The sequence below is a fragment of the Bos indicus x Bos taurus genome, chromosome 5, assembly GCF_003369695.1.
Source record: "Bos indicus x Bos taurus breed Angus x Brahman F1 hybrid chromosome 5, Bos_hybrid_MaternalHap_v2.0, whole genome shotgun sequence".
In the NCBI taxonomy this organism is placed as follows: domain Eukaryota; kingdom Metazoa; phylum Chordata; class Mammalia; order Artiodactyla; family Bovidae; genus Bos; species Bos indicus x Bos taurus.
The window spans coordinates 85,145,095-85,433,452 of record NC_040080.1 but is presented as its reverse complement, the minus strand read 5'-3'; the positions used below and the strand labels follow the sequence as shown (position 1 = coordinate 85,433,452).

Here is a 288,358-nt window from a genome sequence, read left to right as displayed (position 1 = left end):
TGTTAACCTAATGTGCTAGAGTATTTTAATTTTCTTTTTTGTTTGTTTCTGGTTGTCAGTAGCTTTGTCTATTTTACTAAGATTTTTTTATAAGTCTTACTTTTTTAAAAATTGTAATGAAATATGTAAGTACATAAAATTTACCACCTTAGCCATTTTAAGCATACAGTTCGGTTTTGTTAAGGATATTCACATCATTGTGCAACAAATCTAAAGGATTTGTTTCATCTTAAAAAACTAAAACTGTGTACGCATAAAAAATGAATTCCTTCCTCAATCTCTAGTAACCACTGTTCTACTTTCTGTCCCTATGATTTTGACTACTCTAGGTACCTCATTCACTGCTTCCACTTTTCCCCCTTCTATTTGCCATGAAGTGACTGGATGCCAAGATCTTAGTTTTTGGGTTTTGTTGTTGTTGTTTAATGTTGAAGCCCATGAAAGCTATGACAAACCTAGACAGAGTATTAGAAAAGGCAGAGACAAAAGGCAACAAAGGCCTGTATGGACAAAGCTATCTGTAGTTTTTCCAGAAGTCATGTGTGAATGTGAGAGTTGGACCATAAAGAAGGCTGATGGCCAAAGAATTGATGCTTTTAAATTTTGGTGCTGGAGGAGACTCTTGAGAGTCCCTTGGACAGCAAGGAGACCAACCAGTCAGTCCTAAAGGAAATCAGTCCTGAATAATTCATTAGAAGGACTGTTGCTGAAGCTGAAGCTTCAGTATTTTGGCCATCTGAGGCAAAGAGCTGACTCAATGGAAAAGACCCCAATGTTGGGAAAGATTGAAGGCAAAAAAGAGAAGGGGTAACAGAGGATGAGATGCTTAGACAGTATCACCGACTCTAGACAGCATCACCGACCCAATGGACATGAATTTGAGCAGTCTCCTGGAGATAGTGAAGTACAGAGGAGCCTGGCGTACTGCAGTTCATGGGGTCACAAACAGACACAACTTAGCGAATGAACAACAATCAGGTACCTCATATACATAAATTCACACAGTATTTGTACTTTTTTTCATGACTACCTTATTTCACTTATCATAATGTCTTCAAAGTCCATGCATATTTTACTGTGTGTCAGAGTTTCCTTGCTCATAGAGAAAGAATTGTGGATACAGCAGGGGAAGGAGAGGGTGAGATGAATTGAGGAAGTACCATTGACATATATACACTGCTATGTGTAAAATAGAATAGTGGGAAGATAATGTGTAAAATAGATAAAAATAGACATAATACAGGGAGCCCTGCCTGGTGCTCTGTGATGACCTAGATGGGTGGGATGGGGAGTGGGTAGGAGGGAGGCTAAAGAGGGAGGGTATATATATAGACAGTTATGACTGATTCTCGTTGTTATACAGAAAAAATCAACCCAACATTGTAAAGCAATTATCCTCCAATTAAAAAAGAATTTCTTTGCTCTTTAAGGTTGAATAATATTATATGCATGTACTACATCTTGTTTATCCATTCCTCTGTTGAAAACTTGAGTTGCTTCAACCTTTTGGCTATTTTGAATAAAGCTACTATGAACTCGAGTATACAACTCTCTCTCCAAGACCCTGCTCTCCATTCCTTGAGGTATACACCAAGAGTTTGGGCTGTTGGATCACATGGAAATTTTGTTTTCTAATTTCGAGGAGCTGCCATACTGTTTTCCATAATGCCAAACCATTTTAGATTCCTACCAACAGTGCGCAAGAGTTCCAGTTTATATTCTCACCAAAATTTTATGTTTCTTTACTAGTAACCATCCTATTGGGTATGAGGTTTTATCTCACTGTGAGTTTGATTTATATGTTTTCTAACAATTAGTGATATTGAGCATATTTTTATTTTCTTCTTGGTCAATTGTATATCATCTTTGGAGAAATGTCACATTTGTATATCTCCTTTGGAAAAATGTCAAATGTCTTTGCCATTTTAAAAAATTGAAGTGTAGTTGATATACAATGTTGTGCCAATCTCTGCTGTATAGCAAAGTGACTCAGTTACATACACATAGACATTCTTTTTTTAAAATTCTTTTTCAGTATGGTTTATCACAGGATATATAGTTCCCTGTGATATACAGTGGTACCTTGTTATTTATCCATCCTATATATAATAATTTACATCTGCTAATCTCAAACTCTAGTCTTTCCCTCTCCCTCCTCCTTCCCCCTTGGCAATCACAAGCCTGTTCTCTATGTCTATGAGTCTGTTTTGTAGATAATTTCACTTGTGCCATATTTTAGATTCCACATGTAAGTGTTATTATGTGATATTTGTCTCTTTTTGACTTCACTTACCATGATGATCTTTAGTTACATCCATGTTGCTTCAAATGGCATTATTTCATTCTTTTTTATGGTTGAGTAGTATTCCATTGTGTGTATCTCCATGTATACACACACACACACACCACATTTCTTCATCCATTCATCTCCTGATGGACATTTAGGTTGTTTCCGTGTTGCTCTTGTAAACAGTGCAGCTATGAACGTAGGGGTAATGTGTCCTTTTGAATTATAGTTTTGTCTGGGTATATGCCCAGGAGTAGGATTGCTTGATCTTATGCTTATTCTATTTTTAGTTTTCTGAGGGATCTCCACACTGTTTTCCATAGTGGCTGCATCAACTTACATTCCTACCAACAATGTAGGAGGATTGCCTTTTCTCCACACCCTCTGCAGCATTTGCTATCTTTAGACTTTTTAAAGATGGCTGTCCTGATGATGTGAGGTGGTATCTTATTGTTTTTGACTTGCATTTCTGTAATTAGTGATGTTGAGCATCTTTCAATGTGCCTATTTACCATCTGTATGTCTTCTTTGGAGATGTGTTTATTAAGGTCTTCTGCTCACTTTTTGATTGTTTTTGTTGTTGTTGTTTGTTGTTGAGTTATATGAGCTGTTTGTATATTTTGGAGATTAAGCTCTTGTCTTTTGCATCATTTACAAATATTTTCTCCCATTCCATAAGTTGTCTTTTTCAAATGGCTTCTTTTGATGTACAAAAGCTTGGAAGTTTGATTAGGTCCTGTTTATTTATTTTTGTTTTTATTTCTATTGCCTTGGGAGACTGACCTAAGAAAACATTAGTCAGAGAATGTTTTGCTTGTGCTCTCTTCTAGGAGTTTTATGTCTTATATTTAAGTCTTTAAGCCATTTTGAGTTTATTTTTGTGTATGATATGAGCGTGTGTTCTAACCTTCTTTTGCTACTTTTTAATCAAGTTTGGGTGTTTGTTGTTGTTGCTGTTTATGCCAGTATCACAATATTTTGATTACTATAGTTTTGTAGTAAGTTTTGAAATGCAGAAGTGTGAAACCTCTAACTTTATTATTTTCAGGTTTGTTTGGACTATTTGGGTCCCCTTGAGATTCTATTTGAATTTTAGGATGGAATTTTCCATTTAAGAAAAAATGTCATTGGGATTTTGATATTGATTTTATTGAATTTATTGATCCTTTTGGGTATATACATATGCAATACATACATCAATATATATATTACATAAGTAAATATGTAAATATGTTTTTGATGTCTTGCAATTCATGAGTATATATTTCCATTTATCAGTGTTTAATTTTTTTTACCAATATTTTGTAGTTTTTAGTGTAAAAATCTTTTGCCTGCTTGGTTAAATTTATTTCTAAGGATTTTATTCTTTTTAATACCATCATAAATAGAATTGTTTTCTTAATTTCCTTTCAAAAATTATTTATTGTTGGTGTTTATAAACACAACTGATTTTTGCAGATTGATTTTATATCCTGTGATTTTGTTAAATTCATTATTAGTTTTAATAAGCATGTGTGTGTACATGTGCACACATATGTTCATTATCTTTTTTACATATAAAATCATATTATTTGTGAACAGAAATAATTTCACTTCTGTCTTTCCAATTTGATGCCTTTTATTTCTCTTTCTTGCCTAATTGTTCTGGCTAGGACTGCCAGTACTATGTTGAATGAAAGTGATGAAAGTAAACACTCCTATCCTATTCCTGATCTTAGAGGTAAAACTCACAGCTTTTCACCATTAAGTATGATATCAACCCTGGGCTTTTCATATGTGTCATTTATCATGTTACTTTAATTCCTAGTTTGTTACATCTTTCTATCATGAAAAGGTGTCAAATTTTATCAAATGCTTTTTCTGCATTAATTGAAATGATCATGGGTTCCTCCCTTCTTTATTCTGTTAATGTGGTATATTCAACTGATGAATATTTGTATGATGAACACTTCTTGCATTCAAGGAGTAAATCCACTTGGTCATAGTGTGTAAGGCTTTAAAATGTACTGTTAAGTTATGTCTGCTGATATTTTCTTGAGGATTTTAGCAGCAGTATTCATCAAAGATATTGGTCTGCAAATTTTTCTCTTAGTGTCTTTGTCAGGATTTGGTGTCAGTGTAATGCTGACATCATAAAATGAGTGTGGTATTGATCCCTCCTCTTCAGTTTTTAGGAAGATTTTGTGTTTAGAGAATTAGTGTTAATTCTTCTTTAACTGTTTGGTAGACTTCACAAGTGAAGTTTTCTGGGCCTGGACATTTCTTTTTTGGAAGTTTTTGATTACTGATTCAATCTCCTAACTAGTTTTGGGTATTCAGACTTCATATTTCTTCATAATTCAGTCTTGGTAGGTTTTATGATTCTAAGAACTTGTCCATTGCACCTGGAATGTTCAATTTGTTGGTATGCAATTATTTATACTATTCTCTTACAATAATTTTTATTTCTGTAAAATTTATTTCAGTATCCCTTCATTCACTTACAATTTCCATTGAGTCTACGGTTCTGCAGTCTTCTTGCAGTTCTCAGTCTACAGTTCTGCAGTCTTCTTGCAGCTCTCAGGCCCCACCACTTCTTCCAGAGACGTCCAACATAATACCCAAACTAAGCTAGCATTCCCATCTGTGCTCCAAGTAATGTGAGAAAGAAACCAGAATTCCAGGCATCTCCCACACAATCCAGAACATTGCAAGTAAGCTCCACTCTTTCCTTGCTGTCCCAAGGGAGCAACCAGAAATTGGTCACCTTCCTCCCAACATACCACACTGCCATGAGCAGGAGGTGGGGCAAGAGTGAGCAGAAGTGCCATGAAATTTCCTGCCGTTTTAAGTGTGCCATTTTCTTGGTTAGGCATTTGCTTGTTGCAACTTTTTTTAACTTGTTTCTGGAATTCTTGCAAAGCTGTTTTGGTTTGTAGGTTGTTGTTTGTTTAATATTGTGGGAGAATGAGGGTGTAGAGCTTATAGTTCTTCCATCTTTTTGATGTCACTCTCCTGTATAAATCTTTTAAAAAAGTAAGTAGCCCTGTATCTTTTTTGGAAATATGTCATAAATAAACTGAATAAATAAAATTACATTCACATCATTTAAGAGGGAAACAATTACAGAATATTAATAATTTTGTGTTTCAGATTGTTGAATAGAAGAAATAAAGATTTTCTTGAGAGTTTAATGCCCAGAGAAAGGGCAAAGAGGTGCCAAAAAACCCAGTAAATTCCGATGGTTTAAATAGCTATAGACCCAGGGACCCAGAAGTTAAAAAAAGAAAAAAAAACTTCTAAATAATCTTCAGTTAAATGGAAAGTAATAAGATACTATTTAGTGACTGTGTTGTAACATTTGGAGATTACTGAATTGGTGCTTAAGAATTTTTATTTTGTAAAGTAGGCTTTGTACCAGTTAGGCATATGTTCATTTCCAAGAAAAAATATTATCCATCAATGGTTTAATAAATCTGGTTATATTTTCTAATATAAGAAGCCTGGAGATGATAGATTCAGGCTTCAGTTCATCAGTTCAATGACGCCAGAATGTGCATTGCAATTCTTCTAGTCTTACACTCATGGGGGCTAATAAGTTCCCACTACCCCACATTCAAAGTTGGAAGAGAGAAAGTTGGTGCCAGTTATCAGACTGTCAGACTGCTGCTGCTGCTAAGTTGCTTCAGTCGAGTCCGACTCTGCTCGACCCCATAGATGGCAGCCCACCAGGTTCCCTCGTCCCTGGGATTCTCCAGGCAAGGACACTGGAGTGGGTTGCCGTTTCCTTCTCCAACGCATGAAAGTGAAAAGTGAAAGTGAAGTTGCTCAGTCATGTCCGACTCTTCTTGACCCCATGGACTGCAGCCTACCAGGCTCTTCCATCCATAGGATTTTCCAGGCAAGAGTAATGGAGTGGGGTGCCATTGCCTTCTTCAGGAATATACATAAATTTCCCAGGAACCCCCGGGAGACTTCAGGTTACAGTTCATTGGCCATAACACGGTCATACGGGCTTCTTTGCTACAGAGGATACTGAGAAAGTTAATCTCCACATTTTTCAGTTTATGCTGTGAAAAATGGCAAGAGAGGAGAGAAGTGGGGTGGGACTTACCCTGTTGGGTAATCAGATCCAGCAGTGTTTCCCCAGGGGTACTTAATGAGTAAAATCCAACTTGGTCCTCAGGTAAATAAGCAAGTAATTCTGTGCCTTTATTTTATCACAGACTTCCTTTCTCTCCAGAGCATTCTTACAGAGAGATGCATTCACAAAGTATATTCCTCAGTGTCGATTTTAAGACGAGGCTTCCTAATTTGGAACAAAAGCATATATTCCTTTTCACACCTACTAACAATTTTAATAATATAAATACAATTTTTATGAATTCATTCAATCAACATTTATGAGGTATGGAAAAAGCAAGAGAGTTCCAGAAAAACATCTATTTCTGCTTTATTGACTATGCCAAAGCCTTTGACTGTGTGGATCACAATAAACTGTGGAAAATTCTGAAAGAGATAGGAATATCAGACCACCTGATCTGCCTCTTGAGAAACCTGTATGCAGGTCAGGAAGCAACAGATAGAACTGGACATGGAACAACAGACTGGTTCCAAATAGGAAAAGGAGTACGTCAAGGCTGTATATTGTCACCCTGCTTATTTAACTTATATGCAGAGTACATCATGAGAAACGCTGGGCTGGAAGAAATACAAGCTGGAATCAAGATTGCCGGGAGAAATATTGATAACCTCAGATATGCAGATGACACCACCCTTATGGCAGAAAGTGAAGAGGAACTAAAAAGCCTCTTGATGAAAGTGAAGGTGGAGAGTGAAAAAGTTGGCTTAAAGCTCAACATTCAGAAAACAAAGATCATGGCATCCAGTCCCATCACTTCATGGGAAATAGATGGGGAAACAGTGGAAACAGTGTCAGACTTTATTTTTCTGGGCTCCAAAATCACTGCAGATGGTGATTGCAGCCATGAAATTAAAAGACGCTTACTCCTTGGAAGGAAAGTTATGATGAACCTAGATAGCATATTCAAAATCAGAGACATTAGTTTGCCAACAAAGGTTCGTCCAGTCAAGGCTATGGTTTTTCCTGTGGTCATGTATGGATGTGAGAGTCGGACTGTGAAGAAAGCTGAGCGCCAAAGAACTGATGCTTTTGAACTGTGGTGTTAGAGAAGACTCTTGAGAGTCCCTTGGACTGCAAGGAGATCCAACCAGTCCATTCTGAAGGAGATCAGCCCTGGGATTTCTTTGGAGGGAATGATGCTGAAGCTGAAACTCCAGTACTTTGGCCATGTCATGCGAAGAGTTGACTCATTGGAAAAGACTCTGATGCTGGGAGGTATTGGGGGCAGGAGGAGAAGAGGACGACAGAGGATGAGATGGCTGGATGGCATCACTGACTTGATGGACGTGGGTCTGAGTGAACTCCGGGAGTTGGTGATGGACAGGGAGGCTTGGCGTGCTGCGATTCATGGGGTTGTGAAGAGTTGGACATGACTGAGCAACTGAACTGAACTGAACTATGTGATAGTAATTATGATAGACACTGATAATTCAGAGATGAATAAGATAAGATCCATAGCCTCAAGTAGCTCATAGTCCAGAAGTTAAACACTTTGAGTAGATAATTATATATATATAAATTATAATTTATTTATAAAAAGAGGATTAATGATCATATATGATAGTATGTTTATCCAGCTTGATGATAACATATTCTGAGTCTGTGGACGGGGCTTCCCAGGTAGCTCTAGTGGTAAAGAACCAGACTGCCAGTGCAGGAGCTATAAGAGATGCATGTTCGATCCCTGGCTTGGGAAGATCCCCTGGAGTAGGAAATGGCAACCCACTGCAGTATTCTTGCCTGGAAAATCCCATAGACAGTGGAACCTGACGGACCATAGTCCACAGGGTCACAGAGAGTCGGACACAACTGAAGCACACACGCATGCAGTCTGTGGAAAGCCTTTTGAGTTTGATGGTTTTGCTAGGAGATCTGGGGAGAAGGAAATGGCAGCCCACTCCAGTGTTCTTGCCTGGAAAATCCTAGGGACGGCGGAGCCTGGTGGGCTGCCATCTATGGGATCACACAGAGTCGGACATGACTGAAGTGACTTAGCAGCAGACAAAACTCAAAGTTCCTTAAGCAAATGTCCTTTTGTAATGACAGCACCTTTGTTTAATCTTTGTATTGTCCCTGATGTCACTGAAGTCTGTCAGTCTTTAATAAGGCTAGCTTACCCAACTTGATGATAATGCAGAGGTTTGAATTTAGGTACCACGGTGAGGGACAGGGAGGCCTGGTGTTCTGCAGTCCATGCGGTCGCAAAGAGTTGGACATGACTGGGTGACTGAATGACAACAACCGGTGATATACATGACAACTAAGAATGTGATCAGTATTTAGCTTTATATCTTAAAAGAACTGATGAGTTACTAGGTCTAGTTCACTTGATGTACCTGGGTTCTGAGTAGGAAAAAAAATATGAGTCAGAACCGCACCTGGCAGCCTAAGGCACTCCCTTGCAGAGTCATTGAGATCTGCTGCTCCCAAACAGACAAAAGAGAATGGTTCCACCTTTCCTTCACTTCTTTCAGCAGCTCACAACTGCCTGGAATCATGAGAAACTTTCATTTCTTTTTTTGGCTAGGAATATTTTCCCGTTTGCCCCATTGGGTTATAAGAGATTACCACATGGCATTAAACCTTGCTGTCCTTTACCTATACTTATAACTCTGTATCTCTATGGAAAAGTCCTTTATTTAGAGTAGAAATCCACGAACTTCAGTCCATGGGACAAATCCTGTAGTCATACGCCCTGTGAACCAAGAATGGTTTCTGATTTTTAATTAGTTGAAAAACACAAAAGGAGGATTTTTTGTGACATGTGAAAATTATATGAAATTCAAAACTCTCTGTCCACAAATTCATATTGAAGCACGGCCAAGTTCACTTTTTTACACATTGTCTGTGGCTGCTTTTGAGGTATAATGGCCTAATTAAAGAGTTGCAACAGAGATTGTATAATTTACAAAGTATAAAGTGTTTACTAAATGTTTACTAAAACTAAAATGTTTATACAATGTTTACCTTTATAGGAACATTTATAGGAAAATTTTGCCAGCCTCTGATTAAGAAGAAAAATCTCCACTTTTGCATATAGAGTAGGAATCTATAATCACACTGCTATACTTCACTGAGCAAATTGGGATTGCATATCACTATCAGTCTACCAGGTGTAGGGGCATTGGCATCATGGCACAGCACAGCAGTAATCAAACAGTTTTAGCAACAGAACTGTCTTTTGGAAGGGTCTCTAAGGTCCCTCGGGTGGCCTGTAGGTTCTGTAGCTGTATGTTTGCCTGAGTCTCAGCCTCATACCGTCTGTGTGTTAGTTAGGACTCTGTGTCATTGCTAGGAGGAGCTGTTCAACACCCAGAAGTTTCGTTGTTTCCATCTCAGTAAATGCCACTGATCATAAAACGAGTCAAAACCTATTGTCACCCATGACCACCTTTTCTCTCCTTTATCCACCCATTCAATCCACCACCAAGCTCTCTCAGGACCATCTCCTAAACGTCTTGCTCAAGTGTCCTTATCTTGCCCTTCATATGCTACCTCATTACCCTAAGGTTACTGGCATCTGGACTCCTGGAGAATCCTCCCGATGATATCATTATTCACTCCCACTCACCAGAGCAGAAGTCACAAGCAACCAGTTGTTGTTGTTTAGTTGATAAGTTATGTCTGATTCTTTGCGACCCCATGGACTGTAGCCCACCAGGCTCCTCTGCCATGGGATGTTCCGGACAAGAATACTTGAGTGGGTAGCCATTCCCTCTCCAGGGGATCTTCCTGACTCAGGGATCAAACCTGCACCTTCTGCTTGGCAGGCAGATTCTTTACATCTGAGCCACTTGGGAAGCCCAAGCAACCAGTATGGCCTTTTAAAAACATAGATTTGGTGCAAGATTCCCTGGTTTCATACCCCTTGAGTGTTTTCCCATTGACTGCCCCTTCAGGCCTCTCTTCTCTCTCTCTGCCTAGAACCCAACCCCAGTGGTCTCCATATAGCTCCTTTATTGAGGAGCGCTCTGTTCTCCCTCAGGGCCCATGCACACTGTTCCTTGCCTTCTCATTCCCTTTGCCTAACTATTCCATTTTATCTTTTAGTTCTTGGTTTTCATTTATAAAGTAAAATATTGAATACTTATTATGTTCCAGCCACTGTGTTAAGAACTCACACTACAGGTATAGAAAAGACACAAGTGTCCCACAGACCTTAGAATCTAATAGGGGATACATATGTGAAGCAAATTATCCTCAAATAATGCATTAATTACCAGTGTGATAATCTTGATGTTTAGTCGCTAAGTTGTGTCCAACTCTTTGCAACTCCATGGATTGTAGCCCACCAGGCTCTTCTGCTCATGGGATTTTCCAGGTGAGAATACTAGAGTGAGTTGCCATTTCCTCCTCCAGGAGATCTTTCTGACTCAGGAATCAAACCCGTATCTTTTGCGTCCCCTGCATTGGCAGGCAGATTCTTTGTACCACTGAGCCACGTGGGCTTAGAAAACTGATACACAGGAAGATTCCAGAGAGTAAAACAGGGACCTTAGTCTAATCTTGGGGGCACAGAAAAACCTTTATGGAAGTGATATTTAAGCTAAACCTCATAGAATAATTCCTGAGATGAGAGAGAAGAAAATTCCAAGCCAAGAGAAAAGCGTGTACAAAGGTCCTGAGGGTAACAAGAATTGAAAGAGGTTCAGTTCCAGAGCATGAAGAGTAAGAGAAACAATAGCTTGTCATAAGCTGAAAATAGGGGAGGGTCCGACCATACAGGGTCTCATGGGCCCTGTTAAGCATTTTGGCCAATTCAGGTAATTTACACATACATGTTTCCTTCCTCCAGAAAGCTTCCTTCACTCTCCAGTCTGGGTGAGGCAACCAGCCCCATCCACAGCGCTGACATTTAAATACATTGTCCCATAGTTTCTTTTCTTTGCTGGCCTCACTGCCATGCCTTGTTTTCCCTGCTAGTCCAAGAGTTTCATGAAGGTAAAAACCATGTCTGTCTCGTTCATTGCTATTTCCTCTGCGCCTGGCACAGTGCTTGGAATATAACAAGAGCTCAGTGCATACATGTTGAATGAATGACCCTCCTTCTTTTCTGTCTCTCTACAATCATGGGCTCTCCTAGCGCTTCCCAGAAGTATGACTGTCACCAGCTGTTCTGGCAGCGGCCCTACTGATGGATCATTCACCTTCATATTGGGGTGACCTTTTGCCTGCTCTCCTGATTTCCATCCTCTTGCCTCTCTAGTCCATCCTCCTCACTGCTACCTAAACTACTATCCTAGAGGAAAATTTGGACCATGTCTTAAAAAAATTTTTTTTAATCCCTAAACACCCTCTCTCAATCCTACTGCATGCGGAATAAAATTCAAACTCCTTTGCTGCTGTTCTTAGACCCTCCATGAATCGGCCCTGACCCATTTTTCCAGTCCTACATATTCCTTCTTTCACATGTCCTGAACTCCAGTCATAGCAGACTTTCCCTAGACCTTCAGGTATGCTCCACACTGATCACTGTGTCACCAGGAATTCTCTCTCTCTTCTCTGCCTTTCCACATTTGACTCATCCTTTGCCACCCACCTGAATCCTAGCATTCTGTTCTTTTGAATCTATTTCCATAGCCCAGTGGTTCTCAAAGTGTGATTCCTGAGACCAGCAGCAAACGTGTTAGATATGGGAATTCTCAAGTTCCACCACAGACTTACTGGAAAATGCAAAGGTTGGGGCAATCTGTGGCTAAACAAGTCTCCCAGGTGATTCTAATGCACACTAACATTTGAGAGTCACTGCCCTGAACATATTGCTGTATTTCTAGTTTAGGGTTTTATTTCTACTTTATTATTTTTATTTCATAGATAAGAAAAATGAGACTTAGAAAAGTTAAGTACTTTTGCTTAAAATTGCCCAGTTAGGAATAGAATTTTAACCCAGTCCAGGGGATCTGGACTCCATTTAGTTTAGGAGTTTAGATCACATTGAGTTCTGGTTAGTTGTTTATTTGTCAGCATCCCTTATTAGAATAAGTAGCCTAAAGGCAAGGACCACATCCTATCTATTTTATCTCCACCACAATGAAATAAAGTGGTAACAAAGTACCACTGTGTTGGATAGTTGAACAGTCCTTCTACTCCTTACACAATTTAGGGGTTCCTCCACTGCAAATCTCCCAGATTCCTGGGAGAAATATCAATAACCTCAGATAAGCAGATGACACCACCTTTATGGCAGAAAGCAAAGAATAACAAAGAGCCTCGTGATCAAAGTGGAAGAGGAGAGTGAAAAAGTTGGCTTAAAGCTCAACATTCAGAAAACAAACATCATGGCATCCGGTCCCATCACTTCATGGCAAATAGATGGGGAAACAGTGGAAACAGTGGCAAACTATTTTTGGGGCTCCCAAATCACTGCAGATGGTGACATGAAATAAAAAGACCCTTACTCCTTGGAAGGAAAGTTGTGAAGAACCTAGACAACATATTAAAAAACAGAGACATTACTTTGCCAACAAAGGTCTGTCTAGTCAAGGCTATGGTTTTTCTAGTAGTCATGTATGGATATGAGAGTTGGACTATAAAGAAAGCTGAGTGCCGAAGAATTGATGATTTTGAACTGTGGTGTTGGAGAAGACTCTTGAGAATCCCTTGGACAGCAAGAAGGTCCAACCAGTCCATCCTAAAGGAGATCAGTCCTGAATGTTCAGTGGAAGGACTGATGATGAAGCTGAAACTCCAATACTTTGGCCACCTGATGCGAAGAACTGACTCATTTGAAAAGACCCTGATGCTGGGAAAGATTAAGGGCAGGAGGAGAAGGGGATGACAGAGGATGAGATGGTTGGATGCCATCACTGACTCAATGGACATGAGTCTGAGTAAACTCTGGGAGTTGGTGATGAACAAGGAGGCCTGGTGTGCTGCAGTTCATGGGGTCACAAAGAATCAGACATGACTGAACGACTAAAATGAACTGAACTGAACCTCTGCAAATAAATTTATTTGGAAAGGAAGAATATATTATATTTACTACATTTTATTGTGTTATTATAGGGGAAGCCCCTATAATGTGGCTTAGTGGTAAAGAATCCACCTGCAATTCAGGAGACACAGGAGATGCTGGTTCGGTCCTTGGGTCAGGATGAGCTGCTGAAGGAGGAAAAGTAAACCCACTTCAATATTCTTGCCAAGAAAATCCCAAGGACAGAGAAGCCTGGCAGGCTACAGTCCATGGGGTCACAAAGAGTCGGACACAACTGAGCAATCGAACATATTATTTTATTAGTACATTACATTACAGTATACTATGTTACATACATATCTCACTATAGCAATTCATTCACCTGTAACATTCTTGATGATGAATCCTGGACTTGAATTTTAAGAACTTGATAAAAAGAAATTGTTCTAAGGGGAAACTGATTTGTCTTGCCTAATTAGACTTTAGGATTTTCAGCAGTGCTTTGTGGACTTTAATGTGAATATGAATAACCTGAAGATCTTCTAAACTATAATTTCCTGACTTAGTAGGTCTGTAGGAGGCCTGAGAGTCTGCATTTCTCACAAGCTCCCAGGCGATGCTACTGGTCTGAGTGGACCGCAGAGGAAATTTTACAGACTATCTTCTTGCAAACTGGCTCTGTAGTTTCTTCTGGCAGAGTTTAGTGTATGGTACAACTTCTTTGTGGTATTTTTAATCAAGCGTGGGTCAAAGGCTCCAGCCAATGGTTTTCAACCATAGCTGCACTTTTGAGTCACCTGGAGGTGCTTTTAAAAAACACCAGTGCCTAGGTTCTGCTGAGAACTAGATTTAATGAAGCACTGCCCTAGGCAATGAAGTAAAACAGATGCATAAACTTCTCTTATGTTTTACACAGCAGATCTATGACAAGTCTGCCCTTGAGAAGTTTTTCAAAATGATAAGATGGTACAATGCATATTATGAAGGACTTAACATTTAAATTATTAAAAGGAAAAATAAAAGGCAAACCTTGTTTTGCTATAAAATATGATAGATTACCTGCTTCTTAAGATGAAAACCAAACTGTAGCCCTGCTATTATGTGCATCTGTCTCTGCAGACACTTCTAAGGAAATTGTTATTAAGAAGAAGAGAATTCTTGATTACTTGCCTGGATAATGAGGTAGGTCATCATTATTTGTGTAGCATGGTGAGTTTTCAGATATTAAGCTGTAGATTGGATTATGTTCCTATCCTTTATTCCCTTCCTTGTTATAGAATTCAAGACTTCCAGGCAGTGCCTTCCACAAGAGTAAGGAGAGCATATTTTCTTGTCTCATTGATGTTGGGCAGGGCCAATGAAATGTCAGGACACGGAGACTTGAAATGTTCTTAAGTGGTTTTGGTTGGCTTCTTGTACTCCTGTCATTCCACAAGATCACACCCAGGATAGCTGAGGTTCTGATCGACCCCTAAAAGATCTGGAGTACAGCTCAGACATCTGCATTTGTTAGATATTACAAACAGGTAATTCACTGACCTCTGGTTTTGAAGGACTAGAAAGTAAAACAGATAATGTAAATGCATTTTCTCCAGTACACTTAAGATCTCAGTCCATTAAACTTCTGAAATACACTTCATCTGATGATTTTCTATGATGAAGTTGTCACTGTTTAATTGTCAAATAAGGTGGTTAGGGTTCCATGAAGTCTAAGTATTTAATATAAAGATTTATTTTGAGAATGTGATTCTTTTGTTTAAATTGTTCTTTCATTTATGAAATGATGGAGATGGTTGGTTAGCTATTTTTTTGTTACTTAGAAAAATTAGAAGTTGGAAATTGAAAGTTGAAAAGGTTACATACATTCCTAACTTTGGTGGGATACAGGGGTGAGTGCAGACATTTTATGGTATAAGAATCCAAAAGCTAGGGAGCATCTTTACAAACTATTAACTTGACTCAGTGTGGATAAATCAAATGGAAGCAGAGGATTAGGCCATTCCGTACTTAAGGGTCCCTCCCAGTGGGATGGACCTATCCTACTGGGGTTAGGATAGGGTCCCTATCCTAATGGGGTTAGGATAGGGTCCCTATCCTAATGGGATAGGCAAAATATGCCCTAAAAGAAACCCATACTAATTAGGTGCTATCCCTTAGGAGCATATTTGTCATTTGTGTGTGTGTGAACTTTGCGTTAAGGTCTTAAGTGGGTGAGGCATCTCTGCAGAAATCAAGGATGGATAGACTTTAGCTAAGCAAATGCAGTATTTACAATAAGCCATAGCTAATCATATGAAAGTATCAAAATCACTCTTCCTAATAGTGTTATGAAGTGTGATAAAAATTATAAGCTGTTAATTCCTCTTTCTGGGCTTTCTAGCTGACTGTCAAAATATAGTAATATCACCTGATGTATTTTGAGTATTAAAAAGATTGGCAACATCTTCACAAATGCTCAGGACTGTAGAACTGAGACAAATTGTACTGGTTGGCTATGAAAGCTTCCCCTGTTTACTTTTTGGAGTGGCATGGACTCCTTCCAAGCCAGGAGGCAGACGTGGTGTGGCAGAGCCCACTGCACAGGGCCAGGCAAGACCTGGCCGCCTCTGTGTCCTTGGACACGTCACTGAATCTCTCTGAGACTCAGTGTATCTGTAAAAGGAAGGGTTTAGACAGGTGGTTTTTAAGAAATTTACCAGATATGAAATTCTATGATACTGTTTTACATTTGTATAGTAACGTCTCCAAGTGAAGAAAAAAAAAATGAGGTTGTTATTGTTGTTCGGTTGCTCAGTCTCTGTGACCCCATGGACTGCAGCACACCAGGCCTCCCTGTCCCTTACCATCTTCCAGAGTTTACCCAAGTTCATATTCATTGCATCCGTGATGCCGTCCAGCCACCTCATCCTCTGAAGCCCTCTTCTTCTTCTGCCCTTAATCTTTCCCAGCATTAGGGACTTTTCCAATGAGTCATCTGTTTACATCAGATGACAAAATATTGGAGCTTCAGCATCAGTCCTTCCAGTGAATATTCAGGGTTGATCTCCCTTAAGATCAACTGGTTTGATCTCCTTGCCTAAGTTTGGCCAAATTATTCCTCCCCACTTTCTTGGTAAAGGCAATATTTTTGCAAATGAGGAAACAGAGCCACAGAAGGGTAATTAACATGCCCCAAATCACACAAAAACTTTATACTTGGTCTTTTGAATCTAGAACTTTGAAATATATATAGATCTATTTTTCCAGAAGAGCATCTCCCAAAAAGTGCCCATTATCTAGATTTTACTTTGGGCAGATATTAAAATTATTTTTACCCTTTTCACATAGATTATTAGATCTGGGGGAAATTTTCTGTTTTATAATGAAAATAAACTATTTCTAAGTACTAAGTATCCTGACTTTAAAAAGTCTTTACATCTTCTCTTTAAAAGATAAAAACCAATTCAATAAGCTAAGCAACAACTTCTTGTGTTTTTTCCCCAGTTGTTATTACAAGTACATGTATGTATATGTGACAGAGGGGAAGAGGTAACCTTGTTTAAGATAATCTTGTTTCTCCCATCACTTTTTACTTGAAGTCATTATAATATAGGAATTACCTGAGATCTATAAAACATTGCCCAGGTGAAACCCTGCTGCCCTCAGTGTTTGGATAAAGAGATTGAAGCTCAGAGGTATTAACTGTGCTTCTCAAGGTTAACTGACTTTCTCAAGGTCACACAGAAAATTATGGTCAAGGCTGGGATTAGGATCTAAGCTTCCTGACCCAGATGCTTTAATTCCATTAGGATGTTGTTCTTTCCCAGAGGCAGTTTAGATTTCCAATTCCTTTGCAGAACTTAGAGACTCTGAGGAAATGCACCCTTAATAATCACAGAGGCACAAGTGGCATTTCCAGGAACAGATGATAGGTTTTGAACAGGAAGTTAGGAAATTTAGAGCATAAATTCACAGGAAAATAAACAAACATGGAAGGACAGCCTGGATTTTCACTAAGAATCGAGCCAGAACTTTCACATGGATTCAATTTTTTCCCCCTGGGTTGACCATTCCACTTCCACCAAGCATTTGTTTTTAGCCTGGTGCTCATCCTGGGACTAATTCAATGGCATAAAGACCTTGTTTCTTCTGGGTTTTGGAGTTTTTTTTGTTTTTGTTTGGCTTAGTAAAAGCAGATTTCTGCATATTTCATAAAAACTCCTTTGACAGTACCACACAAATAGTATTCAAACAAGTTTCCCAACCCTAATTAGAATATTGTTTTATTACATTGCACATTTCCTAAATCTCACACTAATTAAATGTATATTGTACTTACTTATTACCAACGACTATCTGTGCTCAAGATTTATGGTCGTGTACCGTGGTGGTTGACGACTGTATCAGCATTTCGATTTCAAATGTGTTTCAGAGGTTCAGGGCTTATCTGGAAAATTAATTGCAGCTGAAAACCTGGCACAGCCTATTCTTCCAAAGACCAGCCTGGGGCCCTCCTCCAGCTCCTGACTTCTTTTTCTGGAACATCTGCAGGGGGAGTGGAGTGAGGAGTGGGAGAGAGGGGAGGGAAAGAGGGACGATGGGGGAGCGTGGAATGCCATCCCATTCTCAGAGCTTTCCTTCCGATCTCTGGAATCTGTCTGCAGGGGAAATGAACATTCTTGTCTGCCTAATGCACACAGTAAGTGAACAGAGGCCCTGCTTCCCAGCTCTCCATTAGCAGGAAGGCCATGTGTTGGCTGCTGAAAACACTGGTGGCTTTTCCCCTTTATTATTTTTTAAGCAAGGATTTCAGCTTTTTGTTTGTTTGTTTGTTTTTGTTGAGCTCAGCTGTGGGCATTCAAGATATGGATATATTTATCGGCTAAGAATCACACAGATGACCCTTGAAGGCAATTGGATTTTTCCTGCCAGTTTGTCTCTCGACTTTTCCACAGGGACGTCAGGGAACAATAACATAGTTACCCTGGCTAGTGGACTTGCAACACAAGTATTCGACATTTTTGCTTTATAAGTTGTTCTGTTGTTGTTGTTTATGGGTTTTTTTGGCTGCACCATGCGATTTGCAGGATCTTAGCTCCCCCTTGACCAGGGATCAAACCCAGGTCCTCAGCAGTGGAAAGGTGGAGTCCTAACCTCTGGACAGTTGGGGAAGTCCCTGCTTTGTAAATTTAATTATACTCTATGAGTATAAAAGAACAGTTTGAAAAAAGGGACAGTTCACATATTTTTGTTTTCTTACTAATTTACCAGGAAGGTCCTGGTAGTAGACTAGGAACTATCTTAGGTTATCATGAACATTGAAAAGCAAAGAATCCCTGTTAAATTCAGGGGACATTTGGTTACAAGCAGCAGAAACTAATGGACAACAGTTTAAGCAGATGGAATCTGAGACCTGAAAGGACAGCTGAGACTAATGAGAGTCTGGAATTGGAAGCTAGAAGGTGTTCATGAAACAAAATTCCAGTTCTTTTCATCTCTCTGTCTCACGCCCATGCTTAGCTTCTCTTTCTCTCCATGGTGTATTTTGTTTCCTCTCTCCTAGGACATCTGCTTTGCCCTCTGCTTCTTCCTGTGGTCTGGCTGTCTTGATTTACTCATCCATCTGCATCATCCCCAAACTCTTAGCCTCGAGGGTCTCCACTTCCACTCTCTGCTCCAAACTATCACTGATTACTACAGTTTTACTTTCTCAGTTTAAATTATTGAGAGGCTTTGATTAACTCAGTTTGGGTCAGATGTACAGCTGATGCTGAATCAGTTTTGATGGCAGTGGTGGCACCACGATCACTAAATCCATTGCTTACTTTTGTAGAATCTATGAGGGCATCATTGCCAAGGAAGGGAAAGCTGGCTGGGAATCTAGCCATCCATCCCAATTGTGACAGAGTAGGATCCAGTGTTTCTTTCTCTCTGTCTGTCTCCCTCTCACACACAGAAAATGGCTCAATGACAAGTAGGTGGCGTCTCAAAGAAATATGGCTAAAACAAAATACTTGAGTTCAATTGTTCTTAGTCATTTCTCTCTTAAAATTAAAGAGCATACATACCCTAGGAGGGCCTGTTAAAAATGCAGATACCAGGGCTTGCTTCAGAGATCCTGACTGAAACATGTATCAGAGCTTTCTAATAAGCTCTTCAGGAGAGCCCACTTAGAGTGGTCCACACACCTCATTTTGAGGAAGCCCTGGTTTCTCACTGATTCTTAACATGTGTTCAGGTGTAACAGTGATAGTGGTGAAGGAATTTTTGGACACTTAGCTATGGTAGGGCATAAGGACTTCTGACTCACTCGTAATGACTGTAACAGATTAAGTAGTGAAAATGAATTGCATCTTACATCTAAGCTTCAACTGGGATTTAGTGATGTAGGTGTATCAACAGTTCAGGGGTCTAGTCAAAGAAACCCCAAGTGCTCTCATTTCACTAGACATAGTTCCTGTCTGTAAAATAAAAGGTAAATTAATTATGAAATAACACGATTGTATTAATAATGCCATTCCAGTCAGCACTGTAGTGAAACATACCAGAACTGATTTCATTAGCTTGCCTGAGAGGATTGACACTAACCTGAGGATTGATACTAAACTGCCAGGATTCTTCCAATCCGTGAAGATGGTATATTTCTCCATCTATTAGTGTCCTCTTTGATTTCTTTCACCAGTGTTTTATAGTTTTCTATATATAGGTCTTTAGTTTCTTTAGGTAGATATATTGCTGGGCATACACACTGAGGAAACCAGAATTGAAAGAGACACGTGTACCCCAATGTTCATCGCAGCGCTATTTACAATAGCCAGGACATGGAAGCAACCTAGATGTCCATCAGCAGATGAATGGATAAGAAAGCTGTGGTACATATACACAATGGAGTATTACTCAGCCATTAAAAAGAATATATTTGAATCAGTTCTAATGAGGTGGATGAAACTGGAGCCGATTATACAGAGTGAAGTAAGCCAGAAAGAAAAACACCAATACAGTATACTAACGCATATATATGGAATTTAGAAAGATGGTAATAATAACCCTGTATACGAGACAGCAAAAGAGACACTGATGTATAGAACAGTCTTTTGGGCTCTGTGGGAAAGGGAGAGGGTGGGATGATTTGGGAGAATGGCATTGAAACATGTATAATATCATATATGAAACGAGTCGCCAGTCCAGGTTTGATGCATGATACTGGATGCTTGGGGCTGGTGCACTGGGACGACCCAGAGGGATGGTATGGGGAGGGAGGAGGGTGGAGGGTTCAGGATGGGGAACACATGTATACCTGTGGCGGATTCATTTTGATATATGGCAAAACCAATACAATATTGTAAAGTTAAAAATAAAATAAAATTTTAAAAAAAAGGAAAAAATAAAAATAAAAAAATAAACTCTCAGGAGTGACATGAGAGAGGTGCTGCCAAGTCGCTGCAGTCGTGTCCAACTCTGTGCGACCCCACGGACTGCAGCCTACCAGGCTTCTCTGTCCATGGGATTCTCCAGGCAAGAACACTGGAGTGGGTTGCCATTTCCTTCTCCAATTCAGAGGGGTAGCAGTGCCATTATTCCAACCTCACAGGAGCACCATCAGGAAGGATAATTTAATTTCTCTCACCCTTTTTTCTAGGGTTTCATACCTTCCTGAAAATGCTCATTTTGAAGAGCACAGATTTATAATTTTTTATTCCCAAAGTTAAAAATACTCTTCACATTCGCCAGCTTACTGCTTCATGTGTGGCTTTGGGGTTTGCCATTGGGCCAAATATCTACCTTACAACACCCAGGGTTCAGCATGCTTTATTGGATGGAAAAAGCAAAGCGGTAGAGGAAGAATGAAATTAAAAAGAAATTAAGATATGAGGTGTATACAGCCAAGTACATCATCTTTTTTCCACATGAAGCACAGAGGGTGGTTTTTCCAGGCACTCACAGGCACATGGCACCTGTGTTCATTTAAATGATTACACATTCAACAAAATTTGAATGTGTGATGTGCAATCATTTAAATCACTCATTATACATTAAAATAAACCAACACAAACACAACTCATTTTCTGCTACTTTTGAGAAACTAAGTAAATTAAATGAAAGAACAAAATGAAGATGATGCCAGGCTGAAGATCATTCTTTGACCATGATCAAACTTTTAGCGGTGGTGTGGGGTCAGAAAAGGAGTAAAAGAAAGGAGAGTGTCTCCTCTTGCCCAGAGTCACCACGCTCCCAGACCACTCCTCCTCACGAGGACCATATAGCACAAAGGGAAACAGTAGGAAAAAACAGTTAGGAAAAAAGGCAAGTGGAAAGAATATAGTCTTTTGGAGAAGTGCAGGTGTTTTCCCCAGCTCTCCCATTATAATCGTCTATGGTTGCTGTGTCTTCTTTTTTTATGGTTAATGATTTCTACAACCTACTTGAATGGGGCTTCTGTCCACATAAATACATAGACACTATTTCAAGGTTTATCGTCTTGCCAAATACAAATGTCCCTTTCTTATCTTTCTTGACCTGTCAGCATTTGAATGAATGAGCCCCTGGCTCCTATCTGAAACATCCTCTCTACCTTCCACAGTCAACATGATTCTAGTTTTCCTTGTGATAGTTCAAAATCTCTTCCTCCCCCTTCCATGATCACTGTTTAAATGATTGACAAGTGCCAGACTTTGGTTTGCAGTGGTCTTCTTTTCTCCTCCTGGGGGATCATGTTCAGTCTTACACAAGCATGCAGATGAATCCAGACTTACATGTCTAAGTTGAAAGTCATCCCTGAACACACAGTCATCCCTGAACCACCACAAACATATATCCAATGTTTCCTTGATATCCTGTCTCAGAAGTCTTATTAAGATCTGAAACTTAAAACCTGGTAAAAACAGAACTCTTTGTACTGACTTCTCTAAACAGTTGGGCTTCCCTGCTGGTTCAGTGATAAAGAATCTGCCTGCCAATGCGGGAGACGCAATTTCGATCCCTGGTCCAGGAAGATCCCCTGGAGAAGGAAATGGCAACCCACTTCAGTATTCTTGCCTGGAGAATCCCATGGACAGGGGAGCCTGGTCTGCTACAGTCCATGGGGTCACAGAGTTGGACACAACTTAGCTCCTGAACCACAGCTCTAAACAGTATCTTCTTCATCTACCCAGTTGCTCTGGCAAAAAAAAAAAAAAAAAAGTAAGAGTTTTTCTCAACTCCTGTTTCTCCCTGTATTCATTCTACATCTCATTAATTAGCAAGTCCATTCAAGACTACTTCCAAAATGTTTCCCAAAGCCATTAAGCTCCATTCACTCTGATGACTATGTTAGCAGTCTAACAGGTTTCTCTCCTTCCAGCAGTAGACAGAATATTCTTATTCCTCATTTTTCCCTATCTTTTCTGAAATCCCTCTTGTCAATCCACCATCATATTTTCCCTGACTAATATCCTAACTCTGCAAGAGGTCCTCTAAAAATACAAATTAGTTTTGATGTTTCCTATAGTAGCTTCCTATTACATTTAGGATAAGATTTGAGATTATCATAGCATACAAAGCCTTGAAAGATATATTTCCAAATTCTATGACCACATTTTCTACAATTCTAATTTCACAGAATGTTCTTTGAAAAATTTAAATCAGATTTTATCATTCCCCAGATTAAGAAACTTCAAAGTAGGGTAATCTTTGCCACATTGTACAATGCTATATCTGTTAAGAATCTTTTTGGCTCCAAGTAGTGGAAAAACTGATCAATGACTACTTAAACAAAAAGGGATTAATTTACCTCCCAGAACAAGTAATCCTGAGTAGGAAGTTGGTGCTATTGGTGCAGCTGTTTAATGATTCCACAAAGTACTTAGTTTCTCTCTTTTTTCTCTTATTATGTTAGTATTTGACCTTATTGCCTATTGTCTCATGTACCCAAGATGGCTCTTATAGTTCCAAACATCACATGTACCACATCCATGTTCAAGGTAAGAAAAATGTAGGAGAGATAGGATTGCTGCTGCTGCTAAGTCGCTTCAGTCGTGTCCGACTCTGTGCGACCCCATAGACGACAGCCCACCAGGCTCCCCCGTCCCTGGGATTCTCCAGGCAAGAACACTGGAGTGGGTTGCCATTTCCTTCTCCAATGCAGGAAAGTGAAAAGTGAAAGTGAAGTCGCTCAGTCGTGTCCGACCCCCAGCGACCCCATGGACTGCAGCCTACCAGGCTCCTCTGTCCATGGGAGTCTCCAGGCAAGAGGACTGGAGTGGGGTGCCATTGCCTTCTCCAGCAAACTCATTCCTGATATAGGGCCTTTGCACTTATTATTTCTTCCAGTTGGAATGAGTTTTGCTGATTTTCACACAGTTTGCACCTTATAATTATTAAAGTTACAACACAAACATCATCTCAGGGAGTTGAGTTATTAATTCAATGTAGTTGTTCTTGTTGTTTAGTTGCTAAGTCATGTCTGACTCTTTATGACCCCATGGAGTGTAGCCCACCAGGCTCGTCCATCCATGGGATTTTCCCGGGCAAGAAGACAGGAGTGGGTTGCTATTTCCCTCTCCAGATGATCTTCCTGGCCCAGGGATCAAATCTGTGTTTATTGCATTGGCATATGGATTCTTTTTCCTCTGAGCCACCAGGGAAGCCCCAATTCAAAATAGTACATCCTGATATTTCATGATAAGTATCTGTTTGTTTGTTTTCTTATTGAAATTTTATTAGTTTGGTAGAGCTGCTGTAACAAAGTATCACAGACTGGTGACTTAATGTCTTATTTCAGGCTGCTGTAACAATAAATACCACAGATGGTAGTTTACTAGACAGAAATTTGTTTCTCAGAGTTATGGAAGCTGTGGAGTCCAAGATCAATGTGCCTGCTGATTTGATTCCTGGTGAGAAGCCCTTTCATGGTTTGCAGATGGATACCTTTATGCTATATCCTCACAAACCAAGGAGATAGAGAGGAAGAATCCTGTGTTTCTTTTTATAAAGACACTAATCCCCTCATGGGGGCTATACTCCCATGATCTGATTACCTCCCAAAAGCCCCTCCTCCAAATGTCATCACACTGGGGACTAGGTTTCAATGTAGGAACTTAGGGGTCATTCAGTCCATAGCACTTAAACAATTAAAATTTATTAACTTGTAGTTCTGGAGGCCAGAAATCTGAGATTAAGGATTTGGCAGGGCTGGTACCTTCTGAGTGCTGTGAGGGAAGGAGCTGTTTGGGTCTTTCCCCCCTGGTTTGTAGACAGCCATCTTCTCCCTGGGCTTTCAAGTCATCTTCTTTTTGTCAGTGATCGTACCCAAATTTCCCATTCTTATAAGGACATCAGTCATGTTGAATTAAGTTTCATCCTAAATGACTGCATTTTAACTTGATTACCTCAGTAAAGACTCTATCTCCTAATAAGGTCATATTCTGAAGGACTGGGCTTAGTAATTCAACACACAAATTTGGAGAGAGGGCACAACTCAACTACAACAAACAATAAATATGTGCTGAATGGGTAGATTTTGACCATAGCCACCACTTGTTGAATGCTTGTAATGTGCCATGTCCTACATGAAGTACTTTATCCTATCTTCTTTAATTAGCACAATGATCCAATGAAGAGGGTACTACATGTGTTCTTTTAGAAATGCAAAAACCATAGTGAGAGAGATAGTGAGTAGCATAGCAGGAGTGTGGAGGCAAGGAAGAAAACAAAGGCTGGGATGTCGCCAGCAAAATGGTAAGGAAACATCCTTTGAGACCTCTTCATTACCTTTGATTGGTCACATTGGATCATAAGTAGACAGAGTCTAAAAGAGAGAGTTTATATAGGGGTCAACAAATTTGTTTCCTTAAAGTACATATTTTAGCTTTCCAAGTCACATGGTTTCTGTCACAGCCACTCTGCCATTGTAGTATGAAGCAGCCATAGATTATACATAAACAAATGACTGTGGTTGTGTTCCAATAAAACTTTATTTATAAAAGCCAGTGGCTACCCAGATTTTGCCTATGGATCATAGTTTACTAAAACTTCGGAAAAGGAAATTTTCACTTGATTTTCTTTCCTTTTGTTTTCCCCAATGTAATGTAAATCTTATGAATTTAGAAAAACTGTGCTGACTTGATGTCTTTGAGATGCCCAGCATTTGCTTCTATTTTTTAGAGAACATTATACTAAACGATACAAAATCTGTGAGGAACCTTCAAGCCATAAACGCCCTCCTTAATGTTCTCTTCTCTGGGAAATTCTTCATCACTTCCTGTTACAGTGTGAACTTATGTCCTCAGTGGTGGCGGAAGAGAGGTGTGCAGACAGGGGAGAGATCAGAAGACAGAGGTACAAAGCCTATCAGTCTGGAGTTTCATTCCTGGCTGAGCGATGAATGAACATGTGGTTTGGGTGCCACATTTCAATTCACCATGAGTTGTCTTCTTTCCTGATAAGATCAGAAAACAGGTTTTACATATCTGAGGATGTATTCCTTATTAAATCTTGAGATCATCTGGATAAATACACTTGATAAAAGGGCAGTGTAAGAATGCCCTGATTTAGGGGTGCTGAAGAATTCTCCCCACACCTGAATATTTATATGTTTTGAACTTGTGATTCCCTGTGCCCTTCATCAGCCTAATTTTTCCCTTCTTTTCATGATCTACCCTGCCTCACTCTAGTCTTTAGAGTTCTTCCTTTTTCAGATTTAGACTCATAACAAGATGAAGTTTCCATTTGCTTTACCCTCCATCCACCATAGCAGTGTCCTTAAGGACCCAGGCCTATCTCATTTTTGAGTAGTTTACCACGAAAACAACCTGGGAAACAGAGAAGAAATAATAGAAGTGAGCATGGGGGTTAGATGTCTGATAAAGATCTTACAATAGTGGACCCTGATCAGACTCTGCCATGTTTTCATTCTCTTACTCTAAGGGGGAAAAAAACTTCATTTTTTCCTTATTACAACAGTAACTTATGGGCCTATAATTCTGGCCATATGGTAGGCTAAATATCCTGAAAACCCACCCAGTACAAAATCCCTTAACATGCTAGATAAAATACAGCAAACATTCTTTAAACACAGAGCTGAAATCATAAGACTATGAGAGAAATCTCCAGGAGCCAAAAACAAAGAAGGAGCTAGAAACCTCTGTGGCAAGTTCATCCTGAAGCACTGGCTTTCCAGGGAACATTTGCCAATTCTAATAACCAAGAGGCTTTCATTTTAACAGTTGAACAGGGGATAAAAAATGAAGCTTTAGATCCATGCAGATGGGGCACTGGAGCTTATCAAGACCTCAAGAAATACATTAAGAATGGACTAGAAAAAAATCACCTGCCGGCAAAGAGAAATGACAAGGACATTTATTTGTCGTGGTCTAAAATGGTTGAAAAAATGGTCCAGGTTGAAAAAATTTTTTTCCTGATATAATCAAGGCCTTTCCACGTGAGGGCTTGGGAACTGAATTTATATTACCTGAATGACTAGGGAACTCTAGACTGAGGAATTAAAGTGGTTCTTGTTTGAGAGGACCCTGGGGCACCTAGCAAAAGCAAATGAACATCCCCCAAGGAGACTTGTCTCCTTACTCAGGCTCTGCAGGATTCTTACAGATTAAACCCAAATATGACTTCACATTTCAAAACACATAGTAAATACACCACTTTGTGTGATAATGTTAGCAGAAACAGCACAAAGCTAATTAGATACCCAAAACCTGATATTGAATGATTAGACACAGGATATCAGTTAAGTAGATACAATATGTCCTTTTGCCAGCACTGATTTCTACACATTTATAGTTATAGTTTCTTGTTTAAAATCAAGAAGTATGAAGCCTCTAACTTTGTTCTTCATTTTTGAGATGTTGTAAATATTTAGGGTTCTCTGAAATTCTATATGAATTTTAAGATGGATTTTTCTAATTCTGCAAAAAAAGTTTTTGGGATTTTGACAGGGATTATATTGAATCTAAAGATCACTCTGGGTAGTATTGACATATTAACAACTTTATATCTTTGAATCCATTAACATGGGATGTCTTTCAATTTATTGATGTCTTTAATTTCATTCAGCAATAATTTCTGGTTTTCAGTGTACAAGTCTTTCATCTCCTTAGTTAAGTTTGTTCCTGAGTATTTTATTTTGATGCTATTATAAATAGAATTATTTTCTTAATTTTTTCTGATTTTTCACTGTTAATGCTGCTGCTACTGCTGCCAAGTCACTTCAGTCGTGTCCAACTCTGTGCGACCCCATAGACGGCAGCCCACCAGGCTCCACCGTCACTGGTATTCTCCAGGCAAGAACAATGCATAGACAGGCAACTGATTTTTGTTTAATTTTGAATGTTGTAACTTTGCTGAATTCATCTATTAGTTTTAATAGTTTCTTTGTGGAGTCTTTAGGGTTTTCTCTGTATAAGATCGTGTCATCTGTAACCACAGATAATTTTACTTCTTTTCTAATTTGAATGCCTTTTGTTTCTTTCTCTTGTCTAATTGCTTGGGCTAGGACTTTTAGTATTATGATGAATGGAAATGAGGAAAGTTGTAACTCTTGTTTTACTGCTGATCTTATAGAGAAAGTTTTCAGTCTTTCATCATTGAGTATGATGTTAGTGCTGGGCATTTCATATGTGTCATTTATTATGTTGAGGTAGTTACCTTTTATTCCTGGTTGTTGAGTATTTACATCATGAAAAAGTGTTAAATTTTGTCAAATGCTTTTTTTTCCCATTGATTGAAATGATTATGGATCCCCTACTCTCCTTCATTTTGCTAATGTGGTGCATTATGTTGATTAATATTTGCCTGTTGAACTATCTTTGTACTCCAGAAATAAATCCCATTTGGCCACAGTGCATAATCCAGTTAATGTGTTGCTAATTCTGTCTGCTAATTACTTTCTTCAGGATTTTAACAGCAATATTTATCTAGTCTGATATTGGTCTGAAATTTTCTTGTAGTGTGTTTGTCAGGATTTGGTATCAATGTAAATGCTGATCTCACACAATGAGTTAGTATAAAAAATATTCCCTCCTCTTCGGTTTTTTGGTTTGTTTGTTGTTTTGGAAAAGTTTGAGGAGGATTGGTTTAATTTTGTGTGTGTGTGTTTCTAGTAATTTTTCTATTTCATCTGAGATATCTAATTTGATGTACAATTGTTCATGGTACTCTCTTATGATGCTTTTTATTTATGTAAAATCTATTATAATGTCCTCTCTTTCATTTCTGATATTGAGTTCTTTCCCTTTTTTCATCACTTTAGCTAAGATTTTGTCAGTTTTGTTGATCTTTTTGAACAACCAACTCTTGGTTTCATTGATTTTCTCTATTTTATTTATTTCCCATTTTGTTTATCTCTTTTCTAATCTTCACTCTTTATTTCCTTCTGCTAGCTTTGGGCTCAATTTTTCCTCTTTTTTAGTTCTTTAAGGTAAAAATTTGGCTTTGGCTTGATATTGTTCTTATTTTTTAACATAAGCATTTACTACTATGAATTTCCTGCTTAACACTATATTTGCTGAATCCCATAAATTTTGGTATGTTGTGTGTTTTCATTTTTATTTGAGTCAGGATATTTCTAATTTTCCTTGTGGTTTCTCCATTAACCCAAACATTAAACTGTGTTGTTTAATTTCTACATATTTTTAGATTTTCCATTTTCCTACTGCTACTGATTTCAAATTTCATTACTGTGTTATTAGAAAAGATTTTTAGTCTAATTTCAATCTTTTAAAATTCTTTAAGGCTGTTTCACCTGACTTATGGTTTATCCTAGAAATTGTTCTGTGTACATTTTTAAAAAATTATTGAAAAATAGCTGGTTTACAATGTCATATTTCAGGTGCACAGCAAAGTGATTCAGATATGAATATATATATATATATATATATATATATATATATACTTTGTACAGTTCCCTGTGCTATACAGTAGATACTTCTTGGTTATCTATTTTATATATGCTGCTGCTGCCTCTAAGTCACTTTAGTCGTGTCTGACTCTGTGCGACCCCATAGACGGCAGCCTACCAGGCTCCCGTCCCTGGGATTCTCCAGGCAAGAACACTGGAGTGGGTTGCCATTTCCTTCTCCAATGCATCAAAGTGAAAAGTGAAAGTGAAGTCGCTCAGTCTTGTCCGACTCTTAGCGACCCCATGGACTGCCCCCTACCAGGCTCCTCTGCCCATGGGGTATTCCAGGCAAGAGTACTGGAGTGGGGTGCCATTGCCTTCTCTGATGTTATATATAGTAGTGCATAAATGTTAATCCCAAGCTCCTAAAAGTTTCACATATATTTTAGGAAAACATATATTCTGCACCTGTTGAGTGAAGTTTTCTATATATATCTTTTAGGTTCAGTTCAGTCGCTCAGTCGTGTCCGACTCTTCGCGACCTCATGAATCGCAGCATGCCAGGCCTCCCTGTCCATCACCAACTCCCGGAGTTCACTCAAACTCACGTCCATCGAGTCGGTGATGCCACCCAGCCATCTCATCCTCTGTCATCCCCTTCTCCTCCTGCCCCCAATCCCTCCCGGCATCAGAGTCTTTTCCAATGAGTCAACTCTTCACATGAGGTGGCCAAAGTACTGGAGTTTCAGCTTTAGCATCATTCCCTCCAAAGAAATCCCAGGGCTGATCTCCTTCAGAATGGACTGTTTGGATCTCCTTGCAGTCCAAGGGACTCTCAAGAGTCTTCTCCAACACCACAGTTCAAAAGCATCAATTCTTCGGCACTCAGCCTTCTTCATAGTCCAACTCTCACATCCATACATGACCACAGGAGAAACCATAGCCTTGACTAGACAGACCTTTGTTGGCAAAGTAATGTCTCTGCTTTTGAATATGCTATCTAGGTTGGTCATAACTTTGCTTCCAAGGAGTAAGCATCTTTTAATTTCATGGCTGCAGTCACCATCTGCAGTGATTTTGGAGCCCCAAAAAATAAAGTCTGACACTGTTTCCACTGTTTCCCCATCTATTTCCTATGAAGTGATGGGACCAGATGCCATGATCTTTGTTTTCTGAATGTTGAGCTTGAAGCCAACTTTTTCACTCTCCACTTTCACTTTCATCAAGAGACTTTTTAGTTCCTCTTCACTTTCTGCCATAAGGGTGGTGTCATCTGCATATCTGAGGTTGTTGATATTTCTCCTGGCAATCTTGATTCCAGCTTGTGTTTCTTCCAGTCCAGTGTTTCTCATGATGTACTCTGCATGTAAGTTAAATAAGCAGGGTGATACTATACAGCCTTGACATACTCCTTTTCCAATTTGGAACCAGTCTGTTGTTCCATGTCCAGTTCTAACTGTTGCTTCCTGACCTGCATACAAATTTCTCAAGGCAGGTCAGGGGGTCTGGTATTTCCATCTCTTTCAGAATTTTCCACAGTTTATTGTGATCCACTCAGTCAAAGGCTTTGGTATAGTCAATAAAGCAGAAATAGATGTTTTTCTGGAACTCTCTTGCTTTTTCCATGATCCCGCAGATGTTGGCAATTTGATCTCTGGTTCCTCTGCCTTTTCTAAAACCAGCTTGAACATCAGGAACTTCACAGTTTACGTATAGCTGAAGCCTGGCTTGGAGAATTTTGAGCATTACTTTACTAGCGTGTGAGATGAGTGCAATTGTGCGGTAGTTTGAGCATTCTTCAGCATTGCCTTTCTTTTAGGTTCAGTTAGTCTATAATATTGTTCAGGTCCACTATTTCTTTATTCATCTTCTGTCTGGTTGTTCTGTTATTCAAAGTGGGATACTGAAATTTCCCACTATTATTGTAGATCTGTCTACTTCTCCTTTCTAACCTGTCACTGTTTGCTTCATAAATTTTGGAGCTCTGATATTTCCTGCAAATATGCTTATAATTATATCTTCTTGGTGAATTAACACTTTTGTTATTATACAATGTCTTTATTTATTTCTTATAGTAGTTTTGACTTCAAGTTTATTTTGTCTGATATTAGAATGGCATCCCCTGTTATCTTCTGGTTACTATTTGCATGGAATATCTTTTCCATCATCTCATTTTTAGCCTGCATGAGCTCATGGATGTAAAGTTGGTCTCTTATAAACATCACATAGTTGGATCCTCTTTTAAAGTCATTCTGCCTATCTATGTTTTATGATGGGGTAATTCAGTCAATTTTGGTTTTAAGTAGCTGCTGGTAGTGAAGGACTTATTATTGCCATTTTCTTATTTGTTTTCCAAATGTCTTACAACTTTTTTTTTTTTTTGGTTGCTTATTGCCTTCCTTTTATCGTATTTGATTTTTTAAAGTAGTTACACATTTTGATTCCCTTCTTATATTCTTTTGTTTTGGCTGTGCCATGCAGCACGTGGGATTCTAATTCCCTTACCAGGGGTCAAACCTGTGACCCCTGCAGTGGAAGTGTGGAATCGTAACCACTGAATCACGAGGGAAATCCTAGATATTCTCTTTATGGTTTCCATGGGGATTATATGTAACATCCTAAAGATATAGTGGACTTCTCAGGTGACATTAGTGGTAAAGAACCTGTCTACCAATGCAGGAGACTTAAAAGACGCCAGTTCAATCCCTGGATCTGGAAGATCCCCTGGAGGAAGGCATGGCAACCCATACCAGTATTCTTGCCTGGAGAACCCCGTGGACAGAGGAAACTGATGGGCTATAGTCCACAGGATCACAAAGAGTCAGACAGGACTGAAGCAACTTGTCATGCACAAAGATATAACTATATTATTTTCATTGAATTATAATTAACATACAATGTTATATTTGTTTCTTGTGTATAACACTGTGGTTTGATAGTTTTAAAAGTTATTAAATAATCATATAACTATTTGAAACTGTTACCAACTTAGACACATACAAAATCTACTCCTTTATCTCTCTGTTCCTGTTATTTTTCACAAACGAAATCTTTATATAATGTATGTTTATATATATGTATATAATATATAAATAATGTATAATATATGCATATTATATGTATACGTATCTATAATGTATACATATTATAAGTATAATTTATGTTAAAGCTTTATGTAATATGTATATTGAAATAGATTTGTGACTTTTTTGTGTATTTTCTTTTAAATCTGTAGAATAAAAAAAGTATAGTTATAAAATAAAATTATGGTAATACTACTTTTTATATTTGTCCATGTATTTACCTTTAACAGAAAGGTTTATATTTTTGTGTGGCTCCTTTGTTTGAACTCGAAGAGCTCTTTTAGCTTTTCTTATAGGGCAGGCTTGTTGTTTAGTCACTCAGTCGTGTCTGACTCTTTGTGACCCCATTGACTGTAGCACACCAGGCTTCCTTGTCCTTCACTGTCTTCTGGAGTTTACTCAAATTCATGTCCCTTGAATTGGTGATGCCATTCATTCATCATATCCTCTGTCGACCCCTTCTCCTGTTGCCCTCAATCTTTCTCAGCATCAGGGTCTTTTTCAGTGAGTCAGCTCTTCACAGCAAGTGGCCAAAGAATCAGAGCTTCAGCTTAAGTATGAGTCCTTCCAATAAATATTCAGGGTTGATTTCCTTTAAGACTGACTGGTTTGATCTCCTTGCTGTCCAAGGGACTCTCAAGAGTCTTCTCCAGCACCACAGTCTGAAAGCATCAGTTCTTCCATGCTCTGCCTTCTTTATGGTGCAGCTCTCACATCCACACATGACTACTGGAAAAGCCATAGCTTTGACTACACAAACCTTTGTCAGCAAAGTGATGTCTTTGCTTTTTAATACACTGTCTAGATTTGTCATAGATTTCCTTCCAAGAAGCAAGTGTCTTAATTTCATGCCTGCAGTCACCATCCTCAGTGATTTTGGAGCCCAAGAAAATAAAATCTGTCACTGTTGCCACTCTGTACCCTTCTATTTGCCATGAAGTGATGGGACCAGATGTCATGATCTGTTTTCTAAATGCTGAGTTTTAAGCCAGCTTTTTCACTCTTCTCTTTCACCTTCATCAAGAGGCTTTTTAGTTCCTCTTCATTTTTTTGCATTAGGGTGGTATCATCTGCACATCTGAGGTTGTTGGTATTTCTTCAAGAAGCCTTGATTCCAGATTGTGCTTCATCCTGTCTGGCATTCTGCGTGATGTACTCTGCATAGAAGTTGAATAAACAGGATGACAAGACACAGCCTTGTACTCCTTTCCCAATTTTGAACCAATCAATTGTTCCATGTAAGGTTCTAACTGTTGTTCTAACTTGACCCACATACAGGTTTCTCAGGAGACAGGTAAGGTGGTCTGGTATTCCCATCTCTTTTAAAAAATATTTATTTACTTATTTTAATTGGAGGCCACCTCTTTAAGAATTTTCCATAGTTCGTTGTGATTCACATAGTCAAATGCTGTAACATAGTCTTGAAACAGAAGTAGATGTTTTTCTGGAGTTCCTTTGCTTTCTCTATGATCCAGTGAATATTGTAAATTTGATCTCTGGTTCCTGTACCTCTCCTAAACCTAGCTTGTACATCTGGAAGTTATCAATTCTTGTGCTGTTGAAGTCTAGCTTGAAGGATTTTGAACATAACCTCAGTTGTATGCGAAATGAGTGCAATTGTGCGGTAGTTTGAAAGTTCTTTGGCATTGCCTTTCTTTGGAATTGGAATGAAAACTGACTTTTTCCAGTCCTATGGCCACTGCTGAGTTTTCCAAATTTGCTGGCATATTGAGTGCAGCACTTTATCAGTATCATTTTTTAGGATTTGAAATAGTTCAGCTGGAATTCCATCACCTCCACTAGCTTTGTTGCTGATAATACTTCTTGCTATTCTCTGGAACTTCACATTCAGGCAGGTATATCTTTCCCTTTCTCCCTTCCTTTTTGCTTCTCTTCTTTCCTCAGCTATTTGTAAAGCCTCCTAACACAGCCACTTTGCTTCTTGCATTTCTTTTTCATTGGAATGATTTTGATCACTTCCTCCTGTACAATGTTATGAACCTCTGTCCATAGTTCTTCAGGCATTCTGTCTACCAGATCTAATCCCTTGAATGTATTCATCACCTCCACTGTATAACCATAAGGGATTTGATTAAGGTCAGACCTGAAGGGCCTCGTGGTTTTCCCTATTTTCAATTTCAGTCTGAATTTTGCAATAAGGAGTGGATGATTTGATGCATAGTTAGCTCCAGGTCTTATTTTTGCTGACGTATAGAGCTTCTACACTTTCAGCTGCAAAGAATATGATCAATCTGATTTCCGTATTGACTATTTGGTGATATCCATGTGTAGAATCACCTCTTGTGTTGGTGGAAAAGGGTGATTGCTATCACCAGTATGTTCTTTTAACAAAACTCTGTTAGCCTTTGCCCAGTTTCATTTTGTACTCCAAGGCCAAACCTGCCTGTTATTCCAGGTATCTCTTAACTTTCTACTTTTGCATTCAAATCCCCTGTGAAAAAAAGGATATCTTTTTTTGGTGTTAGTTCTAGAAGGTCTTGTAGGTCTTCATAGAACTAGTCTACTTCAGTTTCTTCAGCATCAGTGGTTGGGCCTAGACTTGGATTACTGGGATGTTGAATGGTTTGCCTTGGAAATAAACCAAGATCATTCTTTTGTTTTTGACACTGTACCCAAGTACTACATTTAAAGCTTTTTTGTTTAAAAGGCTATTCTTTCAAATAGCCTAGAGGGCTATTTCACTATGAGGGCTATTCCCTTTCCTTCTAAGGGATTCTTGCCCAAAGAGGTAGATATAATGGTCATCTGAATTAAATTCGCTTATTCCAGTCCATTTTAGTTCACCAATTCCTAAAATGTCAATGTTCCCTCTTACCATCTCCTGCTTGACCACCTCCAATTTACCTTGATTCATGAACCTAATATTTGAGGTTCCTATGCAATATTGTTCTTTACAGCATCAGATTATACTTTCACCACCAGATACATTCACTGAGCATCTTTTCTGCTTTTGCCCAGCCACTTCATTCTTTTTGGAGATATTAGTAATTGCCCTCAACTCTTCCCCAGTAGCATATTGAACACCTTATGATCTGAGGGCACTCATCTTCCAGTGTCATATCTTTTTGCCTTTTCATGCTGTTCATGTTCATGGGGTTCTTGTGGCAAGAATACTGGAGTGGTTTGCCATTCCCTCTTCTAGCAGACCACATTTCATCAGAACTCTTGACTATGACCCATCCATCTTCAGTGTCCCTGCACGGCATGGCTCATATTTTCATTGAGTTATGCAAGCCCCTTCACCATGACATGGCTGTGATCCACAAAGGGGTTCCCTTATTACATCTTTTCTCTTTAATCACTTTGGTACATGATTTATAGCATGTTTAGCACATGCAGTTAGAGAAATATCATACAGAATAAATGGAACTCCAGAGCATCTTTTTTATTTTAATTTTTGTAGTTTATTGAGATATAATTGATAATAACATTGTGTAAGTTTAAGGTATATAACATGTTGATTTGATATGCTATATATTGCAAAATCATTATCACCATAGTGTTTGCTAGCATCTCCATTATGTTATGTAATTACCATTTTTTCTTGTGTATGTGTGTGTGTGATGAGAACATTTAAGATATATTTTTCTTAGCAACTTTCAAGTATACAATACATACTATTAACTATAACCACTGTACTGTACATTAGATCCCCAGAATCTATTCATCTTATAACAGAAAGTTTGTACTCTTTGACCAACATCTTTCTACTTCCCCCATCCCCAGTCCCCAGTCACCACTATTCTAACTTTCAGTTTCTATGTATTTGGCAATTTTCAGGTTCCACAGATAAGTGATATCATATAGTATTTATCTTTCTCTGTCTGACTTATTTCACTTAGCATAATGCCTTCAAATTTCATCCAAGTTGTCACAAGTGATGGGATCTCCCTCCTTCTCATGGCTGAATAATATTCCTTTGTACCATACCTTCTTTATTTATTAATCTGAGGAAAGACAGTTATGTTGTTTCCATATTTTAGGTACTGTGAATAATGCTACAGTAAACATGGGAGTTCAGATATCTCTTTGAGATCTCGTTTTAATTTCTTTGGGATGTATAACCAGAAATTGGGCTGCCGGATCATATGGTTTTTAATCTTTTGAGGATTATCTATACTGTTTCCTGTAGTAGATTCACCAACTTCCCACCAAAAGTACCTGAGGGTCACCTTTTTTCCATATTTATTATTGCCAACATTTATTATTTATTTCTTCCTTCCTTCCTTTTTTTTTTTTTGATGAAAGCCATTTAACAAGTGTGAAGTAATATCTCATTCAGTTTTGGTTTGCATTTCCATGATGATTAGTGATGTTGTACCTTTTCATGTCCTAGTTGGCCATTTGGATGTTCTCTTGGGAGAAATGCCTATTCAGATCCTTTGCCCATTTAAAAAAATTTAATTATACTTGATTTACAATGTTGTGTTAGTTTCTGGTGTACAGAAAATTGCCTTTGGTTTTCTTTATGGTTATTTTTGCTATGCAAAAACTTTTAAGTTTAATTAAGTTCCATTTATTTATTTTTGCTTTTATTTCCACTACTCTAGAAGATGGATCCAAAAAAATACTGTGACAGTTCATGTCAAAGAGTGTCCTGCCTAAGTTTTCCTTTAGGAGTTTTATAGTATCCAGGCTTATGTTTGTTTAAGTTTATGTTTGTTAAGTTTAAGTTTATGTTTGTTAAGTTTGTTTATGTTTGTTAAAGCTTATGTTAAGTCTTTAATTCATTTTGGTTTATTTTTGCGTATAGTGTTAGAGAATGTTCTAATTTCATTTTTTTATATATAGTTGTCCATTTTCCCCAGCACCACTTACTGAAGAGACCATCTTTCTTCTATTGTATATTTTTCCTCTTTTGTTTTAGATTAATTAATCATAATGGTATTGATTTGTTTCTGGGCTTTCTGTTCTGTTCCATTGATTTATATGTTTGTTTTTGTACAAGTACCATACTGCTTTGATTATTGTAGCTTTGTCGTATATTCTGAAGTCAGGGAAAACAATTCATCCAGCTCTGTTCTTCTTAATCAAGATTGCTTTGACTATTCAGGGTCTTTTGTGTTTCTATGCAAATTTAAAAAGAATTTGTTTTAGTTCTGTGAAAAATATCATTGGTATTTTGATAAAGATTGCATTGAATCTGTAGATTGCCTTGGTTAGTTTTTTTAACAAAATTGATTTTTTTTTCAATCCAAGAATGTGGTATATCTTTCTGTTTGTGTCATCTTATTTTTTTCATCAGTGCCTTACAGTTTTTGGAGTACTGATCTTTTGCTGCTTTAGGTAGGCTTGTTTATATTCTTTTTGATGTGATGGTAAATGAGATTTTTTTCATAATTTCTCTTTCTGATATTTCATTGTTAGTATATAGAAATGCAACAGGTATCTGTGTATTAATTTCATAACTTGCAACATTACCAAATTTTTTCTGGTGGTGTCATTAGGATTTACTATGTATAGTATGTCATCATCTGCAAACAATGACAGTTTTACTTATTCATTTCCAATTTGGATTCTTTTTATTTGCTTTGCTTTTCTGATTGCTGTGGCTAGGATTTCCAAAACTGTGTTGAATGAAAGTGGCAAGAGTGGGCATCCTTATCTTGTTCTTGATCTTAGAGGAAAGGCATTCAGCTTTTCACTATTGTGTATGATGGAGAATTTTAAAAATCATAAATGGAAGGCAAATTTTATCCAAAGTTTTTTCTGCGCGTATAGAGATTATCATGTGGTTTTCTTCAATTTGTTAATGTGATGTATTTCATTTATTGGTTTGTAGATATTGAAAAATCCTGGCACCTCTGAGATAAATTCCATTTGATCATAGTGTATGATCCTTTGCAGGTGTTGTTGGATTTGTTTATCTGGCTTCCTAGTATTTTGTTGAGGGTTTTTGCACCTATTTTGTTGTTGTTCAGTTGCTCAGTCATGTCTGACTCTTTGCAACTCCATGGACTGCAGCCTGCCAGGCTTCCCTGTCCTTCAGTGATACTGACCTGTAATTGTCTTTATTTCTTTTTTTGATTGTCTGGTTTTGGTTTCAGAGTGGTAGTAGCCTCATAGAATGAGTTCAGAAGTGTTCCTCTGTCTGCAATTTTTTGTAATACTTTCAGAAGAATAGATGTTAACCCTTTTCTAAATTTTTGGTAGAATTGACCTGTGAAGCCATCTGGTCCTGGACCTTTGTTTGTTGGGAGTGTTTAACTTACTGATTCAAATTCAATACTGATAATTGATTTGTTCATATTTTCTATTCCTTCCTGGGTTAGTCTTGGGAGGTTGTACTTTCTAAGAATTTGTCCATTTCTTCTAGGTTGTATGTTTTATTGGTATAGAGTTGCACATAGTAGTCTCTTACAACCCTTTGAATTTATGTGGTGTTGGTGATAACTTCTCCTTTTCCATTTCTGGTTTTATTGTTTTTGGCTATTTCCTTTTTTTCTTGATGAATCTGGCTAAAGTTTTTTCAATTTTGTCTGTGTTTTCAAAGAGCCAGTTTTTAATTTAATTGTTCTTTTCTGTCAACTTTTTCTATTTCATTTTACTCCTACTCTGATCTTTAAGATTTATTTTCTTTACTAACTTGGGGTCTTGTTTGTTCCTCTTTCTCTAGTCTCTTTACATGTAAAGTTAAGTTGTTTAGTTGATTTTTTATTGTTTCCTAGGTTAGACTTGTGTCACTATAAACTTCCCTCTTGGAACTGTTTTTCTGACTCCCATAGGTTTTGGATCATTGTGTTTTTGTTTTTATTTGTCTCTGGGTATTTTTTACTTCCTCTTTGGTTTCCTCAGTGATTCACTGGTTGTTTCCTAGTATACTGTTTAGCCCCCACATGTTTATGGGATTTTTTTTTGCAGTTTTTTTCTAATAGTTAATTTCTAGTCTTGTAGCACTGTGCTTGGAGAAGATACTTTGATACGGTTTCAATCTTTTTAAATTTACTGAGACTTGTTTTGTGTCCTAGCATGTGATCTATCCTGGAGAATGTTCCATGTGCACTTGCAAAGAATGTGTATTCTATTTCTTTCAGATGAAATGCTCTATACGTCAATTATGGCCATTTGATCTAATGTTGTTATTTAAGGCATAGGTTTACTTATGGATTTTCAGTCTGAATGATTTGTCCATTGATATAAGTGGTGTGTTAAAGTCTCCTACTATTATTTGTGTTACTGCCAATTTCTCTGGAGAAGGCAATGGCACCCCACTCCAGTACTCTTGTCTGGAAAATCCCATGGATGGAGGAGCCAAGTAGGCTGCAGTCCATGGGGTCGCTAAGAGTCGGACACGACTGAGCAACTTCACTTTCACTTTTCACTTTCATGCATTGGAGAAGGAAATGGCAACCCACTCCAGTGTTCTTGCCTGGAGAATCCCAGGGGTGGGGGAGCCTGGTGGGCTGCCGTCTATGGGGTCACACAGAGTCGGACACGACTGAAGTGACTTAGCAGCAGCAGCCAATTTCTCATTTAATATCTGTTAATATTTGCCTCATATACTGAGGTGCTCCTGTGTTGGATGCATCTATATTTACAATTTTCATATCTTCTCACATTGACCCCTCAATCATTATGTAGTGTACATGTCCTTCTTTCTCTCTTGAAAAAGTGTTTATTCTAAAGCCTATTTTGTCTGATATAAGTAGTAATACTCTGATTTTCTTTTGATTTCCATTTACATGGAGTACTTTTTTCCATCGCCTCACTTTCAGTCTTTATGTGTCTCTAGGTCTGAAGTTTATGGCATCCAGTCCCATCACTTCATGGGAACTAGATGGGGAAACAGTGGAAACAGTGTCAGACTTTATTTTTTGGGGCTCCAAAATCACTGCAGATGGTGATTGCAGCCATGAAATTAAAAGATGCTTACTCCTTGGAAGGAAAGTTATGACCAACCTAGATAGCATATTGAAAAGCAGAGACACTACTTTGTCAACAAAGGTCCGTCTAGTCAAGGCTATGGTTTTTCCAGTGGTCATGTATGGATGTGAGAGTTGGAGTGTGAAGAAAGCTGAGCGCTGAAGAATTGATGCTTTTGACCTTGAGAGTCCCTTGGACAGCAAGGAGATCCAACCAGTCCATTCTAAAGGAGATTGGTCCTGGGTGTTCTTTGGAAGGAATGATACTGAGGCTGAAACTCCAGTACTTTGGCCACCTCCTGTGAAAAGATGACTCATTGGAAAAGACCCTGATGCTGGGAAGGATTGGGGGCAGGAGGAGAAGGGGACGACAGAGGATGAGATGGCTGGATGGCATCACCGACTCTATGGACATGAGTTTGAGTAAATTCCGAGAGTTGGTGATGGACACGGAGGCCTGGTGTGCTGCAATTCATGGTGTCGCAAAGATTTGGACATGACTGAGTGACTGAACTGAACTGAACTGAACTGATGCTCTCATTGACATCTTGTTAATTGTTTTGGATTTATTTTTGTAGGTCTCCCCACGCTGCCGCCGCCCCCTCACCTTTTTCGTTTCTTTTCTTGTGATTTGATGACTATCTTCAGAGCTGTCTTAGAATTCCTTTTTCTTTTTTGAGGGTATATCTATTATAAATTTTTGTTTTGCAGTTACCCTGAGGGTTTTATAGGAGTATATGATTGTTTTATGTTGCTGATTTTTTATTTTTGAATGTCTTTTTAAAAATCTTGTATTTATATTTTCTTCTGCTCATGATTATTGTTTTTCATATCATATTTTACATCTATTTGTTTTGTGTATCCCTTAACTACTTATTGTGGATATAGTTGATTCTAGGACATCTGACTTTTAACCTCCCTTGCAGTTTTGAGTGTGAATGATTTCTTACCTTTACTGTATGTTTGCCTTTACTGGTAAACTTTTTCATTTTGCAATGTTCTTATTTCTAGTAGTAGACTTTTCTTTTTCACCAAGAGAACTTCCTTTAACATTTGTTGTAAATTTCATTGGATGGTGCTGAATTCTTTCACCTACTGCTTGTTTGTAAAGCTGTTGATTTTCCCACCAAATCTGTATGAGAGACTTGCTTGCTTGAGTACTCCTGGTTGTTAGGTTTTGCCCTTTCATCACTTTAAATACATCATGCCACTCCCTTCTGACCTGCAGGTTTATCACATTTATCAATTTGTGTGTACTGAACCGTATTCACATCCTAGGATATATTCCACTTGATCATGGTGTATGATTCTTTTAGTGTGTTGTTGAATTCAATTTGCTAAGATTTTGTTGAGAATTTTTGCATCTTTATTTATCAGGAATTTGGCCTGCAGTTTCTTTTTCTTGTAATGTCTTTAATTGGTTGTGGTATCAAGTAAAGCTGACTTTAGTTCAGATCCATAAGGAAGAAAACACATAGGTCCTCTTTCCTAACATGAGCAACTGGTTCCTACAAAACCCTGGGAAAATGCCCTTCTTCCAATAAACAGGAAGGGCAGGTCTAATTTGGTCCTGCAGGGTCTAAGCAAAGCTGGACAAAGCCTCAAAAGCCATTATGGCAGCAGCTTCAGTATGCATCTCCCCTGGAGCCAGCCCTATAGAGCTTCTGAAATCCTTAAACCCATCAGTGTGGCCACTGAGACCTTTGTAAAACTAATTAGGTAGTGTTCCCTCCTCTTCAATTTTTTGGAAGAGTTTGGGAGGTGGATACATGTTAATTCTTTTAAGTATTTAGTAGAATTTACCATTAAAACCATCTGGTGCTAGACTTTTCCTTTGTTGTGAAATTTTAAATTATTCCGTCTTCTTAGTTACTATTGGACTTTTCATATTTTATATTTCTTCATGATTCAGGTTTGGTAAATTATATGTTTATAGGGATGCATCCATTTCCTTTTGGCTATCCAATGTGTTCGCAAAAAATTATCCATTGTAGTCTCTTATTCTGCCTGGAGAATCCCAGGGATGGGAGAGCCTGGTGGGCTGCCGTCTACACAGAGTTGGACACAACTGATACAACTTAGCAGCAGCAGCAGCAGTCTCTTGTTCTTTATTTATGTGACATTAGTTGTAATGTCTCCTCTTTCACTTCTTACTTTACATTTTTGGTGTTCTTTTTTCATAGTTTACCTGGAGGTTGTCAACTTTATCTTTTCAATAAATAGCTCTTAGTTGTGTTCTTTTTGTTTTCTTGTCTCTGTTTCATTTATTTCTACTCTGAGCTTTGTTGTTTTCTTCCTCTGATAACTTTGGGCTTAGTTTTTATTTATTTATTTTTCTAGTTTCTTAAGGTGTAAAGTTAGTTTGTTTGAGATCTTCTTCCTCCTTACCTCCCTTCTCCTTCCCTCATTTTTTCTTCCTTCTTTCCATTCTCCCTCCGTCCTCCCCTTTCTCTCTCTCTCTCTTTCTCTGTTATAGATATTTATCACTATATACTTTCCTCTTTGAATTGCTTTGCAGTATCCAATAGGTTTTAATATGCTATATTTCTATTTTTGTTCATTTCAGGATACTTCTGGATTTCAAAACATTTCTTCTTTGACCCAGTGGCTGTTCAGTAGCATTGTTTAATTTTCATATATTTGTGAATTTTCCAGATTTCCTCTTATCACTGTTTGCTAGCTTCATACCATTGTGGTTGGAACAGATACCTACCATGACTTCAGTCTTAAATTTTGTAAGCCTTGTTTTGTGACCTCTCATATGATATATATGAGAATGTTCCATGTACACTTGAGAAGGATGTCTTTCCAGCTGATGTTGGATGAAATGTTCTGTGTATGTCTCAGATTCATTTGGTCTAAAGTATGGTTCAAGTCCAGTGTTTCCTTCATGATTTTCTGTTTGGATGATCTATTCATTATTGAATGAGGGGTATTGAACTCTTTTACTATTAGTTTATTTTTCTTATTTCTCCCTTTAGATCTATTAGCATTTGCTTAATATATTTAGGTGCTCTAATGTTGTGCACATGCACACACACATATATACAATTTTTGTATCTTCTTGATGAATTGATCCCTTTATCATTACGTAATTACTTTGTCTCATTACTGTTTTTGGCTTAATTTCTATTTTGTATGATATAAGTATAGCAACCTGTGCTCTCTTTTTGCTTCCACTTGTACTGAACATCTTTTACCATCCCTTCACTTTGAGCCTATGTTTGTTCTTAAGGCTAAAGTGAGTCTCTCGTAAGTGATACATACTTGGGTCTTGATTTTTAAAAAATGTATCCAGCCACTCTATGACTTTTGATAGGAGAATTCAATCCATTTCTATTTAATTATTGATAGATAAGGGCTTTCTAATCCCATCTTGTTTTCTGGCTGTCTTATAGGTTATGTGTCCAAGATTTCCAACACCACTTGCTGAAGTTACCTTTTGCCATTGTATATTCTTGCCTCTTTTGTCAAAGATTAATTGATGATAGGTGAGTGGGTTTACTTCTGGACTCTCTGTTCCATTGATCCATATGTCTGTTTTTGTGTCAGCACTGCACTGTTTTGATTACTGTGGCTTTGCGGTATTATCTGAAGTTAGAGAGGGTTATCCTCTTGCTTTGTTCTTTTTCCTCAGGACTTCTTTGGTGATTCTGGGTATTTTATGGTTCCATATAGATTTTAGGATTATTTGTTTTAGTTCTGTGAAAAATGTGTCATGGGTAATTTGATAGAGATTGCATGAAATCTTGAGAGAGTCAATTCCTAGGCGGGTTGATAAGAAGTCTGGGGGTCCCTGAGGAGAGAGGGATCTGGGGTTCTCGAGGAGATAGGGGTCTGGGATTCTCAGTTCAGTTCAGTCACGTCCAACTCTTTGCGACCCCATGAATTTAGCACGCCAGGCCTCCCTGTCCATCACCAACTCCTGGAGTTCACTCAAACTCATGTCCATTGAGTCAGTGATGCCATCCAGCCATGAATTCTCAAGGAGGAGGAAAGGACACATTTTTTTTTTCTCTGCATTCCCTAGTCATAGTCACACAAAACAGTCTTTTTCTTTTTTCTTCCTGGGACTGATGATTACACAAAAAACAACTCAGTTTAAACTCTTTACTAGGGATTATATGGGCTTCCCTGGTGGCTCAGATGGTAAAGCATCTGCCTGCAATGTGGGAGACCTGGGTTTGATCCCTGAGTTGGGAAGATCCCCTGGAGGAGGAAATGGTAACCTACTTCAGTACTCTTGCCTGGAAAATTCCATGGATGGAGGAGCCTGGTAGGCTACAGTTCATGGGGTCACAAAGAGATGAACACAACTGAGCAACTTCACTGGTTCACTGGTTTAGGGATTATATAATAACAATGTATCCTACTTGAGGACAGTTTCTCCTTCCTGAAAACCTTCTGACTAATACTGATATCTTAGAATGTATATTATGGGAGTAGGTCTGGTAGGATCTTTCTCTTGTAAGTTCTAACCCTGTAATCCTAAAATGTAAATTGTGGGAGTGGGTCTGGTAAACTTTTTACAACCTGAGACATTCTTTTGATTTATTGTAATAACTAATTAAAAAGTATATAATTCCCTTGCTAAAGATTAGCGAGGGGGCACTCTCCACCCACCTTCTGATGTCTGTGTCAGAAGCTTTCTCTGTCCCTTTTCTTACTTTAATAAAACTGCTACACAAAAGCTCTTGAGTGATCAAGCCTGGTCCCTGGTCCCGAAGCTAAATCTTCTTCTTCGGAGATCACGAATCTGACATCGTTCACCATAAGCTATCAATTTGTAGATTGCTTTGAGTAGTATGACAACTTTAACAATATTAATTCTTCCAATTCAAGCGCATGGGATATTTTTCTCTTTCTTTGAATCACCTTCAACTTTTCCTTTATTAATGTTTTATAGTTCTCAGCATATAAGTCTTTCACTTTCTTGGTCAGGTTTATTTCCAAGAATTTTATTTATTTTGATGCAATTTTAAAAGGTATTTTTTTATATCTCCCTTCTGATATTTCATTTTTAGTATAAAGTAATATAACCAATTTCTGTATGTTAATCTTGTATTCTGCTACCTTGCTGAATTCATTTATCAGTTTGGGTGGTTTTTGTGTGGAGACTTTAGGGTTTTCCATATGCAGTGTCAATTGTGATTTCCATTTTAACCTTATTCTACATTCTGGGGTATTTTTCCTAAATTTCTTGAATGGAAAAACTTGGTATCAGGGAAGGTAAGGCATTCATTCATTCATTTATTGATTGATTCATTCAGCCAGTATTTATTGAAATTCTACTGCCACATCTGCTTAGAAACAATGAGTAAGTACACTATCCTCCTTTTTAAAAATATTAAAAGATCATTTTTAATGGCAATTCTCCTTGCATATGGTTTATAGGATCAGTATTCAATCATGTTTTTCCAATGGGCCTCTTAATGGCACCAGGATATGTAGTTCTGGCTACTTTTGGCATCTAGCCCACTAATATTGTTGGTCACACTTCTTCCTCTGGGACCCCAGGATTTCCAAAACAGGCTGGAATCCAAAATATATACAGAAATATGTGCTGAGTGTGGCAGATACACAAAAGAAATTGCAGCAGTTCTCATCAAACTGTGCAGCCCAGGACAGACATCTGGGAAGCAAGATCAAGAGTTCTGCAGGTTTCAGGCAAGGATAAAAGGTTTGTCAGAGCAGAAGTACCAATGCAGTCTTGTGCTGGAGCTGGGCTTTAATAGAAGTCATTGATAGTGACCACAAGATGCATTTTACATGCATTGAGAGTTGAAAGAGCACACTGTTTTTTTTTTTCTGACACTGTCACACTTGGAGTTTTACTGTCCAAATCCAACACGAATGTGATGTTTGGCTCTGACTCATATTTTTTATTAGTATAAAGCAGTAGTTCTCATCCTTGTTCTCATCATCAAGTCTCTTCACAATCTTAAAGTATTATAAAGCAGTTTTTGGAGCTCCAAAAAGCTTTTATGTGAATAACATCTATTAATATTTAATATATTAGAAACAAAAACTGAGAAATTTTTAAAATTTACTTAATTTAAAAATAAAACCCTATGGCATGTTATACATAAAATGTTTAAATGAAAAATAACTATTTTTCTAAACAGGAGAATCTCTCTCTCTCTTTAGTCACTAAGTTGTGTCCGACTCTTGCGACCCCATGTACTGTAGCCTGCTAGGCTCCTCTGTCCATGGGATTCTCCAGGTAAGGAATACTGGAGTGGGTTGCCATTTCCTTCTCCAGGGGATCTTTTGATTCAGGGATTGAACCCAGGTCTCCTGCATTGCAGGCAGATTCTTTACTGACTGAGCTATGAGGGAAGCCCTAAAATGAGAGTATAGTATATTGTTTTATAGTTTTCATGTCTGGTTTACAGCTGGATGCTAATAACTGCTTCTGTGTTCAATCTGTGGCCAAATCTCATGTTCTGTAGCCTCTGGAAACTCCACTGTACACTTGTAAGAAAATGAGAGTGAAAAGGGCTAAAACTATTTTCACATAATTATGAAAATAGCTTTAATTTTGTAGACTTCATGAAAAAGTCTCAGACTCTCCTAAAGGAATCTAGACCACACTTTGAGAACCATTCTTCTCAAATCTTATGGCTGACAAGGTGCTTTCAAACTATGTCAATATTTCATAGACATTTCCAGCCAAGTTCCCATGAAGAAAGGAAAGTATAGGTATGACCTAGGGGCCTAGATGAAGCAGCTCACCATAAACATATAATTCCTTTGAAGATTGCTATTTCAAATTAAAAATGCACTCACATTTTGCATTCAATGCCATAGCATATCTGTGATTATTTTGATAGAATAATTTCTCCCTTAATCATTGAAACACTCACCTCCAAGAAGATGCCTTGTATTCATCCTGTGTTTTTTTTATACTTCCTGGCACACTGAATTCAGTGTGACACACTAGGGACTTCAAAATGACACTTACTGGTGGAACTATTTAGGCCCATTTCATGGTAGGAAGCTAGAGCTTAGGTTAAATAATTTAGTAGCAATAAAGACCACTCAAGAGGGAGAGGGCTTATGTATACCTCTGGCTGATTCATGTTGATGTATGGCAGAAACCAATATAACATTGTAAAGCAATTATCCTCCACTAAAAAATAAAGAAAAGAAAAAGACCAACTAAATGAGAAAAAGCAAAGCCTATTTATTCTGAGCTTGCTGTAGCAAAGGAATTAGTACTGTCACATGTGTTTTGGCAGAGACTCAAAGGCAGGCAGAGGAGTGGTATATAGTGGAAAAACAGGAAGACTTCAGGTGCGCTCTGATCGGAGGCAATTCGTATGGGGAAGCTGGAGGTGGGTAATAGAAGAGGGCATCCTGCTTGATTGGTGAGAGGTGCATATTTGGCTTTCTCTGGTTGGTCCTAAGACAGAAGTAGGGATAAAAATTAGGGAAGCTGTCAGTTATTAATCAAGTCCTGGATATTTGGGGCTGATTGTTTCAGAGGCTATTGTTTGGCATCCTGGCCTGTCACTAGAAAGAAAATAGTCTGACTTCCTACAAGTCTGGTTGGCTTCCTAGACTGATTATTACAGATAAAGAGTTGGTTTCCTAGGCTGGCTGCTGCAGGTGGTGGGTCAGTGTTGTATTTTTATGTATGGTCTGGCCATTGTCCACTTGCACCTTCAGCCTCCCAGTAGAGGGGTCACATGGGAGATCGTGGGTTTGTGAAAGGAATCCTCTAAAGAGATGAGCAGGAGAAAGAAGAGTTTGTAGTTCCTCCACGTATGATTTCCTGGTCATGGTTGCAAAACTGTAGTACTTAGAAAGGAAACAGACTGAACAAAACTTATAACTGTTATTTCAGATAGTTGAAAGCATTTCATTAAGTTTGCAAATGGAGCCAAACATTCAGAAGTCTTTTTAAAACTGGTAAAATTTGCTAAATTTATGAAAAGAATAGGATTTGGGCTCAACTTCAAAGTTTAAAGAAAAGAACTAGCTTTTATGATCTGAAACCTCAACACACTGACTATACTTTGAAAGACAACAACAACAAAAACCAAAGAACATCTCTGAAGTCTCTTTTGGGCAAACAGACTGCCCTTGGTGGTCTTAACTCATACTTCCTGGGACCTCTGGGGAGTGGCCTGGCCTGAGCTAGGGTAATAGCAGGACTTAGGTTTCCTGTTCAGCCACCTTGTATAACTTGAGATTTTCTTCTTTTAACATGTGTATTTCTTTTTTATTTGTTTTAAATTTATTTTTTATTGAAGGATAACTTCTTTATAGAATTTTGTTTTCTGCCAAACCTCAACCTAAATCAGCCATAGGTATACATATATCCCCTGCCTTTTGAACTTCTCTCCCATCCTCTGTCCATCCCACCCCTCTAGGTTGATACAGAGCCCCTGTTTGAGTTTCTTGGCCATACAGCAAACTCCCATTGGCTATCTATTTTACACATGATAATGTAAGTTTCCATGTTACTCTCTCCATACATCTCACACACTCTTTCCCTCTCCCCAAGTCCACAAGTCTATTCTCCATGTCTGTTTCTCCACTGCTGCCCTGTAAGTAAATTCTTCAGTACTGTTTTCCTAGATTCCATATATATGCATTAGAATATGATATTTATCTTTCTCTTTCTGACTTACTTCACTCTGTATAATAGGTTCTAGGTTCATCCACCTCATTAGAACTGACTCAAATGCATTCCTTTTAATGGCAGAGTAATATTCCATTGTGTATATGTACTACTTCTTTATCCATTCATCTGTTGATGGACATCTAGGTCGCTTCCATGGTCTGCTACTGCTGCTAAGTCACTTCAGTCGTGTCCGAACCTGTGCAACCCCATAGACGGCAGCCCACCAGGCTCCCCCTCTAGCTATTGTAAATAGTACTGCAATGATTAATGGGATACATGTGACTTTTTCAATTTTGTTTTCCTCAGAGTATATGCCTAGGAGTGGGATTGCTGGGTCATACAGGGTTTTATTCCTTTTTTTTTTTTTTTAAGGAATCTCCATACCTTCTTCCATAGTGGTTTTATCAATTTACATTCCCACCAACAGTACAAGAGCATTCCCTTTTCTCCACACCCTGTCCAGCATTTTTTGTTTGTAGACTTTTTGATGATGGATGGCCATTCTGACCGGAGGCAAGTGGGCCTTAGGAAGCATCACTACGAACAAAGCTAGTGGAGGTGATGGAATTCCAGTTGAGCTCTTCCAAATCCTAAAAGATCAGATCATGCTGTGAAAGTGCTGCACTCAATATGCCAGCAAATTTGGAAAACTCAAAAGTGGCCACAGGACTGGAAAAGGTCTGTTTTCATTTCAATTCCAAAGAAAGGCAATACCAGAGAATGCTCAAACTACCGCACAATTGCACTCATCTCACATGCTAGTAAAGTAATGCTCAAAATTCTCCAAGCCAGGCTTCAACATTATGTGAACCATGAACTTCCAGATGTTCAAGCTGGATTTAGAAAAGGCAGAGGAACCAGAGGTCAAATTGCCAACATCCATTGGATCATTGAAAAAGAGAGAGAGTTCCAGAAAAACATCTACTTCTGCTTTATTGACTATGCCAAGGCCTTTGACTGTGTGGATCACAACAAACTGTGGAAAATTCTTCAAGAGATGTGAATACCAGACCACCTGACCTGCCTTGAGAAATCTTTATGCAGGTCAGGAAGCAACAGTTAGAACTGGACATGGAACAACAGACTGGTTCCAAATAGGAAAAGGAGTACATCAAGGCTGTATATTGTCACCCTGCTTATTTAACTTTTATGCAGAGTTCACCATGTGAAATGCTGGTCTGGATGAAGCACAAGTTGGAATCAAGATTGCCAGGAGAAATATCAATAACCTCAGATATGCAGATGACACCACCCTTATGGCAGAAAGTGAAGAAGAACTAAAGAGCCTCTTGATGAAAGTGAAAGAGCTTGAAAAAGTTGGCTTAAAACTCAACATTCAGAAAACTAAGATCATGGCTTCTGGTCGTATCACTTCATGGCAAATATATGGGGAAATATATAAAGTGGAAACAGTGGCTACTTTTATTTTTGGGGGCTCCACAATCACTGCAGATGATGACTGCAGCCATTAAATTAAAAGACGCTTGCTCCTTGGAAGAAAAGTTATGACCAAGCTAGACAGCTTATTAAAAAGCAGAGTCATTACTTTTCCAACAAAGGTCCGTCTAGTCAAAGTTATGGTTTCTCCAGTAGTCATGTATGGATGTGAGAGCTGGAATATAAAGAAAGCTGAGCCCTGAAAAATTGATGATTTTGAACTGTAGTGTTGGAGAAGACTCTGAGCGTCCCTTGGACTGCAAGGAGATCCAACCAGTTCATCCTAAAGGAGATCAGTCCTGAATATTCATTGGAAGGACTGATGTTGAAGCTGAAACTCCAATACTTTGGCCACCGGATGTGAATGACTCATTGCAAGATACCCTGATGCTGGGAAATACTGAAGGCAGGAGGAGAAGGGGATGACAGAGGATGAGATGGTTGGATGGCATCACTGACTCAATGAGTTTGAGTCAACTCCGGGAGTTGATGATAGACAGGGATGCCTGGTGTGCTGCAGTTCATGGGGTCGCAGAGTCTACTGAACTGAACTGAATTCTGACTTGTGTGAGGTGATATGTCATTGTAGTTTTAATTTGCATTTCTCTAATAATGAGCGATGTTGAGCATCTTTTCATGTGTTGTTAGCCATCTGTATGTCTTCTTTGGAGAAATGTCTATTTAGGTCTTTTCCCACTTTTTGATTGGGGTCTTTTGTTTTTCTGGTATCAAGTTGTATGAGCTGCTTGTATATTTTGGAAATTAATCCTTTGTCAGTTGTTTCATTTGCTATTATTTTCTCCCATTCTGAGGGTTGACTTTCCACCTGGCCTTTAGTTTCCTTTGCTGTGCAAAAAGCTTTTAAGTTTAATGAGGTCTACTTTGAACATGTATATTTCTTTTAAAATCACGTACTGTCATAATTTTTTAAAGTTACTTAAAATTTCCTTGTAATAAAATCATGTTGGCAGTGAGATCATGTGTAAGTAAACAAACATCTGGCAGAGTACCTGATGGGGTCAGATAGATATCAGTTATTGAAGATTTCACCATTTTCCCCAAATAAGAAGGAGGTGCTTCTAAAGAATTTCTAGTTGCTCCTTTACTGGACTTAAAATATTTGAAGGGACAAGAACATCATCTGTACCTGTCCCAAGAGCATCATTTAAGAATCAGAGAAAACACTTTACCCTGTTTGTCCAGTTATGGACACTTTTTGACTTAGTTTTATTGGAAGCCTAATGAGATTTAAGCTGGTCCAAAAAAAAAAAAAAAAAAATCAAAGGATGGAATGAATTAAAATCTGGATTCTATGTTGTATTATAGGATTAAAAAAAAAAAGGTTGGTTTTCTAATGAAAAATTCCTTTATATTCTTTCCCATAATTTTCCCTTCTGTACTCAAAGGCCACAGCAGATCCAAACACAACATTTCTGAGCCTTATTAGAGATGTGTCCTGTCTGGGTGACACTGCCTCATGTCAGGTGACATGCCCCAGGTTTAGAATGCTGCTGCTGTTGCTAAGTCGCTTCAGTTGAGTCCAACTCTGCTCAACCCCATAGATGGCAGCCCACCAGGCTCCCCCGTCCCTGGGATTCTCCAGGCAAGAACACTGGAGTGGGTTGCCATTTCCTTCTCCAATGCATCAAAGTGAAAAGTGAAAGTGAAGTTGCTCAGTCGTGTCTGACTCTTCTCGACCCCATGGACTGCAGCCTACCAGGCCCGTCTGTCCATGGGATTTTCCAGGCAAGAGTACTGGAGTGGGGTGCTATTGCCTTCTCCGGGTTTAGCATGCAGAAGCACCTTTATACCTTTAACAGGAAGCACCTCTTCCTACTAGCTGATGCAGCACAACACTGGCACATCTGGTCTCCAGTTGGTGCCCTATGAGGGCCTCAGTCCCAGCAGTTTCTGCAGAAGCCCTGACTGAAATCCTACCCCTCCATTTTCCCCAGAAAAATCATATTTTAAGTAAGTATAGGTTATAAAAAACATAATTTTACATATATGCCACATAAAAGTGCACATGTTATCTGAGTGACATAAAACCGGTAAACAGATACACATTTGCTTTCTTAAAAACATTATGACAGTTGCATACAGAGTAGGCCACAGTATTGTTTTAAAAATGAATTTATTAAAATGCTCATAATTATAAAAAGAATATTAAAATGCACAGAAATTTGCAAAATATTACAAACTTTACATCTTATGCCACAGTGTATGAAAAGCATCATGAATATTTCAGTTTTACTTAAGCTGTTCATACATTTTAACTTTTCAAACATCTTAAAATATAATATGGACACAAGAAAACGGTACAAGAAGTGTTTCAACAAAGAGCATGTCCTGCTCCCCTATTGTGAATTAATGTTTTCTGAAATTCAAGATGCATGTGCAATTATAAGGGAAGACTTTCAGTGATAAACAGTTTGCAAGATGGTTTTGTTTAGTTTTCAAACAAAAACGAAAGCTTTCCCATCCTATTGACATAACTAAAATATCAGGGATATTTAGAGAAAAATCTCCTGAGTATTTTGGTCTAATGCTTTGATCTGTTAAAATTCACAGGCATCACAAAAGGATACAAAGTAAAATTTCTCTAGTGGTTAACATGGGGCAGGTCTAGGGCCAGATTTTCCCTTCATGGGTCCACTGCCACACCCCTCCATTTTGCCAGGGGGCTGCCTCTGCTCGCATTTACAGATCCAGCCCACCAGTGCCTGCAGGCACAGCCCCACATGTTCATCACCGGCAAGTCAGCACTAGACTTACATGAACAGCGTCGGTGTCACAGATGACCCTAGGTCTCCATTGCAACCTGGCCATCTGGGGAGTATTGGCAGTGTCATACTTCACGTTTGCTGCCTTTAAACACATAGAGGTTTTTTTCCCTCCTGTCCACAGAAGCACATTTTGAACTATGAAGACGATTTATGAAAACAGAAATGCACAATTCAAGTTCTATTTTATATACAAGGAGATAAGGCAAGAACATTTCCTTGTTTATAGTTCCACACACAGCGAGTAACTGCCAAATCCAACACTAGGAGATAGTCCTACACTTCAGAGAAGAGAAGAGGTAATACGAGAGGAAGAGGCACCACTTTCAGGAGCAGCGTCCCAGGTGAGCAGGGAAGGGACGAGAATGCTTCCCCGCTGGGAAGAAATGCATTTCTCGCTCCGTCTGTGACTAGACCTCATGTGGCCTGTCACGAGCACTCTTTGATCACACATACCCTTAACATTATCAAGAAAGTTAGTGAAATGATCCTGATCCACTGGGACAATTCAAAAGTCCAGAATACTGTTTCGCTGAATCCTACATTAATACTTTTTTACCCCCGTGGTTTGTTAACATTCATGGCAGGCATTTAGAACTATGACCTGGAGTGAAGCTGCCATAGCAGCTATTATAGCAAGCCCGTCAATTTGCTCACTGAAAAGTGTTTCCTTGTTCTTCGCTGCTGGGATTCTAAGTGCCTCGGCTCCTGTGGCACCTGGGCATTGAGCAGCATCGTAATGGGTGGCGAGTGGCCCATTTAGAGAGAGCGGGGTGCCAGACGCTCTCTCTGCACCCAGCCCTGCTCTGTCACCAGTAACTGGTGAGGGGTACAGGCCCTGTGTCTTCTCTAGAGCCTATAGAGGGCTAGGCATCCAAAAGGCAGTAAAGTGCAGTAAAGTGTGCTGAACTGAATAAACCGAGGGCAAGATGTGCACAGTGGGACAGGAGTTCAACAGGAAGTTACCTACAGCTGACAGCAGGGCTTGTGACCAAACCAATTGGTTTTTTTTGACCCTTAATTGCCTGATTGGCTCGATAGGAGGCTGAAAATTCAAATCAAATCCAGTCTCTTTTCTTGTTTGGGAATAATCTGGGTATCCCCCCGTTTCTCCGTCTCCCTCCCTAAAAACACTCCCTGGGTGCAAACATGCAATTACAAACAAGTTACTGGGCAGACAGTGAGAGAAGGGAGGATGTGCTGAGCTACCTTCTCTATGGCAGATGCTTTGGCAGGCTGATCACCAGGGTGTGCAGAACCCCTCTTAGGAACACGGTGAGGTCACACCGAGGAGACCTGCTGTTCTCTTGACGTGCGCAGCACTGTGCTGTTACGGTGGCTGTGAGCCAATCACAAGGGTCCTTGCAATACTGTACTTCCTAGATCTAACAGTAAAGGACAACTGGTGGCAACTCGATAGGCTCATCTTTTCCAAACCATTATGTTGATAAATATGTAATTTTAATCACTTGATTTCATTTTTTTCAAGATACGATGTATCTTTGGATGTAAATTAATCATCCTGATCAATAGCACAAATATGCTCAGAAATGCAATCTTCATTTCAATCCATTAAGAGTATTTCTCTGAGACGGAAAGATAGGCCAAGATGAAGACTGAAACTATTTCCTCTTATTACCTGAGGTTTCCTTTTCTATAGGAACATGATAATACACCTAAATATTGTAAAGTCTTGGGTCTATCTGCAACTTAATACAGCATTCAAACTGAATTCTGTGTTAGATATTTTTAATCACACAAGAGCTAGCATGTCTAGCCTTTAATGATGGTACTGTAATGGAAGGATAACTCTGGAACAGGTCTAGCAAGAGTGAAGAAACAAAACAGTGCCTAAAAATAAAAAAAGATCATGTGCTTCAGAACAGAAAGGAATGAAAATAATCAGATGAGGAAAAAACTCCACTCTGCTTTGCTAGATGTTGTTTCTTTAAGCACATGAAGAGAATTCCTGTGTATGATTAAAATTCCAATTTATCCCAAAAAGTAACATTTTTGGTCTTTCTGGTGATTAGTTTTATGCCCTTCTTCAACTCAATTTTACATTTTCCAGTTCCTGCATCACTAGCTGAAACTGAAAAATAATCTGCATGAAAATGGCGATAGTTAAGACTCCTATTTGCCAAAGTGATTTAACTTAAACATTCTCATTAGTGATTCATAGTAAATTTTGACAGAGCTAAATTCTTTAAAGTGCTTCTCAGAACATAAAGCTCTTAATCGGATTTTGGTCGTAAATTGTTATCTACGACTGCTCCTATCATCTTCTCAGCTATGACTCCTATATTTTTGGTCATGTCTTTGAGGTGATTCTCATGAAGAAGCTTCTGGGTTAGGTATTTTTCTCTCTTGATCTTGCTCTTCGTGCTTTTTGATACATCTGGAATTGTATATGAAATGAAGAACTTCACAGAATAGATGATATGCTGAGGGAGAGAAAAAAAAATGTCAGTCAGTCACAAAGAGATGGAGGGGAACACAGAGTTTCTTCCATTTATTTTTGCCGGTCGTTACAGCAGTGTATCAGGCAGGGTGGTAGGTGTTCAAGCTCTACCTCCATGGTGTGGTTCTGCCATGGATCTACATTTTGTTACTTCATAAATTTCAACCATACTATTTGCTATGTAGAGAAGAATATATCTCCCTAACATCTAGAACGTTCACCATGGCACAGATGATGTTATGACATTTTTATGTGTGTTTCTTTCCTGTCTTCTTCCCAGGCCTCATCCCCAAAGGTAAACACTAACCTATCTATCTGAGTATATGTAGATCATTTTCATTTATTTTTGAATAGTTTAACAAAGTATGTATATATCCCCCAAAAAACATCTTGTTTAGTTTTACTCACTTTAAGCCTTATGAAAACAGTAATGGTACTGTATGGTATAATCTTTTGAAAATTGCTTTTTTCTATTCAAAGTTAATTTTTAAGATTCATCAACGTTACTATGTATAACTATAGTCCATTTTCACTTCTTTATAACATGCCACTGTGCAAAAATACTTTATTTGTTCCGCTATCAAAAGGTATTGGTCTAGTTCCTAGGTTTTGGATTAGAAACAATGATGTTGGGAACACTCATACACTTGGATTCTGGAGAATACCTGTGAGAGTTTCTCAAGAGCGGCAGCTGGGGTGGAACTGCTGAGACCCTACGTTACATGAATGTTCGATTTTACAAGATGGTACCAAATATTTCCACAACAGCGGCACTACCGCCAGCAGTGTGTGGTGATTTCAGTCACTCTGCACTGTTGTCTGCACTTATTATCATCACTTCTTTTTTTTTTCAAATGAACATGATGACTATGCAATGAACTTTATTTCACTTTGAGCTTTCCTCACATTTCCCTGATGAATAATGAGCTTGAAAACCTTTTTATTTATGCACCATTCAAAAACCCTAACCTAGCAAGAGGACAGAGATAATACAGAATAGACATAATTAAGAACAAATAAATTACACATAGCCTTAAAATGTGTAAGAACTATGGGGAAAACAAGAGATATAAGCTAAGTAAAGCAGAGTAACAGTTATGAAGAGTGTTATGGTGGGAGATAAAGTTTATATAGATTTTATGTAGATCAGTTTAGACAAGCCTCACTGAGCAAAGACTTTAAGGAAGTTAGGAAGTTAAACATCAGGAGAAAAGACATTTTAGGCAGAGGGAATACCTAGCACAGAGTCCACATGGGGGAAGCCTACTGGGTGTATTCCAGGGAGGCTGAGTGAGTTACCATCAGGGAAGTAATAGAGCGTGGCTAGATTGTGCTGGGCTTTGAATGCTATTATAAGGACTTTGGCTTTTACTTGAAGTGAGCTGTGAAGACAACAGGGAGTCCAATTAGTAGACTGCTGCCCTAATTTGAGCAAGAAATGATGGTGGCTCCAACTTGGGGGCAGCTGCAAAGCTGGTAAGAAGTGGTCAGATTTGTGACATATTTCAAAGCAAAAGCTAACAGGATTGGATGTGAAATAAGTGACAGAGAGAAAACAAGCGGGGCTTCAAGAATTCTGGCCTGAGCAACTGTTCAGATGAACTGCCATAATTGAGGGGAGGGGCAGAAACTGTGGTCAGAACAGATTTAGGGCAGGGTAGGGGGAGAATATTGAGTGGATTTAAGAAAATATGGGAATCTAGGGCAGTAGATTTGAGGTATCTGTTATATATCCATGCAGAAAGGTCAAATATGCAGTTGGATTGATGGGTTGAACTCAGTAGAGAGGTTTTCCTGGGATATCCATTAATGAATCACAGGCATACAGATGGCACTTAAAGTCTGCAGACTGCATGAAATCACCAAGGCTGTGAGTAAAGAGAAAAGACAACCAAGGAATGAGCTCCAGGATCATTAAGAAGAAAAGGAAGGGCTGGCAAAGAAGCTAAAAATGGGACTGCCTAGTGAGGTAGGAGGGAAGGCAAAACATGTGTGTTCCTGGGAGCCAAGTGAGGAAGACTTTCAAGGAGGAGTGATCAGTTGTGTCAAATGGTTCTTTAAGTTAGGTGGTGTGAAAAATGAGTATTTTGAGATGAGAGAGAGATTAGTGAGTGGGAATGATAGAAATCATATAGTAGTAATAAGGCAAAAACTGAAGTCAGAAAGAGATTTAGTTAGGTTTATTTCCCCCCATTTATTTCTGAGGTAGGTAATATTTATGGATATGAGTATTTTCTATTAAACCACGCTTGTGTTTCTGGGACAAAGCCAATGTGGTATGATGTTATCTTTTGAAAATATGTTGCTAGATTCAGTCTGCACATTTTAAAAAGACCTTTGCATTTTATGTATTGAGTAAGACTAACTTATAATTTCCCTTTCTCATTCTATTGTCTGATTCTAGTATCTAAAAAGAGATGGAGAGTATTTCCTCTAACTTTCCACCTGATCTCTGGAGGAGTTTGTATAAGATTGAAATAAAGTATTGTAGAAAGTTTGGTATCATTCTCCTAGAAAGCCTGGCCTGGTGTTTTCACTGTGGTCAAATTTTCCAGTTACTCAAAGTTTTGCTATCACTGGAGTTTACGTTACCATCTTTAGCATTTTGAAGATATTAGACCCCTCTCTTCTGGCTTCTATGCTGTTGTTAAAAAGTCTACTCTCATTCTAACCTGAACTTTCTTTGTCATCTTTTTTTCTCTGGTTACATAAGATCTTCTCATAGGTGTGATGTATTTTCCTTACAATGCATGCAAAATAAATGTGGGCTTCTTCAGTTAGTACTTCTCCATTATCCTTTTTTTGACTTTTTTTGAAAGTTAGCTTTTCTCCTTCTGTCTTAACTTCTTTTTTTGTATTTCCGTATCTTTCTGTGATGTGCTAGTGACAATTTTTTTCAGATTGGTCTTTCATTTCACTAATTCTCTCAAGCTGAGCGCAGAAGAATTGATGCTTTTGAACTGTGGTGTTGGAGAAGACTCTTGAGAGTCCCTTGGACTGCAAGGAGATCCAACCAGTCCATTCTGAAGGAGATCAGCCCTGGGTGTTCTTTGGAGAGAATAATGCTAAAGCTGAAACTCCGGTTCTTTGGCCACCTCATGCGGAGTTGACTCATTGGAAAAAACTCTGATGCTGGGAGGGATTGGGGGCAGGAGGAGAAGGGGACGACAGAGGATGAGATGGCTGGATGGCATCAGTGACTCTATGGACACGAGTCTGAGTGAACTCTGGGAGTTGGTGATGGACAGGGAGGCCTGGTGTGCTGCGATTCATGGGGTCGCAAAGAGTCGCACATGACTGAGCGACTGAACTGAACTGAACTGAAACTTCTGTTTTATCTGTATGTGAATATTTTCATTTCAACAACTATCTATATTTCTAAAAGGTCTATTTAATTACTTTCCAAAATTGCCTTGTAATTTTTTATAGTTTCTTATTGTTCATTTTGGCTTGGTCATTTATTTAAACGTTTTCATATACAGTTAATATATATTCCTTATCTGATAATTCAAACTCTTAAGAGTTCCTGAGAGTCCCAATCAGTTTTCTCAGGTTTTATTGGCTAAATCTCATTCATTTTATTATTTAAAATTTTCCCTTTGTCATTGTTAATCGTTGATAATTAGTTCATATTTGCTTATCCCAATCTGGGGAAAAAAACTGAGGTCTAAATTAAGGATACTTTTCTTCAGAGAAGATGTACATTTCCAACTGCTCTGAGACAAATCTAGCCTTTTGTGTGGTCCCTGGCTGAATCTAAGGGTCTGAAGTTCAGCTCTTCTGGCTCACTCTGACCCAAGGCTTGGTCTCTTTGAACCATTAGTTGGAGGCCTAATAACAGAACTTGTTCTCAGAGCACTCCTGGACTTCAGAGGTGCTCACTACTCTATCTTAAGCCATTATCTTTTTTTCCTCTTTTTATATTCTCTTTCCTTCTAGTAAGCTTAAAACTGCAAAGGAAATTATGTTTCTAGCTGGTTCTAAATGTTTTATAGTGAGATGGCCCCTCACAGTATCCAGTCCATCATGATATCAAATGGAGCCGTCTAAACACTGGCAACTACATATTTGAATATAAACTAGTAACTCTTGTCAACATATCAGACACTGCACTCTACTTGTGATACAGTAAACTAATGAACTACTTTCCTCAGTTAATTTTTGATAACTGTTTAAAAAAATACTAGAAAAATTATCTAAGCCAAGTAGCCTGTCCCCAAACCAAATACCTCCTGTTTCAGCCTGTTTAGCTGCTAAGAGGAACCATGCGCTTAGTTCTAGTCACTGAGATGCAGGTGAAGGTCTGCTCCAGGGGCTTCTGGCAAAACTTTTTCTTTCCTAACATAGGAACAGGTATGGCTAGCATCACCCTTTTTCCTTCTTCCTGCCTAGAACATAAATGTGTTATTTGGAGTTGTGGTAGTCATATTACAACCACAGAGTGACATATAATGAAAGTAAGCCTACAGAAGACAGATACATTCCTTATACCAGGGATTCGGAGTTGATCCAGGAGTACCCACCTGCTTCCAGTGAAATCTGCTATGTGGGAAAAAAATCAACTCTTACTTGTTTAAGCCACTGTAGATGGGTTTTTTTTGTTTCTTGCAGTTAAACGAAATCCTAACTGACCACACCAATCAAGTAACTTTTGAACCTTTAGAATTTAGTAGTAGTTATTCACTCAGTGTAAGAAGTAAAGTTGGCTAGATCAATTTCAAATTGAATAGCTGCCTTAGTATTTTTCAGAGCTGGTAAATTTCAGGGATGTAAAAAACTATTCTAAGAAGGTTTAGTGTGAAAATGCAATACAAATAAACTATTATAGCCATAAAAGTTTCTCCAGGAAGATATCTTACTTATCTTGAATAAACTTCTTCATAGCCTAATACGGAGCCCAGTTCCCCAAATAAAAAGGCCTTCAATTAATACTGAACTGAAAGGAATTGAATCTCCCTAAGCCCACATGCCAGAGAAGGCAATGGCAGCCCACTCCAGTACTCTTGCCTGGAAAATCCCATGGATGGAGGAGCCTAGTAGGCTGCAGTCCATGGGGTCGCTAAGAGTCGGACACAACTGAGTGACTTCACTTTCACTTTTCACTTTTATGCACTGGAGAAGGAAATGGCAACCCACTCCAGTGTTCTTGCCTGGAGAATCCCAGGGACAGGGGAGCCTGGTGGGCTGTGGTCTATGGGGTCGCACAGAGTCGGACACGACTGGATTGACTTAGCAGCAGCAGCAAGCCCACATGTTTTTAACTTTACAGCAGATAACCAACTTGATTTAATTACTGAGAGCATTATGGGTATTCTCAGGTCAAATATAACAAATGTTATAGAAATAATCATTAGCAAGAGATAAGACATATTGTGTATTTTAAGTCAGAAGTGACAACACTTAAAAGTTAATAAACAGTCTGCAAAAACACTGCCTTATAAACTATTTCAAAGTGAACTTTTCTTACCTCCATGACAATGATAAAAGCCAGCTTGGCTGCAATCACATGCCAATAATAGATGTTGTGTTTATACTCTTGTGGGTGTCCAGGAGGGTACCGGAAATCACGATACCTGGAAAAAAGATGGGGGCATTTAAGGAGATCATTCTTTCTAATCAAAAGTAAACAAGGGCCCATTAAAAAGGTCATACTTAATGCAACACTCTTTTAAATTGGTCATCTCATAAATTTTCTCCAAGGGTTTCTGGGTTTGTTTTTTTTTTTTTTTTGGCCATGCCATGTGGAGTCTCAGTTCCCTGGCCAGAGACTGAGCCTGGGACCACGGCAATGAAAGCCCTGCATCATGACCATGAGGCTACCGGGGAATGCCCAGATTTTCTCTGGGAGTTTAATTTGATGACAAAACCCTGAAATAACTACTCTAGTAATATTTCATGTAACTTACAAGATGGTAATGATGGTTTCCATCTTTGTAAAAAAAGAACAGAAATATCAAAATTTATCCCTGCTTCCTCAAAAGAGTGTAACTAAAACAAATTACCATATTTTCAGAAACATACTACAGAGAATATTACCTATTTTTTATAGTTTTCTTACCTAATTTCCTTGTTGTCAGACATCATATGCTATTGCTTGAGTGTATCTCCCTTAGGCAGCAAATCTCTAGCTTTCCACCTGTAACCTATTAGACCTGGAAGTTTAATTACTCTTTAGAATTATGTAAAGTAAGAGTAAGCCAGATGCAATGTGTGATTCTGAAGAGGCTTTTCTATGTGTAATCTAGAAACATTTATTTGGGGCTTATTTATGGTTTTTTCATTGTGTTGTAGAGAATGTGAATAGGAGACAGCTTTGAGGAGTTTAAATTTTAAAGTCTCTTTAGGTTTTAGACTTTGATTGAAAAAAACAAAACTACGATACCATACAGTCAACAAACTTATCAATTAGTAACTTAGTTGATATACACTGTCCACAGTTGATCTTATCAGCCATTAAAATCAATGCAGAGAGCTTTGGAATACTTTTAGAGAACACTGCTAGGCTGGGCTGAGGTATCAACTGTTTTTGTCTCTGTATTGCTTTGTTAAGTGATGATACTATTTTGTCATCATTCAGTACCGTCAGGTTGTGGTTGAATAAAATATTAGTTGTAACAACTGAAATATCTTGCCTTTTGGAACTCTCGGAGTTTCTTAATTTCTAAGATGTAAGACTTTCCCCCGAATAAGTCTTTCGGTAATCATTTGAAACTCTCATTTTAACATCGTGCCTTATGGGGGTTTCCCTGGTGGTACAGTGGTTAAAAATCTGCCTGCCAATGCAGGAGACAGGGGTTCAATCCCTGGTCCAGAAAGATCCCACATGCCATGGAGCAGCTAAGTCCCTGCACCGCAACGTCTGAGACGGTGCTCTGCAATAAGACAAGCCACCACCACGAGAAGCCTGCACACCACAAGGAGTAGCCGCCACTCGCCGCAGCTACAGAAAGTCCAGCAGCAGCAATGACAGTCCAGCACAGCCAAAAATAAGCAAACAAATCTTTTAAAAAGTTATAGGTATACTTTACAATTTGTAAAAAATAAAATACAATCCTGCCTTTAATACAATCAAGACTTTAAAATTTAAACTCCTCAAAGCTGTCTCCTATTCACATTCTCAACAACACAATGAAAAAACTATAAATAAGCCCCAAATAAATGTTTCTAGATTACACATAGCAAAGCCTCTTCAGAATCACACATTGCATCTGCTTACTCTTACTTTACATAATTCTAAAGAGTAATTAAACTTCCAGGTCTAATAGGTTACAGGTGGAACGCTAGAGATTTGCTGCCTAAGGGAGACGCCTAAGGTTTGGCTTGAAAGTTCTAATCTTAATCTATAGTAACTTTTATATTTTACACTTTTTTAAGTCTGATTGAAAAGAAAGCGAGGAAAAAAGAAATCTAGCAACTTCACTTAAATACCAAATAGAATGATATTACAATGAAAGTCCTTTAAAAGAAGACATGTATTTTTAAACACTTGGAAGTAGAACTTGCCTGCACGTGTCATATTTAGACCCAGCGTATGGGTTTTCCTTGACTCTGCTTTTGAAGTCGGCAGTATTGAAGATGGAGAGGCTTATGTTGATGTATCCTTCCATTGAGTAGTCTGGGTGGTCCCCATATGGCGGGATGGAGAAGGACCAGTAATACACCAGGCGGGGGATCATGTCTGATGTGAATGCAATGATCATGGCCTGTGTTGGAAGAAAATGGTAGAGAGGGTATTAATTTAGAGCCTTTATAGCTAGGGTTAACAGACATGCCAAAATTACATTTTCATCAGTTGAGTTTTTTAAATTAAAAATTCAGGAATTGTCAAATGGATATAAGTAGTGAATGTCCTAAAACTTTCGAGCAGCTGCTTTAAAGTAGTTTGTTTGCTTTTGGTCTTTGAAGGGAATGTCCAGCAGTTCACCTGCAGTTCAAAAGCAAAGCCCTGATAGTTGCCTATTATGTATCTTAAGTACAGTAAGAATAATTGTAGACTAGGGTATTGTGGATAACTCGAGAGCCACTTGCATATGTTACATGTAATATATTTTTTAAAATAGAATATAATAAAATTCAATCAACCCTGGAGCACTACTTGATATAATTTTTATGATTTAGAAAGTCCTTTTGCATGTGAAATACTAAGATCAATATTATGGAAATAATCTGGCTTTATATGATTCCTTTGTAGATAAATAATTGATAAAAATTGCTTTTTTAATCATTGTCTCTTAAAAATAGAATACTAACTGATAACAAATATTTTCCTTCAAATTTATACTTTCTCCCCTATAGTATCTTGACTTGTTGAGATAACTCAACCCCACAGTCTGATTTAAACTTTCAGTATATACTTATGTCTGTTGCTTCATTAGAGAGCAAGAATTCTTTACTATTCAATAAAATATAGTAGCAAGAAACTGTGTTGGGATTGTTCTATTCACATAATCAAGCAATGATATCTATTTTGTTAGACTTAGTGTCTAAGCCTTTCAAATTCCAAAAGGTTAAATGGATAAAGACAGAAAGATTATAGTTATCAAAAAACTTTAAGAGAGTTTAGTGTGTTTCCAGATTAAAGGAATAAATATGGATCAGTCTTAAATCTGAATCTGTGTCAGGAAGACTTTCATTAGGATCTAAAGCTATTATTAATTACATGAATTCTCTCCAGAGTTCAAATTTGGGCTTCAAACTCTCCAACATGTAACACTGGTGTCACGGAAGGAGAAAGTAATGAATATGCTTCAATCCAAATTCTATGTGAGTAAACAAAGCTAGATGTTTCAGTCATTTCTGAAGCAGAAGAACAGACATGTTTTGCACAACACGATTTTAACAGTATTCATCTGAACATATGGTTTAGACACAGTGAGACCACAAGCCAACAAAGATCTCATGCAAAGCAAGAAAAACAACTGAGGGGCTTTTCTATTGCAAAATTTCCCCTACCAGAACCAGCTTTGTCATTTCCTCTGATGTAAAGTCTCTCTGGGTGTGTATTCTTGCCTGTCGGTGAAGGTGGTGGTGGTGTAAGGCAAGACTATTTTACTTCTCCCAGAGTTCAATAGATTAAAATTTCCTGTTATCATTTAACTCAACTAGAGCTTTTTACAGAATCACCTGCAGATGTGCTTCAAGAAGCTATGCAAATTCCAATACGGAAGATAATTCTATTGTCTTTTGACAAGATACTTTTTCCTCCTGAATTCAGCTGCTCTAAGACACATCGCAGGAGCACAAATAAATGCAGTGTGCTTCATTTCCCATGCTGTTCCAAACACAATTTTCCATTTATATCAAAATAAATTAAAATTGGTCATCAATAGCAGATGCTCTGGCATGACACAACAATGTCAATTCAGCTTATTTATTGAACCAGCAGCTTTAAAATGAATGATTTTATACCAAACTCTGGCTTGATGCCCTTTCAAATCCTGAGGAGCTGTTCTCTTCTTCCTCCTTCCTAAAAGTTCCCCTATTATGGAAAGCTAGCTGTTACTGAGCATGTGAGGTTGGGAAGGCACAAATTAGGTATGTGAGGGGATAAAATACATGTTTAATTCTTATAGAATTATATGCAAGCGGACCTGCACCTTGGAATCTCTAGCACCTTAATACGGAAAAAAGGACTGTCCATAGTTTAATTAGGCTTCCCTGGTAGCTCAGATGGTTAAGAACCTGCCTGCGATGCGGGAGACCTGAGTTCAACCCCTGAGTCGGGAAGATCCCCTGAAGAAGGGAATGGCAACCCATTCCAGTATTCTTGCCTGGAGAATTCCATGGGCAGAGAAGCCTAGTGGGCTACAGTCCATGGGGTCGCAAAGAGTTGGACATGACTGACCAACTAACGCTAGTCACTATAGTTTAATTGATAATTGAATAAACAATTTTTCTAGTGTATAATAAGCCAGCACCTGAATTATAAGAACAAACAACTACTGGATGAGAACCAGTAGAACCAATCCGTGGGTACATGTGTGCCCACCCACACATGCAGGTAGAGCAGCCTTGAAGATACGGCCAATATTCCATCTGCATTAATGGTGAGGAGCCATGCTTGGTTGACGAGGAAAAGGTGCCTCATACAATTAAGACAGGATGCTTGAGTAATGGGGAGTAGGAGTCAATTGAATTTTCTGGTTAGCTGAAGGTCAAACAAAAACCTTTTAGTTCCAAACCCTGTTGCTAAAAATTTCCTTAAAGCACGTAACTCCACGTTCCAGCCTGGCTTCATGTCATATAGTATATTGAACATGACAGACTCATACTTTTCTGACTGTGGAGCTTGAAAGGCCTCACTGTCGTATTTCTGAACATCAGCCTGTTTTGCAGCGCGGTGGATGCTGAAGGTGGGGGCTATTTGGGTGAATGGAGATGGATGTAACCTCACAGTTGTTTTTGTGTGTGTGATTTACCAACTTTCTCCAAAAAGGAGAGACAGCAAGTGATCCAAATAAACTGAGGGTTCTTGGGGGGTGAAAGCTGGGTTCCACATAATTTACTGTGTAAAACTGTGACCATGGTCTAGACAGTGACATATTGTAAAATTCTTGTGCCTCTAGTTTCGACACCCGGCAAAGCTTATGGAGTTGCTGTAAATGATGCTGTGTGATGAAGATGATAACAGAGTGTGTGCATGCATGCGTGCTAAATCACTTCAGTTGTGTCTGCCTCTTTGCGACCCTATGAACTGTAGCCCACTAGGCTCCTCTGTCCATGGAATTCTCCAGGCAAGAATACTGGAGTGGCTTGTCGTGCCCTCCTCCAGGGGTGATTAACAAGAGTAGCTGCTAATATCCCAAGGACCAGGCTCTGTGCATCCCATGCACTGACTCACTGAATTCCCCATACCCCCTTTGTGGTATATAATAGTCTGAAAATATGTGACAGGAAATTATTCAATCTACAAATTGTAAAATGAAGCTCCGAAGTGTTAAGGTCTGGGCAGACGCCCCTCAGCCGGGAGCCTGACTCACAGGCACTGCCAGACTCTTTTCTCTTTCTACAAGGGCTTGTGGGAAAAGGCAGGGGACTCAAGGCAAGTGGGACTTGATTAAGAAGTTAAAACTGGAATATTATTTTGTTAACCTGGGAGTGAAATTGGCAGTGGAATAAGGCAGGAAATAACCTTGAGTGTCTGGATATTTCTGGGGAAGGAGGTTCCCTGATGGGCTGGCACTGTGAACTGCTCTGCTTGACAGCTCCCTGCAGACCTGTGGGGGCAGCAGTAGGGAAGTAGACAGACTGTTCAGACTGGTCCATAATCAGTACAGATTGCAACAAGTGAGTTCTATTCCCTCATCACTCAGACACATGCAGGACACGAAGGTGCTTAGCTAATGACTAACACTGGACAGCGAAGACCAAGGGTGGGGCGAGGAGGAGAGTTGGAACCTGCCCTAAGTCCACTTCCTTGAAGAACCTCTGTCCCATGACACAAGGAAGGTAAGGAATGACGGGGAATGCACAAAGCACATACTTCTTCATCAAGTAGTTACTAGTTTAAATTGATAATTTGGAATATACAGTAAAATATGGTGGAATGACTGTTCTTATTTTAGGGTCTACAAACTCTAAATGGATAGATTTCTATTTCCATTATAAAAGTACTATTTGATAATTCCTTTTATAGTCATGCGAGGATTAAAAGAGTTAGTACCTACTGTTAATACTATTACCATGTTTCTATTGAATAAAACTAATAAATGAGCAACAAAAGCATAATAGTCACTATTCTTAGCAACGGCCTCTGTAAGAGGTCTTGTAAGTCACCAACAATAATTATAAACAAAATATATTAAAAAATAATAACAATTACATTTACAGCAACTATGTTGTTCATGTGATTGAAAGTATTAGCGTCTTCCTCCACATTATGAAATACCAAACACTGGATTCCTTAGGCAGCAACACTAATGCAGTTTTGGACTTTTCAAGGTTTTTACCCTGCGAAGCCTATTTACTCACATTGGTCACCACAGCCAGAATTGCTATTCCTTGCATGATGGGCTGCCATGCTCCGATGTCCTGGGCTTTTTCTGGCACCATGCGTCTATACTGGGTAGTCAGTTTCCACGCGTCCACTCTTATTTCCAATATATTGTTCACCAGAGCCAACAGAGGGGCCAGTGGAAAAGAGGCCACAAATAAGGTGACGAACCCAAACTGAATAACTGTCAATGGAACGGACACACATCATGGAGTGGTGGATGGATGGAAGGACAACACGTATTCCTTTACTCTTATAAAGAGAAAGGCAAACAGTGAACTCAATCCCAAAGAGAAAAGACTTTCATGGTAATAATAATGTTCAACAGTGAAAGAATCAAAACAAAAGACAAATATAAAGTCTCTGGAAAGAAGTCTAAATATAGCCTGTTTACTTCACAAATATACACAATAGGAATAACATATTTAAAAATCTTTAATCAACTACAATTACTTGTTGGCAATAAACCTGGGGCACTTTAAGTAAATTATTCATTCCCAGTGTAGAAATAGAATGTTGGGAGAGGATTTGTGATTTAGGATTAAAAAAAAAAGAAAAAGAAAGAAAAGGGATATTGTGGAAATATCTAAAGTTAAAAAGAAATAAGAAATGTACCTTTGGGAGAATGTTTAGAGAATGTTGGAGGAAATATACGGAAAATAGGCAAATGAGCAAGTTCCCCTGAGTCTGTGAATGCAAGGGCAGCACACTCTGAGAATTTGTGATACTACAAATCATGGAAATGTATGCAATAAGTGTCTTAATAAGTCAAAATATAATCCTTCAGGAGCTTTTATTTTGATATTGTGGCAGTGTGTGTGGTCCCAGTAAGTTAAAATTGTGCTGGTGGCTTAGAGATTCTTTTCTCTTTGTCTGAAACCTATGTGGCTTTGCTATAGGTGGGCAGCAGAGATCTGGGGGGGCAGAGGGGCTGGACCACAGGGAGGGAGCAGTGAGCTGTGATAAGGCCAGGGATCTAACTGGCAGACCTTCGAAGTAAACTACCATAGGTATTTGTAACCGAGACAGTGGATGAGAGGAAAATTTGCAGCCCCTTTAGGACTACTGCTCAGCCAAGGGGCATGGACCACTCTGGCCAAGAAGGGCAAGACTGTGGAGGTATAGCTGGGTAGGAGAAGCTGACATTTGCTTCTGATCTGAGAGGCCAGAATGTATTGCAGAAAAGCAGTCAGGGTTGGAAAGACTTGGCGGATCTACAGGCCAGGCAGGTGCCACTGTATTCAGGGAAATCAGACAGGCAAGGACCACAGCTGGGGACATCACAGAGCGTGGCACCCACAGTGATGCCAACACCCATGACTCACCCAACCCTAAAGGAACTCATCTGCCTCCAGGGGCCAGGCAAGTAACAGAAATGTGTGGCATGGGTACAGTAACTGGCAAAGTGGCAAGTGGATGTCCTAATGAAAGGTACCATATTGGAATGAGGGCCCCATGCTGCCAGGTCCCCTTCATACTCAAGAGAAGTCAGAAATTAGGACTTTATTAGCCACAAATCCAGTTAAAAATCCAAAAGAGAAAAGACATAGTTTATAATGAGAACAAAGGCACAGACTACTTAGAAATAAATTAGTGAGAAATGTTAAGATGGTATGATAACTGACTTAAAAATAGAGAAAAACAAGTAATGATGAATGAATGGTATGATACACCATACTCTTAATTGGAAAGATTCAAGTTTGGGGACATATTAAATTCCTTCCCCAAAAATAAAATTTAGAATTTGAATGCAAATTTAGTTAATACTTCCAAGTGGATTTAAGGAACAAAAGCTGAAAGTTGAGGCTAAAGTTCTTCAAAAAATGTATACAAGTACCCAAGTGAAATAATGTGGAGGGATGTTTAAAGTAACAGTGTTAGGGACATTTCTGCAAAAGGATAAAATAGGACCACCTCTAACAGATATTAATGTATATTATAAAGCTATGGCAATGGAAACAATTCAAAACTAGTGCATTAACAGACAGTACGAATTAAATAGAATAAATCTCAAGAACATATGGAGATATTCATGGGATTTCAATATATTATAAAAATGATGTTTCAAATCATTAGATTCAAGTATTGAAGTAATTAGCTAAATCATTAGAAGAGCTGGTATGGAGTCTTCACTCTTGATATCAAAAGGAATTCCAGATGGATTAAACTTTTTTTTTTAACTAAAAAAAAAAAAAAAAAAAGCAGAAAAAACCAAGATAGTTTAATCTCTTCTGATATTCAGGTGAGAGGAACTTTTCTAAACAACTTTTGAAACCAAGAACAACCAAGGCCTATCAAAGTAGCAAGGCAAAAAACATCCATCGAAAAAACAAAAATAACCCTCGCCTGAAACTTGCTCATGATCCTGAACTGCCCTCTGATATGCTTTCTTTTTTATTTATAAGTCACGTTTCTTGAAGAAGTCCCAACATTGATTACTTCTCTGCCATTCCAAGCTCTACGTCTTCTGCGGCCCTCACCATGGCACTGAGACTCGTCTTGCTCACTCTGTTGGTGGCTGCACACGCCAAAGCCAATGTACAATTCAGTCCTTGTTTATGATTACTAGGCAGTTCTCTCCCACCCCACGCAGCTGTTGACATGGCCAAATATTTTCTTCTCTGTGGAATGTTTTTCCCTGTTGATTTTTGTCTACTTAAATAATTTTTAAAAACCAAGGTAGAAGTGTGTGTGTACATATATACATACGTACACACACACACACACATTTTACTTTTAACTGCTGGATAATTACAATATTGTGATGGCTTTTTGCCATACATCAACACGCATCGGCCGTAGGTATACATTTGCCCCCTCCCTTTTGTACCCCTCCTCCCACAACACATATTTTTAAAGACTAACTATAGTGCTTCTTATATTTTTCCCCATAGTCCTAGCAATTATGGGGCCTTGAGCTCTTGTTTTTTTCCTCCCTGTCCATTTTCATTATGCTCCTTTTAGTCAATGTTCATATCCCTCTCAAGTAAGGTTATAGATGTCTCTTTGTTCACACAAGTCTCCGCCAGTTTTCTCCCAACTGTTCTGCTGTTCTTCTCTTCGTGGATTTCTTTCCCACACTTTACCCTTTAAATGCCCCCTTTCTCCAGGGCCTCCACTCTCCACTTGGCAGGCCTGAATCATCCCAATGGCCTCAGCAATAGCTTGTCTTAGCTCCTGACTGGTGAATCCAACTTAATAATGGACCTCACCTCTCTGATGTCTCATAGACACCTCACGGTCAAAATATCCAACTTAGAACCGTTTCCTCAAAACCAGCTCCTCTCCTTGTATTCCATCCAGGGGACTTGTATTCACTCTCCTGGAAGTTATCTCAACAGTTCTATTCCTCACCTGCCACACTAGTCATCTCTGTAACACCTATCAAATCTGTCTCCTTCACCTAAGCCCATAGACTCCACTTAGGTGCTTTTGTCAGGTTATGGTGTGGCCCCCTTATATATCCTCTTCCCACCAAATATGGGCACAACATAAAATATTATCTTTCATTCTGCTGCCAGAATAATTGGATCTTCTTCACATACACATTATGCAATTTTCTTGCTTACAAATATTCCAAAGTGTCCGTATTTCTTTAAGGATAAGTTCAGGTGTCCTGGCTAAGCACACAAGACCCATGAGGGTACAGCCCTTGCTCACCTGATACTTCCACCTGATATTTCTATGGCTCCTTTGTTCTAGCCATACCTTGTTTACTTGCCGTTCTCTGAACTGGCCAAGCTGTTTCGTGTCTTTGTACCTGTGACTGCCTCCATCTCTCTGCATGAAATGTCCATTCTCTCTATCACACTTTTGATAGCTACCTTCCAATCACCCTTCCAAAATCTAGTTTATCACCTGTTCTAGAAGTCTGATATGTGCTCACCTGCTTAGCAACCCACCAAGCACTTGCTATCCCTCGCTTGGCCCTGGGAGGCCAGACACCAAGTTTTACTTGGCTTGGTATCCCCAGCAACTGATCCAGGGTTTGGCACAGCAGTTGCTCAATGTTTGTGAGATGGATGGATGGATGAATGAATGAATAAGTGATTAAGAGATGAGAGGCCTACAAATAGGTTCCATTTTGGAACGTTTATCCTGCAAAGATGAGGAAGCATCAGGGCAGGTGGTAGGCAGAAACAGAGCAGAGACGGGGGAGTGGGGGAAGACAGGCCTGGCTCTGGAGAGTGTAGGGGATGCCTGGGTGGGTGTTGCACTGTAGAGGGAAAGAAAGGAGTAGGTACAAGGAGATGTTGAAGAACCAGTGATATTAATTACAGTAAATTAAATGGAGAAAATAATTCATGAAGGTAAGATCAAGTGAACATGCAAGGATGGAAGAGGCAGTACCAGAGACGAGCAGAGCCCACTTCATCACGTCCCTGCATTTCATTTATTGCACCTGCACACTGGGAAGGCACCACTAAGGAATCAAGAGACTGGTGTTTATGCTGTATAGTGTTCTAAGTACAAAACGGTACCCTATGGCTTTTAGATTTTAAATCTGACAGACAATTCTTTCACCTATGTCCTGTGTCTGAGTTCTCAGAAGTCAGGACCATATACTTAGGGAAGCAATTTTGGATAACAACCGAGAATTACTCTAATCATCTCAAAGGATGGCGGGGAATTCACTATCAAAATAAAAGAATTTCACTAAAAAAAAACATAGGCCATACAGAATCTGGTGGGGGCTGCTGGGGCAATGCTACTATTCACCCAGTTAACAGCTGTATTTGTGTGTGTTGAACTCCAAGCTCAAGTCACTTAAATAAATATTCATGAGGGTCCAGGCAGCAGTGCTCCAGGTGAGGACTGGAAGATGCAGAGGCCCGAGTGCTACTTCCAACAGGATCAGTCCAGCTTGGGAGAGAAGCATGCACACAACCACATACCGTCAGGACAAGAGTCAAGTGCTACTGATGCCCAGAGAAGAGAGCAGGAAATCTGTTTGAAAAGTTGATGGCTCCTGCTGAGGCTCGGGAGGAATCTTTTCAGGTAGAAAAGGGAAAAGTTTGTCCAGGCAGAGGGGAGTTCTAGTTCCCTTCATGGGGACCAGAGCTGGTAGCTGGTCGCGAGTCCTAACCAAGCATGAGGGGAGGCCTCCAGGGTTGTCTGTCAGAAGACGGTCCCCTTCAGCAGCTAAAAAGGTAGATGGTGCTATCATTAATGAGTAAACTGTGGGGATGAGCTCACCACCACAGGCACTCTGTGTTAACTTTAGAGCAACAAAAATAATTCAAAAGGCATGTGGAAATTCTATCTCCCATAAACCCAAAGAACAAAACATAGATTTCACTCTGGTTCCGAATACAGAATAACAGACTGCCTATGCTTGGAAACTGATTACTTTTCTAATTCATTAGAAATTATGTGAATAATAGGAAAACAATTTAATAAATCTAAAAAAAATTGGGGGAGGGATAAATTAGGAGTTTGAGATTAGCAGATAACTACTGTATATAAAATAGATAAATGACAAAGTCCTACTGTATAGCACAGGGAACTATATTCAATATCCTGTAATAAATCATAATGGGAAAGAAAAAAAATTTAAAAATCTCTCTATAACCACTGTTATTTCATCCTGTCTCATGCAGGCGGGTGAGGCTGAATTATTATCTTTATTATTTTTTAATATAGTTTCCTGCATGAAAACAGCAAAACCTTGTTGTTTATTTTATATAAAGTAGTATGTATCTGTTAATCCCAAACTCCTAATGTATCCCTTTCCCTTTCCTCCTTTGGTAACCATAAGTTTCTTTTCTATGTCTATGAGTCTGTTTCTGTTTTATAAATAAGTTCACTGTATCATCTCTTTAGATTTCACATATAAGTGATATATTTGTCTTTCTCTGACTTACTTCACTTGGTATGATAATGTCTAAGTCCATCCTTGAGAGGCCAAGTTATTTAGCTGGTAATTATTTTAATGAGACTATGAAATTCTAAAAGTCCTATCAATTTCTCCCCAAAGCATGACCATATAACTTTTGCTTTCTATACCATTTATTTGACTAACTACAGAAAAATAATTTTTTTCCAAGTTTTTTTGGTGTTAAAATAACAAATGGTATTCTGCCCCATAATATTGTTGTTATTAATGCTGATAATGACTCCAGTAAGAAATATTTACAATTATGACTCATTTTGGAATACAGATAATTGTCTTGTAGTCCTTTTGAAAATAAACAGAATAAAGAAAGATAGCGTCTACATTATGGACTGCGGCTACACCCTTAATTGAACCTGGTCATGAAACATAACAAAAGCAGAAATGAAATTCAAATCAGACTTCTTGCTGCAAAGCATTGTTGACTAAAGAAACTACAAGAGGAACCATTCAGAAGCAGATGCGTTTCCACATATAATGTATATTTTTAAAAGCAATTATTTTATATATAGAATGTGACTTAATAAAAACTTCCCTCTATATGCAGACTTATAAAGGAACCACAAAGGGGTGTCTCTGCAAATACACAAACCCGCATGCATAAATGCAAAACCTGTCAAAATCCTTTCCTGTTTCCCTAAGCTTAAAAAACTGTAATTCAATGCAATGGTGAGCTGAAAGGGCACAGATACAAAACATGTCCATTGTTAGCCTTCTATTAGATAAAAGTGTGTCATGCATAATAGAAAAGATGGTGTTTCCAATGGAAATCTATTTTGAGATGCATTCATTTAAAGGCAACCGACAGCTTAAAATCAAGTTCAAGTGAAGAGAAAGAGAGCCTAAGCAAATACTACAGAAACAGACAGAGACATCCAAGAAGGAGGGAGCCTGTATTAAATCTTAATTCCAGACCAGCAAAACAGTTTCAAATTCAAGCCAGTGATTTGCCATGAGGTCACTCAAGGAATTAGGCAGAAACCACCAACCAGAAGCAATAGATACAATGTCAAAGGCAAGTGTGAGATGTGGAGGGGGTTGGGGGGACCCTGTGACCCTTGTTCCCATGGGCTACTTGCACAGGCTTGCTCACACGAGTCTGTTCAGAAGGAATCAGCCAACAGCTGTGCTGCATGAACTCCAGCCAGGGCTGAGTCACAGCTAATAATAGCTCTGAGTTCATCTTTAGACAACAGCCTAAGTATCCTCAGAATTAATGGTGAAGATGTACCTCAATGAATATTCCATTTCATCACTGTGTAATACATTTTCAGCTTTGTGTAACACAAATATTGACAAAGATACACACAGTCACTGTATTTGAAAGCCTGATGGTATTTTACCTAGTGGAGAAAAATGGACTCCATTTCAATAGGCTAGATAATAATTTGGCTCTATAATCGATGCTTTGGGGATCCAAAGCATGCTCCAATATATTTCATGCAACCCCAAATTTCACTAGTGACTTACTCATTTCAAGATATTCATAAAATAACCCCAGTTTGCCCATGGGCTGCAGATGGTAGTCTTGTTCCCATCGTGGGGTTCTCTTTTCTGCTCCTGAAACGGTGCGACACCGTCCAAACACGTTCATGACCCAGCTGCCAAAAAGATCAAATTATCAGTCAGAATACTGTCAGACCAAGAGCATAAAAGTATTACTGACATTTTGAGCTGAACACATCATCTTTCCAAGAATTCAATTTCTTGTTTTCATGCTAAATTTATTTTTATTTCTGCCTCTCTATCCCAAAATATTTTGAAGAATAATATTGACTACATACCTGGTTTTATCTCAACTGTAACTATGATTTGTCCTCCTACCTTCTATTCATGTGGGCATTTTAGTTTTTTCAAAATACTTTTCCCCATTTGATTAACTTTAGCTCCGCCCCCTGCCCCCACCATTTTCCTGCTCTTATCCAAAGTGATCTTTGCAGACTGAAAATTACCAGAGAAAATAAACAAGGCATAGAGGCCAGAGTGCGTGTGTGCTCAGTCACTTCTGACTCTTTGCCTGGCAAAATACTGGAGTGGGTTGCCGTGCCCTCCTTCAGGGGATCTTCCTGATCCAGGGATCAAACCTGCGACTCTTGTGTAGCAGGCAGATTATTTACCTGCTGAGCCAGGTAAGTCTGGAGGCCCATGTGGTCCAGGGCAAAGAGAAAAGTCAGTCTGTTGATTGTGGGGGTTGGAGCCTAAGAGACCACAGTGAGGTTTTGGGCATTATTTTACACTGAAGGAAGTGGGGAATCATTGAGGGCACTGTGCAGAAAAGTGACATCCTTTGACTTTGGATAAGACAGATCCAAGGCCCTATTTTCAGCTGAACAAATTAAAGACCAAAGATGTGACATATTTCCTCAAAGTCAGTGCAGAGCTTGGAGGAATCCTGGCCCAGTGCTGGAAGCTGCCCCGCAGAGCAGTCCTGTGTTTCCTCTTGGGTATGTGTTTTTCTTTCTCAGAAGATTCTGGGCCAGCTGAATGCCCCACCCCCTCTACCCCTTTTAATGGCAATTTCTCTTGAAAAGAAATTGGAAACAGTTGGCATTGAAACAAGGTGTGCAGCTCTAGCTTATAGGGCTGTTGTCCCCTGAAATAACAGCTGGCTTGTGGTTTACTTGTCGAGTTCATCAGAAGATGCACCACAACAGCAAAAAACGTAGCATCTGGTTAAGCTCTGGCTGATTACACAGCACATTTATAAGGACTTCACTGTAAAGACCACTGTATGTGTTGCACGTGAACACCTGTATGTACACACATACCCACGCACCCACACAGAGTGTAAGATGTGAATTACAAATAGCTGACCATGCTGGGTTTCCCAGTGCTCCTGATCTCAGTGTTAACTGCTCACTGACACTTCCCCAGGCTTGCTAAGGGGAGATTTCTCTACAAGCAACGGTGCCGTTGGCTTCACAATCTTTCCCTACTTCTTTCTTCTTTGACATTAGGGGAAGAGCAGGAGGCTGTGGAAGTGGAGGGGATATGGATTCAGACATATCCCTGTATCTGAATCCACACTTCTTATTCGTTATAACGTTAGTCAAGTTTACATAAAATGGGGTGATAAAACCTACACTGCCCAGGGTTGTTGTCAGAATGAAATGACTCAGAACAGATGAGGATTTAGCAAACTTCCTAACACATCAAAACCCCCTGTGTGAGATTTTCTTTTGACGAACAGAGGCTAATTGGCTGAGGCCAACAGTAAATGAGAGCGAAGTTATTTAGAGTCTTGGCTTGCATCTCACTTCAGCACTTACAAGAATGACGTGGAGCACTTGTTGCTGGTGTTACTTCCGAGGCCGCAACCCGGAGCTCTGTAATCAAGTCTGAGGTTTGGCCGGGAATGCACCGTTCTTCAGACATTCCAAGGGCCCTTGTGGTACACGTGGCAACAAAGACCACACACATCCATCTCCCTTCGTGACACCCAAACTCAAGATCACTGGGTTCTACTGGTTTAGTTTTTGCTCTGCCCTCACACTTTCAGCCTCAGCCTCTCGCGAAATCCTCTCCAGGCTCCAGAGAAAACGGTCTTTCACGGTCAGGGACCCAAATCCATCATGACTTGGATTCAGGATGAAACTTCTGTCCTGGCAGCCACTTGCATGACTGACTCATCTGGCGCTTGTTCCTTGTACTGTATTGCCTCCCACCACCAATCCTATTAGGTCAAATCAGAAGTCCCGACTAGCCTGCTTTTCTGAGCTTCATACTCTGAGCCTCGTGCTCAGTCTGAGTTGAATGGCTCATCTGTAGCAGGAAATCTTGGTTTGAACTCCATCTGTTATTGTTCGTGGTCTTTTGAGTTTTTCTATTGGGTTATGATTCTAGTACAGGAATATCAATTTAATTGCCCATGAGAATCACCTATAAAACTTGAAAAAAGTATAGACACACTGGATGCTTCTTCCCCTGGTCAAGGCTGGGGAAAAAGATTCTTCCTCTAAGCGTGGGTTACAAAGTAATTTTCTTAGGAATGGACCATGCATATTAGTCAAACACTATCATAAAAAAAATTGCCCTTTATTGAGTATTTACTACATGTAAAGTGTGGTATGAAACACTTTACACCTCATTTTGTCTTTGTCTCTTTATTACCACATTTTATCCATATATTATAGATCATCACCATTTCTGTGTAGGATATTTCCACTTGCTAATTTTGAATACAAGCATCCTTCACTATCTGAATCTATTTGACTCCTGAGTTTACTGTTCCTGAATTTTAAGGCTGAGCGTGTAGAGTGAAGAATACCCGTACTTAGGATTCTCTTATTGTATGTCTCTCATTCATTCTCTAGTCAAATTATATGTTGACAAGAGATATTTCCTCTTGTAAAAAGTCTGCTTTTTCTTATTATCTAAATAGTGAGTGTTCACTGTGGAAAATACAGAAAACATATAAAGGAAGAGAATTACAGCCATCCATTATCTAAACACCAAAGGACAATGCTAAGGCGTTTTGGATGTTTAACTCTGTTTTTTTTTTAACATTTTATCATAAAATTTCTTCAGAGTTAGTAGCTTAATGCAGGAACTGTACTAGTTTTTTGTCAAGTGCAGAATAAAACTCCCAGGAATGCTACAATTATCAAAAAAGGAAGTGAGGCTGGGAAGGCCAAAGGGCTCTAGGCTTGTTCTCTGGGTCCAGTGAACAATTCCATTAATTTACTGACGTTTGTATTTGAAGCACATGAGTCACTCATTCACTCAGCTGGCTCTACTGAGGACCTACTAAATGCCACATGCTCATGCATGTGCTAGAGCGATCTCCCCAGCCCCCTAAAGGGAGCTAGATCTGCTTCTGAGAACCCTAGGCAAGGACCCCAAGTGGAGCTGAGGGTGGAAGCAGGTAGGTTTATGGTGAAATTCATTTCATGGGTCACTCAGACAGTAAAGAATCTGCCGGCAATGCAGGAGACACAGAAGAGATGTGGGTTCGATCCCTGGGTGAGGAAGATCCCCTGGAGGAGGGCATGGCAGCCCACTCCAGTATTCTTGCCTAGAGAATCCCCATGGACAGAGGAGCCTGGCAGGCTGCAGTACGTGGGGTTGTAAAGAGTTGGACATGACTAAGCAACTAAGTATGCATGTTCCTTTTGACATATTTAAATGGTGTGAAAATAGCCACTAACTTTTATAAATTTTCTTTCTCCTTTCTATGTGTTTTTGGAATAGGTGTAGTTCTGATAGCAAAAGAAACTGATATATCTATGTTAGAATGTTGTATGAAAAAGGAAGGAAGGAAACTGGCACCTTTATAAAGAGCAGAAGCTATTCTCTAAATGGCCTAATTTTTAAAAAAAGTCATCTATTTATTTGGCTATGCTTGGTACTAGTTGCAGCACACGGGATCTTTGATCTTCACTGTGTCATTCAGGACCTTTGTGGCAGCGTGTGGGATTTAGCTCCCTGACTGAGGATAAACCCTGGCCCCCTGTACTGGATGCATGGACTCTCAGCCACTGGACCACCAGGGAAGTCCCGAACTTGCCTAACGTTTAGCACTCCCAGTTTTCAGAGAAGGGAAACAGAATTCAAAACACATTACCTAAATATTCTAGGTGAGTAATAAAAATACTTGAAGGCAAAGTTCAGCTCACAAGAATTTACAAAAATCTGTTTCCTTAAAGTGAAGGTATAGACAAACCACTGATACTATAATGTATCCTTTATTTTTAACTATTTCACATGAACAAATTCCATTTTGTATGAATTTCTCAGTACTGGTTTAGGAAATATACCCTTCTCCTTGATTGTTTAAATCAGAAAGTAGCTCACTGATGAATTATTCACTAACACTCAGTGTTAGGTAACTAACCTATTTCCTTCAGAAAATGCTTTTTTTTTTTTTTTTGGTAATCTGAGTTAAGCTTTTCCTCTATTTGATACATTCATTTTCATATGGAAACATAGTATTATTTGCACACAACCTACTTTTACTCATCTGGAAAAAATCTAACTGTGAGCCCAAGGTAAGGATTGTCTACTGCACAGTAGGGCAAAAAAGTATTCATTTCACAGCTAAGATCAGAATCTGTTTTTGAGGGGGATGGATGGAACTGGAGAAAAGAGGATGTCCTTATTTACAGACAGACCCTGATAATTCACACTGAAGATAGAAGATAAAGCTCCAGTGAAGAAATGTGGAAGGACATGCTGAAACCCAAAAGGTTTTGCTCTTCAAAAACAGAAAAGAAAAAAAAAAAAGTCAAGAAATTAACTGCTCTACAAAGAGAATAAACAGAAACTTGGTAATGAGGGAGAGAGAAGAAAGGTTAGGAGAGGGAGAAGAAAAGATGAGAAGGAAGCTGGGTGTGGTGGCAGGAAGACAGGGCAGAATGTTCGTATTCTGGAGCCTACAGAGAACGGTAATAAGTAAACAGCAACAGCAAGATCCTAAGTAGTACAGTGGGATGAAAGACTAAAGAGATGGAGTTTGCATTTCGAGAGTCAAGTTGCCTAAGTTTCTCCTCCACGCCCCAAACATCAATAAGGCCTGCTCGTGTGAGTGGTTTTGGAGGACGTTGAGAAGGTTGCATTCAGCATTCAGGCTGGCAAGAGCACAGTACCGATGTGGGAGCAAGACAAGAGAGGGATCAACAGTTTTGTGACAACAGAAACTCAGAGCCAGAAATCATCTTGAAAAGGGTAGTGTGGCAGGCAGGAAAATAGTCTTCCCAAAGATGTCCAAATCCTAATCCCCAGAACATATGAAAATTATGGGTGCAGATGCAGGTAAGGGTGCTAATCAGCTGACTCTATGAGAGACAAGACTTGATTATCCAGGGGGGCCCAGTGTACTCAAAGGGTCATTAAAAGTGCAAGATGGAGGCAGAAGAGAAGGTAGAGAGGGGTGTGGGAGGGAGGTGTAACCACAGAAAAGAGTCAAAGACAGGCAACCTTGCTGGCTGTGAGATGGAGAAAAGAAGTCCTAGGTCAAGGGATGCAAGTAGCCTCTAGGAGCTGGAAAAGGCAAAGATACAGATTACCCTAGAGCCTGGAGGAAGCAGCCCTGCCAGCACCTTGATGTTAGCCCAGTGAGACCTCTGCAGACTTCTGAGTTTCAGGACCCACAGGATATTAATATTCAATTTATTATTTTGTGGGGCTCCCCCCTCATTTTCTTCCAATAATCATTAACTGTGGGGATATTTGTTAAAGCAGCAATAGAATGCTAAGACAGTAAGCTGAAATATGTAGAAATTGCAGATGGCATTGGAATTGTCCACTCTGATATGGGATTGGGTTTCATTGAAAAAAAACAGAGTGACCTTAGCTAACATCTGTTCTCATTTCCAGGAAAAGAACTGTAAGTCAAAACCTTTGTAGTTATTTTTGACAACTGTCTCCTAAACTGCTACATAGCATGGTGCTTTAGGACCATAAATGAACCTCTGTTCTTAAAAGCACATGGATTTGGAGCCATGGGGTTTTACACTTGAACCCACAGTAGCCTCTTATTGGCTGTGTGAACTCGGGCAAATCATTTAACCTAATTAAGACATAGATTCTTTACCTGCAGAAGGGAAATAAAAATAAGCATTGTTTGCATGATTAAATGAGAGAGTATATAAAGCACTTAATACACTGACTGGCACATACTTAGAACTCAACAAATTATTATTACTGATTTTTAAATGCATGTATAAAAGGTGGAGAAAGTTGTAACAAGCTGTGAAAAAACATAGTCTGAAGCTCCAACAAGGGCCATCTCTCAGAGGGCTATGATCCATCAGCCCCCAAGGATGGGCTATTAGGCAGAAACTATAGCAGATGGGGATTTATGTTTAATAGAAAGGTTTTAAAATATCATTATTAAACACTGAATACGTGCACACTGTTGGCTGGATAATAAGCAGAGAGTCTCCTCCACGTTAGAGGTGGGCATGCAGCAATGTGGACATGCAGGGAAGTGAGTGTGATGGGTGGGCCGTTCTATCCTCAAGATTACACAACTCGGTACTCACGGAAGTAACACTTCTTGTATGTTATTCCAGATTGCTTTTCCTCCCATGATGATTATCAGCTGCGTTGTCAGTTCAAGTAGACACCCACCTGGGTCACACTGAAATATTAAAGAGTCCCATTTAAATTTTAGATGGATCTAACATGAAATAGTCATTAATTTTATTTATTTTTCTAAAATTCTAGTTTAGGCTAAAAAAGATTGTAAGGAATATACAATGAAAATGTAAAGAATATACTTTTCATTGGGCAACTAAGAGAAAACACGCAACAGCTTAAATTGCCAAGAGAACATAACTCTATATTCACACCTCTTCATTTCTGTATTTTCCCAGCCAATAAACTGGATCTCCTGGATAACCCACAAATTTGCCCTTAAAGAATGCGATGTAGAAACACGAAGAGTAGTAGTTGACAAACTGGAATAAGAACATCTTCATGGTTAAGCTGTTCTCATAATCAGTCTGGGTCCTTGGGAGTTCTGTAGTTAAAAGAAATGTTAAGATTTTAAAATTGCTAACAGCTTTGAGACCCTAATCAAAATCATACTGATACATGAGTTAACATGATTAAAAAAATACAATTCAGTTTCCATTTCAGCTGTTCTGAATTTCTTAATGTAGCTACAATGTTAATTCCAAGTTTACACATTGTTGAGTTTCCCCCCTAGGAGAAACAATATCCCAAAGGGCAGAAAAGTAGTCAACTGTTCCTTAAAATTTATAACCACAATGATATCAAATAGGCAAGCACTATCCTTTTTCAGTGTAAGACAGAAAATTAATGTTGAACAGTATGCTGAATGACATTCTCTTGTCTTCCTGAACTGCAATAAGGTAGGTCTGTTGGAAAGGGAAAGTTTGCTGGAAGCATTTGGGGGAAGACAAAATGGGTTGTCCTCTGAGTTTAGAATTTAAATCAGTCTTATCATTTTCAGAAGATGACCACTGAACATAACATTTTGGAGAACGACCCAGCCACATGCAGTGTGTAGGAAGCACTTAACTCTGGCTACTAAGCAGCTGCCTGGGATACAAGCCAGAAAGAAGAAACATTTACAACAATCGCCAGAGCTGATGAGAGTGGAGCTATATTAATATGAACAGCGTGGGGGGAAGACACATAACAATCTAACGGTTTGTCCTCTCGGCAATGCGGGAACAGATTTACCACTGGCATTATGACCCTCTTCCACTTATTTGCAATAAAGAGACTATTTACTTTCAACAATAGGGTACATAATACAATGTAATTGAAAATATTATTCAGCACTGATCTGTTTACACAGAGCTTGGACATCATAATGACTGTCTTTGCTTTGTCCCTTTTACTAATGCAAACCTGGAGATAATTCATTTCTTGGACAGGCTGGATAAAATATGTTTACACTTGAAATTTTCTAAAAATTGTAACATACCGTAATTGGAATGCCTAAAATATACAGTCCCTGTTTTTACTTGGTTCTAAAATGGCTTAGAAAAGACCCATGTTATAGATATATAGCAGGACCTTACCAAAGTTAGTAATCATGATTGCCACTTTCTCATATATAGTGTTCAGAATCATGATGATGATAAAGCTGATGAGGGAAGCAGTGATGGATGTGGCCATCTGTGGAGTTACATACTTCTGGATTGGGTCTGTTCCATTAGAGATCTTGCGAAGGTTTACAGAAAATATAACGAACACTGAGAGCCTGTAGACAATGATCCCAATAACGGAAGCAATGATCAACAGGATCTGAAAACACAATATATTAACACATCAGTGTGAGACTCGTCAATAATTACACTTTTACACTTAAAAACCGGCCCCATGCTGAAATGGACAACATGTGTTGCAAAGTGATGTAAATCTCACATAAGTGCCACAAGAGGGGTGAAAATCAGAATGTTAAATTTCAAAGAAAGCAGAAGCAATGATAGTAAGTCAAAAGAATTGGCACACCCACTAACGGGTGATGCTAACAGCAGGAGCCGCTGTGAGCAGGGAAGGAGGGTCTGTGGGAACTCTGTACTTTCTGTGACTTTTCCTGTAAACCTGAAACAGTTCTAAAATAAGAAGCCCTAACAAAAAGAGAGAAATAGGGAGAGTCTTTACAGTATCTTCAAAATGGAGTGGTAGCATGTTCTGGTAGAAGAAAAAAAAATCTGTGATTGCAGAACCAGTGAAAATATCCCTTCTAGGTATGGAATTACTTAGGTTATAAATGAGCGGTTTTTGCTTAGTTGTAGTCCATGGCAACCCACTCCAGTATTCTTGCCTGGAGAATCCCCATGAACAGAGGAGCCTGGTGGGCTGCAGTCCATGGGGGTTGCAAAGAACCAGACACTATGGAGAAACTAAGCACAGGACAGCATAGCCCAAGAAAAGGATATGTTTCCTTCCAACAGAGAACCTCTCACTGACTCGAGGGGGTGGGTGAGCAGGTGCTGGTTGCTGTCTTCATCCCCACAGCTGAGGAAACCCTGAGGAGAAGCAGTGAAGCTGCAGAGGTGCCCCGAGGTCACTACCGGAAACGGCAGCAGGCAGCTCTCTGCTGACAAACGCTTCACACGCGTTTTATACTTGGATCTTGAGATCTTAAACCGGCAGTTATTTATACCTGCACCTGCACAAGATTCATTTCCCTAATCCATTGTAGTTTGACTGCACAGACCCAGGATCAGTGGGGGTGTCAAACACAGCAGACACTTCCTCACTAGGTGGGTTTTCTCTGGCCTCTGAACGGGGCACGCTGAAGGTTCCATTTTTAAACTGCATTCCTTTGAATCTACCTTCTTGGACACATTCCGGAAGCATGTATTCAGTGTCTCTGATGGCCTGTGATGACTGCCATGATAGAGAAAGCTACAGTGAATGTGAATTACGGGGCCAAGCAAATTATGTTGTTTACAGTCACAGAGGGGAGCTGGTTTCTACCATTTGGGGGCATTAGAGGGAGCGATCACCAGCCTGGCCGCACTCCAGAGTTCAAATCCCAGCTCCTCCGCCTAGTGCAAATTATTTAGCCTTTGGGGCATTCAATTTCCTCACCCATATAATGGGGGGATAATAACAGCAACTAATCGATAGGATTATTGTGAGGCTTCAGTGAGTTACTACAGGTAAAAACAGAGCATTAAGCCCAGGCACATGAAAAGCACTATCTAAAGTTTAGCTATGATTATGGTGGCCCAAAGAGTTAAAAAGATGTTTTCCTTACTTTTGAAGCCATCAGTTTGTGGGTAAAGCATTCTACTTCCTGCTCTAAACTCTCTCATTATCTCCTTTTCTTCACAGTTAAGGCTTCACACTTGTGAAAGGAAATAATACTGTGCGTGTATGTGTGAAAATTAGTTAAGGCTGAGAGAAATGTACAACACACACAGGCCACTCACTGAAATAGTTTTTTTTAAGTCTGCTAGTAATTTTTAAAATTCAGTAATCATTAATAGTTGAGATTCTTTAAATGCTTACTATTGCTTCAGCATCCACATATTTTTTAAAATCCTCACAACTGTCCTGTGAGGTAGGTAGTATTGTATTTCTTTTTACAGATGAGGAAATAGAGCCACAAAGAGATGAAGCAATAAGCTCCCAATTAAGCAACTAGTGAGAGAACTGAGATTCTCAAGTCCAAGAAACAGGAAATTCTATATGGCACTGCCTCCTACATGGTTGAATTCTAATTCATTTCAGAACTTTTACAACCTTGACATGTTTCCATTTTTCTTTAGAGCACTTAATGGGTTCAATACTTCTTAAAGAGACAGGGAAACTTTTCATCCTTCTTCCAGTTTCTTACATTTCATTTTTTCTGATCATGACTTTAATGTATGTTTTTAGAGCAAATTGGAAAGTACCCTGATTGTGGACACTGGACACTGGTTGCTTCTGCTGCCTGGGATCTGTTCCCTGTCTTAGAAAAGCACCTAGTTTTGTTTTAGGGTAAATAACCTCCTCTCTTTTTTTATTCTAGTGGTTTGGGCTCTACTGCCCACCCTCCCTGGGCTCCACACGTAGATCCCAATTGGTTTGAGATAAGTGTCTCATCCTATTGGCTCAGCACCTGATTCAAGGATTGGCAAATAACCTACTAAGAGCCACCGAGATGTGAGGACATAATGCTAGTACCCACATGATAGATGAGCTTCCTCTGTCAACATGGGAAACTGTTAAGTAGACCTTTATTGGCTTGGATGTGACGTGAGATCTGAAGACTGCAGCCATCGTGTGCCCTTGAGGGATGCCTAGAAGCACTATACTGGGACGCCACTGGACACAGACTGAAGTCAGAACACAACCAGCCTTGACATCATCTGGGCTACAATACCCTTGACTGAAGTCACACCTCAGACATGAGATTTTTCAGTTATAAGAACCAAGAAATCTCACCCATTCCCATTTTTTGATTATTGTTTAAACCAACCGGAGACTGATCTTCTGTCACCTACAATTGAAAGACTCCAAATATCAAAATGAATAAAAGATAAAAATAGGAAAGAATGCATCTATATGTAGGCCTAATTCCTTCAGAACTATGTACTCTTTGCATCTAAAAGTTATTTTACATATTAACTTTGTTCCTAAGCCCATCATAATCTTAACATTTTTAAAGGTCATAAAGTATTTTTGTGGACATACTTTTTCATGGCTGTCCAATATTCTACTGTATACAAGGTGGAAGGAGGACATTTTTGGCAGAGATTTTATATATGTATATATAATATTTATATATGTACATGAAATATATATAAAAATGTCTGAGTAAATCCATGCTGATTTTTATCATTTTGAAATACTTCCTGATTAAAAGTTTTTAAAAGCTGAATTAGTAGATTAAAGCATAAGAATATTTTTGACTTTTGATATGTACTGCCAAACTGCTTCCTAAGAAGGCTAGAGCAGTGTATAAATCCAGTAGTCTAGGTATGAGAGTAGATGCTCACTTGGCACTTCATCCTTAGAGTCTTATCATCTGAGAGGTGAAAAACTGTATTTCATTTTCATGTGCGTTGATTGAATTACCACTGAGGCTTGACATCTGCCATTGGATCTTTTTCCTTTCTGAATGCATATTCATCTCCTCTGCATTCTTAACTCCCGAGATTTTTGGTGTTATCTTAGAAGTGCTCTGAAGTCTTTACGTATTGAAGGAACTAGCCCTTTGTCCTATTTGTTGACAAATATTTCCTCTGGATGTTCTGTTTAAATTTAGGGTGCTTTTGATGCATAGAAACTGGGAAATACTTTCCTCTGAAACTTCTTCCACATCTAGAAATTGTATATAACGACTGAGCGACTGAACTGAACTGATATCAATATTTACTTCTAATTTTTTATGATGTTACCTTTTTAATGTTTCTTTTCTGGAATTTATCACAGAATGTGGTTTAGAGTATGATTTCAATCTTTCCTTTCTTTTTTTCCCAAATAGCTAACAATTGTTTCATTGCCACTTACTGAATAATCTTTACTGATCTCCCTGATTTGTAATGCCTTCCTTTTCATATGTTAAATTATTATTGAGCTCATATCTGGGCTTCATGTCCTATTCTCTAACCTGGTTATCCTTAAGCTAATGTTGTACCATGTGCTCAGTTGTGTCTGATTCTTTGTGACCCCATGGATGGTAGCTTGCCAGGCTCTTCTGTTCATGGAATTTTCCAGGCAAGAATACTGGAATGGGTTGCCATTTTCTTCTCCAGGGAGTCTTCCCCACCCAGGGATTGAACCTGTGTCTCCTGTGCCTTCTGAATTGCAGGCAGATTCTTTACTGCTGAGCCAGCAGGTAAGTCTCTTGAGCTAATAAAACTCATTATGTTACTAATATGATTTTATTAATAATAAGCCCCCAAAAGATGGACAGAAACAGCAAGGACCTAACAGAAGCAGAAGAGACTGCGAAGAGGTAGCAAGAATACACAGATGAACTGTGCAAAAAAGGTCTCAATGACCTGGATAACCATGACGGTGTGGTCACTCACCTAGAGCCAGACATCCTGGAATGTGAAGTCAAGTGGGCCTTAGGAAGCATCACTACAAACAAAGCTTTTGGAGGTGATGGAATTCCAGCTGAGCTATTTAAAATCCTAAAAGATGATGCTGTGAAAGTACTGCACTCCATATGCCAGAAAATTTGGAAAACTCAGCAGTGGCCACAGGACTGGAAAAGGTCAGCTTTCATTCCAATCCCAAAGAAAGGCAATGCCAAAGAATGTTCAAACTATTGCACAATTGCACCAATTTCACATGTTAGCAAGGAAATGCTCAAAATCCTTCAAGCTAGGCTTTAGCAATAAGTGAACCAAGAACTTCCAGATGTACAAGCTGAATTTAGAAAAGTAATAGGAACCAGAGAACAAATTGCCAGCATCCACTGGATCATAGAAAAAGTCAAGAGAATTCCAGAAAAACATCTACTTTTGCTTAACTGAGTAGGCTAAAGCCTTTGACTATGTGGATCACAATGAACTGTGGAAAATTCTTAAAGAGATGAGAATACCACACCACCTTACCTGTCTCCTGAGAAACCTACTTCCAGGTCAAGAAGCAATAGTTAGATCTGGACATGAAACAACAGAATGATTCAAAATTGGGAAAGGAGTACGTCAAGGCTATATATTGTCCTTCTACTTATTTAACTTATATGCAGAGTACATCACGTAAAACGCTGGGCTGGACGAATCACAAGCTGGAATCAAGACTGCCAGGAGAAACAGCAACAACCTCAGATATGCAGATGATACCCCTCTGATGGCAGAAAGCAAAGAACTAAAGAGCCTCTTGATGAAGGTGAAAGAGGAGAGTGAAAAAGCTAGCTTAAAACTCAACATTCATAAAACTGAGATCATGGCATCTGGTCCCAACACTCCGTGGCAAATAGATGGGGAAATGTGGAAACTGTGACAGATTTAATTTTGGGGGCTCCAAAATCACTGCAGACAGTGACTGCAGCCATGAAATTAAAAGATACTCACTCCTTGGAAGAAAAGCTATGATAAACCTAGACAGCATATTTAAAAAGCAGAGACATCACACTGCCAACAAAGGTCCATATAGTTACAGATATGGTTTCTCCAGTAGTCATGCATGAATGTGAGAGGTGGACCATAAAGAAGGCCATAAAACTGATGCTTTCGAACTGTGGTGCTGGAGAAGACTCTTCAGAGTCCCTTGGACTTCAAGGAGATCAAACCAGTCAATCCTGAAGGAAATCAACCCTGAATATTCGTTGGAAGGACTGATGTTGAAGCAGAATCTCCAATACTTTGGCCACCTGATGGGAAGAGTTGACTCATTGGCAAAGATCCTAATACTGAGAAAGACTGAGGGTAGGAGAAGAGGGCGACAGAGAATGAGATGGTTAGATGGCATCATTGACTCAATGGACAGGAGTTTGAGCAACTCTGGGAGATGGTGAAGGACAGGGAAGCCTGGTGTGGTGCAGTCTATGGGGTCACAAAGAGTCAGACACAACTTAGTGACTGAACAGCAACAATATGATTTTATTAATAATAAACACAAAATTACTTTAAGTTCTGATATTTTAGAAGCACTGTCTTTTTATCTAGAATCATTTAAGATTTCATGTCTTTTAGAAGTTTTATTTTTGATAGTTCCTATTATCTTTATATTAAGGCTACTCTTGGAAAATTTTAGAATACTTGATGCCTCCCATCTGGTCTTTCTATTAGAAACTGGAAAACCTGAACCATGGATCTGACTTAAAGAATAGAGGTAAAAAAAAGCTGGAAGAGCCATGCGTAGTGGGAGTTACTGTGAAACCTTGAGAGCCACTCCATGTGGTGGCTTAATTGTTCTCTGGAATCAATCTTTTTTATGAGACTGCACAGTTTCCAGCTCGACTTTTCAGTTTTCTCAACATTTAAAATTAGATACTGAAAAACACCCGTTGCAGACTCTTACCCAGAAAAAGACAGCACTGGCACAGAGGGTTACACGTATACACTTTCCCCATGTGGTAAAGGGAACACGCTCTTCTTCCTAATTAAAAAAGAAAAAAAGTCAATCAAGGATTTCAACAAAATCATTTTTCTCCTAATTGGTTTGCTGTATCCTAGGTTTAATTTTTTGTATGTAAATGTTCACAGAAATTTATTCATAATAACACAAACTAGAAGAATCCCAATTGCCCATCATCAATCTATTCAAAGGATAAACAAATTGTAGTATATGTATGTAATGATAAGTTACTTAGTAAAAGGAGAACTAAGAATACACCAAGCAGTTTGGGTGAATTTCACAAGGATTGTGATAATTAAAAGAAACTAGACACAGAAGACTATATCCTAGTCATTTTCATTTATATAAAAATTCCACAAAAAAACAAGACTATAGGAAAAATCACTTTTTCCTATGGCTATAGGAAAAAATGATCAGTGCTTGTCAAGGTGAGGATTTCAGGGAGGATCTAGAATCCAAAATTATTAATATACAAGGGGACACTTGGCATAAAAGAATTGCTCTATGTTTATGTTTGTGGTGGTGGTTACCTTCCTGTATATGTACACGTTTCAAAATTTATCATATTGTACATTTAAAGTTGATAAACACACATACATACACATATAAACATATACACACACACAGTGAGTGTGGAGAATCCTTAAAAAACTGGAAATAGAACTGCCTTATGATCCAGCAATCCCACTGCTGGGCATACACACCAAGGAAACCAGAATTGAAAGAGACACGTGTACTCCAATGTTCATCACAGCACTGTTTATAATAGCCAGGACATGGAAGCAACCTAGATGTCCATCAGCAGATGAATGGATAAGAAAGCTATGGTACATATACACAATGGAGTATTACTCAATGGAGTATTACTCAGCCATTCAAAAGAATACATTTGAATCAGTTCTAATGAGGTGGATGAAACTGGAGCCGATTATACAGAGTGAAGTAAGCCAGAAAGAAAAACACCAATACAGTATACTAATGCATATATATGGAATTTAGAAAGATGGTAACGATAACCCTGTATGCGAGACAGCAAAAGAGACACAGATGTATAGCACAGTCTTTTGGACTCTGTGGGAGAGGGAGAGGGTGGGATGATTTGGGAGAATGGCATTGAAACATGTATAATATCATATGAGAAACGAATCGCCAGTCCAGGTTCGATGCATGATACAGGATGCTTGGGGCTGGTGCACTGGGATGACCCAGAGGGATGGTATGGGGAGGGAGGTAGGAGGAGGGTTCAGGATGGGGAACACGTGTACACCTGTGGCGGATTCATTTTGATGTATGGCAAAACCAATACAATATTGTAAAGTAATTAGCTTCCAATTAAAATAAATAAAAAAAAATAAAAAATAAAGATAAAATCATTAACTTATCCTAGCCCCTATAAACAGCAATGATACAAAATTAACATTTGACTTCCAGGAAAAATGCATTCTTGGGTGCTCTTAAAAAACACACGGTCTCAAAAGCCTAGGCTTAATTTTTTAAAAAAATTAGTTTTCAAACTCAGCCTCCTTATTCAAAATTGCATGTTTTTTGTTTTTTGTTTTTTTTTTGGTTAACAATTTCAAACATACACACAACAAAACCAGTGCAGTGTTTATTTTACTAACAGTTTCTGAGAAGGCAAGTGTGAATAACATACTGTTTAACTGCTATGATTTGAGCTCAACAGTCTGGGTGTCTGACAACGCTATTCCTGAGCTTGTCTCAGATTTCAGAAGTGACTGCAGTGATAGCAAAGAGCCTGTGCAGGACAGAAAGTTTCGCAGATACCTGCAAGTACCAGGTATCCATTGTAAGTTTCCTGACTGAACTTTTGTATTAATACAGTGTAACTCGAGTTTTTAGCATTTCTATTTTATCGTTTATATGAATATACTGAGATTGTTTTTAGAGACCCAATCAACCATGTCATCATAGCTGTAAACATATACATGGCATTTCCTTTGTTCCAGGTGTTATTCCAAGTAGGTTCTATTCCTTAACTTCATCAGCTTACCACAATCATATGAGGAAACAACTCTTGTATTTCTGTTTTACAGCTGGCTAAACTATGGCACAGAGAAGTTAACAAATTTCCAATATCACTCAGCTAGTAAGTTGTTGTGTTAGGATATGAATTCCATACGTTTTATCCCCAGGGCCTCACCATAACACTGCTGGCCTCTCTATACAAAGGAGGGTGTGTTTGCAATAAAAGCAAAGTGAGGAATAAGAAGGGAAAAAATGAACCTTCATCTTTAATTTTTTACCAAGCAATGCTACAATGGAAATTTAACTTATTAGCTGGCAATTTTAAATTTAAAATGGGTAGGTTTAAATTTCTAAAATATCTTTTCCTCAGTATTTTTCATACGTTGCCAATAACATAGCCGTTTGTTTTTCAGTACTCAAAAACATTATGCACATCTGATTTTGTCTAAGTTTCAGCCTTCTTTTCTGAATGTACAATCTTCCACAAATACATGCTTTGACCCCCGTCTTTCATTGTAAACAAGAGAACTATTCATAATGGAAATTATTTGAAGCCTGTTACATTATAAAATACAACTGTCACCTTCTGTTGGGTAACTGAACCTCACTTTTTTCCCATTTATAAAATGAGGGGGTTGAACTGCTCTCTCCAGACCCTTTTAGTGCCAACATTCTGTAAATCTGTGATTCAATTTATAAGTCTATAGCTGGAGCCATTTTCAGATGCTCTTGGTAAAAAGCATTTTCTTCCCAAGAGTTATTCGTATTCAAAACCTACTGTCCTTATACGGATGACTGCAAATACAATTGGCTCTAAATTTTCTATGTTGATGGAAAGAAGCAATAATGCAGATGATTTTAAAAAATCATCTTTCACTGACTTTGAAATGTTTATACAAAGAGATAGTCTTATTTTTAAATTCTGCAGCAACCATAAAAGCAGCATGTTTACCTTTCTAGTTATACAAAATGCCTAACATGGGGCCTGAATATAGTGGGATCTCAACAAATGTTTCCCCTTTTCATCCACTCTCCGGTTTTAGGATAACAGTCACACTGTTCTGTGCACATTCCAACCGGAAGAGGGAGCAGTGGCTGAGGCTTAGTGCAAGACAGCTAGTCTGATGAAAAGTGAGCTGTAGGGACCTCCCTGGCAGTCCAGTGGTTAACTTTGCCTTCCAATACAGGCTGTGTGGGTTCAATCCCTGGTCAAGGAGCAAAGATCCTACATGTCTTGTGGCTAAAAAACGAAAACATGAAACAGAAGCAATATTGTATCAAATTCAATAAAGGCTCAAAAAAAAAAAGAGAGAGAGAGAGAGAGGGCTGTAATAATGAAGGTACATGTGAAAAATTGAGAATCAACTATGAAAAGCAATGTGTCTATTTTTTTTTTTTTTTACTGGTATGGAAAGATACAAATCAATACATCTTTTATACATTTCTTTCAGAGTTTATGTATTTTTCATTTTACTGTTATTAAGAAAGAAAGGACCACAGTTGTCTCCTGTGTCCACTATTCTGAACCGTGCTCCTTCACTTTGGCTGTACATTAAAAATCACCAAAGAAGCTTTAAAAAAAATTTTGTGCCAGAATGCATCATGAGTGTACATAGACAGAAGCTGGGCATCAACATTTTATAAGCTCCTCGGTGATTCCAGTGTGCAACCAAGTTTGAGAACCCCAGCAATATATAGATTGAACTGCACGCAGACGACATCCTACTTACCTGAGTGATCTCATTGATCACCACGTGAGTGCACCGTGCCTCGTATTCTGGTCGGGCTTGCTCTTCCTGCTGCAACTCAACGGTGTCCCATTCGTACTCCAGTTCTGCCTGGCGCCGCTTCCAAAACTCCAAAAACAAGGTTACTAACAAAGAGAAAGAAAAGCATCATGTGGCTCTTCAAGGATCAGTGATGCTTCAGAAATCTGTACTGAATAATAGTAATTACAACACTTTTGTACATGGTCAATAAAATCCGATTTTAATTATAGATGACACTAATACTTAAAAGAGAAAAGTGAGCTAATGTTTGTTTTTTAAGGAAAATGTTGATAATTTATCCAACTTGTGAAACCAGGCTATATCATGGGGAGGGTAGTAGTGTGATGGTCAGAAGGAATGTGATCGTGTCTACCACTAAAGCATCTGCTACTAGCACATTACTGCCAATAAAAAAACAAAGGCAACTATAATAATTCAAAGCAGTCCATGGTCCATCTTTTAGTCTGCTTCTCCTTGCATTCCTCTCCCTCATTCCCTCCAAAGGGCCTGGGGGATGAGAATACTTTAGTGGTCCCCAAATCTTTATTTTCTACCGCCCAAGTCACCCCAATTAAAATAATGTTCTTAAATATGGAAATATATTTTTCAATTTGTATAAAGTATGAGTAAAACAATTTTTAGAAATCTTTATTATTTTTCAAGACTAGCCACTTCAAATACTAGACAGAAACAATACTAAGTGTTCATTGAAAATATGGTTTCAGGGTAAATCCCCTAGGCACTTCTTCCAATCAGACCGTTACCATTAGCCTTTTCTGCACAGAAATTCTGCAATAACCAGTTACACCCACAAATATTTCTGAGTCTCTACTGAGAATAAAGAGGAAAAAAGATACGGTGTCTGCTTCAAGGAGCTTCTAAGTGTATAGGAATGACAGTGAAGTGCTACTTACAGTGGACTTTTAAGAGGGCTGTGATCTAGTTAAGTGCTGGGTGGTCTGGGCACAGAGTCACAATGTATCAATAGCAAGGCTGTTCCGGAGGAGAGGGCCTCTGGGGTGAGTTCTGAGATGCCACAGAGCTGATCAGGTGAAGGTAGAATGTCAAGGCCATTTCCCCCAGGGAGCTGTGTGTGCAAAGGCAAGATGCTAAAGAGACACAGGAGCACTACTTTCCAGGAAGTTCAAATAGTCCAGAACTGAGCCCAGAGTGTGGTGAGATGGGTGGGGCCGCCAGGTGGACAGATGGCAGGGGAATATCACAAAGGACTCTGTGTGCCTTAAAGATGGAGGAGACATCAAAGGCGGTCAAGAAGGAGCAGAGGCAGCTAGACCCAAGGGCCGGTCCAGGATTCTTCAGCTAGGAGGTGAGAGAAGATGGCATCTTAGCAGGTAGACAGATTGGATGCAGGTGTGATGAAAGGGGACGATCAAGGATGCTTGCCAGGTTTCTGGCTTTGGCAGTGTCCTGAATTCTAGTGTCACTCCCTGAAATAAGGGCAGGAAAAGGAGCAAGTCTGAGAGAAGACAACTGATTTGGTTCTGATCAGCTGCCTGCGGGCCCCAGGAGAGATGTCCGGTAGGCAGATAAAAGTCTAGAACTCGGGAGAAAGACCCAGACTGAGCAGAGAATTTGTCCTGTTTCCAGCGGTAACTGGGGTAAGAGTGGACGAGCTCTGCATGGACTATGGAGGGGCAGTTCTCACTCTGGCTGCGGGAGAAGTACTGAGAGCTCTTAAAATGTTTTGAACCTGGGCACCACCCTCAAGGTTCTGATTTTATCGGTCTGGCATTGTTTCTGGTCTTTGGAAAGCTCGACGGGGCAGTCAGGGTTAAGAATCAACCTGCAGACAACAGGGAGCCTTTGGGTAGAGGGCAAACAGAGGCTGTCTTGAAATCCTGCAGACCCTGCCACGGGCAGCTGGACATGCGGGGGAAACCTCGGGATGCGCCATGAGGAAGGTGAACGCAATGCTTCCCGATGGCAAGGACAGCGGAAATGCTCAAAACACCCACCTCCTGGCAGTGTTTGTTCTGACTTCACTGATGTTCCAACAACAGTGAGTGAGAGTAGAGATAATCTGGACTTTGGAATCAAGTCTGAATTCTGGTTGTGACAATCACTAGATGTTTGACTACCGGTTACAATGTTTCCACAGCCTGAGCTACTGCTTCCCTCTATGGAAAATGGGGGAAATAGGAAGGAGCTTACAGGCTGTCCTGAGCTAAATGACATAACATTTATAAAGACCCTCATGACCCTCTGAGGTAACTGCTATTACCACCCCCATTTTGGACATCAGGAAACAGAGGCACAGAAAACTTCAAATACTTGCCTGAGATAAGGAGTCAGGTATCGAACCAAGGTATGCTTGGCTTCAGAGCCCAAGCCCTTCTTACAAATGAGCCTAACTGCTCCATATCCCACCTCCCGCTGGCTCTGTTCCAGCACCCACTCTGCTGAGATGTCATCACTGCTTGCCTGCCCAGTGTCTGATTCTCCTCCTCCAGGACATAGAGCTAGTAACTGCCCTCTGTCCCAACACTGCCTCTGTGGGTACACTAACCCTCATGATGCCACTGCTGTGATCACCTCATGTTCACAAGCATATATGGGTGGCAGCCTGGCTTTTTCCCACAGATGCTGCTGTCAATGGAGGCAAAGAGCACAAAGTGGGGGAGGCCACTAATCATCTGTGCGGTTGGGAAGCTAGAAAGATTTCAACCAGTCCCCAGAGTGGCTCCTGCTTTCAGGACAGGCCCTTCTCCTTTTACATGCCCTTCCTAGAATGAAGGAGTTTGTTCCTCATTTATGGGTAAGACAGCACTTTGTGACTCCTTGACCAGAACCTTCAAAAACAAACCATTTTGCTGAAACAGAAGCATGGTACCACAGCTCAGTTACTCTACAACCTCATCTGGGTCAGGGCAAGGGATCCACAGTGGTGAGTGTTCCGTACAGAGAGCGATGCCTCCACCACTGAGAACCTGCCCAGCCATTCGCACTTTTCCCCCATCCGGGGGGAATGAAGTATCCATGGGATGAAAGCCTTGAGGGCACCAGCTAACTGTGGACTAAGCTGTGACTGACTGGCCCTGCTCCCCATCTGACCCATGCTCACCTCACACGCAGATACTCCAAAAAGAGACCCCAGCTTTGGAGAATGAGCCAACTCTCCTCGGGCTGCACATGAAGCAGAACCAGCACCCACTTACTAAAGACCCCTGGGCTCATATGACCACACACCTTATCTAACAGAAGACCCCTACTTTTTAATTTGAGAATCCTATTTCCAACATTGCATTACACCTTCCACCCATGAAGTTCTTTCCACTCTGTCTTCCCCTCTGCAGCTATGAAATCAGTCCAGAGTGAGTGTACACTCTGCAAAAAAGGCACACACTTTATTCCCTACGCTGATCTACACTTGTGCACGTCACAATGGATAGCACTCACACATCCTGACCTTTGTCTGCTCCTGCATTTATCATTTACGATGTCCATGAGGGCAGGGATTTGGTTTAGCCCATGGCTGAAACACTAGCAAACAGCAGGCACTGGGTAAGTATTAGCTAAATGAATGTACTGTGGGAAGTCATTCCAAAAACTGGAGGATGGCCACTGCCTGGGACAGCTGAAGGATGTAATCATCTACTTGGGGAGCCAAGCTCGCTCCAGCCGCTCCCTGCTATGCCTGACTGACCACTGTCTACCACTCTCTGCTCTGCCCATCTTGAGGGCCTGGAGCAGCTGAGAGGAGGATGCAACTGTTGATGGGTGAGGTTGTGGTGGCTCCGGCCCTTTGAGTGCTGGGAGTTATTCAGGAGAGAGATACAGAAAATATCACATGTACCATCCTGTCCCATGGTTCACTTGACCCAGGACCACTCACCAGGGGACATGCTGGCCCTTTCCAACCTCAAGAAAGGGACTGTGGGTGGGTGAGAAGATAGTATCTTTCCTTTAATAGCCACTTTACAAGGCTAGCCTGGAAAAAGCTCTCGAAAGCCACTTTGGATACTTTCCCTGTGTTTATGGAATCTCTCTAAATTTTGTCACTTTAATTGAAATATGAGAAATACAGCTATTTTTGAAATTTTTATTTTTTTTCAATGAAGAAAATTCTTATTTTCTTCTTCTAAGTAAAGAAAGTTACTTTTCACTTCATTTGAAAGAGCAGCTTACTTTCACGAATTTATATCTTCAAGCATAACTATTTTGAAAAAAATCTGTGATGCAGGACATGAAAGCCCTACTGTGTTTTGGGACCCACAAGCAGGTGGATAAAATGAACAGGACTGATCTCGTGAGGCTGGGCTTCCTTACTCCTGATCCAGAAAGAAGGGTCTATACCTGCATAGGTGAGGTAGGACCAAGGTTGTAGAACCATTATTTTCTAGCCCATTTCTCAGATCCCCAGATAAGATAGTGTAATTATATCAAATAAATACTTCCATATCCTTTTAAAAGTCTGTTACAACTTTATTACTATTCCCTGCATTTTGTCACTGATTTAAGGGCTGACGACAACCAAAGTACCTACAGAGCTCTGATTCTGTGATTGTCACTTTTTGTCTTTGGGGCCTCTAGTAATTTGCTGCATCTGCCTGAGTGTCATTTTCCTCATCTTTAGAATGGGAGCGTAACAGCCACTCATTTGCTCAGTAACAATCTAGTGACAGTATTAGCAGGAGATGAGTTATGAAAACTTCTCTTCTCACAAAAAGCAAGAGAAGCAATTTAATCAGTTGCTATAAGGAAAGGACAGTGAATACCCTTCCCCTTCCTCCCTGAACTTGAACATAAAATGGATGCTTTTTACCAAATCCTGAAGTTGATGCATTCTGAGTGGAAAGTGGTAGAACTTCTGTGCAAGCCTGAAATGGCCTGATGAAAAATAATGCTGCTGCTGCTGCTGCTGCTAAGTCGCTTCAGTCGTGTCTGACCCCATAGATGGCAGCTCACCAGGCTCCCCCATCCCTGGGATTCTCCAGGCAAGAATACTGGAGTGGGTTGCCATTTCCTTCTCCAAGGCATGAAAATGAAAAATGAAAGTGAAGTCGCTCAGTCATGTCCGACTCCTAGCGACCCCATGGACTGCAGCCTACCAGGCTCCTCCGTCCATGGGATTTTCCAGGCAAGAGTACTGGAGTCGGGTGCCAATGCCTTCTCTGGAAAAATAGTGAGTGGGCAGCAAATCCTCGGAACCTTGGAGGGCTGCAGGAATGGGTGGGAGTTTCTTAGTTCCTCATGTCATAGAGCTGAGAACTCAGCAGGGTCTATGACATGTAAGGATATTATACAGCTAAAGAAAATATCCATCTGATGGAAGATTCCAATACACAGTGTAGGTGGTTGTATCCAGCAATGTCTAAGGACAAGGCCCACTCTGTAGCTGGGATCGTTCTGGTTGCTTTAACAGTTTGCTGCTAAAGGCCTGGCAGGTTTTATTGGGTCTTGAAACTATTCAGACTTCTGTAATCACTCACAAAGGTAGATGAGTTTGCTTAGCCTAGATTCCTACTTCCTAACTGAAAGACTACAAGGCTGAAGATACATTTCTCGGGATAAATAACAAGGTCATACTGTATTGTACAGGGAACTATATTCAATATACTGTGATAAACCATAATGGAAAAAATATGAAGAATTCCTGTATATGTATATTTGAATAACTGTGCTGTACAGCAGAAATTAACACAATGTTGTAAGTCAACTATATTTGAATAAATTTTAAAAATTGTAATTCTAAAAAAAATACATCTCTCAGACTCTCCTGCAGCTAGGATTCCAGATGTGGTTTTTAAAATGCCCATCAGATGCACCTGTGTGTCATCAACATCAGAAATGCAGCTGGATGGAGACAGAGGTGGTCACAGGAGTTGCATCATTTTGCTAGTGTGGATGCTGCCACAGAAGCAGAGACCTGAAACGAACAGTTGTAATAGTCACTTTCTGATCTCCAAGTGAAGCTAGTCAGGGTGACGGCTTCCTGAAATCCCCCTTCTTATGAGCTAGGTGTCTGAGTTTTTCTAGGAATCACTAGGCCCACCCTAGAACTCAAAGGTGAAAATTAAAAATGGCAGTCATGCAGCCAGCCAAGAGGCTGGTGGGGAGCATCAAAGAGAAGTAGGTAAGAAACGACAAGGAATGGGGAGGGGAAAAGGCTTTCAGAAGCTCTACTTCCACCGGGAGTAGTTGGTGTTTAGCACTCTAGGAGTCAGTAGGAGCAGATGTACTGGCTTGGCCTAAAAGGGGGGATATTTTTCAAAGAAGTACATGATTTATGCAAAATTTATTATACAAGGTTTTCTCCTTTCAACTTTTATAGTTTCCAGGGAGAAGAAAAATACTCTGCAACATACATCTGGGCACAAGAGATGGTACAGGAGTATGATGATGGTGATATGAAAACTTCAGTTTTGCAATTGCAGGCTTTCTGTAATGAGGTTCCCAGCAGTAGTTCTCATCAGGCAGAGGTAACAAGAAAAGCAATAAGGCATTTAAAATAAAAACTTCATCATACACACACATATCCTTAAAGATACACATATGGTGCCGTGAGCAGGGCTGAAATGTTTTCTGCATTCTAAAATCTGATGAAATAAAATCAGCAGCTCAATATGCCTGTCACTTCTATAAACATGGTGTAGTTTAATGATCACAGAAAGCAGAGCTGGTTAGGAAATTTGAAGCTTTTCTTTTGTGTCAAAGTAATTTTTGCTTCATTTAAGAAGTCTCTTTTAATTAGGGCTATCAGCTCTATTAATATACAGAGTTCAATAGATGTGTTTGAATTTTATAGATTATGAATTAGTGTTGAGACTGAGGTTTGGGCAGTTTAGTTAAAACTGCCTCTGCCCACATGTTCAGCACTCACCCTCTTACAAGGATAAAAAAAATGAAAGGTGTATTTCACAGTGAAGGAGACAGAGAATCTTAATATATGAACTTGATCTTTATTCTTCCGTGTGGCAAATATTAGCTACTGTTTGGTCTCCAGCCAAAACATGCTAAATGTCTGAATGACAATGTGACTTATTAGGTACATTTGGCTATCTTACAGTTTACTTCATGCAGGAGTGGCAACTAATATCTCTTAAAAGTGTCCAAAGTAATTGGCCTGCCTGTTTTGTGATTCATTTGGGGACCCTTCATAGGCACAACCACTGCAAAAGGGAAATACCACCAGGGACACCTATAAACAATGGTGTCTGTATGTAAGGAGCATGTGTTGACAGGCTGTCTTCTCCAAAATAAGAAACTTGGTTCCGTTTCCTCCCCCACCTAGCTACACCCTGAACTGTTTTATCCCAGACTCACACAATGAAATTGGAAATGCATTATCTTTGAAAATGAACATTTTTTTCTCCTATGGTAGAACATTCACATCAATTAAACATGTCAAAGTCTGTATAAAATGATAATTGCCTCATTACATTAATGATGCTTTTCAAGATAAATAATATATAGTGTTAAAGCTTCTATATACAAATTATATTCTTAAGGATCACATCTGTCCTATTTATTAAACAGAATGTTGTTATGATAAGAGTAGCAGCATGTATTCATTATCTAGTTACTCATACAGAAGTATATAAACAAGAAAGCTTACCTGGAATCCCCACGTTGCTGCTTTTCCTGAACCCCTACCCCATGAAAATTAGGTTGGATCACAGCTAGGGATGCTATTACAACAACAGCTGCCAGTGAACCATGCCTCCCTGTATTATCTAAGCCCTTAAGCTGTCCTCCCATCTCTTCACATTGTTGTTGGGTTGACCATGACATGCTTTGGTTGATGGAACATTTGCAAACTAGATGCAAATGTAGGCTTAAAAAATGCCTGGTGTGTACTTTTCCTTTCCTGCTTCTCTTTGGAACCCTGAACTGTCATGTGAAGAATGCTGGTCCAGCTCCTGGAGGTTGAGAAACCATGCAGACCAAGACGAGGTGGCCCGGTTGAGCCCTGTACAACCCTGCTTGGCGAATTTCCCACCTGACACGAGAACCATGAGAAATAATACATGTGGGTTTTAAGCCACTACATTTTGAGGTAGTTTTTTTATGCAGTAATTGATACAATGGCCCTAAGAACTATAAATGTGGAGTTCCAGGGGAGCTGAAGCTTGGGCAATCCAAGAGACTGAAAGTGGGTTGTTTTGATAGTCTCTGTATATAAAACCGTATAAAGATGTTAAGTTCAGTACTTATGTGATTTTAGGGTTTTTGTTTGTTTGATTTCAGTTAAGAGGCAAAAGGAAACTGAAAAAAAAAAAAAATATATATATATATAACTTACCCCACACCCCCATAAATACTGCAAAGACTAGGGTTCCAAAACTGTCAAAGATGCACAATTTCTGTAAAATACAATAATGACATTTACATGAATTATCTTCTTCACCTACTAAATTCATCAAATATGCACTGCTTTGTATATCTTACAGTCTGGAAATTTCTTTTAAATCTGTTGCCTAGTTTGACAATCACCATATCTACTACATACTTACAGACGAGATTTCTCATTCTCCTGAAAGCACATAGCTTTTACCAGACTACATTTTCCAAAGGAATCTTTCTGTGTCTTGATAAAGAAATAAGCACAGCTGCTAAGATTCCATTTTGCTGAAAGCCTCTAACATACTTTTGAATAACAGCCTCTTTTTATGGACGATCAGAGTGAATTTGAGGAAACAGAATGGCCCAAAGAGTACAATGAACTCCAAACAACTTTGAGATTTATGATTTGCATCTTATCATCCCACCCTGGTCAGAGGGCAAGTTCCCGAATTCCTGGTTTTCTTGTTAAGAGAAGCACAAAACTGGCGTTTACTTTAAGATGGCTCTCCTCCAGAGCTTGTTTTCCTCAAATCCAATGATGACTTTTCTATCATGGCTGACAGAAGCTTTCATCAGGATAAAGATGCAAAAGTGCTTTTGCTGACATTACAAAGGGTACAATGATCACGAATGAATACACTACATACTCTATTTACTAGCTTACTAATTTTCAAATTTTTGCTAATTGTCTCCCTCTATTAATTCCTGAAAAATTTTCCAATTAGCTACCAATTTTTCATCAGTGAGCATTTTTATATCTCCTAAAAAGGTCTATAAAATTAGTAGAAAAAGTGGCAAACACAATATCAACTTTATGAAAGAGCTTATGAAAAGTAAAGAAGACATGCTAGAAAAGGAAGCTATAGGCTAAAAATAAATAAAAGCAAACTCTTCAGTGCCAAAGAAAATTCAAAGCTGCTTCTAAGTAAAGAACTTGACTTTTTAAAAGTTCTTTCTGGGTTGCCCTTATACTGATGCAAAATGAATAAACTTCCATCTAAATGAAATATAAGTTAAGGTTATTTTTGTAAAATAATATCCACCTACCCATCTTCCTTTTTTTTTTTTTTTCCAATAATAGGACTATTTAATTAAACATATGAACGTACTGATTTTGTACAACACGCATTTCTTCCTTTCCTCTGCCCCAGGAAGCCAGCGCTCTAGAACCCCATGTTTATAAAAACACACTTTGGCAGCTACTATGCAAGGTGAAAAGAGTGCAATTCCCAAAGTAACAACACGTAACCAAAGTGGGCAACAGAAAAAGGCAGAGGGGAGTGGGCCCAGTGCTGCCCATCTTCTTTTTTTTTTTCTTCTTTTCTTTTTTATTTCTTTCTTTTTTTTTTTTTTTCTCTTTATTAGGTTGGCACTAGTTTTTTTTTTTTTTTTTTTTTTAATTTAATATATTCCTTACAAATTTAAGAACCCATCCTGAACCCTCTCTCAAGAGGAAACGATTTAAGAACAGAAACTCTTGAGCATTATTTAAGCAGTACTGCCCAACTCTCTTGGTAGCATCTCTCTTTCAATTCCATTTATCTTGATGTTGTAACTAACTAATCTGTTACTTCTTTAAGAAATTCTGCCCTAGTTTATATCCTTTTCAGTGGCCCACATCCCTTTGAGCTTCAAAAACACAGAAGTCGCTCAGTCCTGTCTGACTCTTTGCAACCCCATGGATTGTAGCCCACCAGGCTCCTCAGTCCATGGGATTTTCCAGGCATGAATACTGGAGTGGGTTGCCGTTTCCTTCTCCACCCATCTTCTTATATATCCTTTTCCAAATCATGTAGATGCCCCTCAATCACACATATATTTCCTGAGCAGAAAGAATAGTCCCAAACTGTCATTCAGTTACTCCTCTCAAAAATCCAGCTTAAGGAAGACAGAATTAACAAATGAGTGATCAATCTGGGGAACAATGCTCCCCACCTACTCTAGTCCTAGGATTACACAGAACACAGATTTCAAATCTTTTAGCTTGGACTCTCTTGAACCATCTTTTCCAAGCTCTCTTTTAATGTCATGTCTCACCCTTCATTGAAAAATTATTAGAGGAAAAGCCCTATGAAATACAGTTCTGCGTGTTATAATGTTAGTACTGAAGATTCTGTTCAGTGTTACCTCTCTTCTAGGAATCAGTGCAAACTTCTCTCTATGTGATACCTCCCTATTTGCCCTGATGCCTCTACCCTCCCACTCAAGTAAGAGAAAATCTTATTATGCTGACAAAAAGCCACTAAAAGCACATCTGTCAATACCAGAGAAGTGGGAGGGAAAGGAGCAGCAAGAAAAGGCAAGTGTACTGCTAAGGCCAAGCTCACCGCAGCTGCTGAGCTCAAGACATCTTGCAAAGCAAGATGTGTCTGGCACTCCTATGAGAGAGAGTTAGGTGGCTCGGAGGAAGTTACCATTTTTGCCATATGGGTAAGAATCAAGGAACTGAAAGTGTAAGATGGTTGGCCTCTCTGCTCTACATGCCCCAGAAACAACATGGAAGCAGGAAGTAAGGCGGAAGATAAGCAAAGAGTTTTCTTGGTAAGAAGCTTAGCTTAGCTTGCTTGGCAGGATGGCAGAGAGGGAAAGCTGGCTGTGCTAACAGTGGCCCCGAGTCAGCACACTGCTTTAGTCATGTGGAGCAGGAAGGCAGAGAGAGCTGTACATGCGGGCATGATGATTTTAAGTGGATGATAGAAATCTAGAAAAGTGACAATTTGCTATGCTTTCTTCCTGCAAAGGAACAAAATCAAAATTATGTAACAATGCATTTCAAAGACCTAAACGTTATAACTTAACCATATTTCCTCTTTATCTTGCCAGCTAAAAAGCTAAGAACTTTAATGCTCAGTCACAAAACCAGTATCAATCCTGATTATTTCCATAACTGTTTCTTCATTTCCTTGATCCTGATTATCTATTTCTAATTTATTAATAATTCTGGCATATATATCTAGTGAATTTTCCATCACTTTCCAAAAGGAAAGAAATGACTATAAATAAATGAAGAAATGATTGAATTAACCAACAAACAGGAAAGGTGTTTCTCTTTTTTCCTTTTTTACCTTATTTTTTCATTTCATTCTTTTATTTATATTCTTTTATACACTTCCCTCCCTTTGTAAATCACTCTGAAAAGACTCAAAGGATTTTTTTTGAAACTGGAAGAGAATGATTCACTTTTTTTCCCCAAAACATGAGAGTATGAAAATTTCTTAAGGAAAATGGAATTTCCATTTGTACTCTGTGGAGTACAGTTTGCCTCTGGTCTTATCCCCCGCACTTGCCTTAAATCCTGTGACCTGGGGATACACACTAAGGCCCTTTATGAGTCAACAGTACTGGAAGGCAGCTTCTCTCTTACTACCTCCAAGTCTTTCACTTTGAGCGACCTCTGATGGTTATTTATAGTCTAGAACTTGTGTTGGTTGAAGGGGAGTGGGCGATGAAATCTAATTTAACTCATAAGGTATAAAAATACATGTGTTGACAAGATCCTGAGATCCTCTTAATTAAGTGGTGGAGCAATTTTTCTGAGTTTGATTCAAGAGTGAAGTGCATGGTCATACAGTCAGCCAGTGAGGAACATGGTAATAGCAAGGAAGGCAGATGTGTTGTCATTTTCTGGCTTGTCTCTCACTAGGCGGGTGGTTGAGCAAATTATTTAATCCTGCAGATTCAGTGTTCTAATCTGTAAAATAGAGGTAACACCTGTTCTGCCTGCCTTACAGCACTGTTTTGTATGTCAAGTGATAATACAGGTATGAGTATAACTTGGCGAAGTCTGAACTATAAAGTTGCATCACTATATTAGCTGTGTATTCAGTTAAAGTAAGACTTACATGGAGCAGATCAGAATATTCTGAGATGATAGAAATATTCCTAAACTTTCAGAGCAGAGTGAGGGGACAGAGAGATCAAGACAGGGAAGAATTCTATGAAGGTCAAAGTTATCAGGAAAACCTTCTGAAGCAAGCCAACCATCTTTCTTCCTGTCTAGCCTTTCTGGCATGCCTTTCAGGAAGCTTCCTCCAGTCTCAATGCCTTTGCTAAACCTCCTGGATTTTAAGAAGTCATATAGCTCAAGACCATCTATCTGCATGTGTAAGGGGAACCAGATGTGTTTGGTAGGAATGTTTAGAGACAAAGTGAATATCTGTTACCATTTGAAGACAAAACCTTTCTTATGCATTTTTATAAATACAGTCTAAATCTGATCTGCAAAGTCTTTAAAAATCCAAGGAGAGTTTCAGCATACTTTCAAAGTGGAAAAACAAGTACAGATTTCAGGTTTCCATTCACTTGAATTAAGGAAAATACTTATAACAGTAAACCTATTAAATAGTATTTATGAGATAAGACAGGTTTGAGAAATCTGCTTTGATTACTTGAAACACTCAAGCAGTTTCAATTCCACAGTTCTTCACTGACCTTTCAGGAGATTATTGATAAGGCTTTTAATTTCAATGTATTATTTATAAACAAGGAATAGCACATGTATTTTATATCTATCTTTGAAAATGAAGGCTTAGCTGAAAATTACCTTTCTAAATTCCTCAAGAGGAAAAAAATTTAAGCACTATGTTGTACTAAATATATTAGAAGGCAAAAAAAGCTTTCATTACTTGTAAATGTTTGAAAGAAATACCTTTGAGGACTCGCAAGTAACATTGAGTGACCAGAATGGACACTCATTATCACATTGAGGACACATTATGATCTGGCCGCCAATATTAGGATCACAAACTTCTTTGCTAAAGAAAAGAGAAAAATAAAGTTTAATTTTTAAAAATTTAATGAACAAGACTTTTTATCAGAATGATAAGATCCAACATCCATTCATGATAAAAAACTAACTAAATTCTTATAAAACTAGGAGTGGAAATGAACTTCATTAACCTGATAAAATCTTGCTGTATAAAACCTATAAAAGACATTATACTTAACAGTAAAAGGCTGAAAGTATTTCCTTTACATCAGAAACAAGATAATATGTCCCACTACCACCACTTCTTTTCACTGGTTGTGATACCACTGCCAACATAGTTAATAAAAAAAAATAAACAAAAAAAAACAAAGACAGGGGGAACGGCAAGGAAAAAAACCTGCTATCCCTAATAAATTACATAATTGTTTATACGGACAACTCAATAAAACTTGCAGATAAATTATGAGAATAAATGAGTTTAGTAAGTTTGCTGGACACAAAATCGGTATATAAATATATATATATATATATATATATATATATGTATATATATATATATGTAGGGTCCCAAAAAAGAAATTGTGTCTCTAAAGATCTGCCACAGTTAAGAATTTTAATTTTTTATAACTGTTTTTCAACAACTTAAAAATATGAAGAGCCCAGGAACAAAAATCTAATTCAAAATGTACAAAATTTATATGGGGAAAATGTTAAAATGGTTGTAAAAGAGTGAAGAACCTATATAAATAAGTAAATTATCATGTTCATCATTTGGAAGAATCAATACTTGAAGATGTCATTTCTCCCTTATTTGAGCTATAAATTTAATAGAAAAGCAAAGCCTCAGAACAGTCAGGACATCTCCTAAAGAACAAGGTGCTACTGGGGTTGTTTAGTTGCTAAGGTCTTGTGACTCTACAGACTATAGCCCACCAACTTCTGTTCATGAAATTTTTAAGACAAGAATACTGGAGTGGGTTGCCATTTCCTTCTCCAGGGGATCTTCTCAACCCAGGGATCAAACCCACATCTCCTGAATTGACAAGCAGATTCTTTACCAGTCAATCACCTGGGAAGCCCTTTAAGTTAAGAAAAACTGAGCAAAAGAGAAAAACAGAGTTCAGCAAGAGACCTCTGCATACACCAAAACTGATATATAATAGGCACCATCGACCCAGCAAACCAGTAAGGTAAAAACTGATGTTTGAATAAACAGGGCTGCTGCAGTGGAATATCCATACAGAACAAGGTGAAAGAGAACCCCTAAATCCTATTACATATAAATCAAATTCCAGGTGGAAAATAAAACTGCAAAAGTACCAACTTACAGAAGAGTATCTAGATAACCTTGGGGTAAAGGAAAATACTACTAAAGAAAAACAAAAAAGCATAAATCATAAAGAAAAATATTAATACATTCAAAATCTTTTAAAAGTAAGAACCTCATTAAAGCACTACAAAGAGAGGGGGAAAAAAACAGACTGGCAGAAGTTTTGCAATATACAGGAATGACAAAGGACTACTCACAAGTTTAAAAACTCCAACAAGTTAGTAAGAAAAACCCAGCAAACTATTAATAACAACAGGTTGCACACTGCTCACTCTAGGAGAAGCTATGCAGATTGACTTCAATGTGAATGGGATTGGAATTGCAGAATTAGTTAGCACTGCAAATAACTCAGTAAAAAATAACTGGGCATGAGAAACACTTCAAGAATATCTGAGTAAAGATCTTGGAAAACATGCCCCTCCACAAAGCAAAGAACTTGACAAAATCTGTCAAAATTAACCTCTGCAGAACTGCAGAAACTAAACAAAGGTTTCCAATAGTATGAGAAGTGTTTATTTGAGAAAAAACAACTAAATATTTTCCATAAAATAGTGAGTTTTGTGGCATTTTAACTTGGCTTATCCCCATCCCCATAACCTCAGCTTCATGTTGCCCATTAAAGCCAACAGTCTCACAACCAAGGTATCCTCAGTTCAGTCCAGTTCAGTTGCTCAGTCATGTCTGACTCTGTGACCCCATGGACTGCAGCACGCCAGGCTTCCTTGTCCATCACCAACTCCCAGAGTTCACTCAAACTCCATGTCCATCGAGTCAGTGATGCCATCCAACCATCTCTTCCTTGTCATCCCCTTCTCCTCCCGCCTTCAATCTTTCCCAGCGTCAGGGTCTTTTCCAATGAGTCAGTTCTTCACATCAGGTGGCTAAAGTACTGGAGTTTCAGCTTCAGCATCGGTCCTTCCAATGAATATTCAGGACTGATTTCCTTTAGGATCTCCTTGCTGTCCAAGGGACTCTCAAGAGTCTTCTCCAACACCACAGTTCAAAAGCATCAATTCTTCGGTGTTCATTCAGGTTTCTTTTGGTTCAACTCTCACATCCATACATGACTACTGGAAAAACCATAGCTTTGACTAGATGGACCTTTGTTGGCAAAGTAATGTCTATGCTTTTAAATATGCTGTCTAGGTTGGTCATAGCTTTTCTCCCAAGGAGCAAGCATCTTTTAATTTCACGGCTGCACTCACCATCTGCAGAAAGCTCAAGAAAATAAAGTCCGTCACTGTTTCCATTGTTTCCCCATCTATTCGCCATGAAGAGATGGGACTGGATGCCATGACCTTCTTTCTTTGAACGTTGAGTTTAAAGCCAGCTTTTTCACTCTCCTCTTTAACTTTCAAGAGGCTCTTTAGTTCTTCTTTTCTTTCTGCCATAAGGTTGGTGTCATCTGCATATGTGAAGTTATTGATATTTCTTCCGGCAATCTTGATTCCAGCTTGTGCTTCATCCAGTCCAGCATTACTCATGATGTACTCTTTGGCTTTACAGATCCAGATAAACTGATAGTGAACATAACAACTGCCTGATGGAATGCTGAAGACATTCCCCAACATGCAAACACAGAGCCACCTGGCAAAGACTCAATAAAATGATTGATTCCAGGCATTTAAAGAAATCACTGTCCAATCATTAGCAGATAACTAAGCTTTTGTATACAGACCTCGTGGCCGTGCATGATAAACAATATAACTTTACAGAATTTGTTCAGGAAACTAACTAAATAAATCCTATCATCAGCAGCAATGACAATAGAAGCAATAATAAGCTCTGAGGAGGGGTAAAATCTGGTTTTCAGATTGACCACATTATAATTAAAATGCCCAGTTTTCAACAAAAAATTACAAGGTACATAAAGAAACAGAAAAGTTTGGCCATGACACAGGGTGAAAAAGAAGCCAATAGAAACTCCCTGAGGATGTCCAGACATTGGACATACTAAATGAAGACACAAATAAGCAATTATACATATGTTCAAAGAACTAATAGAAATCACACCTAAAGAAATAAAGTATGTGAGCAGCTTACTGTACAGAGAATATGAACAGATAAAAATTACTTGAAGACCAACTAGAAATTCTAGAGATATAAATATAATGAGTAAAACAAAAAATTCACTAGAGAGGTTCCTTTGCAGAATGAACTGGATGAAGAAAAAGTCAGCTAACTTAACATTAGGTCTATTGAGATTATCTTGTCTGAGAATCACAAAGAATAAGGAATGACAAAAAATGAATGTAGCCTCAGAGATGAGTGGGACACCATCAAAAATACACATAATAGGAGAGCCAGAAGGAATGAGAGAAAGAAAGAGGCAGAAAGAATATGTGAAGAAATAATGGCTGAAGAACTTTCAAAATTTGATGAAAGCAAATTAATATAAATTAATTTGTATATCCAAGAAGCTCAACAGGCTCAAAGTAGAATAAACAGAGAAATCCAGACATAAGCACATCAGACTCAGTGTATCAAAAGTCAAGAACAAAGATAGAATTCTGATAGTCGAAAGAGAAAAGTCATTCCACATATACAAAGACTCTTCAGTAAGATAAGCAGTTGATTCCTAATCAGAAACCATGGAAACCAGAAGGCAGTTGGATCATACTGTCAAAATGCTAAAAAAGGAAAAGATTGTCAACCAAGTAGTCTATATGCTGCAAAACCATTTTTTCAAAAACAGAGGAGAAATGATGACACTCCTACAAAAATAAAATCTGAAAGACTCCTTTGCTAGCAGACCTGCCCTACTAGAAACACTAAGAAGAATCCTTCAGGCTTAAATGAAAGTACACTAGGCAGTAAGTCAAACTCACTTGAAAAACTAAGGATCGCTGGTGAGGTAACTACATAGGTTAAAAAACATATATAATATATATAAATACATTTTTACATAATATATATTTATATATATTAAGTGCAACAAGGTGCAGATACCCAAATAACACAATCAGCTATATATTACTATATTGTAATAGGTTTATAATACTTTCACACAAATAAGACATAAAAAACAAACACAAAAATAAAACAAAACATTTTTAATCTTACAGTAATACAGTACAACAGCTGGCATACAGGGGCTGGCATCGAGTAAGCAGATAAAGATACTGCACTACTGTACTTACTGTACTCTATACAGTACTGTAAGTACGGTAAAGTACTGTAAAGTACCCAAAAGCACCATCACTTCTAGACAACGCATGCCTGTGACAATGTATCCCAGACATGTTAACTAACTTACATGACTGGATATGCAAATGCACGTTTGCATCTTTGAAAGCTCACAATTTGAATGTTCATATGTAGGGGACTTACTGTAGTAAAATGGCAGATTTAACTCCAATGTAATGCCAACTTAATCAGAAAGTGAAGTGAAGTGAAGTCACTCAGCTGTGTCCGACTCTTTGCGGCCCCATGGACTATCCAGTCCATGGAATTCTCCAGGCCAGAACACTAGAATGCCTTTCCCTTCTCCAGGGGATCTTCCCAACCTAGGGATCAAACCCAGCGTCTCTCACATTGCGGGCAGATTCTTTACCAGCTGAGCCACAAGGGAAGCCCTAATCAGAAAGTACTTTGATGTAAATAAATTAAATATTCCAATCAAAAGACAAAAGGCAGAAATAAATGGAATACAGAATAGATAAGCAACAGAGAAAAATCAACAGTTGGTTCTTTGAAAAGATCAATAAAACTGACAACTTTTAAGCTAGACTATTCAAGAAAAAAAGAAAGAAGATTTAAATTCCTAAAATCAGAAATGAAAAGAGGAACATTACTATTGACATTACAAAAATAAAGAAGGGAATGTAAGGGATTACTGTTAATAATTATATGCCAACAAATGGAATAATCTAGGTGAAATGGATAAGTTCCTAGAAAAACATAAATGACTGAAGTTGACTCAAGAAGAAATAGAAAACCTGAATAGATCTATAATGAGTTAAGAGACTGAATTAATAATCAAAGAAATGTCAAGGCCAATATAGCTTCACTGGTGAATTTTATCAGCCACTGAAAGAAAACTGATACCAATGCTTCACCAACTCTTCTAAAAATAAAGGGGGTAGAAACCTATCTCAATTTATTCTATGAAACCAGTATTACACCAATACCAAAACCAGACAAAGGCATCACAAAAAAACTACAGACTACTATTTCTTATGAATATAAATGCAAAAATCTTCAACAAAATATTAGCATATCAAATCCAGTAAATCAAATCAAGTGGGCTGTATCCAGGAATGCAAGGATTGTTCACTGAACAAAAACAAATTTATATAATATGCCATACTGATAGAATAATGGATTAAAAACAATTAACAGAAGAGAATGTCCTCAGCTCGATAAGGGGAAAAAAACACACATAGCAAAGATTATACTTAATGGTGAAACTCTGAACAGATTCCTTCCAAGTTCAACATTGTACTAGAGGTTCTATTCAGGGCAACCAGGTAAGGAAAATAAATTAAAAATCTCCAGATTAGAAAGAAATAAGGAAAATCATTTCTATTCCAGATGACATGATATTGTACATTAAAATCCAAAGAAATTTACCAAAAATCTGCTAGACTTAATAAGTCAGTTCATCGAGGTTATAAGCTGCTGCTGTAAGTCAACTTCAGTCGTGTCCGACTCTGTGTGACCCCATAGACGGCAGCCCACCAGGCTCCCTCATCCCTGGGTTTCTCCAGGCAAGAACACTGGAGTGGGTTGCCATTTCCTTCTCCAGTGCATAAAAGTGAAAAGTGAAAGTGAAGTCGCTCAGTCATGTCCGACTCTTCGCGACCCCATGGACTGCAGCCCACCAGGCTCCTCCGTCCATGGGATTTTCCAGGCAAGAGTACTGGAGTGGGGTGCGATTGCCTTCTCCGGAGGTTATAAGACAAATCAATATATTAAAAGTAATTATATTTGACTTTTTTCTTGTTTCTTGAGGTATGCCTGTATTGCTATGAGCTTTCCCCTTAGCACTGCTTTTACAGTGTCCCATAGGTTTTGGGTTGTTGTGTTTTCATTTTCATTAGTTTCTATGCATATTTTTTATTTCTTTTTTGATTTCTTTTGTGATTTGTTGGTTATTCAGCAGCGTGTTGTTCAGCCTCCATATGTTGGAATTTTTAATAGTTTTTCTCCTGTAATTGAGATCTAATCTTACTGTATTGTGGTCAGAAAATATGCTTGGAATGATTTGCACCTAGATGTCCATCAGCAAATGAATGGATAAGAAAGTGGTGGTACATATACACAATGGAGTATTACTCAGCCATTAAAAAGAATACATTTGAATCAGTTCTAATGAGGTGGATGAAACTGGAGCCGATTATACAGAGTGAAGTAAGCCAGAAAGAAAAACACCAATACAGTATACTAATGCATATATATGGAATTTAGAAAGATGGTAATGATAACCTTGTATGCCAGATAGCAAAAGAGACACAGATGTATAGAACAGTCTTTTGGACTTGGTGGGGGTGGGGGATGATTTGGGAGAATGGCATTGAAACATGTATAATATCATATAAGAAACGAATCGCCAGTCCAGGTTTGATGCAGGATACAGGATGCTTGGGGCTGGTGCACTGGGATGAGCCAGAGGGATGGTATGGGGAGGGAGGTGGGGGGGGGGGTTCAGGATTGGGAACACTTGTATACCTGTGGCAGATTCATGTTGATGTATGGCAAAACCAATACAATGTTGTAAAGTAATTAGCCTCTAATTAAAATAAATACATTTAAATTAAAAAAAGTAATTATATTTCTATACATTAATGAATAATCTAAAAATAAAATGAACAAAATAATTTCATTTACAGTAGCATCAAAAATAATAAAAATACTTAAGATTAAATTAGAGAAAAGAAGTGTGAAATATATATCCTGAAAAATACAAAATATTGATAAAAATTAAAGATGACCTAAATAAATGGAAAGCTATTGTGTGTTCGTGAATTAGAAGCCTTAGTACTGTTAAGATGGAAATAGCTCTCAAAGTGACCTACAGATTCAATGCAATTCTGGCTTTTTTGCACAAATGAGAAAGCTGATTCTAAAATTATAGAAATGCAAGGTACCCAGAAAAATCAAAGCAATCGTGAACTTACTAAAAAGCTGTAACAATCAATATAGTGTGGGACTTGCATGAAAGACTGCCATATGTATTGACAGAAAAGAATTGACAGTCCCTAATAAACTCATGTTTATGGCCAATTATTTTTGCACTTTATTAATACTTTGTACTAGTAATTAGTAATTAATACTTTGGCCACCTGATGTGAATAGCTGACTCATTAGAAAAGATTCTGATGCTGGGAAAGATTGAAGGCAAAAGTAGAAGAGGGAAGCAGAGGATGAGATAGTTAGACAACATCACTGATTCAAAGGACATGAGTTTGGGCAAACTCTGGGGGATAGTGGAGGACAAGGAAGCCTGGTGTGCTGCAGTCCACGGGGTTGCAAAGAGTCGGACATGACTTAATGACTAAATGACAATAACGATTTTTGACAAGGGTGCTAATGGGGAAAGATTATGTTTACAAAAATGGTGCTGGAACACTAGAATATACACCTGGCAAGAAAGAAAGTTGAATCTTTATTTTATACAGTTTACAAAAATGAAATCATAGACCTAACACTAAAAAAAAAAGAAACTTTTGGAAGATAAACACTGAGAAAATCTTCATGACTTTGGCTTACCAATGCTTTTTAAGATATTACGGTAAAAGTACAAACAACAAAAGAAAAATCTCAGGTAAACTGGACTTCATTAAAATGAAAAGCTTTTGCGTTTCAAAGGACAACATCAAGAAAGTGAAAAAGAGTCCATGGAATACAAAAAAATATTTGATAAGGGGATTTTATCACAGTAGATCAGTTGGTAAAGAATCCACTTGCAATGTAGGAGGCCCTGGTTCAATTTCTGGGTGGGGAAGATCCTCTGGAGAAGGGAATAGGTTATCCATTCCAGTATTCTTGGGCTTCCCTTGTGGCTCAGCCGGTAAAAAACCCACCTGCAATGTGGGAGACCTGGGTTTGATCCCTGGGTTGGGAAGATCCCCTGGAGAAGGGAAAGGCTAACCACTCTAGTATTCTGGCCTGGAGAATTCCATGGACTGTATAGTCCATGGGGTTGCAGAGAGGTGGATGTGACTTTCACTTTCACTTTTTTACCACAAAATACATAAAGAATACTTAAAACTCAACAGCTGTACTGAACACTTGTAAGAGATACAAGTGGCAAAATAAGCACATGAAAAGATGCTCAACATCACTGGGAATTAGGGAAATACAAATCAAAGTCAACAATGACATACCACTTCATACCCATTAGAATGATACACACACACACATACACATTTACTTGTTTGCTTATTTATTCAAAATTCAGCAATAACAAGTGTTGATGAAGATGTGGAGAAATCAGAATACTTATTCATAGCTACTGGGAATGTAAAATGGTGCAGTCACTTAAAAAAAATGCTTTGGCAGGTCCTCAAAATGTTAAATCTAGAGTTATCATATATCCCAGCAATTCCATTTTTTTGTATATTCTCAAAAGAATTGAAAAAATATATTCACACAAAACTTGTACATACTTGTTCATAGCTATTCATCATAGCTAAGAAATGGAAACAACCCAAACATCAATTGATGGTTGGATAGATAATGTGGTATATCCATACAATGGCATATTAAAGTAAAGTGAAGTGAAGTCGCTCAGTTGTGTCCAACTCTTACTGACCCCATGGACTGTAGCCTGCCAGGCTCCACTGTCCATGGGGTTTTCCAGGCAAGAATACTGGAGTGGGTTACCATTTCCTTCTCCACAATGGCATATTATTTGACCACAAAAGGGAATAGAGTACTGATGCATGCTATACCATGAATGAATCTTGAGAACACTGTGTTCATGCATGCAAAGCTGCTTCAGTTCAGTTCAGTCACTCAGTTGTGTCTGACTCTTTGCGACCCCATGAATCGCAGCACGCCAGGCCTTCCTGTCCATCACCAACTCCCGGAGTTCACTCAGACTCACGTCCATCGAGTTGGTGATGCCACCCAGCCATCTCATCCTCTGTTGTCCCCTTCTCCTCCTGCCCCCAATCCCTCCCAGCATCAGAGTCTTTTCCAATGAGTCAACTCTGCTTCAGTAGCATCCAATTCTTTGCGACACTATGAACCATAGCCGGCCAGGCTCCTCTGTTCATGAGATTCTCCAGGCAAGAATACTGGAGAGAGGTGCCATGCCCTCCTTCTGAGGATCTTCCTGACCCAGGGATCGAACTCACATCTCTTACATCTCCAGCACTGGCAGGTGGGTTCCTTACCACTAGCACCACCTGGGAAGCCCCCTTGAAAATGTGCTAAGTGAAAGATGACAAAGATGGCACCACATACTGCACACGCAGTGTGGTTCACTTATAATGAAATGTCCAGAAGAGGCAAATATGTAGAGACAGAAAGTAGATTAGTAATTGCCAGTGGCCAAGGGAAATAGAAGTTAGGGAATGACTTCTAAAGGATACTGGTTCCTTACGGGGTGATGAAAATGTTCTAAAATTAGATGGTGGTGAGGGTTACAGAACTCTGTGGAAGTACATCAAACCACAAATTGTAAACTTTCAAAGGCTGTATTTTATGGTATATGAATTATATCTCAATAAAGTTGCTATTTTAAAGTATGTATAAGCTTTAAGCCTTTTATGGAAGAGGAAATACCTACAGTATCTTCCACTTATGCACAGATATTTTCAAAAGCACACAAAATTATATTTTATAGGGGTACAAGTACATATGAAAAAGAACATACAGTGTATGATAAAAATAAAAATTTAGTATAGTTATTATTTCCAAAGTGGAAAGTGAGGGGATACAATTGAGCAAAGAACTTCCTGGGTAACAGTTATGTTTTCTTCTTAAACTGGGTAATGGATTATTCTTCCTTACATCTTAAATCTATCTTCTATTCTTGTGAATCTACTCAGTTCATAATAAAATTAACTGTAAACACATATAGGAAGTATGTGGGGTGACTGTATGGTGACTTAATAAAATAAATTATAATGAGAAGCACCACCATGCAAGAACTATATAAAAATGCTACTTTTTCACTCTGAAAGCTGAGATACCTTTTTTTGGTTGGAACAATGGAGAAGCCAAAGACAAAATCAGGGAAAAAAATATCAACATTCAGCCTTTAGCTCTAAACTCTTTTTCAGTGAAGAGAGACAAGTACTTCAAGGACCACCTGCAGCTTTCAAGCTAACAGCCATAATGGGCACCAACACTCAGAATCCTTTGTTAAATAGAATGGATAATTACGCCTGTACATCAGAGCTGCCATGTACACTTCTGCCTCTGGAGTCAGGCTCATACGCTGCAGGCTAGAAAAATTTGGTCATCAGCTTGTCACTGTTGCCCAGAAATTCTGATCTGGCTGTCACACCTGGATAGAGGCCAGAGGAACAAGAGAAAAGGCCTGGTTCAGTGCCACACCCATTCTGGAGGTTGAGGTCACCAAAAGCAAAGGACCAGTAACATACTTCAGATCAGAGATGGTGAAATTCAGTGTTTTGGCATCCACGTTTCCCTTCACACAGTATAGCTGGTATTTTAGTTTCAACGTCAAGCACAAACTCATTCTTTATTACTTTTTTACCCCTCTAACACTGTGGGTTTTTTTTTTAAAGTAAACAAAAAGTATCATTTACTCGAGTTTTATGATATATACTTAATATATACAACAAAGTCATAGACTTCCCTGTGGTCCAGTGGTTAAGAATCTGGCTGCCAATGCAAGGGACATGTGTTGCATCCCTGGTCAGGGGAGATTCCACATGCCAAGGGGCAACAAAGCCTGTGTGCCACAACTAATGACGCCTGAATACCCTAGAGTCCGTGTTCCATGACAAGAGAAGCAAAAGTGATGAGGAGCCTGCAAACTGCAACTAGAGAATAGCCTCCACCTGCTGCAATCAGAGAAAGCCCACATGCAGCAACGAAGACCCAGTGCAGCCAAAAATAAGTAAATTAAATAAATCTATAAGAAAAAAGAAGTAATTTCTAAAAACCATAGAAACAATGGTTTTACCAGTTTTGCCATTGAAACCCTGATGCAATCAGAGCTGCTCTAGGTTCACATCTGTGGGGCTCAATGAAGCATTCCTCAGGGGGCCAAAAGTTCAAAGATGTTCCTCTCTTCAAACCTCCTTTCTTTTTCAAAGTATTGCCTTAAAATACTGGAGTGTTTCCTAAGGGTAACAGTCTTGTCAGAGGCTGGGCTGCATTATCTAAGAAAAACTTTTTTTTTTCCATTTCACTTAGTTATTATGCTCATGACAAAAGAGATGTATCATCCAAAGCATAAGTGTTTTGTAATGAGTCTTCTTTTACTAAAACAGTCTAAGACCCAGAAAATAATTTTATGTCTAAGCAGCTTTTCAGCACGGTAACAAGGAACAGAGAGAGGTTACCTCCATGTACAGTTATCCTCAGTAAAATATCCATAGAGAAAGCAAGCCACTCCCACGATGGCTGCCAGGAGAAGCATCTGAGTGTAATAGCCCAGCCAGGCAAAATAGATCCCAATCTTCTCTCCATAATATTTCCTGAAGGAAGACAGAAGTTATTTTCAGAGGAGACATATGATCCGTCTGCAGCTTTATCCTCATATTAATTTCTGATTATAAATAAAGGGGGCTTTAAACTTAAACCTCTGACTCGATGCACATTTAAAAACATATCCATTTTCGTAGCAGGCCCCCGGTTCTACTGTGAAATAAGACGTAGTTTACATATTATGGAAGTACTGACCACTGGTTAACCTCCTGCAGCAAAGTAAACTAGAATAACACAAAGAGGGGAAATTGCTGAATATGGAGCAGATAGAGGATATTATCATCACTCTTCATAAAGACTGGCAGATCTGGTAAGTTTCCCCAAAGATTATTCTTGCCATTTATGAAACGAATGAACATGAACCGTTTGTTCAAACCTGTTTTTGCTTTATTTTGAGAACTTTCTTGGAGCACATGTAATGTAAAATCACAAATAATAAGTAAATGCCAATAATAATAATACTAACTATGAGTGGAATGTCTCTCTAGCCAAACTATTTATAAAACTCCTTTCGAGAATGGGAAAGGGCAGGATGGATATGACTGAGTAATCTACTGTCCCGTATTCTTTGTATGCAGCATTTCTATTTTTCCTAAGTTTTAAAAACTCTTCAATGTTTTTAAATTAATCTGGAGTAAATGGAAGAGAACAGGTAGTCAAAATAAAAAAAGAGGCAGGGCATGAAACAGGGCCAGACTGTTCCTGAAAGGGAGACAAACACAGACAGGCAGAGAAAGGGTTTAGGGATGAGGACAAAGCAATAAGATGGCTGTTTAGGCAACTCTGGCATATACCCTTCCTTGACTCACTTTTCACTTCTGGCTCAGTACAGCCTGTAGATTGGTACAACCTGTAGATTGCCTTAGCTCTGAGGCCTCTATGAGACTTCTGGCTCAGTCTGACACTGAGCTGAGCTCGGTGGGGACTGAGCTCTGAGAACAGCCTGGAGTCTGGAAGACTTCACAGAGGAACATCCCTGAGCTGGACCAGCCCTCACAGGGTAGTTCTGAGACCAGCTCCCTAGTCAGAGGCCTGGGCGTGGGCCACATCCATGGGGAAAAGGAAGGGCTGAGACCGAGATGGGATCACGAGCTGGGAGGAATGCAGTGCGTCCATTCTCATGTGACTGGGCTTTGTGGTCTGGCTCATGGGTGGCAGGCAAATGACAGCTCAGGAGATGGTGTCTGGGAGAGAAAATCCTGGCAGCGGGTTTGAGACATTTTGGACTCTTGGCTATTAGGCTCTTTGTAATACATTTCTATCAAACATCTGCCCTGGAAATGCCACAGTTAAAATTGGAAAGAATGCTAGAAGTTGCCCACTCGAACTGCCCAGTAGTAAAAACACCCTGCAAGAGGGCTGGTCACTCTACTTGGATATCTACAGTGACAGGGGGTCCAGGACTTCCCATGGCACCTTTGTTACACTGCTTAGACAAGAAGCTGAGAAAGAATTTTTGAATTCTAAACAGAAAGCCTGTCTCCTGGTTCTTGTTGAAAGGCTGGGGAAAATGAGGATCCCTTCAAATGTAATATCCTCTGATCATTATCTTTCTCTGCCCCAAACATCCCAATTCTTAACACCAATTTTTAAAACATTCAGCTTTGGTTTTAAAAAAATCAAAGCTATAATAACTATACAGTCAATAAAGAGTCAGTTCTAGAACACTAGGTATAAAAAGCAGCAGCCCTCAAGAACCACTCCCATTTCCTGGCGAGAAATAACCACTTTCACTTCTTATAGCTGACTCTTAGAATATTTACCTCCACTTCTGTAAATAATATACTTGTAGTGTAGTTCATAGGAGAGGGCAATGGCACCCCACTCCAGTACTCTTGTCTGGAAAATCCCATGGATGGAGGAGCCTGGTAGGCTGCAGTCCATGGGGTCGCTCAGAGTCAGATACGACTGAGCGATTTCACTTTCACTTTTCACTTTCATGCATTGGAGAAGGAAATGGCAACCCACTCCAGTGTTCTTGCCTGGAGAATCCCAGGGATGGGAGAGCCTGGTGGGCTGCCGTCTGTGGGTCGCACAGAGTCGGACACGACTGAAGCAACTTAGCAGCAGCAGCAGCAGTGTAGTTCACTGACTTCTCGGTTTTACACATCACCTCCTGATGCTTTACTTTGGACGAGAATTGAGCTCTCTTTCAACCCCCGTCTCATCTACACACCCATAACTCCTTTCCTGCATCCTCTTGACATAGTTACAATATAATTTTGGTTAGAGTAATAGCCTTGCTTTGCATTATTAAGATGCCATAAAGACTGTTCACAGCTGCATCAAGTCATCTGCTGTGCTTACTTTCTCTTTTCTGCACAATATCTCGTTTTCTCTGGAGTTAATAATTGTCTTGGTGGTTCACTGTTTAGTTTTCTGTGTACTTAGCAACAATTCAGCCCCAGACTTTCCTTTCAGGTGTAACTTTCTCACTGCTTTCTAACACATAAGTCAGTCTATCAATTTCATCTCCTTGAATTAATCTCTTCAGTCTCCTGCCACCTGGATTAATGGCTTGCTAGTAGTCCTGCCACAGAGCTGTTACCTGGGCTCTCCATGCCCCTCTTTTAGACTGGGAACCCCCATTTATCGAACCCATGTATTTCTCTTTCTGAGTGGAGTACCTCTGTACTTCCTGCATTACTTTGCACATTTAAATTATGAAAATTTCCTCACACTGAATGAAGAATTTGGCCATATATGGGACAGTGAGTTAAAAAAAAAAATCATCTTCCTTGGCAATATGAAACTGTTGCTCTCTTTTCTTGTACCTTGAAGTGTTGATGCTGAGAAATTCAAAGCTATTCTGAGTCTTGCTCCTTCGTATGAAGCCTGATTTTCTTTCTGGAAGCTTGCAGGACCTTCTCTCTGCTCCAGTGTTTGAGAGGTCACATTTCAGTGACTTGATGGCTCCCTGTCCATTCTCCAAGCTGGGTGCTCTGCATGCTGTGTCCACATAGAGACTCAGGGTGCTCAGTTCTTCAGTTCAGATATTTGTCTTGAAATATTTCTCTCATTTCCTCCTCACATTTTCTCTGGTCTTATTTTTAGCATTCTTATTTTTTGTTCATTGTGCATCCTGGACTGATTTTTAAATTTTTATCTTTTCCCCTGTGTCTTCATATTTTGACTTCATGTTTGGTACAATTTCTTCAACATCATTTTTTAATACTGCTGCTGGTTTTTTTCCCCCCATTCTGCTCATTTTTGATTCCTAAGAGCTACATGTTACTCTCAGAATGATCCTTTCTTTACTTTTCTTTAAACTAGAACCCTGTTTTTGTATTGTGGATATCATGTATTCTCTTAGCACTCTGAGTGAGTGTTATAGGAAACTTGCTTTTTTTTTTTTTTTTTTTTTTTCTGTGCAAGGTCTGTTTCCTCCAGGTGTTTTTTCCAGTTTGCCTGACTTGCTTTTTGGGAAAGAGTTCATTTTCCCTCTGCTAATCCCTGGGAACCAGAGAGGAAGGTTTAACATCCTGAGTGCTCAAGGGGTTACTAATGGGAAGTGTCAACTGCAAATTGACACTTGCCATTGACTCTTGCCATCTACCTCTACAAGGATTAAATCATGCAGCTGCTGATGTTTGGCATCCCCTGAAAGGTGCTCAGGGTAAAGAGCAGAAATGAGGCACTCTGTGCTCTGAGGAAAACTGGCAGAACAGGTCTTCAGATAGTTAAATCTTTTCAGAAGCTGATTTTATGAGCTCAATTCTTATATCTCCTCATATCTAGAAAAGCACTAAAATTCTTCATGGTGAAGATGTTTCCTCATGACTAGCAGAAACATTCTGCAAAAAAAATATGTGCTTGACTGCATGTATTCCCCCTTCATCAAAATCACATATATATATATGGACCTCTCCCACTGCCTCTCTGGAGCAGTTTCTCAGAGCTGAGATGCTGTCTCTGGGCTCATTTTGCCCCAAATAAAACTCAACTCCCAACACTCATGTTGTACATTTCATTTTTAAGTTGACAGAAGCATCAAAGGGGACAGGTGGGCCAGGGGCAGGGAATAGTTAAATGTATTTTCCTTAGCAAAAGGTACTTAAAATCCTGGGGAAATTGTTTTCTTCATAGAACCCCTGCCCCCAAACAAAAACCCACAAAGAATGATTAAAAAGCCATCAAACCAATCACTCTGTCAACAGATGCTATAGGTTTAGTACAAAATGAAAATAATGGAATAGAACCCTCATGTAAATATCAGCTTCAAATACTGACATGTATATAAACATCCTTTTCCAAAATTTTATTCTACAGGGTATCTGAGTTAATGAGAGAAACTGTCTCTTTATGATTCTAATCCAACTAGTAAATAAAGGAAGAAATCATACTCTAGTACTTTGGCTACCTGATGTGAAGAGCTGACTCACTGGAAAAGACCCTGATGCTGGGAAAGATTGAGGGCAGGAAGAGAAGGGGGCGACAGGATGAGGTGGTTGGAACCACGGACTCAACGGACATGAATCTGAGCAAACTCTGAGTGATAGTGCATAGGGTAGCCTGGCATGCTGAGGTCCATGGGGTTGGAAAGAGTCGGACACAACTTAATGACTGAACAATAACAAATGGCCAAATAAAATCCCCGAGGAAATGACAAATCTAGACAACATTCATTAATGGCTGCTATCATCACAGAAAAGATAGACAACCGGACATTATATACCTACTGACAGAAATATGAAATTCACACAAGTTTTCTTGTGCAAAGTTCAATCTCAATCAGATCAAGCCTTGAGATGAGGATCAAATAACTTCGCTAAAGCAAATACACAGGACAGAGAAACAAGTAACACCTCAGGGGAGAATGAAATCAGCCAGATAGAAAACAGAGAAACAATTACGAGGAAAACAAGAAAGAAATTGGAAAATTATAGATTAGAAGCTATTTGAGAGATGTTACTTGCAACATCTGGACCTTGTTTGGATACTGATTACAACCAAAAACTGTTAAAAAATGTATTTTTGTGACAGGAAAACATGAATACTGATTATTTTACGACTTTAAACAAAAGGAGTATTCTGGTTATATTTAAAAGAGATCTTGTCCTTCTATCAATGAAATGTTATGTTATTTGGAGTTTTCTTCAAAATGACCCAGTAGGAGGTAGAAAAAATGAAGAAACAACGGTGACTATGAGTTTAGAATGTTTGGAGATGGGTGACAGACACAGGCAAACTTGCTGTATAATTTATTCTCTCTACTATTGTATATGTTTAAGATTTCCCTTGTGCTCAGTCATGTCCGACTCGTTGTGGCCCCATGGACTGCAGCTTGCCAGGCAAGAAATTTTCCAGGCAAGAACACTGGAGCGGGTTGCCACTTCCTACTCCTGGGGATCTTCCTGACCCAGGGTTCAAATCCATATCTCATCTCCTGCAGTGGTAGGCATATTCTTTACCACTAGCACCACCCGGGAGGCCCAAAATTTCCCTTAATAAAACGTAAAACAAAATGAAAATTCTTCAGTGTTTTAAAATTCTCACTTTTAAGGTTAAGAGGTTTTCCCCAAGTTCAGGTGGACAGGCAATGAGACATCATGGGAAGAACAGGCACATGGTTCCGGGCCCACCTTGACCCTCCTCTTCTCCTCATGCCACATATCCAATCCATAACCATGTCCTGTCCACCTGACTCCCCAAACACCTTCCATATTTGCCCCAGGACTTCTCATCTGGTTTGTGCTAATAGCCTCTTACCAGCTTTCCCTGCTCCCTGCCCCCCCCATCACTTAGTCTCCATAGTATCTTTGCAAAATGTGAGTGAGATACAATTACTGAAATGGTTAAAATATTGCAGCAGTTTTTCACTGCACTTGTCTACACTCCTTTCCACGTTCCTGATACCCTTCTAACCTTGTGAGTCATCTTTGTCTTTCCCCTTAGCACTGGTTTTCACTATTTCCTCAAGCTTAACAAGTGCTTTTGTGCCTTGAGGCCTCTCTTCCTGATATGACTTTTTCCCAGATCCTTAAAATACTGGGCTTTTTTTTTCCCCCCACTAGACAAATCTCAGCTCACATGCCAGTTACTCAAAGATAACTTTCTTGACTCACTTTCTTCCCCACTTCCCAGTTCCTCTCCATCTCATCACTGTGTCATTTTCTTCATTTCACTCAGAAATGTTGTTTACTTATTTATGTGCTTAGTTGTTCTTGATCTATTTTTCTCCAACAGCCTTGCCCAAGCAACGTAAGTTTCTGGAGAGCAGCCGACACTGGTGCTTTGAGAAGACACATGCTGGACATTATGTTCCTGTGCTGTTGGAAATGGTATGCAATAGAAGATACAGGAAAGCAGTGAAAACTGGCATCTCTTATCATGGCTCAGGTCGTAAAGAATCAACCTGCAACGTAGGAGACCCATGTTCCATCTCTGGATCAGGAAGATCCCCTGGAGAAGGAAATGGCTACCCACTCCAGAATTCTTGCCTGGGAAATCCCATGGACAGAGGAGCCTGGCAGCCTACAGTCCATGGGGTCACAAGTCAGACACAATTTAGCAACTAACCACCACCATCATACAATTTAAGCTAAATCTAACAATTACTCCTGTTTAATGAAGAATTTGGTGGGTCTTCGGTCCCAGTTCCTGGGAGGTAACCTCATATGCCTTGGAATTTCCCAAGATAAGACTGACTTCGTTATTCACGGTAGACCCTAAATAGTTTGTGCTAATGAGATGATTCAGGATGTGGACTGGCCAGGCCAGAAAGACCAATCACATGATTGGAACCATGTGATATTGCAGGACCACTGGGAGAAAAAGGGGCTGGAGATGAAGCCATGTGGGCAGTGACTCAATCAATCATGCCTAGCAATGAGGCCCCAATAAAAATTCTGGGCAACAAAGTCCAGAGCTGCAGTGAGCTTCCCTGGCTGGCAATACTCTTAGAGGACTGTCACACTTGAAACCACAAGGGCAATCCTGAGCCCTTCCCACTGGAGTGCTCATTACAACAACTCACCTGATAAGATCCAAGGGCTGCTTTTTGTATATGCTTCGAGGATGAGCCCATTCCCTGTACAGAAGGTACCGCTCATTGGGGCAGCTGAGGTCCTCCGATGGGGTGCTGAAGTTGCACTGGGAAGAAGCAGCAAAGAAACGAGCATCACAATCGGTATGTGTTTGCATTTGCGTGTTCTGTTGGCTAAATGTGGCCCTAACATGTCACAGTCATTTGTAAATGAGGGGTCTCATTTGCTGGAACAGACCGGGCCCCTCTGTCCATGGGATTTTCCAGGCAAGAGTACTGGAGTGGGGTGCCATTGCCTTCTCTGGGAAATACCATGTAGTCCTTAGGAATTCTCAACTGGGAGTAATACTAATGCCTGGAGGGCCATTTGTGAATGTGGGTAGAAAGGAATGCTTGGATGTTACAATCCCAGGGACCACCGCAGGTACCTTGTGAGAACCCCGAGGATACTTAATGTACTGTAAGTGGACCAGCTCTAAATAATGAAAACCTGGGCTAGCTCAAGGGCCCAAACTCTCATGGCAGAGGAACGCCTGACAGCCCAGTCCCCTCCTTGGACACCCAGAGCAACCAGCTGTTTAGTGACGGCGTCAGTTCTAAAACCCAGGCTTTTTTGTCCCTCAATTCAGCAGTAATTCTGTGAAAATACAGAATATAAACAACAAAAAAAGCCTGATGTGATGTTATACATTTAGCTTATTCAAGAAACCAAACTTCCTGCCTCTGCTTAAATGCAATCTCTCTTCTGTCCACCTGACTCACCTTCCTTCCCTCATACTAGAATCAGAATTACCTGGCTCCACCACTTGCTAGCTGGATGACCTTCTGGAAGTCAGTTAGCCTCTCCATTCATCAATTTCCTCATCAATAAAATGGGGATAATAATTCTACCCACCTCAAAGACTTGTTAAGATGATCGACTCAGCCACAGCAATGTTCAAAGTCCCTGGCATATAATAACTACTGACAGATGTTATTATCAACCAGAAAATTATTAATATTAAAGTTTTAACATGAGTCCTGACCTCTACTTGCCTGCCTTCTAAATACCTCATGAGATCATCCCTTAGCCTGGACGTGGGACCAGCGCAATTACAGGAAGATTTAGTGGAAAAGAACTGGGCATGGGCAGATGTCCACTGAGTACTACACAGCCTTGACATCCCATACTGATAATCATGACAGCTATTTGCAAGTGTACCCAAGTTTATATCATGCTCACTGCTAGTCTTGTTGGTGCACAAATATAAAATACACGGACTGTCAGGTTGGACTGCTCTGTTGGGTCTTTTAGCAGGAAACTCAGCATCTGCTTCCCCATCCAGCTCCCAGTTCTCTGTGCATGTGTATCAAGGAGCATGCCTGCTATTCCAGTTTTATTATCTTACACAGTACATTTCAATACTGTCTTCATCCACAAATACATGTATTTCACAGTAGCGATTATCAATGAGTCTTTGCTTTGTTTGGCCTTTTAGTTCAGTTCAGTCGCTCAGACTGACTCTGTCAGACTCATGTCTGACTCTGTGTGACCCCATGGACTGCAGCAGGCCAGGCCTCTCTGTCCATCACCAACACCCAAAGTTTACTCAAACTCACGACCATTGAGTCAGTGATGCCATCCAACCATCTCATCCTCTGTCGTCCCCTACTCCTCCTGCCTTCAATCTTTCCCAGTATCATGGTCTTTACAAATGAGTCAGTTCTTCGCATCAGATGGCCAAAGTATTGAAGTTTCAGCTTCAGCATCAGTCCTTCCAATGAACATTCAGGACTGATTTCCTTTAGGATGGACTGGCTGTATCTCCTTGCTGTCCAACGAGTTTTCTCAAGAGTTTTCTCCAATACCACAGTTCAAAAGCATCAATCCTTCAGTGCTCAGCTTTCTTTACAGTTCAACTCTCACATCCATACATGACCACTGGAAAAACCATAGCTTTGACTAGATGGACCTTTGTTGACAAAGTAATGTCTCTGCTTTTTAATGCTGTCTAAGTTGGTCATAACTTTTCTTCCAAGGAGAAAGCATCTTTTAATTTTACGGCTGCAGTCACCATCTGCAGTGATTTTGGAGCCCCCCAAAAATAAAGTCTGACACTGTTTCCACTGTTTTCCCATCTATTTGCCATGAAGTGATGGGACCAGATGCCATGATCTTCGTTTTCTTAATGTTGAGCTTTAAGGCAACTTTTTCACTCTGCTCTTTCACTTTCATCAAGAGGTTCTTTAGTTCTTCTTCACTTTCTGCCATAAGGGTGGTGTCATCTGCATATGTGAGGTTATTGATATTTCTCCTGGCAATCTTGATTCTAGCCTGTGCTTCATCCAGTCCAGCATTTCTCATGATGTACTCTTTGGCCTCAGAGATCCAGATAAACTGATAGTGAATATAACAAAGTAACAGAGCAATATAAAACAGGATTTTATTTATTTTAATGACAGACTTTTAAGAGCTTAGGTAAAACATCCTTGCATTTATAGAATCATTAAGCTTCTACAGCAGTCACATTTTAAAATTTTCATTTCATGAGTGATCTTATCAGCTAGAGGAGTGCTCTTGAATTTGAGGAGTTGCTGTCATCTCAGTACGCTGTCCTTAAAAAATGTCAACACTCTGCTGTATTGCCATCCTGACAAGAACCCTGACAGATGCCTTTTTAGAAGCCCTGTGATATTCCAGGACACAGTTTGAAGATGGTTATTTCAGAGGAGAAAATGCCTGCCTGAATTCCAGAAAATGGTAAATGAAATGATCTAACATATTTTTCTTACAAAGAACCAATACTTTTCTGGTTGATAATAATATCTGTCAGTAATTATGAAAACAGCTGACAGATATATAGTACTTATTATGTGCCACGAACTGTTCTAACATCCATGTGGATGAACTGATCCTCATAACAACTCTACGAGATAGGAATTATCATTATCCCCATTTTACTGACAAGGAAATTGATGAATAGAGAGGTTAAGTGACTTTCACAAGATCCTCCAGCTCGAAAGGTGTTTGAGTCTGAGTCTATGCTCTTAATTGGTCCACACATTAACTCTGGGAAATGCTGTCTATTCATTCGTTCACTCATTTTAACTAAGGGTTTTTCCCTGTGCCTGGGATTCAGCAGTAAACAATACAACACGATTCCTGCCCTAAATGAACTTACAATCTTGCAATATGTCCTCTTCATTTTACCAAGGAAGAAACAAGTTCAAGAAGGTTAGCCTTTCCCTAACATTAGAATACATTTTAGATATTTTATTTCATTTTTGCCATTTGACTTACATCATGGAGAGGGAAAGCGGCCTTGTAGATTCCAGAGTTTACGAGTTTGTTAATCCCAAACTTTTTAACATTGTCCCTTACTTGGTACATTATCCGAGAAAGAATGAAGTAAACCTAAAAAAGATTCCAAAATAGAGTGTGTAGTTTATACAGTGTAACTAGCCAATCATTGCTTCCTGTCCTAACAGGAATCTGTAGGTGTATTACTTTTCTTTCTTTCTTTTTTTGGGGGAGCTTATAAAACCCAAACCAAACCAACCAAATTAAACCACTAATTATTCAACAGTAGGTTTTAAATCACCCCAAGACAGCAGCTAAATTGGGTTTAGACTTACAATGCGGCTTCTGGTGGCTGGATTGAAGAATGTGTCTCTATCTTGAATGTAAAAGTCATTCATGCGGTTCTTCTCAAACGGGGCAGTGAAAAACTCTTGCTCTGGCTTGATGATACTTTCATCCACTTGGAGGAGTTTGGTAAACCAGTTGAAATTATCAAAGGCTGAGGACCGGGTTTTCAGATCATTGGGTTTCAGAGGCAATTTGATGTGCATTATCTCTGCGTAGGTACACAGCACCTCCCATGGGGCATGGACTTTTACAAATACGAGCTTGTCATCCACAAGCTATATTGAGAGGATAAGCATACAAACCAGGGAACCAAATCAACTACCGACATTTTCACAAATTGAAAACAGATTATTCTTATGTTGTAGTTCTTTCATAAAATCACCAATATTTTAGATGAAGAAAAGCAAATGTGTTACTAGTCCAAATTAGTAACTAAACATAAAAACATTATATTGTAGTGTTATCGTAATGACAAGTTTTAAAATTTCTTAGACCAAGGAGAAGGCTGTTTATTATATATCTGTTCAATGTCATTATGTGATCATTAAAAAGGATTTAAAAGAACTATATTTATTAATATATAAATGCATTTATTATATGATAAAGAGAGAAAAGCAAACTTTAAAACTGTGAAATGATAATTTCCTTTTAAGGGAAAAATGTATATATTTGAGTAAAAGAACATATTTAGAAGGACAAGATTATTTATGGATAAAGTACAGATGATTTTCAATTCCACTATTCTTACATTTTCTAATTTTGGGGGGGGTAAACTATCATTTGTATTATATAAAAATCTTTAAAAAGGTTCTATTCATACATAGATTTATTATTAGATTCTTTGGCTATTAAGAAAGATCCATGGTTTTTATCAGCAACAAACATATACTCTATAGTGCAGATTCTGACTGACTCCCGTCCCAGCCTGCACTTAAGGCGTGGCTGGGGTTACATGTTTCAAATGCCTTTCCAGCACTCTGAGTGACAGGCTAGTTCCCAGGAGCAACAGTCAGCTGGCGGTTGGAAAGGGTCTGACACTTACGGATCTGGTTGCTTCTAGCTGCAGACCATCACAGATGAGGTTAGATTCATATGCTTGTCTTTTTCTCTGCCAAAAGAAATTGGAAATATGTTAGGCCTTCAGTTTTACCGGGGCGGGGGGTGGGGGGGAACCTATGTGTTTTTTTAATTAAAAAAAAAATCAAACCAATTTGAACTTAATGAAGAGATACATTTGCTCAAAACAGCACAGAAGCAACGAGGTGCTCTGCCTGTTGGTGGCGTGTGGGTTGAGACTCCTCAGAGGCAATGCTGTGAGAATAACTGGATTCTCCTGCGACTCTGGAGGACCCTTGGTTGTCCTGTAGGTTTCTGGCCACTTGAGGTACATAAAAATCTCCAGCTTTGGCACAATTTCAAAGACTTTTTTTGGCTTATGACAGATTGTATATATAAGTGGAGGTTTTGGAGTCCTGCTCACCCATGGAATATACCAGAGTTACAGTCCAGATCTGACATTCTAGATTATTATAATTTTGTTTCTACATCAGACATTGAAATAGTTTGGTTTTGGATGTATATATTTCATCTTTACATGCCTTGACCAATTTTAATAAAACAACACACAATTTTGGTAAAAGGTAAGAAATTTTTCTCTTTGTAAGATTGAAATGTTAGTGAAGCTATAAAACACACACCTAAATCTACCAAATGAACTGATAATACATCTGACAATGTTACAGGGCCATTTATATGAACCACATAGTGAAACATATCTCAACTAAGATGTTAAAAACAGAGGGAGTAAAGGAAGAATATATTTCTAAAAAACAAAAACAAAACCACATAAAATATAAACTAGAATTTCCATCTTTAGTAATCACAGGAGGTGAACTGGACCAATTCTCCCACTGAAGACAACTAAAAATGCTGCATTAAAATCAGTTTTTAACTTCAGCAGTTAACAGGATAGAGAGGAATTACTGGGCCAATGTTCTGTATCTAGTGGGTTGGGCAGTCAGGCCACTGTGCCCATGCTCTGCCCACTGTGGACGGACAGAGAGGGAGCTCAGCTGCTGTGCCACATACAGCACCTAGAACATAGAAAGCACCTAATAAATTAAAGTGGATGCTGCATGTAAAAAGGTCCAAGGTGAAAAAATACACCTGGCATTTGACTTAATGTGAGTGCCAGTGGAATCCCTAATATATTTTGTGGAAGTATGAGAAACAGAATATTGCTTTATTTTCATATATTTAATAAAGTTATATAGTATTAATACTTACTGTGCCAGACACTGTTCTAAGAGCTTTACAAATATAATACGTTTGTTACACATGAGCACAAAATAGTCACTTAGAGAAAAACATCAAGTGCTATACACAAATAAGCCAAACTTATTATTAGGAAAGGCCAGTGAGATGAGAGCTAGGGGGTGAGATGGGGGTGTGGAGGTACAGCTTTCCCATTGTTCCCAGCAGGTGGCTGCCCCCTCTGCCCGCCTCCCACCCCCTATCTCTGCAGTGCACTCTGCTAGGATTTTCAGTCTTCTCTACCCCTCATTCACCATCTGTCCACGTCAATTGGGAAGGTGGTTCAGACCCACTCTGCTTGGTACCTAAGCAGTATTTCTTCACCTTAGACTCAAACCCTCATACTTCAATTCCTGCATGGCAGCCCAAGCATTGTTCCAGATGGAGTCTTTCTTTACTATTGTGTAAAAGCATTTCTGATCTTTCCAGCCACACCTGACAGAGTACTCAGCAGGAGTACATGCCCAATACATGTTTGTTGAAAGAATATACTCAACAAACATTAATTTGTTCTACAAACATTTCCTGAGAGCACTCTTCAAAGTGATGAAGATTCAAAGAGGAATCTGAAATGGTCTGCTGCAGAGGATCTACAAAGTCAGCATCCAGGGATCTAGGACTGTGTCCAATACAAAAGGACTGGAACACTCATTCATGGGTCTAAGGCACTGTAATGGACGCCCGTCATTCTATATAACCACTCAGCATTTCCACTCCCGCCAGAGCCCCACGTCCCCTACAGCGAATAAAAACAGACACACCTATTCCTTGTCTCCCATGAGTTCGCTACTGGCAAGTGAGTAGCTATTAAGCAGACCACTTAAGACTCTAATCAGAAGCTGGAGATGCAAAGAAGTCAGGCCAAGCAGAACTCCTCCTGGGGCGGCTGGGAGAATGGGAGCCAGTGACAGCAGTGGCAGAGGTCTCAGCAGGAGCTTTCGGGGAGGACTGCTGGTCAGAAGTGACCAGAAGCAGTTCTGGACCATGGGGAGCAACCTTGCTTTGTCCCAGACCAGCTGTGAAATGGAATTTGGAGCACTGACTCTGGCTGCCTCGTCTCCAGGTTTTGTTTGTCCGAGTCTTCCAATGAATCTGTGAGCTCCCTAATATTCTTTACTAATAGACTCTTTGTTTCTTTGTCTGCTTAAATTAGAGCTAATTTCTGTTACTTGCCAGCAAGAATCCTAATAGGGTAATAACGATGAACTAGGGAAAATCTGTTAGGCTAAAAGCAAAATCACTGTGCAGTATAGGGAGGGGTGTTCTGTGCAGACCGGACACTCTGACTTCCTCTCTTTCTGGGGAGATGCCTCAACCTGAGGTTGTACAAATGGCGACCCAGCTTGTCCCACTAGAGGTCATAAGTAGAATTCAACTGTCTTTTGGAGTCAGGCAGCAATAATTTCAGTTAGGATGTGAAAGCTCAGACTCAAGGCTTTTAGCTCACATGAACAAATGTCCTTCTAGTTAGATGACTAGGTGGTTGTTGTTCAGTCACTCAGCCGTGTCCGACTCTTTGCAACCCCATGGACGGCAGCACTCCAGGCTTCCCTGTTCCTCACAATTTCCCAGAGTTTGCTCTGACTCATGTCCATTGAGTCAATGATGCCATCCAACCACCTCATCCTCTGTCATCCCTTCTCCTCCTGCCCTCAATCTTTCCCAACTTTTCCAGTGAGTCAGCTCTTCCCATCAGGCAGCTAAAGTACTAGAGCTTCAGCATCAGTCCTTCCAATGAATATTCAGGACTGATTTCCTTTAGGATTGACTGGCTTGATCTCCTTGCAGTCCAAGGGGTTCTCAAGCATCTTCTCTAGCAACACAGTTTCTAGAAGGCTAGGAGAATCAGTTAAAAGGGCAGCTTCTTGGGTGGCTTAATGGGTGTGTGAACAATGAAGTGATGGTAGTAAGAAACCATATACCTGTGTTAACTCATAAAATTCCACAGTTCCCACCAAAAGCATACCGTGATGCACAACTGTCCCCTTCCTGGCCCCCCTCCTCCACTGGGGAGTGGCTCCAAAAGTTTGAAGGTGCTCCTTGCATTCGACACTTCACTTCAGGACGCTTCAAGCGCTGTGGTCTCCTTCCTCAGACAAATGCAGCCACTCACAAAAAGTCCTGTGCATGCCGCCTCTCTTAGGAGGACACCATCTTTCTCCTGGGTATCAGGAGATCACACCTTTTTCCTGTTTTTCCTGAGTTTGCTTCGGCAATACCTTCTCTTTTCAGTCCTTTATCTTCATTGCTTTTATTCAGCAAACAAACACCTTAAATGTTTCTTTTCTTAAAGAATATAAAATCCTCCCTCAGGCCTGGCTGCTCTTTAAAGGGCTATCATTCCTGTCCCTAGGGATGTCTGTCTTTTAATCTTGATATCCTTAGCACTTAGAATGGGCCTAAAGTGGAAGAAACAAGCAACAGATGTCTGATGAAAGAAGGAATGAGTGGATGGTGCATGGATGGCTACCGGTTTTGTGGGAATTGACTGAGGAATGTAGTGTAGCAACCAGGCGCCTCTTTCCTGAGCTCCCCTTCCCCCACAGCGCTCCAAGAACTTTTACTTAGGGGCATTACAGGACATAATGGAGAAAGAGAGATAGAGTTTAATTCTGGAACGTGCTAGCACCAAATAGCTCCAGGGTACCCAGAGCAGGAAGACATCTCTTGATCCCCTGGGAGTCTAAATTACCAGATGACAAAAGGGGGCCAGTTCAGAGAACCTGCAAAGAACTAGCCCCACGAGAGGGCAGTTGCATCATCACGCATACCAAACACAAACTACTCCTGCCTTGGCTGTATCCGCTGCATCAGCCATGACCGTGACAAGCGGCATGGTGCAAACTAGACATGGTTAGATTCCGAGTCAAAATTTAAATCCTGGTCCTGCCATTTGCTAGCTCTGTGACGTTGGGCAAATAAACTCTGCAAGTATCAGTGGCTTCATCTCAAAGGTGGTGTAAGAAATAGCTTCATAAGTATAAAGTCCTCAGCATAAGGCCTGACACATAATAAGCCCATAATAAGACATGTTAACCATTGTTATTTCCTTTCTCTGTCTTCAAATATGCTCAGCCTCCTTTATTCCTTAAAAAAAAAAAAAAAAAAAGTCCTCTCTACCTTGTAAGCCTCAGAGGCTCACCTCTTTTATCTAATGTCAAACACCATAACAAAAACAAGCAACCCTAATCATTTAGCTTCCACAGTGTACACCCAGTGACAGCTTAATCCCTCCCACAGGATACCAATGACATTATTTTACCAGAACTCCAGGAACTGGATCTTAAATCTGAGTCATTTAGCTCACTCTCCTCTTGACTCTATACACTATATTGTCCCAGTCCTCAGGTTACCTTCTTTGATATATAATGGATGTATATATCCTTCTGGACTTCCCTGGTGGCTCAGTTGGTAAAAGTGTCTGCCTACGATGCGGGAGACCCAGGTTCGATCCCTGGGTCAGGAAGATCCCCCTGGAGAAGGAAATGGCAACCCACTCCAGTACTTTTGCCTGGAAAATCTCATGAATGGACGGAGAAGCCTGGTAGGCTACAGTCCATGGGGTCACAAAAAGTCAAACACAACTTAGTGACTTCACTTTCATATATCCTTTTCATTCTCTGAAGAAAGAATTAATACTGTTAAAATGGTCATACTACTTAAAGTAGTATGACAGATTGAATGCACTCTCTATCAAAATACCCATGACATTTTTCACAGAACAAATAATTCTGAAATTTATATGGAAGCACAAATGACCCAGAGTCGCCAAAGCAATCCTGGGAGAAAAGAACAAGACTGGAGGTATAACCCTTCTAGACTTCAAACTATACTACAAAATTAAACTAATCAAAAAAAAAAAAAAGCAAGGTATTGGCTCAGAAACAGACACACAGATCAATGGAACAGAATAGACAGCCCAGAAATAAACCCACTCGTTTATGGTCAATTAATTTATGATAAAGGAGGCAGAAATATACAATGGAGAAGAGAGTGTCTTCAATAAGTGGTGCTGGAGAAGCTGGACAGCTACATGCAAAACAATGAAATCAGAACATTCCTTCATACCATATACAAAAATAAAAACTTAAAATGGTTTAAAGACTAATTTAAAGCCCTAAGTATAAGATATGACATCATAAAACTCCTAGAAGAAAATACAAGCAAAACATTCTCAGACATAAATTATAGCAATATTTTCTTAGCTAAGTCTCCCAAGGAAAAAGAAATAAAAGCAAAAATAAACAAATAGGACCTAATCCAACTTAAACATTTCTGAACAGCAAAGGACACCATCAATGAAAGGAAAAGACAATGAAAAGAAAATGAGAAGAGAGATTTGCAAATTATGAGGCCAAAAAGGGGCTAATAACCAAAATATGTAAACAGCTCACATAACTCAATATATTAAAAAGAAATGCTGATTTTAAAATGGGCAGACATTTTTGCAAAAAAGAAGACATACAGATGACTAACAGGCACATGAAAAGATGCTCAACACCATTAATTATTAAACAAATGCAAATCAAAACCATAAGGAGAAGGTCTCCCTGGTGGTTCAGTTCCACGTTCCCAATGGAGGGGGCTCCATGTTCAATCTAAGGCTCCACATTCCCAATGGAGGGAGCTCAGGTTCAATCCCTGGTCGGGGAACTCGATCCCACATGCCACAACTAAGAGGCTGCATGCCACGACTAAAGATCCTGCATGCCACAACAAAGACTGAAGATCCCACATGCCATAACTAAGAGCTGGCACAGCCAAATAAATAAATAAAAATATTTTTAAAAAACACAATGATATATTGCCTCACAGCTGTAAGAGTGACTAATATTAAAAAGTCAACAAATAACAAATGCTGTCAAGAATGTGGAGAAAAGGAAATTCCTGTACACTGATGATTGGAATGTAAACTGGTACAGCCACTGGTGAAGCCAGTATGGAGTTTCCTCAAAAAACTAAACTACAATTACCATGTTATCCAACAATTCCACTCCTGGGTATATACTGGAAAGAACAAAAACTCTAATTTGAAAAGATACATGCACCCCAATGTTCATAGCAGTACTATATACAAGAGCCAAGATGTGGACACAATCCAGTGATTGTCTTAAGAAGATGTGATACACACACACTTGTGAGCTCAGGTACACACACACACACACACACACACACACACACACACACACACACAGTGGAATGCTACTCAGCTGTAAAAAGAATGACATATTTCCATTTGCAACAACATGGATAGACCCAGAGATTATTAGGCGTAGTGAAATAAGTCAAAGACAACTGCTACATAATACCATTTATACGAGGAATCTAAACTATAAGTGAATACATATACAAAACAAACTATTTATTCACAAATTGTTGAATGTTTTAGTTGTTTCTAATTTTTCATAATTACGAAAATTCTTGTAGAATAAGTTTTGTGTATCCTCCTCAGAATAAAGTCCTAGATGCAGAATTGTTGAAAAGTGCATACAACTTAAACTTCTTTAATAGATATTGCTGTACTGCCACTGAGAAAAAGTTATACTATAGCGTATGCAATTTTAGTTCTTATTTGGTTCTTTACAAAGACCTTGTAAGATATTTACCTGATATCTCTTGATAACTGGCAGATCTTGGAGTTGGTTTATAATGCCCTCTGTTTTATTACTAACTATAAATACTTAAATAGTTGAACCAAGGAAAGGGCATTTTTATTTGCTTAAACATGTTAATATATCACCTTGGTGTTACTTTAATAAGACAGTTCTTGTTATTTCCCTTTGGCATGGCAGTTCACAAAGAACTAGTGGAATATTTAAAAAATTGATCAAACCAGTTTTCTTGGTTTGTCAGGTTGCTAAAGTAAATTAGCATATGTGCTATATTTGTCAAACAGGAATACATCAGGAAAAGACTGCTTACTTAAGAAAAGATTGCTTAAATCTATTTAATATGAGATCATCAGCTTTACTGCAGTGTAGAATTTATACTTGGATAAGTAACCGTGTTCCTGACATTTAAAAAAAATTAGGGTAGAGCTGTCTTCCATGTTAAAAATGAAAGAAAATTAATATTGCATATTGAATGACATACTCATTTCTTAATAAATATTTGCTGAATAAATGAGTATCTGAGGCCACACGGTTTTTAACTAAAAATTATCTATGTACCTTATTGGAAACCTTACAGGTAAGAATCTAAACCTATGTTTATAGTCTATGGTGTGTATTCGGCAGCACAAAATGATTAAACCAGACTGACTGGCTCTGAAAAAAGCCCAGTCATATGCGAGATTATGTTGTAAGTTCCTCTGTCTCTAGGAGAGTAAATTCTCTGGCACTGTAACCTGGATCTCTCTCTTTCTTTTCAACCTACTTCTAGCAAAGCCAAAGAGACTATAATCACTGAGGATCTACGGACATCACAAAAAGAGGCACATGATTCTGCTACTGTCAGTGGAGAATGGTACTTGGGGTTCAAAGTAGAGAAGGACAAGAGCACTTATCCCACCCCAGAAACTGAAATTTTATTCATACCTCTTATGGGAGGTTAATAAAGCTGTCAGAGAAATAAAGAATAAAGCAATCAAAATCACAAAGGACAGACTGGCATAATTAAGGCAGCTTTCTGTCCCCTAAGCACCTGAGATTGCACATCTCATTTGGCTTAATAAAGTCATTGTTGGGAAGGACTTGCTTGTGAATTATACAGTAATAATACTGATTTTAAACACCAATTTCTACCATTTCCTTTATGTTGCTCTGCTTTATTGCATAAAAAGCAGGGGTTGCAATGTCTAAGAAGATTGCTAAATACACTCTGATGATAATATATCAGCATAAATCAGTTGAGATTAATGAAATAGATTTATTTCAAATATTCTTCCAGCTTTGTCAGACAAAATACTGACGCTGCTGTCACTGTACTTCTCAACTTGCCAATCTTTGTTACGCCTATGGAGTTGGGTAAGAAGTAAACCAAAGGGACTTAATTTGTGCAAAAATATTTCTTTCTAATTACTCAAAGTGCTTCTTACTTGGTAAGGTCTGGTAAGCAGGAATACATTATTTAATTGGGACTTAAATTCACGTGTTGTTGATAAAACATTGAATGTTAGTGGACTGATGTAGGTGACATATGTTCATAAGGAGACAGAAAACAGACAAGCGTCCTAAATGACAAGCATAGAAAGGAAGTGAATATGTAGCTGAAGCTTATTTCCAACTTTTCTTTTTAAATTAGCATTTTTGGTGTAATTATGAAAATAAATAAATGGTAACTTAGAAATTTTCCAAGAAGGAAAAAAAAAAAATCACCTGTTATCAATCCACTGCTAGGATAACTCGGAGAAGGCGATGGCACCCCACTCCAGTACTCTTGCCTGGAAAATCCCATGGACAGAGGAGCCTGGAAGGCTGCAGTCCATGGGATCGCTGAGGGTTGGATACGACTAAGTGACTTCACTTTCACTTTTCACTTTCATGCATTGGAGAAGGCAATGGCAACCCACTCCAGTGTTCTTGCCTGGAGAATCCCGGGGACGGGGGAGCCTGGTGGGCTGCCGTCTATGGGGTCGCACAGAGTCGGACACGACTGAAGCGACTTAGCAGCAGCAGCAGCTAGGATAACTACTGTAAACACTTCAGGGCAGTGTTTTCTACCTGCTTCTATGAACAGCCTGAAGCGCCCTAGTTACAATGCAGATTCTAGGGCCTCTCTTCTCTACATGTTGGCTCAGTACATACAGGACAGGCCTGGATAATCTAGTTTTAACATGCAAAGCAGACTATTCTTATCATCAGGCAAATTTAAGAAATACTATTTTCTTTTTTCCCCCAAACTTTAAACTTTTTATTGTGCATTGAGGTTTAGCCCATTAACAATGTTGTGGTAGTTTTGGGTGAACAGTGAAGGAACTCAGCCATACATATACATGTATCCATTCTCTCCCAAACCCCATCCCATCCAGGCTGGCATGTAACGATGAACAGAGTTCCATGTGCTATACAATAGGTCCTCGCTGGTCATCCATTTTAACACAGCAGTGTGTATGTGGCCTTCCCAAAGTCCCTAACTATCCCTTCCCTCCCAGCAACCCTAAGTTGTTTAGGAAATACTATTTTCTTAGAGCATATCTTTTCTGTGCACATAAGCAAGCACTTCTTTTATGATTATTTATTTTCTTCATGCCTGTTCTGTTTGAGAATTTGGTATAGTTGATGTTGCCCAGCTCTTTACCCTTTTACAGAAAATGAGGCACAAGTACCTGTTTGTCTAGGGCAAATGACAGCTGTTTCATTCAGAACTAACTCAGAAGGACTAATCTGGAAAAGGATTTTTCTCTTCTCCACCTCTTTCTGAGATGAAGTAGAATAAACAGATTTTACTTTTCAGAATTTCACTGTCCTCTGCATTTGTCTGTTTTTAAGGATTAGACCCAAGGACACATCCCATTTTGGAAATACGAAGCAAGATTTGGATTCACTTCTCCTGTGCTGAGTACACAAAAATAAAACCAAATATGCTTATACCAGCAACACATCTTGTAGTTGTAATTTGAAACTGCTGATTCTAATTTAATTTATTCCTTTTAACCTACAATCTTAGTTCAAGCAAGTGGAGTGTAAAGGAAGGAGATACAAATATAAAGAACTTCCTGCTTTAGTTTAAAATATTAAGGAGTTAAAGCCAAACCTGATTTCATATCCAAAAACAAAAGACAGAACATCTACCAAAAGTTATCTGAGGAGGTGAAACCACCCAACAGGAGTTGTCACCAGCATTTAACCCAGCATAATATTTTTCATGGACTATTTGTGGCAAAAATGTCATTTTTAGGAAATTTTTTATACTATTCTGATTCTTCATAATCCCCTTCTGCCATCCCTTTATTTCTTCAATTTGGAGAATACAAGTCGATGTTAAGTTGACTCAATCACACCTTCTCCTTTAGGAGACTCCATGGGATAAATTTCTTTCTGGGGGATATTAGACCAGAAAGATTATATTTCTTTTGAACAACCAGTTTGGTTTTTATTGTGCTGAAACTTTAAACCATGGTGTTGATAACATCCTCTATTTTCTTTGGCTACTAGGAAACTCAAGAGGCAAATTTGCAGCTGAACTCTAATTTCTGAATAGGACTTTATGGTTAATAATAAGTCATTTTGCTTATTACTTTGATACATAGCTTCATTTTATTTTTCTGGCTTTTACATTTTTGTTACCATGATTAGTTCAGTTCAGTCACCCAGTTGTGTCCGACTTTTTGTAACCCCATGGACTGCAGCACGCCAGGCTTCCCTGTCCATCACCAACTCCCGGAGTTTACTCAAACTCACGTCCATCGAGTCAGTGATGTTATCCAGCCATCTCATCCTCTCTTGTTCCCTTCTCCTCCTGCCTTTAATCTTACCCAACATCAGGGTCTTTTCAAATGAGTCTGTTCTTTGCATCAGGTGGCCAAAGTATTGGGAGTTTAAGCTTCAGCATCAGTCCTTCCAATGAATATTTAGGACTGATTTCCTTTAGGATTGACTGGTTGGATCTCCTTGCAGTCCAAGGGACTCTAAAGAGTCTTCTCCAATATCACAGTTCAAAAGCATCAATTCTTTGGTACTCAACTTTCTTTATGGTCCACTGGAAAAACCATAGCTTTGATATCCTCATCTAATTACTTTTATTTATGTTATATTCTGTATGTGACCTCAAGTATTTTTTAATGAATTATAAATAAACTATGTTATAACATAGTATTAACATAAGTAGAAAGCTAGTGACTATAAAAATGATACATTGCATATTAAAGCCAATAATGAATGATGTTTGAATATTCTATACTGTTAGCTATCATCTTATGAGCTACAAAGAATCATATACTTTATGCACTAAGACTTACTGATAAAGCAATGATGCAAAGAAAGCACATTTGATAAATTTAAAAACCCAATTATAAAAGCTCATAGCAATATCAACTAGAAGAGAACTCCTAACTTTGTAAAAGAAAACTACCAAAAATTTATAGCAAATGTATATTTAATGATGAAATTTTAGAACACTTGCACCAAACTCAGGAACAATATGAGTGACTAGTATGTGCTGCAGGTTTTATTCAAGAGGTCTTAGCCATATCACTTGGACAAGATAACAAATGGAGTATAAAGAAAGGTACAGTGAAGCTGTCAGTTGGAGACAACATGGTCTTCCTTTGAATAAACTTAAAACAAGCATCAGAAACTACTGGAACTAAAAAGTTTCTCAATGTAACTAGATCTTATAAAAAAAATCAATAGACTTCTTTCTTAACACAAAATACTAAATCACAAGCAAAAAAATAAAAAAATTAAATGTGTCTGATAACAGCAACAAAAATGTAATATAATAGTTAATAAAAATGTATAAGATCCTCAGACATTATTATAAAACTTTACTAAAGTATGTAAAATCTTAATACATGGAATAGTGCACTGTGTTCACTTTATTAGAATTTTCAGTTGAACTTTTAACCATTTCCAAAGGGATTTCATCTAGCTTCTATGTAAACCGTTCCAGCCTCATGATAACTCGTATAAAACAACGGATAACAGTTTTAAAAGCTCAAGGGATCTATAAACAATTAGTCAGTTCTTCCACATTATTTGAAGGTTTGGGTGTAACTTAAACACTTATTTTTTGGAAAATTTCTTACTCTGTACTCTCTACTGGCCAGATCCACTAACAAATTCTTAAGGCCTGATATACAAGATAAACTTATACTTCCATAACTTTTCATCAACTTCAAGGAAATATTTTTTCTATCAACTTTTAGGGATGGATTCTGCTGATAAAAAAGCATTACATTCAGGATGACTTATACTGTTCTTGTGCTATCTAGACTTTTCTATTCTCTTTATCATCATCTGCATTATATCATTACTTGGTCATAAACACATCTGTTTAGAAGGGAGGCCAAGTGTCAGACAAAATGAAATTCAGAACAGATCAGTTATGTCATCCATTAACAATTCTAGATAAGGGAAATGGGAGAAAGAAGAATGACGAACAAAACTGAGCAGGAAGAGTTGGAGAAACATATGGAAACATATTTCATTTAAAACACTTTTGCTCTTCACAGTATGGAGCAAACTTATTTAGATATATTTTAATCATGAGATGTGCCAGGCATTGCTGGCTGCCTATTCAACAGTCATCTTCCCCTTCTTCATTACCAAGAAAAGCTGACAGTTTTTCAGATACTAAGTGATCAGATGATTTAGGAAATGAAAGACTAGTCTTGATTAGTCTGTGCTAATGATGGTAGTTTCATTCATCTTGCCAGTGGTTGGTTTAGGAATAGGCCTGTGAGAGACAATCAACAGTGAAAGGAAGTCTGCCATTCTAGGGGAGATTTCTTCCCCTTTCTAAAAGCGGGCCGAAAGAAAGGGCGTTCCTTCTTACTGCCACTGGTGTCTGGAAACACAACAAACATCATGAAACGAAGTGAAGACAGTTTAAGAACAGCCAACATTTGAGGATGGCAGGGTGGAAGGATATAATGAAGCTCGAGTCCTGATGACCCCATTAAGCCAATAAATTATCTAACTCAGAAATGCTCCTATCTCCACACTATTTCTTAAATGAGAGAATTATTTCCTTTTAGCACTTAAAACATTTTGAGTTTGGTTTCCCTGTTACTTCCAGTAAAAGACATTCGAACTGACTCCACGCCATGGACAGCAGTACGGCCTAAACAAACACTTATTCTTGGAACAACTTATGATCGACCCCATCTGTAATATAGACGGTTTATGCTTTTCCAAAGGGAGGTGTGAGATTCTGAGGTATTTTCACTAATACAAGTGGACAAAGTTATATGATATTTGGAGGTCTGGCTAGAAAAATAATTTCTCTTTGCTCATATGCAGATGGAGACTTTTACTCCTGTATGTTTCTGATGCTCACAGCACCATCAGTTTTATCTTTCTCTACCTCTAACAAGAATTTAACAATACTTTTTAGATCAGCCCCTGCAAAGTCAACCTTGGGGCTGTTTTAGGAAATCAATATGATTTAGACATAATTTTTTTTTCCTCTCAAAGAAAAGAGAATTTTGAAATTGCCTTTCCTTGGCATTGTCCTAAATTCTGAATACGGCCTGATAGAGAGTATGATGGAACTTGCAAATGATTTTCCAATTAATAAAAATGTGATTCCAAAGCTGAGCTTCAAATTCTAGTAGAATCTAAATTAAGTAACATGTATAAATAGTCTCAAAACACTTAAAAGCATAGCTTATAAATAAATACCAACATCATGGTACATCAATCCATGAGTTTAGATACCAAAATTAATGATGGTTTTTTTTTCTCTTGATTTATGAAAGTTACTTCAGCACCTTTGTTTCTGTATAACTCAAATGCAGACCTTGTTAATAATGTAACCAGCTCTAGGCTCCTTTACCATGGGACAGAGCCCTTATATAAAACTAAAACTGTTTCCTCTATACTGTAATGGATTAGGTTTGTTTAACTTACTTTATATAGTGCTCAATTCAGTTCCATCAGCATATGGATGCCTAATAAATATTTGATGACAGTGACCCTGACTGCACAGAAGATATCTTAGTGTTCACAGGAAAATGATAAAATACTCTAAGCTAGTTTAGTAACAAAATTATATAATAATCAGAGAGTGATGCCTTTTCATACCAGTGTATACCCCAAATAAAAGAGAAGGTACAAAAATTAACATCTAATTCTAACATGTGCTGAAAATTTATGTAGCTGTATACTACCTAAATTTCTGTATACTATTCTGTATACTACAAATTCTGTATACTACAAAAATTTCTGTATACTATTTTATTCAATCCTAAACATAATTATCTGGACTAGGTATTGAGATTCCTATTTTCCAGAATTTAAGATGCCTCTAGTTGTATGGTGAGCCAATACTTTATGTGCCAATAAAAATTCATCCAATGAAATTATGATACACTTTTTTAAAGATGTACCCTGATTTCAGAGATGTTAAAATGTAAAAATAAAAGGCATCTCCAAATAATAATAAAATATGAGGCTGATGAGAAAATTCATCCAACTCAACACAGTTAGCTGGAATCTGTGGCAAAGACAAGCCGCTGATGACCAAAAGTTAATGTTCCCCGTCCATAGCATGGAATTCCTACTGAGAAATGTCTGTCCAGCCAGAAACTATACTTTCCACCTTCCAGAGTTCTGACCAAAAGAATGTGAACCCAACTGATGAGGTCAGTTCCAACCCAGACAGGTAAAGAAGCATGAGTGCGTTCTTCATCCTCTCCCTTACTCTACCTACCATTTATTGATGCCCAGAGTGATCTCAGAAACGACCTGCTGAATATGGCAAAGCCTTTGTGTTAGGCTGGGTTCCTGAATGACTGCAAGCAACAAAGCCCTGCCCATACCTCCAAGACACTGTGCCAAACAGGGATGCCATGACTGACTTGAGCCATAAGTAAACTTTTATTTTATTAAGCCACTGTAATTCTAGGCTGGTGTTGCCTCAACTAGAATTACTCCAAACATTACAGTAGCAGAATCAGAATCTGAATATCAGGTTCCAAAAGCTGGGCTCATTCTGTGACACTATGCAAATACAAGCCTCCAAAATTACCCTTTCCAAAACAAACAAAACAAAAAAATAAAAAGGACTGTTTCCTTCATTTTAAGTAGGTTTCATTCTTGGTTTGAAAAATTAGACAGAAATCAATAGATTTGAGGATGACATATTTTAGAGAGAAAGCCCAGAGAGGGACAGATGAATAGTTGCGTATTTGTAACAGCACAAATGTGAGAAAAAACAAAACCAGAATGAAGAAGTGATTTTCAAAGTGGGTAAAAGTCACACTTGTATATTTTCTTTTTTGTCTTGTTTTAGTCTGATACAGTTTGGTAAAGAAGTTCCAGGAAGTTGTTATATATTTAGCAGGTTAAATGGCTTAATATCTTGAGATAAAGATGGCCGCCTTACCTGAAAGAGCCTGATGCAAAGGAAAAGTAAAGCCTGACTGGCAATGAATGAAAGGGAAAGGAAGGGAAGAAAGTGGGAGACGTCAAGAGCACGGGTTCGCGATTCAAGACAAGAGTATGAATTGTAGCTCCACCAGTTCTTACATTAGAGTCCATGAACTTGGGCAATCGTTTAATCTCTCTAAGGGCCGATTTTGTTATCCAGAATGGTATGAAAATAAAAGGCACCTTATAGGTTGTTCTGGAAAAGACCCTGATGTTGGGAAAGACTGAAGGCAAAAGGAGAAGAGGGCTGCAGAAGATGAGATGGTTGGGATGGCATCACCAACTCAATGGACATGAGTTTGAGCAAACTCTGGAAGACAGTGGAGGACAGGGAAGCCTGGCGTGCTGCAGTCCACGGGGTCTCAAAGAGTCAGACACGACTGAGAGACTGAACCACCACCACCACAACAAGGTTATTCTGAGAATTAAATGAGCACATGCATGCAAAATACACAGACCATCCATGAGTTAGCATACCCTGACACTGGATGGTTGGTATTATCCCTGTTGTCGTTATTTATTATTAGCTTCCTTTCATATCTAGTTGCAAATAGCCAAGTGTGCTTTTAGTGTAAATCTCTTTTACAGATAGAAAGGGCAATTCCTTGGAAGAAAATCTGCCTTCAGCTTAAGAGCCTGAGGAAGTTTCTGTTTAAAACTCAAAAAAAAAAAATTTTTTTTTAATGTTTTTTGTTACCATGCCTTGAGGGAATGATGAATAGAGAAAATATAAAGGTATGCCTGACTTGATATCTCAAACACCAGTTTCACTTCATTGCTTCCACAAAAACAACAGTTTATTTTTTTCATTTTACAATATTATAAAGAATAAAAATAAAAAAATAGGAAAATAAACTTACTCTTTGTTTTTCATTTGAACCCTTTTTATTGGTCTCTTTTCTACTTTCATCTTCATACACTAGAACAAAGTCAATTCTTCGCTGACCATCATTGAAATAGAGGGAGTCAGGTTTTCCATTAAATTCTTCCTGTGTGGAAAAGAAAAATAAATTTTAATATAGTTTCTTGAAAAGTGTCAGTTCATAAGTGCTTATTTTGTAGCTTTAGTAGGTACATCAGAATGTTTACAGAAAATGAAATACATCCTTTACTAGTCACTTGACCAAGAGGGCATGACCAACATGATCTTTGCAAGCATGGTCTGTTTTTGCTGAAAGAAAGTCCTTGAATTGAGCAGGTTAGCATTATTCTTGGAGAAGGAAATGGCAACCCACTCCAGTGTTCTTGTCTGGAGAATCCCAGGGACGGAGGAGCCTGGTGGGCTGCTGTCTCTGGGGTCACACAGAGTCGGACACGACTGAAGCGACTTAGCAGCAGCAGCAGCATTATTCTAAAATATATGGGGAAATATCAGCATTCTGGATTATCCCAGAATTATTCCCACAAGAACAAGAAAAGGAGTTTCAAGTTTGGAAATAAACACAGTAACCAGAGACACCTATCTGAAGGATTAAAGTTCTTTTAACAAGAGAAAAAATATCTAAGGCATAGCACTGTTTATGAAAATCTCAGGGCTTCCCTGGTGATGGTAAAGAATGGTAAGAATGGTAAAGAATCTGCCTGCAATGTGGGAGACTCAGGTTTGATCCCTAAGTTGGGAAGATCCCCTGGAGAAAGGAATGACTCCCCACTCCAGCATCCTTGCCTGGAGAATTTCACAGACAGAAGCCTTGCGGGCTACAGTCCAGGGGGTACCAAAGAATTGGACACAACCGAGTGAATGACTGCATCCTACCTATGTCATATTATCTAACCTTTTCATCAATTTTCATGACTTCTCTCTGAACCACATCACTTTATAAAAAGTATCATTTTATAACCTTAAACAAAAGCGAAAAACTGCTTTGATACACACAAAATACACAGCAGTTGTTGGTATTTGTCTCCAAATCCACACAAAATACCCACTCACTCCTAGCAAAAAACAAAAATCCCAGAAACAAGAACAAATAAATGAGCCTTTAATTTAGAGCTTAAAAGCCTTATGGCATAAAAACAAAGTCATAATGCCAGAACAGACCTAATACAGCTTAAAACAATCTCTTACCATATGGATTTGGATAGTATTGTTTTATTTGCTCTAAGGAAAAACTTGAGTTTGTGTTTCTCACATAGCTGGTCAAGATGCTTATGTGAATTTTGCTTTAGTATTGAAATACGTTTTAACTAAGTAATACTTTTTAATTTTTCAAGTTTATTCCATTAAAAATTCATGGGAATGTAGGACTTTGCAGTCATTTGCTGAAACCACTTAATTACTAAGTGTGATTAATTCTCTGCACTCAGCATCATTTAGTACATAAATCACCTTATTTTACCACAACCACTTTCTCCTTTTTGTCACGCTTTTGATACGATGTGGTTTTTTGCCAAATGTATACAATTTGATGGGGAAGCCCCAAGTGGCTCAGTGGTATGGAATCCACCTGCCAAGCAAGAGACATGGGTTTGAGTCCTGGGTCGAGAAGATCCCCTGGGGAAAGAAATGGAAACCCACTCCACTATTCTTGCCTGGAAAATCCTATGGACAGAGAAGCCTGGCGGGCTCCACAGGGTTGCAAAGAGTCGGACACAACTTAGCAACTAAACAACAACAACAAATACCACCTGATACTTGTCTTTCCTTTCTTCTTTCCTGCCACAGAGCATCTGAAGATTGTTAACAGTTATTTGAAGTTCCTTTCATTCAGCAAGATATTTCACCTGCAGAATGCACTCTGGCAATGTAAGCTAACTTGCAGCCCTTCACCGAGGTTGCATTTGACCAGGGACCTTCACTGTGAACAGTGTGACCTGTCCTGAGGCCTTGCCCAGCCGGGGCACTGAGGGACCACGGAAACAGACACATCAGTGTCCAAGGCTGAGGCCACTACTCAAGTCTTTTATTTGCAATTTCAGCTCTTTAACATTGGTAAACTTTGAGAGTACTTAAAGTTATACAAGACACAAAAAACAAGATTATGGTCACCAGAGGGGAAAGGGTGGGGGAATAAATTAGGAGTTTGGGATTGACATATATACACTACTATATTTAACACAGATAACCAACAAGGAGCTACTATAGAGTACAGGGAACTATACTCAATGTTTTGTAATAACCTATAGGGGAAAGAATCTGAAAAGAATATATATATATATATATATATATATATTTATCAGATCAGATCACATCACTCAGTCATGTCCGACTCTTTGCGACTCCATGAATTGCAGCACGCCAGGCCTCCCTGTCCATCACCAACTCCCGGAGTTCACTCAGACTCATGTCCATCGAGTCAGTGATGCCATCCAGCCATCTCATCCTCTGTCATCCCCTTCTCCTTCTGCCCCCAATCCCTCCCAGCATCAGAGATTTTTCCAATGAGTCAACTCTTCGCATGAGGTGGCCAAAGTACTGGAGTTTCAGCTTTAGCATCATTCCTTCCAAAGAAATCCCAGGGTTGATCTCCTTCAGAATGGACTGGTTGGATCTCCTTGCAGTCCAAGGGACTCTCAAGAGTCTTCTCCAACACCACAGTTCAAAAGCATCAATTCTTCAGCGTTCAGCCTTCTTCACAGTCCAACTCTCACATCCATACATGACCACAGGAAAAACCATAGCCTTGACTAGACGAACCTTTGTTGGCAAAGTAATGTCTCTGCTTTTGAATATGCTATTTAGGTTGGTCATAACTTTCCTTCCAAGGAGTAAGCGTCTTTTAATTTCATGGCTGCAGTCACCATTTGTAGTGATTTTGGAGCCCAGAAAAATAAAGTCTGACACTGTTTCCACTGTTTCCCCATCTATTTCCCATGAAGTGATGGGACTGGATGCCATGATCTTTGTTTTCTGAATGTTGAGCTTTAAGCCAACTTTTTCACTCTCCACTTTCACTTTCATCAAGAGGCTTTTGAGTTCCTCTTCACTTTCTGCCATAAGGGTGGTGTCATCTGCATATCTGAGGTTATTGATATTTCTCCCGGCAATCTTGATTCCAGCTTGTGTTTCTTCTAGTCCAGCGTTTCTCATGATGTACTCTGCATACAAGTTAAATAAACAGGGTGACAATATACAGCCTTGACGAACTCCTTTTCCTATTTGGAACCAGTCTGTTGTTCCATGTCCAGTTCTAACTGTTGCTTCCTGACCTGCATACAGATTTCTCAAGAGGCAGGTCAGGTGGTCTGGCATTCCCATCTCTTGAAGAATTTTCCACAGTTTCTTGTGATCCACACAGTCAAAGGCTTTGGCATAGTCAATAAAGCAGAAATAGATGTTTTTCTGGAACTCTCTTGCTTTTTCTATGATCCAGCAGAGGTTGGCAATTTGATCTCTGGTTCCTCTGCCTTTTCTAAAATCAGCTTGAACATCAGGAAGTTCACGGTTCACATATTGCTGAAGCCTGGCTTGGAGAATTTTGAGCATTACTTTACTAGCGTGTGAGATGATTGCAACTGTGTGGTAGTTTGAGCATTCTTTGGCATTGCCTTTCTTTGGGATTGGAATGAAAACTGACCTTTTCCAGTCCTGTGGCCTGCCGGGAGCCGGCATATTGTATATTGAGTGCATATTGCATATTGAGTGCATATTGCATATTGAGTGCAGCACTTTCCACAGCATCATCTTTCAGAATCTGGAATAGCTCAACTGGAATTCTATCACCGCTGGGAGCCAGCATGAGGAACTCCGCCCATGACAAAAGGTCATGAGGAAGGAGGCTTGGCATACGCAAAGGCGGGATCGAGCCTCAGGAGTCCCCCTGGAAATTCTCGAACATCTACCCCCAAAACCAGAGTCTGCCTACTTTCTGCTTTGTGCTTTCACCTACACCTCTGACTTTACGGGGGGCTGTCCCCCACTACCTCTCTCTGAAAAAAGAGTTAGCTTACAGCTCCAGTTAATAATTCCCGGGCGTGACAGTGTTTAACCTACAAACTCCTTTGGAAATCCTCTAACCTGCCTGAATAGGTTTTTTCGGCCACATGTGATTGTTCAGAGCCTCCCAACTGTGAGAGGCAGGAGATGTTCTAAACTGTCTAAACACAGATTCCTTTGAGTAGTTAAAAGATTGATTAGAAATTGTATTGGTGAAGGGTTTTTTCACTTATTGGGCCAATGTTTGCTGCTAAGTCTCCATACTCCTTACCTACTGTGTCCTTGGCAGTGTATTGATTGATATGTGGGTGTATAGAAATGTAAGTAGTAGCCTTAATGTTTGTAACCTTGGACCCTTAATTCTTTTCTTGATTGAGCCCATCTCACCTTTGCCCTATAGGAATGCAGCTTTGTCCAGTGCTGTTTTGGAGGCTGGTGCCTGACTTTGGAATAATCACCTTAAGAGAAAGATAAGTTTCTTAAAATGTTAACAGGCCTCCTGGCCAGAAGATGATGTAATTCACCTGAACTTTTGCATATGACAAGTCTGAAAGCCTGGCTTCGATTAGGACCAGGAACTGCTGTCCTTGCATGACTCCACCCCTTCCCCCATTATCCTCTATGCACAACTTAAGGTATAAAAACTACTTTGGAAAATAAAGTGCGGGCCTTGTTCACTGAAACTTGGTCTCCCCATGTTGCGCTCTCTCTCAAATTCTGGCTGAGTCTCCATCTGGAGCATGGAACCCGCCATGCTTGCTAATTATGCCTGGGCTTCTAAGATCCAACCGGGGAGGCCTCAGTGTCTCCTCTCCTTCGGGAGAACGGAAGGATGCCTGCGGCCTACGTAAGTGGTGCAAACTTCTTGTCTTGAAATTTTATTGGCCTCCCGCGTAAACCAAGCTACTCAGCCTCTTTTCTCCACTGAATTTTCCTACTGAGCTATCCTCATCCTATTACTCTTTATATCTTTGATAAATATTTAAATAAATAGGTCGCCGAGGCCGTCCCCGCTTCGAATACCCTGGATCAGCCAGGGCTGGTCCCCGGCAGTGGCCACTGCTGTTTTCCAAATTTGCTGGCATATTGAGTGCAGCACTTTCACAGCATCATCTTTCAGGATTTGGAATAGCTCAACTGGAATTCCATCACCTCCACTAGCTTTGTTCATAGTGATGCTTTCTAAGGCCCACTTGACTTCACATTCCAGGATGTCTGGCTCTAGGTCAGTGATCACACCATCGTGATTATCTGGGTGGTGAAGATCTTTTTTGTACAGTTCTTCTGTGTATTCTTGCCATCTCTTCTTAATATCTTCTGCTTCTGTTAGGTCCATACCATTTCTGTCCTTTATCGAGCCCATCTTTGCATGAAATGTTCCTTTGGTATCACGCCCCCATGCCCGAGGCCAGGGGCAGCGACGAGAGGAGTTACCCCGCTTCCCAGGTCAGGGGTGGGGGCCGGGAGGAGATACCCCATGGCCCAAGCCCGAGGCCAGGGGCGACGGGCGGGAGGAGCTACCCCACGCCCCTAAGCCCGAGGCCAAGGGCGGCGGCCAGGAGCACAACCCCATGTCCAAGGAGCCGTGGCTACGCGGGCACAGGAGGGCCTAGAGGAGCTATCCCACATTGAAGGTCAGGAAGGGCGGTGGTGAGGAGATACGCCTTGTCCAAGGTAAGGAGCAATGGCTGCGCTTTGCTGGAGCAGCCGTGAAGAGATACCCGACGCCCAAGGTAAGAGAAACCCAAGTAAGACAGTAGGTGTTGCAAGAGGGCAGCAGAAGGCAAACACACTGAAACCATACTCACAGAAAACTAGTCAATCTAATCACACTAGGACCACAGCCTTGTCTAACTCAATGAAACTAAGCCATGCCCGTGGGGCAACCCAAGATGGGCGGGTCATGGTGGAGAGATTTGACAGAATGTGGTCCACTGGAGAAGGGAATGGCAAACCACTTCAGTATTCTTGCCTTGAGAACCCCATGAACAGTATGAAAAGGCAAAATGATAGGATACTGAAAGAGAAACTCTCCAAGTCAGTAGGTGCCCCATATGCTACTGGAGATCAGTGGAGAAATAACTCCAGAAAGAATGGAGCCAAAGCAAAAAGAATACCCAGCTGTGGATGTGACTGGTGATAGAAGCAAGGTCCGATGCTATAAAGAGCAATATTGCATAGGAACCTGGAACGTCAGGTCCATGAATCAAGGCAAATTGGAAGTGGTCAAACAAGAGATGGCAAGAGTGAATGTCGACATTCTAGGAATCAGCAAACTGAAATGGACTGGAATGGGTGAATTTAACTCAGATGACCATTATATCTACTACTGCAGGCAGGAATCCCTCAGAAGAAATGGAGTGGCAATCATGGCAAACAAAAGAGTCCGAAATGCAGTACTTGGATGCAATCTCAAAAATGACAGAAGGATCTCTGTTTGTTTCCAAGGCAAACCATTCAATATCACAGTAATCCAAGTCTATGCCCCAACCAGTAACGCTGAAGAAGCTGAAGTTGAATGGTTCTATGAAGACCTACAAGACCTTTTAGAACTAACACCCAAAAAAGATATCCTTTTTATTATAGGGGACTGGAATGCAAAAGTAGGAAGTCAAGAAACACCTGGAGTAACAGGCAAATTTGGCCTTGGAATACGGAATGAAGCAGGGCAAAGACTAATAGAGTTTTGCCAAGAAAATGCACTGGTCATAACAAATACCCTCTTCCAACAACACAAGAGAAGACTCTATACATGGACATTACCAGATGGTCAACACCGAAATCAGATTGATTATATTCTTTGCAGCCAAAGATGGAGAAGCTCTATATAATCAGCAAAAACAAGACCAGGAGCTGACTGTGGCTCAGACCATGAACTCCTTATTGCCAAATTCAGACTGCAGTTGAAGAAAGTAGGGAAAACCACTAGACCATTCAGGTATGACCTAAATCAAATCCCTTATGATCATACAGTGGAAGTGAGAAATAGATTTAAGGGCCTAGATCTGATGGATAGAGTGCCTGATGAACTATGGAATGAGGTTCGTGACATTATACAGGAGACAGAGATCAAGACCATTCCCAGAGAAAAGAAATGCAAAAAAGCAAAATCGCTGTCCAGGGAGGCCTTACAAATAGCTGTGAAAAGAAGAGAAGCAAAAAGCAAAGGAGAAAAGGAAACATATAAACATCTGAATGCAGAGTTCCAAAGAATAGCAAGAAGAGATAAGAAAGCCTTCTTCAGCGATCAATGCAAAGAAATAGAGGAAAACAACAGAATGGGAAAGACTAGGGATCTCTTTAAGAAAATCAGAGATACCAAAGGAACATTTCATGCAAAGATGGGCTTGATAAAGGACAGATGTATAACATGGAATCACTGTGCTGTACACCTGAAACTAACACAACACTGTAAATCAAGTATACTTGAATTAAAAGCATAAATTAAAACTATATTTTTAAAAAGTTGTACCCACATGCCAAGGCCTGTCTTTTTGCATTTCAGCAATGGAGTCCTTAAGTCCCCTCTCTTCAATTTCTCTTTCTTTCACTGAAGATGTTACTATTGGTGACAACCTGGGCAGTTACTAGAGGAAAACTGTGCGTAGAGGAAAAACTCTGAGGCCAAGGGGAAGTGAGGTAGGGTGGAACACAGTCCCCAAAACCTGGTCATCATCACAGATGTCTGTGTACAAGAGCAGCTCGTGCTCTGGAGCCCACGTTCTGCTGCCTTTCCTTGGTGGCATCCGCAGGTGCTCACTGAAGTCAGGTTGTGAAGAATGACACACGGAAAGAGAATGATGTCTGCATGGGGCCCCCGGCATTCCTCCCTGCATGGCCCTCGCTCAGCACATATGTTGGCAGCCTGCTACCAGACAATCTGGTCTGCCGGCATGTCTCTCCTGTGTGATAGAAGACCATGGCCCTTTGTTGGAGGAAAACCCCACTGGCTTGGCAAAAGCTGCCTGTGTGAAATAACTAGGTCAGACTCTATGGCATTATTAGAATGCAATGCTGGGGGAAAGGAGCCAACTCTGTACTGCTGTGAAATCCAGGTTTCCCATCTCTTGGCAGAAAACAACTGGGAAGAAGGGAGGAACAAAACGCTGGGCTGGAAAGCATTCCTAACAAAGAAGGAAACTGTCCCCCATCAAAGAGGCTGACCTATGAACACATCTGTGCTGTTTAAAAAAAAAAGGCTGGATTGTTTTAAGTTATAAGTTCCACTACAGGACTGACTCATCCAACAGGTATTAAAATGACAGAAAACTAAAAACCAAAACAACCCTCTTCTAAAGTTTTGAAGTAAAGTTTCAATAGTTTCCCAGATAAATACTGATCATCTTAAACAACTGATTAATCAGAAATGGATTATTCTAGTCCTGACTCTCGAGGTCAACTCAAAATTTGATCTTTAGTTTTTCTCTACCAACTCAAATGCCATCAAGGTGAAAGACAAAAAAAAAAAAAAAAAACCAACCCCTGAAACAATCTTTCCAGTTCAGCAGCTTCAGTTTAAAAACACTTTAACAGATGGTTTAAAATTTATCAGGTCAAATCATCTTAGAGATCAGAGCTTATATATGGGAACTGACTTCTCTGCCAGTTCAGTTCAGTTGCTCAGTCGTGTCCAACTCTTTGCAACCCTGTGGTCTGCAGTACGCCAAGCTTCTTTGTCCATCACCAACTCCTGGAGCTTGCCCAAACTCATGTGATCAAGTCAGTGATGCCATCCGACCATCTCATCCTCTGTCAGCCCCTTCTCCTCCCACCTTCAATCTTTCCCAGCATCAGGGTCTTTTCTAATGAGTCAGCTCTTCGCATCAGATGGCCAAAGTACTGGAGTTTCAGCTTTAGCATCAGACCTTTCAGTGAATATTCAGAGTTGATTCCTTTAGGATTGGTTGGTTTGATCTCCTTGCAGTCCAAGGGACTTGCATTTTCTCCAACACCACAGTTCAAAAGCATCAATTCTTTGGCACTGAGACATCTTTATGGTCCAATTCTCACATTCAAACATTACTACTGGAAAAACCATAGCCTTGACTAGACAGACTTTGTTGGCAAAGTAATGTCTCTGCTTTTGAATATGCTGTCTTGGTTGGTGATAGCTTTTCTTCCAAGGAGCAAGTGTCTTTTAATTTCATGGCTGCAGTCACCACCTGCAGTGATTTTGGAGTCCAAGAAAATAAAGTATGTCACTGTTTCCACTGTTTCCCCATCTATTTCCCATGAAATGATGGGACTGGATGCCATGATCTTCAAGTTTTGAGTGTTGTGCTTTAAGCCAACTTTTTCACTCTCCTCTTTCACTTTCATCGAGAGGCTCTTTAGTTCTTCTTCACTTTCTGCCATAAGGGTGGTGTCATCTGCATATCTGAGGTTATTGATATTTCTGCCTGTGATCGTGATTCCAGCTTGTGCTTCATCCAGCCCCACATTTTGCATGATGTACCCTGCATATAAGTTAAATAAGCAAGGTAACAATTTTTATAAAGCAAGGTAACAATATACAGCCTTGACGTACTCCTTTCTCTATTTTGAACCAGTCCGTTGTATCATATCTGGTTCTAACTGTTGCTTCTCCACCAGGAAGCTTATTAATTCTTATGTTCATCAGAGTAACTTACTGTTACCCTAAGGGTCTTAGGCAAATGTCTTGAATGTCAAAAAAGTCAAAAGTCTCTAGTTGTTGCTACTTCTTTTGTCCTGGAAAAATAATGAATAAACTTCTGATTACAGTTTGGGGTCTATAATATGCTTTATCTGTTCATAGCCATTGCCTTCTCTGGTCCCAAGGATACTAGATGCCACCAATATAGCATTCATTTACTCATGTGCAGCAATCTGACCCAAAGCTGTAAAGACTGCAATGGTTAAAAAGACTAGCCATGTTTATTTGTCATTATATCAAAATAAACAAAAACCAACCAGCCAACCACTGCAGAAGAATGACCTGATCACCTCTGTCTTAGGCTGTTAGCAATCATATTTTACGCTTGAGAAGAAGAAAAGACATGCTTGTTCTGAGCAAGGGGTGAGCTAAGAAATAAGGTCCTGGCAAAGCAATGTAGGAAAGAAGGGATAAGAAAGGTCAGGTATGATGTACCCACGTGATTCTTTCCAGGTCTCCCTGCTCTCAGCTGGCTTCTTTCCTCCTTTTATTTGCAGGGCATCTCCTAGTGGTTCAGACAGTAAAGAATCTGCCTGCAGTGCAGGAGACCCAGGTTTAATTCCCAGGACGGGAAGATCCCCTGGAGAAGGGAATGGCAACCAACTACAGTATTCTTGCCTGGGAAATCCCTGGACAGAGGAGCCTGCCAGGCTACAGTCCATGGGGGTCACAAAGAGTCTGACCCAACGGAGTGACTAACACTTTCACTACTCTCACTTTCCTTCAATGGAAGAGCCTTTGGGCCCTTTAACCAAATGCTTAACCAAAACAGGATAAAAATGTAACCAGCAAAATTACTCTACCAAAATCTGTGGATTCAACCAAACTCAGGTTAAAAAATATTAAAAGAAAATTCCAGAAAGTTCCAAAAAGCAAAGCTTGAATTTGCCATGTGCTAGCAACTGTTCACATGTTATGCAGATTGTATCCACAGCTACTGACAAGGCCTTTGCATTGTACTAGGTATTATAAGTAATCTAGAGATGATAAAAGGACATGGGAGGATGTGTATATGCTATATGCAAATACTATGCCATTATATCTAAGGGACTTGAGCATCCAAAGATTTTGGTATCCACAGGGGTCAAAGCCGTCCCCTGTGAATACCAAGGAACAACTGAAATTCCTTGGTAGGAAAACTTCTCTTAAGTAATCTCAGAATCCAATAAGGCATTGGACTTCTTGAACAGGATGCTTCGGGTACACGAAGGGTCACTTGATGCCTGCTGCTGCTACTGCTAAGTCGCTTCAGTCGTGTCCGACTCTGTGCGACCCCATAGACGGCAGCCCACCAGGCTCCCCCGTCCCTGGGATTCTCCAGGCAAGAACACTGGAGTGGGTTGCCATTTCCTTCTCCAATGCATGAAAGTGAAAAGTGAAAGGGAAGTCGCTCAGTCATGTCCGACTCCTAGCGACCCCATGGACTGCAGCCTACCAGGCTCCTCCATCCATGGGATTTTCCAGGCAAGAGTACTGGAGTGGGGTGCCATTGCCTTCTCCCACATGATGCTTACATGGTGGAAAAAGAAGGGATGGGGACGGAGAGAACTTTGGGAGACAGCTACCTGGGTGACACTGCTCCATGGCATTTATGCCAGTTAGAGATAAGCAGCTGATCTCACAAAGCACCCTCCTGGAACCCTTGGCATCAGCACTTGGTGAGTCCAGGACTTGCTCCTCAACATGTGTCCAACCTCACAGTTCTCAAGTGTCTTTAAATAAAAAAAGTGAAAGTGTTAGTTGTTTCTCACTCTTTGCGACTCCATGAACTGTAGCCCACCAGACTCCTCCGTCCATGGAATTCTCCAGGCAAGAATACTGGAGTGGGTTACCATTCCCTTCTCCAGGGAATCTCCCTGACCCAGGGATTGAACCCAGGTCTCCTGTACTACAGGCAGATTCTTCACCATGTGAGCCACTAAATAAGTAAACAAAACGTTTCTGCAAATAAACTCTGCAAAACCCAAATTGGAAATCCTATTTTACAACAGAGGCCATCTACTCCTAGAGTTTAAAATGCAAATGTTAAATGATTTGCCCAACATCTGGATACAAAGCAATCAGATTGTTATCTTTGCTCAAACTCTTGTTTATGTATAATGATGCTAGAAACTTGCCTTACAACAAGTGATATTATCTGACTGTATCAGATTAAAAATTCTAGAGAATTTCCATACCCTCTATTCCTGCCCTGACAGGGTTGTTGTTTACTATGAGATGAGAGAGTATTCCAGCTTTATTGAGATTAATGGTCTCAACCTTTACAGAAAGTAGGACACAAAAAGCCTTATTGTCTAACAATGATAGTTGAGGAATTACATTATGAAAAGTAAACAATATCAAAACATGTAATTAAAGAGCAAGTGATACGTGAATATGGAAAACACATGTGGCTCTCTATAGTCCTTAAGACTAGCAAAACAAAGTAGTTAGTTAATTCCAAGAAGAACACAAAAGACAAAAACAAACTTTAATCATAGCAGAAAACTAAAATGAAAATACAGGATTTTCTGTTTTTCAGTAAACCTTGGATCTCTGCCCATAGCAAGTTATAGGGAAACAAAAATTTAGAAGCAAAAGCCTTTATGTAAATATTTAGATCCCATGAAATCTAGAACATAGTGAAAATTTATTTATATGCCATGTAGTTATAAATGAGGTATCAATATATTCTGGTGTTTTCCCTAACTGTAGCAGAGTCCAGGCAGATTCAAGGCATAAGAATTAGTGGAACATTTTTTTTTTCTTTAAACAATTGTGCAAAATTAGTGCAAAGGATAGCAGAGACTGGATTAATTCTTATTCCTTTTATTCAGGCCACCTCCTTGGCCCGAAAGAATACTTGACAGTGAGAAAATGCAAAGTACAAAGAAAAACGCCAAGAACTGCAGGTGTGGAGGGCTGAATGTGGAAGGTGGAAGATTAGTATTGTGAGAAGCAGGGACGGGAGTAACACGTTAGTCCCAGGGCTTACTTCCACTTTCACTACCAGGAGTAAGGATAAGTAAACACACGGATGTACAAGGGAGCCAAAGGGAAGTCAGTCAAGTCAATGGCATGTTATGGGGATTAGTCAACATGTTTCTGATGAGACATTCAAGAATGTGTGGGCTTCCCTAGTGACTCAGACGGTAGAAAAATGTGCCTGCAAGGCAGGAGACCCGGGTTTAATTCCTGGGTTGGGAAGAGCCCCTATGGAAGGGAATGCCTACCTCTTCCAATATTCTTGCCTGGAGAATTTCATGAACAGAGGAGCCTGGCAGGCAAACAGTCTGTGAGTTGCAAATCAAGTCGGACTTCACTGAGCGACTAACACTTTGACTTCCCTTTTCATGAACGTGTGAGGGGAAAGAAATGCAGTGGAAAAGTTACTCATTCAAGGAGGAGGTCTCTGTGACAACTACAACTCTGTTAGAGTCCAAGAACATCCCTTGTTAGTAACTCCATGACAATCAGGGGAAACTCGACTCAGGAGTGACCCAGAATGACATTTGTACAAACTACACTGTCTCCTTCTCCACTCAAACACACCATCAACTTCTGAAGGCCGGTGGCCAGTTCTTGTTCACCCTGAGTTCTCTGCTGCGTCTTCGCATTTAGCAGGAGCTCGGTTTGCTTTTCTCCTAGGAAAAAATACCTTTCTTTTTTTCCTGATGATAAAAGTAATATATACTCAGTAACAAAAAAATTCTGAAGATATAGAGAAGTATAAAGGAATAAAAGTCATATGTAATCCCATCTCCCAAAGAGGAGCCACGCTTGTCAATATTTTGGATCTCTCTCTCACACACATGCACATTCACTAAGAGAATACCATGCTATGCACACTGTTCTAAAAACACCCATCACAACCATTTTTTTAGCTTGATATAAAGCTCTACACCATCATGTTTAATAGCTGCAATACCATCTAAACAGTTCCTCCACTGATGAACATGTATAAGCTGCTTCCAATCTGTTGCTTTCATAAACTGCTGCAAGGAGCATCTTTGTACATATATATCTGTGTACATGTTCAATCACTATTTCCTTAGGCTAAATTCTACAAGATTTTAAGTTTTGGAAGTTTTTTGATATATATGTTGCCAAACCATCATCCAAAATATTTATAAAAATGAACACTTCCACCAGTAGAGTATGAAGTGCCTTTCCCTCACTGGATTTCATTCTTTCTCACTTTTCCCATGATAGTAAAAAAAAAAAAAAAAAAAATTCATTTTCACCTTTTAATTAGAGAGCACTAACATTTTTGTGGGTACTGCCCAACTGAATTACTGCTTTTCTGAAATGTCAATTACTACTTTCAACTTGGGCTTCCTAGGTGGTGCAGCGGTAAAGAATCTGCCTGCCAATGCAGAAGACACAAGAAATGTGGGTTTGATCCCTGGGTTAGGAAGATCCCCTGGAGTAGGAAATGGCAACCCACTCCAGTATTCTTGCCTGGAAAATTCCATGGACAGAGGAGTGTGGTGGCCTAGAGTCCATGGGATTACAAAGAGTCACATGACTGAGTGCGTTGACATACACACACACACACACACACACATTCTTGACCTAACTGAACTATCTTATTATTTATAACACATTCTTGACCTAACTATCTTATTATTTAATCCCTTTCCAGTAGGTTATCTTGGTTTTTACTCATGAGATTCTAAAGACCACACTGTAAGTAAATGCTAATACAGAAGCAGACCATATAGTTACTTCCCAAAAGAAAAAGAGAGAAAGACTCTAGGGCGCTGTCCACCAACTCTGTCCTCAACAATGCTGATGTGTTTTCTGAAATGTAGACATTTAACTGGAATGTGTGAGAGTAGTTTGAGAAGGTCACTGCCCCCTGGACACACTTTCCATTACAGTTTATACGCCTCCTATGCAACTACCAAATATGAGGATATATTTTGACTCATATTTCTTTAGAATATAGAACTTACTGCTTATTTAGTTTACAAATGATTTCTGTTGCTGGTTAAAAACTGATGCACAAATTCTTAAAAACAAAAAAAAAAGACTTGCTATTTTATATTTGTAAATGGCTATAGTTTCCAAATAGTACAATTGACTACTTTCAGTCATTTCCCATCAGAAATATATGTAGTTCATTTATAAATAATATTAGATTTTGCCATGAAAATGCTGCTACTGCTGCCGTTTCTTTTTTTGTTGTTATATTGATAAAGGAACGTTCAATGCCGATAGCTCCCTAGTTTGGTCTATGTATTTTGCCTTTGTTTGCCTGTGTTAAAATAAACTCTGGAGTTCTATTATTAGAACATCACGTTTCAAACACAGGATGAGGGTGGAGGCATAATGCCTCAGGCATAACTGTGGTTCAATATTTCCCTCTAGCCTCTGCCAAGGAAGCAGTAGTTTTAGCAAACAGAGTTCCCTATGTTTTTAAATATTACATTCTTAAAATTTATGAACCAGGCTAGAGGAAATATGAAAATAGAACTATGACATGACATTTACAATAAAGCTTCCTTAAAAGGAGTTAAGCAACCAAAGCAGATAATAAGCTTTCCACAGTGGGAAGATGCTTATTAGTTTAGGAGCCTTCCCAGAGCGGAGGGACTCTGAGTTAACTTTTCCTTATACCCACAGTTGCAGTTGGGGTTGGGATTTGCGTTAGCACGATTTCAAACTTGTTTTGCTTTCCTGTTTCCCCACAGGCAGTCCACCATTTTTATAACTTTTGCTTAGCCATCCTTAAAGGTGATCTGCAGAAAACAAGAGGAAAAAAGAAAGGAAAAGGAAGAAAAGGAAAAGAAGAGGGAAAATGTGAAAAAGTCTGGAGTGGCTGTTTTCATACTTCCCCTTTTCCAGAAGAAGCCATCATCTGCTTGCACTGTTCTCATCCAGTAGTGGTAACATTAGAGAAAGGAATGTGGGTGAGATTAAGCTATAAGATATTCCCAATAAAGTCAGGAATGATAAAATGATGGATATGATGAAACAAGACAAGTGTGTGCAATAGGACATTTTTAAGAGAATGATTATCTTCCTGGAGGCTGACCTCTAATTTGATATCCCCTAAGTTTTACTATTCTATTATAGATTTAACAGCATTCCAATTATCTTAAACTTTTTTGAACCTACTAACATTTTCAGTTCATGTCACCTCTCAAGGAAGATTATGCAATAGATTTTCGATGCAGGCATGATGGCTGTCCTAAATGACATTTTTTGATCTTTAAGAAATAGCTCCCAATCTCATACTCTGGAATCAGAACAAAAATAATATTGCTATAACCAAATCCTTCATGACTTAATGGACTAGCACACTATCCCATCTACAATTTTAAGATCCTTCGACTTAACAATAATTTTAGCTTGACTTTATTACCATAGGTTTTCCACCGCTTACTCTCTAGTTACTCTTAATTAATCTGATTTCAATAGCATACTTAATTTCAGTTTTTGGAAAATTAAGTGGTTATGACTCAGAAATATTAACTGTTAGGCTAATTAATACACCAAATCCACAGTTGTGAACTGCCCCCTCTTTTCTCAGTAACGTGAATTGCATGGGACCTGGGTTACCACTGATATTTCATGCTTTTGAATGAAAGCCTATCTCATAAAATGTGAATATGATCTGAGAATAAACAGAAAAGGGAGTTTCAAGATACTGTTCTTCAGATTTTTGAGCTGAAGAAGATACATAAGGTGTAACTGAGGGCGTAAGTAAGGCAACAGGTGTTCATCTCACTAGGTTCACATGTAATTCTTCTGCAGACTCCCTCAAAATGACAACCCATCATTCCCAGAGAGCTCTTTATCTTCCACAGGAGATTCCCCTGCGCCGTCTAAGAACTGCCCTGAGTTATTTTTGGCTGCTTAGGGTTTGCAGCACAAGCGTCCTGTCTTCCACTATGACTCCCCTATTGGACTGTTATATCCCCATGTCATAACATGTGCCTTGGGCATAATCTTCTCAGACCATCTCTCTGGGAACCGATGTTTGCAACCTCATTCATAGCGAGAGGAAGAAAAACAAATCAGAGCATCTGGTGCCCAGCAAAGCAAGGACGGTGCCAACTCCTGTCAGCTGGTTAATGCTTTATAAAGATAGTATTTTTTCGGTTGTAACTCAAGACGCAGTTTACAAGAATGGCTGCTCTTCGTGGCATCAAAATGAGGATGCAGAGATGTTTCCAAAACAAAGTTAAAAAACCCAAGTGACTCATTTAAAACAATGGCACAAAAATCTATTAATTGACTACAAATAATAAATAACACCTTAAAAAATCCTCCTCCCAATCAGTTATTGGGAAGTCTTAAGAAATAAAGTGTTCTGAGGAAATGAGTATTCAGATGAACTTTACACCAATTAAAAGGTTACTTTAACCTTTTGTGCTCAAAATTTCCCCAAATGTAGTACATAACATTTCTGATCTTTAGAGAGGACACTGCACACAACTACTATTACTACTACTACATTATAAGTAAGGAGGTAAAAATGGAGAGAGAGCTTCAATTAAAAATAAAAAACATGGGTTGTGGTATCTGGCAGAGCTCGGTTCAAATCGCAACTCAACTATATACAGCTAGCTAGCTGTGTGCCTCTGTGTATATACTTTATCTCTTTAAACTGAATTTATTTACCTGTAAAAAGGGGGGAAATCATAGAAAGAAATTCAGGGTTCTTAGGAAGATTAAGTGAGATGTGCATGTAAAGCAACTACACAGAGCCCAGAACACAGTAAAAGCTCAATAAATGTGAGATCTTGGTGTTCTTTACTTAACATGAAATAGTTCTTTATTGACTACTTAATTGATTATGTTAAGTGCATTCACATACTTTACAGTCATTATGAACTTTCACCTGCATCTTGCTGTTTCTCTCTGCTACCACTCAGATTACAAAGTCTCTTCTTTTGTTATGAATTTACCAGTTTTTAATAGGTATTCCACTACTCCTTTATGATAGTGATATACTGCTATCATAGATATACTGCTTCTATCTGCTTTGGGCAACCAGATTAACCAAATTTGTTGACTTTCTTTGAAATGGCCGTGGTGCTTTGGTTTTGGATGTCAGAGGCTTTTTAGCTTTCTTCAGATTCTGAGTAAACTGTGACTGAAACAAAGGGATCCATCCCAGAAATGAATAAAATATGGTAGAGTTAACATATATTACTCCTCTTATCCCAATCTCTTTCAAAAGAGGTCCTATGATATCTGGCATCAAACAGAATGAAAATAGTAAGATTAATGAATTGTAAATAGAGACAGAGATGAAAAATAAAAAAAAAAGAAATTCCTCCATCTACAACAACATGGATGGACTGAAGAGAGCATCATGCTAAGTGAAATAAGTCAGACAGAAAAAGACTAACGCTGTATGCTATCACTTATATGTGGACTCTAAAAATAAAACAGGACCAAATTGCCAACATCCACTGGATCATAGAAAAAGCAAGAGAATTCCAGTAAAACATCTACGTCTGCTTTATTGACTATGCTAAAGCCTTTGACTGTGTGACTCACAACAAACTGTGGAAAATTCTTAAAGAGATGAGACTACTAGACCACCTTACCTGTCTACTGAGAAACCTGTAAGCAGGTCAAAAAACAACAGTTAGAACCAGATATGCAAAAACTGACTGATTCAAAATTGGGAAAGGAGTATGTTACGCTGTATATTGTCACCCATTTATTTAATTTATGAAGAGTACATCATGCAAAATGCTGGGCTGGATGTATCACAAGTTGGAATCAAGACTGCTGGGAGAGATATCAGCAACTTCAGATAGACAGATGATATCACCATACTGGCAGAAAGCAAAGAGGAACTAAAGAGCCTCTTGATGAGGGTGAAAAGAGGAAAGTGAAAAAGTTGGCTTAAAATTCAACATTCAAAAAACTAAGATCATCTCTATCTGGTCCCGTCACTTCACGGCAAATAAATGGGGAAACAATGGAAACAGTGGCAGATTGTATTTTCTTGGGGTCCAAAATCACTGCAGATGGTGACTGCAGCCATGAAGTTAAAAGACACTTGCTCCTTGGAAGAAAAGCTATGACAAACCTAGAGAGCATATTAAAAAGCAAAGACATCACTTTGCTAACAAAGGTTCATATAGTCAAAGAAACAATTTGATGCTTTCAAACTGTGGGGCTGGAGAAGACTATTGAGAGTCCCTCGGACAGCAAAGAGATCAAACCAGTTAATCCTAAAGGAAATCAACCCCGAATATTCATTGGAAGGACTGATAATGAAGCTGTAGCTCCAATCCTTTGGACACCTGACACATAGAGCTGACTCACTGGAAAAAAAATCCTGATGCTGGAAAAGATTGAGGGTAGAAAGAGAAAGGGGCAACAGAAGATGAGATAGTTGAGCAAACTCTGGGAAATAGTAAAGGACAGGGATGCCTGGCATGCTGCAGTCCATGGGGTCGCAAAGAGTCAGACACGACTTAACAATTGAACACAGCAGTGAATACGACAAAAAAAGAGAGTCACTCACAGAGAACAAACTAAATGGTTACCACAGGGGAGAAGGAAGGCAGGGAGGCAAGAAAGAGGTAGGGGATTAAGAGGTACAAACTACTATGTATAAAATAAACAAGCTACAAGGGAATACTGTAAACACAGGGAATATAGCCAGTATCTGTAAACGGAGTATAACCTTTAAAAATTATGAACACTGTGTTGCATACCTCTAATATATAATATTATATACATCAACTATACCTTAATATCGGAGAAGGCAATGGCACCCCACTCCAGTACTCTTGCCTGGAAAATCCCATGGACGGAGGAGCCTTGTAGGCTGTAGTCCATGGTCACTAAGAGTCGGGAACGACTGAGCGACTTCACTTTCACTTTTCACTTTCATACACTGGAGAAGGAAATGGCAACCCACTCCAGTATTCTTGCCTGGAGAATCCCAGGGACAGAGGAGCCTCGTGGGCTGCTGTCTATGGGGTCACACAGAGTCAGACACGACTGAGGCGACTTAGCAGCAGCAGCATACCTTAATAAAAAACAAATAAATAAATATAGATGGAGAATCAGGGCTATCGAACATAGGAGGAAGAAATGCTAACCACAGGAACAATTTTAATTGTTGTGATTTTAACAGGAGACTGGCACAAGGCCTCCTGGCAGCAGAGCAAGAAGGAAGTGTGTTCAGTGATACAGTCCTTGTTATCAGAAAAAAGGAAGCATTCTGATTTTTCAGGGAGGAGAAAGCTTCATGTATGATCTTACACAGAAACACCCACTTTTTATCCATTTTCCTAACAATGTCCTTGGCAAGGAACTGGGGTTATAAAATACAATATACTGGTAACCTTTTGACTTTTTTGTCCTTAGTTCTCATATTGCTTCTACTTTTGAAGCCATTAGTCTGCATTTCACTTAGTTTCATCTATTACCATCACCCTCGCCCATGCTCTTGACCTTCGCTAACTAGATGACAATGAATATCCCAATTCATCTCCTAGTATCCAGTTGTCTTGTCTGCCAATTCAATTTATACACTGTCACTATATGGATGTTCCTGAATCAACACATTCAAATCACAGATTCAAAAACCTTGTTACCTACAACGTCCTCTGGAGAAAGTGCAAACTTTTCAGATAGGTATTCAGATCTCTCCTAATCTGATTCATCTCACATTGTATTTATTGTCCCTCTCCATTCCTAACCCTCCAACCCAACCGTGCTTTCTCGTCAGACCTTGACTGTATCATGCTGCTTTCTGTCTCTCCTCCTCTGCTCACATGATTTCCCCTCTGGAAACCCCTTCCATGCTTCTTTCCACTGATCCAAATCCTAATTTTCCTCAAAGGTGTAGCTCAGTTCTTCTCTCACGAAGCCTATTTCTAACAACTGGCTTCATGTTTCTTTCTCCGGCACCAGACTACTGTCCATGCCAATGGATGTGGGTTCTGTGGACCTCTGGGGATTCCTGAAATCCTTTGAGGGGGCCCATGAGGTCACAAGCATTTTTATACAATACTAAAATGTTATTTCTTATTCTCATTGTGTTAACATCTACAATGACGGTACAAAAACCAGCACCGTAGCACATCTCAGTAGTGGCACCAAAGCGTGCAAGTCATCATCGTGCTCTTCACCACCAACTCACAGTCTGCAGGACAGACTCCCCTCTCACCCCTGTATTAGCCATCCTCCCTTCTCTCTCCCCACTGGTAACCACTTGTTTGTTCTCTATTTGTGAATCACTTCACTTAGGAATGTTCTTCATGAAGCTGAAACAATTACTAACTTTATGAAACCTTGACCCTTGAGTACCTGGGTTTTTAATATTCTGTAAAGAAATGGAGGTACTCAGAAAGCACTCCTGCTGTGCATCAAAGTATGATGGTGGTCTTCAGGAAAATTGCCGAGCAATTTTTGAGTTGTCGGTTTTTTCCACAGACCCTACTTTCACTTGACAGACAACTGACACAAAACGCAGTTATCAAGCTTAAGTGTTTGGCAGATATTTTCCCTAAAATGAACAAAGCGCAACTGTCATTTCAAGGAAAACAGCTGACAATATTTGTTGCTAATGATAAAATTCACGCTTTTGAGCAATTAACGTATTAGAATTTAAGACAACTTGTATTTGCCACTGGGAACTTGACAGGTTCCCAATATTTAATGGATTTTCTTATGAGATTGATGAAATGGAGATTGGAGATATTTTTTAAAATATTTTATATCATAAAATGGATATCATGAAATGGATCAAAATTTGTAAAAGTTAGTTAATTCAATGAACCAATATTTTCCAACTGCCCAATGCACAATAATAAAATCATGCTTGGATAAAGATTCAATCAAAATGCAAGACAGACTTCACCTCCCACCCCTATATTAGCCATCCTCCCTTCTCTCTCACCACTGGTAACAACTAGTTTGTACTCTCTATGAATCTGCTTCTTTTTCTTTTATTCACTAATTTGCTGTATTTTTTAGATTCCACACATAAGTAATATCATACAGTATTTGTCTTTGTCTGTCTGACTTACTTCACTTTAGCCAAATACCATCCAAGTCCATCCAGGTTGCTACTATGCCTTAGCAATTGTAATTAATGTTGCTGTAAACATCGGGGTGGATGCATCTTTTCAAATTAGTGTTTTTGTTGCTTTCAGGTCTATACCCAGGAATGGAATTGTTGGGTTATATAGTAACTTTTAGTTTTTTGACAAACCTCCATACTCTTTTCCACAGTGGCTGCTCCCACCAATAAGACAGGAGAGTTCCCTTTCTCATATCCTTCCCCACATTTGTATTCCTTTATTTTATTTTATTTTATTTTTTTTGATGACAGCCATTCTGACAGGTGTGAGGTGATTTCACTGAAGGTTTGATTTGATCCCTGATGAATAGTGATGTTGAGCATCTTTTTCTGTGCCTAGGCAGCTACTCGTAAACTAATGAAATTAGAACATTCTTTAACCCCCCACACAAAAATAACTCAATATGGACTAAAGACCTAAATGTAAGCCTGGATACTATCAAACTCCTAGAGGAAAATACAGTCAGAATACTCTATGAAGTAAGTTGCAGCAATATCTTTTTGGACCCATATTCTAAAGCAAAGGAAACAAAAGCAAAAATAAACAAATGAGGCTGAGTTACACTTAAAAGCTTTGCCAAGGACAACCTGCTGAACAGGAGAAGATGTTTGCAATTGATATGACTGATAAGGCATTAATAATCAATATATACAAACGCTCATACAACTCAACATCAAAAAACAAACAATCCAATTTAAAAAATGGGCAGAAGAAAAGAACAGGCATTTTTCCAAAGAGGTAATGCAGAAGGACAACAGGCATATAAGAGAGATGCAAGACAGGCTTTTAACACACAAAAGCTCACTGAAATGGTTTTGCATTCCATATTATATGCAATGTTTAAGAACTACTATTTATTGAATTTTAATGTGGCATCAAAGAAGAATATTGACATTGACCTAAAAAGGCTTTAAAATACTCTTTTCTACCTACCTATCTCTGTAAGGCTGCATCTATGTCATATACTTCAACCAAAACAACATATTGCAACTTTTAACTAAAGTTAAAAGCCTCAAATAGAAGAAACAGCTGTCTTCTCTTAAAGAGATCTGTAAAATATGCAAAATAATGCCACTCTTCTTGCTAATTTTTGTTTTAGAAAAGTCAATTTCATAAAATATTTTCATATGTAAAAAATTTTCATATTTTGAGTTTCTTATGGATTGTTTAATTATTTTTTTCAGTTCTAATACTATCAGTTATTTAATACAGATAGATATATCCATGTTAAAGATGCTCTTGGGGGTCAATATTTTATTAACAGCGTAAAGTATAAGAATATAAAAAGTTTAGAACTACTGTTCTATAGCATTCATTCTGGCTTTTAATTTTAGATTATATAAATTGTAACAGTATGATACCATATAGAGTATGTGAAGTCGCTCAGTCATGTCCGACTTGGCGACCCCATGGACTATACAGTCCATGGAATTCTCCAGGCCAGAGTACTGGAGTAGATAGCCTTTCCTTTCTCCAGGGGATCTTCCCAACCAAGGGACCAAACCCAGGTCTCCCGCATTGCAGGCAGATTCTTTACCAGCTGAGCCACAAGGGAAACCCATATACAGTATAATGCCACCTATTTTTATGTATACATACTATAATTTTAATTGGATTATAATGTGAAGGAAAAGAACTGTTTTTAACCTATAACAACTAGGAAAGTAAGCCAACAGATACTTGCTGAATTGCCTTGAGATAACATATTCAAGTCAAAGTGTTTAATAGACAAGGTTCTGCCTTGTCAGTTTCCAAAGGCTGTTCCAGGTGGTCTGGAAAATTTAAGATTATGCTCTATCCCAATGCAGTTGTCAGCTACTATATTCCATTAACATGTTTTCGTTTGTTTGCTTGTTTTTGGCCTTACCATGTCGCTTGTGTGATCTTAGTTCCCCAACCAGGGACTGAAACTGTGTCCCTGTGGCAATGAAAGTGCAGAGTCCTAACAGCTGGATCTCCAGGAAATTCTCACTAATGTTAACCCTTATTGACATTTTTTTTTTTTTTGAAGTTTGCAAATTCTTTATATTTCCAGCTGTTGAGACAATTTCTGAGAGCTGAGGTTACCTCTAGCGGCGAAACCAGAGCCAGCTATTAAGCCGCCAGAATGCTACAGTAATTGAATACATGACCATTTCTCTTTCAGCCCATTCTTTGTTCTCCTCTTTCAGAAGTTGTAGACGTCTATTTAGTTTCTCTGTCGTCTTAATCAAGCTGCATCTACAACCGTCATGTCTTCTGAAGTTCCTTCAATCATTGCATCTATATTTGAAATGCCATACCTGACGTTGTCATGATGAGGATGAGAAGTGGTGGCAGCAGACCCACCACGTGACACAGGAATGGAGTCAGTTTTGACCAGCTGTCCATTTTGGCGAAGAGCATTTTCACTCATAGAGCGTTCTCCTTTTAGCCTGCCAACTGCACGGATTTCATCATTTTGAGGGGTTGGAGCAGGTCTTTCTAAATCCAGAAAATCTAGCGGTCTTTCACTCAGCGTAAGCACACGAGGTGGTGTTTTTAGAGCCAGAGGCTTAAAGGGAGTTATTTGACTGTATAAGGTCAAGATCTGCTGGTCTTGAAAATGGAATGTCTTCATTATTTCCTGCTACCACAATTCTCTCTGGAATTTGCATAATCACATTAGCATTTGAAACTCCTTCTTGAAATCCTTGTTCCAGGTCAGCATTTGGTGGTGCTACCTTTAATTTTTCTGGGACCCTCATTCGCTGACTAATACCTTCGGTGTATTCCATTTCATACTGAATTCGACTAATTTCCACCATCTCAGCAGCAGTGGGAGAAGAAAAGGCTGCCCCACTCACTAAATGTGTACCAATTACTTCTTGCTCTTTGGCATTATTTGCTTCTGTGCTTCATATTAAATCCATTAACTTGCCTCAGTATGCACGTGCTGGATTTAGAGCCACTTTTGTCCCCCTGGGCCCGCTGGAGGGTCCGCCGGCTCCTGGGGTGCTCGGGTGGGCGGTCTCAGAGGCCATCGGCCGAGCGCACGGAGGCGCCCGGGCAAATCACCGGCCGGAGACGCACGCAGCCAGGGGGGAAAGAAAACCCTCAATGACATTTTGAATGACTATGTTGTTCCATACAAGTATTTTCCCCTATCTCTGCACCTGTAGTTTCCATCTCCTAAATTTCCTTCTCTCCCTCTCCACGATTTCTGACTCTTCATGGAGCCCTTTCCTGACCTTCCTTGTAGCTTGGGTCTCTCTCTGACTTTCTCTCAGAGCACCTTATATTCATCTTTAAATGTCACCTCACAATTTTAATTGTGTAATTATTTGATTAATGTCTGTCTCTCTCACTGGAATATATGCCCCAAGGGATATTTCAGTGAAATTTTTCAATTGTATCTATTTTACAGGGTTATAGAAATATTAAATGCATAAATATTATTAAATAAATCAACTGAAATTAATTAACCCTTTATCCTATGACATTTAGTAATATGATAGCTAAAGCATCAGGAGGAAAATTTTATTACACATTACAGAAGAAACAAATTGATGTGTTTTCTCTTTTTAGACAAACTGCTCAGAAAGTAGATCATGGATGGCAGAAGTGTGCACAGAGGGACTGTGTGAGTCCCGGGAAGAGAGGTGGCAATGCTTCTGAGGGGGGCAATAAGACAGGGACAGGCTGAATCAGCAGGTCAGACATAAGGGGCTGGGAAGATTCTGAGGTTTCCAGCCCAAGTGGCTGAAAGGATGGAGATTACTTTTACCAAAATTCAAAAAGCTGGAAGAGAAATACAATTAGAGAGGGAAGATTATGAATCAGTAATATTTTCAAGTGGAGATGCCACGGGTCTGGGGTTGAGAGAGAGCTGAGGCTGCAAGTATAAACTTGGGAGGTGTTAACACAGAGCTTATAATCGAATCTGAGGAAGTGAGTGAGAAGAGCAGGTGAGTTTGGGTGAGCTCTGAGGACATGGGACAGACAGGAGGGGCTTGGGTGAGAGAGGAGCAGATAGTGGGAAGGCAGAGAAGTGGTGGGAAAGATGGAGAGAGGGGCAACCACATGGTAAACTGACTCCCTTCTCCCCCACGCCCTTCTTTCCCTTCCCACTTTCTCTGTCCCCCCCACCCACCCCCACACAGGGACTACCAGAGGAGGCTACTAACTGGACAGCTTATGTTCTGTTTCTCCTTCTTATGCCCCCTACATACTCATGCCACACTGGCTACACTGTTCAATACAGTAGCTACTAGCTGCATGGGGTTATTTAATTTACCTGAATTAAAATGAGACAGAATTACATATGCAGTTCCTCTGTCTCACTAGCCACTTTCAAGTGTCTCCACAACCACGTGTAACTAAGTGGACAGCACAGACACAGAACAGATGGAAACACGGTCAGAGCTGCCCCTAGACATAGCTTTGTCTCCTCAGTTCAAAAGTCCAGACCCTTAGCTGGAGACTGCTACAGTCTACCCGAAAGTAACTTTTATATTTTTTTTAACTTTTGATTTTATATTGGGGTATAGCCGATTAACAATGTTGTGACAGTTTCAGGTGGACAGCAAAGGAACTCGGCCATACGTATACATGTAACCATTCTCCCCCAGACTCTCCTCCCATCCAGGCTGCTGCATAACATTAAGCAGAATTCCCTGTGCTATACAGTTGGTCCTCATTGGTTATCCATTCTAAATATAGCAGTGTGTACATATCAATTCCAAACTCCCTAACTATCCTTTCTCCCCACTCTCCCTCCCTGGCAACTATAAGTTCATAGAACTAACTTTTTAACTTCATTTTCTTCCACTTCCCTAGATCAACCTTGTGCTGGATACAAACTGAGCATACCTCACCCTCTTCCACTTTCATTTCTTGACTTAGGCTGTGCTATTTGGATACCCTCCAGTAAAATATCTACTGAGACGGTTGGGTTTATGCACCACCTTGCCTGGGTTCTGTGCTATGCTGTGCTTAGTTGCTCAGTCATGTTGGACTCTTTTTGACCCCATGGACTGTTGCCCACCAGTCCTCTGTCCATGGGGATTCTCCAGGCAAGAATACTGGAGAGGGTTGCCATGCCCTCCTCCAAGGGATCTTCCCAACCCAGGGATCGAACTCAGGTCTACCACATTGCAGGCAGATTCTTTACCATCTTGAGACACCAGGGAACTTAAGCAATCAGACACGAATCTAAGAGTTGCTATGAACTTATTTTGTAGATGTGGTTAACTGATGTGGTAATCAGATTACTTTAGGGAACAGAAATTATTCTCAATGATCTAAGTGGGACTCAGGTAGGCAGCTGGCTGGCCTTAAAAAAACTGAGGCCTCTCTGAGAAAAAGAAATTCCGTCTCGAGACTGCAGTGTCTGCCCCTACCCAGGGGTTTCCAGCCTGCCCTTCCTGCCTCTCTGCCCCACAGATTAGAACCCACAGTTGTGGAAGCAGGTTCCTTGAGATAAGTCTCTTTAATAAATATTTCTCTCTGTGTGTGTATTAATACAGATACATACATGTACATTTGTGTATATACATGTATGTGTATGTGTGTGTGCTAAGTTGCCTCAGTTGTGTCCAACTCTTTTCCACCAGGCTCCTCTATCTATGGGAGTCTCTGGGCAGGAATACTGGAGTGTGATGCCATTCCTTTCTCCAGGGGATCTTCCCAATCCAGGAATAAACCTGTGTCTCTCAGGCCTCCTGCACTGGCAGTCAGGTTCTTTACCACAAGCACTACCTGGGAAGCCCATACACACGTACAGACATAGCCAAACACACACATACACATATGCTTACACGCGTGTGTTTGTGTCTAGATATTCTATAAGTTCTGCGTTCTGGTAAAACCTTGACTGGTACAGATTTTAGCACCTGATAAAATGTACTCTTCAAGGTTGCAATACATACCACCTTCTTCAAAAATACAAACCTGATTTTTCAAAGACAATGATGCTAGACCTGGCTGCACATTTGAGTCACCCTTGTAAACTTTATATAAACATACTCAGGTTCTGTATATAAACATAGGCAAGAGCAAGATTAGTACATGAAGGCGGAGCGTGGGCGTTCATGTTTTAAAAGAGGTTCTCCGGTAATTTTGACACACAGCCAAGGCTGAGAACTACAGTCCAAGCCGAACTCCTCTGGCACTTTTGCTGTAAGTGCCACTGAAAATCATCAAACACAGCACACCATTTTACATTCTTTCAACCAGCCAACCAACCAGCATCAGTTACATGATTTAACATCTGTCAGATAATAATACAGTGTGCAGGGGATACAGGCAACAGTATACCCACTCTTGATCTTGAGGGCAAACCCTGAGATATACAGCTTAATATTATTCTTTGAAGCACACTGATTAATGAATTATTATGTGATGGGATACATAAAAATTTTACTGCAATATTTAGAGAAGCTGATAGTGGTTATTCAAAACAGTGCATAATTTAAGTAGCTCTTATTTCAACTGAAAACTCTATCAGCAAGTGTCAATAAATGCTCTATATATGTATTTATTAACAGACTGTACTGTTGGTATTTGTGATACTGCCAGGCATGATTAATTCTCAACCCAGAGATCGTTTGGTAGGCACCAAAGTGTCTGTAACTACTTTCTTAGCAGCAAAAGCTACAAATGCTCCTGTGAGCTCGATCTAAGGACAGCAAAACCAATTCCTGAGATCAACATAGTCTGATTTAATCTGCAAGAGCAGGAGGAGGGTTTGGCTACACTGAAGAATATGGGTTGGGGCACTGCAAGGCTGGCTAGCCCCGTGCCTGCAAGATGCTTTGCCGACTTGCAATCCATAAATGTTAGATAAGACTTCTCACTGTATTATTATTTTATGAACACACTTTTCAGATAGCTAAAATGCTTTTCAACCCCTGTGCAGTCACTGAATGACACTCTTGTGAGGAAATCTACTGCTGATTTTTCTGCTTTTATACATTCAGAAAACTAAGATCATCACATCTGGTCCCATCACTTCATGGCAAATGGATGGGGAAACAGTGGAAACCGTGGCTGACTTTATTTTTCTGGGCTCCAAAATCACTGCAGATGGTGACTGCAACCATGAAATTAAAAGACACTTACTCCTTGGAGTCCCTGGTGGCTCAGATGGTAAAGTGTCTGCCTACAGTGCAGGAGACCTGGGTTTGATCCCTAGGTCAGGAAGATCCTCTGGAGAAGGAAATGGCAACCCACTCCAGTATTCTTGCCTGGAAAACCCCATGGATGCAGGAGCATAGTAGGCTACAGTCCATGGCGTCGCAAAGAGTCAGACACGACTGAACGACTTCACTTCACTTCACTTCACTCCTTGGAAGGAAAGTTATGACCAACCTAGACAGCATATTATTATTATTATTTTTTTTAGACAGCATATTAAAAAGCACAGATATTACTTTGCCAACAAAGGTCTGTCTAGTCAAGGCTATGGTTTTTCCAGTAGTCATGTATGGATGTGAGAGTTGGACTGTGAAGAAAGCTGAGCACCAAAGAATTGATGCTTTTGAACTGTGGTGTTGGAGAAGACTCTTGAGAGTCCCTTGGACTGCAAGGAGATCCAACCAGTCCATTGTAAAGGAAATCAGTCCTGGGTGTTCATTGGAAGGACTGATGTTGAAGCTGAAACTCCAATACTTTGGCCACCTGATGCGAACAGCTGACTCATTTGAAAAGACCCTGATGCTGGGAAAGATTGAAAGCAGGAGGAGAAGGGGACAACAGACGATGAGATGGTTGGATGGCATCACCGACTCAATGGACATGAGTTTGGGTGGACTCTGGGAGTTGGTGATGGACAGGGAGGCTTGGCATGCTGCAGTTTATGGGGTCACAAACAATCAGACATGACTGAGTAACTGAACTGAACTGAACTTATACATGAGGAGACTGAGCTCCTAAAAGGAAAATCAACTTTTTCCCCAAGGGACTGAGAGCAGAGCCGCGAAGGGATGGAGGGCTTCCGATCCCCTGGAATTCCATCATGCTTAATTTCCTAGGGGTGCTTTTAGGACTTTCTTTTATGAAAAAGAAAAAAAATATTCAAAAATATAAAAACACTTTTCAAAGTTACAGAAGTGCGTCCTCTCTCAACTTTCTTACTTCCTCTTTCACAAGATAGTTTATTTAGTTTACTTGTTAAAAACACTTGAGGCTCATGAAAGTTCATGAAAGGGTGGTGATACCATTAGCATCAGTAAATGATCTGTCAAAACTTTCATCATGTGTTTTTATTCTAATGGATTTGGACTTCACAGTCAAATTTTAATCCAGCTTCAAGTATGGCCTTGACTTGATATGTTTTAATTCATATTAACATTGTAAAGATCCATATTATTGGTTTGTCCATTATAATTAATGAAAATTCTCTTCAGTAGCCATTACAATCTGTCAGATCACATTAATCTACATTTCAAAAAGTGGCTTGGGAGAAGGAACTGTAAATACATTTTCCTTTTTTGAAGGAGCCATTAGGGTTTTCAGGGTAAAAGCATATTTATAGTTGTTGGTTTTTTTTTTTTCCCTCAAACCAGAGACAGACTTAAGGAATATATTTGAGACTTGAGTAAAAATGCACTTTTTATTATTATTGTTGAAATAAGAAAAACTACAGTTAAGTATTAAGACTTCAGGAATGAAAGAATTTTAAATCCTCTTTCCAGAGCCCTTAAGCCTTCCAAATTAATGAAGAGTTCAAAATGCGGGAGGGTCAGCTACAGCTGAAATCTCACTGAGCTCCCCTTTTCAATTTTCTAGGAATCCTGTGAATTCATATTGTGTTTACATTTCCACCAAGTTCTGTGTTTCTCTTTAAATTTTTATTACAACTTTTTTACATTAGCGCTGTTTTTTAGGTCACGGCACGGTCAGGTCATTTACTGGCAGACTTTCAGCTTTAACTCAATTCTTTTGCTTTTGTGGGCTTTTCTGGCCATTACTGCGATATGCTTCTAGATGACTTATAATCAAATGAGTTCCATGGTAAATACTGCTATCACATCTTTGTTCAGAATGCCCAGGGCTCCCTGCTTTCCTCATGCATGTTTTTGTCAAATTAATTTTGACATTCCCCAGATAACAGATAGCTTGCTGAATTTCAAATGGGATGCACTGTGGGAGAGCCATTCACAAAGCATTTTACAGTCAAGGGCTTCTGAAACCAGGGAATAAAACCAGGTAGAATGAACACTGCTCTGTGGAGGAAAGGGTTTTAATTAATTACGTCATTTGGCTGCTGATGACAATAGGCTGAATTAGGGAACTAAAAAATAGAACAAAAGCAACTCAGATGCATCCATGAGCCAAATGTAACTGACTAAATGGTACATTCCCAGAAACAACCTCTTTCCCTCCTTCCCCACTTTCCATCAACTACCAAGTCCTGCAGCACATAAAATATGCACGCCCTTCCTTTCCTTCCCTACTGGCTTGGCCAAGTATTCATCATCTGCCGAGACTACTACCTAGTCTGTCCGTTTGTGAACGACTCCAAGGTAGCTCAATTATGAGACCATCTTTCTACTGAAATGCAATCTGTCTGCCTATGTATACCTTCTATCCCTAGGTTTTAATACCATATTTTGCACCATCATCTACCTATTACCACTGTCAAAGTATGTACCTGCCGTCATTTTCTTGCCTGGGTCAGGATCCACCACCATGCTCACCTTTCTCCTCTCCATACATTTTCCCTTCAAATGGAGCACCCAGATGGGGAGGTGGCTTCACCAATATTGAACAGAAAAAGTCTAGTAATTTCTTGGTTTTGGATAGATAGGTGTGAATACAACCCAGATTCACATAAAATTTCTGACATCGTTATTACATGCTCAATTCATACTGAGTTTAATTATAGCCTCCATGCGATCAGTTATTGGCCTCAGCTCTTGTGATCTTTCCTTAGGCAACTGATACTTATGAATTAGGAGCTGGAGCTGACTTTAATTCATATTGATTTTTGTCTCCTCTAGAAATTGATTTCCATCCTTATTCCGCAGTCTTGGCAAGATCAATTGCCCAGATAAGCACACTCTCACTAGGCCCACATTTCTTCAATCTGTATTTAAAAATGATTATTTTCCCACACACCTCGCTAAACTCAAGACACAAAATGTCTGCAGCTTTCTCCTATTCTAAAAGCCTAATAATGCCCATGAAAAAAAAAAAGGAAAGAAAAGGAACATGCTGTCAGTTTGACATGACTTATTTTTACTGTTTTACTGAACTCAAGTTGGTTCCTGATGACCTTTTAACAGTCACAACCCATCTGCTTAAAAAAAAAACACCTCAGCCGTAATATCCCTGGAGATAAATGCCCCAGCTTCAATGTCTCCATTTATCAGAATATAGTCCATCATGCCCAACTTCCACCCAACCCCATGCCTTTTTGAAGACCATCATATTTGTCCCTCTTTCTATTCTTCTGGCACCTGTCCTGGTCCCCATATGACCTCAAGATTATCAGCTGTGGTTCCATGAACAAATTTATAAGCTCTTTTAATGCCCTGATAGATACATAATTTTTCTAGTCAGGAAGCTTAAACTGCTTTGGAAAAATTGTATTCCTTTCTAAAACTGTCTAGTGTAGCGTGGGCTTCTATAGCCCCATATTAGAACTTGAGCCATTGCAATCAAAAGATTAGCAGAAAACCTTCATTAGCAAAAAAGACAAAAGTAGTAATATAGAAGCTGATGAGCTCTTTTTTTCTCTGTCATCTTGTACCATTAAATTTTCCTCCTCAGGTGTGGGACTCCTCACTGCTTCAGGGTTTAATATAACTCAAAGTCTTTCCTTCTCTTTCATGATGCTAAGCATTTGTTCACAGGCCTCAGCTCACTCACTCACTCTGCACCTTAGTTTTATTTGCCCTTCTTTAGTAATAATGGAAAAAAATAAGGTTGGAGTATTCCAGAGGATCAGTGCTAATGCACAGAATGAACACTTCTTAGCACTCTGTGTTCAGCTGCGTTTAGCAAGTCTGGCCTGGCTGGGTATAGAAGCTTACTCACCATTGATGACTGTTTCTCTGGGAAAATACACTCTGCATTCCAGAGAAGTGACTCAGAAAGAAATTTCTCAGATTTTTGTGTCTTGGACTGCCTTTTGCTCCTAGGCCCCAACCCTAGCAAATCCACAGATGTAGCTTCTGAATCAATCACATAAAACATATGAGTAGATCCTCTTCCTCCAGATTCAGGAAAAACACCATCACTTTTTTTCTCTTGAATGCACAAAAAGCTTTCAACACCGAAATGCCCTGTGAATTTCTACCACAGCAAATGGACCAATTTAGGAAATCTTACTGGTCTATTTACCTTTGATCTCATTTCCCTTTTTGACCATCCTTATGCCAAATTAACATTCCTTTGTTTGGGTGACACCCCTGCTTTTTAAAAGGTTTTTTATTTGAATAGAGTTGGCATACAATGTTGTGTTAGTTTCAGATATGGCAAAGTGAATTAGTTGTGTGTGTGTGTGTGTGTGTGTGTGTGTGTGCATAGGTTTCCCAGGTGGTGCCAGTGGTAAAGAACCTGCCTGCCAATGCAGGAGACACAGGAGACCCGGGTTCAATCCCTGAGTCAGGAAGATCCCTGGGAAGAGGCCATGGCAACCCACTCTAGTATTCTTCCCTGGAGAATGCCAAGATCAGAAGAGCCTGAGGGCTACAGTCCATGGGGTCACAAAGAGTCAAACACGATTGAAGCGACTTAGCGTGCACGTACACACACATACATATACACACACCTTCTTTTTCAGTTTCTTTTCAGTTTCATACGGATAAGGCAATGGCATATAAGTTATCACAAAATTGTGAGCAGAGTTCGCTCTGCTATACAGTAGGCTCTTGTACTGTGTGCTAAGTCACTTCACTTGTGTCTGACTCTTTGTGACCCTATGCACTGTAGCCCACCAGGCTCCTCTGCCCAGGGGATTCTCCAGGGTAGAATACTGGAGTGGATTGCCATGCCCTCCTCCAGGGGATCTTCCTGACCCAGGGATTGAACCCATGTCTCTCGCATTTCCTGCACTGGAAAGTAGATTCTTTAACACTAACACCAGTAGGGAAGCCCACAGTAAGTCCTTATTAGTTATCTATTTTATATATATTAGTGAATATATGTTAATCCCAATCTCCTAATTTGTCACTCTCTGCCCCATCCCACCCCAATATCCCCTTTAGTAACCATAAATTTGCTTTCAATATATGTGAGTCTATTTCTGTTTTGTAAATAAGTCCATTTGTATTATTTTTTATTAGATTCCACATATAAGTGATATCATATTTATCTTTCTCTGACTTACTTCACTTAGAATGATAATCTCTAGGTTCATCCATATTGTTGCAAATGGCATTATTTCATTCCTTTTTTATGGCTGATATTCCATTGTATATATGTACCACATCTTCTTTATTCATTCCTCTGTCAATGGACACTCAAGTTGCTCCCGTGTCCTGGCTATTGTAAACAGTGTTACAACAAACACTGGGGTACATGTATCTTTTCAACTTACAGTTTTTTCCTGGATATATGCCCAGCAGTGGGATTGCAGGGTCATATGGTAGCTCTATTTTAGTTTTTTTTGGAACCCTCCATACCATTCTCCATAATGGGGGGGAGGGGGTATCAAGTTACATTCCCAACAACAGTGTAGGAAGGTTCCTTTTTCTCCACACCCTCTTCAGCATTTATTGTCTGTAGACTTTTCAATGATGCCCATTCTGACCTGCGTGGGGTGATACTTCACTGTAGTTTTGATTTGCATTTCTCTAAGAATTAGTGCTGTTGAACATCTTTTCATGTGATTTTTGGCCATCTGCATGTCTTCTTTGGAGAAACGCTTTTTTAGTTGCGCTTTTTTTGTCTCCTTTAGTTTAGTGAACTTAGTGCCATAAAGCTACAAGGCAAAGCCGGTCTGTTTCTTTATTTGCAGAAGGCACAAGAGAATAGAAATACTTGAATGGAAGCTTTATTCCCAGTCTTCTCAATCCTGAAGATCCTGGAGTCCGAGGCAGTCTTTGGGACTTAAGTTGGGTTTCTCAGGATTTCCAAGGAAGACCCTGGATTGACCATAAAATAAACCTTATTCTCAATAGACCCAGCACCAATTCAGTTGCCTCAGGGTCATTTAGACCAGAAAAAAAAAAAAAAAAAAATTGAAGTCTGGATTTGGGGGGAGAGTGCAGGAAATAAAGATGAAAATTGATCCTTGAGCCCACTTTGAAACAAAACTTGACCAACCATTTTGAATCAAAACATGGAAACAAAGCTGCAGACTCGGCTGGCTCTGATTTTTCCCCCAGAGCATTCACACCTCAGGGGCAGAAAGACTGACAGTTCCCTGGTTCTCTGTGCCACTTCCAGATCATCACTCTCCAGTGTTCTTGGGGGAAGAAATAGTTCCTTTTAGGTCCATGCAAGTAGAATACACCCCCAGGCTTGCCTAGAGCCTGGCATCCCCTACCTCTTAGCTGCTGCTTCTAGTTCAGTGCAAATCTGGCCCCAACTCACATCGTCCCTCTCTGTTCCAGGTCCCCCATCAGACCAGAAGCACATCTGCATCCACAGATAAGACCAGTGCACACTGGCCTCTCAGTAACTGGACTCTTCATCTCCAATGTGCTTCTCCCTTTCATGTATTAACCTCCAAGGTCCCACCCTGGACCTTGTCATCACTTGAAACATTTTCTGTTCCAAAGTCACCTACTCAAGAACCCCTCTTTCTGAAGACAACAACATCTTCTCATTTCACAGTGACCACAGAGGTCCCATGACTTTTCTTAATTAATCTGCTGATCCTTTTTCTTCCTTTTTTCTTAAAGTTCCATAACCAGGTCATCCTTTCAGTAACACTCTTACCAGAACCCTTTCCATCAAGGTCACTGAGCAAAGCTCCGACTCTGGCTAAAGCTAGCTATGTGCTTTCTCGGTGTCTGAGTGATGCTGGCGAGAAGCCGCAGCAGGGCAGCTTGGCCTCATCATAAATTGAGGGTCCTCAGCCCCACATGGGCCTTCAGAAAGCCTAGCACTTTTTCCTCAGTTTCTCCAGGTCAGCTTGGTCCCCAGTTCTCCACAAGTACTTCAAAATGCTGACTCCTCACACTTAGCGTTCTCTTCACTCTCAGCAGCTGAAACTTGAAGCAGTCAGATGGGAACTCCCTCAGCTTCTCTCCATCAAAGCCATAAACCAACAGCATCAGCCCACTGCACCTGTGTCTCAGGAGACAATGCTCTTCCTACAGAATGCTGATTCCTTTATATCTACAAACCATCCACGGCCATTTTCTAAGTTGTACTTTCCTCTAGAGTCAACAGTTCCTCTCATGTGGATCCTTCCTATCACCATTAAAACCTGCTCAAGTTTCTCTATTTGACAGAAAAAACCCATCCCTGGCCTTCATATTCTCCTCTAGTTCTCTGAGCCCTTCAGAGTCAAACCCCTTCCTTGAAAGAGAGCTCAGTATTTTCTACCTCCTTTTCTCCTTCTCGTTCCATGATCCGCCCTAACATGGATTATAGGAGCATCTCCACGCTCCCGAGAAGCAGCTCTATCCGAGGACACCAGTGACCTCAATGCCTTTTCAGTATTCATTTCACTCAGTTCAGTTGCTCAGTTGTGTCTGACTCTTTGTGACCCCATGAACCGCAGCACACCAGGCCTCCCTGTCTATCACCAACTCCCAGAGTCCACCCAAACCCATGTCCATCGAGTCAGTGATGCCATCCAACCATCTCATCCTCTGTCATCCCCTTCTCCTCCTGTCCTCAATCTTTCCCAGCATCAGGATCTTTTCAAATGAGTCAGCTCTTTGCATTAGGTGGCCAAAGTATTTGAGTTTCAGCTTCAGCATCAGTCCTACCAATGAACACCCAGGACTGATCTCCTTCAGAATGGACTGGTTGGATCTCCTTGCAGTCCAAGGGACTCTCAAGAGTCTTCTCCAACACCACAGTTCAAAAGCATCAATTCTTCGGTGCTCAGCTTTCTTTATAGTCCAACTCTCACATCCATACATGACCACTGGAAAAACCATAGCCTTGACTAGACGGACCTTTGTTGACAAAGTAATGTCTCTGCTTTTTAATATGCTGTCTAGGTTGGTCATTTCACTCAGTGGCTCTCAAATGGGGACAGTTTTGTCTCCAGGGGATATTGAGCAATGTCTGGAGCTATCTGGCTGGGGAGAGGGTCCTTTGCATCTTGTGGGCAGAGGCCAAGGATGCTGCTAAACATTCTATAATGCACAGGAAAGCCCCCATAACAAAGAGAAATCCAGACCAAAATGTCAGCGGTGCTGAGGTTGACAAACCCTGAGATGACGACCCCTACAAAACTCGTAAAACTAATCACCACTTCATCTGTTTCTTAGCTTCCCTCTGGCCATGCTCCAGATTTTCTTTAGCCTCTCCAGCGCTCTCCTTTTGCAGCCATCTATTGATTCTCGAGTCACTGCCCCTTATTCCTTGGAGACTTAAGCCCTGGCTCACTGTTAACTTCTCCAACACACTACTCCAGACATAATTCTTAGGGATTTCTCTCTCCACAAATGTAATCCTTCCCACACCCTTTCCCTGTGGCTCCACCCTTTCTCAGCCTTGCATTCCCGAGCTCACAGCCCAAGCCTGTTCTGTACCACTTACTGCAACTTCACCTTCAATTATACACATCTGACTCTCCAACTCCAGCCTCCTATCTTTCCAGTTCACTCTCTTCAATACCACAAATTCCAAAAATTACCAAACCCCACTACAGACTAAATCTATTGATCCTACTGTCTCTTCTTCCTCATGTCTGTGGTCTCTACTGTTACAAAGACCCTGCAACTCTCTCATCCTTATCTTCTTTTGCTGAACTGACCCCCAAATAAGTTAAATCAAATTCTACCTACTCCACACCTGCTCCCCGCAAGCTGGACTTGAATAGGAAAAACAGCTGACCTCAAGTGGGCTCTTAGGGCCGCCAGGCCATCACGTTCCATTACGCAGTGCATTCACTCTCAGATGACTGTCTCATAACTTCTCTCTCTTCAGACCTCTTCATCTCTTTTCTTCCTCAACCTTAGCTAGGCTTTGTTTCCCATTTCATTGGTAAATGGGAAGCAATTAAGTAAAAACTTCAACAAGCTCCTACTAGTAAATCTACTGAACTGCTCCACCTGGGCCCCAACAAGCTGGCCTCCCTCCTGTCCCTAAGAATGAACCGTCTCTACAGCTATGGGGGGACACCCACCCTACCACCCCTTCTTGCCCTGTCAAGGTCATCATTCCAGAAATTCTTCCTCCTCACTCCTGTCTGATTCACCAGGGAAGCCCTCCCAAGGGTTACCCCTGAGAACTCAAATGTTGTCTGCCGTATCAGTAAACAAAGGATGTTCCATCACATGGCAGCCTCCTGGACAGTGAGCCCTGAGGGAACTCGGGATGGAGACAAACTGCCCACTGCCAAGCCCATCGGACAGCCAGCCGCTGCAGAGACCCCCGATGGTGCACCTGAGGAGACGCAGGATGAGAAAACAGAGGATACTGGCCCCAGAGAGCTAAGGTGCATATCAAAGGGGTAGTTCCAGTGAGCCCAGACTCTTACCTTCTCTTACATAGCAAAGCACTAAATTCGTTAATTTGAGATGTCTGGTATTTTCTCATTAAGACTGACCACTAGGTCTTTTGTTGCAAAAACTTCTGTATATCTTTGCTTGCCCGCTTGACTCTTCGGAGCAGTATCTGAGAGTTATTTGAGTTGCTGTCTCCTGGGCTTGAAGTCTTAAGAAAGTCCACTGAATAAAACATAACTCTCAACTGTTAGGTTGTGCACTTTTTTTTCCCAGACAACATCCTCAAATAAGTTCCCAACTCAGAGTAAAACCAAAGTGTTTGCAATCACCTGTAAAGTCCCCACTAGCTACTATTCTCACCACCCTTCACTCTACTCCAGTCACACTGGCCTCCTTCCATTTCCTCAAACATTTCACCAACTCCCACATCAAGACCTTTGTGCATGTTCTTCTGTGTGCCTGGGATGCTCTTCATCTAGATTTCCAAAGAGTCTGCTCCAGCACCCCTGCTTCAGGCCTTTCCACTCCTCACCTTCTCAGGGAGATATGCTTGTACACCTTGCTGAAAACCATAACCAACTCCCTGCACAACACACACAAATAATCCTTCCTTCTCTGAAGGATTTAATATCATCCTGTGTATTTTATTTTGTGTTTTATATCTGCACTACCAAAACGCAAGCTCCACACATGCAGAATGCTTTCTGTTTGTCCACCATAGGCCTTAAAATAGTAGATACCAAGTAAATATTTGTTTAATGAGTTAATATCTTAACTCTTCAGGGTCACATCTATCTTCACCTAGTTAAAGACAATCAAATTTGAATTTCAGGAAATCAATTGTATTTTCTATTAAGTAGTACAGGCATGCTCAGCCATGGCTGAATCTTTGCAACTGCATGGACTGTAGCCCATCAGGCTCCTCTGTCCATGGAATTCTCCAGGCAAGAATGCTGGAGTAGGTTGCCACTTCCTTCCCCAGGGAATCTTCCCCACCCAGGGATCGAACCTGTGTCTCCTGCATTGCAGGTGTATTCTTTAACCACTGAGCCTCCAGGGAAGCCCTAGTGGTAGTATCCTCTCTCAAAAAGAGAATGCAGTTAAACAAAATTCCAAATAGCGTAAGTACTCTTCCCACATCCTTCTCTCTGCATAATCATGAGTGCTGAACTAAGGAAACATACCTGCTCCACTTTAATTCTCATCTTCCTGAGTCTGTCTTTTCTAAATTCTGTGGTTTCTCATCATCTTCCCTGATTTATCCTGTTATAATCCTATACTCTTTTGCCAGTCTAGACTTTTTCGTATTACTTATGCCAAATCTGATAGAAGCTAAACAAAGGAAACATCATCAACTGACATGAGATAAGGGATAATAAGAAGCCTGAAAGTGAAAGTCCTTCAGTTGTGTCTGACTTTTTGTGACCCCATGGAATTCTATACAGCCCTTGGAATTCTCCAGGCCAAAATACTGTAGTGGGTGACATTTCCCTTTTCCAGGGAATCTTCCCAACCCAGGGGTTGAACCCAGGTCTCCCACATTGTGGGTAGATTCTTTACCAGCTGAGCTGTCAGGGAAGTCCTGCCTCTAAAACATCCAGAGAGTCAGACAGAAATCTCAAGTTCTGGAAAAACTTGAACTATTTGAAACTTGAAAAACTCAAAAAAGAGGCTCTTATTCTCAAGACTTAAATCTTAAAATGTAATTTTTTAGCCCTGTTATTTCATTCCATGTGCTTCCATATTGACTGCAGCCTGGTTTCTATCCAGCTTGCTGCTGGATAGATCCGTGATTGCTAGATGAGAATTCCTCTCCATACCCTATCCTTCACCCCATGTATACTCAAGCAATCAGGCCCATGTGAGTTCCTGGGTTAGTGCCAACAGAGGCAGGGTTTCTACAGAGAGCCTTGACCACTACCCAAACTTTCTGCCTATTAGCCCCCAACCCCCAGGTTTTTTCCTACTCCTTGGGGTTTGGAATCAACCTGGGGTCTGCTGGGCAGTCATGCCTGCTGCATCCCTGCACTGAAACATCATATCGCCTTTGCTCTCAACTATATCTGGGAATGGGGACACTAGTGGGAGCCTGGGATGCCCCATGTCTGTGCTGCCATTCTGCAGGGCCACCCTTATCTGCTCCGTCACCATGTGAATGGTTCCCCATCCCTGGTTCTAACCAGACTGCCTAGTGCTGTAGTCTCCACTTCTCAGTGTGAACTCTACACGTTTATCTGGGTCTCTGGTACTCAGTCCCCAGCCTCACTTTGGTTGATCCCCTTCTTCAGACTCTGATACCTGTTATCTTGCACCCCATCTACATTCAGGGTCCGGGTCCCAAAATGATAGTCACCAATCACATGGTCACAGAGCATCCAACCATGCCACCATTTACTCGATGAGATTCCTCTGGAACTAACTGCTTTGAAAATTCCTAATGTGATGAATTATAGTTTACTGACACAGTGAACAGAAAATGTCAGCAAAGATAGCAATGTCAGAGACAAAAAACCAGCATGGAGCTGTACAGCTCAAATGTACACTATGCTACACGTCGATTATACCGCCATGAAAACTGGGGAAAGAACAGAATGGGAAAATATTTGGGATAAAATATTAAGTTAACAAAGCAGTCATAATGCAGATTTTTATTGTGCTTGAACAAAAAACCAAACCACAACTGAGGTGGTTTTCCACCACAATGAGGTCACCAAGGGACTCTCTGAAAGGTCAGTCTTTAGCCAAGACTCTTTCACTTTGACCATCACCCACACATGCATCTCACCTCAGAGCGGCTCGATGTCCAGTTTCAACATGTTCCCAGCTCCTCACAAGTTTGGGGTGAAAACAACTCATGCACCAGTGTCCACATCTCCACTTACCCCTTAACATGTCAGCATGGTTCAGCTAACCTCACCCACTTCAACCTGCAGAGTGGAGTGGGAGGTAGGGACGAGCAGCACGACATCACGAGACAACACGTGATCATGAGATCACAGCCCTACAAGGTGGCCGCTGTCTGCAGGCACAGGAGGGGTTCATGAGAGCATTTCCTACCCACGATTTACACAGACAATACAATGGTACTTTGTTCGACTAGTCACATTACAGACACCTGGGCTGGGAAGGAAACCTTTAATGTCCTTATCATGCGGCAAGGAGCACTGTTTTCAGGACTTGTTTCAAGTGAAAGAAAGACAACAGCTGAAGGAAACAAAGTAATAGCGATAATAATTCTGTGCTCCCCCTTGGTCAAACGATATAAATACACTCCACTGTATAAAAACACAGCTCTGGAGCCTTCTAAAATCTGAACTATTTGAGGATAAGGCCTGAGTAAACATGGTCTAAGACTTACTTTATTTCAGTTCAACTCAGCAAACTGCGGCTGGACCTTCCAAAATGCCACCCTGAGAAGAACAGAATACGGATTCCTCAGTTCCTTTTATTCTACTCTGCCTTTTCTGCTTTCAGTTTTGCTTTGTCTTTGGGCTCATTTTGCTCCAAAATTTGCACCGCTGTCACTGTCCTAATTTAAGATTTTGGTTTGGGTCAACTTACCCGACTCTGTCCTGGCATGTTCCCAATCGGCCTCCCTACCCAACAAGAGCCACCCATTCTTACTGATGCTGTAACTTTCTGTCTACAAAAGAGGCTTCCCTTAAATATCACACCGGGTTCCCCTGAGAGCCCTATTCTCAAGGTGGCTTCTATATCTCCTGTTTTTTTTACCATGGAGACTGCAGTTTGGGGAATAGATGTTTACCGTGGAACTGGGAGAACATGGGCTAGACTGATGCTGAGGAAAAAACACAAACAGCTATACACGTGCTACGAAAGATGCAGCAGGTAATGAGCATCAGACATGTGAAAGTCTATCAGTTCAGTCACTCAGTCGTGTTGGACTCTGTGACTCCATGGACTGCAGCGCGCCAGGCCTCCCTGTCCATCACCGACTCCTGGAGCTCACTCAAACTCATGTCTATCGAGTCGGTAATGCCATCCAACCATCTCATCCTCTGTCGCTCCCTCCTTCTCCCACCTTCAATCTTTCCCAGCATCAGGGTCTTTTCAAATAAGTCAGTTCTTTGCATCAGGTGGCCAAAGTATTGGAGTTTCAGCTTCAGCATCAGTCCTTTCAATGAATATTCAGGATTGATTTCCTTTAGGATAGACTGGTTGGATCTCCTTGGAGTCCAACGGACTCTCAAGAGTTTTCTCCAACACTACAGTTCAAAAGCATCAATTCTTTGGCACTTAGACATCTTTATGGTCCAATTCTCACATCCATACACGAATACTGGAAAAACCATAGCTTTGACTAGACAGACCTTTGTTGGCAAAGTGATGTCTCTGCTTTTTAATATGCTATCTAGGTTGGTCATAACTTTTCTTCCAAGGAGCAAGCATCTTTTAATCTCATGGCTGCAGTCACCATCTGTAGTGATTTTGAAGCTCAAGAAAATAAAGTCTGTCACTGTTTCCACTCTTTCCCCATCTATTTCCCATGAAGTGATGGGACTGGATGCCATGATCTTAGTTTTCTGAATGTTGAGTTTTAAGCCAACTTTTTCACTCTCCTCTTTCACTTTCATCAAGAGGCTCTATAGTTCTTCAATTTCTGCCATAAGTGTGGTCATCTGCATATCTGAGGTTATTTATATTTCTTCCAGCAATCTTGATTCCAGCTTGTGCTTCATCCAGTTCACGATTTATCATGATGTACTCTCCATATAAGTTAGATAAGCAGAGTGATAATATACAGCCTTGACAAACTCCTTTCCCGATTTGGAACCAGTCTGTTGTTCCATGTCCAATTCTAACTTGCTTCCTGACCTGCATACAGATTTCTCAAGAGGCAGGTCAAGTGGTCTGGTATTCCCATCTCTTGAAGAATTATCTACTGCTTGCTGTGATCCACACAGTCAAAGGCTTTGGCATAGTCAATAAAACAAAAGTACATGTGAAAGTCTATAAAACACAAGAAAATCACAGATTCCTCCCTGAACACAATGTGAACACACAATCAGAGAAAGATACTAGCCAGGACATGGAGATCTTATATCAGCCACTCAAATAAGGAAACTCTGATTAACAATTTCAGCACCATCATGTGGTCTACAGAAATGACTCTAGATATTCTTTAAGGCATGACAGTGGAAAACAAAAATATGGAGACTTAACCTAAAAATCTCCTTTCAGTGTGGGTATTGTAAGACTCATTGTTAAGACAAGGGTCCCCAAAAGGAAGCATAGCCTATGATCTTCGAGTTCCACCCCTGGTCATTCTAGCCTAGTCTCACCAGTCTTCACACTTTGATAAGGGAAAAGTGGTGGGTTAGCAATGAAGGTGGAAGAAGATTAGCAGTGTAATTCCCAGTAGACTGTAGCAAAGACACTGCTGAGGCATGCCAATTTCAAACATCATTGTTACATACTGAAGTCTGTTTTATTTTCACACGGGGAACTGGTGTGGACAATGTATGTGTTTACCAGGCATACTGACATCTTACTGCACACAGCTCTTTTTAGAGCTGCACACACATTGCTTAAAGATTATCAGTGAAAAGCAGTTAAGAAAATAACAGAAAAGGGCCAGCTCCATAAGTCTGTGTGAGTATCATACTCAAACATGAAAAAAAAAAATCTGTGTCAATTCTCCTTTGGGGCCGTAATAGCAGAAATCGGAAAAACCAAAAACTGCTCTGCTACTTTAAGATGTGGGAATATTGGTGAGCAGTCACAATTTTGCTTCGCTGAAAATCTCGCTGAATGTAATAGGGAAGTCATTGAATACTATGTCTTTCTATTATATCCAAGTGATTTTCACAGTAGGCAATCTGCTAGTACACCACAGGAGCCCCACACTTTGAAATAAAACGGCACTGTGGATAGAGTCTCATATGTGGCCCCTTTTCAGTCCAGAGCCCTGCCTAGTTTCCTTACTCTTGGCTGAATGGCGGGGGCGATCCTTAAAGAATCAATGAGAAGAAAGAAACCACATCATGAGGTGGGGTGGGCTTTTTTTTTTTTTGTCACTATCAATAATAACTGTGCTCTGCCAATTACTGGAGAGGTGATTATATATCGTATTTCAAAAATAAATTTGAAAAACAGATTTTTTTCCATTGCTAATGTGGTGGACAAGCCATGTGCAGCAGGGGGCAAAAAGTAAATCTAGGTGTCTCCTGGCATGCTCTGCTCACACATCTGGTGCAGTAACGTGGTACATGAGTCAGAGAAACGCTTCTTCCCATCCCCCTCTTCAAAGAGCGCAATATAAAATCCAGTCAAGGACATTCTGTACCAAGCATCCTATGTGCTCCATTTTCTTTAACAAGGCATGAATACAATCCCAGTAGCACCTAATAAGATTTTTAATTCCTTGAGGGTAGGAACCATGGCTGATTTTTAATGAGTCTAATTTAGTGAGAGCGTTTAGTCCCCCTCTTAGCAGAAACAACCAATAGAATAGCCCTACAAGACGTACCCATACAGGTTGTGTGACTGAAAACTCCAGAATGAAACATGAATCGGACTGGTCAACGTCCTGGATGTGCTCACTAGACTGGTTTCCAGGGTTATTGATAGCAGAAACTGTAGTAAGGGTGTCAGTGAATAAAGGGGGAGTTTTAGAAACATGATACCATTTTACTGCAGAGTTCTCATTCGTCATTACAAGCAGCGTGAAGAGCGGGCTTACGGTGCATGATGCTAAGACACTACTTCAGGAACCTGCTCCCCAGAGGACCAGAGCTTTGCACACACATTCCTACCAGCCAGACCTGTGCCAGACCTAGAGCCCCTGAAACCAAGAACTCAGTTTAAGACAAACAAACCCTCTTTCTCTAGGTAACTGATACAAATTTAAGATAGAGTAAGTAGTACTCACAAACTCTGGGGTTCGGAAGTCCTGCTGACTTTTCAATGATCCAAAACCAGAGACATTTGTCTGTTCAAGGTTTTCCAAGGCTGAAAAGAAACAAACGGAAAAATAAATGAGCATGAACTTTCATTGACTTACATACATTTTTTTTTTCACTTTAAGTCAGCAGCATCAGATTAACAACCGTGCCTCTGGCACACTTACAAATTGACATTATTTAATGCTTTCAGGTACCAGGACACTCAAAATCTTCAGCAGCTGTTTCATCTATTGGACAATGCCATGTTTATATTAGGTCTTAAAATGCTCTGGGCTAGATCTACCATGGAAAATCATTTAGCTTCTACATGTAAAGACACAGCAACTAAATGTTATACAATTCTAGTTCAGGAAAACTTTAGCCTACTGATGTCCTTTTTTCCTCTACTATGTCTCAGGAATCTGATGTGAAATCATTTTAGGGTAGCAATTTCAAAATCTGCTGAAAAGCACTATCTAATAGAAATATACTGGGAGCCAAACAAAATGTTCTAGTAGCTACATTAAGAAAAATAAATAGGTAAAATTATTTTTAGCAATAAGATTTATTTAACCTGATATACCTAGATTATCATTTCAATGTGTATATTCAATATAAAAATTATTAGTTAAATACTTTACATTTGTGGTTATTAGTCTTATACTCACAACATCTCAGTGTGAACTAGCCACATTTCAAAACCTCAATAACTTCATGGGACCAGTGGTTACTACAGTGGACAGCACAGTAGAGAGATAAAGAAGCCAAATTCAGAGAGTGGGTCATTCTGCAAGACACTAGTCTCCTCTTGTAAACAAGTTCTCGATGTGAATAAAAGGGACTGTTCCAGATTAAACCACATTAAGAGAACAAAACAATCATCTGAAGTGTTTGGTTCTGGGCTGGATCCTGCTTTAAACGATCCAGATATGAAAGACTTCCAAACAAAATCAGGAAAATTTGAATACTCATTAAGCATTGGATTATATTAATATCAATAAGTGTGATTTGCAATTTTGGCCATGTAGGAAAATGTTCTTAAATAAACTAACATAAATAATCTTAAATACTATTAAGCATTTAAATAATCTCATGTATCAACAGATCCAGCCTCCTCAATAAATCAATGACATGAAATATGTAGAGTATTAGAGATTTGAAGAACCCTAAGGAGCTTCAAACAGTGTTCTGTGACAACCTAGAGGGGTAGGATGAGCTGGGATGTGAGACAGGAACGTATGTATACCTATGGCTGATTCACACTGATGTATGGCAAAAACCAATACAGTATTGTGAAGCAATTATCTTGCAATTAAAAATAAATAAATTAAAAAAAATAGAGAGCCCTAAGGAACAGAACTCCAGTGTGTGTTTTTTCCCATGCCAACAAACAATTAATTCAATTCTGACATGATCTATCTGAACTGCACAGCGTATGTACAGCCTCAAGACTGCCCCCACTGCAGATGCCAATTGGAAGTCCAGGTTGCTACCTGTGTTTCTGACTAAACAGCTATATAAATCAGAGGTTCCCACCACCCTCTCCTCAGGTTCAATTAATTTGTTAAGAGTGGCTCACAAAATTCAGACACATTTACTCACACTTACCAGTGTGTTACCAAGGATGTTATAAAGGCTAGAGATGCACAGCCAGATGAAGAGGTACAGGGGAAAGGGGTGTGGGAACAGGGGCAGAGCTTCCACACCTTTCTAGGTGCACCGCTCTCCCCACATCTCCACGTGTTCCCCAACCTGAAGCTCTCCAAATCTGGTCCTTTGGGGTTTTTATATGTGTATACATGAAAGTCACTCAGTTGTTTTTGACTCCGTGAACCCACGGACTATACAGTCCATGGAATTCTCCAGGCCACAATACTGGAGTGGGTAGCCTTTCCCTTTTCCAGGCGATCTTCCCAAAACAGGGATCGAACCTTCCCCCACATTGCAGGCAGATTCCGAGCCACAAGGTAAGCCCAATGGAGGCTTCATTACAGAGGCATGATTGATTGATGATCAGTGGCCACTGGCAACTGATTCAATTTGTCTTCTCCCCTACCCAGGGGCCAGGGAGGTGGAACTGAAAATTTATATCCTCAAATCACTTCGTGGGTTCCCCAGGTAGCCAGCCCCTTGGTTACCTAGGGGCTATCAGAAGACCTTACTAACATAATAAAAGGCATCTTTATCCCTCTCATCACTTAGGAAATTCTGAGTGTTTTTTTAAAAAGGAGCTCCATGGGAGTTCCCCAGAGTCTAGTGGTTTGGGTTCCAGGCTCTCACTGCTTTCATCCCTGGTCAGGGAACTAAAATCCCACAAGCCACAAGGTACAGTCAAAAATAAATAAATTTAAATAAATAAATAAGTTGCCCTTGGGACTTCCCTGGTGGTCCAGTGGTTAAGACACTGTGCTTCTAATGCAGGGGATGAGGGTTCAATCCCTGATTAGGGAAATAAGATCCCACATGCTGCACAGCATGACCAAAAAATTAAAAAAAAAAAAAAAAAAGCTCTGTGCCAAGAACCAAGGAAGAGTAAATATACACTTATTACAAATCACAATATCTCAACAACCACTAGCTACATGTGGTATTCAACTGGATCCTAACTTCAAGAAACTAGCTGTAAAGGTTTTTGTTTATCAAAACTAGGGAGACTGAGCATGGAATAAGCATTAAGTTATGTTAAATTACTTTTAATGTTATGAAATGTAGTGACTTTTAATTGCATAGTAATTTTAAAAAATCCATTAGAGGATTTTGCGAACAAAAAGGCTAGGTTCCTACAGAACCAGAAAAATTCCCTTCAATGGCCCAAAGGACAGCTGGGTATGTATAGGTGAGGGTCACTAAGAGATCTCTAAGTGACTGTTTAACAAAACCAAACTATCAGTCAACAATTCAGCTACTTAGCTTTGGCACTTCACTACCCCAATATCGGGATTAGATCTCAGGTTCACTCAGAATCTTGCCAGCTATAATCCTATGAATTGTAATCCTATGGATTGCAAGAAAATGCCAGTAGAAGAGGACACAAACGATTCTAATGCTTCTGGAAAACTGAGTTCATCACAGTGAACCAAAGCAAAAACAAGAAACAGATGAGGGGAGCCAAGCAAGGCTTATAGAGCTGAGATCTGAGCCAAAAGTAAGGTGCCTGCTCCTGAGAACTCTGGTGGACGACAGCAAGTACCGCAGTCTGTTACACTCAGGGAACTGGAATAAACTGGTTATTTCAACATCAGACCAAGAGTTGTCCAACATAATTACATGCTTGCAGATCACCTTTAAAAGCTGTCAAAATATATGTTTAGACTAGTTGGCTATGAGGATGGGTTATCAACTGGTGTTTTGTAGTTTGGTTTAGAGCAAAAAGAAAAGATCTAACCTTTTCACTGAAGTGAAATAGATATTGAATAAATTATATCTGTGGTATTTATGATTCATCTTTTTTTTCTGGCAGAACTAGCAAGTCAATGAAACATAATACTACAGGTATTTTTTTTAAATGATTACCATCAATCTGATGGAATGACTTGATTTTGCATCTTATCTGTATTCTTTTATAAATAGATGCTCAGTTTATCCATTATGTACCTGGGGTCAGCAGATGGGACAGAGCTGCTATCGGTGATTTTTTCTTTTAAACGAAAGGATAAGCTTAAGAGAGTACAAATTTTGCCTAAACACAGAGAAGAAAGCAGATGTATTACCCAGATGTTCTATCAAATTTAAGGCATCTATGCAGCTTGACAGTATTTGAGGGAGAATATATAGAACTATTTATAGTTTCAGTTATTCTGCTGGTAATGGAAACTAATAGATTCACTAGTTAATGTCAATGCAAAGGAGAAACTGTAAATTTAAGTGAATAAAACAGAAACAGTTACTGAAACATCATCTAGGTAGAACAAAGCTGCAGCTGTTGCTCTCATGACCTAATGCAGTACTGAGAAGCAAATGATTTATTATGCTAATATGATAATTATACTTCCCTACTAAGGGGCTCCGGTTACTGTTTGACATTCTCATTTCTGGTAATCTAACATAGTTGAAAAAGTTCATTTCTCAGCAAAAATAAAATAGTCAAAATCAAGGTGACACTTTGAGGGCTTTTTATCAAAATAGGTGCAAAATCAGAGGGAAAAATTCTAAAAAGGCAAAAATGTTCATTTTGTTTCCTTCTTGATATAAGTCATTTTAAAATGTAATATTTGGGAATGCATTTTTAGCATTGCCATAATGCCTCACTTTGTACTACAGAAGTACCTCCTTGAATGGTATCATGATTAGCTCATTTAGTTCTGGCACTTGGAATATAAAAAGCATGTGGGACTTCTCTGTTATCTGTTCATCAGAGCTGCTGAGAAAACTGGTTATTCTATGAAAAGTCTTTGCTTTGACATGTCAATAACATTTTGTATGGATGTGAAATTAAAGTTCAATTGGAAATCAGGTTCAACAAATATTCATTGCCCGGTTTACACATATTTTGCACAATCATTGTCTTCTTAGGCCCTGGGGATATCAAGAAGAACCAAAGTTGCCTCTTCTTGAGTAAAGGAATTTGAAGCATGATAAATGCTATTTTTAGGATAATTAGTTAAGTGCTAGGCTAGACAGACTAATGGAGTATTGTAGGACTACCAAAGAAAACACAATATGCACAGATATCAACTGATTTATTACTGGTAAAACTCAAATAATTGAGGATTTGGTCAAAAGAAATCCACTATTTAGTTTTCCTAACTTTATGAATCACATAACAATTAGTTTAAAATTAAAAAAAAATAGTTTTAAAATTTTTATCAATGCAGTTACTATAGTAAGATTAAAGGAATAAAGTCATTGGTGGTACTAGCTGTGACATCCATGAAGGGCCCAATAGAAATGTGTAGAAGTCCACTCACAATAATGGGTTAATAAGAAAACAGTAGAAACCTCAGCAGAAAGTTGCAGGTCACCTGATTACTTGTCCATCGATCAGAAATGGAAATCAGTCCAACTGCAAAATGAAGAGAAAACTTCTACAGCAAAGATGAGTAAGATTTACTTAAAATGTGTGATAAAAAGATCCATAATCTACATTTTATAACTTAGATAATCTATCATCCATCAGAAAACACAAAATGACCTCACGAGAACCTCATGGGTAAGACCCAGAGTGCCTGCTAAGCACTGCCCCTGCAATAAAAGTAATCAGAATTAGGCATACACACAGCATCAGTACAGCCGGTCATTGGGTTCAAATGACATATTCTTTATGGTGACTGGTCATGACTGAAATCATCAGAGAGACAGCAGAGAAAAACAGACCACAGCCAGGTGCAAAGGGCATGAATTAAGGAGACTGACTGGGTTGATCTGCAACTTAGCTGCATGATCCTGGGCAATGACCTATTCTCAGTTTATCTGAAACTAGTGATAAAATTACTTCCCCTGGTTATCCCACAGGTTGCGCAAGGAACACGAATGACAATTCAAAAACATGTTGTAAAAAAATAAAACATGATCTAAACATAAATTAAGTTCCTGTACACAGAACCTAATCATACCATGTCATGATATGATTATATCATGTATAACCATTATATCATATATAATTATATCTTTATATCATGATATAAAGAAATGTAAACAGAATCTTCCTGGGTGTATTATAAAATGTCTGGCACTTCTAAAGGTTTGATCTTACTTCATCTTCTTTTTATCCTTGTTTTCGCAGATGATGAAAAATTGCAGGTTATTAGTTGCCTGAAATCAACCACTAAAACTGATATAATGGGAATCTAATTCCAAAATTGTACATCTTTTTTAATATACTAATGTCTCCTAAACTGCTCTAAATAATTCCAAGAAGCTCTCTAATGCTAAATATTAGTTGATAAGAAATTAAATTAGCACTGTGAGTATAAGTCAGAAGTTTCTTGAAAAGCAAATAATTTAAAAAATGCAGTGAAATTTATTGATATAGCATTCACAATTAGAAGAATTAATAGAAAAGCTCCACAAAATAAACAAATACAATATTCTGACAAGTAATTAAAGATATTCATGTGTCAAGGATGGAGCTAAGCAATATGAGTACAAATATCGGGATGAAGATGGCATAGAAATTGTCCTCAGGAATCCCATGATTTAGTGAATGTACAGTTGAAGAAATGTTAAAAGAATGGCCCATATCACCTTAGGATATGAAGACACATTCACATATTCAGATTGGGCAGGATGTCTAGTGATCTGCCAGGTAGTCCTATACCTGAAACTCTCTTTGCCCACTGGACTACAAGTCTATGAAAACTGGATATTGGCACATATCTAATATTTGACCTGAATATCAACACCCACCAGCCACTATTTTTAAAGCAACCACACACTTGGACCACCATTTCCTGTCACTCCATAATATCCAGATATAATGCAGGCTTGCCCAGTCTCCATCCCCACACCACCTAAGGCTAAGCCTACACCCTACGTCTATCATCCTATGGTATCATACTTGGTCTCCAGGTTCCAGTGTCTCTTCCTCTGGCCTCAGTTTTACAGGATCTACTGAATTTTGATAACAGGTAAGTGAAAATCTCTTTTCCCTATTTCCAGAGGCTGTAAATTTACAGATTATAGGCCTCAAAATATTAACTGCAATTCTAAAATGGGGCCAAAGAGTCATTATCAATGAAAAGAAAGTTAATAATGAAATATAAAATACAAAGACAGGAGAATTTCTTTCCAGGCTAAGATGGCTGTGCTCTACTACCCAGGGCAATGGGCTTGATTCATAAAACCTCTACGCAGTATAACCCTGTGGCTTCAGGCACATCCATCAACCCATCAACCTTAAGTCTCAGTTTCCTTACCATTAAAATGTAGATTATAATACCTACAGGCTCTGGTGGCTCAGATAGTTAAGAATCTGCGTGCAATGTAGGAGACCCAGATTCTATCCCTGAGTTGTGAAAATCCCTGGAGAACGGAATGGCTACCTACTCTAGTATTCTTGCCTGGAGAATTCCATGGACAGAGGAGCCTAGCAGTCTACAGTCCATGGGGTCGCAAATAGTTGGACATGACTAAGTGACTAACATTTTCACTTTCTATAATACCTACATCAGAAAGTGAAAAATAAACTAACTGATACATATATAAAAGTGACTTGAAGACTGTTAAATATTAATACTATGTAACTACTTTTTAAAAATTTCATTCTTTAATAAATTTTGTCATCCTTTACCTTGTTAGGCACCCATTTTTCCTTCTGACTTTTTAGGCTGATTATCCCTACCAATCATTCTCTTTTTTAATATAATAAAAGAAATTTAAACATAGAAAAAGATAACACTAATTCAGCAAATATTTTTGAATGACCTCAATGTGAATCAGGAAATGTTTCCTCACTTTCCTGAATCTGGATGGATCAGTCTCTTACCACAGCTTTTACGAGCATATAAACTCAACGACCATACTATTTAAATGAAAAAAACTGTGGAATTCTCCTCTAATCATTCCTGGAATGCAAATTCCAAATTGAATTTCATGGATTCATTTAGAGTTCTGTTTTTCTCATCCTCAGAAAGATAAAAGTGTGCACCCCGACCTCTCAGATAATTCTGGAAGTGAAAAAAAATAGCTAGTGAGAAGAAGGAAACAAAAAAAAAACACTCACAGATATGTAAAATTTGTTAGGGCAAGAACTTTCCTTTTTTCTTGGAGTCATGACTGGGACCTAGTACTATTAACACCTACCCATCAAGTAATTTAGAAAATTAATAAATACACTCACTACATTATGGTAAAAACTGCCTTGTTTCAGAGTTCTCCCTGTTGTATCTGCCTTCTTGATTAATGTATTAGCATCAATTCAACCACCCAAACTAGAGTTGGGCCGTTTTTTACTTTTCTTTTCCCCATTTTTGATATTTGGTCAGTCATCAAGTTTTATCCTTTTTATATTCAACCTTAAAGTACATTTGGTCTAGAATGCACTTCCTCTCAACTCCATTTTACCTTTTGTTTAAATTTTTATTTTAATGTCACTGTTTATGTTAAGGTTAAATTAGTTGTCTGAACCTCATGGTCTTACAACATTTTGCAGGTCTCAGTTCAGTTCAGTCACTCAGTCATGTCTTTATGACCCGTGGACTCCAGCACGCCAGGCTTCACTGTCCACCATCATATTCCGGAGCTTGCTCAAACTCACGTCCATCGAGTCGGTGATGCCATCCAACCGTCTCATCCTCTGTCATTCCCTCTTCCTCCCACCTTCAATCTTTCCCAGCATCAGGGTTTTTGCAAATGAGTCAGTTCTTCACATTAGGTGGCCAAAGTATTGGAGTTTCAGCTTCAGCATCAGTCCTTCCAAAGAATATTCAGGACTGATTTCCTTTAGGATGGACTGGCTGGATATCCTTGCAGTCCAAGGGACTCTCAAGAGTCTTCTCCAACACCACAGTTCAAAAGCATCAATTCTTTGACACTCAGCTATCTTTATAGTCCAACTCTCACATAATTACATGACTACTGGAAAAACCATAGCTTTGAGTAGAAGGACCTTTGTTGGAAAAGTACTGTCTCTGCTTCTTAATATACTGTCTAGGTTGGTCATAGCTTTTCTACCAAGGAGCAAGTGTCTTTTAATCTCATGGCTGCAGTCACCATCTGCACTGATTTTGAAGCCCAAGAAAATAAAGTCTGTCACTGTTTCCCCATCTATTTGCCATGAAGTGATGGGATTGGATGCCATGATCTTTGTTTTTTCAATGTTGAGTTTTAAGCCAACTTTTTCACTCTCCTCTTTCACTTTTATCAAGAGGCTCTTTAGTCCCTCTTCACTTTCTGCCATAAAGGTGGTGTCATCTGCATATCTGAGGTTATTGATATTTCTCCCGGAAATCTTGATTCCAGCTTGTGCTTCATCCATCCCAGCATTTCGCGTAATGTCCTCTGCATATAACTTAAATAAGCAGAGTGACAATATACAGTCTTGACATACTCCTTCCCCGATTTGGAAACAGTCTGTTGTTCCACATTCAGTTCTAACTGTTGTTTCTTGACCTGCATACAGATTTCTCAAGAGGCAGGTCAGGTGGTCTGGTATTCCCATCTCTTTCAGAATTTTCTACAGTTTGTTGTGATCCACAGAGTCAAAGGCTTTGGCATAATCAATAAAGCAGAAGTAGATATTTTTTCTGGAACCCTCTTGCTATTTTGATGATCCAAGGGATGCTGGCAATTTGATCTCTGGTTCCTCTGACCTTTCTAGATCCAGCTTAAAGATCTTGAATTTCATGATTCATGAATTGTTGAAGTCTGGCTTGGAGAATTTTGAGCACTACTTTACTAGTGTGTGAGATGAGTGCAATTGTGTGGTAGTTTGAGCATTTTTTGGCATTGCCTTTCTTGGGATTGGAATGAAAACTGACCTTTTCCAGTCCTGTGGCTATAGCTGAGTTTTGCAAATTTGCTGGCATACTGAGTGCAATACTTTCACAGCATCTTCTTTTAGGATTTGAAATAGCTCAACTGGAATTCCATCGCCTCCACTGGCTTTGTTCATAGTGATGCTTCCTAAGGCCCACTTGACTTCACATTCCAGGATATCTGGCTCTAGGTGAGTGATCACACCATTGTGGTTATCTGGGTCATGAATATTTTTTTTGTATAGTTCTGTGTATTCTTGCCACCTCTTCTTAATACCTTCTGCTTCTGTTAGGTCCATACCATTTCTGTCCTTTATTGTGCCTATCTTTGCATGAAATGTTCCCTTGGTAACAAAATCACTAAACTTTGCAGGTCTAGTATTAATAAAACCCGTTGTATCACTATGGAATAAAAACTGAATTACTGTATTACTAGCTATTAATATTAAAATACAGTATTTTTCAGTTGGTCTTCTCATTAAAGTATAGAAAGATGTAAAATTGAGTGATTATTTTAAATAAATTAATTTGCAGCTTATACTGAACAGAATCTCAATCACACAGTAATGTGTGTGCATGCTAACTCACTTCAGTTGTGTCCAACTCTTTGTTACCCCATGGACTGTAGCCCTCCAGGCTCCTCTGTCCATGGGATTCCCCAAACAAGAACACTGCAGTAGGTTGCCATGCCTACTTTCTCACAAATTGGCTACCTCTAAGAAGAGAAAATCTGGGTGAAAAAAAGAGAGAGAAAAGCTATCCATCTCATTATCACACTGTATGACCATGACTTGATTTTGTTCTCCACTTGGTCTATGAGCTCTTAGAGAGCAAGCCACTGTCTTAAGCTACTTTATTTCCTCAGAACCTGGAACAACACTTAGTATATTAAGAATGCTCCATCGGGCAGTGAACAAATGATGGAATGAATTATAAGCATTTGTCAGTCTAGAAAAGTTACTAGCACTCAGTTCCTCAAAATGAACTTAATTATCTATGTACTAATAGAGATATTTTATATTTCCAGAAATATATTGCAGTGAGCCACACTGAGATATATCCACATACAAAACAGGCCAACAGGAGAATGTCCCTTCAAGACAGCAGTCTTCTAGTGTTTGGACAACATTCATAAAAAGAAGGGACTCTGCCTCTCCTCCACCCTGCCCACTGATCCAGCAAAATATCAGCCAGAAACATTTCCTACCTGCAGCACAGAAGACACCATGGAAGAAGGAAACGGACAATTCGGTGAGTCCCTTGGGCATCTCATCCTCCCAGCCTTACCCCAAGTGGCAACTCTAAGGATTTCCTTCATCCACAAATAACAATACTACTCCTGAGAAGAGCTCCAGGAAATACGATTTCTCCGTCTTGTTAAGTTCCCAGTGATGCTTGGTGTTGTTTTAGTTCCTCTCAATAGCCTTTCCCTATTCCCACAACCCTCTCCCAATAAGTCAGCTCCAAAGATATTCCTGGAAGGTAAACATGCCTCTTTCTGAACTCACATTATTCATTCTCACATCCCAACCAGATGAGCTAATGCTTTTCTAGGAAAGCCCAATATATATAACAAACCTATCAGATTCTAATTGAGTTTATTAGTTTCTTCATCATCTAAAAAAGTTTTATTGTAGTAACATAATATACATCACAAAAATTGCCATATAAATCATTCTTAAGTGTACAATTTGGTGGCGTGAATTCTGTTCACAATGTTGTGCAATCATAACCACTGTTTCCAAAACTTTTTCTTTTTTTAAAATCACCCCAGAGACTCCGGGAACCATTAAGCAACAACTCCGTATTTCCTCCTTCCTCTAGTTCACAGTAACCTCTAATCTACTTTGTCTCTCTGAATTTGCCTATTCTAGATGTTTCATATACATGGAATCATGATATTTGTCCTTTTGTTCACTTAGCATAATCATGTCAAGGTTCATCTATGTTGCATTGTGTATCAAAACTTCTTTCCTTTTTTTGGTTGAATAATATTCCATTGTAGGTATATACTGCATATTGTTTATCCATTCATCTGTTGATGAACACCTGAGTTGTTTGCACCTTTCAGCTATCGTGAATAATACTGCAATGAAACAATAGTGTATACTTATTTGTTTAGGCCTCCTGTTTTCAATTCTTCTGTGTATATACCTAGTAGTGGAATTGCTGAGTCATGCAGTAATTTTATTTTTAGCTTTCCAAGGAACTACCAAATTGTTTTCTGCAGTGGCTGCACCATTTTACATTCCCATCAGCAATGCAGGAGGGTGTCAACTTCCCCATATTCTTGTCAATACTTATAATTTTCTGTTTTTTAAAAATCAGCCATTGTAGCATATGTGAAATGATGTCGTGATTTTGACTTGCATTTCCCTAATGACAAATGATGCTAAGCATCTTTTCATGCACAACTGACCATTTGAAGATCTTTTTTGGAGAAAGATCTACTCAAGTCCTGTGCTCATTTTTTACTTGGATTGTTTGTCTTTTTGTAAAGCTGTAAGAGTTTTTTATGTATTCTGGATATTAAAGGCTCATCAGATAGATTATTTCCAAATGTTTTTCCCACCATTATTTTGTTCATTTCCTTGGTAATACCCTCTGTTGCACTGAAGTTTTCATTTTGAAAAGTCCAATTTATCTATTTTGCTGTTGTTGTCCATACTCTTGGTTTTTATCTAGGAATCCACTACCAAATCCAAGGTCATAAAGGTTTACCTCTATTTTCTCCTAACAGTTTTATTGTTTTGGCTCTTATATTTAAGGTTTTGATCCATATTGAGTTAACTTATATATGTGATGTGAAGTTGGGGGCCAACTGCATTCTTTTGGCATATGGAATCCAGTTATCACAAAAACATTTGTTTAAAAAAAGACTCTTTTTTCCACACTGAGCGAACTTGGCACCACTTTCAAAAATCAATTGGTCGTTTCCGGGCAATTTCGTAACTCTCAATTCTGTGCTATTGGTCTATGTGCATGTATCTCACTGTTTTGATTACTGCAGTAGCTCTCTAGTAAGTTTTGAAATCAATAAGTGTGAGTCCTCCAATTTCATTCTTCTTTTTCAAAATCGTTTTGGCTCTTCGGGGCCCCTTGCAATTCCACATGACTATGAGTCAGCTTTTTCATTTCTGCATCCTTTATCATGTTAACAGATGTATTTTTACATCTGAAAAATTTTAGATTTAATAACATGAACAACAGTCAGTCTTAAAATTGAACTAATTTTTATTTAACTTTACCAATTTGGTATTATTTTTTAAAACTCTGGCTAAGATGGTTGATGCTCTGTAAAGGACAAGTGGTATCAATTATAAAAGTATGTTCCAACAACAGCTTGGAAAGCTATCACTATACTCCACAGTCCAACTGCTTCAAGTCTCTTAAGACCCCCAGGGTTCCCAATGGAACACCACCCTGAGTTTGCTGTTGGCTATGGTTCAGCTAAAACTTGGTTCTAGTCATTGATCTGTCAGTTCCCAGATTACGGTGATTATACATGTCCTGGGGATGAAAGAAGATACCACACATACATTTCTATTGTCTTTAAACGCAAAGCACATGTAAGTCATAACTCTATGCTTAACCTACCACAGTAGGCCTGATTTCAAAATCAGTTTTTTAAAGCCTAGGAGAGATGAGAACATAGAAATACAAGGGAAAAAAAACCCACTATAGGTCCACATTCCCTTATCTAAAACTTTTGATGCCAAAGTTCAGAATTTTTCAGAATTCAGAAAGAAAATAACTCTTCTCTGTATATATTGTATATTACTATGCAACCTCAGTGGGGCCTGGGACAGCATCTCTTACTCAACCATGATCATGTTTTGCAGCCAAAAATGTGAACACTCTAATGGGATGAGTAAAAAACATAAGGAGTCTCATGTTGGCCGTGGTCAGGTTTTTTCCATCAGATCTGACAGGTTTTGTAATATGAATTACCAGAAAAATTTTTTTCTAGCACTTTTTGGATTTTTGAATTGTGAGTAAAGATTTATGCAAGTTTAACTACTAAGAGTATATTTAGAACAAAATAACAGAAAAGCTCTATTACAGCAGCTTGTCAGATACACATAGAGCAAAGAACTTGCAACTACCTTAGAATGAAAGACTATGAAGGAAAGATTCCTAGACTTTCATCACTTCTCAACATCTCACAAACTGGCTGTGGTAGTGGTTTAGTTGCCAGAAGTTGTGTTAACTCTCTGCGACCCCATGGACTGTAGCCTGCCAGGCTCCTCTGTCCATAGGATTTCCCAGGCAAGAATACAGGAATGGGTTGCCATTTCCTTCTTCAATCTCACAAGCTCAGTGTTTAGCAAATCAAAATTTCCCCCAGTAATCAGCTACAAATAAACTCTAACCCAGAAAGTGAACCCTAAATTTGCATAAAAGGAAAATCAGAATTGATATGTTGTTTCTAATTATCAAATTTACAGAAAATAGTTATTAATACCTAACATTAGCAAAGATGCAAGGACAGATATTGCCACCGCTGGATTGTGTAAGTTGCTTGGTAGCAATTTGACAAATGCAGCGACAGTTTCAATACTAGTCATACCCTTATAAATTCTAGAAATAGAATTTATAATTCTATTTCTATGAAACAATACTTGCTTTCTTAAATCAACTAGGACACAGCTCTATGATACATAATGCAATTATTTAATTTTGGAGGAAAATACTCATGACATGGAAAATTTTAACAATGTATTTAACGTGAAAAAGATTATAAAATGAGATTTTAGTACATACCCAAAATAATTGAAAGCAGGAACCCAAACACTTGTACACTAATGTTCATGGCAGTGTTATTCACAGCAGCCAACAGGTAGAAGCAATATAAGTGTTCACCCACGGATAAACGGATAAACAAAACAAACAATGCAACTTTGTTTAGCCTTAAAAGCAAGTTCTGACACATGTAACAACATGGATGAATCCTAAGGATATTATAAGTGAAATTAGCCAATCATAAAAGGTCAAATACTCTATGATTCCACCTACATGAGGTCCCTGAATAGTCAAATACAGAGGGAAAGAATGTAAATGGTGGATACCAGAGGCTGGTGGGAGGGAGGAACGGGAAGCCATTGTTTAATGGGTGCAGAGTTTCACTTCTGCAAGATGAACAAGCTCTGAAGATGGATGGTGGGGATGGTTACACAACGTGAACCTGTTTTATGCCACTGAACCATACATTTCAAAATGGTTACAATGGTAAACTTTACGTTATATATATTTTACTACAATGAGAGAAAAAAAAAAAAGGGTAGTTTAAAGTCTGCCAACAATTGTGGATAAGGTTGTAAGGCAGTAGGGACTGGGAGTTCTTAGATGAGCAGAAATAAGATCTGTGTCATGCTCTACCCTCCTTAGCAGAAACCTCTCTAAAGGGACCTCCCTGGTGGTCTACTGCTTAAGAATTTGCCTTCCAATGCAGGGATGTGGGTTCAATCCTTGGTTGGGGAATCAAGATACCACATGCCATAGGGTAACTAAGCCTACAGACCTCGAGCTCTAGAGCCTGCAAGCTCCAACTACTGAGCCCATGCACTGCAACTAAAGAAGGCCATGAGCTACAACCAAGACCCAGTGTAGACAAAAAAAATTGAAGAAAAAAAACAAAAAAAAACCAAAAACTCTCTCAAGTTCAAAATCTGTGTCAGTGGTGGTGGGTATAGAGGGCTCTCATGGTGCTCTTATCACCTGGCTTGTATTTTAACTCTCCCTTTTGCCATGAAACATTTCCAATTAACTGTAGAGGGTATTAAAAAACCCCAAAAACCTCCTATATACACTATGATATTTAAAATTTGTGTGGAGGTAAAAATAAACTTAAGCAAAAGATAATGGGTGGCAGAAGATCAGGAGTTTTTTCAGTTCAGTTCAGTTCAGTCGCTCAGTCGCGTCCAACTCTTTGCGACCCCATGAATCGCAGCACGCCAGGCCTCCCTGTCCATCACCAACTCCCGGAGTTCACTCACACTCACGTCCATTGAGTTGGTGATACCATCCAGCCATCTCATCCTCTGTCGTCCCCTTCTCCTCCTGCCCCCAATCCCTCCCAGCATCAGAGTCTTTTCCAATGAGTCAGCTCTTCACAAGAGGTGGCCAAAGTACTGGAGTTTCAGCTTTAGCATCATTCCTTCCAAAGAACATCCAGGACTGATCTCCTTCAGAATGGGCTGGTTGGATCTCCTTGCAGTCCAAGGGACTCTCAAGAGTCTTCTCCAACACCACAGTTCAAAAGCATCAATTCTTCGGCACTCAGCTTTCTTCACAGTCCAACTCTCACATCCATATATGACCTCGGGAAAAACCCTAGCCTTGACTAGACGGACCTTTGTTAGCAAAGTAATATCTCTGCTTTTTAATATGCTATCTAGGTCAGGGGCGGTGGCCGAGATGAGCAACCCCATGCCCGAGGTCAGGGGTGGCGGCCAAGAGGAGCTACCCCATGCCCGAGGTCACGGGCGGTGGCCGAGAGGAGCTACCCCATGCCCGAGGTCAGGGGCAACGGCCGAGAGGAGCTACCCCATGCCCGAGGTCAGGGGCAGTGGCCGAGAGGAGCAACCCCACATCCAAGGAGTGGCGGCTGAGTGGGCACAAGAGGGCAGAGAGGAGCTACTCCACGTTCAAGGTCAGGAGGGGCGGCCGTGAGAAGATACCCCTCGTCCAAGATAATGAGCAGTGGCTGCACTTTGCTGGAGCAGCCGTGAAGAGATACCCCATGTCCAAGGTAAGAGAAACCCAAGTAAGATGGTAGGTGTTGCGAGAGGGCATCAGAGGGCAGACACACTGAAACCATAATCACAGAAAACTAGTCAATCTAATCACACTAGGACCACAGCCTTGTCTAACTCAATGAAACTAAGCCACATTGTGTGGGGCCACCCAAGATGGGCGGGTCATGGTGGAGAGAACTGACAGAATGTGGTCCACTGGAGAAGGGAATGGCAAACCACTTCAGTATTCTTGCCTTGAGAACCCCATGAACAGTATGAAAAGGCAAAATGATAGGATACTGAAAGGGGAACTCCCCAGGTCGATAGGTGCCCAATATGCTATAGGAGATCAGTGGAGAAATAACTCCAGAAAGAATGAAGGGACGCAGCCAAAGCAAAAACAATACCCAGTTGTGGATGTGACTGGTGGTAGAAGCAAGGTCCGATGCTATAGAGAGCAATATTACACAGGTGTTTTTTACTTGTATATATTTTTCAAAATTTCCACAGTGAACATAATATAAATGTGAACATGTCAAGAAGCAGCTCAGCCTTAACATGCTCAAACCAAAGTTGTTGATTTCTGCCCTGCACTCTGCCTTCGCTCTATAAAAGACTTGTGAATAGTGAATTATCAATAACCACAGAGAACACTAAACAGGGTTAGTTGCTCAGTCATGTCCAACTCTTTGGGGGCCCATGGACTCAGCCTGCCAGGCTCCTCTGTCCATGGAATTTCCCAGGCAAGAATATTGGAGTAGGTTGCCATTCACTTCTCCAGGGGATCTTCTCAACCCAGGGCTTGATCCTTGGTCTCCAACATAACAGGCAGATTCTTAACCATCCGAGCCACCAGAAAAGCCCTCTACAAAAGACTTGCTATACCCCAAGTCTCCCCCATCTCAGTAATTTTGTCAAATTAATCAGACCAAAACTGTTAGAATCATCCCTGACCCCCAACTCTCCTACTGAAAGGTTGTTGTTGAATCACGCGAATACACCGGGATTCTTGGCCCCCGGAGGAGAAGAATTCAATCCGGGGCCAGAGACGAGGCTTGATCGCTCAGAGCTTTTGTGTAGTAAAGTTTTATTAAAGTATAAAGGAGATAGAGAAAGCTTCTGACATAGGCATCAGAAGGGGGCAGAAAGAGTACCCGCTTGCTAGTGTTAACAATGAGGTTATATAATCCAAAGAATGTCTGGAGGTTGTAAAGACCTCCTCCGACCTACTCCCATAATTTACATTTTAAGATAACACTGTCCTCAGGCAAGATACATCCTTGTAAAGACCAGGTATACTCCCATAATTAACATTTTAAAATAACAGAAGGTTGAATCCAAAGACTGTCCTTAGGCAGGATACATTATTGGTATATAATCCTAAGGAATGTGGAGAAAGAAAAAAAGTTTGTCTTTTTTTCCTCCTTGAGAATTCCAGACCCCTCTCTCCTTGGGGACCCCTAGACTCCCTATCAACCTGCCTAGGAAATGACTCTCTCACTACCCCCACATTTGGCTCCTCAATAAATCACATTAGTTGAATTTTCACAATCTACCCAGAAATCAGCTACATGTCACCATTCCCACTGGGCCTAGACAATAGAGACTAACACTTGGAAAGTGCTTACTATGCTCCAGCGCCTGTTTTGTGCTAAGTCCCTTTTATATATGAACCCATCTCCTCCTCACAACTGCCCTAAAAAGGTAAAGATAAGTACTATATAATAGTTTCTTTTATACTGATGAGGAGGCATGGAGAAGCCAAGGATTTTTCCCAAGATTACACAGCTCATAAGCAGGACAATCCTAATTTGAACCCAGGAGCTCACAGGCTGTGCTTGTACCTGTATTATACTAGCCTTGGATACGGAGAAGGCAATGGCACCCCACTCCAGTACTCTTGCCTGGAAAATCCCATGGACGGAGAAGCCTGGTGGACTACAGTCCATGGGGTGCTAAGAGTTGGACACGATTGAGTGACTTCCCTTTCACTTTTCACTTTCATGCACTGGAGAAGGAAATGGCAACCCACTCCAGTGTTCTTGCCTGGAGAATCCCAGGGATGGGGGAGCCTGGTGGGCTGTGGTCTATGGGGTCGCACAGAGTCGGACACGACTGAAGCGACTTAGCAGCAGCATCAGCAGCCTTGGATACAGAGAAGGCAATGGCACCCCACTCCAGTACTCTTGCCTGGAAAATCCCATGGATTGAGGAGCCTTGTAGGCTGCAGTCCATGGGGTCGCTAAGAGTAGGACGAGACTGAGCGACTTCACTTTCACTTTTCACTTTCATGCATTGGAGAAGGAAATGGCAACCCACTCCAGTGTTCTTGCTTGGAGAATCCCAGGGACAGTGGAGCCCGGTGGGCTGCCGTCTATGGGATCGCACAGAGCCGGACACGACTAAAGCGACTTAGCAGCAGCAGCAGCCTTGGATAGCTTGCTTTCCTGCATTATTCAAGTCTCTGTAAAATACCCCTGCCTCCGAGACACTGTCCATCAAATCCTAAATTACACAGCCCCAGAGTAGAGCCCTTGCTCACCTTTCCTTTAGTACTTAATAATCACTTATTACAGATTGTAAGTGAGGGCTTCCCTCATAGCTCAGTTGGTAAAGAATCTGCCTGCAATTCAGGAGACCCCAGTTCGATTCCTGGGTCAGGAAGATCCACTGGAGAAGGGATAAGTTACTCACTCCAGTATTCTTGGGCTTCCCTTGTGGCTCAGCTGGTAAAGAATTTGCCTGCAATGTGGGAGTCCTGGGTTCAATCCCTGAGTCTGGAAAATCCCCTGGAGAAGGGAAAGGTTACCCACTTCAGTATTCTGGCCTAGAGAATTCCATGGACTGTATAGTCCATGGGGTCGCAAAGAGTCGGACACAACTGAGTGACTTTCACTTCAGTTCTTCAGATTATGTGAGTTCCACGAGGGCAGAGATTGTGCCCTGTTTGTAGCTGAATCCCAAGCACCTAGGATAGTGTCTGGGCCACAGCAGACGCTCCGCAATTCTCTGCTGAATGACTGGCCAAACGGATGTCTGACCTCTCCAAGACTGGCTGCCTGCTGGAGTCAGACAGACCCAAATTCAAATCCAGACCCATCACTTCCTAACTCGGTGACTTTTGGCAGCTTAACCAACCTTTCTATGCTTCAGAGTCTACACTGAAAAATGGGGCTAATAGTATTGATACTTCCTCTTAAGGCTGTTTGGCAAAAGAAATGAGCTGTAAAATGTTTAGCATGGCACCTGCACAGAGTAAACATTAGATAAATATTAGCTACAAGTATTATATAATGAGAGAGGGGAAAATGTTACCTTTGAACCTTCCTGAAGCTCTTTTCAATTAAAAAAAAAGGAATACAGCCTTTGGAATATGTCACAGAATAAGAATGCTGACAGCAGTTTATTAAATCTTTGTATCAAAAAATTAGGAAGGTGTTTGTAAATTCAGTCTAATACTGAAAATGAAGAAATGTAAATCCAATTTTTATGCATTCCCTACTATATTAGTATTTATATATTTCTGTGCATTATTTAAAGTTTGAATATATAGACACATTTTTCAAGCCACCAGTTGAATAGCAGGCTGAGACAACAAAAATTTCTTCCAAATGCATCAGTTTTTAATAGTTCAGGACGTTATCTTAGGCTAAATAGAACTGAAGGTCCACGCCATGAAGGTGACTGAATTCCCATCTAAAGAGCCTCTAGTGCTGCCACAGCTCCAGGAAAATGGGATAAGAAAATAAAGGACAGCCCAGCAACACAAGCCTCATCCTCTTCCTCGTTCACCCTCTAATAGCCAGGGCTGCCCAAAGGTGGGACACCTAGACCTGGGCCCTTCTGTTGAAGGAGTGGCAAGGGCCATGACCGTCCTAACTGAGGACCTGGAAACTGTACTATTAACAGGTGGCTGTTTGAAGGAAGCTCCGATTTTGGATGTGAAGGGAGGAATCATAGCAAGAAGTATCTGCCCGAGTCCCAGGGTGCTGAGCTCTTTCTGCAGGACTGCAGCCCTAGCGACGAGGACTGCTCTAGATGGGCCTAGGGACGTGGATGATTCCCAATCCTCACTCTCACAGTCTTCTGAGCACAGTGCTTCTTAGCTAGGAATGTAATGCTTTAGAAGGTTTGAACCCATGCTCTTTGCTCCACAGAAGAATAACCAACTCCTCATGTCTCTTCGTTCATTAAGCTCTGATTGTGTAACTTGAAATACTAGTTCAGTTGCCAGCTGGTACAGACCTCCTCCTCCTCTCCCTGGCAGCTGGGGGTGGGGCATGGTGACAGGGGAGGCAGGCAGATCCAGACAGGAACATTCCACCCCAATTTAGGAGCTCTTTTAATGAGCTGGAAAGCTGTTTCTTTTAGAATCCCATTAGGGACTTCAGCCTTGTGATTATCCTCCAGCTGGCCAGAAGCAGCTAAGATGGCTCAGGCATTTCTACTCTAGAAAATATCACCAGATAGTTCTTTAATGAGACGTCCAAAACAAAAAGATCACCTGAACCCAGGGAAATCACCTTAGAGAAGAAAATATTTAAAATTTCTCAATATATGTATTTAATGTGCTAATAACAGAAATCATAATACAAATGACTGCCTCTCCCCAAGCAGTGATTAAGAATCCTAAGACTTGTTCCAGGATCAAATGTCTTATGTTACTGGTGCTCTGTGAGCTTATCTCATGCCTATTTTTTTTCCTGGTCCTTCCTGTCCCTGTAGCAAGTTTATATAAGCATAGTTAGTTCACACAAAATAATACCTATCATTTATTTAGCATGCAATGTGAACTAAGCACTACAGCTTAGTAAAAACAGCCATTAAGACACTGGCATGTGGCCTTTAGGTAAATAAACACACAAGTGACATCCAGAGAGAACAGATGCCTGCACAGGGTTGGGGAACAGAAGAGATTCCTGAGCCGCTTGGCTGGGCTGGAGGAGGCTGCCTCTAACATGAGCCCTGAGGAAACAGGAGACCATCTAAGAGTCAGCTATGACAACAAAATCCACACTGGAACTAAACTGGAGGTGAAAAAGCTCCGTAAGTGGGCGCCTCGTGAGCTGACCACAAATCAAAAAGGTCAAGGTTTTTAAGTGTTGTCTTCTCTTATTCTACGTATCAATGAACCATTTCTCAATTGAATTGTGACATGCGATGGAAAGTGAATTTTATATGATGACTGGTGACAACCAGCTCAGTGGCTGGACCGAGAAGAAGCTCCAAAGCACTTCCCAAAGTCAAGCTTACACCAAAAAAAAAGTCATGGTCACTGTTTAGTGCTCTGCTGCCCATCTGATCCACTATAGCTTTCTGAATCCCAGCAGTGAAACCATTACATCTGAGAAATATCCTCAGTAAATCAATGAGATACACCGAAAACTGCAATGCCTGCAGCCGGCATAGTTCAACAGACAGGACCCAATTCTTCTCTATGACAACGCCTGACTGCACATCGATACTTCAGAAGTTGAGCAAATTGGGCTACAAAGTTTTGCCTTGTCCGCCATATTCACTTGACCTCTTGCCAACCAACTACCACTTCTTCAAGCATCTTGACAAATTTTTTTCAAGGAAAATGCTTCCACAACCAGCAGGAGGCAGAAAATGCTTTCCAAGAGTTCACTGAATCCCGAGGTGCAGATTTTTATGTTACAAGAATAAACAAACATTTCTTGTTGGCAAAAATGTGTTGGTTGTAATGGTTCCTATTTTGATTAATAAAGGTGTGTTTCAGCCTAGTTATAATGATTTCAAATTCATGGTCCAAAACTGCAATTACTTTTTCATCAATCTAAATAACATAATGACAGTAGTAGTGGGAATAAACAGAATTAGATGAAGTTCAGTGATATTAAGGCCTTAGAATCAACAGGCTGATTGGAAAGAAAGATAAGAGATACCTAGACCAGGAGTCCTGACTGACCTGGGCATCTGGGGTCACTAAGCTAGAAGGCCCTTTAAGCTCTGTAGCTCCTCTTTCACCAATTTCAGTAGGAAATCTTAACCTTCTATTTGGGAGAGACAGTGGAAAACTAGATGCTTTCAAATGAAAACATCACTGAGTTCTATTGCCCCATTAACCAAACTACATTCATTTGTTCATTCAAACAGCAAGTATCTGCTGCATGTCTGCCACATACCAGCACAGGGCAAAGCTCTGGGGATGAGAGTGGCTGCAGACCCTGCCCTCCGGCCCTCTTCACTGTGCCCACCCTCCTCAGCCTAGAGCCTCTCTCATGGCTTGGTTTCCATTCCCACTCAGCTTCTCATGAGTGAACATTCAGCCATTCAGCACTTTTTTCCGTGATTTCAATCTACTGGTATTTGCCCCTTATGGACATTTTTCATGCTCAAAATTCTTCCATCTTAAACAAACAAACAAACAAACAAAAAAAAAACCCTTTTTCCTTGGCAACATAGCAGGATCAAAATGTCAAATGTGCATGCCCTCTGCCCCCACTTTAGGAATTTGTTAAATGGAAATTTGTGTACACATATGAAAAAATACACAAGTAATATGTACAAGTATGTTCTAAGGAACATTATGTGAGGGAGCAAAAATGTCTAAATAAAACTCAAATATCCAGAGAATACTACAGCACAACAGAATACTATATATCTGCTGCATGTAGCCACATGCCTAAAATACACAGATTGTACACCTGAAACTATCACAACATTGCTAATAGCTATACTCCAATATAAAATAAAAAGTTTAAAAAAATAAATAAAAATAGAAAAAGAATATATGGATAAGATTCTAAGAATACAAGCTTCAGCAGACTATATAGCAATAAACCCAATTTTTAAAAAGTGTATGTATGTGGTAGCACATGCACCGAAAATTCTGAAGGATGTGCCTCAAATTATAAACAGTGGTATAAATGTGACTATGTGAGAGAAATGAGAGAATGTGATTATGGACGTGAGTCTCAGTCCTATTTTTTTAATTTAAAGATTTTATCGTGAGTACATACTGTTTTAGTAAGCAGAATAAAACAATAAAGACAAGACACTACCATAAAAAGGAAACACAAGTTTATCGACCTTTCCCACTGCATCTACTGCATTATACTACTATTACTACTAAGTCGCTTCAGTCGTGTCCGACTCTGTGCGACCCCATAGACGGCAGCCCACCAGGCTCCCCCTCCCTGGGATTCTCCGGGCAAAGAACACTGGAGTGGGTTGCCACTTCCTTCTCCAATGCATGAAAGTGAAAAGTGAAAGTGAAGTCGCTCAGTCGTGTCTGACTCTTAGCGACCCCATGGACTGCAACCTACGAGGCTCCTCGGTCCATGGGATTTTCCAGGCAAGAGTACTGGAGTGGGGTGCCACTGCCTTCTCCGCTACTGCATTATAACAGTCCAAAATCCTTACTTACTCCCACCAGGGCACTGGGTGAGTTGGTGGGCCTCCGGTGGGGATCAGCCTCTACTACCTGGCACCTGGCTCTAGCTAAAGTCATGCATGAGGCGCACACAGATAAACTTAATGTGCTTTTTTTCCCCCTTACCTTAGTGACATCTGAACAGCCATTAACATAACTGACCATGTGACCGTGATCTCTTATGAAGATTCTCATCCCTTGCTTTCCTTCCCTTGGAGATTCTTACATCTCTTCTGGTCTCTTCTGTTGGTGCCTCTGCCCTAACTGAACGTTCACTTCTAAAAATATCCAGGGCTCTATCTGAGGCCCATTCCTCTGTAATGTGCCAGTAGCATCTGTTAACACCTCTAGGCCAAAGTTTCCAAGTGCATCACTCTATTTCTGATGTTTTTTTTGAACACCAGGTTTATACATCCAACTGCCTATGGGATGACTTGACTGAGAAATCTCCCAGGCATCTCAGATGCAGTGTTCATACAGAACTTATGTTTACACATGCGTGTGAACACACACAGAGCTATTCTTTCTCCATTACTTCTGGTTTCAGTAAATGGCACCACCATCTATTCAGCTCATCCAGTCAGACGCCTGCGTGTCCTCCCGGACTCCCTTCTCCGCCTCATCCCCACAGCCAACATCACCAGCGTATGGTGCTCTGTGTTTCTTGATGCTGTCTTCCTCTCTCATCTTACACTGCTAAGCCTCCAGGAGCCCTTATCTGGACTATAGCACTAATCTCCTGACCTGCCAGCAACTTTTGCCCCTCCCAATCCTTTCTCCCTAGAGCAGCCAGAGACCTTTGAAAATACAGTTCTGACCAAGTACTCTTCTACTTTAAACCCTTTAGTGGCTTCCCATTAAGAAGAGATTTTCAAATTTATGACAACAGGCATGTGTTATTTCTGTAATGGGGGAAAATAAGAACAATAATTTTTAAAAGAAGTGTGGTTAAAAAGAGACTGTAAGTACAATGAGAGCAGGGGTCATGTCTATTTAATCTGATGCAGACCCTCAGTGCCTAGTCAAGGTCTCTGCATTCAACTGACCCTAATAAATACTGGACTACTGAACATAGAATAAATGAATAAGATACAGCAGAACTTAGAATGGCCGTAGAGTTGAGGAAGGTATATTTTTATTTGTTGTGCTTTGTTTTGTAAGATGAAATATATATTCCCATGGTATATATTATGTATTCATATACACACACATGTTGATAGGCAAGAGTGAAAGAAAAACAGGTAGGAGGGAGCACTGATGGAGAGAGGGGGTGAACCTCAATCAGAGAAGCAAAGATGAGTGTAAACAAAAATTTACATGTACATTACACACACACACACACACACACACACACACACACATTTATATATGGAAAAGAACAAAAAGCAGTTGAGAGCATCTCCTGAAGGCTTCCACTTCCTCTCTGGTTTACGGAGATGCTCTACTAAGCACGAGGGGAAAGGGTGTGACTAAGGACATGAAGAAAGCAGTGAGGAGTAGAAACCTTATCTGTGATTGATGAGAGCCATTAGGTGTGTGTGCTTCAGTTTCTTTTCTGCTGGCTTTGCCCTGAACTCCTTCAATGCTCAAGATCGTTTTTCTTTTTGACCTCTTGCTCCTGAGAAACAGTTCCCCGGAGTCAGTACGAGAAACAAGTGTTTCATAATAACTGGAGGACTTTGATGAAATAATTCCTACACCCCAACCAATGAAGATCCTCTCTTAGTAAGCGGAGGAGGGGTGGCTCTCTTTGCTCTAAGGAAGTTTGGTCTCTTGAGACACAAGTCACTGGCTTCATGGACCACATTTTCTCCCTAGTCACTGTACTGACCACTGCTGAGCACACTGGGTTAGCGATCACACCCGTCAGTCAAAACCATACTGACGTGAAATGTCCACTCTGTCTTTCCATCTGACTGAGAAACAGCAACATGGAGCAGAGAGGAAATATAGATGGGCTATTATCTACTCACACATGGCTGGGATGGGAAGGGCACATTTCCTTGTGGGTTACAATCAAGACAGTCATCCTTGCCACAAGATAAAAGGGGAAAAATAGACTTCTTTCTTTATTATCTTTCTTGTCCTCCTGGCTCAAAACTAATACTTTATCTACTTATGAGAACTTGAATCCAAGTATGCTTTGGAGTTGAACTGCTATCGCCTGAAAATAGCACAGAGGGAAAAAAAAAATCAGAATTTTTAACCTTTTAACAGTTTCTTGTTCATGAAATATGGGCTGCAATTTTACTTGAGACTTCAAAGATGTCAGAGTTACAGAAACTGACAAATACAAGGAGAAGCTTACATTCTGGATTTTTTCAGCTGGCTGCTGCAATTTTGTTACTAAATCTAGTGCTCAGTTACACGTAAGTATCCATTTAGAGATAAAACAAACTTATGGGTACAAAGAGACCTGACAATTATCTATTTCAATTCCCTGGTCTTCTAGATGAGGAAATAATGATGACAGAGAATGCTCATGATTAAATGCATGCATGCATGCATGCTCAGTCGTGTCTGTCTCTGCCAATCCATGGACCCACTAAGCTTCTCTGTCCATGGGATTTCCCAGGTAAGAATACTGGAGTGGGTTGCCATTTCCTCCTCCAGGGGATCTTCCCTACCCAAGGATCAAACTCACCTCTCCTGAGTCTCCTGCATTGCAGGAGGATTATTTTATCACTTGAGCAATTGCGGCAGACCCAAGATTAAATGGTTTGCAGCAAATCTGGGGATAGACCCCAAGTCTCCTAAATCCCAGCCCAGAGAACATTCCACCACACACCAGCCCCCAACTCTGACTGCAAGTAAGGAAAGAAGTGAATTTGGTGAAACTGGAGATTCAGAGCATATGTAGAAATCTGTTTCACAAGCATGATCAAATGCCTCATTAACAATTATTTAAAGAAGTACTAAACATATGCATTTAGTTCTGTTCCCTCTTCAAATACAAGAACATAAAAGAGATAAAGACAGAAAACAGAACTAGAGAGAGTAACACAATTTTGAAAGATGGAGAGCAAACAGACAAACGGCAACTGGCTGAATAGACTAGAGAAAGCTCAGTCCCAAACTGGGACCACTTAGAAACAGCCCCATTTAAATGATAAATCCCTAAGACTCCGAGGCTGGTGGCACCAGGTTCCTCTGGAACTGGTGGTAGAGGTGGGGCAGGGCAACGGCTGAAAGTCTGCTTAAGAAGTTTAAGACCCTCAGTACTCTCCCTTAATCCCTGAAGACAAGTAATTGTTCAACCCCCCAGGTGCCACCTGGGAGAAGACTAGAAATGTATCTCCTGAAAACAGCCAATAAAGGATCTTTGGACTAGAGGAGTCTAGGCATAGTTGGGAAAGGGATTCCATACTGAAGAGATTACATGAAAAATTACTGCTCAACAGAGAGGCCACCAGCCTTCAACTTGGCTTTCTGACTAGTCATATTTTCACTGGGAATCTGATTGCTGCTGCTGCTGCTGCTAAGTCGCTTCAGTCGTGTCCAATTCTGTGTGACCCCATAGATGGCAGCCCACCAGGCTTCCCCATCCCTGGGATTCTCCAGGCAAGAACACTGGAGTGGGTTGCCATTTCCTTCTCCAGGGAATCTGATTAGGCTCATTTAAAAAAAAAGGACATAACTATACTAACAGCAAGATTTCCAAAATAAAACAAACAGTGTAGCTTGGTCGCCATAGAATGAAGCCCCAAACTGCCAAACCCCATTCACTTTCAAAGCTAATCTAAAACAGGAGGAAACAGAAAGACTTCCCAGATATTAAGGTAAGCACATAGTAGAGAAACACCAAAGCAATTTAGAGGAAAGAGAAAGTCACAAAAAGATGAAATCTAAAAATAAAATTAAAGACTCAAGCATCTTCAGAGATCTGAGAAAAGTATATTCATGAAATAAGGACAAGATGTTATTAAAGAAAGAGAAACAGAGAATGAAAAAGAGCTCACAGACATTTAAAATGAAGGCAGATTAAAAATTCAATAGATGGCCTGAAAGAGAATTCAGGAATGTCCAAGAAAGTTGAACAGGATGACAGAGATGAAAAACAGGAAAGATAGAGAGTTTAGGGGCCAAATCAGGACAGCTAATATCCAAATAACAGTGTTCATAGTCAAAGAAAAGAAGTACTTGTGATTTTCAAAATCAAAGGACATTTTCTCCCAGAATTAAAGGACATTGTTTTTCCTTTACAGAAAGGACAGAAGTAGGATGTGGGAGAATGGGGTTTCCATAGTAAAAAGGCCAACTGGGTTTCCAGCATATAAAATGCAGACAGACCTACACCAAAGTACGTGCCTGAGTGGGTGCTTCGTCGTGTCCAACTCTCTGCAACCCCATGGACTGTAGCCTGCTAGGCTCATCTGTCTATGGAATTTCCCAGGCAAGAATACTGGAGTGGCTTGCTATTTCCCTCTCCAGGGGATCTTTCTGACCCAGGGACTGAACTGGCGTCTTCTGCATTGGCAGGTGGATTCTTTAACACTGAGCCATCTGTAAGCGCACCCAAGGTACATCATAGTAATTCCCAGAGAAAGAGCTTTCATATGAAGGATTTTAAGTCAGAATGACAGGAATTTCTCAAATGTAACTATGGATGGCAGAAACTTCAAAATTCTGAGAACAGGTGATTTCTGCCTTAGAAATATAAACTTAGTCAAGCCATCAATTAAATGCCAGTGGAGAACAAAGGCAATGTCGGATCTACAAGTCCCAAAAAGTTACCTCTCACATCCACTTTTTCATAAGAAACTGGAGAATGTGCTCCACCAAAATGAAGTCATAGACAAAGAATAAGTTATAAGTTCCAGAGACTGACAGCTCCAAAACAGTAGAGGCAAAAGGAGACCTCAGAAGGGCAGCAAAAGGGAAGCCTCAGCTGTTTTATGACTGAGAAAGCAACTGAGACAGATCAGAGGCTCTGGGAGGAGTTTCCCCCAAAGATGAACCTGGTAGATCCTCTATGTCGGCTAATTTAGGGAGAAGATTTACAACTGGGGTAGAGTCTGAGGCTGAATATGCATAAGTCCATAAAAAATTAAGAGATTAAAAAAGTCAGTATCCGCTGGGCCGTCTTGAGAGGAAAAGTAATCAAACGACATTACAGGGCTCTTCTGTAGAAAGTATCACGAGCTATAACAAACACTGCCTACTGATCTCACCAAAATTACAATACAATACAAATTACAATATAACACAGCTAAGAGGGTGGGGGCTGGAAAGTGTGTGAGGAGGGGAGGGGGCAAGGGCAGATGAAGGAAGCTAAATACTCACTTTTTCAGCAATTGATAACTCCTCAAAATAAAACAAATAGATAAGTAACAACACAAATATGTTAATTAAAGATATAGAAGTAATTACTAAAATAATGAGATAAAGTTGAAAACATGTGCCTCTGGGGAATAGAAAATGAAAGAGGAGATGCTGCTATTTTTCATAACAAATCTTGAATATTAATTTTCTAATTATGTAAAATGCTATAAACTATACAAAACTTTGACAAAAATAAAAGCTTAATTCTTTTCCATTAGAAAAATGTGGTGGGGGTGAGCGGCGAGAGCTCATGTTAAACATCTCATGACAGACACATATCACACAAGAATCCATGTTCCAGCACCTACTGTGCATCAGTGTTGTGAGAGAGGCAGAAGATGCAACAGCTAATAAAGCAGAAGTCTCTTTTCAGGGAAGTTATATTCCATAATAACAACTAAACATAAATCCTTTATAAGTAACTGATTCTGCTTAGGGATAAGGAAATACAGTGGTCATGGTAGAGAATAATAGAGAAAATAAGAATTTTTGAGTAGTGCGGTCAGATCAGAGGAGGTTCCCTGAGGAGTGATATTTGAGACCTAAGGGATGAGACAGAGTTGGTTATGCAGGACTAAAGGAAGAACACTCAGAAAGAAAGAGCATTCAGGATTGGGGTGGCAGGGGGAGGGGAAGGCAGGCGGGGAAGCAAGCCAAGGGTTCTGAATCGGAAACCTTGCTGTGTTGAAGGATATGACTAAAAGCAGTCAGTGTAGCTGAAGACTGAAGGAGTCAGAGGCTGAGGAATGAAGTGAGGCTGAAGAGGAGGTGGGGGGAAGGGACACACGCACTGCCGGGTGAGCAGAGAATGGCATCTCAGTGTTTCTGAGTGCTCTGCCGATCTCTGAGTTGGGAACGGTCTCCTGGAGAAGGGAATAGCAACCCACTCCGGGACTCCTGCCTGGAGAATCCCATGGACAGAGGCTCTTGGTAGGCTACAGTCCATGAAGTCGCAGAGTTTAACATGACTGAAGCCACGAAGCATGCATGCACACGCCGTGGCAAGACGAGACACAACAGACCAGTTGCTAGACACTGTCAACGGTGAGTCAGGCTGCCGCTGGCACCAACCGCCACCTGTTTCCTAAAGGTGTCACTTGCTCCACAGATCAGCAGTAAGCACTGGTCCTGAGAAGGGCTTGTCCCCCAAACAGCTCCCATAGGGCAGCCGGAGACCTCACCTCACTACCTGTGTGGCTCCCTTTCAAATAGCAGCTTGTGGAGGGCAAGAAGCTTTTCATTAGGCAAATCCAGTGTTGGTGCAAAGACTCATGAGGTAATGCCAGTGAGGGGTCACACTGTGGCAGAGCAGACACAAAGCTGTGTGACCTTGGGCACACATGTAACTTCTCTGAGCCTCCGTTTCCTCACCATATTGTGACAATGAAACGGAGGACAAGTCTTTGCTCAAACTATCATACAACTGAACTCATTTCACATGCTAGCAAGATAATGCTCAAAATCCGTCAAGCTAGGCGTCACCAGTATATGAACCGAGAATTTTCAGAAGTACAAGCTGGATTTAGAAAAGGCAGAGGAACTATAGATCAAATGCCAACATCCATTTATGATCAAATGCCAGATCATAGAAAAGACAAGGGAATTCCAGAAAAACACCTACTTCTGCTTCATTGACTATGTTAAACCCTTTGGCTGTATAGATTAAAACATACTGGAAAATTCTTAAAGATGGGAATACCAGACCACCTGACCTGCCTCCTGAGAAACTTGTATGCAGGTCAAGAAGCAACCATTAGAATCGGACATGGAACAATAGACCGATTCCAAATTGGGAAAGGAGTACATCAAGGTTGTGTACTGTCAGCCTGCTTATTTAACTTCTATGCAGAGTACATAATACAAAATGCTGGGCTGGATGATTCACAAGGTGGACTCAAGACTGCCAGGAGAAATAACAACTGCAGATATACAGATGATAACATGCTAATGGCAGAAAGGGAAGAGAAACCAAGAAGCCTCTGATGTAGGTTAAAAAAAAAGAGAGAGTGAAAAAGCTGGCTCGAACCTCAACAGTCAAAAAATTAAGATCATGGCATCCAGTCCCATCATTCGTGTTGCTTGCTAAGTCACTTCAGTTGTGTCTGACTCTTTGGGACTCCACGGACTGTAGCCCACCAGTCCATGGGATTGGATTGTGGATGGGATTCTGTCCTCTGTCCATGGGATTCTCCAAGCAAGAATACTGGATTGGGTTACCATCCAGGGTATCTTCCTGACCCAGGGATCGAACTCACATCTCTTATGTCTCCTGTATTGGCAGACAGGTTCTTTACCACTGAGCCACCAAGGGAAGACCTTTGGTCCCATCACTTCATGGCAAATAGATGGGAAAAAGTGAAAGCAGTGACAGATTTATTTTCTTGGGCTCCAAAATCACTGCAGACAGTGACTACAGTCACAAAATTAAAAGACGCCTGTTCCTTGGAAGAAAAGCTATGACAAACCCAGAGAGCATATTAAAAAGCACAGACATCACTTGGCTGACAAAGGTTCATATAGTTAAAGCGATGGTTTTTCCAGTAGTCATGTACAGATGTGTGAGTTGGACCATAAAGAAGGCTGAGCACTGAAAAATTGATGCTTTCATACTGTGGTGCTGAAGAAGACTCAAAGAGTTCCTTGGACAGCAAGGAGAGTAAACCAATCATTCCTAAAGGAAATCAACCCTGAAAATTTACTGGAAGGACTGATGCTGAAGCTGAAGCTCCAGTACTTTGGCCACCTGATGCCAAGAGCCATCTCACTGGAAAAGACCCTGATGCTGGCAAAGACTGTGAGCAAGAGGAGAAGGGATGGCAGAGGATGAGATGGTTAGATAGCATCACTGACTCAAACTCCAGGAGATAGTGAAGGACAGGGAAGCCTGGCATACTACAGTCAATGCAGTTGCAAACAGTCGGACACAGCAACTGAACAACAACAAAGGTACTGGAGCCAAGGAGGACAATTAAGTAGAAACCCAGGATAATACCCCATTTCTGACACTTTGCAAATGGGGAGGATGATGGTATTAAGATGGGATGTGGAAAGGCAGGTTCAGGGAGATAGGATCTGGAAGTGAATCAAGAGTTCTCCTTGAGCACAAGGCATCCGAAGTGTCCAGGAAGCAGTCAGATGTGGGGCCTGGAGGTCAGAAGAGGTCAGTATTGGACACATACGTACAATGGGGAGTCATCAGCTAATTGAAGGTGTGTAAAGCCCTGGGACGGAGCAACCCACTCCAGTACTCTTGCCTGGAAAATCCCATGGATGGAGGAGCCTGGTAGGCTGCAGTCCATGGGGTCGCTGAGTCGGACATGACTGAGTGGCTTCACTTTCACTTTTCACTTTCATGCATTGGAGAAGGAAATGGAAACCCACTCCAGTGTTCTTGCCTGGAGAATCCCAGGGACGGCGGACCCTGGTAGGCTGCCGTCTACGGGGTCGCACAGAGTCGGACACGACTGATGTGATTTACCAGCAGCAGCAGAGCCCTGGGAACCAATAAGCGTGCAGAGTGAGAAGCAGGTCTAAGCCACAACTTGAAGAATTCTCCACATTCAGAGGTCCCCAAAAGGAGATGCCAGCAAAGGATCAAATGGCTAGTAGGTAGAAGGGAATTTCAAGAACAGAATGGAAAACTGTGCTAAAAGCTAATCAGGGATCTAGAAAGACAGGATGGGAATGTACTTATTGGAGGCAGAGACACATAGAACTTGAATGACCCTGAGAAACCACACAAGAGTGATGAGAAAAGGTATTAGACCATCAAGGGTAAGGTAACATGAGTAATAAAGAGCTATAGTACATCTAGACGTTTTAGAAATTCTAAAAGGGTACAGAGAAAATGGGGGGAGAGACAGACAGGGATATTAGGGTCTAACAAGATATCTGGCTCTTTAATTTTTAATACAGGGCTACCAAAGAACTAGGGGGCTTCCCAGGGGGCTCAGCAGAAAAGAATCCACCTGACAATGCTGGAGATGCCAGATACCCAAGTTTGATCCCTGGGTCAGGAAGATTTTCTGCAGTAGGAAATGGCAACCCACTCCAGTATTCTTGCCTGGAGAATCCCATGGACAGAGGAACCGGGAGGCTACAGTCCATAGGGTCACAAGGAGTCAGACACGACTGTCATGACTGAGCACACACACCAGAGCATTAATTCCCTATTCCTTCAGTTGTTCAGAAAATGTGTATTAAGCACCAGAACATCATCCTTAGGGATCTTTCCAATATGCCAGAGGACAGAGGCAATAAACAAATACCCATTTGCATATTTCAGATGGGGAGAAATGTTTTGAAAACAAGTAAAGCATGTGAAGAGGACACAGAGTAACTGATATTTCAAATGAGTCAGAGGGCCAGCTCGGAGTGGGTGGCTTTGAGAGAGAACTGAATGAAGTGCAGGAGAAGGAATTCTAGACAGGAGGGGTTTGGGAGGTGAGAGGGGATGACGACAGTGTTCTGGGGTAGGGCTAGGGGGTGCAGCTTGTCAGGGAACAGAGAGAGTCTGGTGTGTCCAGGGCACTTCAAGAGACAGGCAGTGCTGGAAGAGATAAAGTAGGAGACAAAGCTGAGAGTTTGAACTGTACACTATTTGGAGGGAATCCACTGAAGATCTTATAAAAGTCTAACACAGAAGGATCGCTGTGACTGTGTCTGAACTTGGAGCGAAAGGTACACAGCTGAGGCTCACTTAGGCAGTGGTTGCAGAATTCCCACAAGATTTGGTGGTAGTCTGCACTTGGATTTAGGAGTGTGGGTGGGAGGTTAGGAGCACTTGCATTTGGAATGGATGCTAATGGCTCACATATGAGATTGGAGAGAAAGGCAGGGATCAAAGACTTCAGTTTCTCAGCGGGGCAACTGAGATGAGAAACAACAGGCATGCAGGGTTAGAAAAGAAATCAAGAACTGGGTTTTGCACGTGTCAAAATTGAGATGGCTGTTTGACAAACAAGTAAAGAGATTAAACAGGCAGCTGCAAAGCAAGGGAGAGATAGGAACTGAAGATAAGTCTGTGAAGTCAACATGTCAGTTTAAGGTTTTTGAGGCCCTGGAAGTGAAGATCACGGAGGAATAAGTTAAGATGGGGAATAGGACAGAGAACAAAGCCCTTGGGGCTGCAAAGTTTGAGGACCAGGAATGGGGAAAGACAGATCCAGCAGAAGAGACAGAAGAAATGAGGGAGTTGTAAGCAGTATCAAGATGGAGAAGCATCACGGAAACCAAGGAAAGAAAGAATTTCAAGAAGGAGGGAGTGGTCGGCCAAGCCCAGGCCTGCTGAGATAAGCACAAGCTCCAGAAGAAAGCACAGGGGCCTCTGTGACTCATGATGAATGAACGATGCTCTGAGATAACATTCCTGGAATAGGGACACTTTTATCAAAGTTGTAAGCAGATACACAGCAATCAAGCTGTTACTGTTCTTGTCTTACTGACAAGGAAACTAAGGCATAGAGGTCAGGTCTCTTGCCCACCATCACACAGCATATAGTACGGCCAGGGTTCTCCAGCTCAGGAACTGCAGGGCAAAGCATAAACTATCAATCATTTTGCTTTGCTGCCTCCCTCAAATCAAAGGCATGATGTCTGAGTGAGATCACAAAATTATATCTGACACTGTATGTCTTGTGGCTAAAAATAGCCACTGCTGACCATTCCTTTCCTCCCTTTAAAATCATGACAATGAATACAGTGGAACTCTTGAGGGTCACTACAATAACGACATGTCATTTTAAAACCAGAACTTTTTAAGATATTGTGAGGACGTGCTTTTAACTGTGTCACGTAAGTCTGTAAATGTTAACTTACTGGTGTTTAATAACAACTCTAGGGGAAACTAAGGCCAGCCTTCTTCCACCAGCACAGAAAATGCTCAGAGTTAATAAACAGGCTCTTTTGGAGATATCGTCATTCTCATGAAAGGCCATGTTAAGGGAAAATACAAGGACTCTGGAATCAGACAGACAGGATTCAGATTCTGGCTCTGCTCCCTAGTGGAGAGGTGAGTACAGACCTCTTCACATGCAAAAATCAATGTGAATAATTCCTAATTTGCTGGGCAGTCATATTTGATGGCACAATATGGATGAAAACATGGTGTCTTACATATTTAGTAGACTCTTCCTTTCCCTCCTTCCCCTTGGATGTACTCCTGAGCCTTCAAAATTGGTGAGACAGAAGTTGGTTACTTAGCAAAAACCTATATTGGTTTAATTTTTCATCCAAATAGCAGCAAAGAAGAGCCTGGAAAAGTGGTGCTTTAAAATTTCTTTAAAATTTTAAAGAAATTTAAAATGGTTCTTTTAAAGAACCACTTTAAAAGTGGTTCTTTAAAATTTCTTACCTTAAAAAGTTATACAAATGTTGACTTTTATTCCACAATATAATGAAATTATAATATAAAATGTTGTGTATTTACCTCCAGCTAAGTAACTTAGCTTTCTCCAGAAATTTTTAAGGACATTAGTTTGAGGAAGATTTCCCAATGAACAGTGGCTTCACTTATACTCTGCCACATGCCACTTACATGGAATATGAAAACTCTGAACCTATGAAATCTTAGTAAGACTTCAGAATGGTTTCATACACATGGGTCATTACTGGCTACTGACTGCAACCTCTCTACATCCATCTTAACATCTACCCAACAATGTAGCCCAGTTGGTAGCTAAGTGGCTAAGTCACATCAGTCATGTCCGACTCTGTGTGACCCCATAGACGGCAGCCCACCAGGGTTCCCCGTCCCTGGGATTCTCCAGGAAAGAGTACTGGAGTGGGGTGCCATGTTGGTAGACTTGACTCCAAAAACTTTAAACTCTAAATTCTCCAAATGAGAAAAACAGCAACTTTCTGCTACCCTATGTGGAGCCTCCAGGCCACCTATAAGGTAAAAAGATACGGACTATATTCTAAGACAAATTTCTGTAATGGCTATAATAGTAAACATAAATAATGAAAATCTGGAACCAATTTTCAAATAACAAGGTAATAGGATAAACATGACCTTAAGCAAACTGAGATGACAGAAGAGTGATGGTTTTTCATTGTTATTTTCATTTTTTATTTTTCAGGTACATATATATATTTTTTCAGATTATTTTCATTATGGTTTATTATATTGAATATAGTTCCATTGATTTTTATGTCCATTTCTGTGCCAACACCATTCTGTTTTGATTATTATACCTTTGTAGCACTGTCTAACGTCTGGAAGGGTTATACCTCCAGTTTTGTTTTTCTTCAGTACTGCTTTGGCAGCTCTGGTTTTTTTGTGGATCAATATAAGTTTTAGAATTATTTGTTCTAGTTCTGTGAAAAATGTCCTGGGAATTTTGACAGAGGTCATATTAAATCTGTAGAGTGCTATAGGTATTAGGAGCATTTTAACAACGCTACATCCTCTTCCAATCCAAGAGCATGGTATTCCCCTCATTTCTTTGAATCACCTTCAGTGTCCTTTATCAATCTTTTGTAGTTTTCAGCAAAGAGGTCTTTCGACTTCTTTGTTAAGTTTACACCTAGATTTTTCTCTGTGTGTATATGTATGTGTTTGGTGTGATTATAAATGAGATCTTCACTTTTGCTTTCTGATATTTCATTGTCGGGCAAAGAAATGCTACAGGTTTCTATATATTAATTTTGGATCCTGCTACCTTGCTTAATTTATCAGCTCTAATAGTTCCCATGTGGCATATTTAGGCTTCTCTATAAAATACCATGTTATCTGTAAATAATGACAATTTTACCTCTCCGTTTCAATTTGGATACTTTCATTTCTTTTGTTTGTCTGACTGCTGTAGCTAGGACTTCCAATACTATGTTGAATAGAAATGGTGAGAGTGGGTGTCTTTGTCTTATTCATGAATTTGGTAAAAAAGCTTTCAGCTTTCACCTTAAGTATGTGGGTTGTGGGTTTGTAATAAATTGCTTTTATCATGTTGAGAAATGTCCCCTCTATACCCACTTTGGTGAGAGATTTTTATCATGACCGGATGTTGAATTTTATAAAAAAATGTTTGGCCTCTATTGAGATGATCATATGATTTTTGTCTTTTCTTTTGTTAATGTGGTATATCACATTGATTTGTGCATGCTGAACCATCCTTGCTACCCTGGAATGAATCCAACTTGATTATGGTGTATGATCGTTTTTTTTTTGGATTTGGTTTGGTAATATTTTGTTGAGAATTTTCTCATCTATATTCAAAGGTATTTACCTGTCATCATTTTCTTTTTTCATGGAATCTTTGTATGGTTTTGGTATAAGGGTGATGGTGGCTTCACAGATGAATTTGGGAGTATTCCCTTCTCTTTAATCTTCTGGAATAGTTTAAGAAGGACTAGTTTAAGTTCTTCTTTATATGTTTGGTAGAATTCCCCAGTGAAGCGTTCTGGTCTTGACTTTTGTTTGTAGGGAGCTTTATTATTATTATAGATTCTATTTCATTTTTAGTGATTTGTGTGTTCAAAGTATCTTTTTTCTTGATTCAGTTTTGACAGGGTATATATTTCTAGAAACTCATCCACTTCTTCTAGGTTGACAAACTGTTAACAGCATTTTCTTCAGATTTTTTGTATTTTGGTGGTATTACCTGTCTTTTCCAGTGAGTCAGTTCTTCACATCAGGTGGCCAAAGCATTGGAGCTTCAGTTTTAGCATCAGTCCTTTCGATGAATACTCAAGATTGATTTCCTTTCAGATTGACTGGTTTCACCTCTGTGTAGTCCAAGGGACTCTCAAGAGCCTTCTCCAACACCATAGCCCCAAAGCATCAATTCTTTGGCACTCAGACTTCTTTATGGTCCAACTCTCACATCCATACATGACTACTGGAAAAACCATAACTTTGACTATACAGACCTTGTCAGTAAAGTAATGTCTCTGATTTTTAATATACTGTCTAGGTTGGTCATAGCTTTTCTTCCAAGGAGCAAGCATCTTTTAATTCATGGCTGCAGTCACCCTCTGCAGTGATTTTGGAGTCCAAGAAAATAAAGTGTCATTGTTTCCATTGTTTCCTCATCTATTTCTCATGAAGTGAGGGGACTGGATGCCATAATCTTCATTTTTTGAAAGCTGAGTATCAAGCCAGCTTTTTCACTCTCCTCTTTCACTTTCATCAAGAGACTCTTTAATTCCTCTCTGCTTTCTGCCATAAGGGTGGTGTCATCTGCATATCTGAGGTTATTGATATTCCTTCTGGCAATCTTGATTCTAGCTTGTGCTTCATCCAGCCTGGCATTTTGCATGATGTACTCTGCGTATAAGTTAAATAAGCAAGGTGACAATATACAGTCTTGACATATTCCTTTCCCAATTTGGAACCAATCTGTTGTTCCATGTCCAGTTCTAACTCTTAAACTGCTTCTGCTACATCCTATAGACTTTTGTAAGGTTGTGTTTTCATTGTCACTGAACTTGAAGAATTTTCTTATTTTTTCTTTAATTTCACCATTGATCCACTGGTTTTGCTGAAAAATGTTGTTTAGTCTCGATGCATTTTGTTTTCCTGTTTTTCTTTCTGTGGTTGATTTCTAGTTCCATTCCGTTGTGCTCAGAAATGATGTTTGAAATAATTTCTATCCCCTTAAATTTGTTGAGGCTTGTTTTGTGTCCTAATTTGTGGTCAATCCTAGAGACTGTTTCAGGCGCACTTGAAAAGAATGTGTATTCGGTATTTTTTGGATGTACTGTCCTGTATATTAAGTAAGTTAAATTGTGTCATTTGATATCTCTGTTGACTTATTAATTTTGTCTGGTTGATCTGTCCATTGATGTCAGAGCAGTATTAAAGTCTCCAACTCTAACTGTATTTCTGTCAATTTCTCCCTCTATGTCTGTTAGTATTTGTTTTACAAATTTAGGTGCTTTTATGTGCTCTGCTTAAGTCACTCAGTTGTATCCAAATCTTTGTGACCCCATGGACTATAGTCCATGAGGCTCCTCTGTCCATGGGGATTCTCCAGGCAAGAATACTGGAGTGGATTGCCATCACTCCTCCAGGAGATCTTCCCAACTCAGGGATCGAATCTACGTCTCCTGCACTACAGGCAGATTCTTTACCATCTGAGCCACCAGGGAAGCCCAAGAGTACTGGAGTGGGTAATCTATCCCTTCTCCAGGGGAACATCCCAACTCAGGAATTGAACCGGGGTCTCCTGCAATGCAGGCAGATTCTGTACCACCTGAGCTACCAGGGAAGCCCAGGTGTTTCTAAACTGGGTGTACATATGTTAATGAGTGTAAAATTCTCTTCTTGTATTAATCTTTATTGTTATGTAGGGTCTTTTTTTGGTATTTTTAAATTATTTATTTTAATTAGAGGCTAATTACTTTACAATATTGTGCTGGGTTTTGCCATACATTGAAATGACTCAGTCACAGGTATACATGTGTCCCCCCATCCCATTTTTGTCTTTCTTTATGGACTTTGTTTTGAAGCCTACTTTGTCTGATATGAGTATTGCTAACCCTATTTTCCTGCAGATTCTATTTGCATGAAATATCTTTTTCCATCCCCCAACTTTCAATCTATGCGTGTCTTTCAGCCTAAAATGAGTCCTTCATAGGTAGTATATTGTAGGTTCTTGTTTTTTTTTTTTTTAAATCCAATATGTAACTCTATGTCTTTTGTTCAGAGCATTTCATCCAAAGACATTTGAAGTAATTCTTGATAAATATATAATTGCCATTTTAAACCTTATTTTCTAGTTGACTTTGTAATTCTTCTTGTTCATTTCTTCTGTTTGTCCTTTTGTGATTTGATGGTTTCCTCCTGAATTATTCTTGAGTTCCTTTGTTATTTATTTTTGTGAATCTACTATATAATTTTGATTTGTGGTTACCTTGGTTTTTAAGTATGGTGATCTGTAACTATAATGACTGGCTTTAGACTATTAGTCATATAAGTTCAAACACATTCTAAAAGATTTTTTTTACTCCCTTCCCTCCACATTTTGTGATTTTGAGGTCCTATTTGATTTCTTCTTGTTTATCTTTTCTATTAATTGTAGTTATAACTACTTTCACAAAAAAAAAATTCTGATTTTTCTTTTTAATCTATGTACTGGCTCAACTAAATGATCTTCAGTCATTTTATATATTTGCCTTTCCTATTATGATTTTTCCCTTTCCTATAGATTCTTGCCTCTATTTCTATGCAGGAGATGCTGGAGACATGAGTTTGATCCCTGGGTCAGGAAGATCCCCTGGAGGAGAAAATGGCAACCAGCTCCAGTATTCTTGCCAGGAAAATACCATGGACAGAGGAGCCTGGCAGGCTACAGTCCATGGGGTTGCAAAGAATCAGACATGACTGAGGGACTGAGTACATCCATTCCTGCATAGGGTGTCCAATATTTTTGGTGCTGGGGCTATTTCTGGTATAAATGCCTGCCACATCTTTCCTCAGAGCATGCTGGGCATTATCCCCTTGATAGGGGGTGTGACTGACATTCTAGTGTCCAGTTCCTGCACTGGATATTGGGCAGTGCCTCCTCTTTGCTCCATGGCTGTCACAGCCCTCTCAGTTGTGAGGTCTGCTCCACAGCTGTTGGAGCAGAAATCCTGAGGGTCAGGTTCAATAAAGCTCCACTGCCCTTAAATATATAATTTGCCCCTAAGGAGGTGAGCGCTGAAGCAAGTGAGACGAATGTCGTCACAGTGGACCTACGTGCTTCCCACGCAGGTATCCACAATTTTGCCCAAATTAGCCCAAGGTCACATTCCGTTCTCTGGTATATTCATCCCAGACCTAGTGCTAAGCTGGTGGAGGGGCCAGAGCACTGTGGCTCCAAAAACTAAGGTGACTGAACCGTGGCCTGGGACCTACGTTGCCTCTGTGTCAGGTCTCTTCCTAGATCTGTCCACCCCAGATCTAGCTCCAAGCTTTGGTGTGAAGTGGGTGAAACACTCCTACTGAGGAGGAAACTGCGACACACTCCTGCCCGGGACTGTCCACCGAGGACATGGGATTCTGTGATGCCATCAGCCATGTCACACGCGCATGAACAAAGTCCACTGCTGTTCAAACCTGCCCCCACTCTTGGATGGCTAATAAGCTCAGATGTCAGCCCTACCCCCACCCTGTACATGCTTACAAAAGCATAAACCACCAGAGCCGAGCCCCGCTATGAGGTAGCTATCAATAACAATGGAGCTCCACTGGTGGACCCATACCCTGCCCTGCTCGCACTAACAATGGACCACACTTCAAGTCCTCCAGGCTGTCACCATGAAGCTAGACCAAGTCTTCTCCCAGGGTCCCTTCGCTGGAGTTTTAGGACTTTAGCACATACTAGCTGCCCCACCTAGCATGCATTTCAGGCTTGGAAATGCAGCGAGGTGGCAGTCCTCAGTGTCAGTGCTGGACTCACTCTGTCCTGACTGCTAGCAGGCCAGCATGTGCATGTTCCTCAAGAGCAGAGTCCCCGCCCCCCCAGCTGCCTATCAGTCCTGGCAGGTGTCCCAGCAGACAGAGGAGTTTCACAAAGCAACCTGCCTGTGCACACACTCTCTCCTTTATAGATCCCTGCCAGGGGAGCTGGTCTCATTATTTTCAGTCCTACTCAGTTCCATGGGGATCTTTCTTGAGCAGCTCTGGTCATTTAAAGAGATCTTCCCCGAGTGTCTGGCTGGTTTTTTGTGAGAATTATTCTATTTGTAGATGTAATTTTTGATATGCTTATGTGAAAAGTGAGTTTTGTATCCTATTCTGCCATCTTGATCTCCCCAGTAGTCTTTTAATCAGTTGAACAGACTTTAAAATACTAACCCAGAGAAGCCAAAGGATTTAATTCAGCTATGCTAGTAGATGTGGTTAATCAGTTACATACACAACATGATAAAGAAAATTAAAAAAAAAATTTTTTTTATAAAAGAGTATTATTTTCAATTTGTCTTAAGGTAACGCTAGGTGCTCCCTTTCACTGATGCTACACACACTTGTGTGTAGGGCTTCCCTTGTAGCTCAGTCAGTAAAGAATCTGCCTGTAATACAGGAGACCCAGGTTCGATTCCTGGGTTGGGAAGATCCCCTGGAGAAGGAAATGGCAACCCACTCCAATATTCTTGCCTGGAGAATCCCACGGACAGAGGAACCTGGTAGGTTCCCAGTCCATGGGGTTGCAAGAGTCGAACACGACTTAGCAACTACACCACCACCACCAACCACCACGTACACTTGTAAGTATGTTATTTGGAAGTCCCTAGATGTTATAAACACGCTTTACCCTGAGCAACAGGTAAAGTCACAGAAATCTTGCTTTCATTACTTTTTCATCAAAATCTCCTTGATAAACTCTCCCCCTCCCAAGTCTCTCTCTTGCAAGGCAAGGGTGGGCAGTCTTTGTGTTTGAGATCCTGACCCACAGCAGAGTGGGCAGTTGGAGAGGAAACAATAACATTTGCTCTCAGAAGCTACTTTCAAAAGGAGTAGATTATTTTTAACAACTCATGAGGGCTAACTGGCAAATAAAGAGTTAGGGAACTTCAATTCACCAAATATTATCCTCAGACTGTCAGCTCTAGAAGGACAAGGCTGCTGTCTTTGTCCTTTTGTCAACTTGCTAGCGTGTGAAGACACTACGGAGCATGCACTTCTTCATCCTATGCCAGCAAATTACCAAAAGGACAAGAAAGACATGGATCTTGTCCTTCTAGAGCTGACAGTCCAAGGGGAATGGTAAGGAGGGTGCTGTTAAATATAAAGGACGGACATCTTACCCAGGCTGGATGGGAGAGTGGGAGGAGCCATTAAAGGCCTCTTGGAGGCAGGAACATTACCTAAAGGATGAGGAGGCATCAATAAATAAAACAAACAAATATACCTGGGCCAGGCTAGGCAGCAGACAAACCAGTCAAAGGCATCAGACCTGAATTCCAGACGTGCCTGCACAACAACCAGGATCCGACCTTGAGCAAGCCATCTGACCTTTCCAGTTTCCTTTCCCTCATCTATGATATGGAATGGTTAGATTGTGTCAGTTGACCTTAACCCTTGCAGTGCGTCAGAAATCGTCTGGGAGCTTTCTAAAAATCCTGGATCCTGGATCCCCCACAAAATGTGGTTTTGATTTTGCAACAGCTTTCCAGGTGATCCTTACCTGCAGTCCAGGCTGAGAACCACTGGGTGAGATGAGCCCTCAAGCCTGCGGTTCTCAACCCTTAGTGCACCGTCACATCCTCCCAGTGTAGCCTGCGTTCCCAGAAATTAAGCAAGACTCTCTGGGGTGGGAGCCTGGCATCAGTATTTTTGAAGGTTCCCAGGCTGATTCCCCGGTGTAGCTCAGGTTGAGAACCACTGTTCTAGGCCTTCTCGCAACTTCAGTTTCCGATATGGCCAGTGAAAGATGGAAAAGGGAAGGAAAGAAAAGCCCATTTCTCCCATAAGAATAAGACTTTTTGTGTTAAATTAAAAAAAAGAACTGAGTGTCAAAAGCTACCAATAGATTTTATACAGGGTTGTACCCCACAGTAAGGTTGATTTTGGATATGTGTATAATTCACGTTGATGCATGACAGGTAGACAACGTCCATCCCAAAATGCTCTCAGTTCTAAATTCAAAATTCCATGAACTGCGTCTTTAAAATGAGTCCATGGTGTGTTCTCTGCAATACTCTGAATCTGATTTGCATGGTTGACTGTAATATGAACATTACATTCCCTACCCCCAAGGTTACTTAAATCCACTTATTAGGCAATGCTGAACTAAACAAACAGTAATTAGAAACGCTCCAGACTACCTTTTAAATCTGTTGCTAAATTATATTTTGCCTGCACCAAGCTCATACACACAGCATGTCTACAAGCGTCATGAAACCAAAGTCTCAGAAATATTTACATTAATAAGAGCATAAGCTACCTCTGGGCCCTCACGTGGGATTCTTCAGGGATGTAAGGGCTACTTCAGATGAAGGCTGTTCATTACTGTTATTTCCCACATCTGGGTAAATAAAGCACTGCCCACATGTGGTTAGAAATCCCAGGAGAAAATGAACTCTCTGGAGGTCTGGAAATGAAGAGCACTTCTGATAGACTGCCTCATTTCCTGAAATGAGTCAGAAATGAAAGTAATTCTTCAGAAAAGAACATCTGCATGGTGGCACAGCTTATAAAATAACACCAGATGATACCTGTGGCCAGGAGGCTGGGTCTGGGGACAGAGAGAGGGCCTAGAGAACAGGGCTGGGGCCCCTGCTCTGCACTTAATCTTGGAGCTGCTGCTGTTAGCTTGGAGGGTCTGCAAATCCAATGAGCGGCTGGTCATCCTGGTCTCAGCTGTAAATCTTGATCAGCAGCAAGACTGTTCGCATTCCATTAGAAAGCTGGCCCCTGTCCAAAGGGTCGGAGCAGCCAGAAAGGATTCATGTGTCATTGCGGACACAGAAACAGCAATTCTTGCAAGAAAAATGGTTTTGCTTAACTAGAAATAGCCTATGACTGTTGAGCTGGGAGAGCCTTTCCCCCTGAGGAGGAAGGACCACTGTACAGAGATGATCCAAGGCCACCCAGAGAAGGTCCTCCCTTCACATTATGCAGGAAGAAGAGGTATTAGCATAAGGTCAGGGACTGGAGGGTGAGAAAGACAAGCACCTTTCACAACAACAATCCCAGTAAAAACCAAGAAACAGGAAGGTGATAAACATTGGCTGTTGTCACCAAAATCGGGTGCCAGTTATTTTTATTAAGTGAACTGTTACTATTCTTTCCACAATGCGTATTTAAAAGAACCCCATTGTTTATAAAGCGGGGGGGTGGGGCGTGGTGGCTGGGGAGGTTGGAAACAACCTGAGTGCCTATTAATAAATGACTAGTTAAATTAAAATCTGGTATGCACACAACAGAATATTGGATAGCCACTTAAAAGAAGGCGAATTCAGAGCATGTGACATAATATGTACTCTGGATGATACATTAGGGCCGAGAAAAAAATGCTCCTGGACTCCATATAGTAAACATGTATTGGTGTAAATGTTTTTAAAGAAGCTGCCTTAGAGTAGGAGGAGGGGGCTAGGAGGGTGTCATTCTTCCTTTTACAACCTCAATACAGTCTGAGTTATCTTTTCCTGTACCTACCACCCCAATGCTTTTAAATAACAGGCATTAACTAGGAAGGCTATTTTTGGTTTTCTCTTTGTACTAGTCTATAAGTAATTTTAAATGAATGCTATTTTAAATAGATATCATGGGCTGAACTGTGTCTCCTCAAAATTCATCTGTAGAAGCCCTAATTCCTGATACCTCAGAATGTGACTCTATTTGGAAACAGGCCTCTAAAGAGATGATGAAGTTAAAACGACATTGCTAGGGTGGGCCCTACTCCAATCTGATCGGTGTCCTTAAAAAAAGAGGAAATATGGGTGCGGAAAGACCTTGGGAATGTTCACACACACAGGAAGGACCGTGTGAGGACACAGTGAGAAGATGAGGTCTGCAGGTCAAGGAGAGAGGCCCCAGAAGAAACCAAATCTGCTGACACCCTGACCTTGGGCTTCACAGGCTACAGAACTGTGAGAAAATAAATGCTAGCATTCAACCCTCCCAGTCTGGTATTTTGTAGGGAAGTCCTAGTACACTAACACAGTACAAGTAGACCTTATTTTATCGCATTTCATTTACTGCACTTTGCAGATACTGCTTTTTTTTTTTTTTTTTTAATTGAGGGTCTGGGGGAATCCTGTATTGAGCAAGTCTGTTGGTACCATTTTTCCAAAACAGCATTTGGTACTTCATGTTTCTGTGTCACATTTTGCTAATTCTCACAACATTTCAAACTTTTTCACTGTTGTCATATTTGTTACAGCAATCTGGGATCAGTGATCTCTGACATTATTATTGTAATTGTTTTGGGGCGCCATGAACTGCACCCACATAAGACCACAAATGATACATACTGTGTATGTTCTGACTGCTCCATTGACCAGCTGTTCCCCATCCTGCTACTTTGCCCTGGGTCTCCTTATTCCCTGAGATACTTACCACAATATTGAAACTAGGCTAATTAATAACCCTACAAGGGCCTCTTAAGTATTCAAGTGAAAGGAAGAGTCAAGGGATGCGGCAAACTCCATTGCTGGGTTATTTTAAGAAACTGCCACAAGAAACCACCACCCTGATCAAAAGGCAATCATCAACATCAAGGCAAGACCTTCCATCAGCAAAAAGATGCTAACTTTCTGATAGTGAAAATCAGATGACTTTCTGACTTTTAGGTAATGGTTAGTATTTTTTAGCAACAAAATAGTTTTAAATGAAGTTATACACATTGTTTATAGGAAACAATGCTATTATATACTTAATAGACTACAGAATAGTGTAAAATTTTATATGCAGTGGGAAATCAAGAAATGTGTGACTTGCTTTATCACAGTATTCACTTTATTGTGATGTTTGCTTTGTTGCATTCTTTGCTTCACATGGTCTGGAACTGAGCCCACAATATCTCCCAGGAATACTTGTATATACACAAATAGATGGATGCAATTTAGACTAACGTAAAATGGAGAGAGGTACCCACAAGTCTTCAGTGGTCAAAACCCCACCATGTCTGCAATGATGTAGATGGCCTCATCTGACATGTGAAGAAACTGAGGCTCACTGTGCTTCTGACCAAATCAGGGTGACCCCGTTTAGTGACTTCAGCCAGGACTAACAGGTTTCCCACCTCAGTCAGGACTCAGACCATCTATGTCATTTATCTTTTACGATATTTTTAACAACTCCCATAACTCAAAGGACTACCTCAAAGTTCAAGATATTTTACTAGTGTCTTTTAAAGGCTTAGCTTATATTCAACAGGCTTTCTTCTTGCGCCGATAACTAATGAAGAAGAAGGTGTAACCATAATACTATTAATCAATTAAAAAAATAAAAGATGTGGTATCTGGGTTTCTAAAAAAAAAAGTCCAGAGAAACAGCCATATGACATATTTAGGCGCCCATCTAATTTTTTATACTTTAATACATGTGGTCTCAGGTCACAATGCAATATATTTTATTAAAAGTATGATATTCCAAGACTAAAATTTATGAAATTTAATATATTTTTATAGATTAATCAATCCTTCCTTTAAAAACTAGAGTTTAGTAATCAAAGATAAGCTGAAACAGACTTTACTTATAGATTCCATAACCCAGAAGTAGGCTGAGATTCAGGCACATGAAAAGAAGATCAAAACTTGAAGGCAGATATCTGGTACAATCAGTGGAGGTCTCATTCAGAGGAAGGCAGACTCACTGTTGCTTTGACTGGTTAGGGAAAGTTTCACCAAGGGCAAGAGTTGGAAACCAATTTGGGATTAGACATGTAGAGGCTAAGGAGAGGTAACGTGTCCAGGTCTGCCTGGGCACTGAGTATAAAATTTTGAACCAAGAACTGTGTACCTAAGATCCTAACAGAGTGCTTGGCACACAGGGGTTTGCCTGCGTGGGGGCAGTGGGGAAAAGACACAGTATCTCACCCCGGGGTCTGTGAGGCAGGTCCTGTAAGGAGGTTGTGGGACATAAAGGAAAAGAAGTTGGGGCCAACCTGTAGACTGATTAAAGTCTGGGGAGGCTTTAAAGGTGTTTCTAAAAGAGAATATTAAAGAACACAGATGGGTCCAGCACTGACGTACAGACTGGACCAGAGGTGGTAGGGAAATGACAGGAATCAACCAATGGGTTACTCAAAGGAGATAATCAGGTGACCTCCTGGGAACCGTCTCAGCTTCCTAATCTATAAAATGGGCATCACACTACCCTATCTCCATACCTATGCCTGTGAACACTAAAGTGGGCACAACACATGGCCTGACAGTAAGCACTTAAGAAAATGCAATTGCTGTTATCATCATGAGTATTCCATGCTAGAAGCTAGACAAAGAAATGAGTGAGAGAAAAGCGCCATGTGCAGAAGCAGGGTATGTCTCCTTGGATTCTCAAGTCCCTTAAACAGAGGATGGATATGGCTATTTTGGAAGTGCAGTGTACAGTATTCATTCCTCATTTCTCAAGAACTTAATATATCAAATACAGGAGACCTAACACAGGAAAATCAGATGTCTGAAATGATCTTTAAAAGTCAAGATACTCCAAAATCAATTTTTAAGTTGATTTTGTATAAAAGTAATTATACAGGTTAAGGCTAATCAGTTTTCAAACACTAAATTAACAGTTCAGTTCAGTTCAGTCGCTAAGTTGTGTCCAATTCTTCACGACCACATGGACTGCAGCACATCAGGCCTCTCTGTCCATCACCAACTCCCGGAGTCCGCCCAAACTCATATCCATTGAGTTGGTAATGCCATCCAGCCATCTCATCCTCTGTCATCCCCTTCTCCTCCTGCCCTCGATCTTTCCCAACATCAGGATCTTTTCAAATGAGTCAGCTCTTCGCATCAGGTGGCCGAAGTATTGGAGTTTCAGCTTCAACATCAGTCCTACCAATGAACACCCAGGACTGATTTCCTTTATGATGGACTGGTTGGATCTCCTTGCAGTCCAAAGGACTCTCAAGAGTCTTCTCTAACACCACAGTTCAAAAGCTTCAATTCTTCTGCACTCAGCTTTCTTTATAGTACAACTCTCACATCCATACATGACCACTGGAAAAACCATAGCTTTGACTAGACGGACCTTTGTCAGCAAAGTAATGTCTCTGCTTTTGAATATGCTGTCTAGTTTTGTCATAGCTTTTCTTCCAAGGAGCAAGCATCTTTTAATCTCATGGCTGCAATCACCATCTGCAGTGATTTTGGAGGCCCCCAAAATAAAGTCAGCCACTGTTTCCACTGTTTCCCCACCTATTTGCCATGAAGTGATGGGACCAGATGCCATGATCTTAGTTTTCTGAATGTTGAGCTTTAAGCCAACTTTTTCACTCCCCTCTTTCACTTTCATCAAGAGACTCTTTAGTTCTTCTTCACTTTCTGCAATAAGGGTGGTGTTATCTGCATATCTGAGATTATAGCTATTTCTCCCGGCAATCTTGATTCCAGCTTGTGCTTCATCCATTCCAGCATTTCTCATGATGTACTCTGCATGTAAGTTAAATAAGCAGGGTGACAATATAAAGCCTTGACGTACTCCTTTTCCTATTTGGAACCAGTCTGTTGTTCCATGTCCACTTCTAACTGTTGCTTCCTGACCTGCATATAGGTTTCTCAAGAGGCAGGTCAGGTGGTCTGGTATTCCCATCTCTTGAAGAATTTTCCACAGTTTTTTGTGATCCACACAGTCAAAGGCTTTGGCATAGTCAATAAAGCAGAAATAGATGTTTTTCTGGAACTCTCTTGCTTTTTCCATGATCCAGCAGATATTGGCAATTTGATCTCTGGTTCCTCTGCCTTTTCTAAAACCAGCTTGAACATCTGGAAGTTCACAGTTCACATATTGTTGAAGCCTGGCTTGGAGAATTTTGAGCATTACTTTACTAGCATGTGAGATGACTGCAATTGTACGGCAGTTAGAGCATTCTTTGGCATTGCCTTTCTTTGGGATTGGAATGAAAAATTAACAGACTTAGCTATAAATCCAAAATAAATATTTTCATAATGAAAATGCCAATGCCTTTTTAATTAAGGATGGAAGAGACAACATAAAAGACTTCAGATAAATGAAGAATTGTTCTTTTCTCTCATAAATTAAAGGACCTGATAACTAAATTATTTTGAGATACTGATTACCAGAAATTGTTTAGAATCTAAACTACAGAATTTTCCAACTGCATAATAATTTTCACCTCATAGTGGGGCTGACAGCCTCAGACCAAATTTGGTGCTCTGGCTCTTTAAGATCATTTTCTGGACCACAGCTCTATAGTCCATGGGGTAGCAAAGAGTCGGACATGACTGAGCGACCTTCACTTTCACAGCTCTATATTATGAGTCAATAGGTAGACGAAATTCTACTGAAGATAGTAGCATTGAGTCCAACACAACACAGTGTGAACTTTTTTTTTTTGGTCAAGTTGACCTTAGAGGGAAGAGTTATTACACATAAAAAAATATGCCCACATTTACATAAATATGGTTCGCTGGTGCCTTAGACAATGGTAAAGAATCGGCCTGCAATGCAGGAGACCCAGGTTCTATCCCTGGGTTGGGAAGATCCCCTGAAGAAGGGCATGGTAATCCAAAGAAGTATTCTTGTCTGCAGAATTTCAGGGACAGAGGAGTCTGGGTTGGAAAAGAGTTGGACACAATTTAGCAACTAAATAACAACATACATATTCAATACTAAAAATGAGTAAAATCTTGGAAGAAAACAGCAGAGAACAAAATCAGGAATTTAGGAATGGGAAGAAAAAAGCGTTCTTGTAAAGAGAAAAACAAAGGCTTAGACAACATGGTCAGGTAATGGGGCGACCACCAGATAAATCAAGAGAACGAGTTGAATTTCTCTTCTTTGTCCACCCAACTGATCTCCTTTAGAATGTGTAACTTCTCTAAGCCCTTGACTCTTCATGTGTGTCTGAACAGGGCAATACTGCACCATATCCAAAAGTCTCTTGTAGCTTGGATAACAGACCGGAAGTTTTCTGTCCAGATGATAAACAGATGCTTTTTTTTAATAGGCTATTTTTATTGCACAGTGGGTTTCAAGTGTACTCGTCTAGAGTTTCACAGAAGAGAGCCAAGCTTGTCAGCATATACACAGAGCACAGCCGTGAAGCCTAATCCAAACCAAAGCCTCTGAAATGAGTACAAACAGCCAGACAGTCCAAATGTTCCCTGTGCAATGTCCACTTCGGCCATGATCCCTCTGCCTCTGCACTCCCATGCTCCTCCCAGTGAGATAACGCTCTTCACTCAACCCCAATGCTTCACACAATCCTGCTGAGTGCAATAAGACATATGTTCATTAAAAAGCTGGTAGAGTTCACCAGGTGCAATAGGCAATGAAAATGTTAGGTCACCATTCTCTACCTTGAGAATGGCACAGTGATTGACAACAACCAGAGATCTAACAGAACACGCTTATGACCCTGTCACAAGCAGTAGTCCAGTAGTTCTCTTCTTCAAAATCTTCATAAGATAATCTGAAATGTGAACAAATATTTATACCTACACTTATGTCACAGTATTTACTCATAACAGTAAAATAATCTGCCACACCTTAGAGATACAATAATCAAGGGATGATTGTGTAAATGGTACCTCAACTTACCACTGAAAGAGGAGAGTGAAAAAGTTGGCTTAAAGCTCAACATTCATAAAACAAAGATCGTGGCATCTGGTCCCAACACTTCATGGCAAATAGATGGAGAAACAGTGGAAACAGTGGCTGACTTTATTTTTGGGGGCTCCAAAATCACTGCAGATGGTGACTGCAGCCATGAAATTAAAAGACACTTGCTCCTTGGAAGGAAAGCTATGACCAACCTAGACAACATATTAAAAAGCAGAGACATTACTTTGTCAACAAAGGTTCATCTAGTCAAGGCTATGGTTTTTACAGTAGTTATGTATGGATGTGAGAGTTGAACTATAAAGAAAGCTGAGCACTGAAGAATTGATGCTTTTGAACTGTGGTGTTGGAGAAGACTCTTAAGAGTCCCTTGGACAGCAAGGAGATCAAACCAGTCCATCCTAAAAGAAATCAGTCCTAAGTATTCATTGGAGGGACTGATATTGAAGCTGAAACTCCAATACTTCGGCCACCTGATGCAAAGAGCTAACTCATTTGAAAAGATCCTGATGCTGCGGAAGACTGAAGGCAGGACAAGAAGGGAATGACAAAGGATGAGAAGGTTGGTAGCATCACCAACTCAATAGGCATGAGTTTTAGTAAACTCCAGGAGTTGGTGATGGACAGGGAGGCCTTGCGTGCTGTAGTCCACGGGGTCACAAAGAATCAGACATGACTGAGCGACTGATCTGAACTGAACCTCAACTTGTAAACTCTCCTCCACAGCCCCATGCTTACCCTCTACAATAATCAAACTGCTAGCTGGTAGACAACCTCTTCAGTAGACTTAAGATCCAGGAGGCAAAAATTGTTTTGTTCACAGCTTCACCCATAAAGTCTACCTCACAGTGAGCACGGTAACTATTTGTGACATGTTTGCTAGCAAAGGTTTCTACATCAATTCTGCCTTGTGGAGTATCTTGCAGCTATTAAATGTGTTTAGGGAAGCATTTTTTAATATAAGGAATGCTGATGATGAAAAGATCCTAAAACACAAGAGCAGTGAATATATATAATGCCACTGAATCATACATCTGAAATTGGGTATGTGTGCTTAGTCGCTAAGTCTTGTCTGACTCTTTGAGACGCCATGGACTGTAGCCCACCAGGCTCCTTTGTTCATCGGATTTTCCAGGCAAGAATACTGGAGTGGGTAGCCATTCCCTTCTCCAAGGGATCTTCCCGACCCAGAGATCGAACCTGCATCTCCTCCATTGGCAGGTGGGTTCTTTATGAGCTACCTGGGAAGCCTGAAATTGGATAAAAATTAATTTTATGTATTGTATACTTTGCCACAGTGAAAAATAAATATTAGGAAATGCTTATGAGGCAAGTTAAGTGAAAAGACAGGATACTGTGTGTCTAAACTCTATATAAAATTCTGTGTTTTAAAAAAACCAGAGAGAAGTACATTAAGGTGCTCATTATGGGTGATTTTTGTTTTATTTACAATTTTCTGTTTTTTTTCCCCAAAATATCTACAATGGTCCACTTACAGTTGCCCCCTGGTCTCTGTGGGTGACTGGTTCCAGAATCCCCTCAAGTTACCCAAATCCAGGATTCCCAAGTCCCTCATATAAAATGGTGAAGTATTTGCATATACCTCCACATATCCTCCTATATGCTTTAAGTCATCTCTAGACTACTTTGCTTTGCCAACAAAGGTCCATCTAGTCAAGGCTAGGGTTTTTCCAGTGGTCATGTATGGATGTGAGAGTTGGACTGTGAAGAAAGCTGAGCGCCGAAGAATTGATGCTTTTGAACTGTGGTATTGGAGAAGACTCTTGAGAGTCCCTTGGACTGCAAGGAGATCCAAACAGTCCATTCTAAAGGAGATCAGCCCTGGGTGTTCTTTGGAAGGAATGATGCTGAAGCTGAAACTCCAGTACTTAAGACTCTGATGCTGGAAGGGGTTGGGGGCAGGAGGAGAAGGGGACAACAGAGGATGAGATGGCTGGATGGCATCACCAACTTGATGGACGTGAGTTTGAGTGACCTCTGGGAGATGGTGATGGACAGGAAGGCCTGGCGTGCTGCAATTCATGGGGTCACAAAGAGTCGGACACGACTGAGCGACTGAACCGAACTGAAGACTACTTATAATACCTAATGCAGTGTGCTGCTAAGCTGCTACTGCTGCTAAGTCGCTTCAGTCGTGTCCGACTCTGAGCGACCCCATGGACTGCAGCCTACCAGGTTCCTCTGTCCATGGGATTTTCCAGGCAAAGAGTAATGGAGTGGGTTGCCATTGCCTTCTCCTAATGCAGTGTAGATACTAAGTAAACAGTTGTTGGCTTGTGGCAAATTCAAGTTCTGCTTTCTGGAACTTTCTGGAAATGTTTTTTGGAATAGTTTTGATCCATGGTTGATTGAATTTGTGGATGCAGAGCCTGTGGATATAGAGGGCTGACTGTATAACACTCACAATCAGAAAAATATGTGGTATGGCAGCTGTTGGGGATAGGAAGGTTTGGATATCAACAGGTTTCGTCTGGATGGGAACCATTCACCTTGCTATGATCCTTGATGTGCTTGTATACTGCATACCATCTGTGCTTGCCTACACTGTGAAGACAACTCAAAAGGCATGCAAACAGGATTAAAATTTTTAACTTTATTATACTGAAATGTCTTTTTCTTCTTGCTATGCTAGAAAGCACATATTACAAATTTTCTTCTCCCTAAGTATATTTTGTCCTGGCTGAGAATAGCAACAGATGATTGTTTTTGGACATTCAAGTGCCAAACTGGATCAAATGCACGGTTGTTCTCAGAGGTGAAATCTTTCTGGACCTGGGATGGGCCAGTCTGGAAGGCCTCATAGAGAATGAGGCATCCAGAAGGCCTCAGTAAACATGAGATTCATCACATTTACAGATAAATTAGAAGAAAGGCCTCTGGAGTTGCACTAACTCAGGACTGAAGTTAACATATAACAAAGACCTAGGACTGCCACCTGTGATTGTCATCTTGAGTGTTCCTGGCCTCAAATAAATAGCAATAACAATACCTGCCCCTTGAGTATTAAATGGGATGATATCAACAAATCCAAGACATAGGAAAACCCAGAGCAGAGCCTGCGGTCAGTAGGTGCTCAATCTGTATCACTGGTTTTCTTCTATTTCCTTCTTTCGATCAAGTGTCTAATCTGGGAAAGCAACAGTATAAATGAAATAATCAACTGTCTATAACTCATCGAGTTAACATGACTGGAGTACAGGAAGATAGTTTCAACAATCTTTTAGTTTATCCCATTAATTCAGAAGCCCTCATGATATAGTTCAAAACAATTTTCTATTCTCTGTTCCTTAGTAATGTGTGCTAAGTCACTTCAATTGTGTCCAACTCTGTGCAACTCTATGGACTATAGCCTTCCAGGTTCCTCTGCCCATGGAATTTTCTAGGCAAGAATATTGGAATGGGTTGCCATTTTCTACTCCAGAGAATCTTCCCAACCCAGGCATCAAACCCACATCTCTTGTATTGGCAGTCGGGGGGGGGGGGGCGGGTGGGGAGCAGGCAGGGTCGGGGGAGCGGGCGGGGTGGGGTCCTTACCACTAGTGCCACCTGGGAAGCCTTCTTTAGTAATAGGAAAATATTAATCACTATACTCTGTGTACTTCATACACCTGAGATCATGAAGCCACCCTTCAATTCCTTCTTCAATGTTCCCATCTTAAAATCTTTGATTGCTTTAAACACGCTGTGGCTCCTCGGGGCCTTTGTGAATTCTCCCCACACTATAAGGAATCCTCTGAATTCTTTCACACAAGGCAGTCACCTGTTCTATGCATACCAGTGTTGCCCTTGGAAAATACAACTAATCATTATGTTTCTGAAGGTCACTTGACTTGGGGTAACTGATGGGGGCGTGTGGGTACTCCCGAGACAGATCCAAGTGTGACCAAGAGTGCCCTCCACGTCTGCTTCCATTGTAACCTTTGTCCCTTCCTTTGCTTCATCATTATCAACAGTGTTCAGCAAGCTGATAGCTTCTGAGATTGTATCAGATTCAACAATGCATCAAATCTCTTCCTTCAAGAGCAGTCTTATCTATGCAGAATATCTGCTCTCTTTCTTATCATCTCTTTTTCTTCAGTGCCTCACAGGGCAAAGGAGGAAAGGAACCAGGCAAAGATAATGGAGATCTTCAGTTGTTCAGGTTTTCCTTTGTGCAGGCTAAACTCTGAACCCTACTACCCTCAGGCTAGAAAGCTCAAGTGCATTCTCTCAATAAACACGTCCTGGGCCTAGCACTAAAACCTGGGCATTCAAAAAGAAGCTAGTCTTGACTTGTGGAAGAAAAGAGTATTACCAAGTTCACCACAGTGCGACATGTTCTACAACAGAGGTATGCCCAGGGTGTTACTATAGCTGAAAGGAGCAGGAGAGGAGGACACTGGGCCTGCCCGGACGGAGTCAGGCAATTCACACACCTCTTTACTGGCTGCTGAGCAATGAAGGAGCTGACCCTACAGTGTCTCTGGGGGGTTAATGATGTTGCAGTCTGTTAATGCAGTCTGTTTAACACCACTGTCACTGAACTGCTTTGGTTACTGCATATACATGCACATTCTCCTCACATATTCACCTCTTTATTTTCAGAATAAAACATATGGTGCTTCCATTCCCTTCCGAGGCTTTCAACCTCATCGTGCTTCCTGCCCTGGAGAGTTGCTTTGACTATCAGGAAAAGAACACTGTAATGACTTGGATGGAGCAAACAAAGAGGGAAGAATGGCCTGCTTGCTGAAAGGAACTAGAAAAGCGGGTGTGGAGCCACTACCAGAAGTGCCGATGGTGACCAGGCCCTCGGTGGTCCCAGCTGGTGAGTGACTGCCCTGTGGGTGCCCACATGCATCCCCATCAGCTGCAGCTAGGTGCAGTTTATCTTCTGATCATTTTTCATCCCCCACCCCTGGCCTCACCCATTTCTAGTGGTAGAATACTCATCAAGAATGGTTTTTAACCTTTCACAGGCCAAGCAACTCTTTGGAAAAATGGTGAATTTCTAGGATCCCGTCTCCAGAAAATTTCTCAGAAGCACATAAACATAAAATATTATACACACATTTTGGAGATTCACAAACTCCTGAAGCCCATACATGGATTATGAGGAGGGGCATACTGTTCAGTTTGAATGTTTTTGAATTTCTATCTTGTGCCAAGCACCTTGGAGAACCCACCTCAGACTCAACTTGTCACCATTCTCAGTGTCGAACTCTTTTCCATGTCCAGCTACATTATCGGCAACCAGAGGGTACGTATGGGTTGTAACTTAATCATCTTTTATTTCCAGCTTCTAGTAAGTTCCTTATTCTGGAGAAAAAGAGTCCACTGAATGAAACAGACACAAATTCACATAATTTTATCACTGAGATCCTAATGGTCAACATTATGGGATGAGTGACTTTAAGCTAAATCCCAGAGTAGGGACAGAAGTAAATAAGAAAAGTTAGAGGTGGACGTTACAGGCAGAAGAGCACACAGACAGGAAACAGCATGTACAAGAAATGAAGTAATTCAGGATTCACGGTGACTAAAAAGACAGGCAGGAGGAACCTGTTGAGTTGAGGAGGAAGCAGTAAAGAAAGCTGAGGTTATAGAAGGCACTGAAGGAGGTGTAAGGGAGCCCAGATTTATTTTGTAAAGGTAGGAAGTCACTGAAAGACATTTTTTTCCTTTCCCACTTGAAAGTAATAGATGATAGTTGTAGAAAATGGGGGAAGTCATAAACATTTAGAACCCTACCATACTGAGCAAACCACTAACACTGTTCTTTCATCATATATACGTATGGTTGCCTAGTGGTTAGGATCACTGGCTTTCAGCCTAAGTCATGTCCAGCTCTTGCGACCCCATGGACTGCAGCCTGCCAGGCTCCTCTGGAGATGGAATTCTCCAGGCAAGAACACTGGAGTGGGTTGCCATTTCCTTCTTCAGGGGATGTTCCTGACCCAGGGATCGAACCCGGGTCTCCTGCATTGCAGAAAGTTTCTTTACCAACTGAGCTACCAGAGAAGCCAATAACCTAGATTAAATCCCTGGTTGGGGAACTGAGATCCAGCAAGTTGTGCAATCAGAGAGAAGAAAAGAAAGAAAAAAAAAAGAGAGAGAGAGTAAGAACAAAAGTGCACCCAGATTGATACTTTAAGTAACACTAGGGTTTCAAGTCAAGCAGAGGAAGAAGGAGATCAAGAAGGAAGAAACAGTCAGACACAGAGCAGAAAGAATACTAAGACCATCCTGCCCTTGAGCTTTTTAGGAAGAATATTTTTTTTTTTTCAATTTGAAGGTCGTTCAGTCAACTTCAATGATTAAACAAAATCAGATTAAAAAGTCCATGATGAGGATAAGAATTTACATCCCCTGGCTGCCTCTCCGAGCTTTACCCACCAGCCATATGGAGTTGACAATTAATATTCAGTAGGAAGTAGATTTATAATCATGTGCCTGCCATTCAAATGTGAGAAGAAATGTTTTCTTCTCAGTACACCCAATAATACATTAATACATCTCCAGTTTAAAATACATTTATGAATAACATTATACATTTTATAAGTTTCCTGGCAAGAATGATAATAGAACAATCTATTTTCACAGCTATGTGAAACAAAAAAAAAGGAATGAAAGGTTCAGTTAATCAAGGAATTTAATATGCTTTATAATAAATATCAAACAGTCATTACTTGGCCTATACAAAGGGTGGCGGAGGTCAAAAGACAATTATAACAGCAAGAGTTTGTGCCCATATTTATTCTCTGTCAGTTGCTTACATTTGCATAAAAAGTCTCCTCTACTCATGAATTTTTTACCACATTAGAATGCTAGAAATCAAATTTGTTTTTTCTGATTTATATATGGGCAATAATAATAAGATTTTGTAGTGATTAACAGTAGGAACAATCAAATAAATGGAAAACACCAGCCCTTCCAAGGTACCAACACAACGACCAAAAGACAGATATGAAAATAAATTACCTTCACTGCCTTAGGTAAAGACTGGAAGGCTCAGAAAGCCAGGAAAGGGACAGAATTTGAAAGGATTACTGTGTCAGTTTTTGATACAGCCAGGAAAGGCCAAATACTGTGAATTCTTCATCTTCTGTCGTTTTTGCCAATAGTAGGTATGTGTACACAACATATGCACACTCAACTTGATGGCAGTGTGATCATAAAAAGAGAGGCAATAACTTCAAGATTATAAGTGGCGAGATGTGGGCTAGAAGGAGATGCAAGCACTATCTATCCAGGAACTGAAGGAGTCACAATTTCCTCTCTTGATAACCACGTGGAACTAGAGGTCACAACTAGTAGATACCAAAATGTAATAAAATGACTTGTACAAGTGAGCTTATTTACAAAGCAGAAATAGAGTCACAGATGTAAAACATAAATTTACGGTTACCAAGGGGGATACCAAAGAGTCAGGCATGCCTGCATGACTAACACACAAGGGGGATGGGGGAAAGAGAAATTGGGCGATTGGGCTTGATATATAGACACTACCATATATAAAATGCTATTGTGTTATTATTTAGTCACTAAGTTGTGTCTGACTCTTTGCAACCTCATGGACTGGAGCCCACCAGGCTCCTCTGTCCATGGGGTTTCCCAGGTAAGAATACTGGAGTGGGTGCCATTTCCTTCTTCAGAGGTCCAAATCCAGGGGTCAAATTCTGTGTCTCCTGCATTGGCAGGCAGGTTCTTTACCACTAAGCCACCAGGGAAGTGCCCCCATATATAAAATAGATAACTAATAAGAACCTACTATATAGCACAGGGAACTCAATACTCTAATGACCTATAAGAAATAGAATGTAAAAAAGAGTGGATATATGTGTATGTATAACTGATTCACTTTGCTGAACAAACTAACATCGTAAATCAACTACACTCCAATAAAAATTAACTTTAAAATAAATAACTTTAGGATGATCTTCCTAAACTGAGAATCCTATGATTCCATGATGATTCCTTTAGGAATAACATCTGTCACATTTACCTCCAGCAACATTTCTGCTTTTAATGAAGGAAAGAATTTCAAAAAGAGGCAAAATATGGTAATGATGGCTAATCATCTCTGTGTTCAAAGGTGAGCAAGATTAAGGGCTTCCAATATATTAAATACTCAATAAATACCAGAATAATAAAATCAAGGAAGGAAAGAATAAACAACTAAATGATGGGGTGGGGAGGACGGGCGGGGGGGCGGGGGGGACAGGCGGGGGGAAAGGTGCTAAAAATTAAGAACACTCTAGTAAGCAGGAATAAAGTTTTATTGAGTTTGATGATCTGGACAGGCAACTTAATTTCCACTGTCTACAATGTAAGAAACATCTATCATGGCAAGTTTAAGTAAAAAATGAGCTTACTCTAGTATGTAAAGCAGTTACTAGTTTGATAACTTAAATCTTGCCAGGGTTATTAAATATGATTATCTCATGGCATAATATTTAGATAAAAATATACACTAAGATCACAGAACTAGGAAACTTTATGCATTCAAATATATTGAGTTTATCTGTTTATAGAAGAACTTGGTCATAATGGAATTTCTACTTCATCTTCAACTGATAACTGGGTTTCATTGTTTGTATTTATAATTTTGAAAAATATCCACTATTCATTTAATCATAAGTATAGCTACTGAAGGAAGGAAGGAGCAGGAAATGGCAACCCACTCCAGTGTTCTTGCCTGGAGAATCCCAGGGACGGGGGAGGCTGGTGGGCTGCCGTCTATGGGGTCGTACAGAGTTGGACATGACTGAAGCAACTTAGCAGCAGCAGCAGCATAGTTACTGAAAAGAGTTAAATGTCACCATTTTATGTTCACTCCAAAGTGTGATAAACACTTGATTAGTCAAACTAAAAAAGAAAACAAAACAACACAAATTACTGATACTAAACTACACTTATTTTCAAAAAAAAACTTAAAATCTGACAATAAAGAGAGTTGGTTCTTTAAGTACAAGTCATTTTAGCATTTTCATGCCTTCAACGAACCTGCCCAGTCCTGTGTAGCCCGGTCTTCTGGGAAAGAGCTTGCACCATGGTCAAAGAAATGGCCTCTGGAGCCAGGCGGCCTGGGTTCAATTCCCAGCTCAACCACTCGCTGATATTATGACCTTATGACCAAGTTACCTCATCATTCTGTGTCTCAGTTTCTTCACCTATAAAAATGGAATTATAAGAACACCTAACCAACCAAAGCTGTGTGAGGAGTAAACACATTAACGTGAAGGACATAAAAGAGCTCCTGCCACACAGCCGTTGTTCAGTTGCTCAGTCGGGTCTGACTCTCTTTGTGACTCCATGGATTGCAGCACGCCAAGCTTCCCTGTCCTTCACTGTCTCCCAGAGTTTGCGCAAACTCATGTCCACTGAGTCGGTGATGTCATCCAACCACCTTATCCTCTTTCCCTCTTTCTTCTCCTCTTTCCCTCAATTCTTCTCCTCTTTCCCTCAGTTTTTCCCAGCATCAGGGTCTCTTCAAATGAGTCGGCTCTTTGTATCAGGTGGCCAAAGGATTGGAGCTTCAGCTTCAGCACCAGTCCATATAAAGAATATTCAGGGTTGATTTATTTTATGACTGGTTGGATCTCCTTGCTGTCCAAGGAACTCTCAAGTCTTCTCCAAAACCACAGTTCGAAAACATCAATTCTTCGGCATTCTACTTTACGGTCTAATTCTCACATCAGGATGTGACTACTGGAAAAACTATACCTTTGACTATATGGACCTTTGTCAGCAAAGTGATGTCTCTGCTTTTTATCACGCCGTCTAAGTTTGTCATAGCATTTCTTCCAAGGAGCAACCATGTTTTAATTTCATGGCTGCAGTCACTATCCACAGTGATGTTGGAGCCCAAGAAAATAAAGTCTGTCACTATTTCCATTGTTTCCCCATCTATTTGCCACGAAGTGATGGGACCAGATGCCATGCTCTTCATTTTTCATATATTGAGTTTTAAGCCAGCTTTTTCACTCTCCTCTTTCACCCTCATCAGGAGGCTCACAGTATATACTCAATAAAGATTGGCTTATTATTATAGTTTATTACAATTATTGTTATCATCATCATTATTAAAACTATTACCTATTTTGTGGGCTTTCCATGAAACAAAAATCAACTCAGGTCTGAGTACTCTGGTCTAACTAATAAGCAGTTCTCACAGAATACCATATGTCCACCACAGCATAATTAGTGTCTAGGATCTGTACATGCTTTCGGTGAACTGTAAGACACTTATTAGTCAAAGGCTAGTGAGGGGTAGATACAGGTCTGGACTGGGTATTCTGACTCTTGATGATGCTCCTATTTCTCATGGTGGTTTCTAATCTTGCTAGGCTTTCAGTAAACCACAGCAACAGGCTCAAAAACAAAGCTATAAGTAAATAAATAACCCACCAACGAACATATTTCTCCACAGACCACAATAAAAGCAAGGGAGATATACTGAAAACATCCAGTTGCAAGTTTTATGGCCTCAATTCTTTGGCCATGTGTGTTCTCCATGTGAAAGTAAAACAGGAAAAGTAGTCATCCCTCAGCCAAAGCCATGTTCTAGCACGCACCACCTGCAGGCAATCACCAGTAACACCCCATGTTTCACTCCTACTTCTTGGCCTACTTCCAAGAGGTGTGGCCAACTGTGTTACAAATCTGAATTTCCAGAATCTTGGAGTAACCTTCCCCAACTCTTCAACTATAACTCATAAGTCTTTCCCTACTGACTTCTCCTTTCTGTACCATCCAGTATGCATCAACCCCCTCATTCGTAAGACAGGTGAGTGTTCTGGAATAATAACATGCAGAGTTCTGAAGTGCTTTTGAAAATCTAAAGTGTAAACCAATATCACTAGCCTCATTATAGGAGTTATTAACGTACAATTATGCAATCAGCAAGCTGGGGTGGATGGGGGGTCAGGTATTATCTACACTCCTTATTGTATAGGTAAGGAAACTATGATACTGCTCATTTAGAGCCAAAATAACAACTCATTCAAAGCAACTTAATGTGTTCATATAACTTTTAAGGCACTCATTAAAGAAAAATTTATTTATACACTTTGACACTTTAATGTTGTGAGAGGCTAATCATCTAAATCCAGGTTGTTAATAATACTGTATACCTTATAACTTGTAATCATGTGCAGATTTAGAATAATACTTTAACTTTCTAAATCCTGGGCTTCTTCCATGGACCCACATTTCACATTTTGTCATTACTAATGGCATCAATGTACTTCTCAAAAATTATTTTCAAACAATGAATAACTGTGTGTTTAAGCTTTCTGAATTCTGTCTTCTCTTCTCTGCAACTGGATCAGGGCAGGAACTTGGACGGACATGAGATGCACGGTCTGGACTCCTGACTTCAACCAAGAAAGCCCAGCGGGACACAGCAGGGTAAGGACATTTTACAAGATGGTAAAAGTATCTGCCTGCAACGCAGGAGACCTGGATTTGATCCATGGCTTGGGGAGATCCCCTGGAGAAGGGAACGGCTACCCACTCCAGTATTCTTGCCTGGAGAATTCCATGGACAGTCGAGCCTGGAAGGCTACAGTCCATGGTGTGGCAAAGAGTTGGACATGACTGAGTGACTTTCACTTTCACACATCTTTTCCTAAGATGTTCTCTGCCTTTAACAAGATGCACATATCCTCTTACATTTACTAAAGGGAACTTTTTCATTATTATATGTTTGGCAACCTATGCACATGCTAAGTCGCTTCAGTCATGTCCGACTCTTTGTAACCCTATGGACTGTAGCCCTCCAGGATCCTCCATCCATGGGATTCTCTGAGGCAAGAATACTGGAGTGGGCTGCCATGCCCTCCTCCAGGGGATCTTTCTGACCCAGGGATCAAACCTGTGTCTCTTATGTCTTCTGCATTGGCAGATGGCTTCTTTAGTGCCACTTGAGAAGCCCAAGGTAAGTCAAAAGTAAATTCATAGACAAATAAACAAGGAAAACATTTATTTTTCAATTCTGTATTTCTTACACACAAATTGAAGTTGGTAGAATCAGACTATGAAAACATTCAAACGCTTTTAAGGGGCAGAAGAAAGCTAATTGTTTAAAATATACAGCAAGTTTACATATACATGGGGAAATATCCAGAGAGATATAACCCAAGACCAATTTTAACCAGACAATATAGATCATGAAAGATCAATCCACTCTGATTAGCTGGGGCCTGTGCCATACTGGTTCTTACATATTTTTTATTTAATTTATATTTTATTAAACATAAATGTTTAACTCCTGATATAAAGAAAATGTTGGTAAACATTTGTAGCTGCTATCATTTTGAGTCTTCCTCTGTGTTTTCTCATCTTCTTCCAGTGACAATGTAATTTTTATGCCATTAAGCAAATGTGATGTTAAATAATCCACACTATAGAATGTTCTCTACTCGCTGAAAGGATCTTAATTTATGTTATGCTCATCTATAGAACATCTCACTATAATAAAGCAAAGAAATTTTTTTGACAGAACAAGGAAGGGTGGCCACTTTTAAAAACAGACACAGAGAGCTTTTCAAAAAAGCTAATTACTAAAAGACAATAAGTGTTAATAAAAGGTTAATCAATAAAAGGATAATAAAAGTGTTGATATCTTCAGTATCTGCAGAGAATAAAGCAAGAACAATACAATGGTAACTTTTTCCCCTGAGCAAGTCTCATGAGAAAGACATCCACATCTGAATGAGCCAGGAATCCCATTATGTGAAGTTTCCACAAATCCCCAAAGCTAACTTAGAGAAAGAGATTATAAAGATCAGGTCCTTACTGTAATTTGTCCCCTAAGGGACAAAATTTTTATTTATATTTAGGTGTGTCAATGAACAAACCATTAACTATAAAGTGTAATGAAATAAGACAACATAATATTTTTTTAAAATAATGTAAATGTTGTTTCCCCTACTATTTCCTTGGACAGAGGAGCTGGCAGCCTACAGTGCAGAGGGTTGGAAGAGTTGGACATGATTTCCCAACCACCACCATCACCACCACCATCTCCTAGTTCACTTTGAGTCTCAGTAAAAATGGGAGAGTTCTTTGGGCTCACAGTGGGTGAATGAATGCCCTGCTGTGGTGGCTGGTGCAAGGGCCCTGCTCTCAGGTTTTTATGGGCCTGGGTAACAAAATCCCTTCACAGCAGCAAAATGAGTATTTAATGAGGACACTGACTGTCAGCCAAATTTCAGCATGTGCCTCTGTCCAGGAAGCAAAGGAGAGATGTCATTTGTTATACATTATAGCTAATAAAAACAATAGCTTAAAGAAATAACCAAAATATAAGATTAAAATTTTAAAAATCACTTCCAAAAAAATAAGCATCTTTGGAGATACAGATAGGTTTGTGTTTAGAGATTTCTAACCACTTTCCTATAATATCTGGCTATTAATTTCTTTAAACCCTTCACAACATCACCTGTTATGTTCAGAATAAATACAGGTATCCAGGAGAGATGAGTTCAAAGTGTTTCATTTAAGTTCAATATTACAGAAACACGATGCATCAGATCACGCGGTTTGGCTGTTGAACAACAAATTACCCTCAGTTTTCCAAATGCTGAAATAATCTCTTCATGGTTATTTGTGTGCTCAACCAGATAAAGCCAGAACCTCCCCCCAGGTTCTCTGCTTCAATTAACCACACAGAAATAAGAAGGCTGTATCCTTAACGATTAGAGAAATGCAAATCGAAACTACAATGAGGCACCACATCACACAGGTGAGAATGACCTGCATGAAACACTCGAAATAACAAACCCTGGAGAGTAGAGAAAAAGGAGCAAACCCTCCTATACTGTTGACATGAATGTAAACTGCTGCAGCCACTATGGAAAACAACAGCATGGAGGTTCCTCAAAAAAATAAAACGAGTTACCATACGACCCATCAATCCCATTCCTGGGCATATATTCAGACAAAGCTATAATTCAGAAAGATACACGCAGCCCTACGTTCACAGCAGCACTACTCACAGTAGCCAAGACATGCAAACGACCTACATGTTCATCAACAGACGAATGGATAAAGATGTGGCACATACAGACAATGCACTAGTACTCAGCCATAAAAAGAATGAAATAATGCCATTTTCAGCCACATGGTTGGACACAGAGATTACTATACTAAGAGAAGTAAGTCAGAAAAGAAAGACAATACCATAGGATACCACTTACATATGGAATCTTACTGTGATACAAATGAATTTGTCGATGAAAGAGAAACAGACTCACAGACACAGAGAACAGACTTGCCAAGGCAGAGGGGGTGGGGGGAGAGATGGATTGAGAGTTTGGTATTGGCAGACACAAATTACATACAGGATGGATAAATAAGATCTTACTGTAATAAGCGATACTGAAAAATACAGAAAAGAAGTATATATGTATAACTGAATCACTTTGCTGTACAGTAGAAATTAACACAACATTATAAATCAAATACACATCAATAAAATAAATTTTTTTAAAAAAGAAAAAAATAAGTTTGGGAAACACCTTGTTCATTTCACCCCATGTCAAGCCTTTGGAAATATGCTCTCAAGCTCCACTTTTCAAGATCTTAGTACTCTTTATATTGTATAATAATAATAGTAAAGTTTAAACAGTGGTTGAGGGACCTTAAGATGTAAACTGAACAAATAAAAGTTTATAAAAATTAAAAGAACAAGAAAACATTTCCAGAGAATGGTCAAGAAAAAAATGAATGAGCAACAGGGTATTAATTTTGGTCATCAGCATTCTCTCCTAGGGCATAAGGATGATTTTTCTATCCTGCCAAGATTTTGAGAAGGCTAAATTCAAAACAGCAAGTTTTTACAAAAAGGATTAAAGAGCATCAGAATAAAGAGATTGTTAGTAGTATATGACCTAAGCAAGTTTTACTCTAGTTGATGACAATAAAAATTTTTTTTAACCACAAAAAAAAAAAAAAAAACAGCAAGTTTTACAACAGGTGAACAAACTTTACTATCCGTAGTGAATGGGACTATAGCAACTTTGAAACATGGCCGGCCATTAATCCTCTGAAACTTGTCTCATTAGGTGATGGAGGCTGTGTCCCCTCCCCTTGAATCTGTGTGGAATGGTGACTGCTTCCTCCAAATCGAGTATGATGGAAACAGTGCTTGTGAATTCAAAGGTCATGCAGGTCCCTTCTCATCCACGGGAACATGGGGCTCTGAGCCCTGAGTTCCCCTATCATAAGCCCCACTACCCTGAGGCTGCCAAGCTGATGGACAGCTCCAGCTGAGATCAGCCTTCCAGACTCCCTGCCAAGGTTAGACAAACATGAGTGAAGCCGTCTAGGACATGACTATCTGCCAGCTGGGCACTACTCACCGAGCCGTGGCTGAATGTCTGTGTAAAGTCACATGGCTATTGTTCTAAGTCACTAAGCTTTAGGAGAGTTTGTTATGTAGCAACTTGTAGAGAATCACAGAATTTAGAAGGTGCTTTTGAAGATCTCCAGGTGAAACACTCTGTTTGCTATTTGCTTTCGAGGAAACAGATCCAGATTAGTTAAGTGTCCAAGGTTTCTTGTTAGCAATTGGGTTAAAACTAAAAAACAGGTTTTGGGGCTCCCAGGTCTGTTCTTTCAAAGAAACCACCTTGGTTTCATCACATCCCATCTCCACATTTTTATTCTGTTATTGTGGGAACTCAAAGAGTAGTGTTAGGGCCATGTCCTTAGAAGTTGTGTCTTCCATTAAAAATTAAGGACAATCTGACATATTTTCTTTCTCATGCCTTTATCTTAAACAATTTCCTTGGGTGAAACTGGAAAGAATTACTATTTGGAGAGTCTGAAATAAAAATTCTAACCAGAATTTACTTCAGTAATGTGGATAGTAGTGTTAGCTTCAAAAGGTATGCCTAATATTTCAGCTCTATTCTCATTTCATGTGAAATATCTTCAGGGTAAACCTTGGTGGCACTTTTGATAAAAGAAATTTTCACATATTGTGATACAGGAAAGACATTCTGGCTTCTTCATGAGTTAACTTGAATTTGATACTAATCAGAACAGCCTGTTTGTAGCCTATCAAACACACATTGTACATCTGCTTTAATTATTAAAGAAAAGGCACAATGACCAGAAGTAAAGAATGTCCATGTCAAAAATAAAGACTAAATGCCTTCCTTCCTGGGATGCAATGTTGGTCCACCTTCGATAAGACTCCCTTCCCAGTTGCCAAAGCCATACTGATATACTGTGTATATGGTAATCTGGTTTTTTGTTGAAACCTTAAAGGACGGTGTCCTGGACTTGTTTGATGTTCTGTTCTGACAAGATACAAAGCAAGGCTGAAATCCATTCATCTTCAGAGCAGTCTCTCATAGTTATCTGAGAAGCTGTCTTCCAGGCTGTAGTCCTCAGTTTGGCCCCAGTAAAAATCTTTCCTACTTCTATTATAGATAGATCATTTTCACTGACATTTTCTTCTAGTATTTATATAGTCAATGCTTTGCTCCAACTTGTTAAGATAATCAATGACCTGTGATTAGCACTAGTAACCCAGTTCTTGAGCTTTACTTATACCTTTTCAGTTAGCTGAACTAGATGTTAAAAGTCAACAAACACTAAGCTTCACAAGGGGCCTTTTGTGTGGTATTTTCACAAGTTCTTCAGGTTCCATATGAACCTGAAGGTACAGATCAACAATCTGCTCAGTCAGAAGATTTCTCATTAAATACTTCAGTCTTTTGGATGCTCTGGTTCATTAAACTGTTAATTAGCAAGGAAAAGAAGACAATACAAAGATAAAGAAACAGGCACTGGCAGCCATTTAAAAGGAAAAGTAGACAAGATACTGACGTGTAGGTAACTGGCACTCTGTAAGTATCTAAAGGTCACTGTAAGTACCAAAAGGTCAGACAGTCAAAAATAACTGAATCATCTGGAGGATCCTCAGTATCATTTTCCTCCAGAAGAAATTTACTCTACAATTCCATGAAATATCATCCAAATTTTTGAAAATCAAGTTTAATATTTGACCAAGTGCCTCTTCTTTCCTTAACAAACCTATATCCTCCATGCCTTATCCCAAACAAACAAAAAAGAGATCCCTAAAATGCTTCAAAATGGGAATATCTTGCCTTGCCAATGCATTTGTCCTGGGGGAGAGGGGAACCTTCTGATTTTGCAAACCTTTATAAACTGGCAGAATGCTTAATAAATCAAATTCAAAATGTCAGACTGTTACAGTTACTTACTCTTGGCCCAGGATGTTACAGCAGTTGGGATAATGCTCTGTATTAGCTTCAAATTTAGAATTTTTTGAAGCAGTTTCACACCTACTCTATCAATTCATTCCTACAAAAAGTCCTATGTGGTACCACCAGTAAGTATTATTAGAGTTTTAAGACAACCTAAAGCTCAGTGAGGCTGAGCTCCATCACCAGACTAACAATCCTTCCATCTCCACAACAGACGCATTCTCAAAAGTGTTATAAACGGCAGGTCTTACTTTTGGCTTAAGGCTGGCCCAATGAGCCCCGACCGGATATCCTTGGAGTAGCATCAGTCAATGAAAAAATATTGCCTGCCATATCAGTAAACAAAGAGTGTTGCAGCCATCAAACCATCACATTACAGCTGTCCTATGGTGAGCCCTGAGGAGCCTCAGGATAGAAACTGGATACCCATCATCAAGCCATCAGTCAGTGATGTACCCCAAGGAGATTCAAGATGAGAAACCACAGGATGCTGGCCACAGATAGCTGAGGTACATATCAAAGGAACGATTTCAGTAAGCCCAGACTCTTGCATCTTCCCATACATAGCTAGTGGAGGTGATGGAATTCCAGTGGAGCTATTTCAAATCCTAAAAGATGATGTTGTAAAAGTGCTGCACTCAATATGTCAGCAAATTTGGAAAACTCAGCAGTGACCACAGGACTGAAAAAGGTCAGTTTTCATTCCAATCCCAAAGAAAAGCAATGCCAAAGAATGCTCAAACTACTGCACAATTGCACTCATCTCACACGCTAGCAACGTAATGCTCAAAATTCTCCAAGCCAGGCTTCAGCAATACGTGAACCGTGATCTTCCAGGTGTTAAAGCTGGATTTAGAAAAGGCAGAGGAACCAGAGATCAAATTGCTGACATCTGCTGGATCATCAAAAAAGCAAGAGAGTTCCTGAAAAACATCTACTTCTGCTCTATTGACTATGCCAAAGCCTTTAACTGTGTGGATCACAATAAACTGTGGAAAATTCTGAAAGAGATGGGAATACCAGACCACCTGACCTGCCTCTTGAGAAACCTATATGCAGGTCAGGAAGCAACAGTTAGAACTGGACATGGAACAACAGGCTGGTTCCAAATAGGAAAAGGAGTACGTCAAGGCTGTATATTGTCACCCTACTTATTTAACTTATATGCAGAGTGCATCATGAGAAACTCTGGGCTGGAAGAAGCACAAGCTGGAATCAAGACTGCCAGGAGAAACATCAATAACCTCAGATATGCAGATGACACCACTCTTATGGTAGAAAGAGAAGAATAACTAAAGAGCCTCTTGATGAAAGTGAAAGAGGAGAGTGAAAAAGTTGGCTTAAAGCTCAACATTCAGAAAACTAAAATCATGACATCCGGTCCCATCACTTCATGGCAAATGGGTGGGGAAACAGTGGCTGACTTTATTTTTGGGGGCTCCAAAATCACTACAGATGGTGACTGCAGCCATGAAATTAAAAGACACTTACTGCTTGGAAGAATAGTTATAACCAACCTAGACAGCATATTAAAAACCAGAGACATTACTTTGCCAACAAAGGTCTGTCTAGTCAAGACTATGGTTTTTCCAGTGTTTATGTATGGATGTGAGAGTTGGACTGTAAAGAAAGCTGAGTGCCAAAGAATTGATACTTTTGAACTGTGGTTTTGAAGAAGTCTCTTGAGAGTCCCTTGCATTGCAAGGAGATCCAACCAGTCCATCCTAAAGGAGATGAGTCCTGGGTGTTCACTGGAAGGACTGATGTTGAAGCTGAAACTCCAATACTTTGGCCACCTGATGCGAAGAACTGACTCGTTGGAAAAGACCCTGATGCTGGGAAAGATTGAGGGCAGGAGGAGAAGGGGATGACAGAGGATCAGATGGTTGGATGGCATCACTGACTCAATGGACATGAGTTTGGCTAAAATCCGGGAGCTGGTGATGGACAGGGAGGCCTGGGGTGCTGCAGTCCATGGGGTCGGAGTCGGACATGACTAAGTGACTAAACTGAACTAATACATGGAAAAATATTAAATTCCTCAACTTGAGATATCTGGCTTTCTTTTTTTTTTTTTTTTTTACTTTTTATTAGAGGATAGTTGATTTACAATGTCAAGTCAGTTTCAGGTGTACAGCAAAACGAATCAGTCATACGTATACATATGTCTACTCTTTTTAGATTCTTTTCCCATATAGGCCATTACAGAATATTGAGTAGAGTCCTCTGTGCTATACAGTAGGTTTTTCTCAGGTATCTATTTTATACATGGTAATATGTATATGTCAATCCCAATCTCTCCATTTATTCCTCCCTACCCACCTTAATCCCTGGTAACCATAAGTTTGTTTTCCACATCTGTAACTCTATTTCTGTTTTCTATATAAGTTCACCTGTACTCTTTTTTTAGACTTCACAAATAAGCTATATTGATTGTCATACTGAGTGAAGTAAATCAGACAGGGAATAATGCACAACTTTAAATGCTGAGATTAACTAACTATAGCAGTAAATGCTGGAATCATCAAAATCCTCAAGATAAAAAAAAAAAAATCCTCAAGATAACGTTACAGGCCATGACTAACACATATTTTTTTTAATTGGAGCATAATTGCTTTACAATGCTGGTTTTATGGGTTTTCTCCAACAGTAATCTTTTGATGTCTCAACTACCTGGTCTTTGCTGCAAAAACTCCCATAAACAGTGGCTCCTGCCTTACCTCTTTGGAGCAGTCTCTCAGAGTGACCTGAGGGGTTACCTTCTGGGCTTATGTCCTCAGTTTTGTCCACCAAGTAAATTATAATTCTCAACTTTCAGGGTGTGCTTTTTTTTTTTTTTTTCCAGTTGACACATTCTAAGACTGACTCAGTGGGGGACCCATAATACCAGCTATTGGTATAACCGTTTGCTAAAATGCCTTTTGCCAGTGTCTTCTTCCGTATTCCTTCAGGTCAACTGACTCCAAATTCTTTTTTTCTTTTCCAAAAAAGTTTACTTACATGAAACACATTTACTTTACTATCTCATGTATGTTCCCTATAGACACACACACACAAAAATGCAGCCACACTATTTGGCAAAAGGTTTGTAAACTGAGCAACACAACAGTGTGGTCACAAAAGTTCAGCGTAACATGCAGGTAGGTTTCATCATCCATCAAACAGATGTCCTGCCAATGCTACATGACTGTTGTAAGAATCAAGTAAGACTCAAGTGCTGTGTTAACTGTAAGTGCCACAGTTACACAAAGTGAAGTCATAACCATTACATATGCCTGCCAAGGGGGGAAAAAGGTAACTTTATACCAGTATTTATCAAACTCTTTCCTTCATTAACTCCAAGGACTCACTATTATATCCAGATCAGACATTATATCCTTCTACCTAGGGAAAAATTAGCAGGGTTTTCAAGCAGAAGAAACAAAATTAATGGCAATGAGATTCCTTATGAAATAAGATCCATAGTCCCCCAGTACATTAGCTAATCAAACATGTATACTGTTCGTATTTCATTTCCATTTTGGTATCCATAACTATACTGTCTAGGAATCAGCATAATGATTGAGCCTAAGTTCCAATTCTGCTTTCTTCATTTACTTGCTGTGTGACTTTAGTGAATTACTTACCTTTCCTGACCCTCTTTTATCATCCATAAAAAGGGTATTGTAATAATAGCACTTATCTAACAGTGGAACGAAGCAGAACTCTGTGGGCCCTCCACGCCCAAGTACAAAGGCCCATCCATGTCTCCTGCCTCTTGTTTGTAGAGAATCTGAAGTCTCCCAGGCCTCCCTGAGTCACAAAGGACCAGGCTCAAGCAACTAATGATTAGGTCAATAGAATCACAGTATCTGATGCACATACCTGAGTTGTTTTACAAGTACTTTAACTGACATCACAGGAAAAGGGCTGACTGCATGATGACCAGACCACAGCCATAACATAAGCTTCCCCATCTTGAGCACTGTCAGTGGCTAGCACAATTCCTAGGACTGGCCTTAAAAGAATGGGATTAACACTATTGCCCATAATAATCTACATTTTTGTGCACATCAAAATAATCATAGCTTGTCCTGCCTGTATAGGGTACAGTCCTATGTCAATACTTCACACTCAAAGAAAATGGTATCCTGTGTCAGCAGGAAGAAGTTACTGAAGACAGATCTCTGCCCATTATCCCATGGAAATGGAATGATATTCTGACAAGTGGGGGTTTGTAAGCAACTTCAGGGAGGAAAGAGCTTTTTGCAGAAAAGAGCTCTCTGCAGGAGGCTTCTTTGTCTTGTCACTAAACCTTAAACCAGACACTGGCAGGCTCTACTCATCTCAGGTCCAAGCACACCTTTCAAATCTTTCAATCACACAATAGTTTGCCTAACTTGTTAGGTCTTTCCACAGACCAAAGAAGTAGAAATGAAAAATAAGTAATTAACAGATAACCAGATCTCTTCCCCAGTTCCCCCTTCAGTAGTCTCGAGAACAAACTGTGTGAATAAGATAGAATCTAAAGAAAAAATCACAAGCCTGCACACAGTGGGAAATGGAGATGACTCTGACCCCCTATTCAACGATTAACTGAGATTACTTTCCTTTTTCCTTTTAAAAGCTTTTATAGCTGAGGGACTTTCCTGGTAGCCTAGTGGCTAAGACTCTGTGCTCCCAATGCAGGAAGCCTGATTTGATCCCTGGTCAGGGAACTAGGTCCTGCACGCCGCAACTAAAGACTCCTCATGCCACAACTAAGACCTGGCAGAGTCAAATTAATAAATAGATAAATATCTTTCTTCAAAAAGCTTTCATGGACTAGCAGAATCTCTGAGGGTGGTTTTAAGGGAACATTGAGTCCACTATCTCCCCAGATGGTCAGCATTTTGATTAAAAGCAACTTTCCTTTCTATCAACATTTCTTTCTCCCTCCCTCTCCCTCTACCGTATTGATTTTCAAGCAGCTAGCAGCCAGACTTGATTTGGTAACAGTAGCATTATTATAACCAGTAAATGTATTAATACCTATAAAATGTGTAATTATACATGGTGCTTAATATATGTTCCTCTTTTTATACAACTACTTAGTGTTTAACACTGATAGGCATACAGCAGACAATTAAATTCCAGTTGATGGATTTCATTAGAAAGCAGGATGGAACAAATCCACATGGAATCATCTGGTATACCATCACAGGCAGCAAGGCTGTAACAATCAGACCAACCCAACCCCTGCTTGGTCTACTTTTAAACATTCTTAGGGAAAAATCTATATTTGGAACACGTTAAGTGTTTAACAATCTATACCACTATCTTAATTATAGGAACGAATTCCCTGAATCTGCTAGGATTCCCTCTTTATGCATTTTCCATAGCTGGCCTCTCTACATGATTACAGGCTACTGGTCAGCTTTCTTTTTTAAAGCCCACAACCTCAGCCCCATTACTCTGCCCTCAGGGTTAGCAATGTTTATTTTGTTTGAATTCCCAAGTGTAGAAATGTTTCAGGCACTATACTGACCCAGGTTAAAAAAATCCTGAAAAACTCAAAGAGGATTACACTGGAAAGTGCAAGAAACCCCAAAACCACAAAGTAAACTTCCAATAGGTTTCAGTCTTGTACTCATCGGCACCAAGGAATGTCGCTCATACAACAATTCTGATCAAAACTATTTCCTGAAGAAGGTAAATGAATATATTCATTTTTATTCATCCCTATTACAATATTATGAAAAGTGAGCCCTAGTACAAACTGAATAAAGTCCCCCGAGGAATAAAATCAATTATAGACGTACTGTGTACTTACACTCAGACTTGGAAATTCAGCACTTTTAGCTAATTTCCCTCTTGATATTTTCAAATTTAGTTCAATAACCAAGTACTGCTTATTAGTAATATTAATGTACCATATGCTATCTCTGTCATCTTAACAATCTTCTTGGTTTTTTTTTTTTTTACTAAAATGTCAATCTAATCCTACCCAAGAGAATCTATGCAAAATTACAATGAACATATTCATTCTATAGACATAATAATTAGCCATGAACCCACGCATGAATGCCTATAATTAATTTCTTGTATACATTATAATAATTTTACTTAAAATTATAAAATTTGCATAATTTGGCTAATATAAACAGCTACTAGTCTGAGGCACTGTACAAAGTCCTTTAAGTACATTTTCTCATTTTATCTTTACAAAGAGAGAAAATAGTTCAGGGAATCACCAACTTACTTAAGTTTGCACAACCAGTAAGCATCAGAGTAAAGATTTTAATTCAGTCATCCTAATATCAGAAAACCTTCCCAACAAGACTTTTCTGCTGCTTTACACTGGAGAGGTATTTGAAAAGCATTTGTGGTAACACAGTAAAAAATCAGATTAAGCCAGGGAAATATCTTTTCTATAAAGAGCTGTCAACACCACCAACACAAGGAAAGAGAGGAGGGCTCCAATGAGCCTCCTCCCTCAAAGAAAAATCAGTTTTACTGTTTTGTTTGTTTTTAAGACAGAACTATAGAAAAGGTATTATGACTTCAATTTTTATATTAAGAAAAAGCAAACATAAAACTATTAAGTTACTGTGACTATTAAAAATTACACTTCAGTGCTGTGAACTGATTATTTCACCACAGTTTTAGTTTCAGAATTTAATGATACAAAAGTTCAAAAGAAAGTTTTCTTTATGTGGCTTAAATACCTCCACTCTTGGGGGCTCATCAACAGACCCTGTGACTCATGTCCACAATGGTGATTACAGAGGTGGTTATATAATCTTATCAGTGTTATCTGGTGGGATTTCTAGGGCTAAGAAGTTACCTGAATGCTTTCTTTCTGTGGATGATGCGGTAAAAGGTGGGAAACCACCACTAGCCTCAGCTACAGTGGGAGAGCTGGTGCAGCTGAGTCCCTTCCATAAGACCCGAGGGCAAGGTTGGCTCCTGGAACTAAAACCACCCCTGAGCTTTTCACTTCTTGTACGAATAAACTGCCTTGATTATTCAGGCCATTTGATTAGACATTCTGTTCCCTGTGACCAAAGATTTCTAATTAAAACAGAAAGTCAAAAGTCAAGAAACATAAAAAACACATATATAAGAACATCCTCTATTCCTTCCCTAGTCTTCCCCCAGTACAGCCACACAAGGGAATCCACTGTCATGAACACATTTGAAACCAGGTGGACCTTAGGATTGCCAGTGTGGGAGCAGATGATGACAGCACATTCCGAAAGGCAGCACTGTTCGTGAACTTACAGCCTGTGCAGTTGACAAACCTTAATGCACGACTTCTCTACCATAATCCTCCCCGTCTCACTCAACTGGCAATTCAGTCCTTTTGGATCAACAAGTCCCTTAAGAGTCTGATGAAACCACAATGAGGCACCATCTCAGGCTGGTCAGATGGCTGCCATCAAAAAGTCTACAAACAATGCTGGAGAGGGTGTGGAGAAAAGGGAACCCTCTTACATTGTTGGTAGGAAAGCAAACTAGTACAGCCACTATGAAGAACAGCGTGGAGATTCCTTAAAAAACTGGAAATAGAACTGCCATATGACCCAGCAATCCCACTGCTTGGCATACACACAGAGGAAACCAGAATTGAAAGAGACACGTGTACCCCAATATTCATCACAGCACTGTTTACAATAGCCAGGACATGGAAGCAACCTAGATGTCCACTGGCAGATGAATGGGTAAGGAAGCTGTGGTACATATACACAATGGAATACTACTCAATTGTGAAAAAGAACACATTTGAGTCAGTTCTAATGAAGTGGATGAAACTGGAGCCTATTTGTGATTATTTCTATAAAACACAGGACAAAAAAAAAAAAACCCTTGGTACAATCTCCCTTTTTATACTATTCCTACAAGAAAATAAGCTTCCAATTTAAGTTACTTAAATATTTCTTTACAACACACTCTTCCAGGGGATTAAATGAAAGTGTACTATGTCTGAATCTCTCTTATTTAACTGCAGTAATGAATTACACCAAGAAGTGCATCTATAATCACTCTAATAAAACCAGAATGCAGGTAAACTCAATCACTCTTTTATATTTGAGGAGAGAGAGTCATAGAAAAATAAAATGCTTTATTCCAGGTTGTCATGAGCAGATAACATTAAGAAAGTGGTGCTTTTAAAAGTTCAGAATGTGGGACTTTCCTGATGGTCCAGTGGTTAAGAGTCCACACTTCCACTATAAGGGGCACAGGTTTGATCCCTGGTCAGGGAACTAAGATCCCACATGCTACATGTTCTGGCCAAAGTAAAAAACAAAAAAAATGAATGCACGGATGGACAAGGTGACTCCTATGTACAATAAATTCATTTAGACTTCAAAAAGTTACAAAGCAATTTGTCACCATATTTTATTATCCAAATAATCTCTTACTACTTGTGGACAAATAAAGTCACGGATTATGGATTTTCTACATGTGTTTACAAAATATTAATACATACATTTCTATTCCAGTAGCAGATTAAAACTCAGCAGTCACATCAGCTTTTTTCAAAGGCATGTGAAACACTGTAACCTTAGATATTGTATAAAATTTTAAATTCTGAAGGGAATTTTTCTCAATCTCTTTTCAGCTTCACATGTGAAAGCTTAATAAAATGAATGACAAGGACACACACTAGTGTCATCAGAAGTCTGATAATAAACCTTAAACAGTCTGCCTATTCACAGCATTTATCACTTTTCTAAAACAATTAAAATGTGAACCTGATGTCTTCTAGGTTCTGTGCCAACAAGGTTAGGGCTGTCTTGCCTGTGTGTTTACCTTAGCTAATTTCCCTACCAAACGCAGGTTAAGAACCCTCTTTCCATCATATATAGCCTCTGCCATTTCCAAAGACAGCCTGGCCCAGGGAGATTCAGGATGAGGCTGTGGAGGCGGCCTGGGAGGAAGCAGGCCTGAGAGCAAGTGCCTGGACCAAGCCCAGGGCAGGAACCAGGAGGCAGGCCACCTGCCAGAGGCTGTGGTGACCAAGGAACGTGAAGGCAGACAAGCGCGCTGGCTCAGAAATGCCATCAGCACCAGGGAGGGAAGGGGAAAGCTCAGAGTGCTTCTCTACCTTTTAGATCTTCAGCACATTTTCAAATACTGGAAATTTTGACCGGGGACTTTTCTTAAAAGTGTACATGCACAAGACTGAGAAAATATCCACCTTTCATATCAAAGAACAGGGAAAGAAGGTTTCCAGCCCCAGCTATCACACTCTCAGCTGAGTACCAGCTCAGCTCAGTTATCCCGATGCTTAACCTGGTCCCTCCTCAGCCCTGGGAATTGCTTTTGAATAGAACTGTTTACTGCCAGGCCCAGAAGGTGGTGTGCCCACATTCCAGTAAACACTTGATTTCTTTCTTAGGTGCTGGGCTGAAGTTACATCTCCTATCTCTTATTGCAGGAAACTGTATCCCACTCTTACTCACAGTCAGCATGCATGACTAATGAAATGGAGTGAAAAGAAATACATTTTGATGGAAAACTGCCAAGATTTAAGGTACCACTGGTAAAACAGCTAAAGAAAGGGACAGAGATACAGCTCGTGTTATCAAATCTGAGGATAGACGCAGGCCTATGGGGGCCTGGCAAGGGGCAGGGGGCACCACACAGGAGGAGGAAGGCCTTCACTTCCCACGAATGGGAGAAATGAAGAGATGCTGATGAGACTAAGACAGGACCTGAACAGCTAGAGAGACTGGCGTTCTAGGCATGCTTCTGAGAAGAGTTTAGGCAACTAGGGATAAAAGACTGAAACGAAACACAAGCACAAGTTGACACTGCACTGATACTAAAAGTTCAGTTATAAAATCCTGCTTGCCTGGAGTCAGAATTGGTTCCAGACTGCGGAGTGGCTGGGCCAGGAGGTGGGAATCAAGGGCGTGGGAGCAGGGGCGGGCTGGGGGGAGAGGGGGATTGGTATACTGTGAAGGTTGGAATCCGGCGGAATCTAACAGCCTGCTTTAATCCAAGCAGTGTGGATGACTAACAGTGGAAACCAGACTCAAGAAATCATGAGTCACCCTTAAGAGGAACCAACGTCAGTGTCAATAACTTCTCTGGGAACTTGGAACACATGTGCTAGAACAAATATTTTGGAACTGAATATCTTGCACCAACATTGAATCACTCCTTCATTTTGGATAGATCACTATAAATGTCCTTGTTTTCAGAGCTCTTCAATTACCAAATGAGGCTAATAATATCTGTTTAGATATTTTTACCAGTAAAAAAAAGTCAGTAACAACTGACCTTTTAGAAAAATGAATTATTACACTTGAACTTCTTACCCTGGAGAAAAGTGCCCACAAACAGTCCACTCTGGACTGAAAAATTGTTAGTGGGCTAATGCTCAGAATGAACACGCTGTTTGTTTTCAAACCACAGCAGGGTGATTAAAATCTGAATTTCTATAAAATGAGATATGAGTTCATTTTCCTCACACATTCTCTCCCAACTTAAAGAAAACATTCGCTAATTTCCTATTACAGGCAAGGCATTGTATGAGCTTCTAAAAAGATTACAAAAGTACAAAAATAACTAAGTTCAAAAAATATTTGACCTTAGAGTAAAGACAGAACCAAAAGGTTAAGTATTGTTAGTTTGCTCTTTATCAGAGATGTAATATGTTAAGACTTAAATCAAAATATTTTTCCAGATATTCTTACAGTTAAAATATACTAGACATTCATCCACAACATGAACGAACTTCGAAAAGTACTATGCTAAGTGAAAGAAGTCAGCTACACAAAAGACTAAATTCTCTATGATTTCATTTATATGGAGTTTCAGAACAGGTGAAACCAATTTATGTAGTAGATATCCTTAAGTGTTTGCCTGGATTGTGGGAGGGGGTGGTGACAGCTTGAAGTGAAAGGGTGATGAAAATGTCCTCTGTCTTATTTTGGGTGGGTGGTTATACAATTGTCAAAACTTACCAAACTGAACATTTAACTGCATCTTACAGGATGTGAAATATGTCTTTTACATGTTAAAAAAAAACACTACTGAACTAAGTAAACATGACCAGGAGTGGAGCGTTCAGATAAAAAGCATGGCAAAGGGTTAATGGCATCTCTAGATCTCTAGATCTCAATGGCATTTATAAGAAAACAGTCTCCATCTGAAAGGAACTAGTTGTAATGGATATAACAATAAGTTTAACAATACAACCATACTGCCTACTAGATTTCAGTCATGTATGAAAGATTCTAACACAGAAAAACAACAGGATGTTTTAAGAGTAAGTGGAAACAATTTGCATCTGTTTCTTTCTGCCCTACCAACTGAAAACACAAAAGTAGTTTTAATTTGCATCTTCCATACTACTCCAGTAATTCAGTTGGTAAAGAATCTGCCTGCAATGCAGGAAACCCAGGTTCGATTCCTGGATCAGGAAGATACCCTGGAGAAGGAAATGGCAACCCACTCCAGTATTCTTGCCTGGAGAATTCTAAGGACATTCCTGGCAGGCTACAGCCCATGGGGTAGCAAGAGTCAGACACAACTTAGCAACTAAACCACCACCACATACTACTCTACTATCAGGGTGCTTTGGCTATTCACAGGGAAGGAATTCTAGAGAATGTTTCTTTTTTATATTTATTTTAGGTTCAATATTTTTTTATTGATGTGTAGTTGATTTACAATGTTGCATTAATTTCTGCTGTACAGCAAAGTGATTTTTTTATATTCCTTTCCATGGTTTAACATAGGATATTGAATGTAGTTCTCTGTGCTATACAGTAGGGCCTTATTTATTAGAAAATGTTACAGGAGACCTCCTGCAGTGCAGGAAATCCAGGTTCAATCTCTGGTTTGGGAAGATTCCTTGGAGAAGGAAATGGCAACCCACTCCAGTATTCCTGCCTGGGAAATTCCATGGACAGAGGAGCCTGGCAGGCTGCATGCAGTTCACGGGGTCACAAGTGTTGGACACAACTTAGTGACTCAACTGCCACCACCACCACACTAGTTATAGGATTTGTCAGGGGGAGAAATTCTTGAATATGTACCTCAGAGTCTCTGTGGGGCTTTTCTACCATCATACAAATTCTGATTCATGCCTCAGGGGCTTGGTTGACTCCCAGCTAACATTGGTCACTTCCAAACAGGAATGAGTCACACCCCTCAGCTGGTGGGGCAGGAAGACAAGAGAACCAGTTTCTGGCTGAGAATCTAGAAAAGGAATTCTTGCTAGCTCCCCGCCCCTCTAAGTCAGGAGAGGAAACGGTGAGGCACAGGAACAAGAGGTACGTGCTCCACCTCCCCATCCATCCTCCTCCTCTGGAAGCTCAAGGAAAATACACAGAATTGCTTGGGCCATATCTCACCTTCTCCTTCAACTTCCATCAGAGCACTATGCTAAACTGAGCTAAAAAGAAAGAGAAAAGTTTTGCTCCTGTCCAATCCAGTGCTTGGGCTTCCCTTGTGGCTTAGCTGGTAAAGAATCTGCCTGCAATGTTGGAGACCTGGGTTTGATCCCTGGGTTGGGAAGATCCCCTGGAGAAGGGAAAGGCTACCTACTCCAGTTTTCTGGCCTGGAGAATTCCATGGACTGTGTAGTCCATGTGGTCACAAAGAGGCGACACGACTGAGCGACTTTCACTTCCACTTGACTTCTCTGGTGGCTCAGATGGTAAAGAGTCTGCCTGCAATGCAACGCGGGAGACCCAGGTTCGATCCCTGAATTGGGAAGATCCCCTAGAGAAGGAAATGGCAACCTACTCTAGTATTCTTGCCTTGGAAAATCCCATGGATGGAGAAGCCTGGAGGGCTACAGTTCATGGGGGTCACAAAGAGTGGGAGATGACTCAGTGACTAACACTTTCACTTTCAATCCAGTGCTAACATTTTAGCCAATCTACCCAGGGGTACACAGACACAGGCCCACTGGCACAGCAACAATGCTACTTGCTCACTTTTGCAAGGTGCATTTACAGCTACTGAAATCCATACCAACAAAGCTCCCATATGGAGGATTCCCCCCCAGTACAACTGGAGTTGTAAGCCTGAAACCACGTGTGCTGTTGTACACATTAATCTAATGCACATCTTGAACCTTCTCAAAGACGTGCCTTTTAAAGACTGTAGTCTAAGGTCGTGCTATTTTTAGAATTATGAGAACAACAGCTGCACTTGTCAGCCATCCCCCAGGGAGGGCCCAGTCCTCTGACCAGGCTTCGGATATGCCCCACTTCTGTTCTTGGCTGTGCTGTCCTGGTTCTGCCTCTTTTTTCACAATCTTTAAGTATAAATTTGATGGTGACTGGTTGGCATGTTTGTCTTCCCTGCCAGCGGGCCTATTCATTGAGGGCAGAGGCTGTTTCTTCTGTCTTGTGTATTGAATTCCTAGTGCCTAGCACAATGCCTGGCACAGAGAGTGTGCTGAATAGACATTAGGTAAATAAATGGATTTCCATGTGCATGTGTGGGGGGGTAGCATTTGATTATTAGACTATAAGCTCTACCAGAGATGGGGTCTTCTCTACCTGGTTCTGTGCCCTTAGACCTTAAACAGCACATGAACTATAGGAGGTCTTCAGAAAATATTTACCAAATTAATAAAAATTGTGAGATGAGATCAAGTCAGCTCGGAGCTAAATGAAATCTCGGCACATGACTTTTTAAAAAAAGCAACAAACCTGATCTGATCTATGAAGGCCACTGCTAGCAATACTATGATCAGCTTTCAAAGGGATTTTTGTGTATGTGCCAAATAAGTTAGTCAAGACTGTGATTGAACTCTTCAAAATAAGCGTTTTGAAGTACAAAACAAGCCACTAGCCACAGTTTTGAGGCAACTGTAAGCCTCAAGAAAACCATGATTACCCCATTGCTCAAAAGCCATGTGCTCTGTTGCTCACCATTAAGAGTGGATGGCAAGGCCTGTTAGAAATGTTCCCGTCTCCTCTGTGACTTGGAAGCTGCAATATGCCTGTTATAGAAGCATGTACCCAGAGAGCACCAAACACTATCTAAATTTAAATGGAGGCAGGAAATATGAGCCAGTCAGGCATCTTGTGGAGGGAGCATAGGCTGAAACCCAGGGGACAAGAAACACAGTTCTAAGTGCAGTAACTGAAGGATGTAACTCTGGCTTTTATTGAAAAGTCACTTCTAGGGAAGACTTACATATAACGCAAATAACAGTAAACTCTATTTGGGGATCAAAGCAGCCTCCCCCTTTTCCTTTGCTCTCGCCTACCCAAAAGGAATGGAATGTCTAAGTTTTCTTAGGTCTGATGCTGCTGGAGGGGGACCTGGCAGTGTTCCATTTCTAACAAACGAATATGGGCTGACTCATTCCCAAACGTCAAGCTTATAAAATGAGGAACCTTGTTTCATATACCTATTTTGCAAATTATATATGGTCTATTTCCTTATTTTATATCACTAAATTTAAAGCAATTCAAACCATAAGGGTAACAATTTCTTTACGTGTTCATGTTTTGTCATTTTGAGCTGTGCCACATCCATCTCTTTCAATAGGTTTTTTAATTTGACTTCAAATTTTTCAATAAAACTCAACTAACAGAAATTTTAGTCTTGTGGGAAAATTAAACATTTTAGAATTTTCCCATTAAAAATAACTGATCATTCACATGATAAGTAAAATTACATATTTATTTAAAACTACGTATCTTATTAAATGTTTATTTTATTAAAAGTTCACATGATCAATATCAACAATTACCTTTTAGGCCTTGATGAAAGATACTTTCAAAAATCTTAAATTTGTTGGATTAAGAGACACTCCTATTTCTTATACATTTTTTTAGTGTAAAGCTTATCAAAGTATCACTTAAATTTCATTATGAATTTTTATCCTCTATTCTCCTACCTTTCTTACTAAAATTATATATATTCATGATATAATTCTACTGTGAAATGCATCTACTGGAAAATCCAACTTAGGTTATGCTAGTCACTTATATTTCTTCCAGTGGCTCAGTAGTAAAGAATCAGCCTGCAATGTGGGAGACCCAGGATTGATCCCTGGGTTGGGAAGATCCCCTGAAGAAGCGAATGGCAACCCACTCCAGTCTTCTTGCCTGGGGAATTTCACGGACAGAGGAACCTGGAGAGCTGTGTATGGTCCAGAGGGTCACAGAGGGTCAGACACAACTGAGAGACTAACACACTTTTTATATTTCTCCATTTTTAATTGTTTGATAATGAATGCCACTATTACTTATTGGCCTATTATGTGCCTGGAACTGTCCCTCATCCTTTTGTATGTCAGTTTTAAACTTTATAAAAATCTTATAAAGTATATAGCATTACCCCTTCCGTATTATTATCTCTACTCATTTTTCTGATCTGGAAACCGAGACTCCAAAGTTACATGAGCCTATCCAAGGGTCGATCTGTATCCAACATCCCACCTTTCCAATTATACCATATCACTCTTCAATAATCAATATCTTTCATTCATTGCCTAACTCATTCACCGAGATTGTATTGATCACCTACTCTGAGCCAGGCATTATGCTGCTCACTGAGATAATAGCTCTCAAGATGCCCTTAGTTTAATGAAAAAGACAAAAACAACAATGATGAAAAAGACAAAAACAACAAGCTGTATAAATGGAAGAGTAGTAAAATCTCTAATAAAAAGCAAAAGAGATACACCTGTGTTAAAATACAGGAAAAAACAGCTATCCACAATACTAACATCATCTCCTAATTATGGAGGACTTTATTCTATGAGACACCACAATCCTGCAAAGTAAGCTTTTTAAAATTATGTCATTTTTTACATAATCACCTTTGAATAGGTTCTATATTTTACAGAGGAGGAGAAAGTTACATTAATCACTCAAGGTCACCCAGCTAGTGAATTTATAGGTTAGAATTTGAACTTCTATCTGCATAAAACTTAAGGTTAAGTAGTGGTGGCCTCCATCTCTGCAGACCCAGGCTAAGGGCCTGATGAAAATACAGGGGCAAGACAACAGACCCTGAGGAGATTAGAATGACAGCAGGAGAAGCTGGTGTGGGATAAATTAAAAGGACCACAAACCAGCAGAGTGGCCCCTTTGTCCTTCATTACAGACATTCGCAGTCCAATAGGAAGCAGGTCCACAGCCTTGGCCAAGGTCAGGCTATCTGTAAAAGATGGTGGAAATAACCTTTCAACACAGGGAAAAGTCATCCTCTTTTACCTTCAACATAAGTACCTCTAATGAAAGTGAAGTTTTCATCTGCAAATCCAAGCCTCAATTAAAGACCACTTTTACCTGATCCCTAATACCCACACTTATCCAGGGCTTTGTTGGTGGTTAGGGATCCTGCGGCCTCGTCTCTCCTCCCCTCTGGATCAAAGTAGATGTCGATTCCCAAGGCATCCCCCAACCCTGTGAGAGTGGGTTTAAGTATGCCGGGCCAACAAAGGCCGAGAAGGTCCTCTCTCAGAGACTCAGGGATAATCTCCGAAGATATTAAGAGAATGTGGGGCCAAGACTGACAGTGCCTGCAAACACAATGGTCAGAAATTGGGAGAGGGCTGGTGGGAAGAGTGTCAAAGAGGGTTTTTGGTTTTCAGTTGTGCTAGGCCTTCTTTGTTGCACTCAGGCCCTCTCTAGTTGCCATGAAGAGGGACTTCTCTTCATTGTGGTGCATGGCCTTCCCACTGTGGTGCCTTCTCTTGTTGCCAAACACAGGCTCAAATGCATTCAGGCTTCAGTATTTGCAGCACATGGGTTCAGCAGTTGTGGCACACGGGCTAAGTTGCTCCGCAGCATGTGAAGTCTTCCCAGGCCAGGGACTGAACCCGTGTTCCTTGCATTGCAAGGAAAATTCTTAACCACTGGACCATCACAGAAGCCCTCACAGAAGTTGTTAACATGAGGTCAATAATCATTCCTTCACTGCCTTGTGACTGCCCTTTCTCCAAGGAATGCTGAACTCTCTGAAATGCTCCAGTATCTACCATTCAGTAGAGACAAAGTAATCATGGAGAACGCTGAGCACCAATAATCTCATCATCAATCATTCCTTCCTCAGTCCTCCTGTGATCTTCTAAAAGCTCAATTTGTAATAAAAGCTATTCACCTCTTACTTAAAAGTCTTCTTCCTCTCTTCTTGTGCATACAATTACATGGTGACACACGGGGGCTGACGGCAATTGGGAGAATGGGAAAAGCCACAGGTGCTACAGATGAAAATACCATCTTACACTTATGAGTCATTTATCGGGAGCCCACAAAGTGTCAGCTGTTGGAATCTTTTGCTAAGATTCCCTGAAAGAGATTCCCCCTGAAATAGGTTTCCTGGAATCTGAAGAACATTATCATCCCATCTGAAGATCAGTAAGGATATAGGAAAACACATAGTAATTATCTCTTTGCAGAAACCACATGCTATTCTTCAACTCTTTTATCTTTAAGTACATGTGTCTGCAGCACAGCCACGGTCATGATCTCCCTTAACCTGACACTTAGTGGGCAGTTCCTGCACGCATAATGTGACACAGACAGCGGGGAAGGACTTGGGGCTCTCCGAGGTTAAGAGCAGCCGTTCCTATGACTGCTGTTAAGGAAAAGAATTCATTATGATGGTGATATTGTAACTGCCACTCAGGTAATATGAGTGAAAATGCCCTATACCCAGCACCGTTGGGGCTTCCCAGGCGGCACTAGTGGTAAAGAACCCGCATGCCAACGCAGGAGACATGAGACGTGGGGGAGATCCCCGGGAGGAGGGTATGGCAACCCACTCCAGTATTCTTGCCTAGAGAATCCCATGGACAGAGGGCCTGGCTGGCTGCAATCCATAGAGTTGCAAATAGTCGGACACAACTGAAGCAACTTAGCACACCAGCAGTATACCAGCCTCCTTGCCTCTTCTTAGCAACCCCACAAGGCCGAAAACACAGGCTGTGAAGTCAAGAAACTTGCTCTGGTTGATAGATTCTAGGGGGCCAAAGCCAACCGCAAATTCATGTCTTCTGACTATAGGCCTGTCTTCCCTCCTCACGACTCTGTATTAGCACAGGCTTCATAGGCTCTTTCTTCCTTTTGCTTTAAACTGTCCTCTTTAGGGAATAACTCACCCCAATGAACCCAAGAGGCTCTGTCTTTAAAATCTTCTACTTTCCCTAAGGAGCATCTATGATCAGTGAGCTTACACTCTTTCTTCACTATCTGTATTACTTAGAAACAAAGGTGGGTTTGATTTGTTGGTTTTTCTTTTTTTGCTTGTTGGCTTTAGAAAAATAAAAGTATCTTATGTTTTACATAGATTGAGCATTCAGGACTTGTTTAATAAGTAACAGCAGAAGGAAATAAAACAATACAACAAATGAATGCAATTGTTTAAAATCATAATATAAATTATAACAAAACATTTAAAATAATGTTAAGGGTTTATATGTGGGGAGGTTGTATTATTTTTGTTTTAAACTTAGTGGGGAATAACTTCTATTAGAAACTTTGCACAAATCAGAAAAAAGTAAAAATAAAAACATGTTTTAGTTTATGTCCATGTGATGCCACAAGAAAAATCTCACCATCATCTTGTCTGTGCCAAGTCAAAGATTATTTTTCAAACATCTAGATAGAATGTCTGAAGAAATCATAAAAAATAAATTATAACACAATGTTAGTTTATATAAAACAAGCTTTATAAACAAACCTATAATTTGCATAATTGCACTTTGTGAAAGAACATCTATTTACATGACTTTGACCTCTGGCTCAAGTTCTGCCAAAGTTAAAATAAAAATTATAGAAAAGAGAATTTTAATGACTAATATCCTTTTTTCCCCCAATTTCAAGTATTTGTACTTTCAAATAATGTAGGAAACAGTAGAGTTTCAATGTTCTAGATTGAAAGCATTAAATATAAAAGTAACATCTGGACTTCACAAAAGAATACATTTTCTTCCATTTGTATTTTTGGCTGCTGAACAACTTACTGTAGCAAGTTCCTTCAATTAATATTCAGACATGTAGCCAGGGCAGTAATAAGTACCATGGCAGAGAAAGTTGCCTATTAACCCTTCAACTTGTCTTCTGTGCAAAACATTCCATCTGATTTGGGGCTGAACAGTATTTGGATTGCTCTTTGGCACATGTCCAAAATATTCTATTGTTGACATTTTCATCAAGCAGTCTTTAAACTGGCTACTTCTTAAGACGGGTGCTAAATAATTTTAGTTGCATTTTAAAAGGCAAGACAAAACTAAAGGAAAAGCAATAATGACATAAAACAATGACTACCCTGTATTAAATTCTCACAATCTCTACATTTACATACGAGTTACCAATCAGTCAAGAAGTATATTTCCTTGGTTGAAGGTGACTGGAAATATATTCTTCTGTTCTAAAACTAGTGATTTTTGCATAGATCTAAACCCTGAATGATTTGTATCAAAAGCAGATCAACCAGCTTATAACTTGTAACAAAAAAAGCTTCGCATTACAATCTAAAATACCATCTCTTAACAAATATTTGGACTCTGGGAAAAGCATTATGATACTTAGGTTGTAGGGTACAAAGGAAATAAGATAGCACTTCTCCTTCTAAGGCTATAAAGTTTGCTAAAATGTGCTAAAGTAACTGGAATGCAAAACACAAAGTGATGTGTATGATAAAAGAAGAAAACCTAAAGAATTAGCTACAGTGGAAACTTCTATAAAATACAGTGATTTTAATTTAACTTGCTACAAGTAACACTGAGAGTGCAAGACCATCCTTTAACTAAACATTAGACTGGGACTTCCCTGGTGGTCCAGCGGTCAAGACTCCATGCTTTTACGGCAGAAGGAACAAGTTGGATCCCTGGTCAGAGAACTAAGATCTCACATGCTGCTTAGCATGGCCAAAAAATATAAATAAAGCTAGACTGTGGAGTTCTTAACATACTATAATCTTCCTCCAAGAATGTCAGAATTTAAATAGCATCTCTGAGGGTAATCTTTACAGGAGTCTAAATTTCTTGGTTTCTAAAAGAAAGAAAAAAAAAAAAAAAGAAACACATGGCCATCAACATATGTGATTGTTGCAACCTCTTGAGAAAAAAAAAGGGGTAGGGTGTGTGTGTGTAGAACTCTTTCCCTCTTTTAGAGCTGCTTGTGTCAGATCCAAAGAACAATGAGACAGGTAAGAGAAGACTGGGGAATCTTTTGGAAAGCAATTATTTGACTTGAGAGTTAGGACATGGAAGATACATTGTGACTGTGGATTTGAAATTGAAGATAACAAAAGGTTTACGTAACAGGGTAAGACTGACTATGCTCAAACAAAAGGACTTTAAGAATAGTTTGCTTTTTAGCCATCATACCCTGGTAGAGAATACACACATACACATGCACACCATATACGTAAGAGCCGCTTGTCAGAGCAAATAAGGCCAGGACAGCATCGAGGATGATTTGCTGAGAAATCAGGCCACATTTAGGAATGCTCAGAACACTCCACTATTTTAGTTAGCCCCATCCCCTCACCTATCTGGCCATTCCTTGAGGGCCAGCACTGCCTCTGTAGAGCCATCCTGGATTGTTCTAAGCAAGGTTACATATTTTGTCCTTGGTGCCACCATGACACTGGTACACATCTTGATCCCAGTCTAGCATTAATCACAGATGACTGCAATTATCTATTCACATATCTGCCTCCTTCCCAGATAGTGAGGAACTGGAAGGTCAGGGACGGCAGAACCTAGCAGAGAGCCTGGAAGAACATGTACAATCAGCACTTTTATAATAGATGATTGTGGGCATCTCCAAGTGCCAAAGAAAAGAACTGCACAAGGGCCATAAAAACCACTAACCATTATGCTTATTATTTACTTAATTAAATTTACTTAACTTACATAAATTTATTTATTTTAATTATTCAGAGCAATTAATTTCTTCTTCCTTTCAACAATGATTTACTTGGTTTCCACTGAAGATATCAAGCATCACTCTAGGCACTGAAAGTAACCCAGTCGTGTCCGACTCTTAGAGACCCCACAAACCATACAGTCCATGGAATTCTCCAGGCCAGAGTACTGGAATGGGTAGCTGTTCCCTTCTCCAGGGGATCTTTCCAACCCAGGGATTGAACCCAGGTCTCCTGCATTGCAGGAGGATTCTTTACCAGCTTGAGCCACCAGGGAAGCCCAAGAATATTGGAGTGGGTAGCCTATCTGTTCTCCAGAGGATCTTCCTGACCCAGGGTCTCCTGCATTGTAGGAGAATTCTTTACCAGCAGAGCTACCAGGGGACTAACTTAGAACAGAAAACACACAAAACACCAGAGAAAGTTTATTACATTTTAGAGGAGGGTGAGGAAGAGAGAATTTTCTTAAATTATAGGAATGGAATGTCTATAACATTTGGTATATTCTACATGACCTAGTCTCAGCCCTCAAGAAATTTACATTATTTGTTGGTGGAATTAATGCAAAGATAATGAATAACAAAAATACAAGGTGAGTGCTAATTATGCGGAATAGAAGAATTAGGGGTGTGAGCATGCTCTGGTGGCCACTTTGGGCTTAGAGAGATCAACAACAGCTCTCTGGGATTGTGATGGGTTTGGAAGGAGAGGGAGCTGCTGAGAAAGAGAAGGAGAGTCTGGTGTTGCTGGGAAGGGGAATGGTCTGAGCTACAGCAGAAGAGAAAAATGTAAGGCTTGCAGAACAATGCAAAATTCTCCCCTCCTGTACATCTGTTCTCCTCCTGCTGCTATTACTTTCCACCTAATCTCTCAGCTCAAGTCCCCTGCTGGAAGCCTTCAGTCTCCAAGACCTTAAAGGTGCTGCCTCTCTCACAAGCTCTCAGTTTCACTTCTCTCTATTCCCATGACCACCACTGGCCATTTCTGAACCTGACTACCAGAAAGGCTTACCTCAACCATCTTCCCTCTCCAACCCATTTCCCAATGCACTGCCAGGGAGACCTTTCCAAAAGCAAATTTGATTCTATCACTCCTTTCCTAATCATCTTTCATGAGCTCCAGATCACCTACAGCTGGGGTCCCCAACCCCAGGGCTACACACCTTCCTTTGCATTACTGCCTGAGTTCTGCCTCCTGTCAGATCAGCAGCAACATTAGATTCTCAAAGGAGCATGAACCCTATTGTGGTGAACTGCGCGTGTGAGGGATCCAGGCTTCATTCTTCTTATGAGAATCATCCTAACTATCATCCCCCACCCCATCCATGGAAAACCTGCCTTCCGCGAAACCAGTCCCTGATACCAGCTGGGGACCACTGACCTACAGGGTAAAATCCAAAACCCTTAAAATGTTTGGAGGATTCTTCATGGTGCCACACTTTCCTGGCTCTGCAGACTCGTCATTGCTCTCCTCCACCACAGGCAATACTTGGAACTCCAGACTTTCTGCCTGCCTGCTTCTTCAACACCTGGCCCAGCAGTCTCCTCTGTGCAGCCGTCTCCTGTCCTCCATGGTTGTGGACAGACTTCAATAATAGCACTTACTGCAAATGGCTGGTTCAGTGGAACCTACTCTCTACGGCCAGGACATGCATCTTACTCTCCCCACAACAAGCTCAGCACTTAATCCTCCAACTAGCACAGGTTTGCTCAACTAATGGTGACAAAGCAAAACCGGTACAAGAATCAGATTTGCAAGTGACTAAAGGTAAAGTTTGTAGTGAGGGGACAGAGATAGTGCAGAAGATATGTCTATATAAAAATGCAACCGTAAAAGGAAAGCTAACAAAGATACTTGAGAGGTACAGCTGGACCATCGCCTCTCAAAGCTAATAGGCCTCTTCCCACCCATCCCCCACTCCAGTGAAGGACTATTAACCATGGGCTCAGAGAGTAAACTCTACCATAGGTAGTCTGGAATCCAAAGCAGTCAAAAAATGTCACCAGCCCTTTCAGTAAATAAAGATGTTACTGCCATAAACTCATCAACCATTGCAGCCACCCCATGATGAACTCTGAAGGGAATTCAGGATGGAGGGAAAACAGGATACTAGGTCCTAGATAACAGTTAAGATGAATATCAAAGGAATTATTTCAATAAGCCCAGATTCTTGCATTCTCCCATACACAGAAAAGCACTAAAACCTCTAACTTGAGATGTCTGGTTTTTGTGATTAGCAGGAATCTTTTGATGTTCAACTACATGTTTCTTGTTCTTCATGCTTTTAAAGCAAAAAAACTCCTATATATCCTGGCTCCTTCCTTGCCTCTTTAAAACAGTCCCTCAAAGCTACCTGAGAGGCTGTCATCCCAGGCTATGGTCCTCAGTAAGCTCCAGAACAAAACATAATTCTCAACTTGCAGGTCATGCTTTTTCTTCTAGTTGACACAACCAACCATCTAAACAAAAACCTTTTGCCTGAACTATCTGAAGTGTTCCTGATAAGCCTTTTTGGAGAACAAGTTTCTTCCCTCAGCTAAGTCTGAACAATGCAAATGCAAGAAACAAAACAGCATACTAGATATCTACATTCTGACTATAAAAGATATTTCTATCACTTTCTACACCAACAGGAAGAGATGTTAATTCAATTCACTGCTTAATGAGGTGGCAGGATGTGGGGGTAGTGCAGGCAAGGCAGCTAAGGACCAGCACACCAGGCACACAGAACCCACCTCAACTGTGATCTCCATCCGCACCAGTGCAGTAAAGGCCACGACCCAAATACCTCCTGCCATCACTGCCCGGATGTGACATCTGTGGTTCGTTGTTAGAAATGATTTAGAAAATAAGTGGCATTTTGCAAAAATGCTCCCGTGCCATTAGGCTGTTTCACAGCCCTCTGGCGAATATTTCATGCTAAACAAGGAAGCAAGCCTTACACTTAAAGCACTCAACAATGCTTTGAAAGTAAGCAGAAACCCACACGTCTAAAAAAATGGGGGACAGTGCAAATCCCAGTCTGCTAGAAGCACACTTCTAGTAGAAGTATCTAGTTTAAATAGTTTTTCTTTTTGTCTCTTGCCAATTAATTGATGACAGAGTTTTACCCAGGAAATTGCGTCAAAATAACTCTTCTGCTCTGAATTATAAAGTTAATAGCTATAGAGAAGTTTCATAGAAACCTTCAGTAACTGAGTGGGTTTTAAATTATTACACAACTCTCAGTAGTGACAAGTGATGGGAGAAGTATGTTAGTCAATAGGTTTAGCAGAGCCCTGCATTACAAAACTAGAGGTAGAGGTTAAAATTATAATCTTCATATCACCAGAGTCTTCTCTCCCATAGTTGGCAATTATAATTATTTCATAAAAGGTTATATACCATTAGCCTACTTCTGGTAAGCTCTAAAAAAGCTTATTTTACAATGACAAACTTTCCACTGGTATGGTAAACATCTCCTGATATAAAACCACTGCAACCCACATTAAATTTGTATAACAACTCCAGATTGTTGAAACCTGGTATTTGTTGACTGACACAAAATATGTTGACTTGACCCCGATATACAATAAAGTATTAATATCAGTAGACTCTGAAGGGTGGGATGAAAGAAGAATAGAGATGTTTATTTTCTTAAATACACCTACACTGCTTGACTTGATACAACCATCAGGTAAATACAGAATAGCCCAAGTTAGGTTTTTTCCCCCTAAAGTGAAATCTCTTGATGGCATGGTTAACAAAGCTCAGTCTTGCTTACTTTAATTTTTATTTGGGTTTTCACCCTTCTTTATTTACAACTGTCAATGTAAACAGTGACACCTCACTATAACAGGCAAAAGTGTTTTCCTATGAAACAGATTGTGCTAATTTTATTATAACTTTTTAAAGTTTGCTCCTATCATTCATATTTGTATGTAATAACAATTTGGGCTTCCCTGGTGGCTCAATGGTAAAGAATCCACCTGCCAATGCAGGAGATCCAAGCTCAATCCCTGGTTCCAGAATATCCCCTGGCAAAGGAAATGCCAACCTACTCGAGTATTCTTGCCTGGAGAATCCCATGGACAGAGAAGCCTGGTGGGCTACAATTCACGGGGTCACAAGAGTCAGACGCGACTTGGTGACTAAACAATCAGTACTAGTATACTGAGGAAATTGGGTCAAGCTGGAGGAGTAGAGGGATATGTGCTCATCTTCTCCTGCCTGAGCACCAACTCACAACTAGCTGGTGAACAAGCATTGACAGGAAGACACTGGAACCCACCCCAAAAAAGATACCCCGCATCCAAAGACAAAGCAGAAGACACAACTAAATGGTAGGACAGGCACAATCACGATAAAAGCAAATCCTGTATCTGTAGGTGGGCAACCCACAAGCTGGAGAACAATAATACCAAAGAAGATTTCACACTGTTGTGAAGGTTCTAGGCCCCACATCAGGCTCTCCAGCCTGCAGATCCAGCCAAGAGACTGGGAATCCCCAGGGAATCTGACTTTGAAGGCCTGCAGGATTTGATTACAGGACCTCCACAGGACTGCAGAAAACAGGATTTATTACCACAGCCTGCTAAACAGTAGTATAAGAACCGGACAGCTGGAGCGACAAGGTGGAAGGGCATCAATCTGCACAGGTCTTGGAAGTCAGAAAACCTGGGTTTGAATCTTAATAAGCTGTGTGAGAAGTTAGGCAAATCAACCTGTGAGCTTCAGTTTTCTCTCCCATAAAAATGAACACATTACTATCTGCTCCCTCCATATGGATGAATACCTTATAAATTATTCTCAAGTAAATGAAAGTATGGAGTATATAATACCTTCTATTCAATTTGGCTTTGGATTTAAATGAGCAGTGCCTACAATAGCTAAGATATGGAAAGACAATAATTATCTGTCTCCAGGTGAATGAACAGAGATGATGTGATATGTATAGGTATGCTGCTGCTAAGTCGCTTCAGTCGTGTCCGACTCTGTGCGACCCCATAGACGGCAGCCCACCAGGCTCCCCCATCCCTGGGATTCTCCAGGCAAGAACACTGGAGTGGGTTGCCATTTCCTTCTCCAATGCATGAAAGTGAAAAGTGAAAGTCAAGTCACTCAGTCGTGTCCGACTCTTCGCGACCTCATGGACTGCAGCCCACCAGGCTCCTCCATCCATGGGATTTTCCAGGCAAAAGTACTGGAGTGGGGTGCCATTGCCTTCTCCATGTATAGGTATACATACATGCATATAGTATGGGATATTAGAGCCATGAGAAAGAAGGAATCCTGTCATTTGCAACAACACAGATGGAACTTGAAGGCATTATGTTAAGTGAAATAAGTCAGAAAAAGAAATACTGTGTAACTTACATGTGAAATATCTTAAGAAGGTGAACGCACAGAAACACTAAAATGAGGGGGAGAGTGGGGAGATGTTAGTCAAGGGTACACTTCCAATTATAAATTGAGTAAATTCCAGGTATCTAAGCATAGTGCTTAAGAGTTAATAACATTGTATCTTATACTTTGAGATTAGATCCTAAATGTTCTCACCACAAAAAAGACATGGTAATTAAACGACATGCTGGAGGTGTTAGCTGTCTGGTGGTGATCATTTTGCAATATATAAATGTATCAAACATGTTTTACCTTAAACTTATGCATTGTTAAATGTCAATTATATCTCAATAGAGTTGAAAACAACAGAAAAATAAATACATGAGCAGTACCCAAAATGTGAACGAAAAACCACACCGAACTCCTAAAATTAAGTTACTACTAAAGTTATTACAGAAGACTATATTAGAATATATTAGAGAAGAGTGTTAGTACGTATGCAGGAACTGTTACGTTATTGAAACTGATTTGGCGTCCAGGAAACTGAGTCGGAGTCTGCCTTGTAATTTAATTGCCAGTCTTCCGGATGGGCTCTATCTGTCATCATTAGATGACAGTGTTCTCTTTAGGGACCTGACTTTGTCTCCACTCCAACTGCTTTCCCCTTCCTCACTTCCTCCCACCCCTTTCGGTTAACTCTTAAACAACTCTCCCTCGGCTCCGTGCACCACTTCTACAGAATTTTTAACCAGAAATAGGGCACGCAGGGCTTCCCCCCCGCCCCGAGCTACGGGGCCCCCTGGACGGGTAGGAAATGCCCAACAGTCCACCCTGCCTCAGGGCTTCCTCCACCGCATCACTTCCCCCGCCCGCGCCGCGGAAAAAGGATCCCGGCCCACGCCCAGCGGACTCAAATCAGTCCCGGGCCGCCCCACCCAGCCCCAGCCCTCCGAACTAGGGCCGCGCGTCTGCTTTCACCTAGAGGTGGCTTCAGGCGGGTCACACCCCTGCTCTCCTAACCAGGGCGCGCTCCTTGAACCCCACCCTCGGGCTCGCAGCCCGCGCTGGCTCCCCGGAATCCCCCGCGCCAATTCGAGCCGGAGAAAATGACCCAAAGTTGGTGTCCAAAGTCAAGACTTCCCGCGCGGGGGGGGCTTCCCTGTATCTACGATGCCCGATCAGGGCCCTCGTCCCTCGCCCTTCCCGAAAGTGACACGGAGACCCGCGCCTCCCAGGCCTTTCCCGGGGCCGCCCTCTCGCCCGCCCTCCGCGAGCTGAGCCGGGAGGCGGTCGGTCAGCGGCTGAAAGCGACCGCATTGCGGCCGCTGGCGGGCGGCGCGGGCTTCCTTCTCCTGGTCCCTCTAACCCCCGACCTGCTGCGGGTCCCAACAACCTCCCTCGCCGAGAAGGGTGCGGCGCCCACGCGCAGTCCCCGAGTCCTTCCTGCCTGGGCTGAGGATTTCGGGGACGGGCGCCCGGCCTCGCGCCGCAACCCCCCTACCCTGTGGAAACCCCTCGCTCACCGATATCCCCATCTTCTTCGTCGTCCTCCTCCAGCTCCATTTCTAGCAGAACGTCCCTGGTCATCATGGGCATGTCTCCCCCCGCAGCTCGAAACTTGGCGCGAAGTTGGGGGCTCCTTGGAGTCCGGAACTTCGGCTCTCTGACCCGGCGGGCGCCCTGGCAGGGACGGCAGGGCGCGTCTCACTCCCGGCTCAGGGGCCGCTGTGCTCACTCCGCTCTCGGTGAATCCGGACCCGAGTGGTGCGTCCAAGACAACCTCTGGCTGCCGGAGCCGTCCGGGCCACTGAGCATGCCCAGTGAGCGCCGTGGCTCGCTGCGGAGTGATTGAACTGCCGCGGGTTTAAGAGCTCCCAGAAGGAAGTCAGGGGAAGAGAGAAGGGAGTAGCTGGTATTCACGCTGTGCCGGCCAGTCAACTCGCCGAAGGGGGAGGCGAGAGCGTGGACTCCGAACGAGGCAGCTCTCTGTTTCAAGTTCATATATGGGCACGTCCTGGGCTGGCTTTCTTTGATATCTGCTACGCGAGAGGGGAGAGACGCTGCTGCAGCTCCCAGGAAAGACCCTTTAGGCGAGCGAGTCTGGATGGTGTTTAAAGGGGAAGTGGAGCCCATGGTGGATCTTAAAGTATCAATTACTCTGACTCCAAGTGGGGAAACATGTATTCTGTAGGGGAATGGGGAGGTGGCAATTACAGAGAAGAGGCCAAACTCGTAGATAAGAAACAACAGAAGAAAACAAGACCAAGAGAGCGAGATCCAAAGACACGTTCACAAGAAGCAGGATTTCCACATCTAGTGGGGTTAGGTTAGGGAAGGGAGAAGCTTCCCCTACTCCCGCCCGTAGGGGCGCATTCTGGGAGTGGTCGGATGATTGACAAGAGATCATCTTGAAAGCTTCATCCTCCGTGTCACAAGGGCAAAGGAAGCGAAGACCTACATTATGGTTAGGTGTGAATTCTACTCTGGAGCAATGGTTAGGCGTGAATTGTACTCTTGAGCAAATGTGAAAAACCATCGTAACCAGAGGAAACAAAGTCCTGAAATAAAGTTGAGGCAGAGAGTATAAGAATGCATTCCTGGTGACCAGAGGGAGCAGTAAGACAAATACAAAGGGATTTCTGCTTTCAGACAGATGGGGTAATTTGAACTGCGGGTTCCTGGGGTTGTACATCAGCAGAACTTTTTTCCAGAGGAGCTGGTGTGTTCCCGTGGGTCCATTTTGACTTCTCCAAAGGGCTGCTGCTGCGGCTAAGTCACTTCAGTAGTGTCCGACTCTGTGTGACCCCATAGACGGCAGCCCACCAGGCTCCCCCGTCCCTGGGATTCTCCAGGTAAGAACATTGGAGTGGGTTGCCATTTCCTTCTCCAATGCATGAAAGTGAAAAGTGAAATTGAAGTCGCTCAGTCATGTCCGA

At 40.1% G+C, this 288,358-nt stretch overlaps 1 protein-coding gene and 1 pseudogene across 3 annotated transcripts; both read right to left on the bottom strand.

Moving 5' to 3' along the window:
* Positions 1 to 52,283: 52,283 nt before the first annotated feature.
* Positions 52,284 to 287,213, bottom strand: ANO6 (anoctamin 6). Of its 3 annotated transcripts, XM_027542645.1 has the most exons (21): positions 286,946 to 287,193; positions 233,580 to 233,639; positions 190,968 to 191,047; positions 145,792 to 145,920; positions 129,628 to 129,693; positions 128,573 to 128,860; positions 128,238 to 128,351; positions 124,949 to 125,064; positions 117,828 to 117,962; positions 105,951 to 106,056; positions 101,262 to 101,322; positions 92,960 to 93,102; positions 89,187 to 89,264; positions 82,790 to 83,015; positions 81,587 to 81,756; positions 81,278 to 81,375; positions 74,766 to 74,896; positions 67,381 to 67,586; positions 62,914 to 63,113; positions 60,878 to 60,983; positions 52,284 to 55,393 (listed from the first exon to the last, which is right to left on the bottom strand). In XM_027542645.1, exons 1-21 carry the CDS (start codon positions 287,016 to 287,018, stop codon positions 55,184 to 55,186), a joined length of 2,796 nt encoding a protein of 931 aa, XP_027398446.1. In that variant the 5' UTR covers positions 287,019 to 287,193; the 3' UTR covers positions 52,284 to 55,183. The 3 variants fall into 3 exon arrangements, with proteins under 3 accessions (XP_027398446.1, XP_027398447.1, XP_027398445.1); XM_027542646.1 differs by lacking the exon at positions 233,580 to 233,639 and having other exon boundaries at positions 286,946 to 287,213; XM_027542644.1 differs by lacking the exons at positions 233,580 to 233,639; positions 286,946 to 287,193 and adding an exon at positions 205,158 to 205,341.
* LOC113893032 lies at positions 169,512 to 170,514 on the bottom strand (annotated as a pseudogene).
* Positions 287,214 to 288,358: the final 1,145 nt, after the last annotated feature.

Coding starts and splice junctions, on each gene's coding strand:
- ANO6 (XM_027542644.1), bottom strand. CDS start 205,326: ATGTGTCAGAACTTGCTTTTAAGGCTAAACAAAGTTGCATTGTTTGTT. Junction 128,352..128,572: donor CAGCCACCAGAAGCCGCATT/GTAAGTCTAAAC, acceptor AATCTTTTTTAG/GTTTACTTCATTCTTTCTCG. Junction 125,065..128,237: donor CCGCTTTCCCTCTCCATGAT/GTAAGTCAAATG, acceptor GCTTCTTCCCAG/TGCAACTTCAGCACCCCATC.